Below are 288,358 nucleotides of genomic sequence, written 5' to 3' on the forward strand. Positions count from 1 at the left end.
TAAGATAAGTGTCTCTTTTGTGGTTACAGTTATGGTCCCCACACTGCTACTCTTCTTTTTGCCTTAAATAAATTACCATCATCCCCACCCCTCTATCTCCAAGTCTGGCTAACTCCTGTTAGTTCTTTAAAACTCGGCTCAGTCATGCCTGCCTTTCATCTGTTCTTCAAACAGGTGAAGTTATTTCTGTCTCAGAACCTTTGTACTTGCTGTTCTTCTTTTTGCAACACCCAGAGCCCATATGGTTGGCTCCTTCTCATTGATTTCTCAGCTCAACTGTCACTAGAAATGAATGTTTTCCTAACCACCTCATGTATCGCCATCCTCCTCCTAGCCAATCATATTCTAACTGTTAAAAAACAAAATCCAGCCGAGTAAATTTGGAGATCTAATTGGCTTTATTCAACAAGTCATGAACTGGGCAGCATCCCTTCTAGCAAATAGGAAGGAACTCCAAGGAGCTGTACCAAATGGAAGGCTTTTATAGGCAGAAGGGGGTGGGAAAAAGGAAGTTTCTAGCAGAGTAGATTATTTTAGGCAAGGTCACCTTCCTTTGGGGTCTTTTGTGATTTATAACAAACCCCTTTCAACCACACCTGAGTTTATGTTAACAAAGTGACTTTTGGAAAGCACTTAAGGATAGAGGCTGGTTGCCAGGGGAACCAACCATGTAATTAGAAGGTTGGAACTTTAAGTCTCACCCGCCCCCTCCCCCCTGCCATGCCCCTAACCTCCAGGGAGGGAAGAGGGGCTGGAGATTGAATCCAATTACCCAATGGCCAGTGATTCAATCAAACATGCCTAGGAAAGGAAGGGTTTGGAGAACTTCCGGGTTGGTGAAGAAGAAGGTACCCATATGCTGGGAGGGTGGCATACCCGAAACTCCACAGGAACTGATGCTCCTGTACTTGAGACCCTTCTGGACCTTGCCTTATGTATCTCTTCATCTGTTTGTTGGTTTATATCCTTTGCTATCCTTTGTAATAAGCCAGAAATCTAGTAGGTAAACTGTTTCCCGGAGTTCTGTGAGCTGCTATAGCAAATTAATTGAACCTGAGGAGGGGGGGTCATGGGAATCTCCAATTTACAGCTGGTGGGTCTGAAACATCGGTAACAAACTAGACTTGTGATGGTGTCTAAAGTGGGTTAGATGGGGGGCAGTCTTGTCGGACTGGGCCCTTAACCTGTGGGATCTGACACTATTTCCAGGTAGATGGTGTCAGAATTAAATTGTAGAACCCCCAGCCGGTGTTGAAGAATTGCTTGCTGTGTAGAAAACTCACATCTGGTGTCAGAAGTGAAGTAGTGTTGCAGTACAGTATTGAGAGTAGAGGGGACACACAGGAATGCGTTTTTTCCTTAGACTACCACACTAGACAGTAAGCTCTATGAAGACAGTAACTTTGCCTGTCTTGTTCCTGACTGGCAACCTTGTAGGATGGGAATCTTGAGCAAGAAGGGAGCTCTTCTGAGAAAAATGCCAACACTGAGGAAATCATTCCTGAAAGATGGAGAGCACAATAATAGTAAAAGACATCAACTGTCGTCTTGGATCCAATTATCCTTGAAACAAAACAAACCTCCTGGATTTTTCATTATGTGAACCAATTGATTAAGCTAGTTTGTGTTGGTTTCTGTTCTTTACAACCAACTGTATTGACTAACACACCAATAAATGGAATCTACAAAGCAAATCAACCAGCAACCAATTAGGGCTTAAAGAGAGTATATTGTCATAAAACCCCAAGCCTGGCAGGAAGAGTCTTGTAATTGTTAAACCTCCATGCAGCCCCCAGGTACCCATACCCACCCATAGGAAGGAAGCTACTCAAGTGGACCAGCTCACAGCTGGGGATTCCTCCACATGGCAGACATAGTTTCTGCCTCTCCTTCAGCCCTTTGCTTCATCTTCCTTGTGAAGAGAATCCAGAATTTCTTTTATGGAAGGCTCAAGCTAATTATGATCATTGTATTCCCCCACAATAATTGACTTAGGAATGGGCATGTGGTGCAATTCTGCCCAATGACATATGAGAGGAAGTCCCTGGGGAGCTTCAGAAAAGTTGTCTTTGCTCTTCCAAAGTGATTTAGAGAAGGATGCCCTTTTGCCCTCTTCCAGCCTTTGGATATTATGTGAGGACATGATGCTTAGACCTGTTACAACCATTTTGTGAGGTGAGGAAATAAGCCTGAAGACAAAAGCTAAACAAAGCCGTGGGGGTGGTGGGGTAAAACCACAGCAAGGTCTATAGGCGGCAGCCATACAGTTCTTGCTCCTCCTGTACTATGAGCACCTTTATATGGAGCCATGGCAAGCACTGCGGTTCTCTTTATTACTCTCTTAGTGTTATGGTCTCCTAGGATAGGGGTATTCCCCCATCTTCTTCCCAGGCACTGGAAAAATGGACTACAGTCTACCCTTACCTTCATGAGACCATTCCAACAAGTTTCCTTTCAAAAATCTACAGCCCAAAAAGCAGGCACCAATTTCTATGTTTACACGCTCACCTCCTCTCCCCTGGGGGATGTATGTAAAGCTCTTCTAAAAATTCTCTCTCCACGCCCTACAGTGCTCCTAAGGCAGCAGAGGGCCCTGCATTCAGCAATCAGCCAGTGGGAGAGAGAAATATCAGTCTCCCCTTCCTGTCAACAACCCCAAACCTTGTTTTAACCTGGGGGGAACAGAGGAAGAACCACACTTCTCCACAGGGCAGGAACAAATTGCCCTCTCCTTAGAATACTGCACTCCTCCTGGGGCTGTTGCCTCTTGACCTCTCTTCCTATCCTCACCATCCCATATTCTTTCAGGTTGTGGAGGTAGAGCAGGTGGTAGTTGATCATAGAAAGGTTTTTCTTTCAACAATTCAAAAGTCCTTTGAAGGAACGTACCTGGCCCTAGTATTGCTCTTAGAATGTAAGGTATCCAGTGCTTCTTTATTTCTCAACTTTGAGCCTCAATGTTCATGCCCGCCTGTGGGCTCCAAATGTAGGGTGACTCACTTGTAACCACATTGCATAATTCGGCTGTGTCGGGGCTGGATACCCTCCTAATACATTCGTTCCATACACTACTGTGAGGCAAGTGAGGGCAGTATGTGCTTTCGGTAGGTGGGCTCTACTGTGAGGTGTCCCCCAAGGACCTGGAAATGAGATCATCTGCTGAGGAATAAGCTGTAAAAAATTGACATATATTGGAGTAGAGATAGAAAAATTCACTTTCAAGAAACCAAATGTCACTCAGGCAGTTAAGACTAGACTTTACCCTGATTGATTGTACTGATTGATTGTGACTTGTTTAGAGAAGTCACAGCTGGAAGTGGAGATGGTTAGCCATGGACTCTGAAAAAAGGGGAGTCACAGATACAAATGCAAACAGTGTCCAACTAAGGACAGTCCACAGAAGAAGAGAGCATAGCAGTGGATTTCAAGTGTTCTAGTCTTACTAGCAAAGCCAGTCTTAAAGTGGCATGAGTGAAGGCAATCAGCACCTTGGCATATCTCCACTCCGACTGGGAAGACTATCTTATTGAGAAATGGATATGTTATGTCATCTTAACCCGATAGCTTGAAAGAGCCGTGTTTCTAACTTTCCTCCCAATTCCATCTTTACCAATCAGTGTTCCGAGGATGACTTGGTTTCCCATGTAGGTTAACCTGGAGGGTGAGTCACGTAGACTTTGAGGGTTGTGGCCCCTCTTGTACTACAAATAGTAAACTGACATTCTGATCTTATACATCATAAACTTGGTTAATGTAGCGCACCCCTCAGAGATGGACTGTTCTTAGCAAGCTGATACAAGAAGTCTGCTGAGCCCATGAGCCAAGCATCAGAACTGTTCTGTGATAAGACTCCTCAGGGCAATAGGTGCTATCCTCTGAGCCCTCTCAGGAGAAGAAAACTACCCTCTCTTATTTGACATCTACCACCCCACCCCAGTCCACCTTATCTTTGAGCACAACTGTGTTTTTATAGAGAGAAACAGTGGAAGGAACATGGGCTATAACATCAGAAGACCTGGGTTTGAATCTCAGTTTTGCTTCTTTGTGATTGACTAACTTGGAACAAGTTACTTAACCTCTCTGTGTCTCAGTGTCCTCATTTTAAATTGGGGTTTACCCAGTGGGGTTGACTGGAGGGAAAAGGTATATAAGACACTTAGAATCTCTGGAAAATGGTAGATAGTAAACTCTCATTACAAGTGTTGACAAATGAGTAGTAGATTACTCTCAGGGTCACAGTGTGGGAAGGATATTCCATTGAACTCATTCCTTTCCCTCCCAATGTACAGAGAAAATGTTGCAGCCTGCTCCATCAACAGTCTTTTTACCTGAAAAACCCAGCACAAGGGAGATTTCACTGCTATTTACCGGATCTTTGACTTATTTATTACTCTTGATTAAAGTTGCAGTTCCCACATCGTACAGTTAATGGATCCCTTTCCCTGAAATGACTACTCCTTCCCTTTGTCTTCTTCCTGCCCCTTGGTCCACAACCCACATAACTCCTTCAAAACTCAGCTCAGACACATGGGCCTTTTGTTTCCTGTTCTTAAAACAGGCAAGCCTTTGGCCCTCCTCGTCCCACCCCTTGCATTGTTCTGCCCCCAGAGCTTCATAGACTGGCTCCTTCTCATCCTTCAACTGTCACTATTTCAGAGGGATCCTTCCTAACCACCTCGTGCATGTATCCACCCCATAGTCATTTTCATTACTCTGCATTATTTTCTTCATAGTATTATCACTGTCTGAAGATACCTCAACTTACTATTTTTCTTACATAATGTTTCGTTTTCCTCCACTAAGCTTGACTGGATCAGAAATTGTGTTTGTGTACCACATAGAACCCCTGAGCCTAGGACAGCACCTGGCACACAATCATGCTCAATAAACGTTTCTGAATGTGATACATGAACGACTATCGCCTGCTCTGGAAAGTCTTCCTAACCACCAGGATGGATTAGTCCTCCCTTGAACCTCCATTGTCCTTTGGGCATGCTTCTTGGTGTAGCACTGGAACTATATTGTAATTGTTAATTGTGCTATTTAAAAAATACCTTTCAGGGCTGGCCCTGTTGCCTAGTGGTTAAGTTCAGCACACTCCGCTTTGGCAGTCCATGTTTGGTTCCCAGGTGAGGACCTATCCCACTCATTGGCGGCCATGCTATGGCAGTGACCTACATACAAAGTAGAGGAAGATTGGCACAGATGTTAGCTCAGGGTGAATCTTCCTCAGCAAAAAGAGAAGACCTTTCATACAATCCCATTTACAATTGTAACAAAAAGAACAAAATATCTAGGAACAAATTTAACCAAGGAGGTGAAAGACCTATATAATGAAAACTATAAGACATTATTGAAAAAAATCGATGATGACATAAAGAAATGGAAAGATATTCCATGCACATGGATTGGAAGAATAAATATAGTTAAAATGTCCATATTACCTTAAGCAATCTACAGATTCAGTGCAATCCCAGTCAGAATCCCAATGACATTCTTCATGGAAATAGAACAAAGAACCTAAAATTCATACAGGGCATCAAAAGACTCTGAATATTGGGGCCAGCCTGGTGGGGCAGTGGTTAAGTTCACACATTCTGCTTCAGTGGCCTAGGGTTTGCCAGTTCAGATCCCGGGTGCAGACATGGCACCACTTGGCACACCATGCTGTGGTAGGTGTCCCACATATAAAGTGGAGGAAGATGGGCATGGATGTTAGCTCAGGGCCAGTCTTCCTCAGTGAAAAGAGGAGGATTAGCAGCAGTTAGCTCAGGGCTAATCTTCCTCAAAAAAAAAAAAAAAAAGACTCCAATAGCTAAAGCAATCCTGAGAAAAAAGAACAAAGCTGGAGGCATCACAATCCCTGACTTCAAAATATACTACAAAGTTATAGTAATTGAAACAGCATGGTACTGATACAAAAACAGACACATGGATCAATGGAACTGAATTGAAAGCCCAGAAATAAAACCACACATCTACAGACAGCTAATCTTCAACAAAGGAACCAAGAGCATACAATGGAAAAAGGAAAGTCTCTTCAATAAATGGTGTTGGGAAAACTGGACAGCCACATGCAAAAGAATGAAAGTAGAACATTATCTTGCACCACACACCAAAATTAACTCAAAATGGATTAACGACTTTAAGGCAAGATGTGAAACCATAAAACTCCTAGAAGAAAATATAGGCAGTACACTCTTTGACATCAGTCTTAGAAACATCTTTTCAAATACCATGTCTACTCAGGCAAGGGAAACAAAATAAAAAATAAACAAGTGGGAGTTCATTGGACTAAAGAGCTTCTGCAAGGCTAAGGAAACCAGGACCAAAACAAAAAGACAACCCATCAACTGGGAGAAACTATTTGCAAATCATATATCCAACAAGGGGTTAATCTCCAAAATATATAAAGAACTCATGCAACTCAACAACAAAAAAACAAAAAACCCAATCAAAAAAACGGGCAGAGGATATGAACAGACATTTTTCCAAAGAAGATATACAGATGGCCAACAGGGACGTGAAAAGATGTTCAACATCACTAATCATTAGGGAAGTGCGAATCAAAACTACAATGAGATATCACCTCACACCCATAAGAAGGGCTATAATCACCAAGACAAAAAATAACAAATGTTGGATAGGATGTGGAGAAAAAGGAACCCTCATACCCTGCTGGTGGGAATGCAAACTAATGCTGCCACTATGGAAAACAGTATGGAGAGTTCTCAAAAAGTTAAAAATAAGGATGTCAGTGTCATGGCAGAGTGAGCTCGCCCGAGACTCCCTCCTCTCCAAATTACAACCAAAAGGAGCAACTGCATTCCAACAAAAAAATCCTAATAGCACAGAAATCATCAAAGACCCACAGCAGCCAAACGACGGAAGGCGGAGAGGCTGCAGCCCTCCTCAGAGGAGCTGGATCGGGGTAAGAGAAAACTTTGCTCCCTTCCCTAGAGACTGGGATCGCTGTCCAGGGAGGATCCCTGAGGGAAGGAGAAGAGGAGGGGCTGGATGTCTGGGGGATGGTCCAGGACTCCCACAGATCAGAAACCATCTAACAGGGAAAGCTTTCACATGGGGGGACCCCATCAAGCCAAGGCCCCAGGACACCAGAGAGCAAGAGCCGATTGGAATCAAAAAGTTAAAAATAGAGACACCATATGACCCAGCTATCCCACTACTGCGTATTTATCCAAAGAACTTGAAATCAACAATTCAAGAGACTTATGCACCCCTACGTTCACTGCAGCACTATTCACAACAGCCAAGACATGGAAGGAACCCAAGTGCCCATCAACTGATGAATGGATAAAGAAGATGTGCTGTATATATATATATATATATATATATACACATACACACACACACACACACACATATGTATACACACACACATACAAAGGAATACTACTCAGCCACAAAAAAAGACAAAATTGTCCCATTTGCAACAACATGGATAGACCTTGAGGGTACTATGTTAAGCGAGATAAGCCAGACAGAGAAAGACAAACACCACAGGATTGCACTCATATGTGTAAGATACACAAACACATGGACAAAGGGAACGGATAAGTGTTTACCAGAAGGGAAGGGGGTTGGGAGGGTGGGCATAAGGGGTAAAGGGGCACATACATATGGTGACTGATAAATAATAACGTACAAGTGAAATTTCACAATGTTGTAAACTATTATGACCTCAATAAAATAATAAAATAAAAAAAAACCCAGGTGGATTATAGCAGATAATGGTAATAAACTACTATAAACTTAAAAGAAAATACCTTTCATGCATCCTCCCATAGTAGTAACTCTTTTAGAACCAGATGGGAAAGAGGAAGGGCAAGAGGTAAAATTCTAGAGGGGAGTAGTTTTGGAACCAATACTGGATTGTTGGTTTGGGAGTGCTAAATCAGTGGGGTTTTCAATCAAGTTCCCATTAAGAACTCTTGGGTGGGAGGGCGGATAGTTCTAGAGAGAGGAGACTATCTCCTGAACCACAAGCCTACTTGGAGTATAACAGTAGAGTAGAACTAGTGTCATCATGCAGTCGGGTAGGGACAGGGCCCTGAGCCTCCTTCAGCTCCTGAGTTGTGTGGAAGCATTACAGAAGCTCCTCATGTCATGCAGAAGAAAGAAAACAGCTGAAACTCTGGTTGGCAGGGTTGAGGGGTTTAGAAAATCCCTCAAAACTCCTGTGAAAGGGGCTGAGTGAGCCTATAGTTGAGGGCTGCTATAGGGCTGCTGAAGCAGACTAGGGGATAGGCTATCAAATGAGAGCTGTGGTGAACCTTAGGATTCTGCAGCACCAGAGAGAGACAAGGCCAGGTCCTGGCCAGCAAAAGGAGGCCAGTACAAGAATCCACAAGTTGGGCTGAGCCACCTCCTCCGATGCAACAACTCAGTAAACTCCATAAAATCCAGATGCCATCTTGGACTAGAAGAGAAATAGCCCTGATGGGGAATTAAACTTTGAATTGATGGGACATTTAGGCAAAATAAAGCTGTTTAAAGCTTTAACTGACAAATCTGAAGTTTCCTCCTACCCTACCCTCTCCTATTCTTTATCTAGTGAGATACAGCCTAGAAACTCAGCTCTCTGCATATTTGTTTTTTTCTCCTTCACTCTTTAGATTACGAGCTCTTTAAGGACAGAGTCTATCTTTCGATTGTGTCTTCCTACTGTCTAGCACAAATGGGGGCCACAAATGGGAGCTGCATATGTACTTTGACATTTTCTAGCAGCCACATTAAAAACTAAAAAGAAACAGGTGAAATTAATTATAATAATATATTTTATTTAACCCAATATAACAAAAATATTATCGTTATGACATGTAATCAATATAAAAATTATTGTTTCCTTTTTTTGTACTAAATCTTTAGAATCTGGAGCTTATGTTGCACTTATGGCACATCTCATTTTGGACCAGCCACGTTTCAAGTGTTCAACAGCCACATCTAGCTAGGGCTTGCCCTATTGGACAGCACAGGTCTGGCACAACCTCTGTCATGGAAAAGGTAAAAAGTAAATGTTTGTTCACGGAATTCATAATACTAAATGCTATCAGTACATCTTCCTGCCTCTTAAAAAACTTTTGTTCCTTTCAATGTAGGGCAGAAAAATAAATTATACTTTACTTTTGACATACAGCATCTACAGAGCTTGACCAATACTACTTAGCATTAGATTAAGAAACAATATAACAAAACATATATTTTAACATGTCTTAAAAATGCACATTTGTTGGGGCTGGCCCCGTGGCTGAGTGGTTAAGTTCGCGTGCTCCGCTGCAGGCGGCCCACTGTTTCGTTGGTTCGAATCCTGAGTGCGGACATGGCACTGCTCATCAAACCACGCTGAGGCAGCATCCCACATGCCACAACTAGGTGGACCCACAACGAAGAATATACAACTATGTAACGGCGGGGGGCTTTGGGGAGAAAAAGGAAAAAAAAATTTAAAAAATCTTTAAAAAAAAAAAAGCACATTTGTTATGCTTGTGCCAAACTGTAGCTCAAAAAAACTTGCAGTCTTTTCAAAAATAAATACATGTATACTTTGTCCTCAATTGCATGGGCTATAGCAAATATTTGTATAGCCTGGTATAATCTACTATTATATTTCACAGAATCTCAGAGGTTTGTTTTTTAAAATTCAATTGAGATGTTCTATATCTAATTATCAACCCATTTCGTTGTCCACTGCTTGGCTTCCCAATAATCAATAACCATGCTCACTTTGCTGAATTGAAGATTAATTTGATCAAAAACCAGTCTGTGCCTTGTGGGAATTTCCTGTTGTACAAGATGATCACCCTCTCTACCACCTGGCTAATCATTTGCTATTGTATGCTCCTGGAGTTGGAACTATTTGCTATCCCCTTCTAAGGACAAAGCTGTGTCTTCTTGTGTTTGTCCTTACTGACTTTTGATGCATTCTAACATACCAAGAATGTTTAATTTGCCCCTCAAAATTGCTGTTGATTACAATCAGGCAATTTCTCTTTCTCTTTATCACCTAGTTACTTTATGAATGTATGAAACGACATTGATTCTGGAACAGAATGAATGTCATGGGCAATATCGTGGAGCGATTACCATTACTGAGTGTTCCTGTCCCCCAACTAATACCACTACTTCGCGGTGGTTCCATTGCCAATATATTTTGCCACTTTGCTGCTGAGAATGTCTCTTACTAGGTTAGTATCTAGAGTGGATAATAAATTTCATGTAACAGTAGTTGTGAGATGCACAGAATCATCAGTGAACCCTTCTCACCAGAGTTCCTGGGTTGTAAGGAAACTTAGAGGCAGGGAGATACAAATAACTCTGAACTTCTGGTCCCCCACCAAAGCTAAGTATTATGGTTTCTCTATCTGAGGAGGAGAGGCGGCACAGTCTAATATAAGGCCATAATTGTCCTCCTTTGGATTCTCCCAAATAGTATTTTAGTGATTTCTTCGAGCTTGAATTTCTATTTTCTGGGGTGGCTGGCAATCCTTATCCTGTGGATTCCCTATACTGAGAATTACAGGGCCCCTTTCTTCTTTCAACAGTCTTATATTTGGCACCTACCACATATCAAGGTCAGAAGACACAGTGGGGAACGGCCAGATGGAGCCCTTTCTCTCAGAGCACGTGGACTAGCAAAAATCCTAGACTCAGGATCGACTTCCCTGCTCAGGCAAGGCCCCTTCCCCACCTCACTGGTGTCTAACCCCCAACTACCTAGTTTTAGGTTTAGTTAGGAAGAATTGTCTCAATAACAGTCTCTTAAAAAGTTAAGATAGTTTTGAATAGAGATGACAATATTGGGTATTTACAAATCGGATATTTAGAATATTTGCAAATTTACAAATTCTGGGTCACGTATTCTGCTCCAACTTGTAATGCAGGCGCACTTGGCTGCTCTGGAAACCAGAAAACGTTGAGATTGAATTCAAATCAAGTATTTCAGAAATCTCACAGGTGAAGCCCAGCTCCTGGTTGCTGGGCAACCTGACCGCCTCTCCAGCAGGGACCAACTTGCCTCCCACACTTGACCATCTCTCCCCAGCGGTGGGACGCGGAGGCCTCATTGGCCCCCATCTCCACTCACTGGGTTCCAATTGGTCGGAGAATCTCTCACTCCGTTCCCGTTGGCTCCCGTCGTCTCTCGCCGCTCTGTCATTGGCACGCCGGCTCTCGGGCCACCCCACGTCACTCTCTCACCCCACTACCTTGGCCCTCCGACTTTATCCCCGCCCCTTCCCCCGCCCTTCCAGCCACGAGGGACAGCCCTCGCGAGTGCCCGCCTCTACTTTGCTTCGGATTGGTAGAAGCCGGGCTGGGGGGCGGGCTCTGCCGGGCTATTCTGCCTGCCGCGATTGGCTGCTGGAGCCACTGTCCCGCCTCCCGCCGACTCCCGGCTGTGCCGGAGTCGGGTGGGTCGGCGGCTATAAAGCTGTTGGCGGAGGTGGGGCTCCGCGTACTGCCTCTTCGCGGCTCGCTCCCCTTTCCTGGTCACCGCACGGTCACGTTTGGGTGAGTGCTCTGCGCGGAGGTGGGGAACTGGGCTGCCGAGGCGTCGCGGGCGGGGTGGAGGCCGGGCGGAGGCGGTCACCTTGACCAGGCCCGGAGAAGCCCCGGCTCCGTCCGGGTCAGGGCGGAGGCATAGACCTGGCTTGGGAGCATGGGGCGCCGAGAGCCGGCGCCATGCGGGGCCTCCCCTGCCAGGGACCTGGGGCCGACAGCGGCGGGTGTGAGGAGGGCCCGAGGACACTGTGTGGGCAGGCCAGTCACGGAGGGGAGAAGGCGAAAGGGCGTTGAGAGCTAGGGTTCTAATGACATAGTCGGCCAGGAGCTGGAGGTGCTAGGGAGGTGGCTGTTGCCACCGGGAGGGGATTGGAGTAGGGGGGTGCATCAGGAAAGGACGAGAAAGGAGCTGGGCTGCCAGGGCGTTCCCGGAGCCTCGGGTTAAGGGTGGACACCGAAGGATGGGGAATATCACGCTTACATGGAGACTTGTAGGGTGGCAGGGGGTGTGTCCTCCTGCTGCCGTAGATCAAAAGTTGATGGGAGGAATGGGAGTGGTCAGCATTACTTTTCTTCCGTAACTCAGATGCAAGAAAGCTTCACAACCGTGATTTAACCTGGCTAAGTACTTGGGCTCTGGACTGGTTCGGTCTGCGCTTGCTTCACATATCACAGATTCCTGCCTCCTGCCTTCCTCCCTCCCTGTTTTTATGCCCATTTTAAAAAACAGATTTCCTCAGTGTTCTGAAGTCCTGTACTTCCCTCCTGCTAATAGCTTCGGGGACAGCCTGACCTGATATGAGATGTAATGGGCAAGCACCCATAGGGCCTTCACACTCAGTAGGTTTAGGGTTAAACCAAGGACATTTCAAAACCAAGTATATGGAGTCTTTGAAAACATGTGTCCTGCCTTGACCAGTGGTGGAGAAAAGACTACTCTGACCCACCCTGGAGGAGGAATTTGAACAACAAGTAATGTGAGGTTGTCCCTGCTTGTCATGCTTGCCCTGTGGCCTTGGCCTTAGGGCGGCCCTGGCCCTTTCGCTGCTCACCTGCTGCAGCGCTTTCCCTCCTGCTGATGCTCTTGCCAACCTGCTGCAGTAGGATGAGTTCTTGCGGCTGCTGAGTAACTTTTCCTCTGTTTCAGGGATGAAGCATGAAAAACAATGGCAAGATAAGTGACAAAATTAAGACAAATGGAAGTGTTCGTACAGTTAACAGATTTTTTTCTTCTCAGATGGAGTTTGGACTTCTTTTGCACAGATTCTGTTAGAAGGCAGATTGAAAGTCCTCAACATGTATCTGTGCCGAATGGTTCCTTGCAGCTTGAGACATCTAAGCAGTCTGTGTTCTTTCTTTGATCGAAACTTTATTTTTTTAAATTTCAGTTATTTTTGTGTGGGTAAGGAGGGAGGGAGAGCATATCTTAGGGGAGAGGAGAAAGACTTCTTTGTGTCTACCCTTTATAGGTCTCTCTTGCCTAAGTTTGTAAGTTTGCCCCATATTCACTTCTAGTTTAGCCAGTAAACCCAGTTCCTAGAAAGTCTTTCTGATGGGGAGAGTTAGATGGGTATTATGTTTGGGGCCCTACAAGACCACGTCGTCTGTTGGGTTAATTCTGGGCCTTGCTTTTGGTTTGTGTTTATTTTCTTTTTAAATAATCCTGCAGAGTGCTTTTACATCTTGTTTCTCCTAACTGTGGGATTGATTTGAGATTTTTGACTGAGATTTTAGATAGCTTTTCTCACAGGAAATGCAAAACCGTGATGTTGATGTAAGGTGTGTTTCCTGGGTACCCTAGAATTTAAAACCATAATCCAGTGGAACTGAATGTGGGGAGATGCGTTTGGCTTTGTGGATGGAGGAGCTCGATGGGCTATATATCAGAATCTCTATTTAGTTTCATTTGGAAAGGAATATAGAGTCTTATAAGTTTATGTTGGATTACTAAAAACCCTAATATCCTAGAAGGGTATGATAATTTTATATTTCTCTAGAAGGTAGTATAGATTTAAAAGGTTGAGAAACATGTTAGCCAGTCTAATGGGAGGGTGCTAGTACTCAGTTCAGTTCTTAATAATCTGTTCATCCTAAAGCTTGGCACTAGGGGCTGCTCACTTTGTTCTCTCTGAGCTGAGTGTAGTTGGAGCTGTAGAGGAGAAGCTAACCTTTCAAAGCTCACAGTCTTCATCATTGCAGGGTTTATGGTTGGGGAGAGGTGCATGTGCGAATGATTGTAAGACCAACAAATGTGCTCTTCTGATTTCATTTGGATTCCATATGTTTTTCAGGTTAGGATCTGAGAACAATTGAAACCTACCCTTTGCTTTGAACAGCGGTAGTAGAAAGCCAGTTTTCTTAAACTTCTAGGCACACTTTGGTGCTGCACCTTGTCTTAAAAGTGATAGCAAAAAGAACTTGACTAATGAGGGCTACTTCAAGTACTTAAATCTGAAAGATTTGTCCTCTAATTGTTCTAACTCCAAATTCAGCCCCTTAAGAAATGGCAGTTGAGTGCCCCTTTACTCCAGGGTCCCAAAGGGATTTCAAAAGAAAATACAGCTCCTCTCTCAACAGGGGTCTAGGAGTCCAGCGTGGACAAGCAGGCTGCCCATAACTAGTTTTCCATGGAGAGTAGACTGTGAAGACATAGGTGCTGTGGGAGTGCAGGGCCCTGATTAGAAAGCTCGAGGAAACGTCCTTGGGAGAGGTAGCTTAGAACAAGGCCTTGAAATATGAATAGAATCTCTGATAAGCAGACCAGTAACTCGAGGGGAGGCAGGGATGTTCATATTTTTTCCTTAGAGAACTAGACCAGAGTGTACAGGCGTGAGCAAGTCTTTCTTTGTTTTTGTTTTTTTTTTTTTAAAGATTGGCACCTGAGCTAACAACTATTGCCAATCTTTTTTTTTTTCTGCTTTTTCTCCCCAAATTCCCCCAGTACATAGTTGTGTATTTTAGTTGTGGGTCCTTCTAGTTGTGGCATGTGGGATGCCGCCTCACCATGGCCTGATGAGCAGTGCTATGTCTGCGCCCAGGATCCAAACCGGCGAAACCCTGGGCTGCCGAAGCGGAGCATGTGAACTTAACCACTCAGCCACTGGGCCAGCCCCAAGGCTTTCTTTTTTTATTATTATTACTTTATTGAGGTCATATTGGTTTATAACAGTGTGAGATTTCAGGTGTACCTTAGTACTTATCAGTATTCTGTATAGACTGCATCATGCTCACCACCAATAGTCTAATTTTTATCTGTCACCATATATATGTGGTGGGCAAGGCTTTCTTAATCGTAGTTTTGCTTGCTTGCTCCTAAGGAGGAAAGGTTGCCAGCTCATTCTCAATTTCCTGGATTTCTCGCCTGTAACAGTGAAAAAGATCAGCAGGTAACTGCTCATAGTTTATCACAGTACCAAAATGTATACTGGATGAACTTCAACCACTTGTTTGAATCAAGGCTAAGGAGGAAGCCAGACTTCAGAACACTGAATAAACCCCAGAAGAAAGTATCATTTCAGGAACCTGGTTGGGCCTAGGCAGTCTCATCATTCTTCAGTTTTAATCTTTGCCAAACTCACGAAGTGCCTATGGTCTGGCCCTGGAGTCTCCAGATGTGGTTTGTGGTGACCTGCCCAGCAGCTGGTGCTTCGTTAACTGCTTCCTGACCAGAGTTGCTTCTCCCTATCTCTTGCCTTGAAAAGACCTTCTGTTAGAAATAAGCTGACCTGCTTGAGGCTTTCGCAGTGCTTGAGGCTTTCGCAGTGCTGTTTTAGTCAGAATAGCAATGAACCCTTCTAGCTGTTGCTGAGGAGAGGGAAGCCTGGTCCCTTTCTGACGGACTCTTCCCCACAGTGGCGTTTGCTGCCTCCATTTCCTTCCCTGGTCTCCCGGCCCCTCTTTCTCCTGAGTTTAAGTAGCGCAGCAGTCCTCTGGGAGTCGTCTTTGTCCTTCTGTTTCTTTCTTTGCTCAGTGCTGCTCTCCCTCATCTTCTGCCTCTTCTTTTTCCTCTTCCCTCTCCCTCTCCCTCTCCTTCTCCCTCTGCTTTTCTCTCTCTCTCCCTTCCTCCTGCCTCCCCCTCTCTCTCCCTCCCCAGCTAACCTCCCACCCCCCAGCTAACCTCCCTCCCTCCCCAGCTAACCTCCCTCCCTCCCCAGCTAACCTCCCTCCCTCCCCAGCTAACCTCCCTCCCTCCCCAGCTAACCTCCCTCCCCCCCAGCTAACCTCCCTCCCCCCAGCTAACCTCCCTCCCTCCCCAGCTAACCTCCCTCCCCCCCAGCTAACCTCCCACCCCCCAGCTAACCTCCCTCCCTCCCCAGCTAACCTCCCTCCCCAATTTAAAATAATCAGAATTCAAAGAGGGAATACCAGCAGTTCAGGGGAAATTTCCCTTGATCCAAATAGTGTCAAATGCAAATCCATACATGGCTTCAAGAAGAAATATTACTAAATTATTTAAATAGTCTCAACGCAGAAAGGGAATTATTTTTTTTCCCCCCGCCAGTGAGAACTGGTCCCTGTGCTCTGCTTAATTTGCAGATTGCAAAAGCATAATTTGAGATAATAAAGAACAAAAAATAGGTTATTTTCTCAAAATATATATATAATTCTGTAATCAAAGAGGTTTATTAGAATGTAGTAGCCTTTATATTTTCCTAGGAAACTCAGGATTTGTTTATTTTTGGGGGGAGGAAGGTAAACTTAATGAAATAATAAAAGGAACTAAGGCAGTAAAGAGCCCTTAAATGATGTAATCATGTAGAGGTAAAGCTTTACTAAATAGCATCTGAACGTAGTCTCTGCTTAATCAGGCAAGGGCAGGTGCTAAATTTGCCAGTAGAGAGCAAGGGAAATTGTGTTTGTGTTAAACATAAGGACTGTCCTCTCAAGTAACAATCCTTCAAAACAGATGAACTGAAGAAAATGCCCGAAGTCATCTTCCCATTTTATTTCCACATAATTTAAATGATGATAAAGCTTAAGGCTCCTTTCTCTTGATATCTCAAATGCTTGTCTTTTTAATACAAGCAGCAAGGGGGAAATCACTTCTATAAGATTAGGGAGGGTGAAGATGGCCATGTTGAAAAACAGGAGAATAAGATTAAATCAATGAAGGTAACTAAGTTTGCTAGAAAGATATGTATTTTGTTTGAAAAAGATTGAGAACTAGGATAATAGTCCGTGTACTGGTGCTTTATATTATAAAGTGTTATTCACATATTTTATCTTTTCAGCAATCTTTCACAGTGAGCCAGAGGGCAGGTATTAGCTCCATTTTACAGATGAGAAAGTTGAGGCTCAAAGAGGCACAAATTGTTGTTAAAGCCATAAGCTGTTACATGCAGAGCAAAATCTTGAATGTGCAAGTCTCTTTACTCCAGAAATTTCTAGTCTAGTAAACTTATTTATATTTCTTTCCCTCAATTCTTGAAACCTCAGATTTAGTAAAGAAGACTACAACTCTCCCAGCATTATACTTGGTTTAAGGCCTGAATCAGTGATATGAATTTGTCAGTTCATAGCCAGGACTGAACTTACTACTGTAAGAGCTAACAAAATAAGGGGGAAAAAGTTTTATAAGCTTTAAGTACCATTTATTTCTAAGCAAAGTCAAATTCTGTTTTACGTAATGTAATTGGACGAGGAAATGTTTATTTTAACTCACTTGGAATTGGAGTCATATTATTTGAATTTGTGTGGTGACTTGCGACTTTAAAAGAAGTTCTTATTTGAAATTCCCAGTGGCTGAAGAAGGAAACAGAGTGACAGACCTGGAGACTGCAGTTCTTTATCCCTCACACAGGTATGGCATCCTGTCATGCTGCTACAGGACAGTGGTCCTCTCTGATGGAAGGGGGAAATTTAATTGTTATCCTAGAGCAAAGAACACATTCTTAGAACCCTTTACAGGGCTATACCTTATCTTTAAGTATTAGTTAATGCCAGAATGCTTCAGGAGGCTGTCTGATTTTGTGTTTATTAGGCTAATGTTTAAAATCTAGAAACTGGTTTTAAAAAATTAGTGTTCACTCATAAGAGACAAAAGTCTGGATAATAAAACGTAACCACATAAACTGCTTAATCAGGCACAGTCACAGGTAAGCATACATACCTATAGTGCTTTTTAAATTATAGCTTCAAAAGATACCTATCTGGGCTATGGATAAATGTTTATGTGAGATTGGACAGTAGTGATTACAAATATGTTTGAACCAATAATCTAATTTTTGCAGCCATCCTTTCTTTTTTTTTTTTTTTTTCTTTTTCTCCCCAAATTCCCCCAGTACATAGTTGTATATTATAGTTGTGGGTCCTTCTAGTTGTGGCACTTGGGATGCCACCTCAACATGGCCTGATGAGCGGTGCCATGTCTGTGCCCAGGATCCGAACCAGTGAAACCCTGGGCCGCTCAAGTGGAGCACGCAAACTTAACCACTTGGCCACAGGGCCAGCCCCAACTGCCAACCTTTCTTGAAAGTATTGCCATGGAGCTCCTCTCTTATGATTCTGTGTTTGATTTTGTTTTGTTTTTTTGGTGAGGAAGAGTGACCCTGAGCTAACATCTGTGGCAATCTTCCTCTATTTTGTATGTGGGTTGCTGCCACAATGTGGCTTTGATGAGTGGTGTAGGTCCACACCTGGGATCTGAACCTGTGAGCCCTGGACCGCCAAAGTGGAGAGCACTGAACTTAACCCCTACGCCACTGGGCCAGCCCTTATGATTCTGCTTTGTGTGTATGCTTCAGTATTATTTCCCACAGTTGTTACTGATTTCAGATTAGAAGACTAGTAGGATTTCGTTTATTCAACATTCAGCTTCTACCTTATGCCAAGTAGGGGGCTGGGTAGCAGGGATACAAAGGTGAACAAGGCACAATTCCTGCTTTCCAGAAACTCCTTGTCTAGTGCAGAGGCTGACCCTAAACAATGGGAGGAAACTTGGAGTAGTTTTCAGTAGCATCTTGACTAAGGTCAGATGTGCATTTTAGAAAGATTAGCCTAGGACAGGGGAGGGAGTGGAGGTAGAGAGCTCACTTAAGAGGCTGACGTCAGGGTCCTGGGGGCTGATGCCCAAGTCCCTCCCTTACCCAGCCAGAGGAGCCAGGTCAGGTCTGCCCTTGCATCAGCATCCTCAGCTGCCTTTTTTTCCTTTTCCAATTCTGCTTCGTTCACAGATTTTAAAGATTGTCAGAGGATCTGTTGGTCCCTTTTGTGTCCTCTTGGGCAGGAAGCACTCTGAAAGTATTAACAAGGCACCTTGCTTTGCCCACTCTGGAAACAGGACCTGTGGCTCCTTTTGTCCACCAGAGGGGGTGAGCCTTCACTTCAGGACAAAAGACTTGAGTCTTCTGTTGGTGCTTTCTTGTTGGAAGAGAGTTTTAGAAGGTTTACAGAGTTCTGTGGTGAAAATGTACTTTTTCCCTCCTTTTAAAGGAGAAATTTAAAAATAAAATTTACATATTTTATTATAAATACAGAATGCCCATTATCCTACTTAGACTTTTTATTGTGAATATAATGCTCTGAAAACTAATGAAGTACCTTCTTCTCAGCAAAAGATTAAAAAGATAAAAAAGATTAAAAAAATATTAAAAATACGCAGGTAATTTTTTTTAACTGTCATATTTTTAAACTGTATTCTAATTTTTTTGTGATATTTAGAATAATGAATTAACCAGAATACCCCATTCTCTATGTGGTTAACACCATAATGTGAACGTCTCGGATCTTTAGCTGGCCTTGCTTTTTTTTCTTTTTCTAATTTATATCTGGCCTACTTCAGAGAGCGTTTGAGAGGACAACATAAGAGCATACATTTAATAAGATAATTAAAAATAGAGTTACAGACCAGAAACCATATCAAGACTTCTTGTTGTTTGAAATGCCATGGAAGCAATTACTTCCCTGTAGTTTTTCCTCTTTCCCTACTTAATTTCATTCTCACTCAACTTCAAGCAAAAGCTAAATATTTCAAGTTAGATGGCTTTTTAGCAAGAATGTAATGAAACACCTTGGCTGTCAAAAACCCTCAGCAAATGAACAATACTGACTGAATTAAACAATGTAAAATTTTTTTCCACACCAAGATCAGAGTCATGATTCACTTTCAACTTGATGCATGTGGGTTTAGTTAAGCTACTTTTTTTTTTCCCCAAATGAAGCAAGTCACTTATTAGTCTCTAGGAGGTTTAAGAATAATAGAGTTATACCTTATTTTGTAAGTACCATAATACAAGAACTGCTCAGAGCTAGTCAGATTATGGTAAATAGGGATTAATTCTCGAATTGAAGCCTTGCATTATGGCTTTTCATAAACTGGTTTATACTTTCAGAAGATTATATATACTTGTCCATTTTATTTCCAAAAGCATTACAAGCCGTTGGGCCAGGAGGGAAAATGATACCATCCTCAGCATGTTTGGAGCAGTTTGAAGAGTTAAAAGAGTCTAAAGGGTAGCCTCGTGGGAAAGGCTGGGAGGGTGGTTAGTCCTACTGCCTCTCCTTTGGTAGCTTAGAGGGTGGCATATAGGAGGAGTTCCTGCCTATGAGTACATAGACTGGTCTGTTGTTTTTTTTTTAACACTAGTTGTAGAGCTCTTCTGTGGACTATGCAGAGGACTTAATTTTTTTCACTATAAACTTAGAATCTGCCTAGTGACATACTAGATAGTCCGTTTATGTCTTTATTTCAACTTCAGTGCAGCAAAGTAGGCATCAGGTTTAGATGATCCTAAAATGGCCAGCTTTGCGTGGGAGGGGGCATGGGAGAAGAGTGGAGAGGTGCTTCTCCCTTCACTCGGTGCATCTGACAGTGAGCCTGTCAAGTCATAAAACAGGTGAGGCTGGAAATCTGGGAGTCGGCCTAAATACTTGCTTTTCCTAAGGTCTACTCACTCCCGAGTTTTTGCTGCTTCCATATCTTTTGAGGCTGCTCCTTCCTCACCCCTCATGTAGTAATTGCTGTAGTTCATGCCCTGTGTCTTATCTGGACTGCTGTTAGCAGCTTCCTAACTCAGATCCGTTCTCCACACAGCACCAGTGACTGTAACATGAAGCAGTGACTCGAGCGTTTTTGACTAACTCTTAGTAAGAAATACACTGTATATTCCAACGCAGTAGTTGTATGAATAATTGAAACAAATGCTTCATGAAAAAATTCTCATATTCATATGAGCCATGCAATCTGATATTTTCTGTTCTTTTTCATTTAAAAAAATGTTTGCCATCCACTAAATTGATTCCAGAGTTGGAAAAACACTCATCTGAACACTGATATGATCGTGCTACTCCTGTTCCAAACTCTCTGATGGCTTCTTATTGTCTTCACAGTAGAGTTGAAGCTTCCTACCATTAGCACCAGGTCTTGGAAGTTCTGATGTGCTGACGTCAGGAAGCTTCAACTTTATCATGAGGACAAGAAGCAGCCATCACAGTTCTGACTCACCTGATTCACTCACTGGGCCTCACCTTTCACTTCAATAACTTAATAAAACTCTTTATGCTTCCTTGTAGCGTCCCTTTGTTTATGCTGTCCACCCTGTTGAAAATCTTCTACCACTGTCTGCTTCTGGTGAGCTTTACTGATGACTCCTGCTCCTTCCTAGGACTCGGGTCAGGCACCAGGAACTCAGAAGCCTTTCTTACTCCTTCTCCTGCCACGAGGCTAGGTCAGGAATTTCTCCAAAACACAGTTTGCCTGTCTCTGGTTTCACCTGTTTATTATTGTGTGTTTGTACCTTACTATCCCACAAGACAGTTCATATTTGAGAGGGCAAGGATTATCTCCTATTAAACTCATCCCAGATGTTTGGCTTATAACATGTTGTCAGTGTTTGGATGTATGAAAAAAATATGAATAAGATTTTTATATTTAGAAGGAAGACTCAAATGGTATTCCTTAAGACCTTTAACTTAAGATTTTGTGATTATATTTTGAGGGGCTTATTTAAGGTTTTAATATACTCATAACTTGATGCCCTTTGGAGTAAGGGTAGATTTCCTGATTTAAAGTCAGCCTTTCTGTTTTAGATATTCTCTCCAGATTTCTATAATTAACTCACTGTGGCAATGGTCTCTAATTTCAGTATACCTAATACTATACTAGAGTTTGCAGAGTGGTGGAGGACAAATGACATAAATACAGGACTCAACTTTTCATTTTAGGAGTCAAATTACTGGTGAGTTGGCAAATGCTATAGATTAGTGAACCCGTTTCACCCAGGTAACTCTCATAAGCCGGGTACCTTTAGGTCAACGAAGAGCTGAAATTCTGCCCCCTAAGCAGCACCATCCAATTATGTGATGCCTAGAAAAGAAATTGAGTTGTAGAAGTTTAAATATGGAGAGAAATCTTTCTCTAAAATTGAGGGGCTGTGCCACTCTTCAAAGCCTGACAGCGACATTTTTTGTGACTCCTGTGCTGGCTGGGTTCTGGTTAGACTGCTGATGGAAATACTCAGGTGAGATTAGAAGAGGGGAAGAAGTAGCTGTCTTGGTTTTGTCAGTGGCAGCGGCAGCAATGGGAGTGTGGGCCACACTCCTCCCAGCTCAGCAGCAGAGGTGCTGCGCTGGTGGCTCCAGCAGCCCCAGTGAGAGTGTAGGCTCAGGAGATCTGAAGAACCACCTTTCCCCTTTGGCTCCTCACTCCTGGCCAATAAGTTTATAACCATTTCCCTGTATGAAATTCCCCTCTGTTTGAAATATCCAGAATAACCTCTCTTTTCCTGATTAATACAACGTCTAAAGAAATAGAGGCGCTAATATGTTATCTGGCTTGCCCATGGGCACATAGCAGTGGCCTGGAGTGGCTAGCACATTTTTGTTCGTATAGGTAAATAAATCTAGGCACTACTGAAAGTCTTTGCAGTGTGGCAACAGTCCAGCATTTTAGTGTCTTTTTTTAAAAAGAAGGGGTGGTTTGGGGCTGGCCAGGTGGCGCAGCAGTTAAGTGTGCACGTTCCGCTTTGGCAGCCCAGGGGTCACTGGTTTAGATCCCGGGTGCGGACATGGCACCACTTGGCAAAGCCATGCTATGGCAGGCGTCCCACATATAAAGTAGGGGAAGATGGGCACGGATGTTAGCTCAGGGCCAGTCTTCCTCAGCAAAAAGGGGAGGATTGACAGCAGATGTTAGTTCAGGGCTAATCTTCCTCAAAATAAATAAATAAATAAATAAATAAATAAATAAAATGTAGTGACTTCCTTAAAAAAAAAAAAAAAGGAGTGATTTTAAGAAGTGTTATTTAAGAGTTAGTTGCCATACAAATAATATGTGGATTACCAGTTTTCAAATTTGAATCAGAGTTTGTCTTTTCCCCTGAATTAGAAACTAAGTGCTATCTTGTGGTTTTGTGATCATTTATCGGGTATACACAAGCTGTAGAAAGTATAGAATATTGGCATTTGACCCTGTGATGAGTCCTGGAACTGTCTTTGCTACAATTTTATTTTATTTTTTTTATTTTATTTTTTTAAAGATTTTACTTTTTCCTTTTTCTCCCCAAAGGCCCCCAGTACACAGTTGTATATTCTTCGTTGTGAGTCCTTCTAGTTGTGGCATGTGGGACGCTGCCTCAGCGTGGTTTGATGAGCGTGCCATGTCCGCGCCCAGGATTCGAACCAACGAAACACTAGGCCGCCTGCAGCAGAGCGTGCAAACTTAACCACTCAGCCACGGGGCCAGCCCCCTACAATTTTAATCATTTGGGTTCTCGGGGGGCGGGGTGAGGGGGCAGGGTGCTCTAGAAGGCTAGGATTATAGGAACGAGGCCTTATATGGATTGCCTTGGTGGACGTAATTACTGTGTGTTTTCTGCTTGCTAGGATTATTTAGATGAATAATGAATGTAATATTGTTTGATATAATAATTTTTAAAGTCCCATAAACTCGGTAGCTGTGAATAATCAATATATCTGTGATTAATGAATGAGTGACTTATTTGAACTCTTCTGGGTGGCCAGGAATAGATCAAGTACTTGAATTCTGATTTGTCAGCCACACTACTAAATTGCCATTGTATTTTATCTTATAGTTCTTTACAACATAGAAGAATCTTGAGTTTTCTTTGCCTCTAATAATCATGTTTTAAATCTAAAGTTGTCTAATTTTGAATAAAATGTGTTTCTAAAAGACCATAATTTTAAATAATAATATTCTGTTCATACTGTACTTGCTACTTCCACATATTTAAAATTGGCTGCCCAGGGGCCGGCCTGGTGGCACAGTGGTTAAGTTTGCACGTTCCACTGTGGCAGCCCAGGGTTCACTGGTTCGGATCCTGGGTGCGGACATGGCACCGCTTGGCAAGCCATAATCTGGTAGGCGTCCCACATATAAAGTAGAGGAAGATGGGCATGGATGTTAGCTCAGGGCCAGTCTTCCTCAGCAAAAAAGGGGAGGCTTGGCAGCAAATGTTAGTTCAGGGCTAATCTTCCTAAAAAAAAATGAAATAAAATGTCAAAATTTAAATAAATAAATAAATAAAAATTGACTGCCCAGAGTAAAATATACTAAACTTAGAAACTAAGCTAATGTTTCAGGTGATACTTGGACTCTTAATGTCTGTTTCTCAAGTTTGAATATGAAAATCTGCAACTTATAACCTAAAACAGTATTTTTTTCTTTCTAAAGCTCTTTCACCATGCCTGGGTCACTTCCTTTGAATGCAGAAGCCTGCTGGCCAAAAGATGTGGGAATTGTTGCCCTTGAGATCTATTTTCCTTCTCAATATGTTGATCAAGCAGAGTTGGAAAAATACGATGGTGTAGATGCTGGAAAGTATACTATTGGCTTGGGCCAGGCCAAGATGGGCTTCTGCACAGATAGAGAAGATATCAACTCTCTTTGCTTGACTGTGGTTCAGAATCTTATGGAGAGAAATAGCCTTTCCTATGATTGCATTGGGCGGCTAGAAGTTGGAACAGAGACAATCATCGACAAATCAAAATCAGTGAAGACTAATTTGATGCAGCTCTTTGAGGAGTCTGGGAATACCGATATAGAAGGAATAGACACAACTAATGCATGCTATGGAGGCACAGCTGCTGTCTTCAATGCTGTTAACTGGATTGAGTCCAGCTCTTGGGATGGTATGTTACATGCCCCTATTACAAAGAAACTCTCCTTGAGGATGAATAGCCCCAAATGACCTTTTAATTAATGCCATATGCAAACTTTTACCAGTTATGCTTGTTTGAATTTATTCAGAAAGACAGCTGTGACTTGCAACTTATCTGAATTATAAATTGGTTATTTTTGTCATGTAGGACAAAATTATCAAAATTTAGTCAGAACATTTCTTTCTTTACCAAAGATGGGGAAAGCAAATTCTGGGGAAAATATAACACTTTAGTTTACGTCTATGGTATTTAAAGTGTTGATCTCCTTTTTGTATACTAACAGAAAATATTTTTCAGGACGGTATGCCCTGGTAGTTACAGGAGATATTGCTGTATATGCCACAGGAAATGCTAGACCTACAGGTGGTGTCGGAGCTGTTGCTCTGCTAATTGGGCCAAATGCTCCGTTAATTTTTGACCGAGGTGAGTGCTTGGAAAAGCATTTTATTTTTTTATTAGCACAGTACGCTGAGAAATTTGAAAATAGAAGTAGAAGCTAGCACTTACTGAGTGTACATTAAATGCAGGCACTACCTGCTATGTGCTTTCTATGTGTTAGCATATTTAGCCTTCTTAGCAATTATATGAGATAAGTGATGCCATCCCTCACATTTTACAGAAAAGTGAAATGGGTTTAAGTAGGGTTTAATTAATAACTGGAAGGAATAACTTGCCCATAATCACACAGTCAGTGGCAAGTTTAATCTGTTTTCAGTTCAGTGGAGCTATTGTGATCTCCCAGTTAGATTTATGAAGCTTGCATAAAATGCTGTATATCAAAGGAGACTTAGGCCATAGATACTGTTAGATTTCATTTCAATTACATAATGCTTGCACCTTGTGATTTCCATTCTGCAAGTGGTGAGAGTTGAATAGTTATGAAAGGTCCCCAGATAAAGCAATATGCTTACTAACATACAAACATCGAGAAGCAGAAATACATGGACATCCTCCTTTTTGGTTCTCCTAGGACTTCGTGGGACACATATGCAACATGCCTATGACTTTTACAAGCCTGATATGCTTTCTGAATATCCTATAGTAGATGGAAAACTCTCCATACAGTGCTACCTCAGCGCATTAGACCGCTGCTATTCTGTCTACCGCAAAAAGATCCGTGCCCAGTGGCAGAAAGGTAGGTTTTATCCATTTTCCTTGGTTTTGGTATCTGTTGAGGACAGTGTAATGAGCTGGGTGTCTTCAGTGACAAACAGCTTTGTGGGCATCCTTCGTTAGTGTCCTGTAACCGTTTCTTCCTCACTCACCAAAGAGCATTTTCCCATAGTTTCTGGGAATATATAGTTTAGGAAAAGAGGTAGGCTTCGGAAGTGAGGTATAGCTCTGCAAAGATACTTACCTTGACCGAACCGTAGTAAGACATCAGAATAGGGTAAAGGAAAGTGACTTGAATTTTGTTCATCTTTTGAGAGAGGTATTTTCACGAGGTTTTAATTTGCAACTGTGATCCAGAGAAAACTGTAATAACAAAAAATTGCTGAAGTGATCCCCCCCTCAGTAGTCTGTTTGCACTTGAGCTGGGAATTCATACTGGCTTTTTTAGTGTTGTCATTAATCTCCACCTGCAAGCCTGAAGAAGTTCTTGAGATGCTGAAAAGGAATAGTATTTGAATTAATGCTGTTACAACACACAGTATCATATAAAGTATGCTTTTTTCATAGTCCAACTTTGCTTTATAGAGGTGTGAGAGAGGATTAAAAAATAATATTCAGTAACAGATGTTAAGAAACATTGTAGGTCTGGCTAAGAACCATTGTTACAGTATGTAAAATGTCTTGCTGTTTAACAGTACGGTGATTTTCTAACTTTTTATTAGGACCCGCAGTAAGAAGCACGCTTTACATTGTATATGTATGCTAAACTCAAATGAAAGTGTCGTGAAATTACTTTCCCATGCTGCAAGTTAGGCAGTCTGCTATTTTCTATTCTATTCTGTTTTATTTAAAAAGTACTCTAATTTAGTAAGATAAAAAATTACTGGCCATGACCTATTGAATTGATTACACAACCCATGAATGGGTTGTGACTCTTCAGTTTGAAAAACAGTGATGTAATAGTGTACATTGTTCTGTCTCTGGATGTCTTTTTGATATGCATTTTAAACCAGAGAGATATTTCATTATATTTTGGTTTCTGTTTAAAGATATAAAAACATTCTAGGCCTGTTCTAAAATCAAACTTCAAAAGTTTTAGTGGGTTATATATATATATATATATATATATTATTTTTTTTTTTAAGATTGGCACCTAAGCCACCAACTGTTGCCAATCTCCTTTTCTTTTTTTTCCTGCTTTTTCTCCCCAAGTCCCCCCAATACATAGTTGTATATTTTAGTTGTGGGTCCTTCTAGTTGTGGTATGTGGGACCCCGCCTCAGCGTGGCCTGATGAGCGGTGCCATGCCTGCGCCCAGGATCCAAACCAGCAAAATCCTGGGCCGCCGAAGCAGAGCGTGGGAACTTAACCACTCAGCCACGGGGCCGGCCCCTTTAGTGGCTTATATTAATTTCATAATTTTTTTGGATTTCTCTTTCAGAGGGAAAAGATAAAGATTTTACCTTGAATGATTTTGGCTTCATGATCTTTCACTCACCCTATTGTAAACTGGTTCAGAAATCTCTAGCTCGGATGTTGCTGAATGACTTTCTTAATGACCAGAACAGAGATAAAAATAGTATCTATAGTGGCCTGGAAGCCTTTGGGTAAGAGGAGTTGTGATTTTTTTTCCTTCTGTAAGAGAGCATTTTTATATCTGCTAAACTATTATTGGTACAGACCTGAAAAAGTTAGAGTCAAAGGATCTTAGATGTTGTCTACTCTAACCTATTTATGTCATCGATTAAGAAACTGCGTCTCAGAGAAGTGATAGCTTACCTACATGAATTCTTTAGTCATTTTTGCTGAGATTTTCTGCTTTCCTCTTTTTAGCCTCCTTCCCATTGTCACCACGATACTGTAGCCCCACAGGTGCCTGTATTTACTACAACAGCCTCTTTCTCCCTGCTTCCCTCTAGCCCCTCTCGCCCATGTCTGTCCTGCACACTGCCTCTGTTGAAGTCTGCTTTCATCCTCCTGCCACGTTTTTCCCACTTTTAAGGATCCCTAGCATGCTATGCCTGTTCAACTCATTCTGTTTCTTCTTGCCTGTGTCCCATCTGCATCTGATAGAATTCTACTCAACTTTTAAGAGGCTCCTATAACAGCATGACTTTTCTAATTAAACAGACACTATTGTGACCTTGAAGTAGTAGTGTATTCTGTTTGGTGACAACAAAGCTTTAATAGGTTTATTAAACCAATAGAATCAAGGTGTCTTACCCTGATTATAAAAAACTTTGAGAAAAAGGACCATTTGTGTATGATGTTATGTCTTCTATAGCAATTAGCATGCTGTTGTTTGGTTTTTTAATAAACAGGAAAACAGAATCATACACACAGGTTAAAATATTAGTTAGGTCCACTATCTGATATAATAAAAATGTAGTCTTTGGACACTGTAAAATTGTCTTTTTTATAAATCTTCCAGGGATGTGAAATTAGAAGATACCTACTTTGATAGAGATGTGGAAAAGGCATTTGTGAAGGCTAGTTCTGAACTCTTTAATCAGAAAACAAAGGCATCTTTGCTTGTATCAAATCAAAATGGAAATATGTACACATCTTCTGTGTATGGTTCCCTCGCTTCTGTTCTAGCACAGTGAGTATAAATTTCAGTGGTTTAACTCCCCTCATTTGGGGATGTTAGATTTCTACAGCCGCGTCTGGTGTCGGGCATGTTGGTAGCAAGTCAAAGAATATTTTATGTCCAGGCTCTCTAACCTATTGTCCATTGACTTGAAGGATATATGGGGTGAGACCACAGTTATCCAGAATATTTAATTTCATGTTGGCTTTCCTAGTTCTCATAGTCTCACTATTCTTGACCTGCAGTTGACCCATCTCTCCCTGGTTGACAAAGGAGCTTATTTTATGGCATAATACCTTTCATAAGCCCCATCATTCTCAAGGAGATGAAATGCTTGTTTTCAGCCTCCTTACTGTACTAGTAAAGCTTTAGGTTGGGTCTCTAAGGCTAGAGGATGAATTTTTATTCCAACTTATGGCTTTCTACACATTGTAGTTTTGGATCAGTGAAACTTGTTAATAGCTTTTCCTCCCCTTCATAGGTACTCACCTCAGCAGCTGGCAGGAAAGAGGATTGGCGTGTTCTCTTATGGTTCTGGTTTGGCTGCCACCCTTTACTCCCTTAAAGTTACACAAGATGCCACACCAGGTAAATGCTGAGTCTTTCAACAAGAATGTATTGAGAACCTTCTGTGGTAAGGTCGATTCAGCCGGCTTCTGAAGCGAGCACTTGAATCTGTCCCATAGATCATTATAGCATTTTAATCCTCTTTACTTCTTTCAACATAGCCGGATCTTTTACTCTCTACTCTAAAAATCTACCTCAGCTGGGTAAAGGACAGGGCTATATCTGAGACAGAATGTCTTCTTTTCTTCATTCCAAGTCAGAAAAAATATATAATCAGCTTAAAAATTTTTTGTATGGCATAATGTTTGACTTTTCCTTCTTTGGCAAGTAACTTTATCTTTTGTGTCATTTTTTAAGTATATGTAGCCAGGGGATGTAGGTAAGGAAAGGGAACTATATCTGTTTAATGCAGGCAGCTTTTGAGTCTGAGCATATGAGTGAATAATACCAAATCATTTCTTGTTGGTTTGTTTTTATACTAAGTTCTAATTTTTATGGGTTTATGGTTTTGGCCATATTCAAGGAAACTTGTATCTTCCCTGAGCAGGAAGGAGCAAAACATGGAGAAAAACTGGCGGAAGACTTGTCATTATGTTAACACTGTGTCATAGATTAACTATAGACAAATTAGTTACAGTTTGAAATCCCACCCATTGCCTAACTTGACAAATGTCTAGTCAGGCCGTAGGAAGCTCTGCCAAATAGGCACACCTTTAGCTTTTAACTGAACAGCAGCCAGCAGTTCTACAAGAAATGAAAAATTGTTTCTGCCATTTGGCAACATTGTGTTCGGGCTTTTGGGCATGCTATTTTTAGTCTTTTGATATTGGAATTATTTGCTATTTTAGGGTCTGCTCTTGATAAAATAACAGCAAGTTTATGTGATCTTAAATCAAGGCTTGACTCAAGAACTTGTGTGGCACCAGATGTTTTTGCTGAAAACATGAAACTCAGAGAGGACACTCATCACTTGGGTAAAAATATTAAACTGTGTTTAAACATATACACCCAGAATGTTTAATATAATGTGAAACATGTTACGTAGAAGATAAGGATATCTAGGCTTTCTTCAGTACTAATCTGATGTAGGTGAGAAGTGTAGGAAAATATGCAACTTCTTTTCTCTAGTTTTATTATCAGATGAATTATATGTCATAACTGATGTTTCATATTCTCTGCCTCTCCTTTAGTCAACTATATTCCTCAGAGTTCCGTCGATTCACTCTTTGAAGGAACGTGGTACTTAGTGAGAGTGGATGAAAAGCACAGAAGAACGTATGCTCGGCGCCCCTCTCCAAATGACGACACTTTGGATGAAGGAGTAGGGCTTGTGCACTCGAGCACAGCTGCTGAGGTAGGTCGAGCTCATTGCGTTGGTCTTGGGCTTTGGCAGGGTGAGAAATTTCCATCACCAGATCTCAGGACTAAGGGGACCTAACAGATTTAGCCACTTAAAGGAGTATCAATAAAACAGAGTAGTTCAGACAAGGGATTGGATTCTGGCTGTGCCATTTTCTAGTTGTAGGGAGTGCTTTGCACTTAAATTATTAGCATTTTAAAAGTGCACAGTAAATACTAGGTTTTATTAATAATAGCAGCACGTGAGGAAGACTGATTAGAGAGAAGGCTCATTTGTGGAAATGTCTGGGGAGAGATGAAGTAGGCACAGGGTGTTGAGCCCCTTATGTCTCTTCTCTCTGGCCATTGTCAGATCTATCCTCAAATTGTCAAGATGTGACAATAATAGCAATGATTTGAATTCCTGTTATATGCTAGGCACTTTATTTATGTTTTCTAATTTAATCAATCCCTATAAAAACCACCTTGAGGTAGATATCCCCATTTTAGAAGTGAGGCTGCAAGAGGTTAAATGACTTGCCCAGGATCATAACCATGCTTCAAGGTCTTTATAACCTTGAAGTTATTTATTTTGTCTGTTCATCACAAATTTGGTGAATGTGTAGTCTTCCTTCTTGCTATGGTACCAATTAGGTAGCAGGTCAAGCCACTGGTGTTGAGTTGAGAATGCCAGACGTAGCAAGTAAAATACTGTGTGTGGTGGATCTCTGGCCTTCCTCACTCTCTTTCTATATGAGTAAAGAATGGCTATTTCGTTCCTCCATGAAAAGTTATACGGAAGATAAATGTAGCATAAACCTCTCCAAAGTTGTCCTTTATCAGTTTTTCTATTGGAATTTTAATTAGCACCGTGATTTTTTTAAAAAAACGTGAGACAACACCATTTTTCCTTTGATTTTAGCATATTCCAAGTCCTGCTAAGAAAGTGCCAAGGCTCCCTGCCACAGCAGCAGAACCAGACGCAGCTGTCCTCAGTAACGGGAAGCATTAAGACACTTGTGTGAGGTGGAAGACTTCAGTGTGGGTTGGGGTGGGTGGGATCTATATGGGAACGGTTGGGGGAATGGGATGTCTTGGAACAATTTTAAAGGATTACATGTTGCTTAAATTTTTATGTGACTGACATGGAGCCTAGAAAACTATCGTGTTCTTGGGAAAGTCTCTTTGCTCAATTTGCTAACATGCTTCCTGTTGTGGTCTAGCCAACGCTTACTGTACTCGAATGATGTCAAGGGCTCTGTAAACTTCATACCTCTGGCCATTCGTATGCATGAAGTTTAGTTTTTAAATGTACTATGATGAATCGTGTGCTTCTGGGGAAGAGAGCAGAGGTACTAGTCTCCAATTTTAATTTTTTTAAACATGTAAGAATTTTATACTTTGAACAAACAAGATTACTGAAAGTACCTGTGGTTTTTGAAAAAAGTTTCTAGTTTAGGGAATGTGGTCTTAAAATATGATATGCACAAACCTTGTTTGAAAATGGCAAGACAAACACGCTCTTTTTCTAAAACTTAAAAATCCTGAAGAGGAAGAAGAGTTGGGATGGTAACACTGGTTCTGGAAACTGGAATGTCGCTTTAAGTCCAGGCCAGCAGTGACAAGTTACTGTAATGACCTCTGTGAACAGAGCGGTGCCAGCATTGGGCAGACATCCGGTATAGACAGCGTGGTACATTCGGGAGCCGTGGGAGCAGCTGTGGGGCTGCTCCCGAATGCATTCCAGGTGGATGGCGCTGACCAACGTTGACATGTTTTTGGAGATGTGTATGAGGAAGTTGATTGTTGCAATCCTTCTTTGCACCTTATTTTGAAGAATAAATAAAACATTTTTCTGGCTGCCTTTTAAACATTTGAAATAAAAAGGAAAGATGGGGCAGGGCATTGTTAAGCTAATTCTGATGCTTCAGTGTTATAAACTCAAAGACTGACAGCCTGAATTCATGGTGTAAGTATTCTTTTCCTGTTTTGTTTTTTTTTCCCCATATCTGTTCAATGAAAATAAAAAGGTACAACCAAGTTTTTATATAAAATGACCAGCCAAAAAGAGTATTCCACTTCAGGGTGTGGAAGTAGGATTTTTTTAAAGTATTTTCTCAGACTTTCACCCTTAAAAAAACAACAAAAACTATCACATGGGATGAATAAGAATACTGGTTAGACAGTTTTGTAGATCTCTTTGGTGCTGAACTATGACATGAGCCTTATAGACTGTAAAATAGAGATAGTTGGAACTAATGTACAGAACTAAATTTTTTAAACTTTATTTGCTGTTAAATTCTGTGAAGTTTCAGTTATCTAAAAAAACTTATTCCAATATGAAATGTAATGTTTCGAATTGCAAGGTAATATGTAATGTAGTGTTTGTAAAATACTCTTGTCTAATATTAACTAGTGGTATTTTGATTTGTACAGTCATAATTTGTTAAAATTACTTCATTTTAACATCCACTGATGTAGATTAATAATGTAAGTTCAGATTTAAAGATTGATGGGGAAACGGTGCATGTAATACTTTTGCAAGTATTGGGAGTTTGGTATGTTTTGAAAAGAGTAATTTAACTTTTGGGTGTCAGGAAATGGGTATTCTCAAAGTCCATTGCCAGCAGTGGGCAGGCCTGGCATTATTGGCACAGAGCATTAACTGTGCACCTTATTAACTGTGAAGTCAATAACTTTGAATAAAGTTTTAGAGAAATATTTCAGATATTTGAGTATTCTTTTTCCCTCCTGAACTAAGATTTAAGGCAAGAAATCAGCTAATACGCTATTTTTAAATATGAGCATTCATTTCAATTCATTCATTCACCATTCCACAAACATTTTAAAACCTGATATAAGCAAGGCACTCTGCTTAAAGTCAGAAATAAAGATTTCTAAGATACATAGTCTTGCTTTCAAGGAGCTACTTGTCTAGTATGAAGGAATTTATACTGATAATTCTTTATTCTTACACTTCAAACCAAGAAATTAACTCCCGAATTGGGTGGTAAGTATGTATAAACTTTGCTGTAAACATTTATGAAGAGAGTTAACTGTGTTTTCCTAAAAACCACCTAAAATTAAGAGTTGGCAGTTAAAGATTAAAAGCAAATTTTATTGCCAATATCACACTGCCTACTCCCAGCTAGAGCCTCCAGCCTAAGGGTCACATGCTGCTGGCGCCCGGGCTTCTGCAGAGGGGGTTTTTGTCTTGGCAGTAATATTGTGCTAGATCATCTCCAAGAGCCCTGTCAACTCTCAGGATTGTATGAATTAGGGATAAACCAGATTATTTTCTAACACTGATCCATGTTTTATCATGTCATGTCTAGATTCAATACTTAGTAATAATTTCTCTTATTTTCTGGGCCAGTCTCCTATCCCTCTGGCTCATTTAGAAAATGAGGCCAGTCCAATGTTTTCTAAAGTCACATCTGCAAATTGTAGGATTCTAATTCATATGGCTTTAAGAGTTCTGTTCTTCTCCTTCTCCTGTCTAGAATTTGTGCTTTCTCTATTTGTGCACCTAACTTTTTTTTTTCACCTTCTGGGTTTTTGTTTATTTTTATGAACACTGAGTAAATTTAACACTAGATGGAACTCAAACAGATACAGGTGTCTTTTGATCTTTTGGTCCTTCTGTGACTTAGTTGAAACACTTCCTGTCTTGTCTGCTGTTTGAAATGTCCTGAAAGAAACACTAAAGTGGAATGGATAGAAAAGGAATGGAAGAGGATCTTTAAGTAATTTAGAGGGGCCTCCTGGTGGCGCAGCAGTTAAGTTTGCACGTTCCGGTTCAGTGGCCTGGGGTTCACAGGTTTGGATCCCGGGTGTGGACATGGCACCGCTTGGCAAGCCATGCTGTGGTAGGCGTCCCACATGGACGTGGCACCGCTTGGCAAGCCATGCTGTGGTAGGCGTCCCACATATAAAGTAGAGGAAGATGGGCATGGATGTTAGCTCAGGGTCAGTCTTCCTCAGCAAAAAGAGGATTGGCAGCAGATGTTAGCTCAGGGCTAATCTTCCTCAAAAAAAAGTAATTTAGAGCTATGTAATCTTGACATACAGGTAAACACTTTCTGTAAAATTTCTAGCAACTGCTCTTAGATAAATCATACGTTTCTCATTTTTTTCCTAATTGGTGGTGGAAAAAAATAGTTGACCTGTGATTTTTTTTCCCCACAAATTATTATAAAAGCAGTAATTTGGTGCTGATGATTATGAATGCCAGTCCTCAGGAAGTTTATAGTAATAAAAAATGCATTTTCAGGGGGCTGGCCCCGTGGCTGAGTGGTTAAGTTCTTGTGCTCTGGTTCCGTGGCCCAGGGTTTTGCTTGTTTGGATCCTGGGCACGGACATGGCACTGCTCGTCAGGCCATGTTGAGGCGGCGTCCCACATGCCACAGCTAGAATATACAACTGTGTACTGGGGGGATTTGGGGAGAAAAAGCAAGAAAAAAAAGATTGGCCACAGTTGTTAGCTTGTGCCAGTCTTTAAAAAAATGCATTTTCGTTTGAAATGTTTAGAAGTGAAAAATAACGAATTCATCTTTTACTTTGTCTTATTTCATTGTTGTGCAGGCATCTACAGTAAAAAATTCATAAAAGTTTTATTAGACTAATTTTGCAAAAGCTTCCCCTTGCCTCCAGTTCTTTCACATGCTATTAAATTAGCACCTCCAACCCATCTTAGCAAAGAAAGTCTTGTTGATCTGTGGGGTTTCATCTAAAGAGCTGCTTCCTCCCTGAAGGCTGCCTGGACTACCTTAGTAAGCACTTTTCACCCTATGTATCAAATTCCTTATTCAAGCTTGCAAATTCTTATGGGATCTGTTCCCTACCTACTTCAACTCGATACCACACTCATCAAGGCGTACTATGTTTTCATCTGCCCTGCCTCCTCCATTCCTCAAATATGCCAAGTTTATTCTAGCCTTAGAGCCTTTGATGTATGCACCAGAAACCTTGGGCCCCACATCAGACCTTCTCTGCCCTGACTTCTACTCCAGCCACACTGTGGCAACTGCTTCCATGTAGTCTGACTGGGATGTCAGAGAATGTAATGGCACTTGCCTTTGGATTCCTACCACATACCATTCACCTTTTTTGGCAGAGAATCCAGCTTAAGACAATTAGTACCCAGAATGGCCCTATAAAGCAGACCTTCAGAACAGGAGGTTGGAGCTGGTTTATGCACCAGTCATGGCAATCACCCCATTGCTGTTTGTAGCAGGCAGAATGGTGCCTACCCCTTGCCTCCCCCCACCAAAGATGACCATCTCTGGAACCTGTGAACATGTTATCTTAGATGGCAAAAGCAGATGTAATTATGGTTAAGGACCTTGAGATGGGGAGATTATCTTAGATGGTCTGGATAGGCCCAACCTAATCATGTGGGTCCTTAAAAGCAGAGAATCTGGGCTGCGGTCAGAGGGAGATGTGACTATAGAAGGATGGTCAGAGAGATGCAACATTGTTGGCTTTGAAAATGGAGGAAGGGGACCATGAGCCAAGGAATATGGACTGCCTCCAGAAGGAGAAATAAGCAAGGAAATGGGTTCTCTCCTAGAGACTCCAGAAAGCAACCTGGTCCTGACATCACCTTGATTTTAGCCCAGTGAGACCCGTGATGAATTTCTTTTTTGAGGACTATTAGCCCTGAGCTAACATCTGCTGCCAATCCTCCTCTTTTTGCTGAAGAAGACTGGCCCTGAGCTAACATCCGTGTCCATCTTCCTCTACTTTATATGTGGGATGCCTGCCACAGCATGGCTTGCCAAGCGGTGTCATGTCCACACCAGGGATCTGAACCAGGGGACCCCGGGCCGCCGAAGTGCAATGTGCAAACTTAACCCCTGCGTCACCGGACCGGTCCCCCATGATAAATTTTTATCTCACTGAACTGTCAGTTGATAAATTTGTGTTGTTTTAAGCCACTATATTTGTGGTAATTTGTTACCTCAATGGAACACTAATGCACTCTTGGGAAGCAGGGTGCTGACAACCCCTGGCATGCAGGAGCAGCCAATTACGACCAAGACTGTCATCTCCAGGTGTAGGTGGAAGATGAGGCCTTTGACCGTGTGGTGCCTGTAGCTCTTGAACAGTGCAGGGGCAAAGGTAAAGACTGGATTTGGCTGGGTTTTATTAACTGCTTTGGAAGCCTGGAAAAAAAACGACAGGCTCAAGTCAGCCAACTCTCAACTCAAGGCACACTGAATGCCTGAGAGCCTTTGGAGCCAGGGTTGCAGAGAGCCTTATCTCCTGCAGCTGAGGAAAACTACCCAAAACAGGCCCGGGATCTAATTGTAAGGTTGGCTGAGCTGCAAAGGAAATAACATACTCAGTCTTGACAATTCTCCTTTATCAAAGTCAGAGCCTTGATAGGAATAGAGTGGGACACTGGGGCCTAAGTTAGTAACAATAGTGTGCATGAAAATGTAAAAAACCAGATTCCCCTCATGTGATGCTGGCAGGAGCAGCTCCTCCTTCCTGCCTGAAGACCCTGCCAAGGCCTCTAGTGAGGCAGATGCCTGCAAGATGATGCTTGACCTCGACATCCTCTTCCAATTAATTCCAGAACAATCATAATTCCAGAACAATACCGGTATTCTCCAAACAAAGAACCAGGTCAGATCTCAACACAGCCTGAGCGGAGAAATGCAACCTCTGTCTGGGAGGAAATGGCTTAGACACAAGGAATTGCAGAACCTGGCTAATATGTACTGTCAGGAACCATGGGAAAATGTGCACGAGTGGATCTTGAGGGTATTGGGCCAGTGGTGGAGGTTGAGAGAATATTAGGCAAGATAAGGGAGAGTTCATTATGGGAGCATTTACCCATGACATGGAGTGAAGGACATCTGAAGCTGGTCCTCATATACTGCTGGGATGGCTACTGAGGCATGGACATGAGTATGGCATACGGTAAATGAGGTGGAGATGGAACTGCAGTGGCATAGTGTTAAGGGAAGGGTTGGAAAGTTCAGGAGGTGTGAATGTTAGAGTGGATTCATCATGTGAGACTGAAGAACCACCTAGCTACGTTCCCCAGGAGGACATCGCCTTCACTAGGGCAATAAAGAATGCACTGGGAAGGGGTGTACCAGCACCCACAAAAAGCTCAGTGATGGCTGCCCACTACAGGCAGGGGTTGACAGTAGGAAACACTGGCATGGAACTGTACATGCTGTTGTCAGTGGGGATGGTGGGATTCTAGAATGGCAGAGGCCATGAATTATTACTTAAATGCCACAGGTGAGATAGACAAGATAGAATGCAACGTAAGGCTGGAGTGGAAATCGGGGTACATTGTAGATCATGGAATAGTGAGTGACAGCTGGCTAGAGTGTTGTTTGACTTGCAGAACCAAAAAAAAAAAAAATAGAAAAGAGGCAAGCTGGTGAACAGAGGCTGGTGTAGCCTGTCACAATGAGAAAACCATGGTCCCAGATCTAAGTTAATTTACAAATCCAGTGCACAGTGAGCCGGAGGCCAGCTCTCCTTGAGGAAAAGTCCTGCTGCCACAAATATATATGAGCTACAGACCCAGAGTTTTTAAGGACTATTGGATAAAAAGTCTGAGATAAAAAGATAAAAAGCTGAAATAGCTACCAGGGAACCCTAAATGCTATTATCACCCTATGTATGAATGGGGGGCCTTTGGAAACCAGGTGATAATTGGAGTTCTGGCCAAAGTCTGTCTCACAATGGGCCCTGCCTTGGGGTTCTTTCCTCAATCTCCAAATATATATTTGGGATTAATATATTTAGACCCCTGACCTGTGGAGTAAGAGCCATTAGGGGAGGAAGACCTGCATGGAAACCTTTGAAACTGTACCCCCTCCCTGGCCATGCTAGTAAATGATGAGCAACCACTTGAGGAAACAAACCCATCAGTGTCACCATCAAAAACTTGAAAGGAGACACGGCTTATGGGTGTGATCATTACCTTGTTTAATTTACCTTATCCGTCAGACTCCTAAAGAGAGCAGATAGATAGTTGAGGGTGATGGATTGCTTGCTGTTCATTTGTTGTGGCTGCCAGCTGAACGTGGTATCTTTACTGGAAGCCTCTGGCATTGATATGCAGCTATTGCTTTGGAAAGTGCATTCTTCTCAATTTCCATCAGAAAGGGGGATCAAAAGCAGTTCACATTCCTCTGGGATGGACAGTGTTTCTCCTTTACTCTATTGCCTCTAGGCAATGTTTAATCTCCTGCTGTATGTCACAGTATAGTCTAAAAGGGCCTCGATCATCTTGACATTCTGCAGAACATCATGCTAGTCCACTATAATATGATAACATACTGGGTAGATTTGGCGTCAGAAAACGGCAAGTACTCCAGTTGCCCTAGTAAGACTAAGCGTGCCAGAAAGTGGGTGATAAACTCCATGAAGAAGCAGGGGCTTGCCACACTGATCAATTATTTAAAAGATCAATGATGTGGGGCATGCCTACATACTCCTTCTATGATAAAGGATAACTTGTTGTACCTTCTACCCCTCAGCACTGAAACAGAGGCACAGGGTTTAGTAGGCCTCTCTGGGTTTTGGAAGCATATATATTGTGCTTGGTATAGTCCTCCAACCCATTTATCAGGGTTGCCAGTTTCAAGTGGATCCCACACACAAAAGAAGATCCAGTTTCAGGCTTCTATGCAAACTGTGTTGCTACTTTGGCTGTGTATGTGGCAGTTAAGAATACTCTGTGGAGGGGGCTGGCCCCATGGCCGAGTGGTTGAGTTCGCGTGCTCTGCCGTGGCAGCCCAAGGTTTCGCTGGTTCGGATCCTGGGTGTGGACGTGGCACCGCTCATCAGGCCACGCTGAGGCGGCGTCCCACGTGCCACAACTAGAAGGACCCACAACTAAAATATACAACTGTGTACTGGAGGGATTTGGGGAGAAAAAGCAGAAAGAAAGAAAAAATACTCTGTGGAGTCTCTGGCAATCCCAGTAGAAGGTTATAGCACAGCCCCATAGGGTCTGGAGTGAGGCCATGCTTTCTGCAACAGAGAACTAACAACTCAGGCTCTTGGCATCCTAACGGCTCTAGCAGAGACTGAACACCTGATTATGGGACACAAAGGGACCTAGCAAATGGAGCTCTCTCCTCAGGAGCTGGGCATTGTCAGGTCCACAGAGTCATAAATTCATAGGGCACAACAGTGTTTCATCCTTATTGGAACTGACATCTACTCAGGATGTGGGTTTGCCTTTCCTGCCTGCAGTGTATCCTCCAATACAATCATGCTATGACACAGAGAATATCTTCCATTGTCATACGATCTCATATAACATTGCCTCTAGGACCACTTTCCTGGCAAAGGCAGTGGGGGAATGGGCACCTGACCACGGGATCTACTTATCTTACTATTGTGGGGGACTGGAATTGGCCACCCCAAGATATGTCTCTTTGGCGTGAGGATTATTTTGGGCTGCTTACTTTTAAAAACTGCAGACAGGAAAGAAACTCTGAAAAGTAGAATTTACTTACCCTTTGTTAAGTGACATTTACATTTGTAAAGGAAATCTCCATCTGTAAAGGTATCTCCCTCTCTGTACCAGGAAGAAGGGGGGATGACCTTATCTCTGGAAACTCTTAAACAATTTGGAAGGCAAGGACTTAAATCTGCATAATACTTTTACCCTTGTTTACTGTGCTTTTCTGGTAATCTCCCATAACTGACTCTCCCCACCTCCAACATCCTCCTTTGTCATTACCTGAGGATGGTATTTAAGGTGAGAACTTCAGCCATTTTGGTGAGTTGCTCAGTTTGCCTGAGCCTCTCCCATGTATACATGTTGTAAAGCTTTGTGTAATTTTCTCCTGTTATTCTGTCTCATGTGAATTTAATTCATTTTCCGGCCAGAAGGACCCAGAGTGGGTAAAGGAAATGTCTTCCTCCCCTGCACTATATACTTCAACACCAAAGCAGCCAGCAAATATAGAAGAACAGAGTGGCTCAACTAAGGCACCAGCTATAGGACAGTACCCTGTAGAGTTGAGGTGCTGTCCTCTAGGATGCTTTAACAATGACTGATAGATAAGTGTCCCCTATTGTCAAAATATACAGGTTTGGGGACCAATGGGTAGAAGTAGGATTGCCTTCTCTCACCATCACAATCAGCAACCCACTTGAAGAATTTCTCTTTCCTACAACGTAGGCTCGGCTAGATTAGAGGTTTTGGTTCTTGGGGTCAGGGCGATGCTTTCACCAAGGGACCCAGTGAGGGTCCAGTGAGTTGGAATCTATGACTATCACATGGTCACTTTGGGATCTCTGTGCCAGTGGACAAGCAAGCAAAGAAAGGAGCTATTATGCTGGTGGAGATTATTGACCCTGACTATCATACGGAGTTAAAGTGGAGTATGTCTGGAACCCAAGAGGTTCACTTGAGTGTCACTTTTGGGCCTCATGATAATGGTGAACAGGCAATCGCTGCAACCATGGCCTGAGAAAGAAAAGGCAACTAAAGGCTTGAATTCTTTGATGATCATGGTCTGAGTCATACTACCCAATCTAGAGCAGCTAACCTGCTGGCCAAAGGTGAGGGAAATTTAGAATGTGTGTCGGAGGAGGGAGGGATGAGCCCACATACAGCCTCAGGACCAGCTGCAGTAATGACCGTAGATTAGCCATTTTCAAAGTGTGGTCTCTGACCAGCAGCATCAGCATCACCTGGGAACTTGGTAGAAATGCAGATTCTTGGGCCCCACCCCAGATGTACTGAATCAAAAACTCAGTCTGGTTTAACAAGCCCTCCAGGTGATTCTGATGCACTAGAACTTGAAAACTAATCCTGCTGCGTTAAGTCTTTCCAGGTCCCAACCCATAGAAGGAGATGACTGCAATAGATTGGATTTAACAGCCAGCAAATCTGAGTAGACCCTGGGGTGGGGGTGGGAGTGGGCTGTGCACCACTTCAGATCCTTTTAGCCACATTTCTTCCTCCAGCCTTGAGGCAGTGACCATTTCCATGCAAGTTTGGGCAGCTTCATGCAGGTCCTACTTGACTGCATCTTATCTCAGGCAAATGCTGTGTACCTCTTACTTCTCGCTCCAGGGCTTCTCTGACACTGAGGCATGGGAAGCACAGGGTACCCATTTGGCACTCACACTGCATAATCTTGAAGGACAGGGCAGGTGACACTGTGAGGCCACTCTTAACCAATGGTGAACAGCAGCTGATGGATAAATGTTTTTCCCTTTGTCCCCTGGGCAGACACCTGAGATGTGTTTCATAAGTCTCCTCAGGAGATCCCACAGGACTAAGTGCCAGTCACCTGTAGCACTGGCCAACTGGTAGTGGCTTTCCCTGTTTCTCTCCCCTGCCCTTCACTCCTGCTCCCAAGGACCACTTCCCCATAAACTACTCTATAGGGAGCCTTTGTCTTAGGCTCTCTTTGGGAGGAAGCTAGTCTAAAATCCTTAGCTGCCTGTAATGATCTTGGCCTGCTTTTCAAGAGTCACTCTTGCTTCTCATTCAGATCTCAGATTGTCATCTACTCAAAGTGGCCTTGTCTAATGATCTAATGCAAAGTAGCAAGACTCTAATATCAGATCACCCTATCTGAACTCTCTGCATAGCACCTATCACTATCTAATATTTTTCTTAAAAAATATTTTCTTGTGTCAGAGCCTTTGTCCAGTCTTAGGATATCCTACTCAGGAAAGGAAGGACCCGGCCTATTTCATTCTTTGCTCTTTCCCTGGCACCTTAAAAAGTGCCTGGCACATAGTAGGCACTGCACAGATATTTCTTGATTAAATGGATGAATGCTAGAGTCTGTGAACGGGATAGCAAATCAAGCCAGAATCTGAGCTAACAGACACCTTTGGGGAAAAAATGCATATCTTAAATTAAAATTTATTTAAAAATTACAAAAATGTCTCCACCCAAGTTGTCCTTGAAAAAGTTTAAAAGCAGCAACAATGATCTTGGTTAATTACCAGCAACCTAATGCAATTTATAAAATTGAACAAAATTTAGATGTGTGTCTTATGCCTCTGTAGACACGAGACCCTTTCTTTAGGTCCCTTTCTTTAGGGTCTGGAAGTATCATTATTGGGACACTTTCCAAAGCCTTTTTCCTTTGGACTCTGTGTAAAACGATTCGATAGACCCCTGTGATGGAGCTTCGGGCATCTCTCCCTTGGTTATTCCGAATATGCTCTTCTGTAATACCCAAATGTTCTAAAGTGCTTTTGACCTCATTTTCTTCTTCTTTGAGGGTGCTGGTTTCTGACAAGTGTTTGGGATCTAGCTGGAAAGGTTCCAAAGGAGTGGGATACGGCACCCCTTGCATCCATTCATTGTTCATGATGGAGTCGATCCCGTACCTCTCGGTGGGCGTGGGCTGCAGGACGCCCCGGATGAGGCGGAGGCAGGGCGCCGACACGTGCGGAGGCACGCTGTACGTGCCCTCCAGGATGCTCTTCTTCAGTTTGGCTACCGTCTCTGCTCGAAATGGCATGGTGCCTGTCACCATAAAGTACAGAAGCACTCCCAAGGCCCAGATATCCACATAGACGCCGACGTAATGCTCGTCTCGGAAAAGTTCGGGTGCAGCGTAGGGAGGAGACCCACAGAAGGTATTCAGCATTTCACCTTTTTTACTCACTGTGCTGAATCCAAAATCGCCCACTTTCACGCAAGTATTACTGGTATAGAATACATTTTCTGCTTTCAGATCTCTATGAATAATTTGGTTTTCATGCTGTGAAAGAAGACAGGGAAAAATCATAATTCTGAAAGTAAAATACCAACACAAATACATCAGTTGCTCTGAAATGGTGGGATGATGATGCCGTAATAACCAAATTCAGTGCAGATCAACTTACATCATGTCAGCCAACAGCAAGAGCTGCCCTGTCCTAACCTTGAGCCAAACGCAACCCACTCCCCCGCTCCCCCCCCCCCCCCCCAAATAGACCAAAGGTTCTATTCTGTCGGCTGAGGGTTGAAGCCTGTTTCACACATGTGGATTCAGGAATTAACACCAGAAATCAGACCCAGATCTTATGAAACTACATAATGAAGCAGTAATCCTTCGTTTTTGAGGCCATATATGAGTCTTTCTGGCTGAGCAATTTCTTAACTAGGGCCAACACTGAGAAGGCTTGGAGTCCTCTGTCAACTTTCTAGCCATGCTCCTTTGGGTGGGCTCCTTTTAATTCTTTACAGAGTTTAGTAGAAGGAAGATGGCTATTATTTGGCAAGGTTCTAGCAGCAGGTCCCGCTGTGGGTTGTGAGCACATGCCCCACCCCCAACCCTTGCATTCTGGATCCAGACAGATAATCTTGAGGACCCTTGACTTGTTCAGTCCCAAGGGCTCTTGGGAAATGGTTTAATGTTACTTTTCCCCCATGGGTCTTCTGGGGTAAGATTCCAAGCTTTGGAGCTTGACAACTTGGTTAATTCTGGGTCCAACTATACCAGCTATGTAAGGTGTGTATCAGTTTCTTTCTTTGTAAAATAGGATGCTGCTAACCACCTCCTAAGGCTGTTGTGAGAACTGTATGTGATGCTGCATCTGCAGTGTTCAGCATGGTCCAGGCACATAGTGAACTCACTCAATACAATTAGGATCTATGTCTGTGATTCACTCTTCCTCCTTTCAGAGACCAGAGAGCTGGGAGAAATGTCAGAGTGCGAGCTTCAGAGGACTCAGCTGGCACCCTCTACTGCTGGATTCTCTTCTGCTCTCCCACTAGATTTCTTTTCCAACTAGAATGTGGAAACTCTTTGCCCATCTGTCCTATTGCTTGGTATGGGTCTGGCTTATTCCCTGGCCCTGGGAAAGGACAGCACAGCACAGGACCGCTTAACTGACAACTGGTGGTGGTACCCTAGGTCTGAAACATCCACTCCCCTTGCAATCACGTTCTTCTATCTCACTCACTTCTTTTTCCTACCCCTCTCCCTTCTGACTGCTGTCTTGGGCCCCCAGGGTCACTGATTCCTCTGCTAATAATTTGGCCAGGAGGTCACTGACCCCAGTTCTTGCCCCACAACATCCAGGTAGAGAAGCAAACCAGAAACAGCCTCTCAACTAATATGGACTGCAGACAAGCATCTCTTTCCTGCCAAGTGGACTGAGATCTGGATAGAGAGAGTGGTCCTAACTTTTGCACTAACAGAACAGTAAAAGTGGTAGTCAGGTCTGCAAGTCACATTCCTCTTGCATGCCCAGCAATACGACCAATGCTAGAGAGGGCATAGATGAACCAATTCTTGGGGGAACTAGGGAGTGTGCTTTAAGGAGTCAATTTATCGAAAGAAATAATCAGAGAACTAAAATAAGAATGACATAATCCAGTGTTAATCTGCTGAACACACAGGCAGCAAGAGGTAGAGGAGTCCACCAATGGCTGTGAGCTGATGAGAGACTCCAGAAAGTTTGAGAGAGAGACAGAACTGAGCAGGGATAGCATTTGAAATGTGAGGCATGACAAGAGCGGAAAGGGCATTCTAGACACAGAGTTAGGAAGGCAAAGCCAAGAAGCAGCAAGAAGCCAGCTCTGCGGGTAGTGGAAGAGGGGGTTGGAGAAACAGGTGTGGCCACGGAGTGGGTGATGGTTATCTTGCTGCTCAGAGGTACTCCTGCCAACTTCCACAGAAGTCAGGAGGCTGCCATGTAACGGGAGATCCCTGGGCATTGCTTCCAAGGCAGGGAACACAATCCTAGCCAGACTTCTGACGCTCACAGAAGGGACTACTGTCAGCCTTTGTAGGACTAAAACGCTCTGGGATGCTTAGATGACAGTAAACTAAAGCCCCACCCTCATACTGTGGGCAGAATGCGAGCAAAACTCTCACTCCTGTCCCCACTCACCATGTGCTTCACGGCAGACACGATCTGGGAGAAGATGAGCTTGCTTTCTGGTTCTGAGAACTTCCCTTCAGTGCTAATCTTCCCAAAGAGCTCACCACCCCCTGCATACTCCATCACCAGGTGGAGCTTGGATAAGGTCTCCACGACTTCGTAAAGGCGGATGATGTTGGGATGGTGCAGTTTTTCCATGCTGGAGATTTCACGGGATAGTAGCCTTTGGGTTTTCTGGTCTAACTTGGTCTTGTCCAGGATCTTAATGGCCACCTTTTCTGGAAAAAAAAAACAATCAAAGTATATGTCAGATTTTCTAGGAGCATAGATATTTATAACCGGAATGGACCTAGATTAGCCCCTTTATTTTACTAGACTTGGAGGCTAAGTGGCTGTTTCCAAGCTCGGAGAGCCCATCAGCGGTAATGACAGAGAGCAATCCTTGAGTTCAACATCAGTGCTGGTCCCGTGGATCAGTGTGAGTCTACCACGCACAGGTTTTGATGCCAACTCCTGCCTCTCAAGGAGGTTTTAGTTTGATGATCTTTATCCAGTTTTCTGGATAAAGTTAAAGCTCCTTTACTGAGCTGAGAAAGCCCCTCTGGATCAGGCCCAGCTCCCTCTTCAGCCTCATAGTCCATCACTCCTGTTCCTGGTCTCTACCTCTCTGTGCACCCTTTAGACCAACCGTTACAGAACTTTCTGCGGTTCTCTGAAAATGGACTGAACATTCCCACCTGGGACCTTCCCTCTACCTGGATCATCTCCTCTCTCTGGCTCATCACTCCTTCCCTGTTCTTTACTCAGTTAACTCCAGATGATCCTTCAAGGTTAGCCTCAGAACCAGGCTCTTCAGGAAGCCTTCTATGACACTTGTCCTAGAAAGATCATGATGTCCAAATTCTGTGTATGCTCTGTACTGTCATCTCAGCACACTGGCCTGTAAATGTTCACTCCTCGCCTGTCTTGGCCTCCTCCCCCCTTCCCTGTGGCTGTGTTTTATCTGACTTTGTCAGGGCCTGGCACATAATGTAACAGCACGGGACACACCGGTACTGAATGTGTGTGAAGTGTTGGTGACGGCATGAGGAGACCAGCACTGCAATGGGCTGCTGGTGGGAGGATTAATTGGTACAGAGGTTCTGGAATGTAGTTTGCTATTACACATTGAGAGCCTTTTGACTCAGCCATTTCACTTTTGGCAATTAATCTTAAAGAAATAATCTCACACATGCCCAAGACTGCATGTGTAAGAATATCTTTGTGATACGGGGAACAGCTTAAGCATCCAGCAAGAGAGATTGTTAAAGTAAAGTGGGGTTCGTCTCTCTCTATAATGGTACACCATGCAGCTATCAAAATAATGATGTTGATCTTTATTTATTGACATGAAAAGATGCTCAATATAGAAGAAGTGAGGAAAAATACAAATATACATTTGCATAGAAAAAAAATCTGGCAAGATATTCACCAAAATGTTTAGAATAGTTCTTTTATCAATAGGGGGATCATGGATGGCTTTCTTTTAAATTTTTCTTGCTTGTCTGTATTTTCTAATTTTCCTACAATTAATTATACAACCTAATTAAACAATTAATATAAGTTGTGTAATAAAAAATAGTTAACATTTGAAAACAAATGCACCTCTACTCCAAAATAAAACTTCATTCGTGTTTTGGTTCAAACTGGACCAGACTTTCTCTTAGATAAGAAAGAATTTACCAGGCGAGTAAATGGGGAGAGCAGATCGCAGGGCACCTGTTTGACCTACTTTCAAAACAACTGCTTTGAAGATCTTTGCCTCTGTGGTTCCCCCATGAAAACAGATGCCACTGGTTTAAAATAGCAGTGTTATTGGTATATTAAAGCAGGTCCATTAGGGCTTCTGGAATGGAAAGAGGCAGGGTTCGCTGGTGTCTGATGTGGCCACACTTGCTCTGGTGGTGGCAGTGTTAGGAGAGGAGGAGGCAAGCCATAAACAGGCAGAACCCTCCAGGCTTGTGAGAAACCGTGGAGGACGATCGACCCCAGCGGATGGACCTCCACTGCCCAGCCTCCGGACATTCTTCGTCCCCAGTGGTGTCTTTTCTGCTGTTCAGTCTTTAGGATTAAGATTCCCTTCAGCTGCTTACCTGAAACAGAAACTTCTGGTTTTGTGTGTGAGTGAGCTCTTATTTTAAGAGCTAAAATAATGAATTCCATCCTTTACTCTGGCAGATTGCCTGTAGCAGAGGCCACTTCTCCTCCTCTGTCCCCCTCCAGCACTGACCCAGACTTCTGTTAAGGTGCGTGTCCCTCTCTGCTGCCCTCTCTGACCTGCAGTAACTGCTCACACCATTCCCCACATTGCAAGCACCCAAGAATCATCAGGTCATGGTGCAGGTCAGGCTGCTGTCACAAACCTCCCTTTAGCACATCCTAGTTTTATGTTATTTTTTTATATATATATATTATATTTGAGTGGCAGCCCTCCCAGGACTGGGTCCAGAGTGAGGCAGGAGAGGAGTGGTGAGAGGGAGAGCTTCCTTGGTTCTGCACCCCACGCGCCTTGACGGCCTCACTCTAGTCCCAACCTGTGTCCTCCACTTTGTGTTAAATCAGATTGTAGGCGTGCCTCGTGACATGAATGTATAATCATATATGACATTTAAAAAGCATTGGTATTCCAAATTGTCACTAAGTGGTAGAAACTGCTGTCCCTTGAAGAACCAGGTCTCTCAATCCACTCTTTCAACAAATGTTCAGTGAGTACCTACTATGCACCAGGCGATGAAAAAGACAGACGCTATTCCCACAGTCCAGGGAGTGCGAAGGACTTTGCGAAAAGCCGTATTACAAGTGTACTCATGTTAGGAAAGGATACAGACAGGAGGACGGAAAGGCCTCTCTGGGCAAGGACACAAGTTATGAGCAGGAGGTGAGGAGGGAGCCCCTCCACTGGGCAGTGGGCAGTGAGAACGGCATGTGTTCCGGGCTTGGGCAAGACGTAACATTTGTGTTTGAGGACCTGAAAGGAGCCCACTCTGATGGGCACAGAGAAGGAGGGGAGATGGTCCCAAACCAGCCTGGAGCGGCAGGCAGGGGTCAGACAATGCAGGGCCTCCAACAGCCTTGGAGGCTGTCTTAAGAAATGTAGCCTCTATCTTTAGGGCAGTGGGAAGACATTACAAGGTTTTAAGGGAAAGTGTCATAATCTGATTTCCATTTTAGAAGGAACACTCTGGCTGCAGTGTAGGACACGATAGAAGAGGAACAAGCCCCAGAGCAGGGGCGTGGTTTAGGAGGTGATTACAGCAATCCTGAGACAGGACTCTCTTGGTAGTGGCAGGGGAGAAAGAGAGAAGTGGACAGATTTGAGAGGTAAACCTCCCCTTTCTCCAAATCTGGTGAAGAGTCTGACATGGGTCCCACCTAGTGGACAACACATGCTTTAAAGCAGGACTTACAAATTCAAATGTCTCTAGAGGCCAGGGTGGTAATTGGGTGGCAAGTGATGCAATAGGCAGTAGTGAGGACTGTGGAGTCCTGAGGAGTACATGTCCCGGTGCAAAGGGGCAGCTGCTCCTCAACACCAGACAGTTGTTACTGTCTTGCATGTAGGCTCAGTGTTGCCAAATCTGATTTTTTCAAGAGAAGCCAGACATCTGAATTTTTTTTTTTAAGGAATATTAGCCCGAGCTAATGGCTGCCCATCCCCCTCTTTTTGCTGAGGAAGACTGGCCCTGAGCTAACATCTGTGCCCATCTTCCTCTACTTTATATGTGGGACACCTACCACAGCATGGCTTGCCATGCAGTGCCATGTCTGCACCCGGGATCCAACCAGCGAACCCTGGGCCGCTGAAGCGGAACGTGGGAACTTAACCACTGCGCCACCGGGCCGGCCCCCGGTCTATACACTTTTTTGATTGGCTTCCTTTATCAATAGAATAGTTTTGAGCACTACTCTATGTATATGTATTTATAAATTGTATGCATGTGCTAATAACATATGCATTTTAAATATACATAATCATAGAAATTAAAAAGATATAATTACATATAAATATAAATGGAAATGCCGGTATTCTTCCCTCATCCCAGTGAATCATCTTGGGCACCCCCTAGGGTATGTGTACCCTACTTTGGAGACCACTCAGGGTCACCAATGACCTCCAAGTTGCTAAAGCCAGCGATCAGTTCTTAGGCTTCATCCCTCCCTCCTTGAAACACCTTTATTGTTTGGTTTCTAGGAAAACACACACTCCTGGGTTTTCTCCCACCTCTTGCCACTTCTTCTATGGCTCCTTTGCTGTGTGCTTTTCATCTCTTTGGCCTCTAAATGTTGGATCCCTGAAGGCTTAGTCCTTGGACCTCTCCTCTACAGTCATTTCCTCAGTGATTCCAGATGCGTAAATACACCTGCCTACATGACCTCTCCACTTGGTTATCTTAGTTTGGGTTCTGCCAGAAGCAGATCCTGAGGCCGGGATTCAAGTGCAAGTAGTTTATGAGGGAGGTGACCCCAGGAAATACTGGTAGAAGGTTGAGGAAGTGAGAGAGGAAAGGGAAGATGGACAATAAAGCATGTGTTACTAAGCAAGTTACCAGTTAATCCTGCTAGGAGTTATCATGCCTAAGTTTTATCATGAGAAGGCTGAGAGAGCTGGGGTATTTATACATCAACTACTGCCAGTAACTAGTTGTTGGCTGCTCCTGGGGGACATTAATTCCCCTGTATTTCTGGCCTCCCATGCATACAGGAAGAGCAGGCTCCAGTAACTAGAGAAAGCCCAGAGGCAAAGAGATGGAGAGACTGGCATTTGAAGGCCAGGCCTGCATGCACTGAAATGCTAAGGCCCAAGGAGACACGAGTGAGGCACCAACAGCCTCTGCCATATATGTGTAATAGGTGTGTAATAGGCATGTTCAGTACTGTGCTCTTGATCTCCTCCCAACCCCAAATCTGCTCTTCCTATAGTCTTCTCAACTTCAGTAAATGAAAACTCTATTCTTGCCATTGTCCAGAACAAAACATTGAGTGTTTGACTCTTTTCTATTATACTCCACTTTCAATCTATCAGCAAGTCCTGTTATCTCTATCTTCTAAATATAGCCAGAATCCAGCCACTTCTCAGCATTCCGTGGCTTCCTTCCTGGTCCAAGCCACCACTGTCTCTTGTCTGGATTATTGCAATGGGCTCCTAACTGATCTCTCATTTTCTGCCTTTGACCCCTTGCAGTCTATTTTCAACAGAGCAGCCAGGGTGATCCTATTAAAGGATAAGCCAGATCGTGTCATTTCTCTGCTCCCTCCGAGGGCTCCGGTTTCACTCACAGGAAAAGCCAAAGTCCTCGCTATGACATATTGGCCTGACATGGTCTGGGCCCTGCTACTGTCTGCCCTCATCCCCCTCAGCCATGTCTGGAGTACTACAGGCCCGCGCCCACCTTGGTGCGCATATGCTTGCGTCTCCCTCTGCCTGACCACTTTCCCCATAGAAAAGCAGCAGCTGTGGCCAGCTCCCTCGTTTCTTTCAGTTCAGTGATTACCTCCTCAGTAAGGCTATCCCTGCCAACTTATCCAAAGCTGCGGCCCTCACTGCTGCCTGTCCCCGCTCCTGCTCTGTTTTCCTTCTCATCACTTATCCCTACATAACAGAATATTTTACTGACTTATTTTTGTTTGTCTCTTCCCGCTAGAATATAAGCTCCATAGGACAGAGATTGTTGTCTGTTGGGTAAAGTGCTGTATTTCCAGTCCCTAAAAGAGTGCCTGCTACATAGTAGGTGCTCAACAAGTATATGTTGAATGAATAATCTCATTTAATCCTCACAAGAACCCAGGATAAATATTGTCATTGCAGTGTACATTCAGTTTGGCACCTGGCATCTTCATTGACTATCGCGTCCCAGGCATCTTCCACGTTACCACAGACTCTTCATAATCATGATTTTTTTTTAAACTTCTCTTATTTTTTTTTTTCTTTTTCTCTCCAAAGCCCCCCGGCACATAGTTGTATATTCTAGTTGTGAGTGCTTCTCGTTGTGCTCTGTGGGACGCTGCCTCAGCATGGCCTGATGAGTGGTGCCATGTCCACGCCCAGGATCCGATTTTTAATCATGATTTTTAATGGCTGTGTAACCTTCTATCCAGTGTACATGCTTTAATTTACTTGACCATTCCTATATCACTGGGTCATAGAAACTATTTCTAGTCCTTTGCACTATAAATAACACCAAAATGAACATTTTTGGTTATAGTATTTCTAATATTGGACTTATTTTTAAGATGGATTCACCAAAGCCACTAACTAAGCATTTTTAAAATAGGAAAATAATTTTAATTGCTGTTTTAATGAATATGTTTAAAAGGAGGGATCAATTTTTAAAATCAGTGGGCCTTCTCTATTAAACTTTACTAGAAAGTGAGTTCCTCTGAGAAGATTACAGCACAGAGAACTCACCAGTGAGTCCTGCCATCCATTGCTCTCCCTCCAATATCTCTTCCCCACCACTACTGGATTTTCATGAGAAATTAGTGTACTAACTTAATTCCCCAAGTATTTGTTGAGTGTTTATTATAACGCATGTGGGGGAACTCGAAGGATCAATACGATACAATGTCTGACACCAAGAAACTTGTAATCAGGACTTCCAACACTGTCCCTAAACCCTGGATTTGTTAAGCCCCACATTTTCATATCTCATTCATACTTTCTCTTGGGCTCCAGGATGGCTATTGGACTCATTTACTTCATGACCTCCATATCTTTACTCTCAATTCCATTTCTTCTCTTGTATTCGCTCTTCCCTGCTGACTCATTAAAGCTGGAAACCTGGGAGTCGTCTTCACTTCTTCCTTTCCCTGTCCCCTCCTGCTATCCCCCATGCAGTTGATCACAAGATTTTCCAATATTCTAAAAGATTTTTCAAATGCATCCCCTTCTCTCCATCCTCACTGTCACTTCCTTAGTTGAGATGGACATTGTCATTCATTTGGACCATCAGACTAATATTTTATTCTAACTTTCCTGACTCTTTAACTTCAGTTCACTTTCCTCACTGAAATCAAATCATATTAATGACCTGTATTAATTGCTTGCTTAAAGCTCTTCAATGGCTCCTGATTCCTAAATGACAATATCCAGATATGTAAGATTCTCCATGATCTAGCCCCTGCCTACATCACCCACCATATATCCCACCACTCTGTAGGTGCATTCCATGCCCCAGCCTCGCTGAATTGCTTTTAAATCCCCAGTACCCCCCACACTGGCTCACACCTCCATGCGCCTTACATCCTCTCTCTCTGCCTGGAATTCCCTTTCCCCTGTGACCTGTATAACTTTTTCTCAAACCTCGAGACCTAATGCAAGTCTTTCCTGGCCAACTGACCCTTTCCTGACACCCTTGGGTACAACTGAGCATGCCCTTTGGGCCTTACTCTGTGACAGCACTTACCATTTGTTTCCTGTCTCCATTACCTACTGTGAGTTCCCATCAGGCAAGAACTGTATCTTATTCATCCCTCTAAGGCCCAGAACAACTTATGGGCACAGGAGAGTTTATTGTATTTAAAAAAAAAAAAAAAAGAGGGAATGAATGAACCGATGAATAAATAAAGAGAAAAGAAGAAAGGGTTCTAGAAACATGAGACTAGAGTAACAGAAAGAAAGACCAGGGAAGAAAAGGTCAGGAAGGGCAGCAACAGAGAAAGGGATGGGCATCCATGGCCTCTTTTACTTTTGTTTGTGACAACAGATGGGACATAAAATATTTAGAAGCCCAGTGCATCATCTCTTTTGAAAAATTTCTAATCAGCCTAAAAGGGGACTCATGACAGCTCAGCCTGCCCTATCAGCTTGCAAGGCCAGAGGGAATCTGAGCTGTTAGCTATAAAAATAAACTCCAGTCAGCGGGGGGGCCTTTACTGGAGCCTTCTTTCTAGAGATCCAGAGCAGCTGGTGCCTTTTTAAAAACTACTGTCCTAGGAGCTGCCCCTGGTACTGAAACCCACTGCTTTCCTGGGACTCTCCTCCATTGTCTTACCCAGACTGTTTACATTTCCTAGAAAAGCTGATGACAATTTGGGGCAAGTTGACTTTTTAGGGGGACCATATTTGTACAAATCACTGTTCCTACTATGTAATCTGACATGGCCCGGCAATGGGACAGGGTACTAGAAATCCCCAGAAGGCTTTCTAAACCACTCACAGTAAATGTCCTTCCTCTTCCAGAGGTAAAGATTTTAGAGGAACGTTCCTTCTTTCTTTCCATTCCAGTCAGCTCAGGGTAGCCAAATGTCCTCCCTCCTTTTCACAGTCTCTTAGTCTTGACTCTGCCATCCTCCCCCAAGATTCCATTTCTCAACACCTGAGTGGCTGTGCTCTTTCTTCATCCCCTCCCATCGATTTGCATCTGGGTTTTCCCCTCCTTCACACTTCTCAGTTTGTTTCGTTCTCACCTTTCTACTCTTTCCTTGACTAAGGGGCTCACTGAAGGGTAGAAGCCCAGAAGAGAGATGAGGATGGTTCTAGGACTAGGCCGTTACAGGATGGACCTGAAAGTCAGGAGGTGAAGTCTGGGATTCATTTTTCTGTTGCAGCCTTCTACTGTGCTCAGGTTACCTGCCATTATGTTTTCTGGCTTGTTTAAACTTGCTTCTTGGACTGAGCTTTCCACTGCCTTGCTTTTGGCCTTCCCCTTCTCTTTCACACATACCATCCCACAACCAGAGGGGACATTATACGTTTGACAATAGGGCTACTCTGTGGCAGGTTAGGAGGGAGGGGAGCATGTCAGTGAGGCCACAGGGAAATGCCATGTTCTCTGAAACTCAAGGGACTAGAATTAAGTTAATTTTGTAATACCACAGACAAGAAGCCTTTGGCCTTCAAGAAGAAAGTCACTATGTAAATACCAGTTGTTGTTGTTGCCCCTTTTTGTTCTGTCCTCTTCATATAATAGCTTGTCTACAGAATTAGACACTTTCTTTCTCCTGGCTTGTGGTGATCGCTCTGCTTAGCTGGTTATAGTCTCTATGGTAGAAATGTCCATCAATTTGCTGCTCTGTGTACTCCCCCTTCTCTGAGACACTTCTGTGGACCTCAGGCTCTGCCTAGAGAGCAGTGGGCCATGTGACCCTAAGGGCTGCAGCTGACTTGACACAGGCATGCCTTTGACTCAGGGGTGGCCCATCACCACTTGGCCAATGAGCAAGCATATTCTCTCTCTTTAAAATTTAATCTGGAACAGAATGAAACTAGTGAGATGGACATGGCAATAAAGCTGAGAGATTATGTAGATATGGGACTGGCAACAGCCACTCTTGGTCAAGTGCCTTCTGATGACTAAGAGAGAAAGTTACTCTGTAGAAAGCAGTGTGAAGATGGAACTCTTTCATCAAGGGAAGTAGAAATGAGAAACCACATGGCCCCAGAGAAAGACATAGAGAGAGTATTATCTTGAAATCTGGCTCTGCTTCCTTGCTGTGGGCCCACAGAATTCCCCTGTACACAATTCACCCCTTTCAGTGTGAGCTAACTTCAGTCGGCTTCTGTTCCGTGAACTGAGTGATGTGTGACTCAAACAGGCCTACAGGACCTCGTCTTTTTTGAAAGCAGATGAGTAATAGGATTTAATGAAGACTTACTGTGTGCTCTGTCTCGGCTCATGGTAGATATTCAATATATTATATTTTGAAAATCTGCTCCTCCCAGGAATCCTATGCAGCTGATATATTTCCCTCATGTATACACGAGGGAATTGAGGCCCAGAATGGTAAAATAACTTGTCTAGGGTCAAACAGCTAGAGAAAAAAGAATTGGAACTCCAACCAGGCCTGGCTGACTCCAAAGCTAACATCTTCCCACAATATTGCACTGTCTTCTGCCCCTTAAGACCCGGCAGCAGCTCTCCCTTATCCGCTGTCTGAACAGGGAGAAGGTCAGGCAGGAAGTAGGCTGCAAGAAGAGCCCCTGCTGCTTCCCTGAGTCTGGGTGATATACTCTCCTGCTCCCTGTTGTTTCCTGTTTCCTCAGCCCTTCTGCAGGCATTTTGAGGGCAGGACCCCTCCTTGGGAGTATTGTCACGAAGGAGAGGGATGGTCTGTGAGCGAGCCGGGGTCTGGCTGGGGTCTGCTGTTGGAGAAGGCAGTGGTACCCATTTTGCTAGCTGGTCCAGGGCACAGAGTGGAAGACTTGTCTCCTCCACACTGCAGCAAAATCCTGAAGTGGCTTGGTGGAGTGAAAAGAAAGCTGAGTTCTAAACCTGCCTCTGCCATGACCTTGGGGTAGCAAACACTGGGCCTCTGTTTCCTCATTTGTAAAATACAGGAGAACTAGATGAGGTCAGTGTTTCCCAAAGTGGAACCTTTAACACTCACGGGGCCAGAACGATTCTAGTGCATGGAAACAGCCTTAAATAGCCCTGATTCACAGCATCCAAACCCTATTCCCGTTTCAGTCCTCCTTTCCTTCTCCTAATTAAGGCAAAGAGAAAGTCTCAGATTGGTTGTTGGCTCGTTTTAAATTACCTTCTATTACTTGGTAATTTCCCTTCAAGATTTTTAGAAAGTTTCCAGGAGAGTAGATTTTAAAGGTTCTCACCACAAACAAAAGATTGGAATTACGTGAGGTGATAGATGTGTTAACCAGCCTTATTGTGGTAATCATTTTGCAATATGCACATATATAAAATCACTATGTTGTGCACCTTAAACTCATACATTGTTATATGTCAATTATATCTCAATAAAGCTGGAAAAATAAATAAATAATAAAACTTTTCAATTTGTTTGCATTTTATTTATTTTTACCATTACCTTCTATTCATAGCAAGTGATGTCGGTTTTTCATTATTTTAGTAATGTAACATTTCCTTTTGAAATGTTTATTTAAGTAAAAAGTAGAGTTGTACCAATGATAGTTACCATTCATTGAGGGGCCACTATGTGCCATGTACTTCACATATGTTATTTCTAATTTTCCCAATACATCTAAGAGAAGGATCATTATCTCTGTTTTACAGCTGAAGCGACTGAGGAGCAAGGAGGCTGAGTAAGATGCAAGAAGTCAGATGTCTAGTAGGTGACAATAAGGATTTGAAACAAATTTGTCTGGTTCTGAAGTCTGTGTTCTTTCCACTGCCCCACCCTGCTTCCTCTCCAGTGGAATCTAACATCTGGACCCACAGTCAGGAAATAGCTCCAAGTTGGCCACTCCAGCAGCCTTTGTGCAGACTTTCACTGCTGTGGCCTCTCTGCTGCATTGGATGCTCTCTCCTTCCTGAATTCCTCTCCCCTTTGCCTTTATCCAACTTCTCTCCCCTTCGTCATCATGCCTTCTGTCTCATTTCCGGCCCCTCGTCTCCCTATGCATTTTATCTTTTGTCTTCCATTTTTGCTCTAGACCGTTGAAAAGCAACTTCTGCCTCAATTAGATTTGAGTTACAGCACTACGTCTACTTTTACAAGTAAAGTAAGCACTGCTACTGGCTGCATTTTATCAGTGAGGGCTCCGAGGCTCAGAGGAGGACTATAATTTACCCAGGTAAGTAAGATGAGTAGCTGATGTGAAGACATGAACCCAGACACTCAGGCTCGGAGCAAGATGGAAAAGGACTTGGAGCTACAGTGGCTCGGGAGCATGTGTGCACGCGTGTGTGTGCATGTGCGTATGTGTGTGGGGTCTGTGGTACTTTTTCTATAGGGGTCAAACATAGGGATGGGAAGGGCATGGGATTGCGAATTGGAGGGGAAAGAGAAGAAAAGACAAGTCTAACATAAGAAAAGAGCAGCCTTGAAGACACGGTGGTAGGCTGCATCCAAGGAGAGAAAATGTCAGTACGGGACTCACAGGGAGAGGGGAGAGCCAAAGGCCTTTAGAAAGTCAGTAAATTACACTGAGTTGCAAGCTTTCTTTTTCTGTCTCGTAACTCCCTTCTGATAATCTTCATGCTGTAACCAAGTAGAGGTAACTTGGGGAAGTGCCCACTCTGGGTTAGGGCAGCAAAGAGCTGCTGGGCTCTCAGCACAGTTCCTCCCAGAGGCCAGAGTGGTGGGCACTGCTGGTCTAGAAGCCAGAGTGCCCAGTAGCCAAGTGTGGGTCTTTGGTAAAGAGCAAGGAGCCAAGCAACAAGGAGAAATAGTACAGAGTAGACTGAAGGAGAGGAGGTCCTGAGGTCAAGTCTCTTTTCTCGAAATTTAACAGAAATAGCAGGGGCCAGCCCTGGCGGCCAAACGGTTAAGTTTGCACACTCTGCTTTGGGGGCCTAGGGTTTCACTGGTTCGGCTCCTGGGCATGGACCTAGCACCGCTCATCAAGCTGTGCTGAGACGGCCTCCCACGTACCAGAACTAGAAAGACCTACAACTAGAATATACAATTATGTACAGGGGGTCTGGGCCAGTGGGCTTTGGGGAGAAGAAGGAAAAAAAAAAAGATTGGCAACCAATGTTAGCTCAAGGTCAATCTTTAAAAAAAAAATATCAGAAGTAGCAGCCTCCGGTAAGGAGGGGAAACAGGACCCTGCGGTCCACTGATAGTGGCAATCGGGGAGGTCTTCCGTGCCATTCTGTGCCATTGCTAATGACACAAACGCAGAAGTTATAAATAAGGATTTGCCTTGGAATCAAGCCACACTCCACTTCACCTTTCCAAGGTCTAATTGGAGAGGGCAGATTCCCCTCAATGTTTGAGTGAGTTCATCCACATGGCACAGTGGGAGAGTTTTTGGAGTCAAAATAATCTCAGATGGAACTGCTGACACCACGTTTAACTTCTTTGGATCTTACTTTCTCTATTTGTAAAATGAAAATGTTGACCTCACACCGTCACTGTGAAATGCCGGGATAACAATGGATGGCAGCTGGCACGGGGCTTGTGCCTAGCAGGGGCTCAGAGTGTCTCCTCACTTGTTCCCTTGGCCCCTTACTCCTAAACCATCCCCAGACTAGGTCCCAATGCCACGGGGATGACCCTTGGGAGGTCAGATCCTACCTTTGGTTAGGGAGTGAATCCCGAGCTTGACTTGGGAAAAGTTCCCACTTCCGATTTCCCCTCGGATTCGGTAGAAGCCAATCCGTTTCCCCAGTGTGATCTCTCTCACCACCTTCTCATCTTGGGACATGTCCTGTGTCATCTTCTCGAAGGGTGTCAGCTGGCGAGGCTGTCCGTCCTCATCCTCCTTGCTGCACTCTGTCTGACAGCCACTCTCCACGCTCTCCCGCCGATCCCATCTGGCATAATGGGGGTTCAGCAGGCTGCCTCCATTCACATACACTGCAGTCATCGTCCACACGGGCTCACGTCTCCATCTCAGCAAAGGGGCACCGATCAAGGGCAGGTTGGGGAGGAGCGGAAGAGGCTGGTGGGTGGGAGATAGGAGTTAAGGACTGCCAGAGCCCTGTGTCCGTGAGAGCTGGCCTGCAGAGCTGGGCAAAGACTCCTTGGTGAGCAACTCCCTTCTTGGCTTCAATCAGAGGAGGGCAGAGGCAAAGGGGCCAGCAGAGTGAACCGAGCCAAGCCAAAAACTGCCCACCTCACTGGAGACATTTCACAGCTTCCTTCATGTTGAACTTCCCAGCTCCCACTATACAATCAGACACACATGCATTTCCCACAGCCACTTCCCTGAGCAGGCTCCAGGAACTCTCTGGCTGGCCGTGCAGCCTGATGCTCCGTGGTAGGCGGCTGTGTCCCAGAACAAAGGGTCCGGTTTGCTATTTCCTTTGATGGCCAGAGAATCTTTCACTCTGGTATGTAAAAGCCCCAAGGAGGCCCCCAGGTCCCTGCTGCTGGTGCTCATCTCGGCCCTTCTTCATTTTGCACTTCTCCTGCTGTCAAATTGCAGGGCCCCAGAGACCTAATAATCTGGACTGCAGGAAAGCAGAAACTTGCAAATCAGCCTTCTGGTCACATGGGAAGTCAGAGAAGGATTAAATCCTTGCAATGTCACTTTAGCCGACCTTTATTTAGATGAGCCTTCTTCTAAGCTGTGAGCTGTCTCAAAAATTGGGCAGGTGCTGGGTCATTCCTAAGCACAGACAGTAAGAAAGTTTATTAGCTCATCTAATGTACTGTACAGGATTTACAATGAACGTGAAACTGCTTTATAAGCATTCATCTAAAAGCATTATGTAATTTAAGTTATGACTCATCTCAGTCGTAGATGCTTGTTTATATATGATTTAGTAAGAAGAAAATGTACACTCACACTCCTCAATCTACATTTTAGAAAAGCTCTCACATCCTGTAAATATTTCTAGCAAAACAATCTTTCTATTTCTTGATGTTTGGGAAAATATGCATGTTGCCTTGGGTTGCTTTAAAGCCAGATTTTTTGAATAATATGATAGTAATGATTATAAAGATTTCAGTTTTCAAAAGTTCTTACATTGATTCAAATAACACTGTGTTCTGTTTCTTTACCCTGCGTGTTCTCGTACAGCTGTTTCTATACTGGTTGCTCCCACATCTTCTTTCTATGTCATTCTGTGACAAAGGCTAATTTTTCTCCTAAGCTTATTTTGGTATTTCTGATCAAGTGTCCAGTCTGATCAGTATCCAGGCCCAGCAGCTTAGTTTGAGGGTACAGAAAGAGAGGGTAACGTTACTGGAGGGTAAAGTCTGTGGCATCCTCAGTGATAAGAAATAGCGCCCAGCCATAATGTCTTCATGACTTTTTTCCTGCACCCTCCAGTAAGAAATAATCACTTCTTCTCTGAATCCCCACAGCACTCTGTGCTTTTCCAAAATGTCTCATCCCTGTGAAGGTGGGGACTGAGTTTGGTTCATCCGTCTGTCCTGCTCCTCTCCTCTCTCCCTCAGCACGGACTGGATCACAGACCAACATCTGAAAATTAAATTTCTTGCACAATGGCCTTGAACCAGTTGTCTTGCCCTAATGGCCATGGAGACAGTTAATCTTCTGTTCAGTTCAGATCAAGACGTTTTTACAGCTTTGCAAATGTTGCTGTGGGTTTGTATTGATGATGAATTCCAACTTATCAGGACGTCAAGCAAGCTAACTGGAAAGAAAAATTGAACCCCTACTGTACACCTACTCAAAATAAATTTCAAATAGATCAACTAAGTAAATGTAAACTAAATTAAAACATAAAATAGTAGAAAAAGTCAGACATTTTTTCATCATCTCAGGGAAAGCCATAAAAGAAAACATTAAATTTGACTATGTAAAATTATAACTTTCTGTTTGCCATAAAGTATCATAAACAAACAAAGCAAATTAAATGATAAAATAGTAGGGAAAGCTTTTCAACATATCTGATAGACGAAGTGCTAATTTTCTAAATAAAGGAAGAATTTTTACAAACTGATATGAAAAATACCAACAACCCAAGAGAAAATGATAAAGAACATGAGAGGACATTTCACAGAAAATATAAATGGCTCTGTAATATAGAAAAAGACGCTCTTCACTTACAGCCAAAGACATACACAGCAAAACTGCACTATAATTCGATTTTTTACACATTGTATGTGGAAACTACAAAAAAAATTGATAATGCACTAGTGAGAGAGGGTTTAGAGAAATAGGAACTCTCATTCATTGTTACCGAGGGTATAAACTGGTACAATCATTTGGAGGGCAGTTTTGACTATAGCTGTTAAAGGACAAGTGTACAGATTTGCCTCAGCAATTCCACTTGTCGAATTTGTCTAACATACACGCTCACAAAGATATATCTATTTCTAATACAAAAATGGATAGATACATATTCACTGCTGCATTGTTTTGTAGCAGAGAACTAGAAATTGTTCAAATGCCCATCAGTAGGTTAAATAAATTACAGTACATATACATAATGGATTACTATGCACTTGTGAAAATGAATGTTACAATATCCAAATATACTGTTAAGAGGTCAGAGGAGCACATCTGATGTGACATCAGATATATAAGAAAGAGGAAGGAGGGCCAGCCTGGTGGCGCAGCCGTTAAGTTCACTTGTTCCGCTACTCAGTGGCCCAGGGTTCGCCGGTTCGGTGTGGACACGGTACCACTTGGCAAAAAGCCATGTTGTGGTAGGCATCCCACGTTTAAAGTAGAGGAAGATGGGCAAGATGTTAGCTCAGGGCTTCCTCAGCAAAAAGAGGAGGATTGGCAGTAGTTAGCTCAGGGCTAATCTTCCTCAAAAAAAAAAAAAGAAAGAAAAAGGAAAAGAAAAAGAGGAAGGAATGCCTAAGAAACTGGCAATAGTTAGGGCATCTGGCGAGGGGCACTGTTTGGCTCGGAATTGGAGTGAGAGAAAGGTGTACTTTTCACTATTTAATCTTTTATATGATCTGCATTTTTTTCCACATGCATATATTTGCCTTAAAAAACCCAAAACATATAATGTGTTGCCACCTTACACAATTGGTGTGCAATGTTTGCTTTATTTTTGATTATATAGAGAAATTGCTGCACCAGATTCTCAAATATCTAATGGATTGCTTTTAAAATCAAAAGCTTAGGGGCTGGGCCTGTGGCCGAGTGGTTAAGTTCGCACGCTCCGCTGCAGGCGGCCCAGTGTTTCGTTGGTTCGAATCCTGGGTGCGGACATGGCACTGCTCATCAAACTACGCTGAGGCAGCGTCCCACATGCCACAACTAGAAGGACCCACAACGAAGAATATACAACTATGTACCGGGGGGCTTTGGGGAGAAAAAGGAAAAGAATAAAATCTAAATTGCTATTTTAAAAAAATAAATAAAATCAAAAGCTAATTAGGGACTCTGGTTAAATACTGATAAATTTCATGTATCGCTCCTTCCTTCCAAAAATCCACACTAGGACTAGGAGGGGAAAAGGTATAAACTCACAAGGACAAAGAGCATAAGAGAAGAGATAGCAGCAAATGCAAGACGCCAACACATTTTTGGGGGAGACAGAAAGCAAATTGAGGAGTGGTGAGTGACTTGGCAAGGACCGTGAAGAAAACGGCAACCTGAATCCCACATAAGGGCAGGCCAGTGAGATTCACCTTTCTGAACACTCCAAAGACTTCAAACTATGAGAGACAAAGTACCTCAAAGTTTGGAGGAATGGAGCAGACCAAACACAAGGGAATTTTTGAATGTGGAGTGCAGACCTTTCCCTCCTCAAAGCCAGGTAGGTTGCTACTCTCTGCCACTCCCAGCCCAGCTCAGGAATGCAGGGCACAGGACAGCCGATTAGGTCAGACTCTGGGTTATGGGAAACCCTGATCCCTTCTTCTCCCTGCACTCCTGCACTCTGAGTTTCCAGAATGGAGGGAAACAAACATAATCTTCCAGGCAGGGGATTCCTCCTTTGGATAAATTCAGGACTTCAAGAGCAAAGACCTCCTGAAGCTGACATGTGGAGGATTTCCAGCACAAAAGCTTCCTGACCACCCACCGTGCAATCCTCCACGTGCCAGGCTCACTCACAGGCACGGAGCTTTCAGTCAGATTTCAGTGCCTTCTGCTTAGAATGAACGTCCAGGCAAGAAGCACCAGGCACCTGAGCAGAGGCTCCACAATGAAAGAAAGAAACCATATTCAAGCCAAACAATGACAACCAAAAGGAATTTGCAGGAAACAGAGAGCAGTGCAGGAAGCAGGAGACAAAAAAATTACTGCATGCGTAAACCCAGAACAAAATGCTAAAAAAAAAAGAGACAGAAAGAAAGAATAAGAAAGAGCCCTCTTGGAAACTGAAATTAAAGAATTCAACTGAGGAATTGTTAAAAAAAAAAATCTAGAAGAGATAAACAATAGAGAAAAAAAGGACAAGATAACTGGGCAATCCATTCACGAAGTCCAATATCTAATTATTAGAGTTTCAGAGTCACAATACATTCCCAATAAAGTAAGACATACGTATGCTATTGCACTTGAATTGCCAACAAATCTTAGCAATTTCAAAAGTACTAATGAATGAGGGTAAACTCCAGATTCTCACATGTTTCAATAGAATAAAAAAGTAGAAGAAAAAAATTTAACAGGAATGATAAATCCTGTTTGGATATGAATACTCATTTTTATTTTACAGGATTTTTGTTTTTCTAAAGACTTGTCTTAGATGTCTGGAAACAGAAATCCTGATTGCAGGTTGTGGGGATGCTATAAATAGTTTATATTTTGATTACTTTTTGGTAGTGTTCCAAAACATCAAGCTACATCATGTTGAAAAATAAGCAAATAATGGAAATTATGATATACCTAATTGCAGATGAAATCCCCTCTTTTCTTAGATGCAAGTGAGATTTGTTGTCATTTTACCTTTTGCCCCTTTGATTTTGACCAATTTTTATGGACATTAATGAGAGTTTAGAAACCAGACAAAAACATGGAGTCACGTCATGGTAGATCAAAGCCCCTGGAGGAGGCGGAACGGCCCTTTAATTATTCTCTTACTGTTGCTGCATGGCCATGGATTAAATAAGATTAAAGAAAGCAAAGCTTACTTGGTAATTTATTTTCTTGACTTGTGACCCACTGTGAAAATAATATCAAAGAAAACCATCTTGCCTTTGTTCTCTTTGCCTGAGTTCAAATTACAAAACTTTGGACGAGGCTCTCACAACCTCTTCCTTGGTTAGCAAGGCCAGGCACTGGTTTGCTCAGACGACAGGCTAAGTGTTCTCTCTGTGTGGCAACAGGATGCAAAGACAGCCCCATTGTAATCCTCAGGCGTGCTGCACCCTCAGGGGATCATTAGCTCACACGCTTCATTTGAAAATCTATTTTACCATTTAAAAATCATGTGCATCATCTTAGCTTTTGGCCTTAGCTCTTTATTTCTCAGTACACATGTCAAGATCCCCATGGGCGGTGGCTGGGGAATTTTGAAGCAAATGGAAAATTCATGTGAACCGGCTGTGCCCTAGTGATGAACTGCGCTGCTGCTTGACACCACCTCTTGCCCTGCTTGACCTCACAGGCTGCTTTCCCGGCCACTTGGCCCGGTCTCCCGCATTCCCCCATTTACCCTCACCATCTGTGGTCAGTCCACTCAGTCTGACGGCCTTCCCACACTGAGTTCTACCACCCTTGAGGTTCCCTTGACCATCAAGGTCACAGACTCAGTGCTGAGGAGGGCCATGCAGGTGTTCTGTGGGGTTTAGCACAGCAACCATGCCAAACTAGGCAGCCCACGCTCGGCTCCAGCCAGGGTAGCCACGCTGGAATGGAGGCTTACTTTTGCCAGGTCTTTTAATTTAAAAGCAATTGGAAATCAAGAAATTTTAGGTGAACTCTCTCCATTTTCCAATGGTGGATTAAATATTTTAAAATATTGTGGCCAAGTGAAACTGAACTGTCAGGTCAAATGTGGCCTTCAGGTTGCCAATCTGAAGATTCTGCTCTAGGTTTTAGAGGAACATCAGAACAAGGGGAGGGCGTCCATAGGTCCATAGTCCAATACATCCGGGAATGGCGCCTACTACACCCCTCTTAGATTTTTGCATTAGTACCTTACGGTCTTGAGATATTTAAAACACACACACACACCCCTCACCAAAATCTGTTTGTCTATTTAATTCAGTGTTCTCCAAGTTTATTTAACCATCTAATTCATCCTCACAGAATACCTTTTTGTCACTGGTATTTTTCTTAAAACTCTGACCTCAGAGTTAGACAAAGTTATAAAATACTCAATTAACTGTCAATTAAATATTAACTGTCAAATAAATATGTCAAAAGGAAGATTATGAAAACAATCCACTACAGAATGAAACAGAAAACAAATCAGTTGAGTTTAATCCACAAATGTAGCCAACTAGGTGGGAGCACCCACTTCTGTGAGGTCCAGGATGACCTAATAGTTTCTTAGTGATTAAGTATCTTTTGACCTTGGGAAGATTTAGCATTGAAAACAGAAATGTTGGGCTGGTCCAGTGGCTCAGCAGTTAAATGTGCACGTTCTGCTTCTTGGCAGCCCCGGGGTTCGCTGGCTCAGATCCTGGGTGTGGACATGGCACTGCTTGGCAAAAGCTATGCTGTGGTAGGCGTCCCACGTATAAAATAGAGGAAGATGGGCATGGATGTTACCTCAGGGCCAGACTTGCTCAACAAAAAGAGAAAGATTGGCAGTAGTTAGCTCAGGGCTAATCTTCCCCAAAAAAACCCCCCAAAAACCATAAATGTTTAAGAGACTCAAATCCCATAGTATTACTATTTTTGTTTTGATGAGCCTGTGCGAAATTGGTATTTTATGTACTTGTAATGTGAAGAAAATTTGGTGTAATAAAGTAACAAAATAGTTTTGTGATTCAAATTTAAAATGAAGAATTGAATAATTGATTTAAACTTGTGGTTTTAAGTTGAAATTTTATTGTTCATAAATAGCATTGGAGTATATTTAAGGGAACAAAGTTTACCCTGTTGAAATGCTTAAATCATCGTATTTATAAGAACTACTAGTATTTTGGAAGTTTTTGTTAATCAAAGTGCTTCAAAAGGAAATGAAATAAACTATAAATGCAGTTTAAAGTGATTAAAAGGATTTTAAGTTTTAAATGAGATCAAACAATAATCTTTAAAATTGTTAGATGCAGTATGTCTGGAATTTGCTTCGAAATAATCAGGAGTGGCAATTTAAAAGTGGAAATGATGAGAATTTAAATCTAATGAGCACATGGAGGTTTTAATGTTCTTTGCACCATTTTTGTATATGTTTAAAATCTTCTATAATGCAATTTAAAAAAATGATTGTTAAAATTTACTAGATCCAAAAATAGAATACTTGTAATTTTAAAGTGCTAGGCATTTTACAACAGACAGCAGTGCCTGATGAATGAATGAATGAATAACATGACATGACATGACAACCCTGTGAAGTAAGGTATTGTCATTCTCTTTTCACAGATTAAAACAAAAAACAAAACTAAGGCCGAATGAAATTCAGGAAGTTGCCCTTGATGTCTTGACAGCTCCATGAAGGTGGAGACTGTAAGGAAATCTTACACACGTGAAACCAGGAGTTTCAAACACATGAGGAAGAGAATGGACTTACGTTCCAGTGGAGACCTGGCGGAAACTCAGGCCCTTCTCCATAAATTTTTTAATCTCATTTATACTTCATTTCCAAAACACAATCTTCCCATCACCTCTGAGGGAGTATGCCGGCCTCCAAACAAATAAGAAATGGCATTAAGATACAGAACAGAATCACGCATTGAATCACAAGCAGGTGGCCCCAAGCAGAAAAACAAAATGTATTCTTCATCTCCTCAGAAATAACTAATTTAGGAAACACAGTGTGGGAACACTCTTGCTTATTTGCAGCTCTTGGTTTATTTTTAGGGGATTAAAAATATTTGCAAGTCAAAGCACAAACTGCTCTTTCACTGCCTTGAACTTTCTCCAGCTCTAACGTAGTGAGTTCACCAAGATGGAGGGAATGTCGGAGTGACGGCCTTAGGGGGTGTTAGAAAAAAAACGTTCTCCTTTTCTATTTGAGCAGAACTCAAGAGTCTCATGGCAGGAGGCTGGAGGGCTGAGGTCATGAAGAGGAAAACAGTGTTACAGACAAAAAGCTCGTACTTTTATCATCATAAACACTTCAAGTGGATTTGAAACCTTGATTAAGAGCCTCTCACACCTGATAAGGTCCCGTCACACAATATAAGCAACACATCTGAGAATTCTTAAAATGTTTACCCAGTGGTGGAGGCACGTGAGGGCTGCTGGCAGGGGACAGGAGAGGAGTTCTTAAAGACAAAAAAAGCAAGAAGGGTCAGCGTGCAAGAGCAATTTGAGCTAACAGAATAGAGAATTTTTTTTAAAAAAAGATCTTTGTAGATATGGAAATTTAATATGTTACTAGAGATGGCATTTTAAACTAATGGAAAAGAGAAATGATTCAGGGGCCGGCCCAGTGGCGCAGCGGTTAAGTTCGAAAGTTCTGCTTCTCAGCGGCCCGGGATTTGCCGGTTCGGATCCCAGGTGCGGTCACGGTAGCGCTTGGCACGCCATGCTGTGGTAGGTGTCCTACATGTAAAGTAGAGGAAGATGGGCATGGATGTTAGCTCAGGGCCAGGCTTCCTCAGCAAAAAAGAGGAGGACTGGCAGTAGTTAGCTCAGGGCTAATCTTCCTCAACAAAAAAAAAAGAAAGAAAGAAAGAGAGAAATGATTCAATATGACAAATAAAAATGGCAAGCAATAGGATATATTGGAATATATGAGGAAACCATTTGGTGTAAACCTAATTCGGCCTGACCTTGTCTTTCCAAAAGGGCCTGACTGAGGCCGTTGATCATGCATTGTATATCTGCTTTAGAGATTCCCTATGGCAAGAGCAAAAGGCCCTTGAGATAAAGGTGCAACTTCCCTCCCCCTCCCAACGTTGGCGTCTCTTTAAGGATTAAGCATCTCTCCTTAGGCTAGGAACTGATTGCTGCGCTCACCTGTGACCACCCAGCTCGAGACAATAGACTTGCCTCCTGCTACGCCCACCAAGATAGCAGACCCACTACCTGCTGTGTCCATCAAGCGCAGGGCAATCTTGTGACTATTGTGGGAGGGACATTTCAATCATATGTGAAACACCCTCTTTGAGGGTATATAACCACCCTTATACCCCCACTTCTTTGGAGTGCTCTGTTCCTTTGTGGAAAGACTCTCCCGGGTTATAATCCTAAAATTTAAGCTCAGAATAAACTCACCCAAATTTTCATTTATAGATTGGTTATGGATTATTTTCGTCGACAAATATGTGATGCTTGCAGGAACTCAAGGCTTTAGCTCTCCCACCACCTCAAATTCTCCTTCAGACTCTCCCATGCTTTAATGCAGATTCTTCCTATTTTCTTAAATTCAGGTAAAGTGCCATGCAAACACAGAGGCTCATGCCTTTTCTAGTAATATGACTATCCTATGACCCATCCATATAGGAATTCTGGAGTCACTCTTGGGCTGTGGGTGTTGGGAAAGACCACGTGTTTATTTGCATATTCATAGAAAAAGGTCTGGAAGAATACACATTGAACTAGTGGATGACAACTAGGGTGGGGAGAGTGGGCGGGTCAGAACTGGGCGCAGTGAAAGGGGGTATATGGTGAGGCTTAGTTACCCTCCCGCAGTCTGTTCCTTCTTTCTTCTTTAGCAGCGGTTTTCAGCCTAGACCTGCATCAAAATCACCACGGAGCTATTTTAAAATGCAGAAATCCAGGCCTTGCCCCCAGAGATTCCGATTTGATTTGTCTTGGGAGAGGGCATGCTTTTTTGTCTGTCTGTTTGTTTATTTGTTTTTCAAGGCACTGGAAATGAGAAGAAATATTTGCCTTTCTTTTTTTGTTGTTTTTTGGTGAGGAAGATTGCCCCTGAGCTAACATCCGTGTCCATCTTCCTCTCTTTTGTATGTGGGACACGACCTCATCATGGCTTGATGAGTGGCGGGTAGGTCCGAGCCTGGGATCCGGAACCTGTAAACCCTGGGCCATGGAAGCAGAGCACGTGAACTTAACCACTATACCACTATGCCACTGGACCAGCCCCTTGTCTGTTTGTTTTTAAGTTTCCCAGGTGATTCTGTTGTATGGCCGGATTTGAAAACCACTATTCTATAACACGGAAGTTTTAGATAAGCACACTGCTATCCAACTGATGTGCTTCCAGTCTCCCCTCTAGTTAGGTTTGGCCACAGGTCTGAGTTCTAGTCACTGGCTGTGAGCAAAAGTGATGAATGCAGCTTCAAAGTTGTGCCCTTAAAAGGAAAGCAACATGCTCTCCTCCCCTTCTTTCTGTCCTTCTTCTTGCTGGTTGGAATATAGACATGGTGGTGTAAATGGAAAAAACCATCTTAGACCAAGATAGAAGCCATGAATTGAGAATAGCAGGGCCACAAGAGAGGAGGAATCAGGGTCCCCATCACTGCAGGGTCACTGTGAGCCCTGGATTGCCTATGTGTAGACTATGATGTGAGAGAAATAAGATTCTACCTTCTTAAGGCCACTATTGTTTTGACTTTTGTTACAACAACCTAATAGTTATACCATCTAATATTATACAATGCTTATAATGTTTACACAATGAGTTTGTTTCATTTCATACCTCAGATGTTTCTATATTGTTTGAAAGTCTTATAACATGTCTAATTACTTCAAAATTAAAAATGGATAGGGGCCAGCCAGGTGGCGCAGCGGTTAAGTGCCCACCTTCCACTTCAGCAGCCCGGGGTTCACTGGTTTGGATCCCGGGTGCGGACATGGCACCACTTGGCAAGCCATGCTGTGGCAGGCATCTCACATATAAAGTGAAGGAAGATGGGCATGGTTGTTAGCTCAGGGCCAGTCTTCCTCAGCAAAGAGGAGGATTGGCAGCAGTTAGCTCAGGGCTAATCTTCCTCAAAAAAAAAAAGGATAGCTAGATAAGAAGAAAGTGCATGGGTTAAGGGTAGAATAACAATTGCAGAGACTTCAGACTTATATCTCAAAATCGTTCAAATTATTTATACCTTCATACAAAGCAAATTCACAAATAGTTATTGAGGACGGTCATATGAAAGAAACTAAGGTGATACAAATAAATATGTCATTGTTTTGAAAAGTACTATATTTACTTATGAGTAAGAAATTAATTTCAACAAAACAATGCCATCTATACTTTTCAAGTAATATTTTTAATCTGAATTTCATTGGTTTGAAGTTTTGTTTGTTTTTAACTCGGTAAAATGTGGTTTGCTTTATCGTTGTATACAAGCTGTAAGAAAAAAGAATTTAAATGGAGTTTTATATTTGTACATTTTTCAGTATCTTTTTTGTTTAAAGATTTTTTTTTTCCTTTTTCTTCCCAAAGTCCCCCGGTACATAGTTGTATATTCTTCGTTGTGGGTCCTTCTAATTGTGGCATGTGGGACGCTGCCTCAGCGTGGTTTGATGAGTGGTGCCATGTCCGTGCCCAGGATTCGAACCAACGAAACACTGGGCCGCCTGCAGCGGAGCGCACGAACTTAACCACTCGGCCACGGGGCCAGCCCCTTTCAGTATCTTTAATGTAGAATTTTTATTTATATTTATCTATAATAAAATAATTTAAGTCCCATCCATCCAGGGAGGTGTGAGAATTTTATTCCATTAAAAGTTACTGGTACATGACTCAAGTTTGAGAAACTCTGCTTTTGAGGAAGATTCTTCCAAATCAAACAACCAAATAGGGTCTTGGAATAAGCACTGACTTAGGGTCAAATGAGGTTAGGGTCTTGACTTTCCCACTAAATGCCTGTGTGACCTTAAGCAAGTCCCTTCCCCTCTCTGGGCTTCAGTGTCTTTACTGGCAAGTGAGAGTGTTGGACCCTACGATGTCTACAGATCATTCCAGCCCTGACTTTCTGAGATTCTGGATTTTAACAATAGAGAGTGGATTCCAAAACATTTGTGAAAAAAAAAAACCCTCCTGAAGTCCAAGTGTCACATTGCCCCCTTCTGGACCTTTGTAGTATTCACACGGATGAGATGATTAAAAACCCATAAGCCTCCATGGACAAGCTGAGATATTATAGCCCAATTCCTTTCCCCGCTTCACAAGTAATTTATAAAGCCAGATTTGAAGGTTTTCTAACATCAGTATTGGAAGACAGCCCGGGAAAGGAGAAACGGCAAAGGCATCAAAGGAGTAGGTGCTGACATGGGGCTAGGGCTGGACTCAGGAGAGGTTGAAGTTTTATCTCCACCTATTCCCCCAATACAATAAATATTATTAGGTGCCATTTATCAAGTGCCCATATGTGCCAGGAACCAATTTTTTTTAATCCTTCTGACAACTCTTCCAGCCAGGCCTAGAATATCTGCGTCCTGAGTGGCTCCTGTTTATTCCCACAACTTTGCCCCTTTTCCTCTCCATCTTCTCCATCCTATGAAGACGGCTTCTTTCCCATTTTCTTCTAGAAGCATCCTTTGACTCTCTCTGACCACACTGCTACCATCCTGTGGCACCTGAGATCTGTATCCCATGATCTGGTCCTTGACTTCCTATTTTTCCTATCTCATTTCTGTGAGTCAGCCTCCTCAAGCTCTCCCTGAGAGCAGGTCCATGTACAGGGCATCACGCCCGTTCCCTTACATTCCCGCGTCACCTAGAATAGGGCTGCTCACATTGGGCTTAACAATGTCAACTCTCAAGGTGACTTTGTCTTTACCTTGTTCCTCTTTAGGGGAAATTACCTGTACCTTGGATAGTAATCTCTCATATTTACCCTAAAGTAGAAAAACAAAGCTGCTGATTTTCTTTCCAGATTTGTTCCTCTTACATCTTGATAAACGGCAACATATCCTTCCAGCTGAAGCCTAAAACCTTGACTCCTCTTTTTTATCTTATATCTCACGTTCAGTCTGTCAGCAAATCCTATTGGATCTACCTTCAACATGTATCCAGAACACAACCTCTTTATGCCATTATTATCCAATCACAATCGTTCCATCGAGTCCAAGCCACCATCAGGTTTTGACTGGATTATGGTTAACAGTCTCTAGAGCTGGTTTCAGAGCTTCTGTCCTGCCCCCCACAACTCCCAACATGGTCTGTTTCAAACAGAGGAAGATCCTTCTAAAAGGTGTCAGATCATGTCACTTTTCTACTCAACTCTTTGATGGCTTCCCATCTCAATCAAAGTAAAAGCCAAAACCCTTAAAATGGCCTTCAAGGCTCTGTCCAATGTGGTCCGCTTCCTCTTTGATGTCATCTCCTCCAATCTCCCCCTCAGTCACTCCACTGACGCCACACTGGTCTCCTCGCTCTTCCTTGGGGGCACCAGGCTTGCTTCTACCTGATGCAAACTCCTTCTGATCCCTTAAGGATAATTTTAAGTGTTACCTCTTTCAAGAAGCTTCCCCACCCACCCACCATAAACCAGGCGGAGTTCTCTTTTGTACTTCCAACATCTGTGGCTAGCGCAGTGATTTTCACCACTGCTTGGTACGATTATGACTTCTATGTCAGGCTGCCTCTCATCAGATTGTAAGCTCCTTAACGGTAGTGATCATGGTTGACTTATTTAGACTATATTCCCAAGAGCTACAGTAATCAAGACTATGTGTAAGGATAGACCAATAGATCAAAATAAGGAGTCCAGAAATTGACCCACACGTATATGGCCAATTGATTGTCCATAAGGCACTAAGCCAATTCAGTGGGGAAAAGGAAAGTTTTTTTAAACAAAAGATACTAAATTGGATATCTCTGTGAATAAAAGCTGAACCTCGACTTTTATCTCATACTTTACACAATTAATTTGAGGTGGATCATTGACTTATAAAACCTAGGACCATAAAGTTTCTAAGAAAATATCTCCAGGACCTCGAAGTAGGTTAAGTTTTTTGAACTGTATACAAAAAGCACAAACCATAAAAGGGAAAAAAATTGATGTTTGACTTCATCAGAATTAAAAACCTCTGAATATCAAAAGATATCATTAAGAAAACCAATAGACGAATTACAGACTAGATGACATACTCAGGGCTCTAAATAGTATCTGGCACACAATAAGTGCTCGCTTAAATATTCATTGAACAAATGTATAAAAGACCTGGCTCGTTTCCACCACAATACACACCTATTCTAATGGGTACAGCCAGCAGGGATGTCAAAACCCTGTGGCTGTTGAGTGGGCGGTGCTAGTGAGAAAGGAAATCTATTGTTGAAAGAAGGAAAGCTATCAAGGTTGGCTAGCAGAAATAAAATGTGATAAGTCAACAAATTCAAGAGAATGTGTACAGGTCACCAGCACCTGTAGAGAATCAGACAAAGTAAGAAGTGAGTAACTGCAGAACGTTCACATAAGTAAATTAGCTAAAAAGACAGATGGAATGTCACCAAATGGAACAGAAGGCATAGGCCTCATTCTTAGTTGCCTCAGGAATGCTGATGATTTTATAATGAGAAAAATGTTCGTGTCCACGCTGTCATTAGCAAATGAAGGTGAAGCTACAAGGGGTCTACCTAGATCTTAAGAGGAGTTGGGGGAAGATTTATCACAGACAAAGGATAGGATCAGGAAGGGAAAAAGTTTAATTAGGTAAAAAGGACTAAACTGATCCTGAACACTTGAGACTACTTCTGGGGCTGGCACAGACCCAGGCTGACCGGATGTTCTGGTTTGCCTAAGAGGGGCCAAGTGTTTCCCAACGTAATTAATATTAGCTCCTTTTTCACTCTCAGATGTGTCCTTGTTTGGATGATATATAATGTGACCATCCTACTTGTATGTGTTCTTTCTTCTTCTTACTTTGGATAGCCGGTGAGGATAAATAATCGTGTAGTTGCATATCTATTGTGTTATTTGTTTTACCTGTAAGCAGCGCTCCCTGGAAGGAACCTCAGGCCAAGTACCAGTGAGTGCTCGTGCCCCTGGTGAGAGTGAAAGACTGGGCTGAGCTACTCTGCAGCCTGGTGTTTAGACTGCTTCCCTGCTCCTAACGGTGACCAGGGGAGCTGGGCGGTGGGAATCTTCAGTGTAATTATTTTGAATTAACATAGTTCTATTTCACTCTGAAAACCACCAGTCATATTTTAACCAATAGTCTCTTTTAAAGACACTGAAGCTGAGGCATGGAATGATGCAGTTAAATGACTTGTCTGGGACCATTCAGGGTAAAAAATCTAGATGAGACTTCTATTTATGTCCAATTGTTTTCAGTTCACCATCACCACCACCATTCACTCATTTAACACACATTTATTAAACACCTATTATATGCCATCACTTCCCTCTCTAGTGATGAATTTATTGAGGACTCAATGTCCTGGACACTTACTGTGCGTGTGTGACTTAAAATAGGCCATCTGCTACCGAGATAAGAACATCAGGTGTCGACGATGCTCAATGTTTAAAGCACGTTCTGCTACGAAAATTGACTGGAAGGGACCTGCAGTTTTATGGTAAGAGAAATCTTAATTGTCCAAGTGAATTGTTCTCTATGGGGCCAAGCAATGCAAGTGGGTTATAGAACACTTTGATTGTGGGGGGTGGGGGCACTTCTTGCATTCAGTGATAGAAATAAACATTCAGCCTTTCTACTGTATCTTTCTAATCTAAAATTTTTTTTAAGCTTCAAAAAGACACTTTCATGATGCTGCTCTTTTGCATGATAAAACCAACTAGGAACAGACTTTAATTACTGTTTTGAATGGCTCATACATTTACACCAGAAACATCACCTTCGCTGCCTTTGATTCCTGAGCCCATTGATCTGTCGCAGCTTTGAAATCTAAGGAAGCAATTCCCTCAGATAAACCTAATTTGAAAGAAAAGAAACTGCTTTCATGCTCTATGAATTATGCATCCAGGGGTCTCCCCTCTGTTCTGGTAACCTCTGGAGTGGAGCTGGTTTTTCAAGGTAGAAAACAGCTTTTTGCCACGAGTTAATCATTTAAAAAAGTGAAACAAACATATATAAGAAGAGAGTTATTGCTTCTTAATGACTCAAGCTATAAAACAAATACACGTATACATAAATGGCTGCTACTAAAAAGACGCCTAGGTAGCCAGGTAGTATGGAAAATGGGAAATCTAAAATGTTATTGAAATTTACTGGATAATCTCAGTTAACTAACTATTCTGGTCTTTGTTTAATAATAATTATTATGTAAAAAATAATAGCCAGCTCTTATATAGTACATACTATGTGATAGGCACCATTCTAAGTGCTTTGTCTGTTTGAGCCATTTAATCCTTAGAAGAATTTGGGAAGGTAGGTACTAATACCTCAATTTTACAGGAAAAGCAGCTTTATTCAGCACAGGGAAGTCAGGCAACTCCATTCAGCTGGGAGTTAAGCCCAGGCAGGGGGGCTCCAGTCTTGGGCTTCTAACCACTTCAGCGTGCTATATAGTTATTTCCAGAATGTTCTTACGACAACTAACTTTTTTTATGTCTACTATTTAATAAGGAAAATTGAACATTTCATTACATGCATTTCTAGCCTGGTACAAAGCAGGCTTTCAATTAATATTGTGGGTGAATGAATGGGTAAAAACATGAAGAATATCACAGGTTTTCTCTCAGATGCCTCAGTCTATCACCAATAGTTTTCTTCTTCCTCTTCTCACTGTCCACCTCCCACCCCACCAACTTGGCTAATGATAAATTTGTCCTATCTTTCCTCTGCTCAGTCCTGACCAACAGGCTTGTACTTCTCATCCTTTAGTGATTGGACATCCTGCTCAGAATACACAAAGGGAGCTGACAGTCTGGTGGGGATGTGGGACACAAGGTGAGGACCCCAGAAGGAGCACCAGTGTAGAGTCAGGGACACTGAGAAGAGGCAAAGGGTGTGTCCATTTGGGGAGCATAGGGACTTCTAAGACTGGAATTCTCTTCCCTTATCCTCCAAGATCTGCACCAGGCATAGGATGCTTCACTCATTCATTCAACATTTATTGAGCATCTACTATGTGCCAGTGCTGCAAGGAACCAGACATATAAGGAATGAGAAAGACACTTTCTTCTTACTTTTCATTATGATTATTACCTCTCCTCCAACGTTACCACAACTCACATAACTTTATTCTCTTAATCTCTTCATCATTCATCTCCACTTCGTATTGGGACTCTGTCTGGGAGTTCATTTATTATCTGTATGAAGATTGTTATTCATTCATTTACACATTATGTGAGCACCTATTATGTGTCAAACACTGTTCTAGGTGTAGAGGACATGACAATGAGCAAAGCAGAGAGCATTTCCACACTCAAAGGGCTCATAATAACCCCCAAGTCTCTCCATACTTGCTATTCTTTCTTCTCTTAGCTTCTTTAAAATACATAAGATTAGGGCTGGCCCTGTGGCCTAGTAGTTAAGTTTGGTGCACTCCACTTTGGTGGCCTGGGTTCAGTTCCTGGACATGGACCTACACCACTCTGCAGTGGCCATGCTGTGGCAGGTGACCCACATACAAAATAAAGGAAGATTGGCACAGATGTTAGCTCAGGGAGAATCTTCCTCAGCAAAAACCCCAAAAAATCCCCCCAAAACATACGATTATATAAAGTAATAATTATAACAATATGTTGTTGTTTGTTTAATATATATAGATGTAACATGTATAACAATAGCACAACAAAGGAGAGGAAGGAATGGAGCTGTAAAGGGGTAAAGTTTCTAGATCTCACTGAAATTAAGTTAGTATAAGTCTAAACCAGGTTCTGATAAGTTAAAATGTGTATTGTAAGCCTCGAGCAACTACTCAGAAAATGAGTAGAAATATACAGTTAAAAAATAATTAAAGGGCTATGCACAGGTACTAGAATGAAAATAGACCCCTACCTCACACCATAAACAAAGGTTAACTCAAAATGCATCAAAGACCCAAGTATAACAGCTAAAAAACTAAAACTCTTAGAAGAAAACATAGGCATAAATCTTCATGACCTTGGATTAGGCAACGATTTCTTAAATGTGACACCAAAAGTAAAAGCAACAAAAGAGAAAATAGACAAACTGGACATCATCAAATTAAAAACTTATGCTTCGAAGGCTACCATCAAGAAAGTGCAAAGACAATCTACAGAATGTGAAAAAAAATTTGTAAATCATATATCTGATAAGGGACTTGTATCTAGAATCTATAAATAGCACAACTCAATTATAAAAAGATAAATGACCCAATTAAAAATGAGCAAATGATATAAATAGACATTTCTCCAAAGAAGACAAACAAATGGCTAATAAGCACATGAAAAGGTGCTCAACATCATTAGCTATCAGGGAATGCAAAACTACAATGAGATACCACTTCACACCCACTAGGATGGCTAGACTCAAAAAGGCAAACAATAACAACTGTTGATGAGGTTGTAGAGAAACTGGAACTCTCATATACTGCTGGTGGGAATGGAAGTGGTGCAGTGCTTTAAAAAACCAACCTATTAGTTTTTTAAACAGTTTAAAAGGTAGAGTTATCATATAACCTAGTCTCTCCACTCCTTGGATTATACCCAAGAGAGATGAAAACATACATCCACACAAAAACTTGTATGCGAATGTTCTTAGCAGCATTATTTATAATAGCTAAAAAGTGGAAACAAACCAATATACATCAAGTAAGGGATTAAAAAAATGCAGTATGTGCATACAGCGGAATGTTATTCATCAGTAAAAAGAAGTGAAGTACTGATATATGCTACAACATGGACAAACCTTGAAAATATTATGCTAAGTGACAGAAACCAGTCACAAATGACCATATATTGTATGATTCTGTTTACATGAAATGTTCAGAATAGGCAAATCTATAGAAACAGAAAGTAGATTAGTGGTTCATTAATATTTGTGGGGAGGAATTAGAAATACTGGCTAAGCCAATTACCTTTTCAGGGTAATGAAAATATTCTAAAATTGATTGTGTTGATGAATTCACAACTCTGTGAATATACTAAAAGCCATTGAATTGTATACTTTAAATGAGTAAATTGTATGGTCTTTGAATTATATCTCAATAAAGCTGTTAAAATACACTTAAAATAATTAAAGAAATTAAAATATTGTACTGGAAAATATTCACTTAATACAAACTACCCAGCCAGCCGCCTCTAAATCTTTATCCTACTACCTTGACCATGTTTTTGGATTAAACAGAACCTCCTCTTTTTTTTTTTTTTTTTTTTTGGTGAGGAAGATTGCCCCTGAGCTAACATTTGTGCCAGTCTTCCTCTATTTTGTATGTGGGACACCACCATAGCATGGCTTGATGAGCAGTGCATAGGTGTATTGTGCCCAGGATCGGAAACTGTGAACCCCAGGCTACAAAAGCGGAGCACACAAACTTAACCACTATACCACCGGGCTGGCCCTAAATACAACCTTTTGATTCCAGACTGTTCATGTTCCCTTTCTGCCATGCACATGTCTACCCACATCTTCCAGTCCAGCTCGCATCCCTTTCAGACTTTTATTTAGATCTTGCCTACTGGTCTTTGCCCAAACTGCCAAAATTGCTAGAACAAAGAATCACACAATTGTGGAGTGTTACAAATGGAAGACACCACTGTACTCCTCTCCTCCCACCTCTTCACTCTACGGATTAGGAGACAAAGGTCCAGAGAGGTGACATGACTTATCTATGGTTCCCAAAATACTTTGTCCCTGCTCACCTCCAAAAACCTTCATTCCTGAAGCGCTAACATTTCCTTCTCTTTCTGCCCAATCTCTGATACTTTTTTTTTTCTTTTTTAGGAAGATTAGCCCTGAGCTAACTACTGCCAATCCTCCTCTTTTTGCTGAGGAAGACTGGCCCTGAGCTAACATCCGTGCCCACCTTCCTCTGCTTTATATGTGGGAAGCCTACCACAGCATGGCTTTTGCCAAGTGATGCTGTGTCCACACACGGGATCCCGGCCGGCGAACTCTGGGCCGCTGAGAAGCGAAACGTGTGAACTTAACTGCTGCGCCACTGGGCAGGCCCCTGATACTTTTCTTTCTTACACTACTGGAAGGTATCAAATGCACTGATCTCAAGACATCATTCACATTTGGACTCATGTCTTGCATTCCAGAGGGGAAAAAGCAGCCCTTTTATTTTTATCTCCATGGCCACTATTTCTATTTATTTATTTGTTTATTTTTGAGGAAGATTAGCCCTGAGCTAACATCCATACCCATCTTCCTCTACTTTATATGTGGGATGCCTACCACAGCATGGCTTGCCAAACGGTGCCACATCCGCACCCGGGATCCGAACCTGCAAGCCCCAGCCAGCGAAACAGAACGTGAGCACTTAACCGCTGCACCACTGGGCCTGCCCCACTCCATGGCCACTATATCTGATGTCTCAGCTGCTGCACCTTTTCCTTTCTCTGTTGTCACGGACAACAATTCAAAACTCATAGGAGTCTGGCTTCGGAGCAGGCAGGAGCAAACACAGGGACAAACTCCCTGCCTGGTTTCCATAGACGACATTCTCTCCATTCACCTCACAGGAAACCAGTCCTAAGGTCTTCACAAAAGAGCAATTAGTCCATATAAAATACGGCATCTCTACATTTTTAAATGCTCTCCAGAAAGAAAAAGGTAACAAAGGGTATTTACATTTCTTTATAGGTTTATACCTATAGGTATACCAGGATCAAAGATCACTTTGCTTTTTTAAATCAAATAAGTATTCATCTTGATGGGAAACCGAAAACCCTCTAGGGAGGCAGGAAATTCACGTCATGTAGACACAGGCAGTCATTCTTGACTTTACATGAAGAAAAACATGTCGAAACCAAACTGGCCTTCCATGGGAAGGTAGCCTTGCAAATGATGTAAACCACTAAAGAACGTGAGTCATGACGTCAAAGATCACGCAGACCTATCTGGCTCGGAAAAGCAAAAGAAACTGCTCTGTAAAGAAGAGGGAGCACCTTGCCGTGTCTGGCTGTGCCTTTACAGCTCCGAGAACCGCTGGGCACAGGCGTCCGCACAGAGGACCTTCTTGACTGAGGAAGAGAAAGGCAAATGTAATTAGAGACACTTTCTTCCCGGAGCGGGAACCGATTCAGGACTGATTGAAGAAGTGGTTCCACGATGCTGGAGAGGCAGTTTAAGTGCTGCCCCCCCAGGGAACCAGCAGGCTCTCGGAGCCAGTCTGAGAATTACACGCTGCTCACGGTGCTTGCTAATTGACCTGGTATTTCTGGCTGCAAAAATTTCCCCAAGGAGGCAAGTGAAAGTAGATAATGAGGATCTCTCACCTCACAGGGCAGCTCACGAGCCAAGCTTGAGCTCTGGAGACAAGATATTATTTAAATGCCTAAAACTGCAGAAAGGTCACAGACTGAACATGAAAAGATTCACAAGGATGCATCGAGAAGGCTGCCGCTGTGATTCTCGGCGCACACTCCCCGCCGCCCACCCTTTACTACTTCCGTTTGAATTTTATGAATTAAATATAACGGTAAAGATAAGCTGTGTGTAGGGGAACCACCATGAGGTCCATGAAATGGGCACATTTCTCAGAGCTTAATGATAATAGCCACCACTCATTTAAGTGGAGATCTCTGCGTGTATAAGGAAAGACATCTGCAAAGAGCAGGGAAAGTTCTGGCGCCACAAGTACCCAACTGTTGACAGGGAGGAGGGAAGTGAAATTGGGCTCGAGGGGGGAGAATTCAAGCAGCTCTTTCACATTTTACCCTGCATCCTTCTATGTGAGCTTTTGTTGTTATTTTGACTATTTATAAGTACAACAGAGATTTTCTTGGCTTAAGGACCAAAAATATGCATTTAGGGGCTGGCCCCGTGGCCAAGTGGTTAAGTTCCCGCGCTCTGATTCAGCAGCCCAGGCTTTCGAGAGATTGAACCCTGGGCGCAGACATGGCACCACTCATCAGGCCATGCTGAAGCGGCATCCCACATGCCACAACTAGAAGGACCCACAACTAAAAATACACAACTATGTCCAGGGGGGCTTTGGGAGAAAAAGAAAAGATAAAATCTTTAAAAAAAGAAAACGCATTTATCTCCACCGGTGTCTGGGGAACATGGCCTGTCTCTGATGACCATGTGTGTAAATGTGACCCATCCCTGATAAAATCAACTGGCCCATCTTCCTGAGATGGTCTGGTCCAGCGCTCCAAAGCTGAGATTTTCCCAAATTTTGGAATCCAGAAATAGGATAACTTAGAAAGAAATGAAATCTGGCAGCTTATGTCAAGTGGCTGAAATGGTGACAGAGTTACCAGTTGACTATAGAATACACTCCTAGGCAGAAGTGGATGCTCAAGTATTGGTGATGAAAAACACTAAGTGGTACCTGTGGGCGCCTGTGTCCTGTACTCGGCCTGGAAGAACATGGAGAATTCTCTAATTGAGAATATATCTAGTATGCACTCTAAATTTGTTTTTGTTTGTTTCTCTTGAAGTTAGGGCTTTTAGAAACCTGAAGAAAACAGTGTGATGAACACTAGGCCCAGGATCATGGGGAAAATTCTCTTCCCAACCTTAATGCTTCAGAATATTCAGGAAATCCCAGAGATATCTTTAGCTGCTGCCTGGGGCCTTGTTCCCAGACAGATTTGGGGGCTGGCAGTGGATTATGCATGATGTTGGGATAAAGCTGCGTCTCCCTCAGGCCTGCATCTTGTCCTTTTGTTTCTGAGCCACAGTCCCAGAGTGAGTAAGGGGACCTTTGCATGGAGGAGCCACTAACCGGGGCAGAACGAGAGATGGGAGAAAGGAAGGGGGGCCCTGCTGAGCCCTCCTGTCCTGAGCCAAGGTTGTGTCGGGAGCTTCATGACAGAGCAGTGCTGAAATGGTGGTTACGTCAGAGGCTGAATCGGGTCCGGAGGATTTTAAAGTCTGTGAGGGATTTATTTGGGGCCCTCAGATGAGGGCATTTAAAAATATCTATTGGAGCCTGGACTAAGTGCAAAGGATGGAGGGACTCTGCAAGGGGAACAGATGTTGGAGGCGTTCCTGTCCTGGAGGGGGCCTCTGCCAAGTGTCAGGAATGATGAGAAGTAGAAATCCAAAAGCAGTGCATGGCCACTCCCATCAGCCAAGTCAGAAATCCAGGCACCATCCCAGGGTTCTCTCTTCCCCTCACCCAGTCTTGTGATCCTCCCACTTCAGCACCCCCCAGTTCTTTTACCCATCAGCCCGATCCTGACTCTCCTGGGCAGGGCTGGATCCCACAGTAGGTAGAGATACACTCGCTTTAGGCACCAGCAGACCAAGGGTACCGAAGAGAGGAGGCAATAAAAATCTTAAAATATTTTGATATTTGATATTTTTTTCAACGTGTCTAAACAATCATCATAAAAACAATCAGAACTTGGGTTTTATTAGACTCATTTTATGGTTAGCTTTGCGTAAATTCTGCATTGCATGTGGAGGATGATGAGGAGTGGTGGCCTCTAAAGGTTTTAATCCCACCCTGGACCTAGTTTGCTGAAACAGCCTCGTAACAGGTTTTCCTACTTCCTGTTTTGCCAAGCTCAACTTTATTCTCCATGAAACCACCTGCAGGATCTTTCTAAAATGCAATGATTACTGCGCTGCTTAAAACCCCTCATTAAAATGACTGTAGGATAAAATTCAGTCTCCACTGCGTGGTCTAGAAAGCTCTTCAAGATCTGGTTCTTGATTTTACTTCTAGCCTCATTTCTCATCTCCCCTGCTCCCACTTGCCACCTTCCATACATCCTGATGGGGTTCAGGACATGAGACCTCAAAGTAGGGCACCTTGGTATTTTGAATATTTTAAGCAGGAGAGCTACTCTGAGTTCCTTCCCCCCTCACCCTTCTTTCCTGAAACAAGTCACAAAACCCTCGTGTGAGAGGTCCCCTCCCTTTACTTGGAGGAGAGGAGCATCGTATCTCTGAAGACAAAGGGACACCAAGAAGAATCCTTGGGCCTGGCCTGGTGGTGCAGCGGCTAAGTGCACAAGTTCCACTTCAACGGCCTGGGGTTTGCCGGTTTGGATCCCCGGTGCCGACATAGCACCGCTTGGCAAGCCATGCTGTGGTAGGCGTCCCACATATAAAGTAGAGGAAGATGGGCATGTATGTTAGCTCAGGGCCAGTCTTCCTCAGCAAAAAAAAAAAAAAAGAGGATTGGCAGCAGATGTTAGCTCAGGGCTAATCTTCCTCAAAAAAAAATAATAATAATATGGCCCCGTGGCCGAGTGGTTAAGTTCACGTGCTCCGCTGCAGGCGGCCCAGTGTTTCGTTGGTTCGAATCCTGGGCGCGGACATGGCACTGCTCATCAAACCACGCTGAGGCAGCGTCCCACATGCCACAACTAGAAGGACCCACAACGAAGAATATACAACTATGTACCGGGGGGCTTTGGGGAGAAAAAGGAAAGAAATAAAATCTTTAAAAAAAAAAAGATAATAATAATAATCCTAACAAACAGGCCTTGCCAAGTTTCCCCCAGGTAGTTACACTCACCTCATACTCCTTAACCTATCATACTCCTCCACGACTGTCTACTCTTCATCAAATCTAGCATAAAATACTCAAGTTTAACTGTTTCTTTGGGTCTTCATTTCCTTAAGAAGGCTCCCATGTCACATAAAAACTTAAATGTATGTGTATGCTTTTCTCCTGTTATCCATCTTTGTCAGTTTAATTTTCAGACCCAGCCAGGGACCCTAAGAGGATATTCCCCCCTACAACTCTATATTTGAGACATATCAAAATACCTGAGGTCCCATAACCATCCCATGTTGCTTCGTGCTTCTATGCCTTTGTAGGTGACATTCCCTCTACATGGACTGCTTTCGTCCATCCATTCCCCACTGAACCTTCGAAATTCTCTCTCTCTGTGAAGTCTTCTTTGACTCCCTTAAGTCCTTGGTGCTCTCAGAGCATTTCATGCACCCCTGTGCTGATACTTTTTTCCCTGTGGTATCGCTATTTGTTTGCACATCTCTGTCTACCTGTCTGGGCAATGAGGGTACGGAGGACCCGGAGGATGTTCTATTCATCTCTGTCTCTAAACAGTGCCTGGTACATGATAGTACTCAATACGTGTTTATGGAATAGATGAAATGAATAAGTGAATTAAAATAGGCTTATTTTGTTGGTAGGCACAAAAATTATTTGAAATTCTTGTTTCACAAGAGATTAATTACTTATTTCTTATTTCAATCATCTAATGGTTGAAATCCTACCTATTATTCAAATTTAGCTTAAATTCCCTTCTCTACCTTTCCCTTCCCCTCTCTTCTGTCTCTTCTCTTTTCTTCCTGATACTCCAAGCAGAATTCAGCACTTCCTTTGGTATTTCCCCCATGAACTTTGTGTTTTCCTTCAACATCTTCTGATCCTGTCTGGTGTTTGAATTACTTCTGTACATATTTGTCTTCCCTACTGGATTGTGGGTTTCTATGGGGCAGGTCTTCGAGCTTGTTAATTTCAGGATTCTGGGCACCCAGTACCCAGGAGGAGTCCATAAATGCTAGCGGAATTGACTTGAATTATATGGATATTTTAAAAGGTAGTGCGGATCCCAGAAGATACAGAAATAGATATTTCTCTCATAAACATCCTTCTCTGGCTGGGAAAAGAACGCACAAAAAACCATGACAAACAACTATTCTATGATGAAGAAGAAAAGGCAAATTTTTTTTAAAAAACAACCAAAAAGAAAAACAAAACTCTTTCAAGTTCTCTCCTGAAACAAGGGTAGGTTTGTTACAAGCGCCCCTAACCAGAGCACCTCTGGCTGGAAAATTTCTGAAATACTGTGGGTTTGATGAGGTGCCTCATTGCTTTTGTACAACATTCTAAGGTTGCCAGTGAAGCACACCTCAAATGTGGGTAGACATTCCTAAGAAGGCTATTTAAGTTGGAAGCTTCAGAATGTTTAGAGACCAGTATTTGCTCCAGCCCACAGACAATAAAAACAGCCTGATTATGGTTTCCCTTTGGAAGGCTACCAAGGTTAAAATGATCACAGTGAGAGTCAAAAACGCTCCATTTCTCTCTGTTTTTATTTTTAGGGTGTGATATGTTAGTAGACTCCAGCAGAATTTGCTTTGTTTTGAAGCAGGAGAAATAATAATCCTTGCTCTATTTTCAAGACCTTCTCTGCACCTCTCAATTCCTCCAAAGCAGTTCTGCAGATAGACGCATTCACGCTCTTGCCTTTGCCCTTCTCCCTACTCCTTGCCTTCTTTATGTTTGCACTTCCCCAGGGGAGCCAAAACCAACACTAATTAGCAGAGAATCAAATCCCACAGCTAGGGCAGCAGAGGGTCAGTGTTTACCCAGGATTCCAAGCCATCCCACGTCCCTTTTCCTAAAGCTCAAAGACTCACAGTTAAACATCCAGCGCTGAAGGAAAATTCTGAGATCTGAATTATGTAATTTATTCCTAAAGTTTTACCTTCCCTATCACAAAATAACCTTTCATGTCCAGGCAGCTTTACACACCCAGCTTGCCCTGACTGGAACACACTTGCTCCTTGTCTTTTTTTGCCTTCAAGATCCTACTGAAATCACTTTCTTTATGTTTTCTTCTCTCTACTCACCTGGACAGCGTTCGTTGCTCCATCCTCAGTACTCCCACTGAACTTCTGTCTTGATATTCTCCTATCTTATCTTGATGTTCTATCTTGATATCTCATACCTTATATTCTATCCATTCATATTCTAATTCTATTTGGCCTTGCTAGACTCACCCCTGTGGCTTCTTTATCTCATATCCTCAATGTTCCCCAGCATCTAGTACTAGGATGTGGTAGGCACCAAATAAATAGTTGTTTTAAAAAATTAAAACATCATATCTGAAAGATGCTGTAATATAAACCTATAAACCACAAACTAATAGCACCTTTTGAAGGACGTTTGGAAGCAGGCAAGCTTTTACTTGGTGTTAACATAGTGTTAGCATTTTATTCAATATAACAGTGAAAGTATACTAAAAGCTACTTTTATTAAGTACTTATTATACACCAGACACTTTGCTCTTTTATGCCATTGATTTACTCATTTAATAAACCCTGTAAGACAGATATTAAAATTCTCATTGCACTGATAAAATAACTAAAGTTGGGAGAGATGGAGGAGCTTGTCCAAATTCAAAGAGCTAGTGAGGGTCGGGGCTAGCATGGGAGCCAGGCCCACCTGATTCCACTTGCTCCATTTGGTGTATCCTACAGTGGAACACAACGCCCTAAGAAACAGGCTGCTGCCATGAAGTCCAAGCTTGGACAAGGCAGGAATCGGCGCGATAGTGGCAAGGGCAGGAGGGAGATTCAGGAAAGAAGATTCTTTAACGTGCTTTGTTTCAGAATAAACCATTGGGCCTGATGAATATCAGTGATAGCAAATACACAAATTAAATTATTCTTAATCCCAACTTTGTAATGGACTCGTTATCCCTCATTGCAAGTATCCAAACTGACTTGATGAAACTCTAGATAACCCTCTGCTATTGGATGACAACCTGTACAAAAAAAGTCTAAAATGGTTTATGACTATTATCATTATTGCTAAATGAGTACAAATGCTTCAATGGAAGTTATAAATAAATAAGAATACACAGCAATACTTGCTGTATATGTTCACACTAGAGAAGAAACAAGCTATACTCTAAGCTAGAACCACAACTCAGGCCATCTTGGAATAGAATACCTGTTGAAAGTTTAGCAGACTGTACAATAAAGTGAAATTATAAGCCAATTTCACTCCCTAACATAGACACCAAAAATGTAGTAGTACTAAATCAAATCTAGCAGTATGTTTATAAAAGTATGATCAAGTAAAATTTCTCCCAAGAATGTAAGCATGGCTTAATAATAGAAGACATGTGAATTTAATTTAACACATAAATCAATTAAAGGAAAAAATAAAATGACATCTCAGCAGATGCAGAGAAAGCATTCAGTAAAACTGTACCCTCATTATTAATAAAAATATTATCAAATTAGGTATAGAGGGGAACTTGCTCAACCAAGTTAAGGCTATCTACAAAAACCTATAGCAAACATCCTTTTAAATGGTGAGATATTAGAAGCATTCTCTACAAAGTCAGGAAAAAGACAAGGATGCCTGCTAACACTGTTTCTATTCGATATTTATTGGAGTCTCTAGCCAATAAAAGAAGACAAGAACTAAATATTGAAAAGGAAGAAATAAAATGGCTCTTATTTGCAGACAAAGATTTTAAACACAGAAAATCCTAGAGACTCTATTCATAAACTTTTAGAACTAATAAGTAAGCTTCACAGTGTTGCTGGAGAGAAGATTAGTGCAAATTCAATAACATTTGTATGCACCGATAATAAGCTGGTAATAATAAGGAAATGTAATAATAAAACATATTCCATTCACACGAGTAGCAATAAAATTCATGAGATATCCAAGAATAAGTCTAACAAAGGAGTTGAGAGAGATAAATTATGAAAGCTTACTGGAGAACATAAAAGAAGAGCAACTGAATGGAAAAACAAGGCATGTTCAATCAGGGAAGACTCAATACCATGGAGATGTGAACTCTTCCCCAAATGAATCTATAAACAGGGAATTTCAATCGAAATCTCAGTGGCTTTTTGTTTTTGTGTGTGGGTAGGCCTAAAGTGGTATATTTAGTTTTGTATTCCATAACACATAGATACAAAAAAATCTGTTTCAGTTTTGTGCTGTAAATTAGTACACTTGCTCTCATCTCCACATTTCAGGACTGCAAACATCTTCATACCTTCTAAAAGAGGTATGAGCAAGACTGTTACATACGAGTCATTCATAACAGCCACAGAAGGGTAGAGTTTTAAGCAACTTTCCAACAAGGCAATGAGTTGTCCTGGGCATGAAACTGGGAGGAATCTTGTTCAACATTTCCATCAGTCAGCCAAAGCAGGAAGTGCTCAGTAGATGATTCCATGTTCTGAGACATGAAAAGTTGAGGAAATCAAAATCTTGCCTGAGGAAGATTTCATAAAAATAAATGAGTTTTTAGGAATGAGGAAGATAAGCTAGCAGAGAAGGTATAGATGAGGACTTACAGGGAAGAAAAACTTTCAAAATAATTCCAAACCACAGTAAGGGTAGTCAGGGATGGGGTCTTGGAATGCATCAGGAATAGGGTCCTTTAATAGCTTGAAGACATCAGTCAGCATCACCATTTCAACAGGCAACTTAAATATCAAAATCCACAGTGTGGTTACTCCTTAAAGTGGCCGTATGCCATTGAAATGCTAATATCTTCAACTACTTGATAACACACCTCCCAAGGGAAAAATCTAAACAGAAACTGGTAGAAATGGCTGAACATGAGAATTATCTAGATTCTAACCCTTTCATCAAAAATAAAAGTTACAGGAAAAGAAGGCTGCAAAACATAGGGGATGTCCTTTAGAAATGTGATATTAGCAAAAATGAGAGTGCTCCTGGAGGGGTGGAGTTGAAGAACAACCAATGATAGACTGTGCCAAATGATGAGACCTGTAAAGTGCCGGTACATCTCAGGACACAAACCCAGCAAGAGGTGAGCTAAGCCTCGCTGTCACTCTGCTCTTTGGACCAGATCTGCCATTAGGTCATTGAACACTGTAACATAGCTCAGAACTTGGAATAAAACAAGTGTTTTCCTTCCTTGTCAGTCTTTCTTCCCTCCAACTCATCCAAAATACCATTTTTTTTAATATTAAGATTGTGATAGTTAACAATCTTGTGAAATTACAGTTGTACATCATTATTAGTCATGTTGTAGGTACACCACTTCACCCCTACTGCCCTCCCCCCACCCCTCCTTTCCCCTGGTAACCACCGATCAGTTCTCTTTGTCTATATTTTAACTACCACCTATGAGTGGAGTCATACAGAGTTCGTCTTTCTCTGTCTGGCTTATTTCACTCAACATAATACCCTCAAGGTCTATCCATGTTGTTGTGAATGGGACCAACATACCATTTTTTCACACTGATCTTCCACATTGTTTAGGAAATGCCTTCCCTCTGCCAAAAATGAATAGCAAGTTACTTAGTAGGACATTCGGGTCATTCATGGTCTCATCTCAGTTCCTCTGCAATCTTACTTCTTAACACATTCCTAAGCCAAACCAACTTGAGGCTGCAAGCAGCTTGGCTGTTGGCTGTTTCATGATTTCCCTTGATAACCTAAGCACGTGTGTGAACCTTTAGGAGTACAAAGTGGAGGGTCCCACAGGATTATTTCATCTCTCATTTTGTATTTGAGAAACAGATCCAGAGAGGCAAAGGGACTTGCTCGTTAGTGGCAGGGACAAGACTGATCCAAATTTCTTTACTTTGTCCCTTTCCACTAAGTCAGCCCACCAACCAACCCAAAAGAATGAATGAATATCCAAAACAAATTGTTGGAATTTAAAAACCAAGCTAAGGAAAAATAAATAAATAAACAGCGAAGTAAGTATTTTCATTTGAGATCAATGCAAAACAAAATTTGGAAGACGCAAATATTTTCTCTTGATCAAGAAGGACTTCACTGGGGCCAGCCAATGGCATAGTGGTTAAGTTCATGCTCACCACGTCAGCTGTGGCACAGGGTTCACAGGTTCAGATCCTGGGCGTGGACCTAGAAGCCACACTGTGGCGGCATCCTACATAAAATGGAGGAAGATTGGCAACAGACGTTAGCTCAGGGCCAATCTTTCTCATAAAAAAAAAGGACTTTATTACTAAATAGCTCAAGGTCACACTCTACTATATGCAGCACATGAGAATAATTTAGAAAATCATTTTTCCTCTGACACAGAAAATTTTGTGAAAAGTTTTGTGATGGCAAAAAAGTATATTGGACTTAATAAATACAAATGGCTTTTTTATTTTGTAACATGAGTCCTTAAAATGCTCTTTGGCCAAACTGTATCTTAGCATTGGACCCCATATTACAAAATGTTTATCACTCAAACAAAGGCAGCATGTTGTTAACCTTTTCAAAGAAAAGTTCCTGGTGTATAAATGGTCTACTTTTCCATCTTTCAAACCGTGCCCAGTCCATTTATTTTTCACGTTAATATCTCCTGGTGTTACATCTCCCCACTGCAGTTCATCTCCATCCAAACCAGCTCACCCAACTCATTTGCTGATTCACACTCATTTCTCTCTCCTGTGAATCCAGCACATCTGCTGCCTGTACCACACAGGCGTTCATCACACGTAATCTTGGCTTGTTATTTATCTTATGAGTGCATTCTATCTTCCTTATTAATAACTACTGTTTAATGAGAGGTTACAATAAATAGCAAGTGCTCAATAAGTGAGGTGAGCATAGAATTTGGAATTCAAACCAGGGCCCTTTTGAGAGTAGAGGGGAGTGCTATTTATAATCACACTGGGACAACAGGTGTAAACCAGGGCTGTCCCTGACAAACTGGGACATATGGCCACCCAATCAATAAGTGATAGTGTGGCAGACATTGTAAGCTGGCTCACTCAATATCTTTATTCTCTTCTCCCTTCCTTGCCTTCTTCTGCTATAGAAACCGGAAAACCCAATTTCTCTTTCTCCCTCACAGCTTGGGTTCGCCAGGAGACACAGTTCTGACCAACGAGAGCTTAGTGAGGAGTTTCTGATAACTGGTGCTTCCTGATAAAATGGGATAATTACAAGTAGCACAGCTCCTTTCTCCTTCTTCCTATGTGGACCTTGTCTGGGAGTGTAGTAGGCATCTAAAGACCATGAAGTGATAAATATGAGAGCACAAGGAAGGACAGCAGAGCAGAAAGATAGGAACAAACTGGGTCTCTGATGGCAGCTAAAACAATGCTATCAACTGCCTTTGGCAATATATGAATTGTGTCCCCCTCCTCATATGTTGAAGCTCCGACCCCCACTGTGATGGTATTTGGAGAGGGGGTTTAGGTTTAGATGAGGTCATGAGTTTGGGGCTCTCAGGATGGGATTACTGTCTTTATGGGAGAGATGAGAGAGCTCTCTCTCTCTCTTTCTCTCTCTGCCAGGTGAGGACAGCAAGCAGGTGGTTATCTATAAGCCAGGAAGAGCTCTCATCAGAACCAGACCATGCTGGCATGCTGATCTCATACTGCCAGCCCCCAGAACTGTGAGAAAATTAATTTCTGAGGTTTAAGCCTCTCCGTCTATTGTATATTGTTACAGCAGCCTGAACTGACCAATACTCCCATCTAGACCTCTTCTGCTGCAAGAAAATAAACTTCTTTTAACTAAGTAGAAAAGTTCTTTTACTACTTGCAGCCAAAAGCATTCTTAACTTAGAATAGCTATCATTATTTTGTTCCATTTAGTTTATACATATTTTGTTTAATCCTGACGACAGCCCTGAAAGGTGCCTACAGTTATCCTCATTTTTCAGACGAAGTAACTAAACTTCAGAAGGATTTGGTAACTTGTCCAAAGTTGTGCAGGCAATAAATATCAGTCTGATTTCTAGCCCAGGCCCGCCGGGCCTCAGAGCCCGTGCTTCACACACAACAGATGCAGCTGCTTCACCTGGTCTCATAAGTGGAGTTGCGCTGTCACAGGCAATCCCCTCTGAGCAGATGTTGCTACAAAGGAAGAGGATGAGAAGAGATTGTCCTTCCCTACTTTTTTGCCCTCACTCACACCCTAAGCAATGTGAGGTGGCTACCCTCTCATTATACTGTGAAATACTCCTCCAATGTCAAGATGAAATGCCCAGCTCAGCAAACATTATTTTTAAGTGACTGCCTACTTTATGTCAGTGGTCTAAGGTGTTCCTCAAGAGCCGTGTAGACATGACTAAATCATCAGTAAGTGGAGCATAGTAGATACATAAACAGATAATTGAAATACAACCTACAAAGCCCTAGGTTAGAGACGTGCACAGGAGAGTGGTACCCAGAAAACACCTCGGGTATCGTGAACATTCAGGGAAAACTTCCTGAAGGAGAGGAGGCCCGAAGGAATTTGCTCATGTGATTGAGCAAGTACTAAGATAAGGAAATGTAGTTCAGGGAAACAGAAAGTAAAATGTGAGGTTTTTAATATACCACTGAATTTGGGGTAATATAAAGGCTGGGAAAATCTGTACCTCGTTGTCTTCTACAGGAGCTCGAGATCTGGTGCTGTTAATCATGTCCGAGGGGTATTTATCTAAACTAGAAGCTCAGAAAAATTTAAAAGGCTTAAAAAAAAATCTTCATGATTAAATACGATCAGAGTGTATTTTATTAGCCAGGAATGGAACTAATATTCTGTATCTGAATCTTGGGCTCTTTTGTGACGGGCAACTTTCACCAAATAATCTACCAATGAACAAAAAGGTTTAAGTCACCCATTTACAACTCTCATTGAGTATTCTAGTAACGAGACAAACAGGTTTAAGCCAAGAGTCTACTTACTTAGCACTGCTATATAGTAACCTTTAAAAATGTGGTATCTGGGGCGAGCCCCGTGGCCAAGTGGTTAAGTTTGCGCGCTCTGCTTCTGCAGCCCAGGGTTCGAATCCTGGGCGCAGACATGGCACTGCTCATCAGACCACGCTGAGGCAGCATCCCACATACCACAACTAGAAGGACCCATGACTAAAAATACACAACTATGTACCGGGGGACTTTGGGAGAAAAAGGAAAAATAGAGTCTTAAAAAAAAAAAAGTGTTGCGTCTTGTTTTCAATAGATATTGACCAACTCAATTCTCTTAGAACTTTGGTAAATCTTTTTGACTTTTCTTGGCAGACAAGAGTCACCAAACCACACAGAGTGGTTCTCACTTGGATGTGATGTGCTGTACAGAGAGAGTGACTCTTAAGGAAGCGTGGGTTTGGGCAAGACAGAAGTACTCCTCTTCACCTTCTAAATCACCTTCTAAATCTCTCCATCCAAGCTGGCCACCCAGCCCACACTCCTCTGAAGAGCTTCTCTGTTTCTAGGGAAGACAATAATTCGCTAACACCGCAACATGACAGAATACAAACCCACTAACACAAATTTGTCTCAGTGTTACACACAGTGCCCTCAAGGGGCATGAATCTTCACTGGAGCTGCTCAAGGCTTAATTCCAAAACCCTGAAAACATTGCTAAGTGGCTGTTTCTGGTCACATGTCCTGTGTGAATGAAGCAGACTGATGACTGTCATGTATTGTGGAAGAGCCAAACCGGGCGAGGTTTCCCAGGAGATTGGGGAGATCAAAGCAGGTCAGCTGCCAGGAGGTGTCTGCACACAGAAGCCTTCTCACTGGCTTCCCAGCCTCACCTAATCTCTGAGGTTCCAAGGAAAAACCAAAACATCAAACCCACATTTGGCTTCTGCTGTGCAGGTGGGGAGACGTGCATCTCCAGGCTTGGTGGCCCCACTGAGTCATGCCGCACTGTTCCCATTCTGGTTCTCCCTCACGCCTCCCCCATACTCCTCCATCATCTTTTCACAAGCATTGCCTCATTCTGTTGTAATCCACACTTCCCAGGTGCATCTCTAGAGTGCTCTTACTGTATAGAGAAAGAAAACACCTGTCCTAGTTGGAGGGGGGCTTCTCAAATTCCCAGTGAGAGGACTTCTCTTCAAGCTGTCCCAAGCCCTAAGGGTCCAGAAGGAGGTACTGGCTTCCCAGTTAATTAGTACTTATTAAGAACCTAATTTGTAAGGTTCTGTGTTAGGATCAATACAGAAAACAAATATGCCATACAGAAGAATAGTGACTATTCAATAGCATGGAGAAAAGCTCAAAATATAAAGATAAGTGGAAAAAGCAACAAATAAAACTGTATGTGCAATATCTCCATTTTCTTGCTTTGTTTTTAACTACCAAAAAGCAACCTTCTGAAATGTTAACCATGGTCATCTCTCTTGCTGGGATTACAGATAAGATTAAAGATAGAATTATAGATGATTATTTCTTTCATTTTAACATTTATTTCTGTATTGTTGACAATAATATTAGCAACAATGACTTTTGTTTTTGAGGAAGACTAGCTCTGAGCTAACTGCGGCCAATCCTCCTCTTTTTGCTGAGGAAGACTGGTCCTGAGCTAACATCCATGCCCATCTTCCTCTACTTTATATGTGGGACGCCTACCATAGCATGGCGTGCCTAGCAGTGCCATGTCTGCACCCAGGATCCGAACCTGCGAGCCCCCGGCCGCTGAAGCGGAACGTGCACACTTAACCGCTGCACTACTGGCCAGCCCTAGTAATGACATTTATTGTGTGTCAGGCACCTTCTAAGAGCTTTACATGAATCAATCAACTAATTTAATTCTCACAACAATCCTAGAAAGTAGGTGCTATTTTTATGCCCAAGACAGTTGAGGCACAAAGAGATCAAACTACGAGCCCAAGGTCACATAGTAGGAGAGTTGCAGAGCCAGGATTCAAACTCAGCAAGCTATGTCCAGAATTAAGACTTAACCCCTATTTCGTGCTACCTCTGGAATATGTACTGTTTCATAATACATATTTTATAATATGCTTTATAACAAAAAAATTATATTTCTTTATGATAAGCAGGCCTACTTATCATCAATTCCCCAGAAACACAGGACACAAGTTTTTTGAGCCCACTAGGTAGATGAACATCATCCATAGAAAGCGAATCCATACTTAGTGAAATTTCATAAAACATGAGAGGATCCTACAAGGTTCTGGGCAGAAAAAATAGATTTCATGACAAGAATCAAGAAACAGAACGGCATTGAACTTTCAGCAACACTGGAAGCTAAAAACAATGAATCAGCCTTCAGAAATATGCAGGAATTAATTTTCAGCCTAGAAGCCCATAGCCAGGCAAACCATCAATTAAGTATGAGAGTAAAATAAAGACATTTTCTGACATGCAAGGTCTCAAAAATTTACTTCCCTTAATCCTTTCTTAAGAAGCTACCAAAGGGGATGCTCCATAAAATGAAAGAGGAAAACAAGAGAACAGAGAGAAAGGGAATCTGCACAGAAGGGAAGTGAGGGGAAATCTCAGAATGCTGGAGTGTGTCAGGGCTGGAAATGAACTCGTTTAGACTGGGGAACTGACGGCTCCATTTTGGAGAGCTGGGAAGGAACTAACTTGTCTGATGCATTTCACTGTGCAGAAAATACCAGGAAGAAGTGTTTTACAGAGCCATTATAACATTTGGGAAGAAATGACGATAGGTTCTTAAAAATTAAACAAATGAAAAAATAATTATTTTCTCAAAAAAGTTGTACAGAAAAAGAAATACAATCATAGTTCACAATCTGGCTCTGCAGTGATCAATTATTACATAGTCGTGATAATGCAAACTCAATGTTGATTTAACTAAAATTGTGATATTTAACCAAACTTACGAGAGGCAGCGTAGGACAGAACTTTCCACTGAGGTGCCAGCCCTCGTGCCCTGCACTCCTCCTCACCAGCACAAGACTTTAGCCCCTCACTCTTCCTCCCCATTCCCCTGTGTAAAATCCAGATTACCCAAACAAAGGCCCCTAATCTGCAAGGACCACTCCTCCTTCTTCCAAGAGCCATCCTTGACCAACTATTGCTGAACGTAGCTGAACTTTGACTGCTCTGGCTAAAGTCCTAGGAAACACTGAGCCTGTCTCCCCCAAGCCGGATGCTCTTAGGAGCTTTCCCACGCCTGGCATTTTGAAATAAAGGGTTATACTAATGGTGCTCTGGCTGATTTGCTTCCACCAACTGTGCTGCAAAAATGGAGGAAGGGAAGTTGGAGGGTGTGGAGTCAGAGAGCTATATCCTCCCCTATAATAAGAGAAAACACATAGATTCTGTCTAAAATGGATAAATGAAGGACCAGCCACATAAATGAATTATTTGGAAATAGTGAGGTAACTGATCAAACAGCGAAGAGCGGAGAGTGCTTGTATCCAAGAAGGGGGACTGCTGTTTTTGTTAGAATCTTTTAACATGCTCTAATTCATAAAATTAGATGAATGCACTATTTCAATAACAACTGAAGCAATTTTTTAAAAGTAAAAACTTGCAATTTCAAGTTAAAAAATTGCAGTTAAAAAATTGCAATTTTTTTTTTTACTTTAAATTGCAATGGTATAATCAAGTGTGTCTATAAATTATCCCAAGTAAATGATCTCAACAAATGGAGATGTAGAACGCTTTGTTGATGGCTTCAGGGTTGAGAAGAAGCAGCTCCAGTGGGCCGCTGGTTTGGCAGAGCTGGAGGAGATAGAGGCCTCAGCCCGTACCACTGCAACAGGAGGCCCTGAGCCACAGAGCCCTTCCGTCAGCCACTCAGACCCCCTGGAGATTCTCTAAGTCAGAGGATTTTGCTAAATGCGATACCTGGGGCTTTCTGGAAAAGCATCAAGCTCTCTGTTCTCTGTAGAAGATGAACATAGATTTCTTTTTAGCTTCCTGTTCTCCAACTTTTTTTTTCTACGCAACTCTTTATACTCAACTTTTTCTCTTTTACTCCCTTTTCCTTAATCTGTGAGTTTTCTCCTCACTTAAGACTCTTTTTCCCTCTAGTTTTATTTTTCTCTCTAATCTTAAATTCTTCCTACCATCCCCACTCTGTCTCTCTTCTCACTTCGATTTTCTCTAAGTCTTGGCTGATACTCATGTATTTTTGTCTCTTAATTTTCCAAGTGGTTAGCTGAAAGGACTTGAGTGTTCTGAACACAACTTGCCCATCTGTAAAACTGGCTAATATTCCTCGGGATGCTGTATAACAATGGTTGAGCTATCTTTGAAGTTCTGGAGAGGAAGTAATTTAAGAACTGGGACCCACCCAATTAAAATTGTGGTCTATTGTCTTCGTAAGTAGTTTGAATATTTTCTTCTTCTCTTAAAATTTATAACTTCAATTCTGGAGAACTTTTTCTAGAATGACAATAGGAAATGACAACAATAGAATGAAACTAATTCCATAAACAGTTTGTCCTTTCAACAACTGAAAGAAAATCAGCCAACAAATTCAAGCTGTTTGGTTCCTAGAGAAACACTGTAAGGAGAGTCAAAGAATGAAATTGGATTTCACACTTATATTTTAATTTTTTAAGTTTCTCAGCATGAAACAATATATTTGGCTGAAAACATTAACCTACTGAGACAAAAATCTTTTCATCTTTTAAAACTGTAAGTCTAGGGACTTTCAAATTTTCCAATCATATGCTATCAATGTGTAAAATTGATTTATAGGATTCATGCTCAAGAATGGTGGATGTGTAAAGAACTATGGTTCTTTAAAGACACCAACATTTGCTAATGAAAGTATTTGAATGGCGCCACTTTCTTAACTCAAAACCAAGGCTAAACCAAGTGCATACAGGGCTCTATGACCTATCTGTAGTTATTACTGGGAAATTTAGATTTCATACAAACCTGCCTTTATTTTAAATGCAGTTTAGTTATTAGAAAAAAGCACACACCTCAAACTAAGTATCCAAGCCACATTTTTTCCTAACACAGAAGGAGGCCTCTCTGAAGGTTTTTCCAGGCTTACCACTTAACAGCGGTCAAGCCAAAAATAAACCCTTGAGGGCTTTGCTAGGCAAATTCAACAGCACACAAAACACCAGTCCATGGCGAGCTGAACTGAGCTTTTTCCCCATTAGCCTCTTTCTGGGACCCCCACCCACATTCTCCCTTCTCTTAATTAGAAAGCTAATTAGGATTCCAAATTTAAATGCTAAATGGGGAGAGAGAGCTGGTCGCAGGCCAGGGTTCCTTTAACATCAAACACTCTCCTCCTGCCTCCTCCAGCACACTGAGCTGTGGGAAGAGAGCTGGGCCAGCAGGGCTGATGGGCTGGAGGGCAGCGTTTACCGTCAGTTGTCTGAGAGGGAAGATCCGTTTCACAAATTGCAAACTCTGAGAATATAAAATTAAAAAAAAAAGTGCCTTGGGCTCTTAGTACTTTAAGGAAAAGAAACAAGTATCTTACAAGCTCAATTATTATTACCATGGTGACATGAGGGGACATGAAGAGATCTCTTCAAAAACAGTTCCTGGTTCGAGCCAGGCAGCGTCTCAACAGCGCAGGGCGACTTCTTCCGTTACCATGGCAACCAAAATTAGAAGTGCTTTTGCAACACTAACAGAAACCATCTTTTGAAGCGCTTGGGTGAATCACATTGAATACCGATGATGCAAGCTTGAGTGATACATATTTTTCAAACATTAAAAAAAAACGACATTGCCATAAACAAATACTCGTTTTAGATTCCTCTTTGAAATCTTAACTTGGAATAGATTTTTTAGGGCTGGTTTTGTTTGTTTCCCTTTTGGATTCCCGCGGCCTCGGGTGCAAACGCGACTTGTTTAATTTCCAAACTTGTCTAAGTTTCACGGGTAACAGCTTAGAATGTGGTTCATTCGCTCTCTTTTTGAGATGGGATGAGGAATGGGGTGGGGGAGGGTGGGTCTAACAGAAAGCCTGCTGGTCTCCCAAACTCAGGAGGACGAAAACAGGGTGGGGGTAGGGGAGAGACAGGCAGGGAGGGAGGGAGACAAGAGAAGAAAAAAGTGCAGATGGCTGAATCCTCGCTGCCCTTACTCGGGCTCATAGCATTTTTATCTGTTGCCTTGACCTCTCCATCTGCCCAGATGTTGTGTCAGGCACCCAAAAGCTGATCAGAAATGGCATTTGAAAGACGCTGTTGCGATCCTTTCCTGTCCTGTCGCCGAGTCCAGGGGCTCCTAATCTTCCTGAAGGGACCTCCGGAAGAGGAGTCGAGGTTTTGCTCCCTTGTACAGTCTTTCAAAAGAAGCACCTTTCTTTGGGGGGTGTCGTGGTGTGGGGTGTGGTGGGAGATGTCATGCCCTGGGCCACAGCCGTCGCCGTCAGTCCCCTCCACTGCCTGCCCGGGTCACGCGGGTCCTCAGCCGTTGTTACAAACTCTCCAGACTTGGGCTCGCGCCTTGGGGCTCAGCTCCCGCGCACCCGGTGCGCGCCCTGCTAGGCGCCGAGCGGCCCACTCGGCTCACGTGTGGGCGCGCGCTCGGACACGGGTGCCGGCAGCAGACCCGGCTGGGGGACCACGCGCACGGACGCCTGGGCGCCGCGCATCCCTATGCCTGGCCCACACGCGCGAGCACACCCTCGCACCAGCTCGGACGCCCTCTCCTCTCGCGCGCATGGGCCTGGGATGGGGACGCCCCCGAGGAGTGCCGACCTTTCTCCTGACCGCAGTTCACCGCCGGAGAGTTGGGTCTCCCTTCCCTTCTCGGGTCGCGGGGAGGAGAGGCTTCCCTCCTCAGCCACCCAGTCTGCAGCCCGGCGGAGGACAGGGCGGGCGGAGTGGGGGTGCTGGCCGCGAGCCCCGCGGCCCTGGCTTACCTAGGTCGCGAGCCCGGCTCGGGGCTCGGCTGCGGGCGCTCGGGGTGGTGGGCGCTGCAGCGGCGCAGGCGGGCGTGGGTGTCCGGGCGCCGCGGCCGCGCTTGGGAGGCTCCTGCAGCTGTCAGGGGCGCCGACCTGACCGACAGCGGCCCCGGCAAATCCAGCCCGCCAGCGCCGGCCCGGGCTCTGCCGCGGGAACCGAGGCGCCCCGCAGCGTTTCCCGAAGGACCAATCCGGAGCGGGGGGCTGGCCCGGGGGAGGGGGGCCCGGGGGCCGATCGGGCACTGGGACTCGGGCCTGGACCTCGTAGGCCAGTTTCTATGGCAGCCAGGAGGGAGGGGCAGGTTGGAGGGGGACGCGCGGCGCGGGGACACCCATCGCAGACGCCTCGAGGAGGGAGATTTGGCCCTGCCGCAGAGAGGACCCCTCCTAGAGCATGGATGGGAAGCAGCGACATAGTCGAAAGAGGGTTGTCATAGCTCCCATTAACTCACCCCTCGTCCTGAGCCGCTCCAGCCTCTTGGTCAAAGGTGTCCGTGTCCTTGGGAGACTGCGACCCCAGTAATCCTCCCAACAGAACAAGAGTTTCCAGCAGACCACCGTGACAGCTCCTTCGGGTGAGTCTGGCAGGGTTTAGGCTCTGCATAAAGAAGTGCTAATGCCACCCTCTGCCCGGATTCCTCGTGTACATTAGACTTGGTTCCTTTGGTGCCATTTAAACGGCGGGTCCCTAATCTGCTTACTCCCCGTCTATGACCCTGCGGCTGTTGGTAGGTGCCAAATATTTTCTAGTTTACAAACAAGGAAAGCAAGTCACTGAATTGACTGTGGAGCCAAGAATGCGATTCACAGAATCCTAAATAAAGCATAGAGGTTATTTATTGAAGTTCAAGTCCTTCATTTCACAGAGGAAGAAACTGAGGTCGGAGAAGTCAATTAGTGTAGCAAAGGTCACATGGCTTTATGACACACTGTTAATGGCAGAGCCAGGACTAGGCACCCTAAGTCGCAGTTCTGTGAGCATTCTTTCCCTCTCCTCCAGCTTCCAGATCCTGTGTTTATGATTGCCAGGGCAATATTTACAAAAGCAAAAGTGCTGAGGGGAAAAATAACCTAAGTTTAAAATCCTTTTATAGTAGAAATTAGAGAACTCAAAGATTCCGTTTTTGCTACTTGCCAGGCACTGTTATAAATACTTTCACAAAGAGTAACTGATTAAATCCTCACAATAACTTTGCAAGTTAGGTACTCGTATTACCATCTCCATTTCGACAGATGAGGAAACTGAGGCCCAGAAAGGTTATTTGACTAGATTAAGGTCACACAGCTGTCCATTGCTGGTGCTGGGACTCAGACCCTTGCAGTTTGACTCCAGAGTGGGTGCTCTTCCTTACTACCCTCTGTTGCCTCTTAGCGTTATGACTAAAGAGGCCAGGAACAGGAAGGTCAAGAAATAAAACCTTGGACAGCTCCATGGACTGACCATTGGATTGGCAAGAAAACCAAAAGAACCTGGAATAATTTCTTCCTTGGTTTATGAGAGTGGTCATCTTACTGTGTGTGATAAAGGTTCTCTATGAGAAAGGTTTGTCTTTAAACAGAGAACCTCTCTTCGAAAGACAAGTGGGTTTTTTTTTTTTAAGTAATCTTTAAAATAGTACATGCCATCAGTTTTTCTTTCTAAAGCAATAAAATGCAGGATAAAACTTTTCATATTTAAAAAACATAATACAGGGCCGGCGCGGTGGTACAACGGTTAAGTTTGCAGATTCCACTTCTCAGTGGCCCGGGGTTTGCCGGTTCGGATCCCAGGTGCAGACATGGCGCAGCTTGGCAAAAGCCATGCTGTGGTAGGCGTCCCACATATAAAGCAGAGGAAGATGGGCATGGATGTTAGCTCAGGGCCAGTCTTCCTCAGCAAAAAGAAAAAATAATAATACAAAATGCTCCTGGAATCCTACAACATGACAATACACTTGATAGGATTTCATAAGGATACTACCTAGAAACCAAGAGCCTCAACCTGACACAGACTCTCTCATAAACCCTCCCATCCTGCCCCGTTCGAGCACCATAGAGCAAAGCTGATGCCAGATTCTAGAGGCTTAAAAGGTTACTGAAGACTTCAGGATATCACAGAAAAGGAAACCTTAAAACTCAGCATCAGAAAACACTTCTCCTGAAGTCCACGGGCCAGAGCCCATTCCAGGAGACCCTCGCACTCCCATTTCTCTTGCAGCCATGCTGCTAGCGCCTGCTCTCTTTCAAATCACAACCCCTCCTTCATGCCTTCCCTCCCCTTGGGAGTCCTGGGATTCCCCCCTCCCTCCTCCGCAGCCATCCAGGACTGACTTGGCATTCAATTCTCTTCACTTGAAAAAAGTGCTTTCTCCTTGAAAGGGACATTCAACAATAGGTGGATTACAATGTAACAGTATATAGAGGTTAAAAATTCTTGTTTTGAATCGTTTGGGGAAATATTTTCAACAAATTAAGTGAAAGCAAAAGTTACAAAGCAAAGTGATACAAATTTGTGATATGTATGACTAGAAGGAAACACACCAAACACTAGAAATGGTTTTCATTGCCTGGTGGAATCACAGGTGATTTAAATGATCTTAATACTTTCCAGTATTTTTTGCATTTTCTACAATGGGCGTGTCAGAAAAATATTATTTTCCACAAGAACTGATGACACTGTCAGATCTATAAAGACAGTGTAGGCAGGTTCATGGTTATTGGGGAGCTCATTAAAGTTTAGTCCTCTAAACCTTGCTCCTTTGTGTTGGCAGGAAAGAAGTCAAATACATTCTTAGGAACAACCGCAGGTGATTCTAATGCAGGAGGTACTTGTTCTATGCTGAGAAACATTGGCAGTGGCTAAAAGTTTAAGACTTTTGGGTCATAAAGCCACAGCTTGACTCCTAGCTCTGCTGCATACTAGCTGTATGACACTCTTTGGTTTCAGGCATCTTCTAGCTTCAATTTCCTCATCTGTAATCTAGGTGTTCTGAGAATTAATGAGATAAAGTTTCTGGCAAATAGTAAACTAGGATTTCTTAATCTGGAGTCCATGGGCTGGGGATGGCTGACAGGAGGATACCCCACTGAAAATGTGTTAAAAGATACTCCTTTCATCACAATCTCTAAGGAGTCGGGGCCCAAAGAAGGCCAGAACCTCCTAGAGTAAGTGGTTGCTGTTATTATCATTGTCAAGTTCTGAGGGATCCTTCCACATTTGGTGCTGTCCTAGGGCATAGAGGGACATGCTACTCTCATTTCCTGGTCATTAAATTACCTGGTAGACTGCTGCCTGTGTGTAAACCTGGGCTATTCATGGGGTTTTCCCACCTCCACTCTCCTTCCTCCTTCCCTCTGGTAGAGATATTCGACAAATCTTGGGAGAGGATGCAGAGCAAAAGTCTTCCAAGATTGCATATTTCTGTAGAGTTGAATCTGCATCTCAAAATGGCATATATCCTGTTCCAGGAAAATTTTTTAATTTACCTTGTTTAGGATTTGTGCAGTACCTGAATCTAAGAATTCATGTCCTTCAACAATCCAGAAAAAATTCTCAGATACTCTTTGAACACGGCTCCTATCCCACGTTTTATCTTTCCTTCAGGAATTCTAATTGGACCTTATGTATGTCAGACCTTTCTATTCTATCTTATGTCCTTTCTCATGTTTTCTGGATTTTTACCTTCTGTTTACCTTCTTTTACATCCTGGGTAGTGTCTTCAGATCTAGCTTCTATTTCACTTATTCTCTCTTGTGCTGTAATTAATCAGCTGTTTAACCTGCACATTAACTTTAGAAACCTTGACAATGCAAATATAATTAACAAATCAAATTGAATGACTTAAAACAATTAGTTATTAAAATTCTTTTTTCTTTAACTTTATAGGAGCCTTTTAAAAACTAATATTTCTTGTGGTAAAGAAACATTTATCTGAGGTTTACCAGTTTATTCTGCTTCCCTTCTTATTTCTGTTAAATCCAAACAAAATTAAAAGAATTAAAAAACTAGTGTCCAGCTTGGTGGTGTAGTGGTTAAGTTCGCATGCTCTGCTTTGGTGGCCTAGGGTTCATGGGTTTGGATCCCTATGGACCTACATACCACTTATCAAGCTGTGGTGGCGTCCCATATACAAAATAGAGGAAGATTAGCACAGATGTTAGATCAGGGCCAACTGTCCTCACCAAAAAAAATAAATAAAGTTCTCTCTCGTGTGTGTGTGTGTGTAAAGATAGATATTCATGTAAAGTTAACAGGATTTTTTTTTGGCAGGGAAAGATTTGCCTTGAGCCAAAATCTGTTGCCAATCTTCCTCTTTTTTTTTGTACATGAACCACCACCACAGTGTGGCCACTGACAAGTGGTGTAGGTCCATGCCTGGGAACTGAACCCAGGCTGCCGGAGCAGAGCACTCTGAACTTAACCACTAGGCCACGGGACTGGCTCTTGCCAGGTTTTCTGATCTCCTGTTCCCTCCACCCACAACCCCATCAAGGGCTGATGTGGATTCCAAAAAGAAAAATGGGTATTTAGCCTATGCTTTGTGCAATTCAGTCTTGTCAACTACAAAGAGATCTTACACAGAGGAACTGTATTTTAGTGATCAAGAGTGTAGTCTGTGGATTCAAGCACCCTGGTTTCGAATACTGACTCCACTTTCCACTAACTCTTTCTCATCTCCTCCTTGTCTTAGTTCCCTCCATTTTAGCTAATAATATAATTATCTCATGAGGTCATTGAGATGATTAAATGTAAAGTGATAAGTGATTCATAAATGATGCTATTATGTTACAGCGAGATTTTTATTTCCTAGGCTCTATTTTCATACAAACATCAAGGTGAGCATTGCTTCAGTTGAATAACTGTGTCACATTTGCGGTGTCATACTAGGTTGTAGAAAAGTTGAGAAGAAAAAATACTGAACGGACACATGGCCTTCCGACTCACCATGTCAACAGGACTAATGAAGTAATATTTATAGAACAAGGAGTAGTTTTAAGATAACCTGGAAGTTCAGAATACATTTATGATAATGACAGCCTCTGCATTTACAGTTTTAAAACAATACACTTCTAGGCCTCCAACTATACAGGATCTCATTAATTGGTGGTGGTGGTGAGTTTGATAGTTTTAATTCCTGCTGCTTCTCATTTGCATCTTTTATGACAAATTCTGCAAGAGCTATAGCACAACTCAGCACATTACACGTGAAAACATTCAGCCTAGGTTTCCCTCTTCTGATGTAACTAACACATACGTGTTAATCTAATGAATCCAAAGCTATTACATTTCTCCAACAAAATCAGGCTAAACTTTGAAGGTCAACCATTTACTTGTAATTTTGCATGATAGTTAAACACTGTTTCCATGTGAACACCTTAATGGCCATCTGATCAGCTGTCTAAACTGACCCATGTTAAATTGAAGATGTTCATTAAAATCCACTTGATTTGCTGGTGGAGGCTGTCTACATTTAGGTCTCAGTCAATACTCTTGGCTTATTCAAAGTGGGTAATTCATCTAGACGACCTTCATGGACCGTTCTAATCCTGAAGTCTCTAATTCCAAATTGAATGTAGCGGGAGCAGAAGCATTTCCATGTCCATGAAAATATTCCTACTTTCAATAGTGTATGAGGATGGTAGCCTTTTTAAACTAGTAAGACTGTTAAGAGCTTTCTGATTTTGCACATATTAGAACGATTTCTGGGTTTTAAATATACTAACATTAGGGTTCAGTTTAGTTTTCCTTTGAATCTTAGACGGCAGGTGTGGTATAATTAAGAATACTTATCCCTAGTTCCTGGCACAGAGCTCCTAAAACACTTGGAATTTCCCGAGTGATGTTATTCATTAACAAGCCCCTTTTGCCCATGTCTGAGTTTATGCTAATGAGGTGACTCTTGGCACTGGTCACCAGAGGAACTATCAGCCCCACCCCAAGATCTCCAGGGAAGGGGGAAGGGCTGGAAAGTGAGTTCAATAATGGATGGCCAATGATTTAATCAATCAAGTGTAGGCAGCGAAACTTCCGTAAACAAGGTTAAGGGAGATTTCAGTTTGTTGAACACAACCATGTGCTGGAGAGCGGAGCACCAGGAAAGGGCATGGAAGCTCTGCCCACCTCTCCCCCACCACCTCCTTGTCCTATGCATCTCCTCCATTTGGCTGTTCCTGGGTTGTATTCTTTACAATAAAACTATACTCATAAGTGCTTTCCTGAGTTTTGTGAGTCATTCTAGTGCATTATTGAAACCAAGGCGGGGGGCGGGGTGGTGGTGGTGGTGAGAAGCCCTAATTTTTAGCAGGCTGGGCACAAATGCAAGTATTCTGGGGACTCCAATTTTGGCTGGTGTCTGAAGTGGGGGCAGTCTTGTGGTACTGATCACCTAACTTGAGAAGTCCATGCTAACTCTGGGTAGTGCCAGAAGTGAATTGTTGGACACCCAGTTGGTGTTGGGGAATTGAAGAACTAATATTAGAACAGGGGAAACAGGAGAGGCTCTCCTATCATTCTCCAGTGCACCTGGGATTCCTGTGATGACCAGTGTCTGGCACTCTACTGCCCAGTTGTCACACTGTAGATGTAGCCAAACACCCCAGTAGGAGTAAACTGGGAGGAACAAAATATATATACTTCAGTACTTTAAGTAAATATACAAAATGGTTTTTAACAGCTGTTTTATATTATATGTAAAATGCTTTGCAAACTGCAAACTGCTAGTTAACATAAGGTTTATCACCATGTAGGTAGCTTTCCTCTCCTTCTGCAATTAAATTAACTGGCATTTGGAGCATATCCATATAGCCTTTATATTTTTTTTTGGAAAAATAAAATGAACTATATCTGCCCTTCAAACCTGTCTTGAAAGGCCTTGCCAAATCTGAAAATTCAAATGATAATTTTAACACTTTGTTGTGCCTTTTTCCCTGATCTCTACCTTGTGGTCAGAGCTCTTGAAAGATTATGTTTAAAAATAAATCTTGTTTCATACCTTGGCTTAAGGGCACAGCATGAGCTATTTTCAGCATTCAGAATTCACTAGATACTAACTAGTAATTTACATACTTGAGACCACTATTTGTCAGGGATTTTTTTTTTTAACAACTAACTCAGGAACATGGACATCTTAAAGCAAACAAAATTCAATGTGATGTAATTTAATTCTATCAGTATTTTCTGACTTGAAAGAAAAAAAAAAAATATATATATATATATATAAGTAAGCTTTGCAGTAGGTACCCAACTGCCAAACACAATAGACTTGGAAATGCTCACACACTTTTTTGATCTTAAAATAAAAACACAACCTCCTATTCCTTTTGTCTCTAAATCTGTGACTTCTCCCGTTGTGGTAAGCCTTTCTCTTCAGTGTATTTCATAAATGTGATACCATTTAACATCAGGATTACCAAAGGGGGATAAGCTGAATTGATCTTTTAAATTTAACACCCTAATAAGCAGAGAAAGTATTTTTAGAATAGGCTCTACTAAAAAATTCCATTGGCTGTTGTGCCCCACCATTTAAGAACTGCAAATAACAACCTCTTCCTCCTTCCTTTCTTTTGAACCGATTTTTGGGGACTGGAGGTGTGTACTGACAATTTTATATTTCAACTCATGTATCAGTCATGTTAATATAGGTAACATAAAATCATCTTAATACAGATGAGAAAACATCTCTGACCACGAATCAACTTCCACACTGGTGATTAAAAAAAAAAAAAAAAAAAAAAAAGAGTCAAGACCACCATAATTTTAAAGTTTACTTTAAAAATGCAAATATCTCCCAATATTTAACAGGTAAAGAATATAGCATATTGGTTTATTTTATGTGGTTGTTATATTTTATTTTCCAAGTAATACTGATTAAAAATATGTACACATCTACTTTTAAGTCCACAGTTTAGCACTCTTATTTGTATGGCTTTAAAAGTTATAGCACAGGATCTTTACATTAAGGATCGGGGAAAAAGATTCATTCAAAACAAAGCCTGATATATTATATACATGTTTTTCTCTGTACTTTACTTTAAATACATTAATTTTTAACTGATGCTCATCTTATTTTCATCTGATGGTAAAATACTAGTGCAACTTTTCATCAAAATAAACTTTACCACAGATACAAATGAATTTTCCCAATTGAAAATGGCCCTTCAGCTGCCATTAAATGAAATTTGTCAACTTAAGTGAAAAAGAATTGGTAGTTGTCATTACTAAGCAAAAATATAAAGTACTATAGCATCACCTACATTGCTCCTTACAACACAAACTTTTAAAGAACCAGAGATGCTTTATAGAAGTTTAGTTGGTTTTGAAAAGGCACATGGGTGTGGATTTTTTTTTTTTTTACATTCTAGAAATTTTGCCACCACCACTCTGTTTCTGTTGTATAGATGACATCTGTGACTATTGGGATAGACAACAACGTTGTTCAAACTAAAGAAAGCCAGAAACCAAAATTTAACTGCACAGTAACAATGCACTTTTCTTCATGCAGCCTTGTGTTTCCTATATCAATTTTCTAACATGCATTAGAATACATAACCTTGTATTCTAATGAATTTGTTTGATTTTACAATACATAAAAAATTTGAGGAAGGACATGACCTAGGAAAGAGAGAAGGGAGAACCCTTACCACAATGAAAATAGATACATTCGTACCCAACTACATAAGAAGAATATAATCCATTTAAGTTTCCAGAAATAAAATTCTCAAAATTTCCCATTCACTTACGGGAAAGATCCCTCCTCTGTGGCATTAAGTGGGGGAAATCGGTTTGTTTCAACAGAAACAGTTCAGCGCAACAGGAAGAAGTTTAACTTTGGTCCACTTGTCTGTTAGCTTAAGGACAGTCACACTGCCCATCATGAGTTCAAAAACCCAAAACATAAATTTAAAAATATATTCATTTGTTATTTCATTCTAGAACCGGCATAGGTGTTCTGTTCTCGTTCCCTGACCTTTCAGCTTGGGAATCCATTGTTGGTTTGGTCTCTAAACCCTCAGCATCTTCGTGATCTTCTCTGGCAGCCTCAGCAGCATCTACTTGGCTAGGCTCTCTCTCTTCCTGGTTCATGATTTCAGGGGACACTTGATCCAAGTCTGCTTCTAGAAGCTCAGTTTGTACTTCCACTGGCATCTGATTTACCCGTTCAACATGCAGTTCCTCTACATGTACTTCGGTACCTTCTTCAGTCTGAATTCGACCCACTTCTAGATAACTCACCTGGACCTGCTCTGGAAGCTCACTCATATGTGAATCGTGTACTTGGCTGTCCTGGAGCAGATCTGGATGGACCTGTTCCACAGTCACCTGTGCTGAATCCACCTGAACCTGAAGCAATGGTAACACATGCACCTTCCCAACTTGTTCTATAATAGTCATTGATGTCACAGGTTCAGTTTGCACACGTGTTTCTACTGAAAGAACTTCTTCAGTTACTAGACGCTCTGAAATATTATGAGTATCGCTGAGATGCCTCCTTAATTCATTTCCTTGCATAAACCACAAGTCACACAAAGTACAATGGTTGGGTTTATCTCCAGTGTGTATTACCAAGTGATCTTTGAACTGGTCCCAGCTGTTAAACACACTGTTACAGACCTAAAATAACCAAACATATGGTATTAACAACACTTATATTCAAACTAAAGGAAATACGGATGCTTTATTCTCTGTAAGGAAAAAGTTGAAGATCTTTCTGAAAATGTCGTGAATATGATACTTGTAATATAATCTGGTCCAAGAGATTTTGTAACTCTTTTATTTGGTCTTTTAGCTGATGTAGCTAACAATTTAAATACATTTTGGGAAACGTAATATTGCCTTCATTGTTTAAGATGTCATATGAATTCTAGGAGTATAAAGTAGCAATATTATATTTTCTCCAGAATATCAACATTTAGAACAATTACATTATTTGGGATAAATATACATGAATCATGGAAGAAGAGGCAATTACATTTGGTCCGCCTTCCCCTGCCTCACCCGTGAATTCTAATGATTTCTCCATGGTTAAGAATAACCATAGTTTCAGACTACCCGTTATTTAGGACATTATTTTACTGACAATGGTGTCATCTAGGGTTGGGTTAAAAAAACACTACTCTCATCTCCCTTAAAAAAATCAAGACAATGATGTAATCTTTACCTTCATTTCTTTCCAAAGGGTCAGCTCTACACCTTTGCTCTAGACTCTGTTATCCTTTACTCTAAATGCTTTCAAACACAGACGCCTTTGCTGTGAATACACTCACACATACCTGACATTCATAAAGCTTCTTTCTTCCCTTTTTTGCCCCCACTCCAGTTTGGCACGCAGTCAGGTGACACTTGAGGGTGCTATTTCTAGCAAATCGTTCATGACAATTTGGACATTCAAAAGGTTTTTCACCTATTAGAATAGAAAAAATTATATTGACAAATTAAGAAAAATAGAAAAAGCAATTAAAGTTTTTTTATTTTTGGTTAATTGTAATAGCACCTTCTTAAAAGGAAGATTGGAATTTATAATTCAGATGTTTCTACCATATCCAAAAGATTTTTCTAGAAGTGGAATTAAGTTTTCAGTGATTATTATAATTGTACCTGTGCTCTGACAAAGAAATAAAATTTGAATCTGAATTCTATCCCATGTTTTTGCATATCATAAAAAACTGTATGTTTTCCCTTAGATAAAAATCAAGATCAATCTCTATTTTGGGGAAATACATTGCTAACCATTCCGTAAGAATGTTTTGAGCACTTACTGTGTGCCAGACCATGTGCTAGGTGATTAAGATAAACAAACTGTCCTTTTTTTTTTAAGATTGGCATCTGAACTAATAACCGTTGACAGTTTTTTTTCTTTTCTGTTTTTTCTCCCCAAATCCCCCCAGTAGATAGTTGCATATTTTTTTAGTTGTGGGTCCTTGTAGTTGTGGCATGTGGGCTGCTCCCTCAGCATGGCCTGATGAGTGGTGCCATGTCCGTGCCCAGAGTCTGAACCAGCAAAACCCTGGGCCGCCGAAGTGGAGCGTGAGAACTTAACCACCTGGCCACAGGGCTGGCCCCAAACTATCCTTGTTTTTAAAACCTTCATATCACAGGCCAGGGTACTTCAGGAAGGTAAAATACTTAAAAATAAACAAATGCAATGCACTGTAGAAGGTCTGTTACAGAAATGAGGACCATGGAAAACGTACTGCAGCAGCACAAAGCAGGAGAGTGGTTAATTCTGCCTGGAATGGAATCAGAGAAGGAAAGGAAAGAAATTTATTCTAGGCAGAGGCACAGAAATATAAAATAGCATGGTCAGTGAGGAGTAAGGAGGAAGCTCAATAATGACTCCCAGATCTATGGCTTAGAATATCAACCAGAATAAAGAACACAGAAGTCTAAGTAGGTTTGCTGTGGGGTGTGCTGGGAAGGATTATAAATTCAGTCTTATGTCTGTTGAGTTTGAGAGCAAAGTGGAAAATTCCAGTAGACAGTTGTATGGACAAATCCGGAGCCAAATAGAGGGTGGACTGACATAGAGACTAGGAGTTACTTTAGGCGGTAATAAAAACCTTTGATGTGGATAAAACTCCCAGTATGTTATGTGATTAACAGAATCAAGGCCAGATCCCAATGAAATGCCAAGTTAAATCAGCAGGTAGATGAGGCAGCAAAGAAAATGGAAATAACAGCCAGAAGTAGAAGGAAAGAACACTGAGGGAAATTAAGGAAGAAATTTCAGGAAGGAGAGGGTAGTAAACAGTACCAAACTGAACAGAGATGTCACATAGGGTAACAACTCTCGCAAGAACAGTGCAAGCGGTGTGGTGGGATCAGGAGTCAGACTACAGTGGGATGAGGGAGAGTGAGTGAGAGGCAAGACAATGAAAACAGTCAGTGCAGAAATTCTTTCAGGAAGGCTAGGACATAAAGAGGAAAGGTGGGAGAGAGGTACAAGTCATTAACAGATTCAAGCCAGAAAAGAGTCATTATTTATTTATTGAAGGGGAAGAAGCCAGTGGAGGAGGAAAGGAGTAGGAATGATACATGAAGCAGAGTCTTCAAGGAGACATCAAGGTGTGGGATCCAGGGCTGACCATGAAAAAGAAAAGGGAAATATCTTTCTCTGTAATAAAAAAGGAAGCGACAAAGATGGAAGTTTACTGCACAGGTAAGTTAGGGATAAGAAGACAGCTATGTCATCTTCTGGGGTCTTGAGTGCTGCACTGAAGGTCTAGAATAGAAATTATGAAAAGAAAGATATAAATCCGACACCAAAAGGCCTAACTTAAGGTCTAATAGGAATTTTTTCCAGCAGCGCTCAGCAGGGAGTAGGAGTAAATGACTGCAATAATACCAGGATGGAGGGTTTTTTAGAGTAAGGGGGTTAAGAAGCCAAGGGAATGTGCTTAGAGTACAAGAAAAAGTGACTCAAGTTGTATACAATGAGCACAAGACAAGACAGAGAAAATAGGGCAGTAAGCTAGGTGAAATGGGATATGGAAGGACTGGAAGGCTAAATGAGGGAGAGTCTAACAGTTAGAGTAAGGAAAGAAGAGAGAATTCAAAAGACAGGATGATGCTTGTAGGGAATGGGCCCCAGTGATGATGAGGTACTAGTCGTGACCCTTATAACTAGGCACAACAGACAGTCAAGTAACTTTGAGCCGTGATTTCTTTCCCTGACAAAACTCCAGCTTATTTTTTGTGTAAACGAGATGAAAAAACTAATTTGAGAGAGAAGACCTAATCACCTAGAATTAGTGTTGGTACAGAAACTCCTTTTCAACTCCCCAAATGTTGGGAGATATTGCTAAATAAAATTGTTAAGTTTTGGATTTTGGTAGTATATTATTTTTCAATATAAATGAAACCTACAAATACAAATTGGCACAGCCTCTTTAAAGAGCAATTTGACAATATTTTCCAAGATTTAAAATGCACATATTCTTTGATTTGGCAATTCTGCTCTTAAAAATTAAATTACTTGAACATGCACACAAAGATACATACAAGTATGCTTATTGCAGTATAGTTTACAGTATAGCAAAATATTAGCAACAACCTAAATGTGGATCAAGAGGAGTGGTTAAGTAAATTATGGGATACCCATACACCGAAATATGCAGCTACAGTGAAAACAATAAGTAGATTCATGAATGTTTCATATATTAAAAAGTTCAAGATAAATTAAATGGTACAACACTGTACTGCATATTCCTGTTTGTTTTCTCAAAAGCTCTGTGTGTCTGCCTATGATTATTTGAAAATGCAAAGACTATATCCAGAAGGATAAATAAGAAAATAAAGGCAGTAGTTGCTTCTGGAGAGATCTACTGAAGTAGGAAAGACATTCACTTTTCACTGTATGTTGAGCTTTTGCTATTTAAAAAACTATTAATGAACCCCCCAAAATCCAGAAATAGCACCAGATTAATCATTCTTTAGATGTATAGACAGCACAGTCTCCAAAGTGCTTTTACTGTCTTCTCTTATTTGTCACAACCCTGTAAAGTAGGTATCATTACCCTTATTTACACAGACAAAGAAAGAGACCCAAAGATAAAGTGACCAGTCAAGTTTATCATGCTGGCAAATGTCAGAACTGGAGCTGGAATCTAATTCTGATTTCTGGACCCACATTCTTTCTATGATTCCACACTACTTTTCCAGGAAACTAGGGAACAATTATTTGAAAACATGGTTAAAGGTCACCTTTAGGTTCTCTTTCACACTCGGTATCCCTATCAACATGTCAGATATCTCCCCCGACCCCTAAAGTGCTTACCCTACTATATTTTTCTTTCTAAATTAATAACCTCCAATCATGTAGCCACTCAAATCAGAAAGCTGGGAGCTACCCTTTCACCCCACATTGTACCGATCACCAAATCCTGTTGATTTTGCCTACTTAACGTTACTCACATCTCCAACCCTTTTCCACTATTATTGCCTTTACTCAATCCCTCATTCTTGTTTAGATTACTCCCTCAGCTTCCTGATTAGACCTAGTAGCTTTCATCCCACTCTAATCTATCCTGCCAGTCATCTCTCTCAAACATAAATCTGATCAGATCTCTTCCTAGATTAAACTTCTTTAAAATAACCCAGAGTCCCCCAAGAGAAATTTGAACTCATTTACAACACTTATGAAAATAATTACAAGATCTTGGCCTCATCTCCCATCATTACTTTCTCTCTCTCTTGCCCCTGAACCACTGGTAGTTCATCCATGATGCCTAAGTGCATGCCACACGGTCAGCCCTTCATAACTCTTCAGCTGCATCTCTTGGCATTCCTCCACTTGGACCGAATCCCCAAGCCATGATAACCTATTAGCAGTGCTCCACACGAGTTCCTTCCTCTCTTTTCTCTATGCCTGTGTATGTTTCATTTCTTTTGCCTGGAATGCTCATCTTCTGGCTAACTCCTTTTCCTTTGGGAGTTATCATAGGGTAAACCCTCTAGGAAGCAATCCTTGCCCTTTCCATCATAAACAAACAGCCCAGGCATGCATTCCCATAAGACTCTGTGCTTACGTCTATCAGCACTTAGCCTATCACACTGTGATTGTGCCTGCTTGTCTCCCCCAATATAAGTTTGAGCTCCTTGATGGCAGGGACTCTAAAATTTCTTTATCTCCATGACCAAGAAGATTGGTATTACCATTACTATTTTCCAAATGGAAACAAAATAATTCCAGAGGACAAGCAACAGCCAAATTTTGCTTATCAAGCCAGATTACAGTGTACGCTTTAAGAATATACAAGAAACCAAACCACTAAACTAACAAAAGTATGCAAAATATGCAACTGAGGGGGGTGTATTATGTATATATTGAGGGTAGGAAACAGGAACATATTGTTTCCTTACCTTACACTTAGCTATAAGTAAAAAACAATCCATCCTTATTTTTTTGTGGCTGAGGAAAATTAGCCCTGAGCTAACATCTGAGCTAATCTTCCTCTATTTTTTTGTATGTGGGACACCTCCACAGTGTGGCTGGTAGGTAGAGTATGTCCGTGCTCAGGATCCAAACCCATGAACGTGGGCCACCGAAGTGAAAGGCACAGAACTTTAACGAGTCAGCCATGGGGCTGGGCCCAAAAACAATCCATCCTTTGTTAACATAAACATAACTTAAAACTGTTTACTTATGCTCCTCTTGAATTCACTAAGTCTTGATCACATCTTAAACTATCTTGTCACTAATTACTAGTACAATAATTGATTGAGATTAAAAAAGACAACGAAAGTTCAGTTTGCATTATGTGCTCAAATATTCCTCCAATGGTCATCTGGTTCTATAACTTATAACTACTTAAGTTAATTTACACATGTTATCTCACATCATTTTGAGGGGAAAGACAAAGGCACACAACATAATGTACTTTAGCTGCCTATTCTGCTGTTTGATCCAAAACACAAAGTGCAGGATTTGGAAAGCACATTTTAAAACTTTCAAAATGGTCTGTGTTGTCCTATTTTCAAACAGGTAAGTCAATAGTTTAGGGTAAAAGAGACAATTGCTTCTACTTTCACAATGCTAGGAAATAAAAGTGACTGATTATCTGTTGGGGTACCAGAAACCACTATCAAAGTGCGCTAGTTATCAAGATAATGCCTATTTACCAATTTACTGTGCTGCTGGTAAATCAATCCTTTGACAAAACTAATCCAGAGTTACCACAAAATGTTCATCAATAGACCATTAAAATAGATGAATATTTGTTTTCTAAGGACCAAAAACTATATCTACAGGCAGTTTCCAAATATACAGGTTTATAATGTATGAAAATCAGAAAGTATTTTCCCAAAAGATTTCATAAACACCTATTAGTTATCCAAACTAGTACTTTAAAGTCTTTTAAATCCATACTGAGCTTTAAGTAAAGTATGAGATTCTCCTGCTATTCATGCAACCACTGAGTATTGATACCAAGTATCTATTCAGTTCCTGAGTATTGATACCAAGCATTCGAAACGTGAGAGATACCCCATTATCTGAATCTATCTGGTTTCTCAATTTCAAGTAGTGTGTAGCAAGTGACTTTGGACAGCAAGAGATCTATGAAAGAAATTCATCCAAAGTTCTCCAAACTCCAGCAGAGAGAAAGATTCTGAACAGTGTGGGATACGTATGTTGTAATCACTGTACTAACAGTCTAAAAAGCCTTAACCACCACACATAATAAGAACATGGGAATAAGTGTCCAGAAGTCTGACACGTAGTATACCATAGCAACTGCTCTCTCCACACCCTTGTTATAGTGGGTTTAGGGTCTTCTCGAGACTCAAGTAATTAGTGGTAGCTTCCGTGTGTGGCACAGGAGACCTAATAAAGACTGCTTGGGAAGTGGAAGCAAGGACAGGGAATCTGTCAGGGAAAAAACAGGCACAGGGGATGGATGCAGATCTAACAGCCAGAGGCTCTAAGGAAGACTCCGTGGGACAGCGCCCAGGACAGTAGAAGTATTATCCTTCTCATCACCCTGGCTGTCCACCAGTCCTGACACATTTGCCCTTAGAGAGGCGAGGGGAGATGGACATACACTGCTTACCTAGCTACCAGGTCAAGCAGATGACCAAACACACAAAGGTATAAACACATCAGGGATTATCTGTAAATGTACTCATCTATGTAACTTATTAACAAGAGACAGGAAATGTAAAAATAATTAAGAGTGAAGTTTCACTATAATTAGGATTTCCTAATTTATGATCCTTAGTAAATAATGACAAACTGTGTTTTACTTATTTCTTTTAAAAATATAAAATTTGGCAAGGTGTAGCAGTCACAATGACTTTTAAGTTGATACTGATTTTACCTTTAAAACATCAATATTACAAACTAATATTACAAATGCAGTGTGAACTCAGCTTGTACATTAGAAAATACAGCGGATGGTTTCCATGGTATTAGTTAAAAACAAAAAGGATTCAGATACTCAGACTTGAAGTAAATATGAAAAAATATACTTTTAACATAAAGTATTTACTAATTACCTGTATGTTTTCGAAGATGTTCTTTAAAATGTCCAAAGTGGTCAAATTGTTTCTCACAGTACTGACATATGTGAATTTTTTTCCCAGTTCTTTGCTTCTTACTGACTCCACCTTCTTCAAGGTGGTAACAATTGAGGTGCTGTTTCCATGCGCTCTCCCGAAGATACCTTTTATTGCATATTTCACACTTGAAACTCTCAGTGGAGTGTGATTTCATGTGTTCCTTAAAATGGTAAAACAATTTAAATGAACGGTTACATTTCTCACAATGGAACAAGTCCTTCACATGTGACAGCTGAAGTTCCACAATTTCAATACCTTCTACCTGTTTGCTTGTGGGGTCAGATGCACAGCCATCTTCGTCTTTAATCTGCCCTTTTCTATCACCTTGACGGTACTTGCTGGTAATGTCCGCCAACAGTGCCAGAGCAGAATCATCAGAGGAACCTGTGCTCTGAATGTACTTTATGGACTGCTTGGCAGAAGCCACTTCCTCTAATGTATCGATGCCTTCATCTTCCACTTCAATTGTGCCTTCAGCAATCTCCACCTCAATTTCAACAGGTTCTGATTCTGCAGATGGCAACGACTCGGTGATAACATTTGAAGTTTCTGCAATCTTTCTTTTTTTTGCCTCACTTTTTCCTGTAGTAGTTTCCTCTAGTGGAGCTGAGTTTTCTTTGTTCCTGAAACATATAACGTATGAATTAAAAAATTATAAGATTTATCAAAATTTTAGCAGGCTTTTGGGAAGAAATTGATAAAGTGATAACAGAATTAATATGGAAATGCAGAAAATAAGATTGCAGGACTTATACTACCTGATTTCAAGGCTTACTGTAAAGCTACAGTAAATTAAGAAAATGTGATATTGGTAAGGACAAAGATTAATAGAACAGTATAAAGTCCAGAAATAGACCCACTCTTATATAGTCAATTGATTTTTGAAAAAAGGTTCCAAGGTAATTTAATGGAGAAAAGAATCTTTTTTTTTTTTTTTTTTTTTTAAGATTTTATTTTTCTCCTTTTTCTCCCCAAAGCCCCCCGGTACATAGTTGTATATTTTGTTGTGGGTCCTTCTAGTTGTGGCATGTGGGACGCTGCCTCAGTGTGGTCTGATGAGCAGTGCCATGTCCGCGCCCAGGATTCGAACCAACGAAACACTGGGCCGCCTGCAGCGGAGCGCGCGAACTTAACCACTCGGCCACGGGGCCAGCCCCAAGAAAAGAATCTTTTAACATTGCTGCTGAAGCAACTGGTATCTATATGGGAACTATAAACCTCAATCCTTACTCTCATATTGTACACAAAAAATTAATTCAAAATGGGTCACAGACTTAAACATAAGAACTAAAACTATCAAACCTCTAGAAGAAAACAGGAGAAATCTTTATAACATTGTGTTACTGAAAGATTTCTTAAATAGCACATAAAAAGCAGAAATCTTAACAGCAAAAACTGATAAAAATGGATTTTGTCAAAATTAAGAACTTTTTCCCTTCGAAACACATAGTTAACAAAAAGACAAGTCACAGACTGGGAGAAAATATTTGCAAACATATATCTGTCAAAGGTCTTGCATAGAGACTATAAAAAGAATTCTCACAATTCAATAAACTCAGTAAGAGAAGACAACTATTGGGAGACAATTCTCCATGAGCCTCTTGTGTTTTTGCACATCTTGTGAACTGACAGCTTTGTTCTAGACTATCTTTTCAAGGATGTCTGCAGAGGAGCCTGCAGCCTGAGAAGACTGAGAGTGTGTCTCCCTCTGGAACAAAGGGCAGCTTTGCTTACTGTCCACTACAATAATGCCCCCCTCTGAGACAACGGTGGAGCAGGTTTGCTTGCAGTCCATTATAAAAGATTGGGTTTCCTAAGTTGGAGATGCTTCAGCTGTGAAGTAAACCAACCATATGCACAGCATTCACCCAGGCCACTCTATGTCAGCCCTGTGGGACTTCGGGGAGAAAGGTAAACTGGTACAAATATAAAACTCATGTTACACGCTGTGCAGAAAGTAATAAAGTCTTTTCTTTCTGACCTAAGAGTCCCATATCTTCTATTAGCATCCATGAAACTGTGGCAGGATAACCTGTTGGCTTGCAAGTAGGGTAAAATCTTAGATCCCTCACAGTTCTTGCCAGGTTTTGGCAACAAGGACAGGATACTGAAAAAGATCAGGCTTTCTGGAAGAGGAAGGATGAAGCCTCACAGAGCAATTAATGGGATCTGAGGAAGTCCATTGGAGGTGGCAGCAAACATGTTAACTAAACTGTATGGTGAACTGGGCAATAAATGGCCTTCTACTTAACTGCATACTGCTATGCGTTGAATTGTGTTTCCCAAAAAGACACAGTGCAGTCCTGACCCCCTGATACCTATGAATATGCTTTTATTTGGAAAGAAATCTTGGCAGATATAATCAAGTTAAGATGTTGTCAGTAGGGTGGGCCCTACTCCAATACAACCATGTCCTATTAAGAGGGATATGTGAATACACACACAGAGGAAAAAGTCATATGAAGACGGCAATGTGAAGATGGAGGAAGAGTTTGGAGTTATGCTGCCACAAGCCAAGGAACGCCTGGGGCTACCAGAAGCTAGGAGAGGCAAGCAAGGATCCTCCTCTAGATGCTTTTAAGGAAGCATGGCCCTGCCAACACCTTGATTTAGGACTTCCAGCCTCCAGAACTGTGAGACACTAAATTTCCATTGTATTAAGCCACTCAGTTTGTGATACTTTATTATGGTAGCCCCAGGAAACTAAAACATCTATTAATAAGGAACAACTGGGAATGTAGTTGCAGGATGAGTACTGGGCAATTAAGTTCAAGAACAGCTGCTAGAATGGTGCCCTAGTTGCTGCAAACTTTGGCAGGAGGGGCAGGCATTTTCCCTGCCAATCTGGCAGTCTGTCCCATCTTAACAATGAATACTAAGATTCATGGTGGGCGGAGAGGGCAGAGACAGGTTTCACCACTTTACAGACAAGTTACTGCGACATGCACCTAAATCAAGTTTGATAAGAAAATCTGCAACTGCTACTAACAGCAACCAGTTGAGACATTAGAACTGTGGCTGGTCCATATGGAAATGAGGAGGCAGCATAATGTTTGTTAAGAATGGCAACATCTAGGCCACATCTCAGGGCTCAGTCCCTCCTGCAGTCTGTCATGTCTACCTTAGATCCAGCTGGAAATGACTGTAAAAGGTCTGAGTTTTTTTGTAGTGGGTCCTGGCTGCCATAATGGTGCTTTGGTGCTCTTGGGGAGATTTCTCTGAGACAAACTCTTATGATGAAACATTGACTAGTAAGTCTTCCTGCCCAACTGGGTTTAAAATGCTGAGTCACTTTGGGAATGAGAAAAGAATCCAAAACAATATGAATTCTTGTAGTCGGACCTGTTGAAGACCCCTCCAACCTTTATGTTAAACCAGTGAAAAGCATTAGAGATGTTATCATGACAACGGGGAAGCAAATGTCGAGGATTAAGGCACAATTAAAAAAAAAAAAAAAAAGCCACCACTGTGCAAGGTAAGTCTAAGTCAGCCAAAAGGCATAAACCTCGTGGCACCAACTAGAAAGCAATGTGAATGAGGCTGTTAAATCAAGAGGTCCCCAGTGAAACAGATGGTGTCAGTAATGTAAGCCTTGCTGCCTGGTAGAGGGCTTTGGGTGGGCTCAAAACACTGGAGGTTTGTTTAGTTGGGCACACGTAACTCTCGTGCTGTTTGAAACCAAAAGTAAATGTGCCTTGCTCACTGACACAGTCACTTTCTCCCTTCACATCTCTTCCTCTTCTACCTTCCCTTCTCCTCTACCTTGACTTCACCTGCTTGGAGAAAGATAATTAGAGGTAGAGGTGAGGTCTCCCTGTTCCCAAGGGTATACAATGAAGACTATCTACCCGTCCAAGTACACTCAAAGAAACTCAGGAATGGGAAGGATGCAAACTTCCATGACTCCATTACATTCAGGTGTCCAACTCACCATCCCACTATGGGGAGAGGAGGCACTCGTTCAACTGATGGGGTCTGGGCAAGGTACATAGTAGGAAAGGGAGGCTGTCTTGACTCTGTGGGTGGGGCTGATTCTATGTACTATTACTGCTTTGACATCTGGATGTACAGAAGGAATTGCTATGGGACTTATACTTCCCCATCCCATAAGCAGCAGAGATGAATCATCCCAATTGGGAAGAGCCACAGGTAGAGGAGAGCTACTGAAACAAATCCCCCCGACATTTGCCACCAGTAGCTGGGTCAGGATTTAGCTCGTGTCTCTATCTCATTATGTCTAAAGTTTACGCTATATTGATGATGTCCTGTTGACTGGCAAGCCAAAAGTCTCAGTCTCAAGGGCCGTGACTGCAGTGTTACCACACCTCCACCAGCAGGGGTTGCTGATAAACCCCAACAAAATTCAAGTTTCTTGGGACCATGCAGGTGGATTCACAAGGCTCTATTCCTCCAGCAGTAAAAGAAAAACTACTGTTTCTTCACCTCCTCGTTCCTCCCACCAAAAATGAGGCCCAGCATCTTACTGGACCTTTTGGGTACTGGAGACAGCACATGCCTCACTTAGGCATTCTACTTTCTTCTTTACAGCAGGTAATCTGCAAATCAGCATCTTTTAAGTGGGGCTCCAACCAACAGGCTGCATTGGAAGTTGTCCATTAAACTGTGGCATGTTGCCTACCTTTGGAGCCCTACCACCTTAATGACCCCTTTGAGCTACAAGTCTGAGACTGATGCTTTTGCAGATTACAGCTTCTAGCAAAGGGAGGCAGCCTCCGCCCAAAGGTACTCCTTGGGTTTTGGACTTGTCAATTCCCTGACATGGCTACAAGGTATATTCCCTTTGACAAGTAAGGATTAGCTTGATGTTAGGCTCTTGTTGCAACTGACACCTGATCCCTGGAGGCTTTGAGGCTCTCTAGCCTGATTTTACCACTTGGGAATGTGTCAACTAAGACTTCATGATTAGCAAGGTAAGAAGTACCCAATAAGTCTCACTCGTCAAACAGAAATAGTATAGTCAAGAAAGCAGTTGGCCTCTTGGCTTTACGTGAAAAAGTGGTAGCTCCTCCACTCTGTTGGCCAAAGAAAGCCACTATATCAATGGAGTCTTTGATCACTGATGATTTGGCTAAGCTGAAGGCCGATGGTGTTCACTGGGCTGCTGTAGAGCTCAGTCTTACCACCAACTCTGCAAAACCAAAAGTGGATGTGGTTGCTCTGCTCAGAAGGCAGGACTTAAGGCTGTCTTCGTAACTCTGGACATTTTCCACAATAAACCCTGTTATATTTTTACTGACTCTTGGGCTGTTGCCAATGGCCTAGATGTTTGGAAGACTTGAAAATCCTGGAAGATTAAAGACACCCATCTTTGGAATCACAACTGGAGAAACAAGTAACAGCTGTTGATCAAATTGTCTGGATCATTGATTTAGAGGCCCATGGTAATGAAACCAATGACACCAACTAGAATCAAGCCTGCACTGCCCAGACTTCCATCATGGACACCCAGATCCAACATTCTGGACGTGGTGACACATTCACTATCACAGACTGAGCAGAAAGTAAAAGACCCTATATTTTTGATGTAGAAGCTGCCAATGCATGCTAGACTTGTAACACCTGCCAAAAGTTGGCCTGTTTATCTCATGGTGAAGGAGGCAACATGGCACAGGGTGTTGTCTCCAACTGTTCCTCGCAGACTGACTACACTGGACCTTTGACTCCATCTCAGGGCTATCAGTGGTACCTCACCACTGAAGACATTTTTTTCAGGTTACACTGTTGCTGTTCCAGTCTGATCAGCTGGTTCTGGTCGCACCACGTGGCCCTTGAGACTAATCTGTGTCATATGTTTAGCTTTCTGGACCACCTGCTGCACAATAATGGTGTGCCAAAAGCTACAATAATTGGCTGATAGTCAAGGTGCTGATGGACCTTTCAAGCTCCCTACCATCCAGATACTGACATTGTAGAGCGTTCCAACAGCCTCCTCAAACATTGACTCAAAAGATTTCTGACTCTACTTCCCTCAACTCCTCCTTGTCCAAAAATCTGAGTAAGGCAGTTTGGTCATCGAACTCAGCTGTCCCCAGAAAGGGATCATCTCTTCTCAGCTGCTCCCTGGGTAAGGATCAAGACAAAAGGGGTAGGAAGTTATATAAACCTAATTGGAAATTTAGGATTCTGCCATGACCATTCTTAAGACATGATCCTTTTCTTGCCCCCTAATGGCAACCCTGGGACAGCCTGGTTGGTACCTCCTCCAGGTGACAGCTGATTAAAGGTGGGCCTAGCAGATTCAAACTGAAATTTAGTTCAGCTATCTGGATTCTCTTGCTGACTCGACATCATCTTAGATTCTAAGAATAATGACTGCATGGTTGAATAGTCTGCTTGCCAAGAACAGTGACAGTGGCCCTTGTGAGCCATAATGGGTCTCTAAGTTTTATAAAATGCCCTTGTCTCTGACCACTTTGGATGAAAGGTCTCAGTAAGAGGAGGGGATGACTGGAAAAGAGGTGAAGTTATAGCTACTATACTATATACTATAATGGGACACACTGATTCTGTGGAGGTGGAAGGAGAGCAACAACCCTGGCACGTGGTGAGAGAACATCTTAGACTCCAGGAGGTATGGGGGAAAAAGGGACATTAATGATCTTTTTGCCCTTCAAAACCAGCCCTAGCACCTTCCTCGGGTAGGAAAACGCTCTGATGCAGCTCTCCTCAACTGTTACAACAACTTTAAATTGACTGCTGGTTCTGTCATCTCCTGCTAGGTGGCTCTGACCACAATTTGATCATCATCCCCTTAATTCTACCAAAAAGTCTTTTGGAAACAGCAGGGGATGGCCAAGCTTCTGCATGTCCCATGCAAAACACCAGATGTTTGTCCCACTACCATTCCCAAAGGTGAGGCTCAGTTCATGAGCTGGATGATTGCCACTCAGTTGGCACTCAGGTGCTCACGACAAACAGGACAGACTGAACTGCCCGCAGACAGTCCCTCCAAAAACAAAGACTAGGCTCAATCATTCTAACTGAACTGGGAAAGGGGGAGGCCACATTGGAGGCAATGTCAACCTGTGCCACTGACTGATGAAGGTCTCACTTTGCAAACACAAACAATTGTAAACAATACTTTCTCTCCAAAGCACCTACGTGCCCCTGGGACTGTACTTCTTATGTGGAAGCCAGGTACTTCCTTCCCTCCTAAAATATGATGACTTGCACAGTGGGCAGAAGAGACCACCCAGTGTTTAAGGAAATACCACTGGTAGATCAGTTTAGTTCTCAGATGACTGTAGAGATCTCTCCAAAACAAGGCTACACTTGGTTACTTGGGGGAGCATCCTAAAGCAATAACTAATTTGCTATTTATCTGTGTCCTATGCGCAGTTTTCCCCACAATGGGAGTCACCCATACAAAAAGGTGGTACAAAACTTGTGCCCAACTTAAGCCGATGTGATCAATGACACCACTTGGGCTCTGGAAGGCACTCATATCAGCCTCAAATCACTGGCCATGGTTATCATGGAAGATAGATTTACCCTTGACTTCCTCCCTGTGGGCCAATGCAGAGACTGTGCAACTGCTACAACATTTTGCAATACTTAGATTAATGCTTAGGGCTAAGTGGAAAAGTCAGTACAGAAACTAAAGGATAAAGCCACCTGGCTTTCTATGGATTTGTTCACTGGTGGAGTTCCGCACCTTAGGAGAGTGGGTGTGTGGTTAAGCTCAGCACTGTAGGGTGGCCATATCCTGCTGCTTGGAGTTCTGTTGATAGTTGCCTTAATTAAATCCAGTGTGAGAAAAACTGAACAGATTAGGTCCCAGTCCCTATCACTCAGAGTAATCAGAGTGGTCACACAGTGTGGGAACACTCGTGGGAAAACTCACTAGAAGCTAAAATAATATAGAAACAAGGATATTGTTTCTCCATGGAGCTCTCCATGGATTGCTCATGCTTCTGCGTTGCTTGTACACAAAGACACCGATCGTCTTTTGTTCTGGACTATCTCTTCAAGGTTGTTCGTATAGCAAATAGCCTTCAAAGACTGTCTTCCTCCTGACTGGAGGATAGGTTCATTTATTGTCCAGTATAATAAAGATAATGGCCCCTCTGGGGCAAAGGTCAGGCAGGTTTGCTTGTAGCTTATTATAAAAGATTTGGGTTTCCTAAAGCTCAGCGTTCCTCAACAGTGATGCAAACCACTGTGAGCACAGCACACACCTAGGCCACAGTGTCACGCTTGCGGAACCTGGCATAGGAAGAAAAACTGATATGAACATGAAGCTCATGCTGCTTCTTACGCTGTGAGAGAAATAAAGTCCTTTCTCACAGACTCAGGAGTCTCATATCCTCTGCCAGGATCCCTAAAACCGTGGCAGGCCAACTTATTAGCTTACAAATAGGATAAAATCTCAGACCTTTCACAGTTCTTGACAATAACTCAATTTTAAAAATGGGCAAAAGATCTGGACAGACACTTCACCAAAGAAGATAAACAGACGGCAAAAAAAGCTCATGAAAAAATTTTCAACATTATTAGTCATTATGGAAATGCAAATTAAAACCTTTATATACCTACCAGCACGGCTAAAATGAAAAAGCCTGATCATACCAAGTACTAGCTAGGCTGTGGAGCAGTTGGGACTCTCATATACTGCAGGTTGGAATGTAAAATGGCACACCACCTTGGAAAACAGTTTGGCAGTTTCTTAAAAAAATTAAACACATCTACCATACAACCCAAGTATTCCATTACTAGGTATTTACTGAGAGAAATGAAAGCACATGTCCAAAGACCTGTATACAAATATTTACAGCCATTTGATTTGAAATAGCCAAAAACTGGAAACAACCTAAACGTCCATCAACAGATGGTATCCACACAATGGAATACTACTCAGCAATCAAAAGGAATGTAGTAGTAATACCTACCAACACCAATCTCTAAAACACAACGCTAAGTGAAAAAAGTCAAACACAAAATACTACACGTTGTAGGAGTCCATTTATAAGACACTCTAAATAAGATAAAACTACGGTGATAAAAATCAGATCAGTGGTTGCCTGAGGCTGGGGATCAGGGTTGAGAGAGTCATGAGAAAACGTAGGGTGATGGGAATGTTCCTGTGTCTTGATTGTGGTAGTGGTTACACCATTGTATACAATTACCAAAATTCAAACTCTACACTAAAATGGGTGAATTGTATTATATGTAAATTACACCTCAATAGGCTGGGGAGGAAAAATCTATAAGGCAATTGTTCTTTCCTAATAACAGGAATCTTCTCACAGTTTTAAATAAACAATGCAATTCCAGCAAAGCAAAATAAATTCCAAGTATTTTTTCAGTGTCAATCAAATACACTATATTCCAAAAGGACCTGCATACTGCAAATGTGAGAAAAGCACCTTATTCACCTTAAGATAGTTATAGAATAATCTTCTCAATACAGTTACCTTAACCAGTCAATTTAAATTTTTATTCATAAATTGTATTATCATAAATAGCCAACATGTAATACTGCTGTCTTGTTTTCAGAGAACTCTTCAGAGTATACTGTCTGTCTGACTGGTTCAAGAAATAATTCAACATGTTACTGTATGTATACTGAAAAGCACTGATGGTTGTAATTACTACAAGGATCCTAGCCTTATCATAATAAATATAAAAGATTCTTAAAAGATTTTATTTTTCCCTTTTCTCCCCAAAGCCCCCTGGTACATAGTTGTATATTTTTAGTTGTGCGCCCTTCTAGTTGTGGCATGTGGGATGCCACCTCAGCATGGCTTGATGAGCAGTGCCATGTCCACACCCAGGATCCGAACCAGCGAAACACTGGGCCGCCAAAGCAGAGCTTGTGAACTTAATCACTTGGCCGGGGGGCCAGCCCCTAAAAGATTCTAAATAGGCCTGGGAAAGCAGCTGTGCCCACTTGTTCTCACCTTCATCTCCCAATGACCATACACAACAACTCAATTAAATGCCTCTCAAATTCAACCTACGCCACTGTCATGGAATATGTTCTACTGTTCCGTTGCCAAGGACTTTCCTCATAGTGAGATACTACCAGCAAAGAACCTCACAGACAGAACATTTTTTCAGAAGGTTCTCATGCAGGATTTAACCACAAATCTGATAATGCCCCATCCATATATATTTCCCTTAGTCTACCTCCATTTTGGAGAAGGTATGACCCAATCAGGTATAAATCCTCAACACACCTCTATTTTGCTACCCATGTCTCCTCTCTCGGCAGGACAGCACTGATCTGGTTTTAACTGGCATGCACCCATCCATCCATTCACAAATGCCTACTGCACTTCTACGTGCCCGGCACCAGGCATCAAATAATATAAACACACCAAGTTCTTGTGAGAAAAGTTTAATCTTGAACTCTGTCATCAAACTAATTAAAAGCTCATTAGGAGAAATGTATTTATGGATGATTACAGTTCAATTAGTTCTTAGAGTTATTCTAAATTATATCTTTTGACTGAACCACACCAGTAAGTTGGATTAAATCATTCTGTCCCATGTGAAAATGATTCTACCAAATGGTACTTCAGTTTTATGACAATGACCTACATTGAGGATCATAAGAAACAGAGGCAGGAAATAATAATAATAGCAGTTCACATTTACAGTCCTCCGTGCCAGACATAAGCTAAGCACTCTACATACATTCATTCATTTAACCCTCACAAATAATCCTACACACAAGAGTACATTATCCTCATTTGACAGATAAGGAAACTGAGCTGCTGACAGGAGGTTGAGTAACTTCACTAATGCCACACAGTGGTAGAGCTGCGTTATTACCCAGGCAGCCTGACTCCAGAGTTCTTGTTCTTAGTCACTATATTACACTTTATTACATTGCCACTATTCATGATGTAAGATGTTGACATCTTCACTCACTACATCATTTAATGCTTTTTTAAATACCTTCTTTGAGAAATTTTATGTTTTAACTGCATAGGAATGGCTCCTAAGTAATTGATTTGTTCTCATCTTATAACCATGAATAATGTAACTGAGTATTCTTTTTCCTTTTTCTTTGCACTTGGTGCTTCAGAACTCAGAGCAAGATTTAGCCCATCTAGTATGTATATAGAATTAAATGGAATGCATTTTGGCTACCATATTTCTAATTCCACTATCACCCTTACCTGGCCTATTAATTTTATCTTCATCAATTTCCTCACATTTCTAAGTAGTACTACGTTAATCTTTGTAAGCCAAGCCCTTTTCACAGTAAGGCATGGTACAAATAATTAACAATTTGAACCCAAGAAAACAGGTTACAGGGACCCAGAGAACTCCTTAAAAGTTGCCTAGTCCTCCTTATTTCATTATATACAAAAGATGCTATTTTAGTAAATCTTAACACAGTTTTTACATAAGGACAAGAAATCAAGTGTGAGGGAAAGAACAATCGATACCCAGAAGAATTTTACAGATCCTTAAATAGTCTTAATATCAAAACATCAGTTCTTTAGGGCATGACACACAAATTCTTGACTAACAGAGTGAACATGACAGAATATAACTATCTGCGCCTCATTAAAGGAATAAGTGATTACCTGACTTCAAGGGCTTTGATAGCTTCTAGCATTTGTAGAAACTCTGCTGCTTTCCATACATCATTAGCTTCTTCTTCTCCTTGTATCATTAATTTTGCTGTATATGTGAACTCAATTAAATGACGAAAGGCCATTTTACTGACACCTGTAAAAAAGATGTGCATTAGCATGTATTAACGTTGATTTAAATCTTATAACATTTAGCAAAGAAAAAGAAGCCCAGTGTTTCGAATTTGATTAGTATTTGTCATTTCTGAAGATTATTTCCTGGCAGAATTCTCATTAAGAGTAAAGTAACATTGTAGCCAAGTTCCAGCAATAACTAGCAAAAATACTTTAAGATCTTCCCTAAAGATTTCTTCAGGCTCTTACAGAGCAGTAAAATCTATCGCTAAAATACATGAGCTGGCTAACCACTACACGTCAGATATGCTATGTCTCCCCCCAGGGTGCTCTGCGTCAGCTCAGTTCCAAAATCTTCAATGGCTTCCCATAGCTTAGCAAATAAAGTTCAGTATCACTCTGCCTTTATTTCAAGGTCCTTCACATTATTTTCCTACTTACCACTTCCAAATTTTAAACTATATTAAACTAATTTTCCCTTCCAAATTTTGAACTATATCAAACCCACGCTACATACTAATCTTCAAATAAACCTTTCATTTTCTAAGATCTTCCTTGCCTTAGGAATTACTTTGTCTCTGACTGTACAAATCCTACCACCCTTGAAGGCCTAATTCTAATGCCATATCTTTAATCCTTCCCCCAGGCTGAACTGTGTACCTGTTGTGGTAACAATTCACGGACACCTCTTGACTGTAAGTTACTTGACAGAAGTTATTTTGTCTCTGTTCACTCACCTCACAGTACATGACACAATGTTTCCTAAAATCCAGGCACACGAAGTAGGAATAAATCAATAAAGGCTAAAGTCACTTCCAAAAGTAAGTTTCCATGATTCTAACCTTTCAAGTCTTGTGTTTAAATTTTGGCCCAAAATGATACTCTTCTTTCTTTGTGCCCTTCAATGCTGTATATTATTGTTTCAGTCTGTTAACGTAAGGCTACAAAAAACTACTGATGAGAACAAAGAGAAAAATATCTTTTTTTTTTTTCTTTTTTGGTGAGGAAAATTGGCCCTGAGCTAACATCTGTGCCAATCTTCCTCTATTTTATGTGGGATGCTGCCACAGTGTGGCTTGACAAGCAGTGCTAGGTCCGCCCCCAGGATCCAAACCTATGAACCCCAGGCCACCAAAGCAGAGCATGCGAACTTAACCACTGTGCCACCAGGCTGGCTGCAAGAAAAACACTTTTAACACAAATTTTTAATGCTAAGAAATGACCAAGTCCAAACTGCACACAATATGCACAACTGCAAATACAAAAATATTTTTATGTTATTCTCACTTTACACACCTGAATGTGGCATTTCAGACACCAGTAAGAATACTGATGGAATATCCACCATCCTCGGTTTGTGGAAAAAAAGATACTCAGCAAGTCAGAGCTTTCAAGTTTTAGTCCCAGCTTTCCATGACCTATTTGATTGTGGGCAAATCAGAACCATTGAGCCTCAGTAGACCCATCTTCAAAATGTCTGAAAATAATCTGAATATTGAGAAATACCACAAAATATAATGCGATATGATCAAATTACACGCTACCAAACAAGCAAACTAAAAATAATTGGATGTACTGAAGGCTAATTTTATTTGGGTCCCCTAAATCTTTTTTCTCCTGGTTGTCTTTTGAGCACATTATTCATTATACAAGTAGTCTGAGGGACAGAAAACTAGATTTCGCTGTTTGCTTTTTTTTTTAAGAAGTTTTGACCAAAAGTTTAAAAGTACAAAAGTCCTTTCTAAAAACAATGAGTAAATTTTTCCTGAAGTGGAATGAGATGTTAATTTTTAATCAAACACACCTATATAAAGCTTAGTATATGTATCAGACACAACTCTAAAACATTTTCCAGTTACTTAACTCATTTAATCCTAACAACTCTATGACGTACTATTATAATCCCCATTTTACAGATGAGGAAATTGAGACAGAGATGTTAAATAACTTGTCAAAGTCACACAGTTATTAAATGATAAAACTAGGGTCCAACTCAGATGGCCCAACTCCAAAGTCCACGATAAAGATTTTTAAATAAGACGATGGCAGGAAAGAGTTTGAATACTCATGGTCTCTCATTCACGACAGGCCCATACTCTTTTATTTAGAATTCCAAAGTCCCTCAAATCTCTTAAAACCAGAAGTTTTCCCATAAATTTGGCAGCAAAATTTGACGTGAACTGACATGAGGCTATTTTAGTCCTCATACTACTCACAGTAAATATTAATATGCTATGCTGCCGAAATATTATTTGGTTACAGGATGTTGCCCTAGACTCCACAGGGAGTATTATCTAATATACGTACTGCATTATCTTTAGAAAATTCTAAAAATTTGTAATTTCAAGAAACAGCTGGCCTCCAAGGATTTGAATAAGGAATTGTGTGGACTTACTTCCCAGACTTGGTTCATCAGAATCACATGTGGACACAATAAAAGCATGGGTCCCCAATCTCTAGAATCAAAACTAGGACAGGGAACTGTTTTTATAAGCACCTAGGTGCTTCTTATGTGGCCAGTCCAACACTGGTCCTAGGAATAAACCAGTGACCCAACTAATTAGCTTACATGAACCAAATCGATAGCACCTGTCGAGGTAAGGAAAGTGGTGTTAGATGTACAGTTGCAAAAATATTTTATTCTCTATCAGGATTAGTTTGGTAACTTTGAAATCTCAGCCCATTTTCACATCAAGCCCTTACTCCTTTCATAATGGAAGCGTGCAGGAGAATACAATTTTTCTAGGCAAGTATCTAAGCAAAATGTTAATATGAACATTTTATCCTGAGTCATCTTTTTTCTTAGGAAGAAGCAAAAGGGGGCAGCATTCTGGAATTTCTCTAGTCTTAGGAAATTGCCCCAATTGGTGGAAAACTCCTACTCAAAAAGAATGTATGAACGTGTACTTGGATGTTTTGTCCTTGATAGTAGGAGCTAAAATTTTGGACATGATGGTAGAGATGCTATTAGAGAGAAACTATGTGTTTATGGATCTGTGGTTTCAGGAGGAGTAGAGAAGGAATGGATTTAGAAAATTGGAGGTTCAGGTTATAAGAAGGCTGTGTGTTCTGAACAAGAGAATGAATGTGCATTGAAGATTTTATGTGGTGTGAATCCAAGTCACAAAGCTGAGCTAGGATGCAGCTGGCTTTACAATTTTGATTTGAAGCCAAAGGTGAACCTGTGGTTCTAATCAAAGGTAACTTACTTCACCAGGGACCTAGAAAACAGGGAAGAGCTTAGCTTGCATCCAATGACAGCTTATAGTCACAGAACATATTACAACTTACATTTATTTTAAATACTTGTCATGTGCTTTTACAAAATACTATAAGGCAGTGGTTCTCAAAACTGGCTGGATATTGGAATTGTCCTAGCGCAGTGCTGCCCCAACTTTGCTACACACGGGAGTCATCTGAGGATCTTGTTCTGGTTCAGCAGGCCTAGGGTGGAGCCTGAGAGTCTACATTTCTAACAAGCTCCCAGGTGATGCCCCTGCTTCACTGGTCCTCAGATCACACCTTGAACAACAAGGACCTAGAGAATTTTCAAACACAGATGCTTGGATCCCACCCCCTAAATACTGATTTAATTGATCTGGAGACACAGCCTGGGCACTGGTACTTGTAAAAGCTCCCCTGGTGTTTCTAATGTGCAGCTAAGGATGAGGACCATTGCTACAGGTCATTATTCATATTTTACAGATGGGATTCCAGACTAGCTAAGATGGAGAAAGCCTACTCCACCCTATCTTGTTCACTGATTACAACTAAAAATCCTGCACAGAATACATAAAGCTAATATACAAGGACTCTGAAAAAATAAATAAAAGCAAGCAGACTGGGGAGAGAAGTCAAAAACAGCAGTGAGTTTTCTGGTTTTAATTTTTCCTCCCACATATCCCAGCTTAGACTTGAGGACATCCCAAATCCCATAACTGTATAGCAGGTGCAGACAGAAAACGCTCCAAGACAAACTCTTTCTGGCTAGAGAACCAGGAAAAGGGATGGAACGGCAGGGGGGGGTGGGGGGGGAGTGTGAAGGAAAATTGTTTTTATTCCTCTCTCTCAGCCCTGCCTCACGGCTAGCCCCAGTTCTGATGCTGCATAACTAAACTCTAGGAGAAAGTAGTTCTCTCTGACAGAGAACTAGGAAAGAAAGTATGATCTGAAGAGCCTGGAGAGAATTCTAATTTTTTTTCCCTTTTCTCTCACCTCTTTGTCCATGAAATGGATCACACTGTGGGAAGTATATGACAGCACAAGGAGGCTAAAACCCTAGTTTTCTAGCCAGAGGACCAGGAAAAGGAGCCCCTGGCAGGTAACATGCAAAGGAAATCAGAAGAGGGAGCTGGAGAAAGATCCTCCAAATCTGTGTATGCAGTCTTGAGCTAAGCGTCGAGCTGCACACGTGTGGAACTGACCTGAGGCAGCACAGTGAAGGCTCTAAGAACCGCACTATGGCCCGGACTACCACCCAGGTCAGCACACCTAGGACCTAAACAACACAACAAAGGTTTGGAAAACTAAATTGGAATTGGATCCACAGCCCAAATAAGGCAGTCTGAACCTAACCAGGTTGATTGCCTGCTAAACAAAACAAATCAAAATCAAAACAAAAGCATTCTCCAGAGGAAATTAACAGCATGCAGAATGTGATAATGTTCAAAATGTCCATGCCATAATCCAAAATTACTTGACATATTTTACAGATTAAAAAAAAGGAAGCCAGGGCCGGCCCAGTGGCACAGCGGTTAAGTTCACACCTTCCGCTTCTCGGTGGCCCAGGGTTCACCGGTTCGGATCCCTGGTGCGGACATGGTACCGCTTGGCACGCCATGCTGTAGTAGGTATCCCACATATAAAGCAGAGAAAGATGGGCATGGATGTTAGATCAGGGCCAGGCTTCCTCAGCAAAAAGAGGAGGACTGGCAGTAGTTAGCTCAGGGCTAATCTTCCTCAAAAAAAAACCAAAAAACAAAAAACAAAAAAAGGAAGCCAAGATGCCCAAGGTTACACAACTGACAAACAGTAGAGCCAAGACTACAACTCAGGTTTTCTAATTACATGCCCAGGGTTTTTCTACAGCCAGGTGACCCGGCCAGACAGTACAGCAAACCCAAAGACAATCCCAAAGTTGAGGGCCTAAGACGACATTGAGCCAAATTGATTCTTTAAACGTGAATCTGCCAAACAACAAAACAGTGTCCTTACATTTTACTTTCTTATCTGTCTATGGTTTAAATACTGCAGGCTTGTGTGTGCTGTACTACAATGTACATGGCATGTTAGAGGTACTGAGAGGTACAAGACACAATCCCCAGGTCATTAGTCTCCAGAAGAGAAGACTCTACTTCTCCAGGTAGTTTAGTACTCCTTGCTCCACCGCAATGCATAGCCTAGCCTGGGCCGCTTATTTTTGACTATTTAAGATTCTGCTCAGAAGTCAACTCCTCTTTGAAATCTTTCCTCTCTCTCTAAGGTAGACTAAGCCACTCATACTCCCTCCTCAGTGACACCATTCCACAATAAAAGTCCCTGCAACACTTTTGTTCACTCACTTCTTTACTTGTTGCTTACGCATGATTAAATCTGCAAATTCTCTAAGGGCTGTCTTATTCATCAACTCTTCATTTCCTGGGTCTAGCATAGTATATAATATATAATAGGTATACAGCTTGATAAATAGCACCAATTTATTAAGCTTTGACAATGCACCAAACACTGCCAAGCAATCTGCATATGTTATTTCAATTAAGCACTACAAGCCTATAAACCCACTTTTCAGATGAGGAGGCAAATACACAATTAAGGTAAAGTAACCTGCCTGGGATCACACAGTACCTCAGGTGAATAAATGAATGAAATCTTGCCTTGTAACAGAAACCAATACCATCTAAGCAGCTAGACTCTCACTTTAGTAAGCTTTGTGCATTTCCATTATGTCTGTGCTCTATCACAGATAATCAAAAGATAAACTATCTATGGATGTAGCTAGAATGAGAGATAAACTGAAATGAACCCAAAAAACGATGTTCTTAACTCTTTATGTTTTCTTTACTCCCCAAGGCACCAAATTTTTCCAAGGGAATAGTGTTTCCAGGCAACCCATCCATAACAGAGAATATATACACAGTTAAAGAGACACAAAACCAAAACTCAAGAACCCTGAAAGGAGCTAAAATTCTGTATTTATGTGGGCAAGCTGACTTATTTTCTACAGTTTTGGATGGGAATGCTGGATATTGTAGTAGCAGAAGACAAAAGCATGGTAACTAATAGCACAAACTAAATCTCCTGCTAGCTGGGCAATCGTGGGCAAGTTACCTTTTGGGGTCTGTTTGTTCCCTGACGTATAGACTGGAAATAATACCACTTACTTTAAACGACTGCTATAAACCTCAGAAAATGCACATAAACTATACAGAGCACAATACCTGGCACTTGGTGGGCGATTATTACAGAAGTCAAGCAAGTACAGAAATCACTTTCTACTTTAAGGCAACATCTACTGGATGACCCCTTCCATCCCAGACCTTCTATAGCCACTAGAACTTCTTCTGAATGCTACTTAAGTCCATCTGTCCTAGCCTTTTCCATATTATGGCAGCCCACTTCACACTGTGCACATCATCTGTACCTCTGCTGGAACAGATGCCTCTACTGTAACCTGCAGCATTCCGGCCAGTCTGAACCCTAAGCCCACTGAACAAAGATGGGAATTCACTTTTAATACATGTTTTCAAAAGACAGTGACCACTGGTTTTAGCAGTGGAAAAGAGTCCTTTAAGAGACCAACATCTACCATCTAAAGTAAGACTTTTTCCTGGCAGATCATTTTACCAAGCACTTTACTAAAAGTAAGAATTCTCAGGTGTCAAAAGAACAATTTATCAAGTCACCTAACAGGAACCACTGATGCCTGTTTCCCATGATATCTTGTTAAATTAATTGTCTAAAACTTTTTCATCAATTACATTTGCTAGGTTAAAACAAGCATGTACCTTCTATCTCCACCAAAGGTTCCTGAGTAAACTCCTGAAAGAATTTGTAGAAGAACTTACTGCAAGCAGCCAAAACAGCCTTGTGGGCCTTAAAATGGTGTCCTAGATAAAAAAAGAAAACAAAATCATACATAGTCACAAAAATCAAACACAAAACAACAAATTACAAAATTATATAAAGTAAAATAGATCTTTCTTCATAATATAATTATAAAACTATATAAATTACTGAACTCAAGTCAGAATATTCTTGGCAGCTCTCAACAAATTTTAATCTTAATTAGACAGGAAGTCCGATCTTTACCTCAAAGACATCATTAGGTCCGTTTTATAAACGCCAGTTTACAAGACTTCAGGAGGTAAAGAGCCTCCTACCACTTAATTAAAGAGTGAAAGGCATATCCTATTCAGTTGAAAATGCTAAATATAAACACAACCCAAAAGGTTACACATCGTTTGGAAAGAGAGAAGAAAAAGCCATAGAACAAACAGGAAGCTGGATATATTTGCTACGGGAAACATTTTTAAATGCCTAATATTTAGAAGCTCAATCTACAGCAGCCGTATAAGAAGAACAGCTTGCTTTGAGAGGCCTATTTTTACTAAATCGAAAAGATACCCAAGCTGGGTTTGCCTCCTAAGACTGGTAAAGACCCCATTTGATTTTGAGAGTTCCCAAAGTGGGTACCAGTGCTGCAAAGGAATCTCTCACATTCTCCCTCCCAGACCATCTGAGAAACCAGGAAGAATCAGCACTTCCCAAATGACTCCTGTGAGACACTCCTCAAAGCAGCTTATCAACAGTCGGCTATTAACCAAACATTTAGAGACATCCTCCCCACCCCCACACCATCATCTTGCACTCAAGTGTGCAATGGGAAAACTCAAAAGGCTGCAAGAAGTTAAAATGCGATGCTTATGCTGAAAGCGTGACTGGCCAACCAGCCTCCCACAGCTTGGTCTATGTGAGTGAACAGTGACAAGCGCCCTCGGGTCCCAGCGCACACCCTCCTCAGGCTTCTGATGGGGAGTCCACAGAGGGCGGGTAAAAAAGGCAGGTGGAGGCAGGGGAGGTAAGAATCGAAGCCACAAATTCGCTCCTCTGCCCACCACCCTACCCACCGTCTACAATAAGGGTGATGTCAGTAAACCGGTCCTGCTCTCTCTGTTCATTCAATCGGTCCAGGATCATTTTATGATGTTCGGGGAACTCCTGAAGGCATTCCATCGTCTCTTCGGCCTCCATGGCCGTCGGGTTGCTCTACAAAAGAGGAGCATGATAATGTACACCCATGAGCTCGGGCTGAAGAACAAAACCCCGAAAAGAGAAAACAACAAAAACCAAAACCCCAGCAACGTGAACAGAAGGGGGAGGGTGAGGCGAGAGGAGAGGAAGGCGAGGGAAGAAAGAAAGGCGAGCCGGGGGCCGCCGCGCGTTGGGGGCCGGAGCCGCGGCCGCGGGACTCCGAGCCTGACCTAATTGGAGTCGGGAGACGCGAGCTGGAGCGGGGTGGGCACAGCGCCGGAGGCGCCGGGGCGCGCAAGCCCGGCAGGGGAGGGGACCCGACTGCCGCAGCGGCTCTCTAACGGCCCGCCAAGCCCTCTGCCCGGCCCTGGCTCCCGCTGCCCCGGGACCCGGTCCGGCCCGCGGCCCACAACGACTCCCGGGTCGAGTCGCCTCTCCCTCCCCCGCCCTCCCTCTTCTCCCCCGCCCTCCCTCTTCTCCCCCGCCCCAACCGGGCCGGCACTCACTCAGGGAAGGAGGAGCGGCCCGGGCCTGCGCATCACTTACGTCGACGTCCTGCGTCACCGCGTCGGGCTCCGGCTGACGCAGAGGCCTACCCAGCGCAGACTGGAGGAGCCGGGCCCCGCCTCCCACTAGTGGCGGGGCGGAGCCAACCCAAGGGATTTGGCGCTCAGCGAGGGCGAGGCCGCGCGCCGGGAGGAAATCAGGCTATGGAGGGACTGGGCCGGTTCAGGGCCTGGCTGTGCTGGGGGCGGGGATCCTAAGTCACCGCTCTTCCACCTTCCTCTCGCCCCGCCTGACTCCAGGCGTGAGCACTTCCGACCCTGCCCTCAGAATAAACTCGCAGCCTGTTCCTGCTCTGCTTTTATTCCGGGGCTCCTCCGGCTCCGCCCCGCCCCGCCCCCTTCCCTCCCTAGCCCTCGGTCGGCCCGCCTTACCTAGCTCGTGATCCTCCCTCTCTCCTCTCCGTCCCTCAAAGCCTTTCCTTCCTTGCTGTCCCCTGCCAGGGCGTAACTCGCCCCACACCTTTCCCTACCCCTAAACTGCGCCTCGCTCTCCATTTCCTCGCGAGTGCCCGGGCGCTCCCTCTGCTCGGGTCCGGCCTGCACACCTGCGCTCGCTCCGAGACCCAGGCGGCCGCGGCGCGGGCTGCGGAGGCCACGGGCGCGAGCACGTTCCGGCCGCCTGGGATCTTCCTCCCGGGTGCCCGCCTTCTCCGTGCTCGGCGAGGGGCACGTGTTCGCCAGGCTCAGGACCTGGATCTGCTCTGATTATTTACACATGATGCTATTACAGTACTACAGCTCTCCACTCCCAGCCTTCAGCGCTTGAGGAGGCCGGTGACCCATAATCAGCCTCACGTGACTGGGTCATTTATTCGTTCATCCGAAAAAATGATTTTTGATGATAATGAGATGGTCGAGATTAACTTATTCTTTCATCTCTAAAGAAAAAGAGTGGGAAGGGAAGGATTCAAATAGCTATATGCAAGGGTGAATGTGATTATTTCAACAGACATTTATTGAGAGCCACCGCTGTGCTAGGTACTGTTTAAGAGACTGGGAAGTCCAGTGGTGATCAAGGCATTTGTCGTTTCTACCTTATGAATCTTAGTCTGATAGAGTAGTTAGACATTTTGAACAGGTAATTGACTGGGTGCTGACTGCGGAGTGTTATGAGATGTGAAGAACAAGGTAATGCGTGGGTTAAGGAAAGTTGGTGACCTATAAAAAGCAATTATGAAGTCTGAGTGTTCTTAGCCAAGGGTACAGCACATGCAGAGGCACCAAGATAATAGCATTCCTGGAACTAAAAGAATGTTTCTGGGACAGACCCACGGGGCCTTGAAAACAGTGTTAAAGATGTTAGATTTTCTTATAATTGCAAAGGGAAGCCTTGAAGGTTGAGCAGGATGTGACATGTAAGATTTACTTGTTATAGACATAATTCTAGCCCTGATATGGAGAATGGATTAAATGGGAGAAGATGCAAGGAGTAGACACCAGTTGGGAGACGGTTAGTAATCTAAATGAAACCATGGTGGCAAGTGGGATTAGAGAACCGGATGGACTCTACAGATAGAATCAACATTGACTGGAAATCATGTCATAGGTACTAAATAAATAATGTTGGATGTATTCATGACAAGAGAGAAGAACACTCAAGGATGGCTCCTAGATTTCCAGCCTGAGCTGGTGGATTGTTGGTACTGTTTACCAAAATAGGGAATACAACTGGAGGAACTGGTTGGGGAGAGAGGATGGGGAGGGCAGGGGTAATTTTAAGGAGACAACTAAATGGAAATGATGTTAACAAGGCACTTTATATATGGATCTGTACAGAGCTTAGGGGAGAAAACTAACCTTAGAGCTTTGGGAATTTTTAGCATAAAGTGGATATTGAAACCATGGAAATAGGTGAGATTATTTAAGGACAAACTGCAGGGATGATAGACTAGCAGTTTGTAGGTTGAATTGACTATTGGTGTTTTAATATTATCATCATCACTATTATTCACAGTATTTTTTAAGATGAAGAAATCGCACATAGAAATAGGTTTTTTGGAAATTCCAGTATATAAGGGTACTTTTCTGTGCAACAGCAATTGGATTAAGCCAAATGGAGACTGCCCTCTCTATATGAGATTTGAGCTATTCAGTTCAGCACAGCCGCAATCACTCTCAAATGTCTTAGACTCAGCTTGCATCTTTCATTTTTACTTGCTTTGTTCCTAAAGCATTTAAGTTTGGACTCTTGGTCTATAGAGTCAGAATGGAAGAAGGTGTAGGACTTTATCCCTGAGAAGTATCAATGTTTATGGGTTGAGTAGGAAAGGAAGAACCTGCAAGGACAGTATGGCAGCTCGAGAAAGGAGGAAAAAAGAGAAGTATGACATCAAGGAGGTCAGTGTTCCAAAAGAGAGGGTGTGCTCAGCAATGCCAAATGCTGCCAAATGGGCAAGCTAAGCAAAGATTAGGAATTGTCCGTTAGATTTAGCATCATAGATGTCTATAGTAGAAGACCTTAGCAAGAACAGTTTTAGTTAAGTTCTGTGGGAGGTGTGTGTGTCGGGGTGAGAAGTCCATATCCAAGTAGGTTTAGGAGTAATTAGGAAAAGAAATTGAGATGACAATGATAGAACTCTCATTAAAAATGAGAGAGGAGAGAAAGGAGTACCTGTAGAGGGTGATGGGTCAAGCCAGTTTTGGTTTTTGTGTTTTAGGATGGTAGAGACTTAAGCTATTTAAATGCTGATGAGGAAGGATCCATCAGAGGAAGAAGATAAAAATACAGCAGGAAAAGGGGTTAATTGTGCAAGAGAAGAAGAGACTGGAGAAAATGAAGTTGAGAGGATAGGTGAATGAATCAGCCTTAGGACAAAGGACCTCTCTACTATTATCACTGAAAGAATTAATGGATTAGATGCTCTTAGGAGTATAGATTTACTTTCAAGAAGTTGAGAAAATTCTTATCTAACTGAAAAGTTCTGTTTTCTCCATTAAATAAGTGACGAGGTTATCTACTAAAAGCCAAGATTAGGAGAAGGGTGTGTGTGTGTTGGGGAGGAGAAGTTTGAGACTAGAAGATGTATTAGTTATTTAAGGCTGTATAAGAAAGTGCCCCAAAATGTAGTGGCTTACAACAATATTATTATTTCACAGTTCCCATGGGTCAGGGTGTGGGACCTGAGTTTTAACCATCTCTCACAAGGTTCCAATCAAGATATCAGCTGAGGCTACTATCATCTCAAGACTTAGCTGGGGAAGGATCTGCTTCCAAGGTCACTTAAGTGGTTGTTGACAGAATTCACTTCCTCCTGGGCTACTAGACTGAAGACTTCAGTTCTTTGCAAAGCCTTCCTCCATTTGGGGCTCACCATAGTGACTGACAGCTGGATTCCATCAGACAAGAGACAGTAAGCAAGACAGAAGCCAAGTCCTTTTGTAACCTAATCTCAGAAGTGACATTCCATCACTTTTGCTGTATCCTATTTGTTAGAAGCAAGTCGCCAGGTACAGCTCACAATCAAAGGAAGTAATTACACAATGGCACAAATACTAGGAGGCATGATCATTGGGAGCAATCTTAGAAACTGCCTACCACAGAATGGAATGGAAAAGATTTGAAATAGATCTTGAATGTAGTAATATCACAGTAGCATCAACAGGATCTGGTAGAAGTGGGTAACCAGGAATTTATACGATAGCAGGTCTGCTGGGCATTGTGATTTCCTCCCGAAGCATTCATTAATCAGGTACCTACAAGGATAGGTGATGTAAGGATGAAGTTAGTGTTAAAACACAGTTCTCTGTGGTGCAGATTTTGTGTCAGTTAATTATAACCAGGTTTATAGATGTTCTCTGGAGTTAAAATGGCTTCTTCAAACTTAAGGCGAATTGACAAATAGTTCCAGCTGCCTTAGTGGTGTCCCTTTATATGTGTCAAGGCCACATTGGAAAGGAGATAGAATGGTGGTTAAGAGTTTGGTTTGAAAGATAGCCTGGGTTGAAGTCTTGGTTCAAGTTAATAGCTGGGTGACTTTGGGTAAGTTAACTTCATTAAACTTCCGTCTCTTCACCTTTAAAATATGTTGTCGTGTGGGGCCGGCCCAGTGGCGGCATAGTAGTTAAATTCCCGGGCGCAGACCTGCACACCACTCATCAAGGCATGCTGTGGCCACGTCCCACATACAAAATAGAGTAAGACTGGCACAGATGTTAGCTCAGTGACAATCTTCCTCAAACAAAAAGAGGAGGATTGGCAACAGATGTTAGCTCAAGGCCAATCTTCCTCACCACCACCACCACCAAAAAGATGTAGAAAGCGAATCAGATAATACATGAGAAGCACTCTGATTAATACCTGGTGTGTAGTAAGCTTTCAGTAAATGGTCTTCATTGTCATGCTCCGGTATAAGGTTTATATTCTATCTCCTATCTGCTATAATTTTTGAAAAGATATTTATGGGTCAACAAATGAGGTTTTCTTTGGGACTGCCCAAAGGAACTGAAAATTCAGGATGTCGCCAATGAACCTACAGATACAGCAAGCTGAAAAAAGGATTATGACAAGTCTAGAGTTTTTGGAGGGGGACACTATCTTACATATGCCACAAATAAGATACTGACAAAAGTATTAGGGTTATTTCCTCCTTTTCTTCCTTCAGGCAACATCCTAGTTCAGGACTGTAGTGTGTACTTGAGGATGGTTACTTAGTTGCTTCCCAGCTTGTAGATGGTGACCTTTACACATAGAGTAGTCAAACTCGAATGCTGGCTTGGAAACTCCAAATTAGGGAGGGTACTCAATATTCTTGTAGAGCTGGGGAAGAAGGCAGGACAGTGGCCAGGTAGGAAAAATCACAGAAGATAGCTGGCTAAGCAGGGAATGACACACCAGGACCAGAAGTTCTTCTTTTCAGCGTCATTGTCCCAAATGGCTGCCAAATCTTGAGTGTTCAAGTTCAACTCTGGTCCCATCTTGATATAACAACAATATGAAATATAATAACATCCAGGGGGGAAAGGATTACTTTTCTCCTGGAAGTTGGTGAAACTCTGGAATGTTGTGATTGTCAAAGGGTCCTTAAGATCCAAGGCTGCTGCTTTAATTTTTAAATTTTTATTGCCAACATGGAACTCACTGGACCCTCCTTGGTCTCTCTCTGGATCTTCCTCTTTTCCTTGATCTCTTAAGATTGGAGTGCCCCAGTCTATTACTTTTAATGTCACTCTAATATATTTGGGATTAAATCTATATTAACATTTGTTTTCTATTCATCTTACTGTTCTATGTTACTTCTCTCTCCTTTCTGGCTTTATTTTGGATTTTTTAAAAATTATTATTCCAGCCTCTATGATGACTTCCAAAGAGGGCTGAAACTAGGATGAGGTGACTTGCCTTGGGTGCCAAATTTAAGAGGGGGTCAAAACTCAGAAATCAAGATAAAAAATTTTTTTGTTTTTGAGGAAAATTAGCCCTGAGCTAACATCGGCTGCCAATCCTCCTCTTTTTGCTGAGAAAGACTGGCCCTGAGCTAACATCCCTGCCCGTTTTCCTCTAGTTTATATGTGGGACACCCACCACAGCATGGCTTGACAAGCAGTGCCATGTCCGCACCTGGGATCCAAACCAGCAAAGCCCGGGCCGTCGAAGTGGAACGTGCAAACTTAACCACTGCACCACCAGGCCGGCCCCAAGATAAATAGTATTTTTATACAATGTTTTTTAAAAAGTAAAATGAATACAAGACTTCTACTTCCAGGAACACGGAGTAGATATACTTTTCCCTATTTCTTCCACTAAGCACTAAAACCCTGCACTATAACCCCTGGACATTATATAAAAACCAAACATAAGAAGACTCTGAAAGATAGAGAGAAAAATCAGACTGACCAGGGAGCTCAGAACCTGAGGAACAATACAGTAGTAAGTTCCATGGGTTTTCTTTCACCCCTATATATCTCAGTCTTAAAGCCAAAGAAGCCAGCAAGTCAGAGATGCCAATAAGCACAGGCAACAACAATTTAAAAAAACCCAACAAAGGCTGTCCTCTATAGTCCAAGGGCCAGTAAAGGGGCAGCCTAGCAAGACACAATACTCTTGGACGAAAGCTGCTCTACAGAGGCAAACACCACAGAAAAAGACATGGCCTCATCCCCATCCATGTCAGCTAAGCTGAGTGAGGAGCCTAAACTTCTGTCCTCTCCAGGCTCTAATAAGCCATCCCAGTTCCCCCCTCTTTCCTGGGATTGTGTCAGAGAAAGCCAAGTAGGAGCCAGACTTTCACCCACACCCAGCAGCAACAAGATTCCCCTCTATGTCATCCTGGGGAGATGTTAGAGGAAGCTAGTGGAGAGTCAGGACTTTCACCATTATCCAGCAGGAATGAGGCCACCGTCACTGCAGTGTCAGTGCAGACCATGTGGGGAGCCAGAACACCTGTTCCTGCTTGGTAATAACAAGGATCAACTTCCTCCTTGGGTGTCAGTGGAGGCCAGGTGGGGAACCTGGACTTCTACCTCCCTCTAGCAGTAATGAGGTGGTGCTCCCCCTTTCCTCTGCAGTCTCATAAAAAAAAGTTAAAACAAAGTTTAAATAAAATTGAGAGTCTCATAAGGTGAAATATCAAAGTTTCATTAAAAATATCATTCATCCTTAAAAAAAAACAAAAAAAAAAACACTCATCATACCAAGCAAGAACCAAGAAGATTTCAAACTATTTTCCATCAATGGATGCCAACACCAAGATGACAGAGATATTAGAATTAGTAGACAAACATTATCAGACATAAGAAAAATGCTTCAAGGAGTAATTATGAATACTTGAAACAAATAAAAAAATACAAAGCCTCAGCAAAGTAATAGAAGATATAAACAAGAACCAAATGGAAATTTGAGAACTAAAATACTCAGTAACTGAAATAAAAAGCTCTATGGATGAACTCAACAAAAGAATGGAGGGTACAGAGGAAAGAATTAGTGAACTGGAAAATACAAGAATCAAAATAACCCAATTTAAAAAACAGAGAGAAAATAGACTAGAAAAAAATGAACAGAGCCTCAAGAATCTGTGAGACTATAAGAAAAGATTTAACATTCATGTCATCAGGACCCAAAAGGAAAAAAGAAGAGTGAGGATGAAAAGTACTTGAACAAATAATGGCTGCAAACTTCCCAAATTTGGTAAGAGACATAAACCTGCGGATTCAAGATGCTGAGCAAACAACAAACAGGATAAGCCAAAAGAAATCAAAATGAAGATACATCATAATTAAACTTATGAAAACTAAAGACAAAGAAAAATAATTGAAAGAAGTCATAAAAAAATCAATACCTTACCTATAGGGGAAGAACAATTCAAGTAACAGCAAATTTCTCATCAGAAACCATGAAGGTCAGAAAGAAGTGGCACAATATGTTTTATATTTATTCTGCTCCATTCTTTATATCCTTTTGAGATTTCAAATACCTGTATATTAGACTTTCCAGCTGTCTTTTCTCTATATTTTCCATCTCTTGCCTTTCTCCTTGCTTTCTTATGGACATTTTCTTCTGATCATTCTTCTCGTTCATTAATTCTCTCTTCAGTTGAGTCTAATCTTCTGTTAAACTCATTTATTGAATTCTTAATTTGGCTCCCACATATTTTAGTTCATTTTGCCTCTTTGTTATAATTTCTAATTCTCTAGTGAGTTTCTGAATCTTGTCTTTAATATTCTTGTACATATTAAGAGTGCTATTCTGTGTCTCATTATCTGGAGACTCTTCAGTGTTTTGTTTTGTTTTGTTTTGTTTTTGCTTCTCTTGGTTTTTCATCATGTTGTTTTATTTCCTTATTTGTTTAATTATTTTTTATTGACTGCTGAATATTATGTGTGAAAAATTTTAGAAATAATTTGAGGCCTAGGATGATTTTTTTCTCCCTCCATAAAGCGTTTATTTTTTGCCTTGGGCAGGCATCTAGGCACTTCGGTAATTGAGATAAACTTATACAACTTCAGAAATAGAAATGATTCAAAGATTGACTTCTTTCCCTTTGAGGACCAATTTGCTTCCAGATCTCCTTTTTTCCTGGAGTATAGTTTCTTAATCCATATCCAAGGCCTCCTCTTTGTTAAGATTGTTTGGATTTATTCTTCTTGTTCATTTCTGGGATGTTACCGCCAAAGACTCTTTAAATATTCCATAATTGTCTGAACTGGTAACCAATATTTTGTCCTTACTTGGGCCAGACAGAGTTAAAGGAGAAGCAGTACCCATGCCCAGGCTAGCTTGATAGTGACAGTAATAAATAAGAGTTTCACAAGGCTAGGTGAAAGACACAGAGACATAGTGAGGGCACATAGGCTTAATGTGAGGCTCCTTCTCACCACCAGGAAGTACCCTCTTTTGTGTAAAATTTAGAGCCCAGAGCCTTATTGCTATTGATAAAGATACATTCTCCTGAACTTGTAAGCTCCTATTGTTTTCTCTGAGGACCAGGCAAACAAAGTCCTGCAGTTGATGTCGGTTGAAAAAAATAATGTTATGCTGGGTGTAGACAGAGACATTGGGGATTGGGTTGTTTGAACAGTGTGTTTATAACCTGTGGTAGGGCAGAGATCTAGGGTAGTTTTAGTGCAGACCCTTAATCTGAATAGACTTCCAAACAAATAATTTGTCTTTTCCTGAAATAGAGATGACTCAAAATCTCACCTCATAAAATGACATTTGTTAGAAGGAAAGAGGCAAAGTGACTGTTGTGATACATTTTGAAATTTTATTGAAATAAAATGATGGCAATGGCAGAATGGGACATTGAATTAATGGAAAAATAAAGAGTAGATGGATAATAAAATTCAGCATTTTCCCCCTCAGCACTAAGCACTGCAATTTATTACCTGTTTCTGGCCAAATCGTTGTTGTTGTCATATTGGTTTGTCTGGAAAGACTCATGCAGAGGGCTTAAGAAAGTTTCCAGTGGACACAATACTGAAATGGTCTGTTAATGTGTCTCTTTCTCCCCTAGACTGGAAGTTTCTTGAGGATTGTGACTATGTTTTGTCTGTGGTCTCTCAGAGGTCAACAGCAAGTGGCCACTTTCACTTTTGGTGGTTTCTGGTATACTTAAAAATCGAGAAATCCCAAAACAAGTTTCCAAAAATTGTGGCCTAAACATTCTATTTAACAAATTTCTGGTCTTTCACAAATTAAAGTACAATATAGTTATGCTTTTCAAAAGATAAATGACAGGATTTTTTAAAAAAAGATATTAATTCAGGGGCAAAAATTTAAGGCTGTAGAATTACTGTCTTTCATTCCTGTCACTGTAGCTTTGTATGTGAGGCCTTTCGGGTATATGAAGCCTTGATTCAGATGGGCCTCCTGCCTCCTCTGGGCTCAGTTCTTACATTGGCCCTGGTCTTATTCATCTTTCTACCGTGAACCTAGCACAGTGGTTGGTTCATAGAGGACATTCAACAAATGTTTGTTGACATTTGTTTTTAAACTAAACTCTTTTAAAGATTTTATTTTATTCCTTTTTCTCCCCAAAGCCCCCCGGTACATAGTTGTATATTCTTAGTTGTGGGTCCTTCTAGTTGTGGCATGTGGGATGCTGCCTCAGCATGGCGTGATGAGCAGTTCCATGTCCATGCCCAGGATCCGAACTGGCAAAACCCTGGGCTACCACGGTGGAGCGTGCGAACTTAACCACTCGGCCACAGGGCCGGCCCCTACACTAAACTCTTTTAAGAACGATTCATTTGAGTTCTGAAAGTCAAGATACAAGAATATAAGTTTTCTATTCCATTGCTAGGACTCCTAAAATTCAATTCTACACATACTTTTGAGACTTTTCAGTGCTCTTACTAAACTTCTAGTGCATTATTTTCCTTCATGCATTCACTAGCATGATTCACAATTCTTATATTGAAAAATCAAAGCTAAATTCAAGGAATGTATTGTGAGTAGAGGGGGAGAGGAGGAAGCAAACACAGAAAATCTATTCCTCAACTTCTGACTCCATAAACCCATTTTATTAGGGATAAACCCAAGGACTGATTCAATCAGCGAACTCTAGAGCCATCTTAGGGGCATGCTAGAGTAGATGAAAACTCTGGAATGCCCTAGAAACATCCCAGTCATTCCAGGCTCCCCCAAACTGGGAAGTCCAAGTCTGGGAGTTCCTTGGAACTCACTGGGACCCTGGAACTCAGCTTCCATCCTGTTCTTAGTCCACACACTCTAGCTGGGTGATCTCACCCTTGGTCTTGCTTGATATGCAATCCAGACCTATATCTCCAGCTTAGACATTGATGTTCAGCTCCAGGCTGGTGGCTCTGTTGGGATGCCCCTTGGGTACCTCAAAACCACATCTTCTGTACATCAAATTTACTCCTTTTACTGAAATTATATTCTTGGTTATTGATACCTAGATCTACCCCTTAGTAGAACAAGTCATACCTGAGAAGCATTCCTTTTCTCTTTCTCTCCCACTTTTCTCTCTCTCAGACACACATACACCTAATCAATATATTACCAATTCCTATTGATTTTAAACTCCTAACAACTCTCAGTGTTTGACTAACAATGTTTCTGGAAAGCTGTTTGGCAATTTTTATGAAGAGGGTTTGACAACTTTGTATCCTTTCACAAATTGTATCGCATTTTATAAATTAAGAGCACAATAAAATCCCCAATTTTTAAACGATATAGATGTGTCAGTATAGGCACAGCAAAAGGTAAACAAAACAATGCAACAAAATGTTAACATTGACTCTTTTTTGACGGTGGAGTGGTAGAATGTTTTTCTTTTCTTCCTTACAAGGTTCAGTATTTTCTACATGTTTTGCAAGCATCTGCTATCAATAAATGTGAGTTCCATGAAGACAGACACATTTTTTCGTTCCCTATGTATTTGAAGTGCCCAGAACAATGCCTACATAGAGTAGGCGTTTAGTAAATATTTGTTGAATGAATGAATCTTTATAATGTAAAAAATAATATGAAGAGGAACAAATGTATTAAAATTGCATTTCTTCCTATTCCTGGATTGTGTCCTATTTTAATATAATCTTCATCTCTTCCTTAGGCCACTTATGGCTAAAATGGTGAGCAGTGGCCATGCCTGCAGAAGTCCTCCCTGGCTCTTGATTTTTTTCTGCCCAACCTTACAAAGGTTTGTCCTCTAATCTTTCCTTTCACCTTCCCCAGCAGACATTGCTAGGCAGACTGGCACAAAATGAGTTTTCATAGAAGTGACGTCAGCACGATGGTGGAATAAGACGTGCCTGGTTTTTGTCTGCCTTCTCAACAACATTAATTCGGCATCAATCCACAGACAAAAGTGCCTTTGCGGGAGCTGTGGGATCCAGCATCATAAGCCAAGGTCCTGGGAAGAAGTCTTGCCCACATGTGCATCAGGTAATAGGCATACGGACCTCCGTCCTGGCTGTGGACCCTGCAGTGGCCCATGAACCAGCTCCAGCCCCTCTCTGCTGTGGTCTGGGAGCGCCTGGAAAACACTGTATTAGACAATCACCAACGGACAAAAAGAGCCTTTATGGAAGTCCAGGTTTCCAGAAGAGAAGTTCTAGCACACCTTTGGAGCAAAAAAATAGGAGTTTGGGTGTGTCAGAGAAGGTAAAAACAACTTGACTTTACCTGCATCACCCCTCCCCCAAGGCAGCACCGCTTAGCGACAAGAGAGAGATTCACCGTCGGTGATTTCTCTATTTCTCTTTTGCGGGAGTGTTGGCGGGCGGAGGTTGTTGTTGGGCGTAGCGTGGGGAGTGAGAGAGCAAGCACCACTTTCCCAGCTGTGCGAGATCCTGACAAAGACGCACCTTTCCGGCTGCGGCAGCAAGACCGAGTTTCGGCAGATGGCTAGTGAGCATGCGCAGAAAGCTAGCCCAAATCTGCGAGCCAGAGAGAAACCACAAACTTGAGCTTTAGCGCCACCTTTGGGAAAACAAAAGAGAGGCTGTTAGCACTAGGCCAGGTTTGCTGCAGGATGCAGAGACGGCATGCATTCAAGTTTAAGAATTCTGCCACAAGAGAGAGCAAGAAGCACGGAGCAGGTGTACCCACAGACGGTCTGACGTAGCCTCAGGATCTCTACCACAACTGGCAGAAGACATGTCTCTCCCAAGGGCAGTTAGTAAAGCCTGGTGGAGGTAACTGCTATTTCAAATAAGAAGACAGCAATGCGAAGCTTCAAGGAACATGAAAAAGCAAGGAGTAATGTGAAAACATATAAAAATATACAAAGCACTGGTAAAGGTAAGTATATAGTCAAATTCAGCATACTCTAATATTGTAACATGGTGGTGTGTTAACCAAGTAACTCTAGTATAAAGGTTAAAAGACAAGAGTATTAAGAGTAACTATAACTACTATGATTTTTTTAGTGAATACAAAGTATGAAAAGAGGTAAATTATGCCATCAAAAACAGAAAAGGGGGAAGTAAAAGGGTAGTTTTTGTATGTGATCAAAGTTAAGTTGTTATTGACATAAAATACCATTATATCTGTAAGATGGTTTATGTAAGCCTCATGGTAACCACAAAGCAAAAACCTACATAGATTCACAAAAGACAAAGAGAAGCATACCACTACAGAATCAAAGCATACCACTACAGAAAATCATCAACTCACAAAGGAAGGCAGCAAGAGAGGAAGAAAGGAACAAGGGAACTACAAAACAGCTAGAAAATAGCTAATAATATTGCATTACTAAGTCCTTACCTATCAATAGTTGCTCTATAGGTAAATGGATGAAATTTGCTAATCAAAAGGCATAGAGTGGTTGGATGGATAAAAAAGCAAGAACCAACTATGTGCTGCCTACAATAGACTTACTTCAGTTTTAAGGATACACATAAACTCAAGTGAAGGATGGAAAAAGATATGCCATAGAAGTGGAAAGCAAAAGAGAGCAAGGCTAGCTATAATTATATCAGACAAAACTGACTTTAAGCCACAAATGGTAACAAGAGACAAAGGGGGTCATTATATAATCGTAAAGAGGTCAATTCATCAAAGATAGAACAATTGTGTATATATATATATCCCCAACATCAGAGTGCCTAAATATGTTAGTCAAATAATAACAGATCTGAGGGGAGAGACAGACAACTCAGGATAGTAGGGGACTTCAGCACTCTACTTTCAAAAAAGGAGAGATCATCCAGACAGAAAACCAACAAGGAGACATTAGACTTGAACTATACTTTAGACCAAATGGACCTAACAGACATATACAGTACATTATATCCAACACATTCTTCTCAATCACACATGGGACATTTTCCAGGATACATCATATGATAGGTCACAAAACAAGTCTTAGCAAATTGAAGAAGATTGAAATCATACCAAGTATCTTTCCTGATCACAGTGGTATGAAACTAGAAATCAATAACAGGATGAAAGCTGGAAAGTTAACAAATACGTGGAAATTAAACAGCACACTAGTAAACAACAAGGGGGTCAAAGAAGAAATCAAAAGAGAAATTAAAAAATATCTTGAAACAAACAAAAGTGGAAACGCAACATACTAAAACTTACAGGATGCAGCAAAAGCAGTTCTAAGAGGGAAGTTTATAGTGACAAAAGCTTATATTAAGAAAAAAGAAAGGTTTCAAATAAGCAATCTTACTTTACATCTTAAGGAACTAGAAAAAGAAGAACAGATTAAGCCTAAAGTTAGCAAAGAAAGGAAATAACAAAGAACAGAGCAGAAAGTATGAAATAGAAGCCAGAAAAAATAGTAAAGATCAAAGAAAATGGAAGCTTGTTTTTTGAAAAGGTAAAGAAAATTGACAAACTTTTAGTCAGACTAAGAAAAAAGAGAGAACACTCGAGTAAATAAAATCATCAATGAACGAGGAGACATTACAACTGATATCACAGAAATACAAAGGATTGTAAGAGACTACTATGAATAGTTGTACACCAACAAATTGAATAATCTAGAAGAAATGAATAAATTCCTAGAAACATACAACCTACCAAAACTGAATCATGAAGAAATAGAAAATATGAACAGACCAATAATGAGGAAGTAGATTGAATTAGTAATCAAAAACCTCCCAACAAAGAAAAGCCCAGGCTCAGATGGCTTCACTGGTGGATTCCAGCAAATATTTAAGGATGAAATAACACAAATTCTCCTCAAACTTTTCCAAAAAATTGCAGAGGAGGGAACATTCCTGAACTCATTTTATGAGGTCAGTATTACCCTGATATCAAAGATAGATAAGGACACAACAAGAAAAGAAAACTACAGGCCAATATTCCTGATGAACACATTTTCAAAAATTCTCAACAAAATTCTAGCAAACCAAATTCAACATCACGTTAAAAGGATCATACTCCATGATCAAGTCGGATTTATCCCTAGGATACAAGGGTGGTTCAACACACACAAATCAATAAATGTGACACACTGCATTAATGGAATGAAAGATAAAAATCATTAAATCATCTTAATAGATTCAGAAAAAGCATTTGACAAAATACATCTTTTTGTGATAAAAACTCTCAACAAATTGGGTACAGAAGGAACATATCTCAACAGAATAAGGACCATATATGACAAGCCATGCTAACATCATACTCAACAATGAAAGGTTGAAAGCTTTTTCTGTAAGATCGGCAGCAAGACAGGTGCCTACTCTCACCACTCCTATCAGCATAGTACTGTAAGTCCTAGCCACAGCAATTAGGCAAGAAAAAGAAATAAAAGGCATCCAAATAGGAAAGGAAGAAGTAAATTGTCCTTGTTTGCAGAGGACACGATCTTACATATATAAAATCCTAAACACTCCACCAAAAAACTCTTAGAACTAATCTACAAATTCAGTAAAGTTACAGGATACAAAATTAACATATAGAAATCAGTTGCATTTCTATACCCCAACAACAAACTATCTAAGAAAGAAATGAAGAAAACAATCCCATTTACAATAGCATCAAAAACAATAAAATATTGAGGTATAAATTTAATGAAGGAGATGAAAGATCTGTACAATGAAAACTATAAAACATTAATGATAGAAATTGAAAAAGACACAAATAAATGGAAAGATATCCCATGTTCATTGGTCAGAAGAATTAATATTGTTAAAATGTCCATACTACCTAAAGCCTTCTATAGATACAATCTCTGTCAATATTCCGATGGCAATTTTCACAGAAATAGAAAAACAATCCTAAAATTTGTATGGAACCACAAAAGACTCCTAAATAGCCAAAGTAATCTTGAGAAAGAAAAACAAAGCTGGTGGCATCATACTTCCTGATTTCAAACTATACTACAAAGATATAGTAATCAAATGTGTATGGTACTGGCATAAAACTAGACCAATGAAACAGAATTGAGAACACAGAAATAAACTTAAGCATATATAGTCAACTAATACTTGATAAGGAAGTGAAGAATACTCAAGGGAGAAAAGATAGTCTTTTCAATAAATAGTATTGGGAAAACTGGATAACTACATTCAGAAAAATGAAATTGGATTCCTATCTTACACTACTCACAAAAATTAACTTGAAATGGATTAAACATAAGATCTGAAACCTTAAAACTCCTAGAAGAAAACATACGGGAAAAACTCCTTGACATTGGTCTTGCCAAAGAGTTTATGGATATGACACCAAAAGCACAAGTAACAAAAGCAAAAATGGATGTGAGACTATATTAAATAAAAAATTCTGCACAGCAAAAGAAACAATCAACAAAATGAAAAGACAACCTACAGAATGTGAGAAAATATTTTCAAATCATATATCCTATGAAGGACTAATATCCAAATATATAAAGAATTCATACAACATAATAGCAAAGACAAAACAAAACAACAATCCAATTAAAAAATGCTCAGAGGAACATTTTGTAGAACATTTTTCTAAAGAAGACGTACAAATGGCCAACAGGTATGTGAAAAGATACTCAGCATCACTAATCATCAGAGAAATGCAAACCAAAACCACAGTGAGATATCATTTCACACATGTTTGAATGGCTGTCATCAAAAAGCCAGGAGGCTTCAAGTGTTAGTGAAGATGTGGATGTGCACTCTTGATGGGAATTCAAACTGGTGCAGCCACTGTGAAAAATACTATGAAGTGTCCTCAAAAAATTAATAATAGAACTATCATATTATCTGTCAATCCCACTTGTGGGTATATATCCAAATGAAATGAAATCAAGATCTTGAGATATCTGCACTCCTATATTTATTGCAGTGTTATTCACAATAGCCAAGATATGGAAAAAACGTGTTTGTCAGTGGATGAATGGATAAAGAGGATGTGATATATATATATATATATACACTAAATATGTATATTTATACATATATAGTATATATGTATATGTATACCGTATAGGAATATATATATAGGAAGTATATATACATATACTATATATGAAGTATATATATATATATACTATAAAGGAATACTATATAGCCATGAGAAACAAGGAAATCCTGCCATTTGCAACAACACAGATGGACTTTGAGGGCATTATGCCAAGTGAAACAAGTCAGACAGAGAAAGACAAACAACTGTTTGTTTCCATGTGGAATCTAGAAAAGCTGAACTTAAGGAAATAGAGTAGAATGGTTGGGGGGGGCGGGCTGGGGGCGTTGAGGGAAATGGGGAGCTGTTGGTCAAAGTGTACAAACTTCCAGTGAGAAGATGCATACGTTCTGGGGATCTAATGTACAGCATGGGGACTATAGTTAACAATACAGATTGCATACTCGAAAGTTGCTAAGAGAGTAAATCTTCAATGTTCTCACTACAAAAAAGAAATGGCAATTATGTCAGGAGAAGTAAGGTAGATGTGACGTAGCTAATGCTATGGCGGCAATCGTTTTGCAACATCTAAGTGTATCAAATCAGCACGTTGTACACCTTAAACTTACACAATATTATGTATCAATCGTATCTCAATAAAGGTGGAAAAAAACCAATAAAAACAAGATGAGTTTTCTCTTCCACTTTTTTCGGGGAAAGCAGCACCGCTTTCTAGTGCCTGAATTTAGAATAGCAACGTTTACCAATTCTCTCAGAACCAAGTGTGCATTAGGCCACTGCAAGTTGGAGTTTCTTCACTGAACGCCAACGTCACACCGCAGCCTGGCATGTTGCTGCCCCCTAGTGGTGAGTCGGCCGGCGCAGGACTCGCTGCTTTTCTCCCAAACTGAGGGGGCCCAGAACTTCCTCCAATCAGGAGGTTATCAAAGGCCCACGTTCGCTGGGCTGTTGAAACCAGCGCTGGTCCATCTCCTCCCCTCCAGCCCCCTGAAATAGTCGAGTCAGGCAAGAGGAATTGTCAGGCCCAGCACTGGGAGGGCGACCTGAGATGTGATCTCTCAAATGAGGTGCAGTATCTGGCGCTTGTCCTCGTCAGCGCCATTCCCCTATGTGCGGGGTTGCAAACAAAAGCAAGGTGGAAAGAGGACAGAGTGAATGTTCCGGCAGGGACCTAGGGCCAAACTCTGGTTTTTTGGGTTTTTTTTTTTTTTTTGGCAAATGAATTTAGATGACCATCGAGTGATGGGGGAAGTGTCTCTACGGACAAAAGGTGACATGTCCATCAGAGTTTGGTTTGCCTCTCAATTCTACAAGTCTTTTTGCTCCCTGACCCAAGGTTTCCTTCCCTCTCACTTTTTTTTTAAATTGAGGTCATACTGGTTTATAAAATTGTATAAATTTCAGGTGTATATTATCGTATTTCAATTTCTGTATAGACTGCATGGTGTTCACCACCAAGAGGGTATTTTTGTCAGTTACTATACACATGTGCCCCTTTATCCCTTGTGCCCTTTCCCTACCTCCTCCTCCTCTGGTAACCACTAATCTGTTCTCCTTATCTGTGTGTTTATCTTCCACGTGTGAGTGCAATCATATGGTATTTATGTTTCTCAGTCTGACTTATTTCACTTAAGCATAATACCCTCAAGGTCCATCCATGTTGTAGCAAATGGGACAATTTTGTCTTTTTTATGGCTGAGTAGTTTTCCATTGTGTATATATACCGCATCTTTATCCATTCATCCACTGATGGGCACTTGAGTTGCTTCCGTGTCTTGGCTATTGTGAACAATGATGCGATGAACATAGTGGTGCATAAATCTCTTTGAATTGTTGATTTCATGTTCTTTGGATAAATACCCAGAAGCAGGATAGTTGGATCATATGGTATTTCTATTTTTAATTTCTTGAGAAATCTCCACACTGTTTTCTATAGTGGCTGCACCAGTTTGCATTCCTACCAGTAGGGTATGAGAGTCCCTTTTCTCCACATCCTCTTCAATACTTATTTCTTGTCCTGTGAATTGTAGCCATTCTTATGGGTGTGAGGTGATATCTGATCATAGTTTTGATTTGCATTTTCCTAATAATGAGTGATGTTGAACATCTTTTCATGTGCATGATGGCCATCTGTATATCTTCTTCGGAAAAATGTCTGTTCATATCCTCTGCCCATTTTTTTTGTTGTTGAGTTGTATGAGTTCTTTATATATTTTGGAAATTAATCCCTTGTTGGATTTGTGATTTGCAAATATTTTCTCTCAGTTGGTGGGTTGTCCTTTCGTTTTGTTGATGGTTTCCTTAGCTGTGCAGAAGCTTTCTAATCTGATATAGTCCCATTTGTTTATTTTTTCTTTTGTTTCCCTTGCCTGACCAGACTTGGCATTCAAAAAGATGCTGCTAAGACCAATGTCAAAGAGTGTACTGCCGACATTTTCTTCTAAGAGTTTTATGGTTTCACATCTTACATTCAAGTCTTTAATACATTTTGAGTTAATTTTTGTGTATGGTGTAAGATGATCTACTTTCATTCTTTTGCATGTGGCTGTCCAGTTTCCCCAACACCGTTTATTGAAGAGAGTTTCCTCTTTCCCTTGTATGTTCTTGGCTCCCTTGTTGAAGATTAGCTGTCTATTGATGTGTGGTTTTATTTCTAGGTTTTCAGCTCTGTTCCATTGATCTGTGTGTCTGTTTTGCTGACAGAACCATGCTGTTTTGATTACTATAGTTTTGTAGCTTTTTATTCTTTTTGTTGCAGTTGTAAATGGGATTGTAGTCTTGACTTCACTTTCTGCTAGTTTATTATCAGTGTGTACAAATGCAACTGATTTTTGTATGTTGATTTTGTATCCTGCAACTTTACTGTATTTGCTGATTATTTCTAATAGTTTTCTGGTAGATTCTTCAGAGTTTTCTATATATAGAATTGTCATCCACAAATAGTGAGAGTTTCATTTCTTACTTTCCAATTTGGATAACTTTTATTTCTTTTTCTTCCCTAATCGCTCTGGCTAAAACTTCCAGTTCTATGTTGAATAAGAGTGGTAAGAATGCATATCTTTGTCTTCTTCCTATTCTCAGAGGAATAGCTTTGAGTTTTTCTCCATTGAGTATGATGTGAGTTTGTCACATATGGCCTTTATTATGTTGAGGTACTTTCCTTCTATACCCATTTTTTAAAGAGTTTTTTTTTTTATCATAAATTGATGTTGGATCTTGTCAAATGCTTTCTCTGCATCTATTGAGATGACTGTGTGATTTTTATTCTTCATTTTGTTAATGTGGTGCATCACATTGATTGATTTGTGGTTGTTGCACCATCCCTGCAACTCTGGAATAAGTCCCACTTGATCTTGGTGTATGATCCTTTTAATGTATTGTTGTTTTCGATTTGCTAGTATTTTGTTGAGGGTTTTTGCATCTATGTTCATCAGTGATATTGGCTTGTAATTTTCTTTTTTTGTGTTTTCCTTGTCTGATTTTGGTATCAAGGGTGATGTTGGCCTCATAGGATGAATTAGGAAGCCTCCCCTCCTCTTCAAGTTTTTGGAAGAGTTTGGGGAGGATAGGTATTAAGTCTTCTTTGAATATTTTGTAGAGTTCACTAGGGAAGCAATCTGGTCTTGGACTTTTGTTTTGGGGGAGGTTTTTTGATTACTGTTTCAGTCTCTTTTCTTGTGATTGGTTTATTCACATTCTCTATTTCTTCTTGATTCAATTTTGGGTGGTGATATGATTCTAAGAATTTGTCCATTTCTTCTAACTTATCCAGTTTGTTGGCATATATTTTTCATTGTATTCTCTTATAATCCTTTTATTTCTGTGGTGTCTGTTGTAATTTCTTGTTTCATTTCTAATTTTATTTTTGTGAGCCTTCTCTCTTTTTTTCTTGGTGAGTCTAGCTAAGGGTTTGTCAATTTTGTTTATCTTCTCAAAGAATGAGCTGTTAGTTTCATTGATCTTTTCTATTGGTTTTTTAGTCTCTAATTTGTTTATTTCTGCTCTAATTTTTATTATTTCCTTCCTTCTACTGACTTTTGGCTTTGTTTGTTCTTCTTTTACTTGTTCTTTTAGGGATAATGTAAGCTTATTTATTTGAGATTTTTCGTGATTGTTGAAGTAAGCCTTTATTGCTATAAATTTCCCTCTTAGTACCACTTTTTCTGCATCCCATAAGTTTTGGTACGTTGTGGTTTAATTTTCACCTGTCTCTAGGCATTTTTTAATTATATTAACCATTTTTATTTTTAATTATTTTGTGTGTGTGTGAGGAAGATTGGCCATGAGCTAACATCTGTTGCCAATCCTCCTCTTTTCACCTCAGGAAGATTGTCGCTGAGCTAACATCTGTGCCAATCTTCTTCTATTTTATCTGGGATGCTGCCACATTGTGGCTTGAGGAGTGGTGCTCTGTCTGCACCTGGGATCCAAGCCTGTGAACCTTGGACCACTGAACTGGAGTGTGGGAACTTAACCACTACACCACCAGGCTGGTTCCCTGTCTCTCTCTATTTTTTTATTTCTTCATTGATCCAACAGTTGTTCAGTACCATGTTGCTTAGTCTCCACATATTTGTGACTTTCCTAACTTTTTTCTTGTAGTTGATTTCTAGATACATAGCGTGGTGGTTGGAAAAGATGCTTGATAGGATTTCAGTCTTCTTAAATGTATTGAGGCTTGCCTTGTTTCCCAACATATGGTCTGTCTTTGAGAGTGTTCCATGTGCATTTGAGCAAATTGTATATTCTGCTGTTTTTGAATGGAATGTTCTGTAAATATCTATTAAGTCCATCTGGTCTAGTGTTTCATTTATGGCCACAGTTTCCTTGTTGGCTTTCTGTCTGGGTGATCTATCCATTGATGTAAGTGGGGTATTGAGGTCCCCTTCTGTTATTGTGTTGCTGTCAATTTCTCCCTTTATCTGTTAATGGTTGCTTTATATACTTTGGTGCTCCTGTGGTGGGTGAATATATATTCATAAGTGATATGTCCTCTTGGTGGAATGTCCCTTTTATCATTATATACTGCCCCTTTGTGTCTCTCATTGTCTTTTTGATCTTGAAGTCTGCTTTTTCTGATATAAGTATGGCCACAGCTGCTTTCTTTTGCTTGCCATTTGCTTGGAGTTTGACTTCCATCCCTTCACTCTGAGCCTATGTTTGTCTTTAGTGCTGAGATGTGTTTCCTGGAGGCAGCATATTGTTGGGTCTTATTTTTCAATCCATCCAGCCACTCTCTGTCTTTTGACTGGAGAATTCAGTCTATGTATATTTAGAGTGATTATTGATATATAAGGGCTTAATTATTCCATTTTGCCTCTTGCTTTCCAGTTCTATATTTCCATTGTTTCTTTTCCCTTGTATTTCTGACTGCCATTTTAGTTTGGTGGTTTTCTCAGTTTCCTCTGTATTTATTGTTTGTGACTCTGCTCAGATTTTTTGTTTTGTGGTTACCATTAGGTTTGTATGAAAGATCTCATAGATGAGATAGTCCATTTGCTGATATCCTCTTATCTCCATTAGCCTAAGTAGGTTCCATCCCTTTCCTGTTCCCTTCTATGTTTTTGTTGTCACAAATTATTCTTTTTTGTATCGTGAGTTTGTAACCAAATTGAGGTGTTTACAGTTATTTTTGATGCTTTCTTTCCCTTTATGTTTTATGTCATAATTAAGTGTTTGCTAACCTATTCTGATATAGAGCTGCAGTTTTCTGATTTTGTCTGTCTGTTTATCTCCTTGCTCAAAGCTTTGTAAACCTTTGCCTTTTTTATTCAGGTAGGAGGGCTCCCTTCATCATTTCTTGTAAGGCAGGTCTAGTGGTGACAAACTCCCTCAGCTTTTGTTTATCTGGTAAAGTTTTTATTTCTCCATCATATCTGAAGGATAATTTTGCTGGATAGAGCATTCTTGGCTGATAGTTTTGGTGTTTCAGTATTTTGAACATATCATTCCACTCTCTCCTAGCCTGTAAGGTTTCTGCTGAGAAATCTGCAGAAAGCCTGATGGGGGTTCCTTTGTAGGTTATTTTCTTCTCTCTTGCTGCCCTTAATATTTTTTCTTTGTCATTGACTTTTGACAGTTTTAATATATGCCTTAAAGAAGGTCTTTTTGCATTGATGTAATTAGGAGTTCTTTTGGCTTCATGTACTTGTATATCCAGTTTCTTCCCGAGGTTTGGGAAGTCCTCAGTTATTATTTCTTTGGATAAGCTCTCTGCTGCTTTCTCCCTCTCATGTCCCTCTGTGATACCTATAATTCTTATGTCACTTTTCATAATTGAGTTGGATATTTCTCTAAGAATTTCTTCATTTTTAAAAAATCTTAGTTCTCTCTCCTGTTCCACCTGGATCATTCCTAGGTTTCTATCTTCAAGCTCACTGATTGTGTCCTCCTCTGCTCTATTTTTTATACTTTCTACCTTATTTTTTATCTCATTAATTGTGTTCTTCATATCCAGAATTTCTGTCTGGATTTTTTTCTTAGAGCTTTAGTCTCTTTGGTGAAGTATTTCTTCTGTTCATTAATTTTATTTACTTGTTTGTTTATTTGTTATTTATTTGTTTGTTTATTAATTTTATTCCTAAGCTCACTGAACTCTCTTTCTGAGTTTTCTGTAACTTGTTGAGTTTCTTTATGACAGCCATGTTGAATTCTCTGTCAGGCAGATTGTAATCTTCTACGACTGCAAGGTTGGTTTCTGGAGAGCTGTCATTCTCCTTTTGTTCTGCCATGTTACTGTAGTTTTTCATGATGTTTGATGAATTGATCCTTTGTGTCTGCATTTGTGGTAGTAGCCACCTTTCTTATTTTGGAATGGCTTTGGTTACTTTGATTTTGATCTGCTTCTGGTGGTATCTGAGAACCTGCACTTTCCACCCTCCACTGCCTCTGCTAGAAGCATCATCTGTGCCCTCCTTGTGCCACTTGTGCCTCTGAGGTTGCTGGTGCCTTACTGCTTTCAATGTCACTGCAGTCTCAGGTATTGCCACCAGGGTCACCAGGCTGTGAGCACTTCTGCTTCTTCCAGGGTCACCTGGGTATTGTATTCCCCCACTTACTCTCCATGAGCTCTCCATGGGCTCAGGTGCTGCTGCCCCATGCACTACCTGGGTTGCTGCTCCTGGGTTATCTGGGGCTGTTGGCAGCACTGCTGCTAGGGGCACTGGGTTCACAGGTGTCACTGTTGCTGTTGGGGACCTGGGTTCTTGTATGCAGCCCTTGCTGCTGGTAGAGTCAGTGTCAGGGGTGCTGCCACTGGGGGCTGAGTCTCAGGTTCTGCTGTGATTCTGGAAGCCTGAAGTCACAGCTGCCACCTAGAGGAGGTGGTACACCTGGGGGAAGAGTAGGGACTAGGCAACAAGTGTTGTTTCTGGCCCTGCAGTCTCTAGTTACTGGTGCCAGCCAGAGTTCTTTTTGGACCTCAGGTCAGGTCACCCCATCCCTGCCGAGGAAATTTATACCTTGGATGTAGTCCCCACTGCTGGAAAGACCAGTGCCACTGTTAGGGGGAGGGGTGGAGCCCAGGTCTCCAGCTTTGCTCTATGCCCTGAAACCTCAGCATGTGTGCACCACCTGCAATCACTGGGGGGGGGGGCAGAAGCCAAGCCACAAGTGTGATGTTTGCCCTTGTAGCCTGTGTTTGCTGGCAGGCATGCTGGGGTGAGAATCCATGTTTTGGATTGTGACTGCTTGGGGAAGGGAAAGGGGATATTTCCCTAGTTTCAGTGCCTCCCAGAGGTCCAGTCTACCCACTTTCAGATGTATAGATGCATAGGTCACTCAGGCATTCTGGTGTGCTGTGCAGGGAGTCCTTTCTTGGTCACTGGGTGTCTGACTGGTTGTAGCTTAGAGGGGACAGACAAAGGGAATGACTTACTCCACCATGATGCTGACCTCACTCCTCTTTTCTTTTCTTTTTAAAGAAAATGCAAAGAAAAAAATGCATACACAAAGAAATGTCATAGTTTGTAGTCAGCTGAGTGGTGGACTCCTAAAAGATATGTCTATGTCCTAATCCTTCGAACCTGTGAATTTGACCTTATTTGGAAAAAGGGTCTTTGTAAATAAAATTAAATTAAGGCTCTTTAGATGAGGAGATTGTCTTGGATTATCCAGGTGGGCCCCAAAGCCAATGACAAGTGCCTTTACAGGAGTGAGACAGAGGATTTTTTGACACAGACGGAGGAGGAAGCCATGGAGCATGGAGGCCGAAATTGGAGAGATGTAGCCGCTAGCCAAGGAATCCTGACAGCCCCCTAAAGCTGCGAGAGTCAAACAACGGTTTCTCCCCCAGAGCTTTCAAAGGGAATTTAGCCCTGCTGATGCGTTGATTTCAGACTTCTGGCCTCCAGAACTATGACAACAAATTTCTGTTGTTTTAAGTGACCCAGTTAGTGGTAATTTGTTACAGCAGCCACAGGGAAGTAACACAGTGCCATACACTGCCAGCCAGCAGTTAAAGTGTTGAAGGTTCAATTCTGAATGCACCACATAATGGATGCTGCAGGGCCTGCTCAAGTTTATGATTTAGTGGATCTGTTAAACCTGAGTATGATAGGAATTTCCAGTTGCATGGTCTCTTGGTGTCTAATATTGAATATATTGAGTCATATGGCCTAAGTGGCATGTTAGTTTTTTCTGCAGCCTTGTCCTGCTTTGGACAAGAGTCCTCTCTTCCCCTGGGCCCCATTCAACATTCAGAGCCACTGACTAGATGGGTTGGATCACTATCGTTCAGAATGATGGATGTTGTCTTCAAAATGGAGAGAGGCCCCAAGTAATATGCCTGTTTGTGGTATGGAGTTCAAGGGAAAAGAATTTCCCCTTTAGTTGGCATGCCCCAGGCTGCTGGAACCCTAAAAACTTTATCAAATTGGCATACCTTAAATTTCTGGAGAATTTACTGGAATCCAGTCCAGTAGCTGTTTTGTAGATCATGTTTTCCTATAAATATGTCTATTTTATTTAAATTTTCAAATTTATTGACATAAAGTTGTTTATACCAGCATATGCTTATGTCTTTACTGTCTCTAGAATCTATAGTGAAGTTCTCTTTTTTATTCCTGACCTTATGATATCATTAATTTGTTCCTCATTATTTCTATTTCTTAATCAGCCTCATTAGGGATTATCTATTTTACTCTTGTTGGTCATTTCTAATGTCTGTTTAATTTCTACACCATTAATATTTATTCTTAGAATTATTTATCTCCTTATACATCCTATGGACTTAATTTCCATGATGTTTCTAATCTCTGGAAATAAATGCTTAGTTATTTGATATTATAGGTATTGTTTTTTTCTAATATATTAATTCAAATATAGGTATTTATTTCTAAGCATGATCTTAAATGAATCCCTCAAGCTATATGTTGAATATTCACCAAAATTCAGTTGAAATATTTTATAATTTCCCTTGTGATTTTTCTTTGACTCATAGGTATTGAGCTGTATATACGCTGTTTTATTTCCAAATATTGGTAAATTACTGCATAATTTTTTGTTAATGATTTCTAACTTAATTTTAATGTGACATCTGTTGAAAGAATTTCTAGGGCATATTGGAATTTAGCATATCATGGAGGTAGATTTTCAAATTAATGGGAAAATATTAATTATTCAGTAAATATTGTGGAATGTCCAACTAGCTACTGATAGGGATAAATAATAGTGGATCCCTTCCTCTTTCTTTATTCCAAAACAACCTTCAGGTGAATAAAGTATTCAATGTGTATACAAATAAAAGATTTAAATGAAAATATTTAATGTGTATATGGACAAGAGATTTAAAGATTTAAATGGAAGAATAAACACATTAAAAGTAATTAGAATGATGTTTTTGAAAACTAGTTTGTAAAAGTAACCCTCCCACATTTTTTTTTTACTATTTACTGTTTGCTGCAGATGCAGAGTTCTTAGCAAATTATCATCCTTTGTCCTTGTGAAAACATGCTCCTATTTTATTTCATTTTGTTCTATTATATTCAATTCTCTTGTTCCCAATCATCACTTCTACTCCTGTCCCACCCCAATTTTTCAGTGTTTAAAAAAAATTGCCTATACATCTATGTAAATTTTTAGAATTTTGGTGTGTGAATGTGTTTTGGATGTATATAAATGGGACTCAGGTACATATCTCTCTGTTTTCATTATTCACTCATCATTATGATTTTAAGATCAATATTCCTATCCATACAGCTTATTTGTTTCATCTAACTGCTGTAATATATTTTATGGTAAGAGTACACCACATTTTATATAGACACTTACCTAGTAGTGAATATCATGATTACTTCAAACTCCTCTATATGACAAACAAAAGCCCTGATGAATGTCATCAGATACTCTATGGACCTGGAGGGGATGTCTTCTGTGATATAGTTCAGCAGTGTGGTTTATAGGGACAAAAGACAAAAGCACACACAGCTTCCACAAATATTGCCATATTGCTTGTCAGAATTAACTCCAATCCCGGTCCTGATGAGAGGTCTGTTCTCAAATTCTTACCAACTCTTAGAATTTTCCACTTTTCTAATGTTTGCTCTTTTGACAGTTTCATAGCTTTCATTAACAAGCCTCTCTTTGTACACTTTTTAGCCAATTTGTTTTATTATATTATTATTTTCTAAATTGCTTATTCCTAACTTTCAACATTTTTCTTTGGTTTTCCTGCTTTATCATTTTGATTCGCAGAGCTTATATGTTCTATATCTTTATTCGTTACCTGTGAATTTTAGACTTTCAAATTATCTTCTCCCAGTTGTCATCTATCAGTTTTACCCATGCGTCCTTCAAGTATAAAAATCCTTCTCGCCGGCTGGCCCGTGGCCAAGTGGTTAAGTTCGCGCTCTCCACTTCGGCGGCCTGGGGTTTCACTGGTTCAGATCCTAGGCGTGGACATGGCACCGCTCATTAGACCACGTTGAGGTGGCGTCCCACATACCACAACTGGAAGAACCCACAACTAAAATATACAACTATGTACTTGAGGGATTTGGGGACAAAAAGCAGAAAAAATAAAGAAAGAAAAAAAGAAGATTGGCAACAGTTGTTAGCTCAGGTGCCAATCTTTTAAAAAGAAAAATCCTTCTCCTTTCTATGTACTATCCTCCTCATCCCATTTTTGATAGTGTATTGTGTCATTATTTCCAGGACATACAAGAATTACATACTACTTTTGGCAACGGTTGTCCCATTGTTAAGTTTTAGTTCTATGTGGTTCTTAAATGGAAGCTTATACTGAAGCATGGTTCTTACCTTGAACCTTCTCTAATAATTTGTTTGTTGCCTATCCCCTGAGTTCTTCCACGCACAAAACTATCTGTAGCTTTAAACTTGAAGGTCATTATAAATCCATAATTTTTTTTTGCTAAAAAAATGTGTATCTTGGCTCTGTCTACTGAAAAGGACTAGATGCAATTATCAACAAAATCATACACCACATCGATGAAAAAACTGTAATTTGCACATACCAGTTCCCAGCAAAAGGAACCAAGTTTTCTTGGAGAAAAGGCTGATTGCAGGTCTAGGGCAAGAAAAGTAAAAGCTGTACCTAGGATAGTTTATTGTACCAGAAAGCAAAGGAGCTGTAAAAAATTATTAGGCTCATGCCAAAAAAGAGTGAGATTGAAGGGTTGTCATTGGCCGAAGATAAATTTTAGAGTCAAATAAAACAATAGGTACAATTAATTTAAACATTGTCTTCCGTCAGGTTATAGAGAATGCAGGGACTTAGGCATCAAATGTTTATTGAAGAGTAATACCTATGAAAGGAAAAAAGAGAAACCAGCATCTGAGAAGGAAAGCTGCCAGAATGCTATGCAGATCTGACAAGGTTCTTCCAGGCCAAGGGATAGACTAATTCTAATATGAATGTATTGTGATTACTATGCATCAGATTTCTCTCTGAACTTCAGAGCCTTAGATAATCCAAAGGGAATGTTTGTCAACATTTACACCCAAGTATGAGAGCCCAGATGCCTCTTCATTCCTGCCCTGCTATTATTGTCAGATATTTTGCTATTGCACCTTGTTAGTGATTGTTAGTGATTGGTGCTGAGCATCTGCTGGTGGACCCTGTACAGAGTTCATTGACCTCCCCCCTTCCAGGGACACTGGGTCTGGGGCCTACGTGAAAGAATGTGTCTGGGCTCAGAGCAGGAGATGGCCACTTCAACCCTGACCCCAAGGCACAAGTTAATAAGAAAATATCCTATGTCATGTTCCTTGTGTGGGCTGGGCACCCCAACGGGCACCTGACTGGACTACAAAAACATCCCATCCGTAAGAACAAGAAGAAATAACTCAAATTATCCAAATGTCTGAAACCCTGAGTTAGAAACCTTAGGATAAAAGGGAGTCACAAGCATGGAACATTTGGAAGTCTCAGTGAGGAAAGGACGCTTTGCCTCAAACCCGGACAATCGGCACTCCTGGCTGCCCGACAAACTACTGGGACTTCCCCGGCTGATTGTGGTGTGGATGTAGAAGGTACCGATTTGTTCTTCTTTGTCTCCCCGATCCTCGTTCTGTTTCCCTTTATCAATAAACTCTGATTGCTTAAACAACAAGTAGCCTTGGTGATACCTGTCATTCCTTGCCCTTTGCGGCTGCGCACAACAGACCCCATTGCTGGTTCTCACTGTAGTGACTTCTTTCTGGTGCACCCACAACACAGGCTAGCAGTGCCTCCCCTCTCTCTTGGATTTCAGCTGCGACTGGGTTCAGACAATCCTGAGTTGGCCTCACTCTTCTAACTACTCAGGCAGAGCTCTTTTATTCTAAGCATCTTTGTACCAATCCTCAACTCACCTGTGAGTGTCCCAAGTTCTCTCATACGCTTTTGAACTAGCTAGAGCTTTTAGTCATCTGCCATCTTTATTGCTATTCTGTTGTTAATTTTTCTGTTTTGTTATTTTTCATTTATTATTTCTACTATGGTCTTCTTTCCCCCTATAGTTGAGTAAACAATATAAATCTGGCTTTGAAGGGAGATAGCAAGTTTAGAACGTTTCTTCCTGGTCATCAAGTCAGCTATGACAATGCTCATGGAGTTGGCTGTATTCTGAATGGTCTCTTGACTGTGTCTCTGCTCTCTCATGAGGAGGTAAGGTCTGAAATCTATAACCAGTTCTTCATCTCTGTGTGTGTGGCTTCCATCACAGGACCTTAGAACATGGAAGGATATCAAAATGTGCTTCCTAAGTATTGGGAATGACCAGACTTTATCACAGAGAGATAAATATCTAGTCGAGGAAACCTATAATGTATCCACTGATGCTTTTGTCAACAGGTTGTTTGACACAGAAGAAGAAGGATATATTACAATGCAATATCATCACGGATACGGTATGCTACAGAAAAAATAATCCATTTAGTGGAAGAACCCCACCCCTCAAAAGGCAATATTTAACGTTTGTTCTCATTAAGATTATAATTCTATCCATGATAACGTTGATAATAATGATAATCATAATAATAACTGAGAAAATTAATTTCTACCAGGTAATCCTAAACGTTCAGTTTTTTTCTCGGCAGCCCAGGGTTCGCTGGTTCTGATCCCACATGTGGACATGGCACCACTTGGCAAAAGCCATGCTGTGGTAGGCGTCCCACATATAAAGCAGAGGAAGATGGGCATGGATGTTAGCTCAGGGCCGGTCTTCCTCAGCAAAAAGAGGAGGATTGGCAGTAGTTAGCTCAGGGCTAATCTTCCTCAAAAAAAAAAAAAAGAGTATGTGTTTTGCAAATTTAGTTATGTCTTTTTCTTACTGTATTACTGTACTAAACACAGTCCCACTTACAGTATATGAAATGTGTATGACTCTACAATGAGATTATCCATAAAGTCAATGCACAATATCTTATGAATTTGGTAGTGAAAGATGCATGCCATTTCTTTAATGTTTGTGTTTTTAATTTAATTTAGGAACTTGACCTTCATTTAGTAAACGTTTTTGAAACAAAGAAATTTATGCAATATGTATGGTATTTTGCTTTCAACAAAACTGTGTAACTAAATTTTACTTATTTGGGATTCAGGTTAAGTTCCCTTGCTGATGTTGGCTGGGAGCTGCCCTGAGTCCCTTGTCAAGTGGGCCTCTGCAGAGGGTTGCTGGCCACAAGGCGTCCTGCTTCAGCAAAGCAAGCCTGAGAGAAGAGCAAGAGAGGGAGTGCCAGCAAGACACAGTCATGGTGTTTAAAACCTCCTCCTGAAAGTGACACATCATGACATTTGGTGTCCTAAGTGGCATCTTCCTATTGCTCTGTGAGCTCTACTGCATGTGCCCTGCTGTTTAATGATTTGTTTCAAATAATTGGGCTGGAGGATGGTAAGGACACACCTCTCCTCCTTAGTTACCCTTAGGTCATACTAGCATGGACTTAGAGAAAATCTTCCCTTCTTATGTTGGGCAGTGGGCACAGTGAGGTGTTTCCAGAAGGCTAATGGTAAAGGAACTCTATTTCTTGGTCTCAAGCTAAGTCAATCTTTAAATCTGGGCAAATCTTGGAGTGTGAGGCAGGAATCAGGTTGAGCATGAAGTCTTTCTCTTGGATAATTTCCCTGCTTGGTCTAGCTAAGGAGCCACACTTGTTCTTTACTTTCAGGGTCCTCTCAACCCTCTACCTTTAATACCTCCACCAGTCCCAGCCCCTAACTACGTCAGATTCTGGATGCCCCAATCTCTGGGCTACTTCAGTGCCCAGCAGGGATCGGAGAAACTCCTTGTTCCTGTCCCAGGTTCCCTGTGTTAAGAAAATTATCACATACACAAGAGATTCAAACATCATTATTAAAAAGGTTCATTTAATTCTTGATAGAAGGACATATAGGAAAGGAAAGATGTAAAATTTCAAGATGAAATATTAAGAGGATCTGTTTTTTTAACTTTATGGTCTCGTCTAAAAATCATGATCAATATAAAACAAACATCCTCAAAATATCCTGAAAACAGAAAGAAAATGTCAAATATTCACATATGTTATTAAGGAAACCTAGACTCATTCCTCCAAGATTGTTAAAAGAAAAAGGTTGCACTAAGTTATAAGTAAAATGTTGAGTGTAATTTCACTGTTTTATTTCTTTTTATGCTTTTGGGGACATAAATGAAATATACTCAAATAGCTTTAGCATAAAAGGATTTATTAGGGGATAAAAAATAACTTCATATTTGATGGAATAATGAAGACATATTTTTGCCTGAACTTCAGGAGTGAGTCTCAGAACCAGACAGCAAAGTGGCTCCCAAAGAGAGCCACTGTCAGAAATCAGAAAACACTGAATCTACAGCTACCACCACAGCTGCTCTTTTGAGAATCATGAAGCCTCCTGCAAATGTTACAATGTTGGGTCATTTCAAGTGTTTATGGGGAATATGTGCATTGAGTAATCCTCATGCATTATTTTTGGAAGGTAAATGTGGCAGGCATCCTGAAGAACAATGTGGCACTACTCAATAGATGTAGGTTTATGGTTTTTTTTTTTTTTTTTGGTGAAGAAGATAGGCCATTAGCTAACATCTATTGCCAATCTTCCTCTTTTTTCTTGAGGCAGAGTGGCCCTAAGCTAACATCTGTGCCCATCTTCCTCCATTTTGTATGTGGGATGCCGCCACAGCATGGCTTGATGAGTGGTGTAGGTCCTTGCTTGGGATCTGGGCCGGCAAACCCTGGGATGCCGAAGGGGAGCATGCTGAACTTAACCACTGTGCCACTGGGCCACCCCCAAGATTTATGCATTTTTATGGCATAATTCCACTCACGGGTATATATCTTGGGGAAATTCTCCCACAAAGGGATTATTATATATGGTGAGGATGGGCAACTGGCAATCTGAGTGTCCACTGTGGGACAGCAGATAGGTAAAATGTGGCAGGGCTCATCAGAGGTTGATATGCCAGCACTGGAAGCAACAGATGACATGTACATGTCAGAATCTTAGAAACATGCAAATTAATGGAATATGATGAATGAAATTAGGTATATAACTTGATATCCTTACAGGAATTGAAGGTATACGTACACAAAGGATTGTCACATATTACAAGACTGACTGATACAACAACACGGATTAAAAATATAGAGTTTTTAACAGGAAGAATTGCAATAAGAAGTAGGGAGAGCAGAGAAAGAGGAATCACCGATAATAGAACACACGTAATTACATAAAAACAGGATAGGGCAGTTGTCCATTAGGTATGAACAGCACAGCATATATGAAATGTCCCTTTGATTCAGATAATCTAGTGTAGACAAAGGTAGAAAAATGACAACTCTAAGTAGACATGGTACTCTTCTTTTCGCACCCCAACCTAATTACTCCTGTAGTCATTTTCCTACCTGATAAGCATGCATGAGAACCTGGAATCTCAATTCAGCTCCAGAATGAACTAGCTTTGTGATCATTCAAGGATTTATCCTTGTGGAGACTCATCTCTAAAACCAGGCAATCCTCTCTGATATGCTAAGAGAATAGATAGGAGAATCGTAATTTGTTAGGCATGTCTTACAGTAGAGAAGCTTTCTACAGTCAATGGAAATGACCAAGAACTGGACTCTCTCTCCAAGGACTTTCCTTGTCCTCACCCCTCCTTCCTTCATTCAATCATGGAAAACCTTTAGAATTTCAATAGGCCTCCCAGAGATTAAGATTTTCTCCTTAATCCTATCAGGCTCTGAGGCAATTTGCAAGGCAAATGAGTATCAAGCACGAGCTAGTTGGATATGGTTTCTGATATCCTATACTGGACAGAACACTATAAAAAGGCACACTCTTTATGGGACTGAGTCATTCACCCCTTTTCCTACACTGGCTACACATCTAGGCCTGGTCAGATGGCTGAAGCAATGGAACCCCATTCATCAACACTGGAGGATCTGTCTTGAAGGTGGGCATGTCCAGCCAACATGATAGTGGGCCTAAAGGGAGAACAGGCCCAGGCCTGGGTGCTGGATAACTTCCCAGCACAGAGCTGCCATTCCTGCCAACACCCCCAGTTCTGTGGGACAGGAACTATGATGTGTGCCCGATGCTGTGTCAGGCTTGCAATGGGCACAGAGACGTTTCCAGAGTTGACAGGGGCCTAAAACGTTGTCAAGACCAACAATTCCAAGAGCCAATGGCTGAAACCAAGGGGGAGTGACAGTCACCTCAAGAGGAGGCAGACGCTACGGACTGCACAGCCCAGACCAGCCAGAGGAGGCCAGTGCCAGCAGAGGTGGAGAGATTCATGGTGAGATCACACCCAGGAGCCAAGGCTGCCCCCAGAAGATGCTGAAAAATGAAGCTTAAAACAGGGTGGAATCTGGAAAGGAAAGGAACCCCAGCCTTACACCTGGCCCACAGCACAGTCCCCTTCAACTGATGTCCTGGATGGAGCCCAGGACACCGCAGTAGGCCCCTCATTCTGTCTGCATGGACTTCTGGACTTCAGTGGGACAGTGCCCTGCATGCCTAGGAGCCCCAAGGATTCTGTGGTGTAGAACATTCTTTCATTTATTTTTCCTCTGCTGAATGATTTAAAGGCTTTTCAATGAATAAAACTCTCCATGTAATAAGTAATATGCTAAGTAACTTTCCTTTTAGGTCTACTCAGAGTTGTCTTGATTCTTTTCTTATTGACATTGTGCACAATGACTAAAGCCTGTTTCCTTATTCTCTGCCAGTGGAATTGATTTTGAGTTGGTGGAGTCAGGATTAGAAGCCTCATAGATGGGCCTGGGGCAGAAAGCAGGGTGGTGACCCAGGTCACTACTCATTACAATCAGTGAAATGCAAATTGAAAGAATGAGATATGCTTTTGTTTTGCATAATGGCATCTATGAAACTTTTTCATGACATACTAGGTTGGTAACCATTTGGAAAGTGTAACTCCCAAACACCACTAGTAGGAAAGAATTTGAAAGGAGCTTTGGAAAGGCAATATGGCCATGTGTATTAAATATTTAATGTGAATACTCTTTTGACCAAGAAGTTCCATTTCTTCTACGAGGAAGAAATCATAGTTAATAAAACTAATGTGCTTTTCAATAAAGGATTAGGAAAAACAAATTATGGTATAGCTGAACAGTTCCAAACTACAAAGTCCTTAAAGAAATGAAATGGAAAACATCATTTTGAAAGATATTCAAGAGAATGAATGTATTGTACAAGGACCAAACACTAGGTGAGCTGGTGGCTGTAACACCAGGGCGTGGAGGGCAGGGTCTGAATCAAGGTGAAGAAGAAAGCACTAAGGCTCAGCTGTCTGTCTAGGGTTAGAAAGGGCAGAGTTCTGGGACCCTCATTCACTTGGGCCCTGGTGTATTCTGGCTTTTCTGGGACCCACACAGCCACATGGTCTATAGCACCCACCTCTCCTGGAGCTGACCTTGGCTCAGTGGGGAACCCAAGTGTCAGGTCCCAACTAGGTGGGTCTAGGCAGCTTTCCAAACTGCTCTTAGCACAGAGAAAGTTGAGGATTCCTCGTTTCCCTGTACACACAGTCGTTTTCTTCCCAGCAGAACTGAGACATTTGCTGGAGCCTAGGCTAAGCCTGAGGAGGTTGTCTAGATCCAGCCTTCTGAAATGTGAAGGGTGGGGGGTAACCAGTGCTCCCATCTCTTGCATGCAGATCATCAAACCCTTCCAGCAAGACAGATGAAGCTCCAATTCTTCAGGCCCCTAGATGGTGAAACAATATGTCTGGGCCTAGAGAGAGCAGGATGCAGGAGTTTTTCACTCTTGGATTTTTAGAGCCCTCTCTTATCAGAAACTAAGGTGTTGAAAATTGGATGTTGGTGTTAACCTTTGGTATCAATTGCTTCAGAAACTCTGGCCTGGTCATAGGAAGCACATAGATATGCTCTTCTTGAATGAAATGAAACAAAACCAAGTTGAATGTGGTTTTGGCAGGTCTGAGTGATTGAGTATTGTTAGCATTAGATGGTCATAGAAAGTTTGCTTGCATTTTCTGAGAGGTAAAAAAACAAACAAACGAATAAACCCTTCCAAGGATAGTATTTTTCTTTTTCGGTGATATTTGCCCTTCCTCTGTTCAGCCCCTGACTGGAGAATATTTGGTATGCATTCATTCCTTCTTCATTCATAAATATTTACTAAGTGCCTATATTATGATTCATAGTGAGTCAGATCCTGGAGATAAAGCAAGCAACAAGGAGGCATGGTAGCTGCGCTAAAGCATTAAAACCTTCATGGAAGGAAACAGTAAACATGCCAGCAAACATATATGATAAGCGCTATCAAGAAAGTTCTGTAATTAATTGGACAGAAGGTAACTGGGAGGGTGCTACATTTCTCCTGGTTGTCTGAATAGCATGATCAGAGATGTAGGGGTATCCTTTCAACCTAGACCAGCATAGGCCATGGAGGAAGCCATGCAACATCTGGGGGAGGAGTTAATATCAAGAAAGAAATCAAGTACAAGGGCTCTGAATTTAGAACAAGTTCAATACAGTCACGGACAGAGGGAAGGCAGTCAGTGACTTTCTGTGGCCCAAGTGGGAAGTTTCTAGACTAGAACAATCTTGGAGTCCTTTGCCCAAGAGGGCCTGCTGGCCTCCAGGCAGACATGATAGATAATTTGGAAAAAAAATGGAAGTTTTGATTGAATACTTTAATTACTGACATTAAAAATGCTCAAATATATGAAATATCACAATAAATTAAGACACTGGTCAGAGATGTAGCCAAGGGATTATTAAGGGAGATACAGGTTGCTTTGGGAGGTGTGTTCACACTTTCTTCCTCAACTTCTCAGATTATATTCCCTCTACATAACCTCTTTAGTTCATACCACTTTATTCCATCATAGAAGAGAAACTAAAGTCTAAGAGCAAATATTAGAAGCAATTATTCAGGAAGACTTTCACAAACACTGAAGACCAGTAGAATTTTGGTTTTAAAAGAACAGTCTAGAGTGACATCAGCATCGTGGTGGAGAGAGTTGTTCACTTTGTCTCTCCCCTCTAAGTTATAACTAAATGGACTTTCATTAACTAGCAGAGGATTCTCTACACAGCACAACAGAACGCCTGAAAGATCCATGCGGTCATACCTCTGAAGGTGGGTAGAGTGGATTCCCCGGAAGTGGTGGAACTAGGTGAGCACCCCCTTCCCACTCCCTGGCAGCAGCAATCCAGGTCACCAGTCCTCACACAGTGGCTGGTGCAACTGTAGGAGGAGGTGGAGGCAGCCTGGCCTGTGTGTGAACACTTTCAGAGTGGTAGCTTTGCCTGCAGGAGTGCCCACTGTGCTGTGACAGCCCCACCAGTGTGAATACTCCACACCAGGTGGTGGCAGTTCAACCCCTGTGAAGGAGCCCTGTCCAACAAACACAACAGCTCTGCTGATTTGCCCGCAATGCAGAGTTGGCTCACACAGGAAAGAAAGCACCCCTCCCAGCTAGTGCAGCAACTTAGGTGGTCCCCTGCTGATTACACCAGCCCAACTCACACAACAGTGACCCACTGGTGGAGTACAGGGGCCCTGCCTGCACGTGTATGTGTGATCCACCAAGTGACTGTGGCCAGCCTGTGCAAATGCAGAGCAGCCCTACCAGCACAACTACCAGCAGACAGGGTGGGATCAGAAAACACAGTACCTGCTCCGCCCCCACTCCCCAGCATTGGCAGGTGGAATCTGCAACCTGATACTACCACAAATGTGCCAGCAAAGAATCAATTCATCAAATACCATGAAGAACTACAGTAGCACTTTAGAGCAGAAGGAGAATCACACGTCTCCAGAAACCAATCCCAAAGTCACAGAAATACACAATTTAAATGACAGAGAATTCAAAATAGTTGTCATAAGGAAACTGAATGAGCTAAAAGAAAACTCAGAAAGACAGTTCAATGATATCAAGAATAAAATTAACGAGCAGAAGGAACACTTCACCAAAGAGGAAAAATCAAACAGGAGCTGGCCCCGTGGCTGAGTTTCTTCACATGCTCTGCTTTGGCAGCCTGGTGTTTTGCCAGTTTGAATCCCAGGTGTAGATATAGCACTGCTCAATAAGCCATGCTGAGGTGGTGTCCCACATAGCAGAGCCAAAGGCACTGACAACTAGAATGTACAGCTATGTACTGGGGGGCTTTGGGGAGAAGAAGAAGAAGAAGAAGAAGAAGAAGAAGAAGAAGAAGAAGAAGAAGAAGAAGAAGAAGAAGAAAATGAAGAAGAAGAAGAAGAAGAAGAAGAAGAAGAAGAAGAAGAAGAAGAAGAAGAAGAAGAAGATTGGCAACAGATGTTAGCTCAGTTGTCAATCATTAAAAAAAATCAAACAGAAATTCTGCATATGAAGAACACAATTAATGAGATAAAAAATAATCTAGAAACCATAAAAAATAGAGGTGGCATTATGGAGGAGAGAATTAGTGAATTAGAGGATAGAAATATAGAAATGCTTCAGGTGGAGGAGGAGGGAGAAATACAATATTTAAAAAAGGAAGAAATTCTTCGAGAAATATCCAACTCAATTAGGAAAAGCAACATAAGGATTGTATGTATTCCAGAGGGAGAACTGAGGGAGAAAGGAGCAGAGAGTGGGTTCAAAGAAATAACTGAGAACTTCCCAAACCTGGGGAAAGAACTGGACTTACAAGTACAGGAAGCCAATAGAACTCCTAATTATATCAATGCAAAAAGACCTTCTTTAAGGCATATAATACTATAATAGGTAAGAGTCAATGACAAAGAAAAAAATATTAAGGGCAGCAAGAGAAAAGAAAATAACCTACAAAGGAATCCCTATCAGGCTTTCAGCAGATTTCTCAGCAGAAACCTTAACAGGCCAGGAGAGAATAGAATGATATATTCAAAATTCTGAAAGACGAAAACTTTCAGAAGAGAATACTATATCCAGGGAAGCTATCCTTTAGATATGATGGAGAAATGAAAACATTCCCAGAGAAACAAAAGCTGTGGGAGTTCATTGCCACTACGTCTGTCTTACAAGAAACATTGAAAGGAGCCCTCCTATCCAAAAAAAAAGCAAAGTTTTACAAAACATTGAACAAGGAGATAAATAGACAGACAAAATCAGAAAACTGCAGCTCTATATCTGAATAGGCTAGTAAACAATTAAATATAACAGAAGAGATAAAAGGAAGGAAAGTGCCAAAAATAACTATAAACACTCCAAATTAGACACAACCTCTCAACACAAAAAATAATAATTTGTGACAACAATAACTCAGCAGGGGAAGAGGTAAGGCATGGAACATGCTTAAGCTAATGGAGATAAGAGGCTATCAGAAAATGGATTGTCTCATCTATGAGATCTTTAAACAAACCTCATGGTAACCACAAAACAAAAAATCAGAGCAGAGAAATAAATCATAAGTAAAGAGAAAACTGAGAAAACCATCAAACTGAAATGGCAGTCAGAAATACAAGGGAAAAGAAACAATGGACAGATAGGACAACTGGAAAACAGCAGGTAAAAGGGCAGTATTATGCCCTCATATATCAATAATCACTCTAAATATAAATGGACTGAATTCACCAGTCAAAAGACAGAGTGGCTGGATGGATTAAAAAACAAGACCCAACCATATGCTGCCTCCAGGAAACACATCTCAGCACTAAAGACAAACATAGGCTCAGAGTGAAGGGATGGAAGTCAAAATTCCAAGCAAATGGCAAGCAAAAGAAAGCACGTGTGGCCATAATTATATCAGACAAAGCAGACTTCAAGATAAAAAAGACAATGAGGGACACAGAGGGGCAGTGTATAATGATAAAAAGGACATTCCACCAAGAGGACATAACACTTATGAATATATATGCACCCAACGCGGGAGCACCAAAGTACATAAAGCAACTATTAACAGACATAAAGAGAGAGATTGACAGCAACACAATAAAAGTAGGGGACATTAATACCCCATTTACATCAATAGATAGATCATCCAGACAGAAGGTCAATATGGAAACAGTAGCCTTAAATGGAACACTAGACTAGATGTACTTAATAGATATATATAAAACACTCCATCCAAAAACAGCAGAACACACATTGTACTCAAGTGCACATGGAACATTCTCAAAGATAGAACATATGTTGGGCAACAAGGCAAGCCTCAATACATTTAAGAAGGTTGAAATCATATCAAGCATCTTTTCTGAACACAATGCTATGAAACTGGAAATCAACTACAAGAAAAAAACTGGGAACATCACAAATATGTGGAGACTAAGCTACTTGCTACTGAACAATTGTTGGATAAGTGAAGAAATAAAAAAATACCTAGAGACAGAGGAAAACGAAAACACAACATATCAAAACTTATTGGATGTAGAAAAAGTGCACTAAGGAGAACTTCGCAGCAATACAGGTCTACCTCAACAATCAAGAAAAATCTCAAATAAACAAGCTTACCCTACCCCTAAAAGAACTAGAAAAATAAGAACAAACAAAGCCCAAAGTCAGTAGAAGGAAGGAAATAATAAAAATCAGAGAACAAATAAATGATATAGAGACTAAAAAAGCAAGAGAAAGGATTAACGTAACTAAGAGCTGATTCTTTGACAAGATAAAGAAAATTGACAAACCCTTAGCCAGACTCACTAAGAAAAAAAGAGAGAAGGCTCACAAAAATAAAATTACAAACAAAAGAGGAGAAATGACAATGGATACCACAGAAATACAAGGATTATAAAAGAATACAATGAAAAGTTATATGCCAACAAATTGGATAACCTAGAAGAAATTCATAAATTCTTAGAATCATACAACCTCTCAAAACTGAATCAAGAAGAAATAGAGAATCTGAATAAACCAATCACAAGTAAAAATATTGAAATGGTAATCCAAAACCTCCCAAAAAACAAAATATGGGACCAGATGGCTTCTCTGGGGAATTCTACCAAACATTCAAAGAAGAGTTAATACTCAAAATTCTCAAACTATTCCAAAAATTGAGAGAGACAGAATGCTTTCTGACTCATTCTATGAGGCCACCATCACCCTGATACTAAAACCAGACAAGGACAATACAAAGAAGGAGAATTACAGGCCAATATTGCTAATGAACATAGATGCAAAAATCCTCAACAAAATATTGGCAAATCGATAGAGCAATATACTAAAAGGATCAGACAGCATGACCACATGAGATTTATACAAGGGTCACAGGGATGGTTCAACATTGGCAAATCAATCAATGTGATACATCACATTAACAAAAGAGGAATAAAAATCACATGATCATCTCAATAGATGAAGAGAAAGCATTTGACAAGATCCAACATCCATTTCTGATAAAAACTCTCAATAAAATGGGTATAGAAGGAAAGTACCTCAACATAATAAGGCCATATATGACAAACCAACAGCTAACATCATGCTCAATGGAGAAAAACTGAAAGCCATCCCTCTGAGACAGGAACAAGACAAGGATGCCCACTCTTGCCACTCCTATTCAACATAGTACTGGAGGTTGTGGCCAGAGCAATTAGGCAAGAAAAAGAGATTAAAAGAATCCAAATTAGAAAGGTAGAAGTAAAAATCTTGCTCTTTGCAGATGACACGATTCTATATACAGAAAACCCTAAAGAATCCACCAGAAAACTATTAGAAATATTTAACAACTACAGCAAAGTTGCAGGGTACAAAATCAACATACAAAAACAGTTGCATTTCTATACTCTAATAATGAACTAGCAGAAAGAGAAGCCAAGAACACAATTCCATTTACAATTGCAACAAAAGGAATAAAATATCTAGCAATACATTTAATCAAGGAGGTGAAAGACCTAGACACTGAAAACTGTAAGACATTATTGAAAGAAATCAAAGAAGACATAAAGAAATGGAAACATATGCCATGCTCGTGGATTGGAAGAAGAAACATAGTTAAAATGTCCATATTACCTAAAGCAATCTACAGATTCAGTGCAATCCCAACTAGAATTCCAATGACAAGCTTCACAGAAATAGAACAAAGGATCCTAAAATTCATGTGGAACAACAAAAGACCCTGAATAGCCAAAGCAATCCTGAGAAAAAAGAGCAAAGCTGGATACATCAAAATCCCTGACTTCAAAAAATACTACAAAGCTATAGCAATCAAAACAGCATTGTACTGTCAGCCAAACAGCCACACAGATCAATGGAACAGGATTAAAAGCCCAGAAATAAAACCACACATCTCTGGACAGCTAATGTTTGACTAAGGAGCCAAGAACATATAATGGAGAAAGGAAAGTCTCTTCAATAAATGGTGTTGGGAAAACTGGACAGTCACATGCAAAAGAATGGAAGTAGACCATTATGTTACACCATACATAAGAATTAACTCAAAATGGATTAAAGATTTGAATGTAAGACCTAAAACTCCTAGAAGAAAACATCAGTTGTACTCTCTGACATCTGTCTTGTCAGCATCTTTTTTGAATACCATGTCTACTCCAGCAAGAGGAAAAAAAGAAAAAATAAACAAATGAGACTACGTGAGACTAAAAAGCTACTATAAGGCGAAGGAAACCATAAACAAAATGAAAAGACAACCCAGCAAATGGAAGAAAATATTTCCAAATCATATATCCAACAAGTGGTTAATTCCAAAATATATAAACTCATACAACTCAACAACAAAAAAACAAGGAACCCAATCAAAAAATAGTCAGAGGATGTGAACAGAGATTTTCCCAAAGAAGATATCCAGATGGCCAATGGACACATGAAAAGACATTCAACATCACTAATTATGAGGAAAATGTAAATCAAAACTGCAATGAGATATCACCTCACATGTGTCGGAATGGCTATAATTACCAATACAAAAAATAACAAATGTTTGAGAAGAGGTGGAGAAAAGGAAACCCTTGTACACTGATGGTGGGAATGCAAACTGCTGCAGCCACTAGAGAAAACAGTACCGAGATTTCTCAAAAAATTAAAAATAGAAATACCATATGACCCAGCTATCCCACTACCGGGTATTTATCCAAATAACTTGAAATCAACAATACAAAGAGATTTATGCACATCTGTGTTCATTGCAGCATTAACCACAAGATTCAAGACGTGGAAGCAACCCAAGTGCCCATCAACGCATGATTGGATAAAGAAGATGTGGTATACATATACAATGGAATACTACTCAGCCATAAAAAAGGACAAAATTGTCACATTGGCAACAACATGGATAGACTTTGAGGGTATTATATTAAGCAAAATAAGCCAGACAGAGAAAGACAAACACCGTATGATTTCACCCATATGTGGAAGATAAACAAACACATGGAAAAAGAACAGATTAGTGGTTACCAGAGGGAAAGGAGGTGGAGGGTGGGAAAAAGTCATAAAGGGGCACATATGTATGATGATGGATAAAAACTACACTATTGGTGGTGAGCACGAAGGAGTCTATACAGATGCTGATATACAATAATGTACACCTGAAATTACACAATGTTGGAAACCATTATGACCTCAATAAAATAATTCAAAAATAAAAATTAAAAAAAACCACACAGCAAAAATACCCAGTCTAATTATGGATTGCGTAAATACTGTATTCCCTAATAATTCATTTCCTTCTGCAGTTGGCAGTTTCTGTCTAGGGTAGTTGAAAGGAACCAGTACATTCCTTTGCACAGTTTTGAGGGAGAGCCATATTGGCAGGATGGTTTGCTCAGCAGGGCTGCCTGCGCATGGGGCTCCCCACTGGGACTCACCACTCCTCTCTGTGTTATAGTGACCCGGGCAACACTTCTCTCTACAACTCAAGCATCCACTCACTGTTCACACCTGGAGAGAGATGTCTTGGCTACGTGACCCAGGAAATGCAGAAACTAGCTTCTTGGGATCATCACTGAAGTACCCCCAATAATCACTGTTCGGTTGTAGCTGCTCCTGTTCTCAGGATCCATCTTCCAGACACGTAGAGTCTGCTCTACATTTACCAATGTACATATTATTTACCTCTTGTTTCTCTAGATTTGATACTACAGTGGAGGGTACAGGCTCATTTCTTTGTATTTTGTTCTGGACAGAGACTCTTTTGAAGCCACACTATTTTCTCAATATCTTACAAGACGTACATCATTTTCATCTTCCTTTACTGAAAAAAAGTAAAGTGAATAGATTGTGCAGGCAATCATTAGCTGTGTTCTTTGAATATATCTCTCCTGGTGGGACCATGAGTGTGGATGCTTGTGCCGCAGACAGTGGGCAGTGCCCAGGTGAGTATAACACACAGAGGTGTGGAATTTCCCAATGGGGAGCCACAGGGCCCAGATAAACACTTGCTGACCCGCCCCTCAGGCCAACAAATTAAATTCTGCATCCCTACATTTTCTTACCTGTAAAATGCACTTAGTAATAGCATCTAATATAATGGATAATAAAAATAAAACTCTTTGCACAGTGCCTATCATATAGCAAATTTTGAACAAATATTGGCTATTAAAATATCAAAGTGAATAGACATTAGAACCCTATTTCTTTTAAATTGCCTCTAAATATTTATCAAAAAACAAATATTTCTTTTTAAATTAAACAGAACAGTAAAATATGAAAGGAAAATAGAACTTACACCCTCTTTTTACCAACCTCCCAACTGATAAATAACCAATATTGATATTTTGGAGTATATTCATATTTTTCTGCAAAGGCAATCACACCAATGCAAATGCAAATACACTAATACCATTGGCTTCTTAAAAATCATATTATGTACATGATTCAATAACTTGACTATCAGTTATTACTGTTTTCTTACTTTCTTCAAAGACACTACCTTGTATTTAAAGCAGTAGGGCAATCCAATTCATGGACTATACTCTAGCTTAAGTTCCTAGAAGTAAAGTTATCATTGCTGAGAGTACCCTGTGATCCTTTAGAGAAAAGGAACCTCTTTAGAGTTAGTCTACTTAGAGGGCATAGTAAGGGTTCAAATTAGAATCAGAACATTTACTGAGCCTGTGCAGTAACCAGTGCTAACCAGGTTTCCTGGACTCTCCAGATCCTACCCCTCCCTGACATCACACCCTCCCACAGCTGTCACCTACCTGTCCTACTGGGCTGAGAGACTCCACTGTGGTTTTTCCCCTTAAAAAGCCTGCATTTTGTCTGATCTACTTCTCAAAAGCAAAGTGATGAGCTATAAGAAAGCTGTCAGTCAGCAAGGATTCCTCACCTCAAAACTGGATCCTCAAACCCTACAAAAAAGGAACTTGTTCTCTAACAGCCAGCAGCAGGATCCCTGAGAACACTTGCCCCACACTAAGACTGTCTCTGACGGTCTCACCAGGGAACACCCAGTCCCTGCCTGCCCATGTTCTTGTTAACTCTTCTCACAAACCTGTGTTCTTTCATGCCACCCTTTTCCGTAGCAGTAGAACAAAACTTGTTTTTGGTATAGGTGGAAAAAGAAATGGAGCCTATTGTATTCCAAAAGCCATCTACATTTATTTCATATCCGTTTCAATGATCATTTCTGAAATCTATAAAATATTCTTTCTGCCTTCCCTTTTTGAAATCATCCCATTTCCAGTCTTGAGAAAATAGCTACCTGGTAGAAATTTTTTTGTTTCACATGCCCAATATTGAACTTGCTCCATGCTGGCACACAGGGTGACTGGAATTTTCCTATTCTTGATGCTCAGAAAAGTTGTATATGAATGAAACTTTAAAAAATGGGCAGGACATTGTACTTGAGATACTCTTTTCTTCAAAAAATAAAAGGGAAACGTAAAAGTGTTGGGGAACTCTTATAGACAAAAAGAAATTTTAAGATATCCCAAATATATGTAATGGTCAGACCTTGTCTGCAATCAGGTCATCCTCACTTTGTTGACTGATATTGATCATCTGCAGTCTGACCACATTGCTAGTTCTCATAGCAGTGGCTTCTTTCTGCTGCATCTACGGCATATTCTAGCTGCCCCTAACCTCTCTGATGGAAATCAGCTGTCACCAAGGTTCACACAGTTATCTGGGCTCCTCCATTGCCACACCTCCCCAAGTGCCAAAATCAGTTTCCGATTTGCAGGCCCCATCCGTTCTCTGAGTTATAGCTTTCTCAATCCTACCACAGCTAGTCTCTCCTAGACTGCCCTTTGAAGGTCATGGTACTGTGATTTGCAGTGAGCTCCCTCCAGTACCTGTTTGCAATTCCCTTAGTAGAGTTACATGGTGCTTTTTCCGACACAACACCTTTGCACAGAGTGAGTCTTTCCGTTCATTCTCTGTTAAAAGAAAGTATGGAGAGCTTTACTTGATACAAAGCTTTCCTTCAAGAAGAAACAATTCTTCTTGAACTGGGAGACTTCAAAGACAACTCTAGTATGAAATCAAAAGCATGAAGTTACAGGAGGGTTAATAAGGTGAAAATGTGCTAGCTGTTTAAACTTTGCAAGGATTGGTAATTACAATGGGGGTTTCCAGAGGCCATGGTTTGCTTAAAAGTAATTACCTTATACCATTTCAGGAAGGTGATCTATTTCTTTCACGATTATCAGAGGGATTTGCAGAAAAATAACCTAAGGTTTGTTTATGCAGGGGCTTAAGTGATTTTCCAAGCTTGGGTTTCTTTTTAAGCCTGGTCTATTTTATTTTAGCTTCCTTTTTATTTTTAAATATTATTTTAGGTTGTAAATTTTAAAAATAGTTTTGATTTTTAAAAGTTTTTATAATTATAGTTTATTTTAACTTTGTTTCTTCTTTCTCTTTGTTTTTAAGATTGGCACCTGAGCTAACATCTGTTGCCAATCTTCTTTTTTTTCTTCTTCTCCGGAAAGCCCCCCAGTACATAGTTGTATATTCTAGTTGTAAGCCCCTCTACTTGTGCTGTGGGACATCTCCTCAGAATGACTTGATGAGTGGTGCTAGGTCCATGCCCAGGATCCTATCCAGTGAAGCACTGGGCTGCAAAGCCAAGGGGGTGAACCCAACCACTCAGCCATGGGGCTGGCCCTCTTTATTTCTTATTTTTAAAATTGTTTTTCTATTTCTTTTTAATTTTTAAATGAAAAAATTTGTATTTTATTTTCATTTTTACTGTTTTCTTATTTTACTTCTTAATTTTACTTTAATTTTTTATAATTTAATTTTTAATTTTTATTTTCCTTTTATTAATAAAAATTAAACATAAAACAATACAGACATAAAATAAAATTGAAAATCAAATAAATTAACAATAAGATAAAATAAAATAAAAAATTTGAATCTAAAATATGTAAAAATTAAAACCGTTAAAATTTAGAAAGTAAAATAAATTTTATTCAATAATAAAATGAATTTTAGGATAAAATTAAAAAGTAAAATAAAATTTAAAACCTTTTAGAATAGGTTAAGTAAGTAAAAGTAATTTAATAAATGACAAAACTGAAAATAATGTTAAATAAAAATTAACAAAATATTTAATTCACCATAAATTGTTTAAAACATAATATAATTTGGATATTATATTTCTAAACAGAAATTTAAAAATTAAATATCTAATTAAAATTAAGTAAAATAAAATAAAAATATAATTTTATTTCATTTCAAAGGTAAAGTTAAAATTTTATATAGTTTAAAAAATAAAATAAGAAAGATAAATATTGGACAGATACAAGAAAGCATTTAAAAATAAAATAAAATAATGACATATAAAAAATAAATAAAATTTAGGGCCAGCCCCGTGGCTGAGTGGTTAAGTTTGCACGCTCTGCTTCGTTGGCCCAGGGTTTGGCCGTTGGGATCCTGGGCGCGGACATGGCACCACTCGCCAGGCCGCGTTGGGGCAGCGTCCCACGAACCACAACTAGAAGGACCCACAACTAAAATATACAACTGTGTACTTGGGGGTTTTGGGGAGAAAAAGCAGAAAAAAAACCAAGATTGGTAACAGTTGTTAGCTCAAGTGTGAATCTTTAAATAAACAAACAAATAAATAAAATTTAAAAATTTAAGCATTTAATTTTATTTCTTTATTTAAAATAAAAGCAAAAGATAAAATGAGAAATCAAATAAATGAAAAATAAACTAAATATAAATTACAATAAAAGAAAATTTAAAACAAAAATAATAGAAATAAAAGTAAAAATATCATAAGAAATATTAAGATTCAGAAATTTTTTATTTAAAAAATTTTAAAATTAAATGAAATAAAAATATTAAAAATAAAGAATATCAAATAAAATAAAAAATTTGAAAAAACAATATTTTAAAAGTTTAAGAGAAAATAGTAAAAAGACAAAACATTTTAAAAATGAAATTAAATACATTTAGTTAAAAATTTAAATTGAATGTTTTAAGTTGAAAAATAAATTAAATATGAGAAAAAATTATAATTTAGAAAAATTTTAAGTACAAAAAATGTAAATAGGAAAGTAAAATAAAAAGAAACTCATAAAAGAAATATCTCTTAAATTAAAAAATTAAAAATAAAATAACATCATTAAAAATTTTGCATAAATAAAATGAACAAAGTAAAATAAAACAAAACTAAAAAACATTTAAAATTTTAGTTTTCAAAAAATTAATTTTTTCACATTTAGAATTAAAATATAACAGAAAATCAAAAAATAAAGCTAAACAAATAAACATAAAATAAAATAATACAAGCAGTCATAACTAAAATAAGTTACAAGTTTTAAATTAAGAAATTAATAATAAAATGTTTTATAAATTAAATTATAAAATATATCAGTTTGTATTTAATTTTGTTTATTGTTTCAGTTGTTTTTAAATTATTTTTACTTTTGTTATTTTTAGTGTTTTAATTTTTTAACTTTATTTTTTGCAAAAAATAATAATTAGCATTCCCTTCGTAGCGTTGTACTGCGCTTTTTATTGTAGAAGGCGATCGTATTTGCTCCGTGGCAGCATCGATGCTTCCACCCAGTCGGATGGTTTTCAGTCGATGACTGCTCAGTTCTCAGAGGCGGCAGTTTCTCTTTGACAGCACAGCTCATCGCTCCAAAGCAGAGGGATCTTCGTCAACAGCACCACTGTCTGCTCTCCGCCGGCATCGCCATGTGCCAGCGCCGCGGGTTTCTCGGGTTTCTCTTCAGCAGCGTCGCTCCAGCGCAGCGCCCCAGCGGCCAGTGGCTGCGCCGTTTTGTTCTCCGAGGCCACGTTTGGTTTCGTGGTCTGTGCACCGCTCACCGCTCCCTGAGGTTTGTAGGGTTGGTTCTCTGCACGGTTTGCTTTTTGTTCCGTTTCATTGCGTTTGCTTTCGTCTCGATATGTTTTTATATCGGAATGACTTGTGTTGGTTGTCTATTCTCTCTGAAATTTTTCAGTATTTCATTCTGTCTACTGATTTCTAGAATTTGTTGCCACTCCACGTTGCTCCGCCCACGAGCCCTGGAGAGCATAATAAATACCCGGGTTGCCGCTGCTGCTGAAGGCTTTGCCTCCTGGTCCAGAGCAAACGCTTGTGTCCTCCTGGTCCGAGGACTATGTGATGGAGCGGCATTTTCTCGGCGCGGGGAAGGAGGCTCGGGATTCCGCAGAGGCGGCGCCAGAGCCTCAGCCTCCGTCTATACCGAGCTCTCAAGATTCTGGGCCGTGGCGGCTCCCTTTCTACCACATACTGGACCCCATACTAGAAGAGTCCTCATGCCACGGCGGTGATGTCCAGGGGGAGCTGCTTTCTAGTCCTTGCTGGCGGCTGCGTTTGGTTTACAGCCAAAACTTGCTCTTGCCTAGAGCCCCGGGCACCTTGGAACCAAGCCCAGCCCCGCCCACTCCGGGCTTCTGGCTGGAGACGCGGAACAAGCCAGAGGCGATGGTGGGAGATTTGGACCCTGCAGAGGAACCGGACGGACTCGCGTTCCACCAGCGTACCTGCGCCCGGCCGTCAGACGGCGCCGACAGACAGCAGGACGCCAAGACCTCTGACAGAAGGGACCTTTCAGATCGCAGCTGACCTCAGGTCCCCTCTGGGTGGAGTCACCACCGGCTTTTCTTGGGCTGCTTGGAGTGGATTGGTCGCGCAGTGTACATCCTGAGCTGCGGCTGCTGCCAGACCGTCTTTGGCGCTGAGGAGCCCTGAGACGCAGAGACAGCCTTTTTGGAACTTTCCCCAGGAAAAGATTCTGGGTTACAAAACCCATCCACTTACAGAATAAAAATGCGTTAAGATGTCCCTTTAGCGTTCCTTGTCAAGTTTTGATTCTACTTTGCCGAGCCGGATGTTTCTCCCTGCAGCACCGCCAGTTGCTTCTTGTGAGCGCCCTGCTCCATCGCAGTATTCTTCAGTGCTTAGGGATAGCGTTTTGTGGGTTGCATGTCTGACTGGGGCTCCGTGCGTGCGGTTTTCCTGTCTATTCGCAAGTGTTTCGAAACAGGTGTCCATCCTTTTGTTGAACCCGATTCTTCTTGTTCCCGCTTGGGTTTGGTGGTTTCTCTCTGCGATCGCCGCTACGTGCTCTGCGTCAGTCATTTTCCGTGGCAGCAGCGCTTAGCTGCACTGATATCGCTGGTTTTGCATCAGGTTCCTTAGTGGTGCAGGTCTTGTCAAAGCTCTCAGTGACAAAAATCTTGCTAACTGGATCCCAGCACCGCTGGTTTCCCCCGACTGTTCTCACAGTCCCAGCACTGCGGCTGGCACCGAGCCCCTGTCCCCCTTAGCACCTTCGCTTGTTCGCAGAGGTAGCGGTATTCCTGTCACAGAACATATTTGCATCCAGTTGGTGGCCTTTACCTTGGAAACACCATTCATTCCTCCAAACCGGCTGTTTCCCTGAGCCGGCTGTTTCTCGGGCCGGCACCGCTCTGTGCTGCTTGCCCGCATCACTGGGACCCAGCAACATGAGGTCCTCACTGTCAGCGTCTCCTCGGCAGCGGCTGCGATACGAGCAGGGACGGCGGGTCCTCAGTGGCCTCAGATCGCTAGTGGAAGGAGCGGGCGGCTTTCGGTCGGGCCCGAGGTGTGTTTCGGTGCCCACACCTCTCCTTTCTTTCCTCGATCCGGGTGATTTCCCGTCTCACCCTGGAAATTTTCGCCAAAATAGCCAGTTGCCCCGCTATCTTTGCCAAAACACAGGTGTTTCAGAGACGGCAGCGCGATCTGGACCGCACCGTCCTGGAGATGTGGTCCTGCGCTCTGTGCCAGCTCTGCGCTTCCGCGTCCTAGCACTGCTTTTATCACCCCCCCCCGTCCCCGGCCCGCGGCAAACCTTCTGCAATTTGTATATCCATTTATGTTTTGTCTGTCTTTTCCCATTTCTTTTTCTGGAACAACCACTTTATTTTCGGACAAAATTATTCTCTTTTCTCCTTGACTAAAACACATACTATACAATGCCCTACAGATAAAAACATATCCCATTTTCATTCCATACTTTGCATACAAAGTGGTTTCCCTTCCTTCTTATTGCTTCTAGTAGTTTTATTTTTACATATGGATTATAAATGTTAACTAATAGTAAACTTTCCTTCCCAGTGAAAACTAGTATGCCAGCAACGGAGAATTGTCTGTCATACATTAGCATCTTTTAGTAGATTAGCAAATTTATGGATACAAATTATAAAAATTTACAATTTTTAGAGACATATGCTTTTCATTGTATAATTGTTTCAGTGTGGAAAAAGACATGTTTCCTAGTAGACCCAAATATCTTTCGTCTCCCTGTAAAAAATTAAGAAGATGAACGTAGACCAAGGTAAACTTACGTTTAGCAAGTAATGTTGCAGTATTTTAGATTATTTGGAAATGATCTAGATATTATATTCAATGAATACTATTAATTTAATTCAATGAACATCATTCAGTTTAACTTAGTATAAACTTTATCTTATTTGTATCTATATAAATTACTTGTGTTTAATTTAATGCATACTAACGGTTATACATTAAACAGCTAATCCTCATGTTATTTATTTTTTTTTTTTGCTGACAGATTTTGTAAGCTAGAGATAGCATGAAGCTTATTTGCCTAGTAACTAATGCAGGTAGACAAATTGTATGTTTCCATTACACTTAATGTTGACAACTCTGAAGACATATCTGTTTTAATTAAACCAAAAAACTTAAATTAACTTCTACTTATCAAAGATCATCCACGATCATGTGAACTTTAGAAACACTCGGGTTATTTGGTGTATTTCTGAGGTTTAGAACATACTTAAATAAGCATTTGTTTTTCTTTAAGAAATTAAATAGAACTCTTTAAAAATGTCACATATACATAACATATATGGATAAATATACACCATGATACAGACAGACACAAACAGAGATATTACAGCTCTCATTTAAAAATTTTAGCCTTGTGTCAGGTACAATAATGCAAAACTCAAAGGAATAGCTGTATCCAAACTGTGTTTCTAGGAGATGAAACAAGTTAAGCTTACCTGCTGAGATGGATGAAGCTTTCCACTATTTTTTTTTTTATGATTGGCACCTGAACCAATCTTTATTTTTCTTATTCTTCTTCTCCCAAAAGCCCCCCAGTACATAGTTTTATACTCTAGTTATAGGTCCTTCTATTTCTGCTACGTGGGATGCTGCCTCAGCATGGCTTGATGAGTGGTGCTAGGTCTGTGCCCAGGATCCCAACCAGCTAAACCCTGGGCCACAGGCCGGCCCTATAAAATGTTTTTATTTGTGCACCATCAGGATTCTTTTAGAGAAGCTATTTCAGGAGTCACTTTGTCTTTTAGAAGCTTCTGCACACCAATCAAAGAATGCATTCTGTTGTCTCCCGTTCTATTGCCTGGGGTACTCTCTTTTTAAGGACACCCCTAAGGTGAATTATCTCATATAAATTAAAGGTTGCCCAAAGAGGCCACTACAATTCCAAATTATCGAAAAGTTCACCCATTTTCCCAAAAGGCACATGATTCTGGTTCCCATTTTGCACCAGGTGGAACTTAAACTCGGAGGAACCCTGTTTTTCACCAGCTGTTCCACAACACAGGGAATCACAAGTCCCCTGCCCCTCCTCATTTTGAACACAATAGCGTGAGTTACCAAGAAGCTTCAGCAAAGGTGGCTCGACACAATCAGAGAGCTCAACACAAAGGGTGTGGAGCTCAGATTCCAGATTTACCCTGGACCTCACCAGACGCCAGTTACTCACCAGCCTCCGGGCTTCATCAGGGCTCTTCCTTCCATCCCACTTCTGACGACAATAACTACTCAGAGAAAATTCAGAGAGCTTTACTTAATAGGAATATTTTATTGAGCGAGAAACCAACTGTTCCCACGGAGGGAGACTTCAATCCGAAAACTAGTATGAAGCTCAGAGGCTTGACAGTCCAGAACGGTTTATAAAGTGGAAGAGGAAGTTGTTTAATCTTTACAATGATTGGTTATTACGAGGGGATTTCCAGACGGCAGGGGATTGGTTTAAAAGTGATTATCTTATACCATTTTAGGAAGATGATTTGTTTCTTTGATTTTCAAAGAATACGGAAATCATTTATGAGAAATAAGCTGTTAGGTTTCCCTTACATTTTGAAATGACCTAATTTAGTTTTGCTGACGTGGCTTAAGTGGTTTTGCCGGCTAGGAGGATATTCAAGCCTGGTCTACAATTTATTTTATTTTAACTCCTGGAAATGCGATCTCTCTCGGTGTGAGCACCGCTCAACTCTCAGCCCCTTCGTGTCGTTGCCGTTTTGACTGTCGCGGCGATAAGCACCTGGTCGGCGTTTTCTCGGACGTACCGTCTCCTGGAGCCGAGCTGGCGGCGGGCTGGAGCTGGAGCCCAGCCAGGCGGTTTCTGGGTCGCAGCCCCGCTGACCTCCCCGCTCCCCTCAGTCTGTGGCTGCCACCAAGGCTGCTGGGTGGAGCCGCTTTCCATTATGCAAGTTCCCCTTTAGCTGTGCTTCTGTTTTCACTCGCCTGCAAGTCCAGGTGTCCGGTGTGTGCGATTTCAGGCGTAGTAGCAAACAGCGGTTTAGTGGTGACCGTCATTTCTTAGTCCTAAAAGTCCCGATTTAGGGTAGCGACAGGCGCTGCTTGAGGCGTGACCGGGAAAATCCTGGGACCCCGCTGTTCAACGGTGTTCACTGTTTCTTCTTTGTAGAGCTGCTTTCTCTGAATGGTTTACATTTTAAGTTTCTTTCACTGTATTTTGTTCTGGGATCGATATGTTTGGTTTGTTTTCTTTTGGGGTGTACTTGCATTTTAGAATTTGTTGTTTAATTTATCTTAATTTACGTTCTACTAGTTTTTCTACTGAGGTTCCCGTGTGCGGCGTCCGCACGGGATGCATGCCGTGGGACCGGCGTGCGCCCGGGAGCGTAGGAGCGGAGCAGCGCAGCCCCGGCTCAACCCGCTAGTAAGCGGATCAGTGGTTTGTGCTGGGCGTCATCGCTCCTTGCGCCCCGCCTGCGATTTCTCGTCAGCACTTTCGCCAGCAGCGGCGAGGCCGCCGTTTATTGGTGCTGGCACCGCTGCTGGTGTCAGAGAACGTTTCTCGCTCGCAGGGCCCTCAGGCCATCTGTGATGTCATCTTCTTATTGTTAGCATCGCCCGCTTCCCTGGCCGGCCTTTTCAGGCTCGCAGCACCATGATTCGCACAGATGTGACATTCTGTCAGCATTTTCTCTAGTAGCGCTGGGCCTGGGCTTTTCTGTCACAACGCGGATTTGCACCGTGTGGGGGTTTTCTGGGTGGCAGCACCTTTCTTTCCTCAACGCTGATGTTTCTAGGTTGCTCACTGCTAGTTCTCAGAGTTTCTTGGTGACTTTCCAAGGCGCCTTAACTCTCTAATGAAAAGGGAAGTTGACCTAGAGGAGACATCGTTTCCGGGGCTGGTATGGGGCATTGAGTCAGAAGAATGTCCAGGAAAGTATAAATGCTCAGTAAATGTTAAGTGCAATCCTTCTTACACTCGTTCTCCTACTGCCATGTCTCTGGGACAGAAAAAACTCAGTTATTGAGCTCAGCGGTTTCAAAGTTTGGACTATCTTCCCTGGGAGCTAATTCCTATAATCCCTTCTGACCTCTCTAGTTTCTGACACCACACCCGACCCAACTTTTCCCTCCTTTTCTTGCCAGCATTTTATGTGCCATCGCTGCAGACGCGGATGTTGTGGCTCAGCTGTTATAAAAATCGTGGCCTGGGGGCTGGCCCCGTGGCCGAGTGGTTAAAAGTTCGCGCGCTCTGCTGCAGGCAACCCAGTGTTTCGTTGGTTCGAATCCTGGGCGCGGACATGGCACTGCTCATCAGACCACGCTGAGGCAGCGTCCCACATGCCACAACTAGAAGGACCCACAACGAAGAATATACAACTATGTACCAGGGGGCTTTGGGGAGAAAAAGGAAAAAAAAAAATCTTAAAAAAAAAAATCGTGGCCTGTCTGGAGCGAATTGCAAACATACTATTTTCATGATCTGGTGGACCATAGAGTGATATTTTACATTTTCAGACTCAAAGGGAGTTTTCCCAGGAAGGGCTAGCTTGTGAAACATACACTTTATAACCAGGGAACTGTGAATGTGTGTCGTAGACGCTGATAAGCCTCTATTTAAATACTGTAGTTTTCTCCTTTGTCCTTTGTGTATATAAGAAAGGAAATCAGTAAGCATAGGAAATAAATGTCATCCCTGAATTTAATTACTTCGTTGTTTCACCCTCGACATTGCCCATTAGTATTTCAAAGTAATTTCTTCTGGACAATAAAAAAAATAATCCCTTGAATTCATGGAGAGAGTGATAGATCTGTATTAACCTGCTTGCCAGTAATCGCTGGTAGAATTTGCAGTAAAATTCTACAGTTATTTTGAGTTATTCTAAAATCCAAATTTTCTGCAAACATACTCTTGTGTATGTACATTTTGCTGCAGAGCTCAGTCAGAAGCAAAATCTGATGTGGACTCAGGTGAGGTTAGAGTGTGCTCTATACCTGATCAGCATGAATATTCATAAGAAAGGGTGATTACTGGACAGGATTCTAGACCCCGCAGGCAGGGTTACGCTCTTTCTGGACAAGCACCTATTATCATTTTATCATTTCCCACTCTGAATTCCAACAATCTGTTCTCCATAATTTCTGAGAAGATTTTGTGGACCTGTAATTTTTCTAGCTATACAGAATTATAAAGCAAAAATGTAATCATGATATATACACCATTATGTAACTAGCTTTTTTTCACTTATATATGTTGTATCTACATATTGACATTTCATTTGTCAACTACATATATTCCAAGTTGTTTGCAAAATTTTTTATTTCTGACATCCTATTGTTACATATTTCCCAACATCTATGTTTGGCTATGATCATCCTCAACTTGTGGGATCTTTTTCTAATTTTTAAAATTTTTTAAAGATTGGCACCTGAGCTAACAACTGTTGCCAATGCCAATCTTCTTCTTCTGTTTTTTTTTTTGCTTTTTCTCCCCAAGGGCCCCCAGCACATAGTTGTACATTTTAGTTGTGGGTCCTTCTAGTTGTGGCATGTGGGATGCCACCTCAACATGGCCTGATGAGTGGTGCCATGTCTGTGCCCAGGATCCAAACTGTTGAAACCCTGGGCCGCTGGAACGGAGTGTGGGAACTTAACCACTTGGCCTTGGGGCCAGCCCCCTCGTTTTTCTTTTAAAGATTGGCTCTGAGCTAACATCTGCTGCAAATATTTTTTTTCCTTCTTCTCCCCAAAGCCCCCCAGTATGTAGTTTTATACTCTAGTTGTAGGTCCTTCTATTTCTGCTATGTGGGACGCTGCCTCAGCATGGCTTGATGAGCGGTGCAAGGTCTGCACCCAGGATCGCAACTGGTGAAACCCTGGGCCATGGAACCAGAGCACATGAACTTAACCACCTCGCCATGGCAGCCCCTGGGATTTTTGTTTGTGTGTATTACACTGACCAATAGATAACATTGGGTTTCAAGAACATGTACATTATGAATTTAATTCATATCTTAATATTTCACTTTAAATTATTGTACCAAATGTGGTCTCACTTGCATTATGTGAAAGTGCACATTGCCCTAAAATGTGATGATCATTGGTGTAATAAACTAAAATATGTTTTGAATTTGCTAGGCAATATATATATAATGTTTTAGTTTTTCACTGTTTAATTTTGGTGAGTTTGAAAGTCACTTTATTTTAAAAGGAGCTTCTGGTGGGGCTGGCCCCGTGGAATTGTGGTTAAAGTTTCAGTGCGCTCTGCCTCTGCACCGGGTTGTCTGGTTCAGATCCCCGGCTCGGACCTACACCACTCAACAGCCATGCTGTGGCAGCAACTCACACAGAGAGAGTAGAGGAGGAGGGGCACAGATGTTGGCTCAGAGCAAATCTTCCTCAGTAAAAAATAAATAAGTAGATAAACAAATAGATAAACAAATAATAGAAGCTTATGGTATGCTAGTGTTATTATGCTTTCAACAAATACTGTGTAGCTAAGTTTCTCTTGTTTTGGCTTATGTTTGAATAGATTTTACGTGATCCAGTTCCCCAGAAACTGTATTTGAGAGTGAGGAGAATGGCCAAAGAAAAGCAAAGATTTGAAGCATGAGAGGGGTTGACCCAAGAATTTCCCATGAGAGCAAAATTCTCTGTTGCAGGCCTTGAAGATTAACAGGACCTCTTAACAAAGGAACAGTAGGTGGCCTTTGGGAGCTGAGAACAACCTTAGGCTGACAACCAGTAAGAAAATGGTGCCCTCTGTCCAAAACCACAAAGAACTTTTTCCTGCCAACCATCTGAATGAGCTTGGAAGACAACCCTGGCTGCAGATGAGAATGTCGCTGGCCAACCCCTTATTATAAACTTTGTAGACTTCTGACCTGAAGGACCTGGTTGCCCTGTGCCCTGAATTCTTACCTACAGAATTGTGAACCAATAAATGTGTCCTGTTTTAGGTTACCAGGTTTGTTGTAATTGGTTATGCAGCAATAGAAAACTAAAATGTATGGCCAGTATATGTCTAATTATACTAAACTGCCAGACAGTTTACCACAGTGGCTACATATCATGTTACATTCACACTAGCAAGATCTGAGAGATCCCACTGCTCCAGATTCTCACCAGTACTTGATACTGCTGATGTTTTTTATCCAGCCATTCTAATAGGGATGTGATGGTATCTCATCCTAGCTTTCATTTACATTTCCCTAAAGGCTAAGAGTGAACATCTTTTCAACTGTATATTGCCATACATATATCATTTCTGGCAAAGTATCTCTGTAAATCTTTTGCCATTTTCTGATTAGATTGTTTGTTTTGATTACTGTCAAATTTAGAGAGTTCTTTATCTATTCTGGGTATGTCTTTTGTCAGAGGTGTGATTTGCTAGTATTTTATCCCAATCTGTGGCTTATCTTTTTATCCTCTTAACAGGTTCTTTTGTAAAGCCAAAGTTTTAAATTTTGATGAAGTCCAACTTATAAATTATTTTCTTATGGATCTTGCTTTTGGGGTCACATCTATGAATTCTTTGCCTAATCCCAAGTGTTGAAGATTTTCCTTCTAGAGGCTGTATGGTTTTATGTTTAACATATAGATCTTTGACTAATTTAATTTTTGTTAAAAGGTTGAGGTTAAGGTAGACTTTTTTTGTTTTTGGCATGTGAGGGGCTATGGATGTCCAGTTGTTCCAACTACAAATGTTAAAAAGACTATTCTTTCCCTACTGCATTGATTTTTACATATTTCTCAAAATCAGTTTGCCAAACTTGTGTGGTGTATTTCTGGACTCTATTCTTTTCCATTGATCTTTGTGTCTGTCTTTGCATCAACACCACACTGTCTAAATTACTGTAGGTACACAGTAAGTCTTTAAATTGGGTAGTGGGATTCCTTCAACTTTATCGTTTTTCAAAAAATTATTTGAGATATTCTAGTTTCTTTCCCTTGCCATAAAAATTTTTATAATGAACTTTTCTCTATCTATCAAAGAAATCTTGTGGGAATTTGATAGGAATTAGTTAAACCTATAGATAAAGTTAAGGCGATGTGACATCTTTACTATGTTGAACCTTCCAATTAATGAACATGGCAAGATTCCCAATTAACTTAGGTCTTCTTTGATTTCTTTCACTAGAATTTTGTGGTTTTCAGCAAAGAGGTATTGTACACGTTTTGTTAAATATATGCTTCGGTATTTTTTTGAGCTATTGTAAATGGAGTATTGTGTTTTTAGTTTCAGTATCCAGGAGTTCATTGCCAGAATATACAAATAGGACTGGTTTTCATGTGTTGACCTGCTATCCTGTGACCTTGTGAAACTCATGTATTGGTTCTAGTTTTCTTTTAGATTCTTTGGGATTTTTCTACATAGATAAACATGTTCTACAAATAGGGACAGTTTTATTTCTTCATATCCAATTTATGTGCTTTTTATCTTTTTTTCTTTCCTTATTCCACTAGCTAACACTTCCAGTACTATGCTGAATAGAAGTGGTGAGAGTGGATGTCCTTACCCTGTTCTTGAGTCTATGGAAAAGTATTGAGTCTTTCACCATTATGAATGATATTAGCCATAGGTTTTTGTAAAAGCTTTTCATAAATTTGAGGAAATTTTCTTCTATTCCTAGTTTGATGGGAGTTTTTTTTAATCTCCCATAGATTAAAAATAGATGCATAGATATTAAATTTTATTGAATTCTTTTTCTGTATCAATTGATAGAATTATATGTTTTCTGTTCTTTAGACTGTTAATATGGTGAATTACATCAAGTCTTGCATTCCTGGAATAAACATTACTCAAGCATAGTATATTACTCTTTTTGTATGTTGCTGGGTTCCATTTGCTAGTATTTTCTTGAGGATTTCTGTATCTGTTCATGGGGGATATTGGTCAGTAGTTTTCTCTTGGTATAGTGTCTTTTCTAGGGTAATGCTGGCTTCATAAATGAATTGGGAAGTGTTCAATCCTCTTCCATTTTCTAGGAGAGATTGAGTAGAATTCATGTCATTTCTTCTTGTACAGAGTTCATTGACCTTCCCGCCTTCCAAGGACACTGGGCCTGGGCCGTAAATGAAGGAATGTGTCTGGGCTTGGGGCCAAAGATGGCCACTTTGGCCTTCACTCTAAGACAAAAATTACAAAGAGTATGTCCTGTGTCAAGTTTCTTGTCTGGGCTGGCCACCCTGACGGGCATCTGACAGGACTTTAGAAACATCCCATCCGTGGGAACAAAAAAGATAGAAGCACCCCATCCGTGGGAACAAGAAGAAAGAACTCAAAGTATCCAAATGTCTGAAACCCTGAGTCAGAGCCTAGAGAAACCTTAGGATAAAAGGGAGTCACAGGCATAGAACAATTGGAAGTCTCACTGAGGAAAGGACGCTTTGCCTCAGACCGGGACAATCGGTACTCCCGCCTGCTGTACAAAGTATTGGGACTTCCCTGGCTGATTGTGGTGTGGATGTTGTAAGTACCAATTTGGATTTGTTGTTTCCCTTTATCCCTGCTCCTCATTGTGTTCCCCTTTATCAATGAACTCTGATTGCTTAAGCAACCAAGTAAGTAGCCTTGGCGGTACCTGTCATTCCTTGCCCTTTGCGGCTGTGGACAACACTTCTTTAAATGTTTGATAGAATTAGTCAGTGACATCATAAGAGCCTTGAAATTTGCTTTTTGAAAGCTTTTAAACTATGAAATGTCAGTCATTTAATATAAATGTCACTAATAGTTCTAGGAATATTAAGATTATTTTATTTTGGATGAGTTTGGGTAGATTCTGGGTTTTGAGGGATTCATTCATTTTAACAAGTTACTGAATTTATGTGTTTAGAGTGGTTCTTAGTCCATTTGTTAGGCTATTATTGTGAGTAAGTTGATCAACATAAAGGAACTACTGGATATTGTCATTTTCCCTTCCAGATCCACTTACCACTCTTCTTCAGCCTGAGTGTCATCTACTAACTGCATATACTCAATATCTCCATCTTCAGCTGACTCTGTGTGGCAATAGGTAACCTGTGTGCACTGCTCTGGAGGATTAACTTTGCCCCCAGGCTTCTGAGAGGGCTCAGTCACTGGAAGATGCCAGCTGTTCAGAGTTCTGGAATATGAGGTGGGGTATTTATTCTCCTGGTTCTCTCCCATCTGGGCCTCAGAGTGGTGAATTATTTTGTCCAAAGCCAAAGTTACTGTGGGGTGGCCCTTTCTTCCAGCACTTTCTTGTTTTCTATAACACCACTCATTCTCATGCCCCTTCTGATGCCAGCTCTGGAGTGCTTCTCCATTCCTTCTTGGTTTCCTTTAACCTGCCCACACCTTCCCTTTGTGAATACTCACTTTATTAAACTCTTCTCAATTACCTCCTTAGAGTATGCATCTGCTTCCTTTGGAAACATTGATGATATAGATCCCACTTACAAGTGAAAAATTACTCCAAAATATTTAGTAAACCAAAATATTTAATCCTGGGGCACTTTGGAAGTTGTGCATAGAAATAGGATCCAGCAGACCATAGTGAGAATGAGTGTCTGCTGAAGTAAAGGGAAAATAAGGAGTGTAGGATATGAAGGAAGTCTAGGAAATATGTTAGTTCTATCAAATGCTGATGAGTGGTTGAAGAGTGTGGGATAAAAAAGTGTAATTGTGGGAATGAAAGCTTCATTGTAGAAGATTCACTGGGAGGTGAAAGATGGAGATAGTGTATATATGCAGTTAGGAGGTGATGTTTTAGGTTTTTATTCAAAAATAATTAAAAATGTACAGGAAAGATGCAAGAATAGTCCTCTCTCTCAGTCTCTCAACAGAGTAGATTTCACATAACAGGTATAGGTATGGCCACCTATAACTTAATGTTTCAGGTTGTATTTTTTTTTCTTCTGCTTTTTCTCCTCAAATTCCCCCAGTATATAGTTGTATATTTTACTTGTGGTCCTTCTAGTTGTGAGGTTGTATTTCTTAAGGACAAGGATTCTCTTACATAAGTACAGTACAGTTATCAGACTTAGGAAATTTTAATTCAAAATAATACTTTTGTATAATTTAAAGTCCATAGTGCAATTTACCAATTCTCCCAATCATATCCTTTACAGCATTTTTACTCCTCCAGTTCATGCTCCAGTCCAGAATCATATGTTGCATTTAGTTATCATGTCTCCTTAGCCTCCTTTAAGATGGAAGAGTTCCTCACTCTTTCATGATGTTGACATTTTGAAGAATACGGGCCAGTTATTTCATTGAATTGTCCTTAATTTAGGTTTGTCTAAAGTTTCCTCATGATAAGATTCGGATCATTCATTTGCGGCTGGAATGCTGCATAAGTGAGGTTGTCCAACTTCAAGGCATCATGTTTGGAAGTACACAATGCGTGTCTGCTTCTCACTGGTCATCACAACTTTGATCCTGCCAGCAACATGCTGTCTGATGTCTCCACCGCACGGTTACAATTTCCCCCCTCACAACTAATAAGCAATCTAAGAGAAGTTGAGGTCATGCAAATATTCTCCTTCTCATTAAAATTCCCTCCTCATACTTAGCAACTGTTGGCAGTTCCTGCCCAAATTTTTACTATTGTGGTTGCAAAACAATGATCTTCCAATGCTACCACTCTGCACATATTTGTCAGTTAAAATTCTACTATAGGAGAGAATCCTCTATTCTCCTCTTTTTATCTATTTTTAAATTTGTATAGACTCATGGTTTTTGATATTATTTAACAATTTAGAACCCGTTTGTCTGCCTGTTTATTTTGATCCTCAAATTCTTAAGTGATTTTGAAGTGGAACATAGAAATTTGGTAGTTGAAGAATGATGGATTTCAGAGAAATGTTTTCTTTAAATGTGTTCTAAGGTATTTTTACATCCCAAGGGGAATGAATTCACAGTGTCGAAGAAATTACTAGTGCAGGTCAGAGGGAAAATTTCACTTTAAGTAGGTGAGAGGAGATGTAATACAGAGAGGCTTAGGTGGAACTGTTAAAAGAAAAAATTTCTTTAAAATTCCCCATCGTCCTACAGCTCATCTTTATTTTTCTTTACATTTTTTCACAGTGTGAAAGGCAATCTCCTTGCACCATCAAAGGGTAGAGATTTCCTTTGGTTTCATTGCTGCACTGTCTGCCCTGTTGACAGAGGCAGTTTTGACCATCCTTTAGCCTTGACACTTCTCTGGGCAAAAAGTAGGCATCAGGGTCAGTGATCTCCAAAGGTCTTGGGAAACATATCAGGTTTTCCTGGACTCTCTCTTGAGGTGCCTCACTCCGGTGGCCATTCTGAGGTAGGTGGACCCATTTCTGATGAGCAGGAGGCATCCAGTCAAGGCGTGAAATGTTAACCTCACCTTCTTAACAGGTGCTTGCTAAACATCCTAAAATTTATTTATGGGACTCTACGTCATTTGGCTTCATAGAGGTACACCTTTGATACCTGCTGGATGGGATGTGAATGAGGACACTACAGTTTTCTCTACTCCTTGGAATTCCTTTCTGTGAATCTTCTCTTAGCTGTAGATTTTACTTCTATTGCCTGTAGAAGATAATGGTCCAGGGCATGTTATCTTACTTAACAAGTCTGTGGGGGATGTTTCTAGAATCTCTCTTTAGAATCTACAGTACCTATCACTCATTGATCTAATTTTGAGAGCTCTTCTCATCATAAGAGAAGTCCATTCCATGTAATATAAACTCTCATAGAATTTAACAAGGCCTTGAGCAGAGGGAATAGTAACTTCTTAAAGATATTGTTTGCCATGATAATTTTAAGGAAACAGGGAAAAGTACGAATGAAAAAGCCAGGATGAACATATAATTTACCACGTATACCAGGACACTTGAGAATTAAAGGGGGCACTATCAATTATACCAGAATAAGAAACTATGACTATGACTGTCCCAGGCACACTGGATGTATGGTTATCTTAGTTATGACATAAAGAGAATAAAAAATAAGAATTAATATTAACAGGTATATGGTACTTTATATTTGGTCAAGTGGAAAGTAGTCTGGGAGAAGAAAGAGTGTAGGGGCTGATTAAGTGAGACCATTAAGTGTTGTGAGTAGCTCGGTCCATTAGAGAAACTTGACTGAGTTTCAGTTACTATACTAGGTGTATTGCCTACATCACGTCTAATTCTCGTGGAAACTGGGCCTGATACACCATTATCAAGTACATACTATTACAATGTTCTTACATTTGAAGCTCAGGTAGCTCATATGATTCAAATCCAGATTAAAACCCAAGGATACAGTGGTGGGGAAGAGAAAGTAAATGTTTGAAAGGAAGGTGAATAAAACAGTTATGGTTATGGCAGTAAAACTGCTTTGAAATTTGACTCTGATATTCAGAGGAAATTCAGTCACATTGTTTTGTGTATAGCTAAATTGTAATCTAGGTCCCCAACTACAGTTGGAAAGGAGGTGATTATTACACGTGTAATTCATTTGAAAGTTTTACTAGAAAAAGAAAGAAAACTAAAATATGTTGCTCAAAAGCAGAATATTTATAAAATCAGATGAGCGCCTGCAGGGGGCAGTAGGAACGTGATGCTTCCGAAATCAGAGAAATGAAAGTTAAAACAAAGTGATGTACATTTTCACCTCCGAAATCACAAACGATCCAGTCCAAGGAACTAGCAGTGCTTCTGGGACACGGAAAGCCGCAACGATGAGCAGCTAGCACTCTAGCCAGGGACAAGCTTTCTTTTTTGCTGTAAATAAGTTGTTGCCACCTAGAAACTGCCTGCACTGAGAAATGAGCGCTGAGCAAACGAGAACCATCTGGCTTAGAGGAATGAACAGTGCTGTCACCTAGAAAATGCCAATTAGGGACAAAATCACGCTGCGATTAAAGAACAAAGAAACAACAATGTCGGTCCAGCAGTACCACCGAAAGTGCGAACGAAACGTCAGCTCGCCGCAAATAACGGTGCTACACAGGAAACAGCCGGCCAGGGAGGCGAGCGGTGCTAGGACCGAGGAGGCAACGGCACAGAGTACCAAGGTGCCCTGCGAACGAAAAAGGTTCTCTTTGGCGCTAGGAGCGATGCCTCAACTGAGAAACCTCAGGCTAGTCACAGATGGCGAAAGTGCTGATGAGAAACCGCCGCTGGTCGTAAGGAGTAGCGCTGATGAGACACCAGAGGAGCTGGTGGTGCTGGGACCTGGTAGGCGCCGTGGGGCACCCAGCAATGAGCGGTGCTTTCTCAGAGATAATTATCTGTCTTGGAGCGATCAACAGTGGTGCAAAAGAGAGTCTGCCAGCCCTGAGAACCGGCAATAGGCCACCGAAAAAGATCCGACTTGGAGGGATCATTGGGGCTGTCCTGGAGAAAAGAGCCACTCCGTGTGACTGAAAAAGCGCCATGAAACGCTAGTAAGGAAATGGCAATGATTAAAAATAAATCAATAAATAACGCTTAATAAAATTAAAAGATTAAACAAATAAAATATAAAAAATAAATATGAACAATTTGAAAATTAAAAATACAATAAAGTAAAATAAAAAATAAAAACATATCAAAATTTGAAAAATAGTAAAAAGAAACTAAAAATGTTCTAATTTTAAAATTTTTTAAATAAAATATTTTTAAATTTTGAAATCATTGATTTTCACAACTTAAATTTTCAATGTTTTAATTTTTAAATTTCATTTCATATCTTGTTTTTAATTATAAAATTTTAAAATTAAAAAAATTAAAAATATTTTAAAGTTATATTTTACATTATTTTGTATTTTCTTTTCAAAAACACTTCACTTTTTATTTAAAAATTTTTAATTTTAACTAAAATTTAAGATTGTTTTATTTGATATTTAGGGATATTTTTATTTTTCATGATATGTTTTGTTTTTCACTTAATTTCATTTTTTAAATGGTAAAAGCAAAATTTTCGATTTCTTAAATGGTGTTTCACTTTTAAAATTTTTCTTCTTTCATATTATGTTTTAGTCTTTTGAAATATAGTTAGTTAAAAAGTTCTTAATTTTATTTTTAGTATGTGTTCATTTTTATTTTAATCTTTTAAAAGATTTTATTTTTCCTTTTTTCTCCCAAAGCCCCGCCTCCCCCCCACATAGTTGGATATTTTTAGTTGTGAGTCTCTCTAGTTGTGGCTTGTGGGACCAGGTCTCAGCATGGCCTGATGAGCAGTGCCATGTCCGCGCCCAGGACACGAACCAGCGAAACCCTGGGCCAAGGAAGCACAGCGCGAGAACTTAACCACTCGGCCACGGGGCGGCCCCTCATTTTTTATTTTTGAAATTATTTTTAATTTAAAAAATGTAAAAATAAAAATTATAAAACTATTTTATTTTACTTTATTTTAGTCTTACTATTTTATGCTTTTATTTTAAACTATAAAAATAAAAAGAATTTTATTATATTTTATTTTCTATTATCTTAAACTTTTATCATTCATTTTATCTTCTTTAGTTTTAATTTTTATTTAAAAATATAAGAATTAAAAAATAAATAACGACTAAAGAATCGCAAGCATGGTTAAACCAGGACTGCTTTCGACTAAGTCTGCGCATACAAGGAGTAAGAAATCGCTTTTGGGGAGCGAGGAAGAGAGAAACGAAAGGCACCCTGAAGCAAACTGCAGAGAGAGCTAACTGTAGAAAACACTGTGATCCATTAGCGGTGGTGCAGAGACCACAAAACCGTCTATCTGCGAAATGAGCGGTGCAACCACCGAAAACCTGCCCGCTGGGGCTTTGCTAGCCACCTTGCTGTAGAGAAATCCGAGGAGCCAGAGTCTCTGCGAAGCGGCCGGTGCCAAACCGCGGTGCAGTTGCCAAAGGCGAATATCCGTTTGGAGTTATCAAAGGCGCTGCCACAGAGAAACTGCCGGCTTTGAGAAAGGAGCAGTGCTGCGCCCCAGAGACATCGGGCTTGGAGGAATGAACCGTGCTGCTACGGAGAAAAAAACACCAACTAAGTGCAAATGTGTTGTGACAGAAAAAGTGCCATCTAACGCTACTATGGAAATTGCAAAGGGGTACAGCAACTCCCTGTAAATCCCGAAACGCTACCATCAGCCGGCGCGCTAGGAGATGGAAGCGCTGCTAGGACCCAGAAAGCGCAGGGCTGGCGCAGAGAGCGGGACCCGACAACCGCGCTGCCTGGAGCGGCGCTGCCTCTGAAACACCTGTGACTTGGCGGAGGTAGCGGGGCACCAGGGAGAACTCGGTATCTCCATGAAAACATTGAGGCCGAGAGCGAAAATCACCCGGATCGAGGAAAGAAAGGAGAGGTGCGGCCACTGAAACACACCTCGAGCCCGACCGAAAGCCGCCCGCTCCTTCCACTAGCGATCTGAGGCCACTGAGGACCCGCCGTCCCTGCTCGTATCGCAGCCGCGGCCGAGGAAACGCTGACAGCGAGGACCTCATGTTGCTGGGTCCCAGCGATGCGGGCAAGGAGCACAGAGCGGTGCCGGCCCGAGAAGCACCCGGCTCTGAGAAACAGTCGCTTTGGAGTAATGAACGGTGTTGACACCGAGAAAATGCCGCCAACTGGATGCAAATGTGCTCTTGCGACAGAAATACCACTGGCTCTAGCGAACCAGAGAAAGCGCTAACGGGAACAGGGGCTCGGTGAAGCCGCGGTGCTGGGACCGTGAGACCAGTGGGGGAAACTAGCGGTGCTAGGACCCGGTAAGGCTAGGAGGAATGAAGGGTGCTGCCACCTAGAAAACGCCCATTCGATGCAATTTCGGGCTGTGATGCAAACAAAAAAGGAAACAAAACACAACAGGTCGGCTCAGCAGTGCTAGCGAAGGTGCTAAGGGATCTCCAGTTGGGTGCAAATCCCAGTTCTGCGACCCTGAAACCACCGGCCAAGGAAAGGAGCGTTACTCATATCAGAAAGTGACGGCACAGAGGTCCTCCGAGACCTGAGAAAGAGAATCGACTTGTTTAGCGCTACGATTGGTGCCCCGACCGAACCTCCGCGGCCTTGGCGCTGCTGGAGAAAGTGCTGTGGCGAAACCGCAGGCTGGGCGTAAGGATCGGCGCCGCGCGCGGGAGCCCGTGACCGGCGGGGCTGAGACCGAGCAGCGCAGCCCGGTGCAACCTGAAAACGCAAGCCGTTTGGAGAAAGCGCCGCTGCAAAGAAGAAACAGCAAACACCGAGGAACAGCGCAGTCCTCCGATCTTCCCGGTCACGCCTAAACCAGCGCCTGTTGCTACCTCTACAGCGGGACTTCTGGGACTAAGAACTCAGTTACCGTTAAAGCGGTGTTTGCTACGCCTAAAATGGCCCACACTGGACACCCCGACTTGTACTAGCGTGAAATCAGAAGCACAGCTCAAACGGAACTTGCGAAATCGAAAGCGGCTCCACCCAAGTAGTCTCAGTGGCAGCCACACCCTGCGGGGCCGTGGGGAAGGCGGCGGGCTGCGACCGAGAAAGGGGCGGCTCCGCGCCGCCAGCGGTGCCACGAGCGAGAAACCGCCAGCTTCGCTCTACCGGAATCGAACACGGAGAAAACGCCGGCTGGTGCACTGTCCGCAGCGGCAACGGGCAAAAAACGCCAAGTCGGCGCTCCTAACGGTGCTGGGACCCAGCAAGGGCGGGCAAGGTTAAACAGAGGCGATGTGGGCAAAGGAAAATACCCGTTTTGGCTGTTTTGAGGGTGCTGCCACGAGAAAACTGCAGGCGCTGATGAATCATCATTGCCTACACTGAGAACCGTTGGAGTTGAAGGTTTTAAAAAATAATAAAAATTATAAAAATTAAAACAAAAAAATTTAAATTAAAAATAGAGTAAAATAAAAATAACAAAATTAAAAATTACAATGTTGAAAAGGAAATTTTAAAAATCAAATATAAAATATACAATAACATGAATATTTAAAACAAAAATGTATAAAGAAAATTTTAAAAAATAAATGAAAAATAAGTTAAAAATTAAAGAAATAGTAAGTTACTATACTAAGAAAAAATAAGAAAAATAACTAGAATAATAAAAAATCCCCATTTTTTAAATTAAAAGGGAAAAATTTTTAAATGTAGAAAATGAATAATTTTAAATAATTTTTAGAAAGAAATAAACAAAAATTATTATAAACTCCATTAACTACAGGGGAAACCACGAGTTCTGCTACTGAGAGCGTTGCCACGGACCCGCACTAATAAGGAAGATGATGAGAAACCGGTGGTTTCCGTGCAGCTGACGCGGGTGCCACGGAAAACGACTGACACGGCGCAAGTGGCAGGGCAGTCGGCGGGAAAGCGCCAACGCCGGGTGTGCGACCGACCAAGACACATCCCTTTCGGCCAAAGGATAGGTAGTCCTTGGGAAACACTTGCTGGTAGATGGAGAAAACCCCCGCCCCCGCCCCCATGTGTGGAGCGCCAATCAGAGACGCAATCACAAAACTCTGTCCCAGAGAGCTCACAGTGCTGGGATCCAGCAAGCGCCCACGGGAAGCAACCTTAGCCGTGCTGCCACCCAGAAACATCCGGCTACATAAAACTAGCGGGACTACCATCGACGAATTACAGGCTGGGCGAAAATAGCGGATAGTTTTTGATTTCCCGGGCTCATGGGCAAACAAGGAAACTGCAAGTAACAAGCGACCGCACACTGCAAGGAGAAACTTCGGGAGAAAGAGAAAAATTTGCAATGCACACCGAAGACACATCTTAATGCATTTTTTAAAAAGATTTTATTTTTTCCTTTTTCTCCCCAAAGCCCCCCGGTACATAGTTGTGTATTCTTCGTTGTGAGTCCTTCTAGTTGTGGCATGTGGGACGCTGCCTCAGCGTGGTTTGATGAGCAGTGCCGTGTCCGCGCCCAGGATTCCAACCAACGAAGCACTGGGCCGCCTGCAGCGGAGCACACGAACTCAACCACTCGGTCACGGGGCCAGCCCCCTTAATGCATTTTTTAAATTCTGTAAGTGGGAAGGTTTTGGAACGGAGAATCTTTTCCTGGGGAAAGTTTCAAAAAGACTCCCGCTGCATCTCAGGGCTCCTCAGCGCCAAAGACCCACCGGCAGCAACCCCAGGGCATGGAGAACACCGCGCAAGGAATCCTCGCCAAGCATGCTGAGAAAACCCGGTGTTGGCTCCACCAAGCGGGGACCGGAGGTCGACTACGATCCGAAGGGGGCTCGCTGTCACAGGTCTCTGTGTCCTGCTGTCTGGGCGACATCTTGCGGCCTGGCCCAGGGAAGCGACTGGAACGTGAGTCTGTCGGGTTCCTCTGCAGGAACCAACTCCCCTACGATTGACTCTAACGTCTTCTGTGTGGCGGGCCAGAGGTCCGGAGTGGGCGGGGCTGGGCTTGGTTCCAAGGTGCCCTCGGATCTGGGCAAGAGTCCGTTTTGCAGGCCAACCCTGGACAGCCGCCGGCTAGAACTAGAAAGCAGTTCCCAATGGAAATCACCGCCAGGGCATAAGCACTCTTCCAGTACCGGGTAGAGGGAGCGGCCACGGCCCAGAATCTTCGAAGCTCCGAGAGGACGGAGGCTGAGGCTCTGGCACCGCCTCTGCGGAATCCCGAGCCTCCTTCACGGCGGCGAGAAAATGCTGCTCCATCGCTTAGGCCTCGGACCAGGACACAGGCGTTTGCGCTGATCAAGGAGGCAAAGGCTTCAGCAGCACCAGCACTCCGGGTATTTATGCTCTCCAGGGCTCGTGGGCGGAGGGAAGGCAGCGAATGCAAAACGGAGATCAGTAGACAATGAAATACGAAAAAAATTTAGAGAACATAGAGAACCGACACAAGTCATTCCGATATAAAGACATATCGAGACGAAAGCAAACGCAATGAAACGGAACAAAAAGCAAACCGTGCAGAGAACCAACCCTACAAAACTCAGGGAGCGCTGAGCGGTGCACAGACCACGAAACCAAATGTGGCCTCGGAGAACAAAACGGCGCAGCCGCTGGCCGCTGGGGCGCTGCGCTGGAGCGACGCTGCTGAAGAGAAACGCGAGAAACCCGTGGCGATGCCGGCGGGGAGCAAACAGTGGTGCTGTTGCCAAAGACAAATACTCCTTTTGGAGCGATGAGCTGTGCTGTCAAAGAGAAACTGCCGGCTCTGAGGAGTAGTGCTGTGCCCCAGAGACATCGGGCTTGGAGGAATGAAAGTTGCTGCCACGGAGAAAAAAGCCCACTGACTGGGTGCAAATGTGTTGTGACAGAAAAAGCGCCATCTACCGCTACTATGGAAATTGCAAACGCGCACGGCGACTCCCTGCAAATATCTGAACAGGAATCGTCAGCTGGCGCTCTGGGAGACGGAAGCGGTGCCGGAACCCAGACAGCGCAGATCCTGCGCAGAGAGCGGGACGCGACAACTCCCACTCCGGCTGCTAGTGCGGCGATCGCGCTGCCAGGAGCGCTGCTGCCTCTGAAACGCCTGTGACCTGGCGGAGGTAGCGGGGCACCAGGGAGAACTCTTGGCGAAAACATCTGGGATGAGACCGAAAATCACCAGGATCAAGGAAAGAAAGGAGAGGTGCGGCCGCCGAACCACACATCCGGCCCGACCCAGAGCCGCCCGCTCCTTCCACTAGCGATCTGAGGCCACTGAGGACCCGCCGTCTCTGCTCTTATCGCAGCCGCGGCCGAGGAAACGCTGACAGCGAGGACCTCATGTTGCTGGGTCCCAGCGATGCGGGCAAGGAGCACAGAGCGGTGCCGGCCCGAGAAACACCCAGCTCTGAGAACCAGCCGGTTTGGAGGATTGAACGTGGGCTACCGAGAAAATGCCGCTACCTGGATGCAAATGTGTCCTGTGGCAGGAATCCCGCCGGCTCTGCGGACAAGCGAAGGTGCCAACGGGAACAGGAGCTCGGTGCGAGCGGCAGTGCTGGGACTGTGAGACCCTTCCAGGAAAACCAGCGACGCTGGCGCCCGGCGGGTCTAGGGGAAATCAAAGGTGCTGCCCCCTAGAAAACGTCCATTCTATGCAATTTAGGGCTCTGATGCAAATAATCGAACAAAACGAAAAGGAAACAAAACACACCACAGGGCTCAGAGCTACTAGCGAAAGTGCTAAGGATCGTCACATGAGAAAGGAGAAAATCCTGCCATTTGCACCGACACAGGTGGAGACTGAGGGCATTATGCTATGTTTAATAAATCAGAGAAAGAGAAATACCGTGTGGTGTCTCCACATGTGGAATGTAAAAAGCTGCTCTCATAGAAACAGAAGAATGATGGTTACCAGGGGCTGGGGGGTGGGGGAGATGTCAGTCGAAGGGTACCAATTTACAGGTAGAAAATGAGTAAGTTCTGGGATCTAATGTACAGCAGGGTGACTGTAGTTAATAATGTTTATACTTGAAAGTTGGTAAGAGAGTAGATCTTAAATGTTCTCACTATAGAAAAGAAATGGTAATTATGTAAGGTGATTAAAGTAGCTGATGCTATAGGTGGCAATCATTTTGCAATATATAAGTAGCAAATCTACGTTTTATACACCTTAAACTTACACAATGTTATATGTCAATTATATCTCAATAAAGGTGGAAAAAAACCAACAAAAACAAAATGAGTTTTCATTTCCACTTTTTTTGGGGAAAGCAGCACCTCCGCCAGCAGATGACTTTAGAATGGCTGCGTTGATCAAGCCTCAGGTCCAAGTGTGCATTAGTCCCCTGCAAATTCCAGGTTCCCCCCTAAACCCCGATGTCACGCCAGAGCCCGGCGTACTGCTGCCCCCTAGTGGCGAGTCCACCGGCGCCGGACCCACTGCTTTTCTCTCAACCTGAGGGCCCCAAAACTTCCAGCCGGGAGATTATGAAACGCCCAAATTGGCTGGGCTATTGAAACCAGCCACAGTCGGTCTCTGCCCCTCAAGCCTCCTGAAATGGTCGAGTTGGGTAAGAGGAATCGTCAGGCCCAGCGCTGGGAGGGCGGGCTGAGATGTGGTCTCTCAACTGAGGTGCAGGATCTGAACACTTCTGCTCCTCAGCACCATTGCCCTACTTGCAGGAATGGAAGATGAAGGCATCGTGGAAAGAGGACAGAGTGTATCTTCCAGCAGGGACCCACGGCCAAACTGTTTTGTTTTGTTTTGTTTTGTTTTTGCAAATAAATTTGGTAACCATTGGGTGGTGGGGCAGGTGTCTCTAGTGGACTCAAGGGGACATGTCTGTCACAGTTTTGCTGCCATTCAACTCTATAAGTTGTTTTGCTTTCTGATGCAAAGTTGCCTTCCCTGTCACATTTTTTCTTTCTTCTACTTTATTTTTCTCCCTGGATTCAGCTCATGTGATATCTCTGAGTCAGTGTGCCATTATCATCAAGCCTAAAACCAAGAGTCATGTAGCCTTTGAGGAGTGTGGCATAAATGTAGATGTATTTAGAATGAGTCCCAATTTTCTCCTAATATCATCATTCTTCTCTGCCTCTCACGGATACACTCAAGTCCACGGTAACAGAAGAGGCTAGATTCAGTGACTTACAAGGGATAGACTAACATACCAGTGAAACATAATATTGAGCCTCAAAACAACTCTGCACAATATGGAGGCCACAGTATCTCATAGAATATAAACACCACCATTTGTGAGGCATATCCTGATTCTCAATGTGTTAAAATAAGAAAAAAAATCTTAGAATCCCTCTGAGTATAACCAATCCTCTATCTTCACTGGCACTCCCACTCCCTCCCAACCCCCTGGACTTTCACACCCTCTTGCTCCCAGTGAATGGATTCTCTTTTCAAACCTCTTGGGCTGAGAACCTTGGCCAGTGGGCAGGTAGACTTTAAGATGGCCCCCAATGATTCCCACCTCCTAATATTCATGTCCCTACTATGATCTTCTCTGGAGTGTGGGCTGGGCCTGCTTATTTCCTTCCAAATTCAGAAAGATGATTCCCTGGACTTTCTAGATTCTCCATCCTCCTGCTGAGCAGGACATCCAGTTCCTTCTTCCAAGAGCTGAGGCTGAAGATTTTGATGCTCCAGGGTGATCATTTTATGTGAAGTGCCTGCAAAAGCCCCTGTGCAGAAGGAGGGAGGGTGTTTGCGTGTGTGTGCATGTTGTCAGGGGTCTGGGGAGAGGAAAGGGTTGGCTTGAGCCTTTAGGGTAAGATTCCATGTTTTGAGGCATCTAAAGTTTTCTGGAAGCTGGACAATGATTTTGACTTTCTTCCTCTGGCACTATCTCCAATTTCTCTTTCTGCTTGCTTCTGTTTTTAGGAGCTCTCCTGCGCTCCCAGCTCCTTGCCTCCTGCTTTTAAAGTCCTGACTTGAGGTAGATAGCCAGATTTTTTTTAAAGCTTTATTTGAGCGTAATTGACATTTTATTTACTGCACACATTTAAAGTGTGTAATTTACAGTTTATAATTTAAAGTGTAGCATTTTTGAAATTATCACCACAATCAAGTTTTCTGGGGCTCTTTTGTACTCCCTCCATGCTGTGCCTTCCTGTCCCACCTGCCCCCCCCCCCCCCAGGCTACCACTGACCTGCCTTCTGTCCTTATAGATTAGTTTGAATTTTCCTAATTTTTATAAAAATCGTGTTTTAAAAATTCCTAGGCTCAAAAATGAGAATTTCTTTTTGCTTTTACACTATTCCTCATCTACCTTTTCCTGCCAGGATCAATTTCTGGGAAAATATGGAGTATCCTTTGGGGAATTAATGAAAGTGATATACAGAAATGGCTCAATTATTAAGGTATTTTTCTCTCGACTCCAAACCCTCTCTTCTCTGCTCACTATTGTAATGTTAGAGCTGGGAGTCTGTAAATCACATTTCTGTTTTGCCAACTGGCTCCATAGCCAGTTCTCCCTTAGCAGGTGCTAGAGAGAGACTGCCAGGCTGGAGAAGAAAGCAAGGACTTGCTCCTTCCTGGCTGCTTCTTGGGGATTTTCTCTTGGTTCCCCCGAAGCAGCATTTTTACCTCTAGAGAGGTAGTTTGATTTTCATAGCAGCAGCTGGATCCAGTTAACTGCTGTTTCCTAACACATATAAAACTAGCTTCATATCATCTCCCTAGAAACACCAGCATCAGCCAGCCCTCTCAGCAAAGATATGGGTCCCACCCCACAGGCCCTCTTCTGAGCTCAGAGAAAACAGCACCAGCCCCATACTGCCCCTGCCTCCCCACTCTGGGTTTCAGCTCAGCAATGCCTCTCCTTTGCACTTCAAAGTTTAATAAATCCAGGCTTTCCCCTTTGTTTCCCTGACTGCTTCCTGCAGTTGCTCTCTCTGCATTATCTTACACTTCTCTTCTTACCCTCTCTCTTTACCTAACTGATAGCTTTCTACCTGGTTTCCAATTCTATATTTTAAATTCTATTGGTTCAAATGATTGGTGTAGTTTCTGTCACCTGATTGGATTCTGAATAATATAGGAATAAACAGATATTTTTGTCATACTTCTTTATATTCTTGTCTGAGATTATTCAATACTTTCTTTACTTTTTAAAGAAAATATACAGAAAGAATTATATACACAAAGAAATGGCATAGTGTTTGTAGTGGGTTGAATGATGGCTCCCAAAAGATAAATCCATGTCCTAGTCCCCAGAACCTGTGAACTTGACCTTATTTGGAAAAAGGACCTTTGCAAATATAATTATATTAAGGGTCTTGAGATGAGGAGATGGTCCTGGATTTTCCAGGTGGGCCCCAAATCTGATGACAAGTTTCCCAATAAGAGTGAGGCAGAGGATTTTTGACACAGCCAGGGGAGAAGACCATGGACCACGGAGGCAGAAACTGGAGTGATGTAGCCACAAGTCAACGAATGCTGATGGCCACCAGGAGGTGCAAGAGACAAAGAATGATTTTCTCCCTTAGAGACTCGGGAGGGAGCACAGCCCTGCCAACAGCTTGATTTCAGACTTCTGGCCTCCAGAACTATGAGAGAATAAATATCTGCTGTTTTAAGTGACCCGGTTACTGTTAACTTGTTACAACAGCCACAGGGAACTGTCAGTGCTCTACGCTGCCAGCCAGCACTTAAAGCAAAGCGGTGGATGCTCTATTCTGAATGCAACTTATAGTAGATGCTGCAGTGCCTGCACAACTTATGACTTGGATCTGATAAACTTAATTATGACTGACATTTCCAGTTGCATGGTCTCTCGGTACCTAATATTTTACATATTTTGTCATATGGCCTAAGTGGCATGTTAGCTTTTTCTGTGGCCTTGTATTGCTCTGGACAACAGCCCTCTCTTCTGGGCCCCATTCCACATCCAGAGCCACTGACTAAATGGGTTGGAACTCTATGTCCAGAGTGATCAGTGTTGTCCTCAAAACTGAAAGAGGCCCATAGTACTGTGCCTATTTGTGGTAAAGAGTTCCAAGGTACCATAATTTTCCCTTTAGTTGGCATGCTCCAGGCCACCGGAACCCTAAAAACTTTATCAAAGCGGCATGCCCTAAATTTCTGGAGGATTTACAGTATCTATTGGAATCCAGACCAGTAGCTATTTGGTAAATCATGTTTTTCTACGAATATGTCTATTTTATTTAAATTTTCAAGTTTAGTCACAAAGTTATTTATACCATCATATGATTATCTCTTTAGTGTCTCTAGAATCTGTAGTGATGGTCTCTTTTTATTTCTGACCTTCTGATATTGTTAATTTGTTCTTCATCATTTCTGTTTCTCTTTTTGAGGAAGATTAGCCCTTAGATAACATCTGCTGCCAATCCTTCTCTTTTTGCTGAGGAAGACTGGCCCTGAGCTAACATCTGTGCCCATCTTCCTCTACTTTATACATGCGACACCTACCACAGCATGGCTTGCCAAGTGGTGCCATGTCCGCACCTGGGATCCAAACTGGCAAACCCCTGGCTACCACAGCAGAATGTGTGAACTTAACCACTGCACCACCGGGCCAGCCCCCATTTCTATTTCTTGATCAGCCTTAATAGGGGTTATGTATTTTGGTCTTGTTGACCATTTCTAATGTCTGTTTAATTTCTACATCATTAGTATTTATTCTTAGAATTATTTATTTCCTGCTACATCTTTTGGACTTAATTTTCACTATTTTTCTGATCTCTTAAAACAAATGCTTAAATATTTGATATTACAGGTATTGTTTTTTTCTAATCTAGTAATTCAAAGATAAATATTTATCTCTAAGCGTGATCTTAAATATATCCCTCAAGCTTTATGTTGAATATTCATCATAATTCAGTTAAAATATTTTGTAATTTCTACTGTGATTTTTTCTTTGATTCATAGGTATTTAGATGTATATGGCTGTTTTATTTCCCGATATTTGTAAATTACTGAAGTAATTTTTTGTTAATGATTTCTAACTTCATTTTAATGTGACCTCTGTTGAAATAATTTCAAGTGCATATTGGAATTTAGTATATGATAGAGATAGCTTTTCAAATTAATGGGGAAATAGTAATTATTCAGTGAACATTGTGGAACACCCAATTAGCTACTGCTAGGGATATATAAAGGTGGCTCCCTAACTCACTCGGTATTCCAAAATAAACTTCAGGTGAAAAAAAATATTTACTGTTTATATGAATAAAAGATTTGAATGAAAACAATGTGTAATTGAATAAAAGATTTAAGTGAAAATACAATGTATAATCGAATAAAAGATTCAAAGATTTATATGGAAGAATAAACACATTAAAACTAATTATAGGATGGTATTTTTGAAAACTAGTTTGTAACAGTGACCGCCCCTCACCTTTCTTTTTTCACCGTTTACTGTTTGCTGCAGATGCAGAGTTCTTAACAAATTATCACCCTTCATCTTTGTAAAAATATTCTCTTATCTTATTAATTTTATTTCATTCTTTTATATTCTATTGTCCACAATCCCCACTTCTACTCCTGTCTCACACCAATTTTTCCATATTTCAAAAAATTATGTATGCATCCATGTAAATTTCTAGGATATTGGTGTGTGAATGTCTTTTGATGTATATAAATGGTACTCAGGTGCATATCTTTGTTTTCATTATTCACTCATCATTATGATTTTAAGATCAATATTTCTATCCATATAACTTTGTTTCATAAAACTGTTGCAACATATTTTATAGTAAAAATCCTCCACATTTTATATAGACATATACCTAGTGATGGATATCATGGTTGCTTCCAACTCCCGTGTCTGACAAACATTGCTGTGATGAATGTCATCAACTAGATACTCCATGGACCTGAAGGGGACATCTTCTGTGACATAGTTTAGGAGTGTGATCTATAGGGACAAAGAATGAAAGTACACATAGCTTCCACACATACTGCCATATTGCTTTTCAGAATTAAGTCCAATTTCATTCCTGATGAGAGGTCTGTTCACCAATCCTCACCTACTCTTTGAATTTTCCACCTTTCTAATGTTTGCTCTTATGACAGTTTCATACTTTTAATTAACATTTCTGTATCTATCATGATTTTGAACCTCTCTTCATTCACTCTTTAGCCAATTTGTATTGTTATATTATTCTTCTGAGAATTGCCTATTCCTACCTTTTGAGCATTTTCCTGCTTTATCATTTTGATTTGCAGAGTTTATATATTCTATATAGATATTAGATACTTGTGAATTTTAGACTTTGAAATTATCTTCTCCCAATTGCCATCTATCAGATTTACCCATGTGTCCTTCAAGGTATAGAAATCCTTCTTCTTTCTATGTACTATCTTCCTCATCCTGTCATTGTTAGTGTATTATATCATTATTTCTGGGGCACATAACACTTACATAGCACTTTTGGGGATGACTGTCCCATTGTTTAATTTTAGTTTTCAATAGTTCTTAAATGGAAGCTTGCAATGAAGCATTGTTCTTACCTGGAAGCTTTTATAATAATTTCTTTGGTATTTATCCCCTGAATTCTTCCATGATCAAAACTATCTGTAGCATTTAAACTTGAAGGTCATTATAAATTAATGAATTTTTTTAAGATTTGCACCTGAGCTAACATCTGTTGCCAATCTTCCTTTTTTCCTCTTCTTGTTCTTCTCCCCAAAGCCCCCCAGTACATAGTTGTATATTCTACTTGTAGATCTTTCTGGTTGTGCTACGTGGGGCACTGCCTCAGCACGGCCTGATGAGTGGTGCCATGTCTGCGCCCAGGATCGGAACCAGTGAAACCCTGGGCCTCCGAAGCAGAGCATGCAAGCTTAACCACTCGGCCACTGGGCCAGTCTCTTAAATTAATGATTTAATCTTTTTCTAAAAAATGTGTATCTTAGCTCTGAATATTTAAAAAGGCTAGATGCAATTATCAACAAAACAGTCTAGAGCACATCAATGAAAATATTATTCACACATCCCATTTCCCTATAAAAGGACCCAAGTTTCCTTGGAGAAAATGTTGATTGAAAGTTTAGGGCAAGAAAAGTAAAAGCAGCAGCTGGGACGATTTATTGTGCCAGAAAACAAAGATGCTATAAAAGCCTATCAAGCTCATGCCAAAAGAGAGTGAGATTGAAGGGTCATTGATCATAGATAAAATTTGAGTATCAAATAAAATAATAGGTACGATAGATTTAAACACTATCTTCATTCAGATTCTAGAGGATACAGAGATGGAATTGGGTATGCAAATGTTTATTGAAGAGTATGAAAAGAAAGAAGAGTAACATTGGACAACGAAAGCTGTCAGACTGCTATGCAGATCTGACAAAGTTTCTGCCAGACCAATGGGTCTAATTCTAGTATGAATGTACTTCAGCAACTATGCATCAGGTTTCTCTGTGAACTTCAGAGCCTTAGGTAATCCAAAGAGAGATTTTGTCAACATTTATGCCCAAGTATCAGAGCCCAGATACCTCTTTGTTCCTGCTCTGCTATTACTGTCGATATTTTGCTGTTTCACCTTGTTAGTGATTGATGCTAAGCATCTGCTGACGGACCCCATTGCTGCTTCTCACTGTAGTGACTTCCTTCTGGTGCACCCACAACATAGGCTAGCGGTGCCTCCTCTCTCACTTGGATTTCAGCTGCAACTCGGTTCAGACAATTCTGAGCTGGCCTCACCCTTCTAACCACCCAGGCGGAGATCTATTCGGAGTATCTTTGTCCCAATGCTTAATTCAGCTGTGAGTGTTCCAAATTGCTACTGTAAACCTTTTAACCAACTAGAGCTTTCTATCATCTGCCATCTTTACTGTCTCTTCTGCTGTTTGATTTTTCTGTTTTGCTATTTCTTGTTTATTATTTCTACTGTAGTCTTTTTTCCCCCTACAGTTAAGAGAAAAATAAAAATGTGATTTTGAAGGGGAGCATCATGTTTAGAGCGTCTCCTTCTGGTCTTCAGATCAGCTGTGACAATGCTTATGGAGTTGGCTGTATTCTGAATAGTCTCTTGACTGTGTCTTTGCTCTCTGACTAGAATGTAAGGTCTCAAAGCTATAACCAGCTCTTCTTCCTTGTGGGTGTGGCTCCCAATACAGCACCTAGAGCACTGAAGGATATCAAAATGTGCTTAAGTTTTGAGAATGACTAGACTTTATTACAGAAAGATAAATATGTAGTCAAGGAAGTCTATACTGCCTCCACTGAAGCTTTTGTCAACAGGTTGGTTGACACAGATGAAGAAGGGTATATTACAATGCAATATCATCACAAATATGATATGCCACAGAAAAAAATAATCCCTTTAGAGGAAGAAAACTGCCCCCCACAAAGGCAATGTTTAACATTTGTCCTCATTAAGATTATAATTCTATCCATGATCATATTGATAAGAATGATAATAATCATAATTATTGAGCAAATTAATTACTACCAGGTAATCCTAAACATTCAGTTTTATTATTGAATGCATTCATGAAAGCTACCTTGTAATAGGAGAGTTAGTTTGCCTTCCATTTCAGAGATGACAAAGGAGGCCTGGAGAGGTGAGGTAAGCTGCTGAGGGTCACTCATCTAGAAAGGGGTGGAACTGCCCCTTCACCCAAGCACTTCCTTTCTGGAGCTTCTTGTGGTGACCCCGGTGGGAACACAGTCTGAAGTCCTTTGACTTGAGCAATTCACCAGGAGGAGACCATGCTCGGAAAGTGAAAGTCCAATTTAAGAATTGTCACCATCCTTGCTGCTGTCTCACATCACAACTCATCCTTTGTCTTCCTCCCCCTCACCCAGCCCCAAACCCCAGGCATTCTCTGCTTGGAGACCTGGGTTTCGGTCTCTGTTCTAACAATAGCAGTATGATTTGGGGCTTTCTACAACCCAGGGTCCCCAGATCAGTTTTCTTTCTCAGGTGCTCCAGTACTTTTTACTTTTCAACCCTAATCCATGAAGAGAGTTTGACCCTGAATAATTTCATCCAAGATGACTGGTTTTGTACTAATACCATCGGGTCTTCTGATGCAATTACCTCCTAGGCTTAATGTCACACTCGACACCCTCTTATCTGACTAGGACCCCCTAGAGATCAGAAGAGCATAAAAACTCGCCGGCTGGGGGCTTCCGAAAACCAGATAGTCTGTATCTCCTGGTGCGAGATGGACGCGATGTCGCAGCCCTTCCCTGGCTATGAGCAGGGGTCTGGGATTCCACAGACCAGGTGCCAGGACCCAGACACCGCCAGCTCTGAGCTCAGCGAACTCCGCGCCCTGGCCGCTCCCTTTCTAACCTGACCTGCGTGAGCTCTCTTGGGATGGCCAGGATTTCATTTGGGAAATGCTCTCCAGTCCCTGCGGGCTGCTGCGCTGGGACTGTTCCCGAAACCATCACTTGCCTGGAGGCTAGAGCACCGGCTCGCCAGGCTCCAGGGTCGAAGAAGTGGAGCCCGAGACCTCTGACACTGTGAACCGTGCCAAGCGCCGTCCTGCTCCTGGCCCGAGACCCACCGCCGCACAAGACAGTGGATCCAGAGCGCTGTTGCGCGGATGACCAAAGAGCCTAAGAACCCTGAGATTTCTCGAGACCCTCCACACGCAGCATCCTCCGCGTCCAAACGATGTTATGTAGCGCCTCTGAGTTTGCTCCATGACGATGGAAGCACTTTTGTCTTCAGAGTCCTTAGATAATTTTCTTTCGCTACTCAATAAAGATAACGAAAAACAACTCCAAAGTCCTTTATATCTCCCGTGTGTTCCTGGTTTGTCTGTTGGGAAAGGACAAGGCACGGGGCAGTGGCGGCCAGTGCTAGTTCCCACCGGGGACCCTGGGTCCCCTGGCTTTGCTGGGCGTGGCCAGGCACTGGGGCGGAGGCTGCTGGGGTCAAACGTGTCCTTTAGACTGACTTGCCCGCATGTGCTGGGCCCCCAAGAGAGATAGAAGACAGGCAGCCAGCGCCTGTAGGGACTCCGCTTAACCCGGGAAACGCTCCTTCTCTGTGGCCCTGGCCCCTCTTGGCTCTGAGTCCATCTCAGAGGCCATCCTGGCATCTGCGCGTGGCTGTGCCGCTCTCTCCACCACATTCCTTCCCACCTCCTCTCTACACTCACCCAGAAGGTCAGGGATCCTCAGGCCCAGATGTTCTGTCTTCCTAAGGCGGTGACCTAATGCCAGCATGTGTCCCTTACCTCACAGACTCTTGGAAATCCCTTTTTCCAGTGCCTGCCAGCGACTGTAAATGACCTGCTGCAAGATTGCTGGGGTGGAAGGAGAAGGCAGCCATGACCTGGGCTCATAGCCTGGGACACCAGCCCCCTGCGGTGAGAGGATGGGCTTAGCGTGCTCTTAGATTCTGGAGAAGGCTGCTGGCTTGTAATCCCTACTCCAACTGGGTGACTTTTCCAAGGTGCCTTACCTCTCGACACCAAAGGAACTTGAATTAGAGTATCCATCCTATCCTGGGGTGAAAGGGAGATCTTCCTTGAGAACAATGCCTGGCAAGATATTCATCACTGTATCAGGCTCGGCATAGGTCAGTCCTTTAGAATTCCTGAACTAGAGGAATTCTAATACACATCTGGCCCCCAGTGTTTCTGAGAAGCTACTGTGGATCTGTCAATTTTCTAGTTATACATAAATATGTAACACAATAGAATAGTAACAATATATATACCCTTATGTAACTAGCTTTTTTCACTCCACATCTTGTAGCTACAGAATGAAATTTCCTAATTTCATTTACCCACTAGATACATTCCTTTTGGGATTTAAAGTGATTTATTTCAAATTTTCCATTTTTACACTTTTCCCAGTTCTTTTAGCTGGTATAAGCATGCTGTCTTGTGGGCATATTGTGTGTGTGTGGGGCAGAGGATGTGTGCTTGTGTTGTGTGTAATAGACTGTCATTAATTAAATTTTTTTTCAAGAATATGTGCTTTGTAAATTTAATTACATCTCTATCTTACTGTATTACTGTGCTTAACACAGTCCCACTTGCAGTATCTGATATGTGTATGAGCTTACAATGTGAAGATCATTGGCAAAGTCAATGTACCATAGCTTTTGAATTTGGTAGATAAAAGATACATGTCATTGTTTTAATTTTTGTGCTTTTTATTTTTAGGAATTTGATCCTTCTTTAATAAACATTTTTTATAAAAAGAAATTTATGCAACCTGGATGCTACTTTTTTCCAACAAAACTGTGTAAGTAAATTTTACTTGTTTGGGATTAAGTTGAACGTCCTTGCTGGCGTTGCCTGGGAACTTCCCTGAATTCCTTGCCAAGTGGGCCTCTGCAGGGGGCTTCTGGCCACAAAACATCCTACTTCAGCAGAGCAGACATGAGAGGAGAGCCAGAGAGAGGGAGTGCCAGCAAGACACAGTCATGGTGTTTAAAACCTCCTCCTGAAAGTGACAGCTTGTGACATTTAGTGTCACAAGTGACATCTTCCTATTGCTCTGTGAACTCTAGCGCATGTGCCCTGCTGTTTAATGATTTGTTTCAAATAATTGGGCTGGAGGATGGTAAGGACACACCTCTCCTCCTTAGTTACCCTTAGGTCATACTAGCATGGACTTAAAGAAAGTCTTTCCTCCTTATGTTGGGCAGTGGGCATAGTGAGGTGTTTCCAGAAGGTTAATGGTAAAGGAACTCTGTTTCTTGGTCTCCAGCTAAGTCAGTCTTTAAATTTGGGCAAATCTTGGAGCGTGAATAGGGTGAGGCAGGCATCAGGTTGAGCATGAAGTCTTTCTCTTGGATAATTTCCCTGCTTAGTCTAGCTAAGGAGCTACACTTGTTCTTTAGTGTCAAGGTCCTCTCAACCCTTCATCCTCAATACGTCTACCAGTCCCAGCCCCTAACTACATCAGATTCTGGATGCTCCAATCTCTGGGCTACTTCATGGCCCAGCAGGGATTGGAGAAGCTCCTTGCTCTTGATCCAGGACCCTTGTGTTAAGAAAATTAACACATACAGAAGAGATTCAGACCTCTTTATTAAAACAGTTTATTTATTTTTGGATGGAAGGACATGTAAAAAAGGAAGGATGTAAAATTTCAAGATGAAATATTAAGATAATTTTTTCTCTTTTTAACTTTACGGTCTCATCTAAAATTAGTGATGAATATAAAACAAACATTCTCAAAATATCCTGAAAACAAACAAAAAAACTTTTAATATTCATATATGCTGTAAAGGAAATCTAGATTCATTCTTCTAAAACTGTTCAAAGAAAAAGATTGTAATAGTAGGTATAATGTTTAGTGTTGCGTTTCTTTTTGTGGTTTTTAGGAACAGAAATGGAATACACTCAAATAGTATAAGCCTAAAATAATTTGTAAGAGATAAAAAATAACAAAATTTGATGGAAAAATGAAGACATAGATTATTGCCTGAACTTCAGGAATGATTCTCAGAACCACACAGCAAAGTTTCTCCCAAAGAGAGACACTGTCAGAAATCAGAAAACACTGACTTCACAGCTGCCACCACAGCTGCTCTTTTCAGAATCATGAAGCCCCCAGCAAATGTTGGAGTATTGGGTCATTCTAAGTTTTTGTGGGGAATACATGCACTGGATAATCTTCATGCATTATTATTGCAGGATAAATGTTGCATGCATCCTGAAGAACAACATGGCACCACTCGATAAATGTAGGTTTATGCATTTCTTCTAGCTTAATTCCACTCATGGGTACAGATCATAGAGAACTTCTCTCACAAGGGTACTGTTATATGTGGTGATGGAGGGTAACTGGCAATATGAGTGTCCACCGTGGGAAGGCAGATAGATAAAATGCAACAGCATTAGAGGTTAACATGCTAGCACTGGAAGCAACAGATGGAAAGTACATACAACAATCTTAGAAACTTGCAAATGAACTAAATTAGATATACAACTTGAAAGCCTTATGTGAATTGAGGATATATGCACACAAAAAAATGTTGCATATTACAAGACTGACTGATAGAAAAAAAACACATTAAAAATATAGAGTTTTTAACAGGAGGAATCTCAATAAGAAGTAGGGAAGCCAGAGGAAGGGGAATCACTGATAAGAGAATGCACATAATTACATGAAACAGGATAGGCCATTCGTCCATTAGGTATGAAAAGCACAGCATATTCAAAATTTCCCTTTGATTCAGGTAATCTAGTGTAGGCAAAAGTAGAAAAATTACAACTCTAAGTAAGCATGAGACTCTCTTTTTCCCGCCCCAACCTAATTACTCCTTTACTCATTTCTCTACCTGCTACTCATACAAGAGGTCCTGGAATCTCAATCCAGTTCCAGCATCAGCTAACTTTGTGATCTTGCAAGGATCTAACCTTGACAAGTCTCATCTCTAAAACCAGGCAATTCTCTCTGATATGCTAAGAGAATAGACATAGAAAGCATAATCTGCCAGGTGTGTCTGACATTGGAGAGGCTTTCTACAGTGAATGGAAAAGACCAGGAACTGGACCTCTCTCCCCAGGGAGCTTCCTTGTCCTGCTCCCCTTCATTTATTCATAGAAACACCTCAGACTTCCAACAGAGTTTCCCAGAAGGGTTCAAATTTCTCCTTTATCTTATCAGGCTCTGAGGCAATCTACGAAGCAAATGAATGTCAAGCCCCATCTATTTGGATGTGGGTTCTGACATCCTATACTAGACAGAATGCTATAAAAAGGCAGACAGTACTGGACTAAGGCATTCGCCCTTTTTACTATACTAGCTACACGTCTCGGTCTGGTCAGGAGGCTGGAGCCATGGAATCCCAACCATCAACACTGGAGGAGCGGTCTTGTAGGTGGGCATGTCCAGAGCCCAACATGCCACCAGGCCTGAATCGAGAACAGGCTTGAACCTGGGCACTGGATAACTTCGCTGTGCTCAGCCACCACTCCTGCCAGTGCCCCCAGTTGTGCAGGGACAGGAACTACAGTGCATGCTGGATGCTGCACCATGCTTGCACCAGACGCTGAGATGTTTCCGGAGTTGACAGGGGCCAAAAATGCTGTAGAGGCCCACATGGCCTGGAGCCAATGGCTGAAAATGAGATGGAAAAACAGTCATCTCAAGAAGAGGCAGATGCTACAGACCGCACAGCCCAATGGGACCTGAACGATCCAGGGGATGCCAGTGCCAGCAAAGGTGGACAGATCCATGGTCAGATCACCTCCAGAAGCCCAAGCTGCCCACAGAAGCTGCTGAAAACCAAGGTTTACAATACGGTGGAAACTGAAAAGGAAAGGAACTCCAGCCCCAGGCCTGGCTAAGGCACTGCCGCCTTCAACCAATGTCCCAGAGGAATGCAAGGCATCCCAGTGGGTCCCTCATTCTGTCTGCATGGACTTCCATGGGCCAGCACCCAGCATGCATAGGAGCCTTGAGGTTTTGTGGTGTAGGACATTCTTTATTTTATTTTTCCTCTCCTGAATGACTTAAAGGCTTTTCAATGAATAAAACTCTCCATGTAATAAGTAATATGCTAAGGAACTTTTCTTTCAGGTCTCCTCAGAGTTGTCATGGTTCTTCCCTTATTGAAATTTTACACAACGATCAAAGCCCGTTTCCTTACTCTCCACCAGTGGAATTGATTTTGGGTGGATGGAGTCAGGATTACAAGTCCTATAGGTGGCCGGTGACCCACGCCACTACTCGTTACAATCAGCGAAATGTAAATTAAAACATTGAGATACACTTTTGTTTTGCATAATGGCACATATGAAATTTTTTCATGACGTCCTAGATTGGTAAACAGTTGGAAAGTATAACTCCAAAACACCACTGGTAGGAGTGAATTTGAAAGGATCTTTGGAAAGGCAATCTGGCAATATGCAGTCAGGATTTTAGTAGGAATATTCTTTTGACCCAGAAATTCCATTTCTTTTATATGCAAGAAATTGTAGTTAAAAAAATAATGTACTTTTCAGTAAATTATTAGGAAAAAATAATGATATATATGCAGAATTCCAAACTATAAAGCTCTTGCAAATAAAATGGAAAACATGATTTTGTAAAGATACCAAAGAGAATGAATGTATAATATGAGGACCAGACACTAGGCTATCTGGTGGCTGTAATACCAGGGCTTGGAGGGCGGGGTCTTAATCACTTTGAAGAAGAAAGCACTAAGGCTCAGCCATCCAGCTAGGGTTAGAAAGGGCAGAGTTCTGGGATCCCACCTACTTGGGCTCTGGAGTTTTCTGGCTTTTCTGGGCCCCACACATCCACGTGGTCTATAGCAGTCACCTCTCCCGGGGCTAACCTTGGCTCAGTGGGGAACTCAAGCATCAGGTCCCAGCCAGGTTGGTCTAGGCAGCTTTCCAAACTGCTCTTTGCACAGAGAAAGTCTCTGAGTCCTCCTCATTTCCCTACACACACAGTAGTTTGCTTTCAGGTAGAACTGAGACATTTGCCTGAGCCTAGGCTATGTCCGTAGAGGTTGTCCAGACCCAGGATTCTGCTGTGTGAAGGGCAGGCAGTAAGTAGAGCTCCTGCCTCTTGCATTCAGACAATCAAACTTGCACAGCAAGACAGAGGAAGCTGCAATCCTTCAGGCCCATAGATGGTGAAACAACATGTCTGGGCCAAGAGAGGAGGATGCAGGAGTCTTTCACCCTCGGACCCTTAGAATCCTCTGTTATCAGAAACAAAGGTGCTGAAAATTGGATTTTGGTGTTAACCATTGGTGCAAATTGCTTCGGAATCTCTGGCCTAGTTAGGGGAAGCACATACACGTGCTCTTCTTGAAAGACATGAAACAAAATCGAGTTGAGTATGGCTTTGGCAGATCTGATTGATTGGGTATTGTTAGCATTAGATGTAGCAAGTTTGTTTGCATTTTCTGAGAAGCAAAAAGAAAAAATAATGCTTCCAAAGAAGGTATTTTTCTTTTTCAATGATACCTGTCCTTCTTCTGTTCAGTGTATGACTGGGGAATATTTGGTATGTATTCATTCCCTGTTTATTCATAAACATTTACTGAGCATCTTTATGATGATGAATAGCGATGCAGGCCCTGGAGACAAAGCAATCAATAAGCAGGCATGGCAGCTGCCCTAAAGTGTTAACAACTTCATGGGAGTAAACAGACAGTAAACACAGCAGCAAATTAATACAATAAGTGCTATCAAGTAAGTTCTGCAAGTAATTGACAGAAGGTAACTGGGAGGGTGCTACTTTTATCCTGGTTACTAGAATAGATGATCAGAGATGTGGGGGTACCCTTTCAACCCAGATCAGAGTAGGCCATGGAGAAAGCCATGCAACATCTAGGGGAGGAATTAACATCAAGAGAGAACATCAAATAAAAGGGGTCTTAGAACAAGTTTGATAAAATCACGGACAGAGGGAAGGCAAGCGGTGGCTTTCTGTGTCCCCAGTGGGAGGTATCTGGACTAAAGCAATCTTGGAGTCCTCTGTCCTAGAGGGCCTGCTGACCTCCAGGCTGATGCGATAGATAATTTGGGAAAAAAGATGGAAGTTTTGTTGTAGTTTTTATTGAATGGTTTAGATACTAACATTAAAAATGCTCGAACAGGGGCTGGCCCCGTGGCCGAGTGGTTAAGTTCGCGCGCTCCGCTGCAGGCGGCCCAGTGTTTCGTTAGTTCGAATCCTGGGCGCGGACATGGCACTGCTCATCAGACCACGCTGAGGCAGCGTCCCACATGCCACAACTAGAAGAACCCACAATGAAGAATACACAACTATGTACCGGGGGCTTTGGGGAGAAAAAGGAAAAAATAAAATCTTTAAAAAAAAAAATGCTCGAACACATGAGATGACCCAATAAATTATGAGATTGGTCAGAGATATAGCCAAGGGATTTTTAAGGGAGATTCAACTTGTGTTTGAAGCTGTGCTCACACTTTCTTCCTAACCTTCTCAGATTATGTGCCCCAGGCATCAGCCGAGCTCGTTAGTTCATACTATTTTTTTCCAGGATAAAATCTAAGAGCAAAATTTTAGAAGTGATTCTTCAAGGAGACTTTTCACAGTAGAATTTGATTAAAAAATAACAGTGCAATTTTGGATAGTGTAAATACCGTATTCCCTAATAATTCATTTCCTTCTGCCGTTGGCAGTTTCTATCTCTGGACTTGAAAGGAACTAGCACATTCCTTTGCACAGTTTTGAGGGAGAGATATGTTAGCATGATGGTTTACTCAGCAGGTATTTGCCTGGGCATGGGGCTCCCCATTGGGAATCCACACTCCTCCGTGTGTTATAGCCACCCAGGCACCCCCTCTCTCTACAACTCAAGCATCCACTCACTGTTCATAGACGGAGAGATATATCCCTGCTACTTGGCCCAGGAAATGCTGAAGCTAGCTTCTTGGCATCTCCACCGAAATACCCCGAATAATCACCATTCAACTGAGGCTGCTCCTGCTCTCAGGATCCATCCTCCAGATACCTAGAGTCAACTTACAAGGATATTTTATATTCCTAAAGAGAGTTCCCATTCTAGTTCCTAAATAAGGCTCTACATTTACAAATGTAAATATTATTTACCTCTTATTTCTCTAGATTTGATATTACAATGGAGAGTACAGGCTCATTTCTCTGGATTTGGCTTTAAACAGGGAACTTTTGAAGCCACATTACCTTCTCAATGTCTTACCAGACGTATATGTCTTTTTCGTCTTCCTTTTCCAAAAAAAGTAAAGTGAATAGATTATGTAGGCAGTCATTAGCTATGTGACTTTGAATATGTCTCTCCATGTGGGATAGTGAGTGTGGACGCTTGTGCTGCAGACAGTGGGCAGTGTCCAGGTGACTATAACACACAGAGGTCTGAATTTCCCAATGGGGAGGCACATGGCCCAGATTAACACTTGCTGACCCACCCCTCATGCCAACAAATTAAATTCTGCATCTTTACACTTTCCTACCAAAAAATGCACTTAATAATAACCTCTAACTAAATGCATAATAGAATTAAAATCCTTTACATGGTGCCTATCATATAGTAAATTAAAAAAATATATTGGCTGTTATAATATTAAAGGTAAAGTGAATAGACATTAGAATCTTATTTCTTGTAAATTGTCTCTAAATAAAGTATGTATCAAAATAATAAATATTTCTTTTTAAATTAAACAGAACAGTAAAATATAAAGTGAAAATACAACTTACACCCTCCTTTTCCAGACCTCCCAACTGATAAATAACCACTATTGATATTTTGGAGTATATTCATATCTTTATGCAAATGAAACCACACCAATGCAAATGCAAACACACTAATATCATTTACTTCCTAAAAATCATATGATATATGTGATTCAATAAATTGACTGTCAGTTATTACTATTTTGGACACATTTCCCTCTTGCTTTCTTCAAAGATACTACCTTGTATTTAAAGTAGCAGGACATCCCAATTCATGGACTATATTCTAACTTAAGTTCCCAGAAGTAAAGTTATCATTTAGATAGAGTACCCTGTGATCCTTTAGAGAAAAGCAACCTTGTTAGAATTCGTCTACCAGAGGGCACAGTAAGGGTTCAAATTAGAACCAGAACATTTACTGAGTCTGTGCAGTCACCAGTGCTAACCAGGTTTCCTGGACTCTCCAGATTCTACCCCTCCCTGAAATCACACCCTCCCACAGCAGTCACCCACCTGTCCTACTGGGCTGAGAGACTCCACTGTGGTTTTCCCCCTAAAAGAGCCTGCATTTTGTCTGATCTACTTCTCAAAAGCAAAATGATGAGCTATAAGAAACTTGTCAGTCAGCAAGGATTCCTCACCTCCAAACTGGATCCTCAAACGCTACAGAAGAGGAACTTCTCTAACAGCCGGAGGCAGGATCCCTGAGAACACTTGCCCCACACTAAGACTGTCTCTGACGGTCTCACCAGGGAACACCCAGTCCCTGCCTGCCCATGTTCTTGTTAACTCTTCTCACAAACCTGTGTTCTTTCATGCCACCCTTTTCCGTAGCAGTAGAACAAAACTTGTTTTTGGTATAGGTGGAAAAAGAAATGGAACCTATTGTATTCCAAAAGCCATCTACATTTATTTCATATCCGTTTCAATGATCATTTCTGAAATCTATAAAATATTCTTTCTGCCTTCCCTTTTTGAAATCATCCCATTTCTAGTCTTGAGAAAATAGCTACCTGGTAGATATTTTTTCGGTTCAAGTGTCCAATATCGAAGGATGAACTTGCTCCATGCTGGCACACAGGGTCAGTGGAACCTTCCTGTTTTTCATGCTTAGAAAAGTTGTTTATGAATGAAACTTTAAAAAAATAGGTGGGACATTGTACTTAACATACCCTTTTCTTCAAACATAAGAGGGAAAAATAAAAGAGTGGAGAATTCTTACATATTAAAAGAGATTTTAAGATATCCCAACTATATGTAATGGTTAGACCTTGTCTGCAATTAGGAGATCCCCACTTTGCTGTTGACTGATGTTGATCATCTGCAATCTGACCACACTTCTGGGTCTCACTACAGTGGCTTCTCTCTGGTGCATCTACAAAAGAGGTTAGCTAACTCTACCCTCTCTGGTGGAAATCAACTGTCACTGCGGCTTAAACAATGTTCCAGGAGGTTCTACACCACCAGAGCCAGAGAGCTCCATGCTGAGCCTTCAAAGAGAACATAGTTGTTGAAACTGTGTCTGTCTCATCCTTAAACCCAGCCCCAGAGAGTTTTCTGTCTTGGATAACCTTATCCCAAGCCCCAAGTCAGCTGTAAATTCCGTGGTGCTCCAAAAAATCCCTTCAACTTGCCTCTCTTGGCTGCCTTGATCAGAGCTCCTACCTTCTGTCTCTTGTGTGGTTCATACTTTCATCCTCTTTTTTTCTCTTTATGTGAGGAGGATTGACCTTGAGCTAAAATCTGTTGCCAATCTTCCTCCTCCTTTTTTTCTCCACGAAGCCCCAGTACAGTTGTGTATCCTAGTTGTAGGTCATTCTAGTTTTTTCTATGTGGGATGCCACCACAGCATGGCTTGATGAGCAGTGTGTAGGTCCATGCCCAGAACCTGAAATGGTGAACCTCCGCCGCCAAAGCAGAGTGTGGGAACTTCACCACTTGGCCACAGAGCCGGCTTCCCATCGTCTTTTATTATTTTCTTATTTCTCATTTTTTTTGTTTTTATTGTCTTCCCTCTTTTTGTCCTCCTTTACCTTTTTCTTATTTCTCATTTGTATTCTTACCATTGTCTTTTTTCCTCAGCTCGTGCAAAAAGACCGGCTTTGATCAGACAACACAAATTTTAGCAGTGTTCTTTCCTGGCATCAAATCAACCACCATAGGAAACAAGAGTTGACTGAGTTCATGGTCTCTTAACTGTGACTTTGTTCCCCCCTAAAATGTGAGCTCAGCAAAAGCAAAAGTCAGTTCTTCCATTCTGCATGTGCAGCACCCATCACAGCAGCTGCTCAAGGCACGTGATCAAGACATGCTTGCTAAACTCTGTGAATTAAACTGACTTTGTTACATCAATGTTTAATCAAGAAAATCTAGGTTTGGATGCATGGACAGAGTTGTCCACAGAACGTCTGAAACATCTGAGGATGGATGTAAGGGAAGGGAATTTCACTACACATACAACACACTCACAAAAAAGTCCATGAAGAGTAAACACACACACAAGAAAACGTTTTATATTTGTTAATCATTGATGTTATATTTACATCCATCATCATATTACTAACAATGACAATAAAAATACTAATACTGGTAACTGAACAACTCATTTTTGGCCAGGCAATATCTAATTACTTAGTCTTTGTTATCCAATTTAATGATAAAATTTACCTTGTAAAATTATTGTTTTATTTCCAATCTGCAGATGAAAATATGAGGACAAGAGGTTAGGTAACTAACTGAGAGTCACTGTATGTAGAAATGATGGTGTAAACTTGCACCCAAACAGTCTGCATCTGGATCCCTAGACCCTGACCCCCCCATCATAACTGTTGACAGAAATTCCGAAGCTATTGTAACTTAGAAATTGACCAATAGAAGACCAGGGTGGAGTCTGGCTTCTGTCACTGACCAGCAGTGTCATTCATGCAAATATAGCCACTTGTCACTCTGGTCATCTGGGTAAATCTGATGGTAGGTTCCAAGTAGAAGGGCCGTGAGAATCAATGGACATAAAGTTACCTAAAAGTGTCAGACACATAGGAGGCTTTTTATAAAAGATTAACCTGCCAAATATGTTGTCTTGATCAAATCCCTCTACTTGTAGTTTCCTAACAGTAAACAAACAACTTTAATCCTTTTTGTTTGAAGAAGAAAATTAGCCCTGAGCTAACATCTGCTGCCCATCCTCCTCTTTTTGCTAAGGGAGACTGGCCCTGAGCTAACATCGATGCCCGTCTTCCTCTACGTTATATGTGGGATGCCTGCCATAGCATGGCTTGCGAAGAGGTGCCATGTCTGCACCCGGGATCCAAACAAACCGGCAAACCCGGGCTGCCAAAGCAGAACGTGCAAACTCAACCGCTGCGCCACCAGCCAGCCACTCCTACATGAATTCTAATACATATCTGGCTGCCAGTGTTTCTGAGAAGCTATTGTGGATCTGTCAATTTTCTAGTTATACATAAATACGGAACAGAAATGGAAAAAGAATATATAGATATATATCCTTATGTAACTAACTTTTTTCATTCCACATCGCGTAGCTACACAATGAAATTTCCTAATATCATTTACCCACTTGGATATCCTGCTCTTAGGATTTAAAATGATTTGTTTCAAATTTCCCATTAATACACTTTTCCTAGTTTTTATTTGGTTATAAACATGCTGCCTTGGGGGCATCTTGTGTGTGTATTGAGGGGGGAGAGTTGTGCTTGTTTGTGTGTGTGTGCTGTATTTAATAGGCTGCCATTAATTAAAGTTTTGTTTTTCAAGAATAGGTGTTTTGTACATTTAATTACACCTTCATCTTACTGTATTACTGCACCAAACACAGTCCCACTTGCCATATATGAAATGTTTATTACTCTACAATGTGAAGATCATTGGTAAAATCAATGTACGATAGCTTTTGAATTTAGTAGGTGACAGATACAGGTCATTTAAAAATTCCAGTGTTTTTTTTGTTTAGGAATTTGAACCTCATTAATAAACTTTTTAAAAAGGACATTTATGCAATATGGATGATATTTTGCTTTCAACAAAACTGTATAGCTAAATTTAACTTGTTTGGGATTAAGGTTAAGTTCCTTGTTGACGTTCGCTGGGAGCTTCCCTGAGTTCCTCGATAAGCGGGCCTCTGCAGAGGGCAACTGGCCACAAGCCGTCCTGCTTCAGTAGAGCAAGCCTGAGAGAAGAGCCAGAGAGGGAGTGCCAGCAAGACACAGTCATGGTGTTTAAAACCTCCTCCTGAAAGTGGCACCCCATGACATTTCGCGTCCTAAGTGACATCTTCCTATTGCTCTGTGAACTCTAGTGTATGTGCCCTGCTATTTAATGATTTGTTTCAAATAATTGGGCTGGAGGATGGTAAGGATATACCTCTCCTCCTTAGTTACCCTTAGGTCATACTAGCATGGACTTAAAGTCTTTCCTCCTTATGTTGGGCAGTGGGCATAGTGAGGTGTTTCCAGAAGGTTAATGGTAAAGGAACTCTGTCTCTTGGTCTCAAGCAAAGTCAGCCTTTAAATCGGGGCAAATCTTGAAGTGTGAATAGGGTGAGGCAAGAATCAGGTTGCGCATGAAGTCTTTCTCTTGGATAATTTCCCTGCTTAGTCTAGCTAAGGAGCTACACTTCAGTCTTTACTTTCAGGCTCCTCTCAACCCTCCACCCTCAATACGTCCACCAGTCCCAGCCCCTAACTACATCAGATTCTGGAGACCCGCATCTCTGGGCTACTTCAGGGCCCAGTGGGGATTGGAGAAACTCCTTGTTCCTGTCCCAGGTTCCCTGTGTTAAGAAAATTAACACATACACAAGAGATTCAAACACCTTTATTAAAATAGCTTATACAGAATTTCTCCTTCACAACCTTCTAAAACTCTCTTTTTGCATTCAGAATTCGTCCCGTGATTTGTTTCTTCCCTTCTAGAGCTTTAGGTCAAATTTATCTTTCTTAACTCAACAAACAAAAATACTTCCATTCTTTATACCTTCTTTACTGAAAACATACAGTTTAATTTCCTTGTATACAGAGCTGTTTTCCTTATTAATTTCCAGTAGCTTTAATTTCATGTATTAATTTGAATTTTTAACCCTTAATAGACCCTAGGAAAAACTAAAAAACCTAAGTGTTTATGAACCACCTTTTATATCAGCATTCTCAACACATTTCATAATTTCTAGAAACAAGCCACTTCAGAGTAATGAAACACAGGTATATTTGCTAATAGACTCAAACACCCTTTAGCCTCTCTGCAATAAGAAGCCAAAAGTAGATAACTTAGGCATGTTCAGCAATGTTTCAGTGTTCCATCCTATCAAAAAATGACCCAGATACTCAACAGATTTTATCATTTAACTTAACCTGGCAAAACTCTAAAGGTTTAAGTTACCAAAAAGAATTTAGAAGCTGTTTTTTTTTCAAGTATATAGATCATAAAACAATTATCGCACCCACAAGCTCTTACTCATCCAAATCACTTGTTTCCAACAATTATGTTCAGATTACCCATGAAAATCTCATGAGACATTAGACAAAATTAGCTGTCATTTAAAGCTACTATTTTGCTGATGAATTTCTAACAGACAACACTAGCTTATTTGACTAGTAAACTGAGGCTGCATGTCTGCATCATATTCAAATACTGACAACTTTGAGGACATGCCTATTTCAATCAAACCAACAGACTTAAACAAACTTTCAATTACCAAAGATTAATCTATGTCATATTAACTTAAAAGACATTGGGTTAATTTCTATTACATTTAGAATTTATGTAAGCACTTACTTTAAGCAAAATAAACAGAGCTCTTAATTTTGGCTATACCATCCAGAGGTAAAATATCACATATTTATAACATTCGTATAGACACACATACACAGAGTCTACACAGCTATTGTTTTAAAAATTACTGCCAAGAATCAGGTATAGTAATACAAAGCTCACCAGTTATGAATCCAATTTTTTTTTTTGAGCCTTTTTACCAATGTTTGTGGAGAAGACACTCAAGATGCTAGATTTTTTTTTGGCAAGGACACTCTATGGCCGTTTTTTCCTTTTTCCCTTTTTCTCTCTTCAATCTTAGGAATTAGTGATGGGCTAGATAGTCCCCAAGGGATTTGCAAGCCCTTTGAGATAAGGGAAATGGGTGGAACCTGAACTGCCTCCAGAGCTGCATTTCCATTCTTACAAGGATTTTCCAAGGACAGTTGCTCTTGATTTCTCAGAAACTGGGTTGTAACTCAAATGACATTATGGGTTGATCTACTTATCCAACTACATCATAAAGGAATGAAGAAGCTGCTCACATTTTCTCCAAGATGGAGTTTCTGGGGCATAATCTATCCAACTGAAAGTGTTTCCTATTAGTTAAAATGCACCCAAGGGGTGAGTCTCTGGGGATGCTTGGGGCATTTCCCATGGTGGTAAAGCTCGTATCCAACTATTAGTGGGCCCGGAGAAGGGTGCAGAGCCCTGACTGTGGTCATCAATATAGTGATAAGATTTAGTCAAGTCCCACTCAGCCTGGGCACTTAGTCCCTGAGCCAGCACAAGGCGAACCAGGGAAGCAGGAGGCAAAGGCCTGGTGCTGGCTGAGGCCTGGGGCTCACAGCACTGGGGTTGAGAGTTAAGTACCTAGCTAAAGAGTTTCAAGTTTTCAATTTTACAGAAGGTCCAGGTTCTGCTCAGGTGCAGCCTGAACTTAACCTCAACTTGGTGGCAATAGAGGAGGTGACGAATGAGACAGACAAAGAAAGGAAAAGAGGAGATCAGGCCTCGCCTTCATGGCCTCTTCTCAAGGGTTATCAAGATAAGGGTCACATAACAGTTCCTGTGCCGGGGCACACAACTCCAGCAGAGAGTTCACAGAATAAATCACAGGTCTCCTATTCTCATAAGCAACTCAGTAGGTGCATAAAATACTCAATGAGTCAACCACCAAGAGAGGGCATCCCACTTGCGGTTGCAGGGGTGATCAGACTGGGAAACTGGGCGGCGGGAGGGGGGGACTTCCAGGGGTGGAGCCTTGGACTCTTTAAAGATTTCTTTGTTTCTCGGTTGCAAAGCTCAAAAGGAGACCAAAATGGCCACTGTTACTTTAAGAGAGATGAAAGAAAAGGGTCCATTACTTTGAAATTCCCCCCTGAATCTTGGGCTTCTCTCCCTGGGGCAGCCTTGATCCCCATCAAAAAGTACATATAAAGATCTTGGAAACTTGACAACAAATGGAAAATAATGAAGTAAATTAGATATATAACTTGATAACCTTACATGAATTGAAGGTATTTGCTCACAAAAGAATGTCACATATTACAAGACTGACTGATACAAAATCACACATAAAAAATGAAATAGTTTCTAACGGGAAGAACTGCAATAGAAGTAGGGAGAGCAGAGGAAGGGGAATCGCTTATTAGAATGTACATAGTTACACAAAACAGGGTAGGGCGTTTGTCCATTAGGTCTGAAAAGCATAGCACATTTGAAATGTCCCTTTGATTCAGGTAATCTAGTGTAGACAATAAAAGAAAATTTACCATTCTAAGAAGGCACGGGGTACTCTTTTTCCCACTGCAACCTAATTACTCCTTTAGTCATTTCCTCACCTGATATCTGGAATCCAGCTCCAGCATGAACTACTTTGTGACCTTCCAAGGATCTAACCTCGATGAGTCTCATCTCTAAAACCAGGCAATCCTCTCTGACAGGCTAAGAGAAAAGACATGGGAAGTGTAATTCGTTCGGGGTCCCTGACGGATAGAGAGGCTTTCCACAGTGAATGGAAAAGTCTAGAAGCCCGACTTCTCTCCTGAGGGACCTTCCTTCTCTTTGTTCCTCTCCCCACGCTCCTTACACTCATTCCGGGAAACGCCTCAAACTTTCAACAGCACCTCCCAGAAGGATTCCATTCTTTCTTTAATCCTATCAGGCTCTGAGGTAATTTGCATAGCAAATAAGTATCACGCCCCACGTATTTGGATTGGGTTTCTGACGTCCTATACTAGACAGAACAATATAAAAAGGCAGACATAGTACCGGACTGAATCATTCGCCCGTTTTCCTAGAGTGGCTACAGGTCTCTGCCTGGTCAGGAGGCTGGAGCTATGGAGCCCCATCCATCAAACTTGGAGGATCTGTCTTGTCGGTGGGCATATCCAGAGCCTAACCTGCCAGTGGGCCTGAATCGAGAACAGGCCTGGGCCTGGGCGCTGGATAACTTCCCTGCGCTGAGCCGCCACTCCTGCCAACGTCCCCAGCTCTGCGGCGACTGGAACTATAGCGTGTGCGGGATGCTGTGCCTTGCTTGCACCAGGCACGGAGACATCTCCACAGTCGACAGGAGCCAAAAACGCTATCGAGACCCAGCTGTCCAAGAGCCAGTGGCTGAAACCGAGATGGAGCGACAGTCACCTCAAGAAGAGGCAGATGCTACAGACCGCACAGCCCAGTGGAGCCAGAACCAGCCAGGCGACGCCAGCGCCAGCGGAGGCGGACAGATCCGTAGTGAGATCGCTCCCAGGAGCCCAGGCCGTCCCCGGAAGCTGCTGAAAACCACGCCGTAAAACAGGTTGGAATCCAGAAAGGAAAGAAACCTTAGTCCTTCGCCTGGCCCCAGCGCTGCCGCCTTCAACCGATGTCCTGGAGGGAGCGCAAGACACCCCAGTGGGTCCCTCATTCCGTCTGTGTGGACTTAGCTGCGACAGCGCCCTGCATGCATAGAAGCCTTGAGTTTTCCGTGGTGGAGAACATTCCTTATTTTGTTCTTCCTCTCTTGAATGAATTAAAGACTTTTCAATGAATAAAACTCTCCATGTAATAAACAATATACTAAGGAACTTTTTAAGGTCTACTCAGAGTTGTCATGATTTTTCCCTTATTGAAATTGTATGTGGTGATTAAAACCTGTTTCCTTATTCTCTGCCAGTGGAATTGATTTTGGGTGGATGCAGTCAGGATTACAAGTCCTATAGGTGGGCCTGAGGAAGAAAGGGAGGCGGTGACCCTGGTCCCTACTCATTACAATGAGTGAAATTCAAATTAATACAAAGATATATTTTTGTTTTGCATAATGGCATATATGAAACTTCTTCCTGACACCCTAGGTTGGTAAACATTTGGAAAGTATAACTCCCAAACACCACTGGTAGGAATGAATTGGAAAGGATCTTTGGAAAGGCAATATGCATTAAACATTTCAATGTGAATACTTTCGACCCAGAAATTCCATTTCTTCTGTAAGCAAGAAATTGTAGTTAAAAAACTAATGTGCTTTTCAGTAAAAGATTAGGAAAAAATAATGGTATATCGGCAGGATTCCAAACTATGAAGCCCTTTGAAATAAAATGAGGGGCCAGCCCCATGGCTGAGTGGTTAAATTAGTGCACTCCACTTCCGTGGCCCAGTGTTTTGCAGGTTCGGATCCTGGACGCGGACATGGCACCACTCATCGGGCCATGCCAAGGCAGTGTCCCACATGCCACAACTAGAAGGACCCACAACTAAAAATATATACAACTATGTACTAGGGGGATTTGGGCAGAGAAAGCAGAAAAAAAAAAAGAAGATTGGCAACAGTTGTTAGCTCAGGTGCCAATCTTTAAAAAAAAAAGAAATAAAATGGAAAACATGATTTTGTATAGAAACCTAAGAGAATGAATGCATAGTAGGAGGACCAGAACACTAGGAGGTCTGATTGCTGTAACACCAGAGCTTGGAGGGTGGTGTCCTAGTCAAGTTGAAGAAGAAAGCACTAAGGCTCAGCTGCACAGCTAGGGTTAGAAATGGCAGATTTCCTAGAGTCTAGCCTACTTGGGCACTGGGGTATCTTGGGTTTTCACAGGCCCACAAGTCCATGTGGTCTATAGCACTTACCTCTCCTGAGGCTGACCTTGGATCAGTGGGAACTTAAGTGTCAGGTCCCAGCCAGGTTGGTCTAGGCAACATTCCAAACTGCTCTCAGCACAAAAAAAAGTCTCTGAGTCCTCCTCATTTGCCTGCACACACACTAGTTTGTCTCCCAGCAGAGCGGGGGCATTTGCCTGAGCCTGGGCTAAGCCCCTGGAGGTTGTCCAGACCCAGGCTTCTGCTATGTGAAGGGTGGGCGGTAACCAGAGCTCCTGCCTCTTGCATGCAGACAATTGTACCCTTGCAGCAAGGCAGATGAAGCTCCAATCCTTCAGGCCCCTAGATGGTGAAGCCATATGTCCGGGCCAAGAGAGAGGAGGATGCAGTAGTGTTTCACCTTTGGACTTTTAGAGCCCTCTGTTATCAGAAAACTAGGCAATGCAAATTGGATGTTGGTATTATCCTTTGGTGCAATTTGCTTCAGAAACTCTGGCCTGGTTAGAGGAAGTACCAAAATGTGCTCTTCTTTAATGACATTAACCAAAACCAGGTTGAGTGTGATTTTGAATAGGTCTGATTGATTGGGTATTGCTAGTATTAGATGGTCATAGCAAGTTTGATAGCATTTTTTGAGAGACAAAAAGAAAAAAAACTGGAAAGAAAATAAATCTTTCCTTGGAATATGTTTTTCTTTTTCAATGATATTTGCCCTTCCTCTGTTCAGCCCATGACTGGAGAGCATTCGGTATGCATTCATTCCTTCTCGTTCACACATATTTACTAAGTGCCTATATGATGATTTACACTGATCCAGGCCCTGGAGACAAAGACATCAATAAGCAGGCATTGTGGCAGCCTTAAAGTGTCAACATCTTCATGGGAGGAAACAGACAGTAAACACAGCAGCAAATAAATATGATAAGTGCTATCGAGAAAGTTCTATAAGTAATTGGACAGAAGGTAACTGGGAGGGTGCTACTTTTATCTTGGTTGCCAGAGCAGAATGATCAGAGATGTGAGGGTATCCTTTCAACCCAGATCAGAGCAGGCCGTGGAGGAAGCCATGCAACATCTAGGGGAGGAGTTAACATCAAGAGAGAACTTCAAGCACAAAGGGCTCTGAGTTTAGGACAAATTTAATACAATCGTGTACAGAGGGAAAGCAGACAGTGACTTTCTGTGTCCTAAGCGGGAGGTATCTGGACAAGAATAATCTTGGGATCCTCTGTTCAAGAGGGCCTGCTGGCCCTCAGGCAGATATGATATATAATTTCAAAAAAGATAGAAGTTTTGATGTAGTTTTTCTTTTTTTTAAAGATTGGCACCTGGGCTGACAACTATTGCCAATCTTCTCTTTTTTTTTTTTTTTTTTTTCTTCTTCTTCTCCCCGAAGCCCCTCAGTATGTAGTTGTATGTTCTAGTGGTGAATGCCTCTGGTTGAGCCATGTGGGATGCCATCTCAGCATGGCCTGATGAGCAATGCCATGCCTGCGCCCAGGATCCCAATAGCGAAACCCTGGGCCGCTGAAGCGGAGCATGTGAACTTAACCTCTAGGCCATGGGGCTGCCCACCTTGATGTAGTTTTGATTGAATGGTTTAATTACTGACATTAAAAGTGGTCAAATATATGAAATGACCCAATGAATTATGAGATTGTCAGAGATGTAGCCAAGGGAGTTTTAAGGGAGATCCAACTTGAGTCTGAAGTTGCGTTTACATTTTCTTCCTAATCTTCTCAGATTATGTGCCCCATACATCATACATCCTCTTTACTTCACACTATTGTTTTTTTTTTTTAAAGATTTTACTTTTTGCTTTTTCTCCCCAAAGCCCCCCGGTACATAGTTGTGTATTCTTCGTTGTGGGTTCTTCTAGTTGTGGCATGTGGGACGCTGCCTCAGCGTGGTCTGATGAGCAGTGCCATGTCCGCGCCCAGGATTCGAACTAACGAAACACTGGGCCGCCTGCAGCGGAGCGCGCGAACTTAACCACTCGGCCACGGGGCCAGCCCCTTCACACTATTGTTTTTATAGGACAAAACAGAAACCAAAGTCTAAGGGCTAAGCATTAGAAGTGATTCTTAAAGGAGCCCTTCACAGACACTGGAGAATTTTGACTTAAAAATAGTGTAATTTTTGGATTGTGTAAATTCCATATTCCTTAATAATTTATTTGCCTCCTCAGCCAGGAAGTTCTGTTTAGGGGAGTTGAAAGAAACTTATACATTCTTTTGCACAGTTTTGAGGGGGAGGCATTTGGGCAGGATGGTTTGCTCAGCAGGTCTGCCTGAGCATGGGGCTTCCCATTGGGAATCACCACTCCTCTGTCTGTTATAGAGACCCGGGTACCACTGCTCTCTGCAACTTAAGCATCCACTCACTGTTCTTACACAGAGAAATATATCCCTGCTACTTGGCCCAGGAAATGCTGAAGCTAGCTTCTTGGCATCTCCACTGAAGTACCCTCATAACCATTCTTCATTTGAGGCTGCTCATGCTCTTAATATCCATCCTCCAGACACCTAGAGACCACTTTCAGGGATCCTTTATAATTCTCAAGAGAGTTCCCATTCTGGTTTCTAAATAAGCCTCTACATTTACTAATGTAAATATTATGCCTCTTGCTTCTCTAGATTTGATACTACAGTGGAGTGTGGAGGCTCATTTCTTGGATTCAGCTCTGGACAGGAATTCTTTTGAAGCCACACTGTTTTCTCAATAGCTTGCGAGACATCATTTTCATCTTCCTTTACTAAAAAATGTAAAGAATAGATTGTGTAAGCAATCATTAGCTGTGTAACTTTGAATATGTCTCTCCAGGTGGGACAGTGAATGTGGACTCTTGTGCTATATAGAGCATGGGCAGTGCCCAGGTGAGTATAACACAGAGAGGTGTCGAGTTTCCCAATGGGGAGCCACATTACCCATATCATCACTTGCTGAGTAGCCCTCATGCTAGCAAATTAAAGTGCATCCCTACATTTTCTTACCTATGAAATGCACTTAATAATAGCACCTAAGTTAAATGGATAAAAAAAAATTCTTTGCACAGTGCCTATAATATAGCAAACTTTTAAACAAATATTGGCTATTATGATATTAAAGGTAAAGTGAACAGACATTAGAATCCTATTTCTTTTAAATCATCTCTAAATAAAGTATTTATCAAAATAATATTTCTTTTTAAAAGTAACAGAACAGTAAAACATAAAGTGAAAATAGAACTTACACCCTCCTTTTCCAGACCTCCCCACTGAAAAATAACCACTACTGATATTTTGGAGTATATACATATATTTATTGTGATTGCAAATGCAATCACACCAATGAAAATGCAAACATACTAATATGATTTACTTCCTAAAAATCATATTATATACACAATTTAATAACTTGACTATCAGTTATTACTATTTTGGACACATTTCCCTCTTGCTTTCTTCAAAGATACTACCTTGTATCTAAAGCAGTAGGGCAATCCAATTCATGGACTATACTCTAGCTTAAGTTCCTAGAAGTAAAGTTACCATTGCTGAGAGTACCCTGTGATCCTTTAGAGAAAAGGAACCTCTTTATAGTTAGTCTACTAGAGGGCACAGGGCACAGTAAGGGTTCAAATTAGAATCAGAACATTTACTGAGCCTGTGCAGTAACCAGTGCTAACCAGGTTTCCTGGATTCTCCAGATCCTACCCCTCCCTGAAATCACACCCTCCCACAGCTGCCACCTACTTGTGCTCTGAGGGGTGAGAGACTCCACTGTGGTTTTTCCCCTTAAAGAACCTGCATTTTGTCTGATCCACTTCTCAAAAGCAAAACGATGAGCTATAAGAAAGCTGTCAGTCGGCAAGGATTCCTCACCTCAAAACTGGAGCCTCACATTCAAAGAAAGGAACTTGTTTTCTAACAGTCAGAGGCAGGATCCCTGAGGACACCTGCCCTACGCTAAGACTGTCCCTGACTCTCTCACCAGGGAACACCCAGTCCCTGCCTGCCCATGTTCTTGTTAACTCTTTTCACAAATCTACATTCTTTCATGCCACCCATTTCCTTAACAATAGAACAACCTTATTTTTGTTATAGGTGGATAAAGAAATGGAGCCTATTGTATTTGAAAATCCATTTACTTTTATTTCACATTAATTCCAATGATGGTTTGTAAATGTAGAAAATAGTCTTTCTGCCTTTTTTTTCTGAAATCATCCCATTTCTAGTCTTGAGAAAATAGCTACCTGGTAGACATCTTTTTGTTTCACATGCCCGGTACTGAAAGATGAACTTGCTCCATGCTGGCACACAGGGTCAATGGAACTTTCCTATTCCTGATGCTCAGAAAAGTTGTTTATGAATGAAACTTTAAAAAATAAGTGGGAGGGCCAACCCTGGTGGCCTGCTGGTTAACTTCACTTTGGTGGCCGGGTTTGGTTCCTGGACGTGGACCTATACTGCTCATGTGTCAGTGGCCATGTTGTGGCAGTGACTCATATACAAAAAGAGAAAGATTGGCAGCAGTTGTGAGCTCAGGGAGAATCTTCCTCAGCACATCCACACATAAAAAGTTGGATATTGTACTTGCATGCCCTCTTCAAAAAAATTAAACAGAAAAATAACAGAGATGGGCAACTCTTACAGGTTGAAAGAGATTTTAAGATATCCCAACTATATGTAATGTTAAAACCTTGTCTGAAATCAGGTGAGCCCCACTTTGTTGTTGACTGATATTAATCATCTGCAGTCTGACCACATTACTGGTTCTTACTGCAGTGGCTTCTTTCTGCTGCATCTACAACACAGACTGGCTGCCCCTAACCTCTCTGGTGGAAATCAGCTGTCACTGGAGTCCAATGTTCTGCACCACCAGAGCCATGAGCTCCATGCTGAGCCTTCAAAGGGAACACCGTTATTGAACCTATGTCTGTCCTATCCTCAAAATCAGCCCAGCAGAGCTTTCTGTCTTGAATATCTTTATCCCATGCCCCAAATCAGCTATAAAGATTCCATGTTACTCCAATGAATGCCTTCAACTTACCACTATTGGCTGCCTTGATCAGAGCTTCCCACTGCCATCTGCCTCTTGTGTTTCTGAAGTTTCATCCTCTTTTATTATTTCCCCATTTCTCACTTTTTTTGCTTTGATTGTCTACCTTCTTTTTCTGTTTCCTTCTTTCTCATTTTTACCTTTACTGTTGTCTTTTTTCCTCAGCTCGTGCAAAAAGAGTGGTTTTGATGCCAGACATCTCAGATATTAGAAGTGTTCTTTCCTGGGGTTGGCCCCATGGACAAGTGGTTAAGTTCGCGGGCTCCAGCTTCGGCAGCCCAGGGTTTCACCGTTCGCATCCTGGGCGAGGACATGGCACCGTTCATGAGGCTATGCTGAGGTGGCATCCCACGTGCCACAACTAGAAGGACTCACAACTAAAAATATACAACTGTGTACCGGGGGGTTTTGGGGAGAAAAAGGAAGAATAAAATCTTTTTTTAAAAAAAGAAAGAAGTGTTCTTTTCTGGCATCAAATCAACCACCATAGGGAACAAGACTTGGTTGTGCCCTCGTGGTCCCTTAACTATGACTTTGTTCCCTCTAAAATGTGAGCTCTGCAAAAGCAGAAGGTAGTCCTTCTACTCTGCATGTACAGCACCCATCACAGAATCTGCTCAAGGCCCGTGATCAAGACATGTTTGCCAAACTTTTTGAAGTTACTTTGTTACATCAATGTCTAATCAAGGAAATCTAGGTTTAGATGCACTGACACTTTGGCCCACAGAATGTCCGAAACATCTGAGGATGGATGTAAGGAAATGCAATTTCACTATAGATGTGATAGAAAAAAAATCCACCAAGAGTAAACATACAGAAGAAAACATTTCATATTTATTCATTGATTTTAAATTTATATCCATAGTCATATTATCAATGATGACAATGAAAATACTAATAATGGTAATTGAACTACTTATTTTCTGCCAGGGAATATCTAATTACTTAGCCTTTGTTACCCAATTTAATAATATAATCTCCCTTGTAAAATATTAAATTTTATCTCCAATCCACAGATGAAAATATGAGGACCAGAGAGGTTAGGTAACTAGCTGAGTATCATCATATATAGAAACGGTGGACCAAACTTGAGCCCAGTCTTCATCTGGATCCCTAGACCTTGACCCGTCCCTATCATAAACGTTGGCCAAAATTCCAGAGCTATTTTAAGTTAGAAATTGACAAATAGAAGATCAGGGTGGGGATCTGACTTCTGTCACTGGCCAGCAGTGTCATTTCATGCAAAGATAGTCACTTCTCACTCTGGTCATCTGGGTAAATCTGATGGTAGGTTCCAAGCAGAAGGGCCCTGAGAATCAATGGACATGAAGTTACCTAAAAGTGTCACACACATAGGAGGCTTTTTATAAAAGACTAACCTTCCAAATAGCTTTTCTTGACCAAACCCCTCTACCTGTAGTTTCTTTAAAAGATAAACAACTTTAATCCTATCCAGTAACAAAATCACTTCCACCTTGGAAAACTTGGTCCAAGATGATTGGATTCAATCTTAATCTCATCACGTCTGGCATTCCAAAGCGATTTGCAGCTGAGAAAAGGTCACCGCCCATCTTAACTGCCTTTGTCTGGACACCTGAGAGCCAGGAGGATATAAATTCGAAAGGAAGGGACCCCTGAGAACATTTTCCTCCTCTCAGCGGCTGTAGTGATGGAGCCCAACATTCCCCGATGTGTGCTCCGGGCCTGGGATTCCGCAGAGGAGCCACAGGGCACAGAGGCTTTGGGAACCTGGAGTTCCTGGGACTCTGGGCCCTGGCCGCTCCCTTTCTTCCCTAAGCTGGGCCATCTTTCTTGGGATGACCCCGACTTCAACCGGGAGCTATTTTCTGCTCCCTGCGGGCTTCTACGCTTGGACTGCCCGCGACACCGACCTAGAGCAGAAGGCACCTCGAGCAGCGGCACCCCGCCCCACCCCACACCCTGCGACCTAGAAGAAGCCAGAGGCACCTCCAGGAGAGGAGCCCCGCCGCCGCCCGCTCCAGAAGCCTCCCTCGGATGACATCACCCAGGGACAGACCACCGGAGCCCGAGACCCTCCTGTGATGGGGACTCTTCAGAATTTCGTCTTCCTCCTGCCCAGGGGAGCCACCGCCCTGCTTCCAAAGGCTACCAGGATTGGATCCCACACGCTGTGGCCTGGATTCCTGGGGGACGCTAATGCCTCCCGCCATGAGCGCTCAGAAGTCCTGAAACTTCCTCTGGGAGCATGCACTGGATGATTCTCTTGAAACAATGATGTTATGGTCACACTGCTCCGTTTATTTGATAATCATGTAAGAAGTTTTGCCATCATCGGCTTTGGCAAATTTTCTTTAGCTTTCTTAATAAAGTTACACGAAAATGCTCAAATCCGTATTTCTCAATTGTGTTCCTGGTTGGCTGTCTGGGAATGACGAGAAGAGAGGTGCGGGGAAGGTTGGGGGGAGGGTGCGGGGAGGGGCAGGAGTGGTCCCAGTTGGTTCTGGCGCGGGACCCTTGGTCACCTGGTTTGCTGAGCGCAGGGCAGGCGGTGGGGTCTCCTGTGCACAAGGGTGCTAACAGGGTTGAGCGTGGCGGGTCCTCGAACTTGGTCTCACGCGCTGGGCTTCCAGGAGATCCAACACGCAGGCAGCCAGCAGCTGTGAGAACTCCTCTTAGGCCAGGAAGTGCCCCTGCTCCAGCGCCCGGGCCCTTCTTCTCTTGGATTCGATCTTAAGGACCCTCTGGGCATCTGCACGTTCCTCTGCTGTGATCTCCACTGCAGGTCCCCAGTTTGAAACTCACCTAAGAGCTTAGGCCATCCATGAGCCAGAGTTTCTCTCACCCTCAGAAACTTCCCAGGAAGCTTCTCTTCTGCCTCTTAATCCCCAGAGCTCTGATTTCTAGCCAGATCACTGGAGCTGATCTGCAGTCATTCTAGGTGGGGTGCATAGGCAGTTTTGTCATGGACATGGGGCAACTAGTCAATAGTCCGTTATACTGTGGGGTTTACATGCCTGGGCTCTCTTCTCTGGGAGCTAGTTCCTATAATCCTTTCATCTCTCCTCTCTGGTTTCTGATACCCTACCCAACCCCACCCTTTCCCTCCTTTTCTTGCCTGGATTTTGTGTGCCACAGCTGTAGACATGGATTCTGTGGCTCAGCTGTTCTAAAACCTAAAACTAAAACTAAAATCTAAAAACTGTCCACGGGGATTTGTGAAAATATTATTTTCATAATTGTTGGACCACAGAGTGATATTTTACTTTTTTAGACTCAAAACGAATTCTTCCAGCAAGAGCTAGATTGTGAAACATACACCTTATAACCAGAGGACTGTGAATGTGTGTTGCAGGCACTAATATGCCTTCATTTAAATCATTTAGTTTTCTACTTTATCCTTTGTGTATACAGGAAAGGAAATCAGTAAGCATAGGAAATAAATGACATTTTAAATTTGATTACTTCATTGTTTGATCCTCAACATTTCCAGTAAGTATTTCAAAATACTTAATTTCTTCTGAGGAATAAATGAAATATCCCTTGAATTCATGCAGACAGTGATAGATCTGTGTTAACTTGCCTATAATCACTGTTAGAATTTGCAGTACAATTCTACAGTTATTTTGAGCATTTCTAAAATCCAAAATTTTTGCAAACATGCTCTCTTGTGTATACATTTTGGCACAAAGCTTATTTGGCAGCAAAATCTGACCTGGACTAAGGTGAGGCTAGAGTACGCTTCTATACTCAATTATCATGAATATTCATAGGAATGGCAGGGTTACACTCTTTCAGGAAAAGCACCTATTATCATTTTATAATTTCCCACATTCTGACTTCCAACCAACGTCTGGTCTCCGTAATTTCCGAGAAGATTTTGTGGGCGTGTAATTTTTCTAGCTATGTAGAATTATAAAACAGAAATGGAATCATGATATACATCCCATTATGTAACTAGCTTTTATGCACTTCATATCTTGTATCTACACAATGACATTTTATTTGTCAACTGCATATATTCCATTTTGGACTCAAAATTTTTTATTTCTACTATTCTGTTGTTACGTATTTCTCATCATCTATGTTTTGGCTATGATCATCTCCAACTGGTGGGATTCTTGTTTGTGTGTGTAATATGATGACCAAAACTTGACATTGGGCTTCAAGAATATGTACATTATAAATTTAATTCATATCTTTATATTTCACTTTAAATTATTTTGCCTCATGTAGTCTTACTTGCCTTATATTAAAGGGTATATTACCCTACAATGTGATTATCATTGGTGTAATAAACTAAAATATGTTTTGCATTTGTTAGGATGTATATATATACAATTTTTAATTTTTCACTTTTTAATTTTGGTGAGTTTGAGTATATTTTATTCTATATTTAAAGAAGCTCCTGCTATATTATTGCTATTGTGCTTTCAACACATACTATGTAGCTAAATGTTTCTTGTTTTGGATTATGTTTACATAGATTTCATGTGATCCTATCCTTTTCAGACTGTAGCATTGAAAGAGAAGAAAGAAAAACTTTGTTATAGACAAAGCAAAGTAAACAAAATTTTTCTCTATATTAACTTTCTAAATGGTGTAAATGTTTGGACAAAATCCACTTGTGACATTATGCAATTACCATTTTATGAATCCTCTCCTCAAATATTCTTATAGTCTCACCCACCACTATGTCTTTCCTTATGTATCTGTGTTTTATTCAAAGCCTCTAATGCTTGCTAGTTGTGTGATCTTTAGCTTTATATGAAAAACATGATACTAATATGTATGGAGCCCAGTGGCTGTGAGAATTACACATGGCTATAATGTGTTTAGCATTTTACTTGATATATAGTTAGGTTTCTATATTGTGCCTAAGAAATGTATCTATGGACTAAATATTAAAATCCTAATAAATGTCATAGTGGATGATCTTAATAAGTGGAGATACCTTCCACCCTCTGGATGGAACCATTTCATATAAGATAGTTCTTCTGGCTGGAGGTGCCATACTCCCTGACTTCAAAGTATGCTACAAATCTCTTGCAACCAAAACAGTATGGTACTGGCATGAAAACAGACACATAGATCAATGGAACAGAATTGAGAGCCCAGAAATAAACTCACACATATATGGCCAATTAATCTTTGACAAAGGAGGCAAGAATATACAATGGGGAAAAGACAGCCTCTTCAATAAAGGATATTGGGACCACATGCAAAAGAATGAAACTGGACCACTATCTTACACCATACAAAAAATAAATTCAAAATGGATTAAAACTTGAATATAAGAACTGAAGTCATAAAACTCCTAGAAAAAAGCAGGCAGTCAGCTCTTTCAATAGGTCTTAGCAATATATTTTTTAACCAGTCTTCTCAGGCAAGGGCAACAAAAGCAAAAATAAACAAATGGGATTACATAAAACTAAAAGGCTTTTGCACAGCAAAGGAAACCATCAATAGATGAAAATGCAACCTATTGAATGAGAGATGATATTTGCAAGTCATATATCCAATAAGGAATTAATATCCAAAATATATAAAGAACTTACACAATTTAATATCAAAAAACCAAAGAACCTGATTAAAAAATGGGCAGAGGACTTGAGTAGACATTTTTCCAAAGAAGACATACAGATGGCCAAAAGCCACTTGAAAAGATGCTCAACATCACTAACCATCAAGAAAATTCAAATGAAAACCACAATGAGATACCATTTCACACCTGTCAGAATGGCTAGTATTAAAAAGACAAAAAGTAATAAATGTTGGTGAGGATGTGCAGAAAAGGGAATCCATGTATACCCTTGGTGGGAATATAAATTGGTGCAGCCCACCATGGAAAACAATATGGAAGATCCTCCAAAAACTAAAACTAGAACTACCATATAATCCAGGAATTCCACTTCTGGGTATTCATCTGAAGACAATGAAAACACTAATTTGAAGAGACATATGTACACTTATGTTCATTGCAGCATAATTTACAATAGCCAAGATATGGAGCAACCTAAGAGTCCATCCATTGAGAAATGGATAAAGAAGAGGTGGTATGTATATATACATATTATACACACACACACATATGTACATATATATACACACAGATATATATATATATACACACACATACATACATACACAGTGGATTGTTACTCAACCCTAAAAAAGAATGAAATCTTGCCATTTGCAACAACATGGAGGGACCCAGAGGGTATTATACTGAATGAAATAAATTAGAGAAAGACAAGTACTGTAGGATTTCACTTAATGTGGAATCTAAAAAAACAAAATAAACAAACAAAACAAAACGGAACCAGACTTATAGATACAGGAAACAAACTGGTGGTTACCAGAAGGAGGAGGGGTTGGGTGCAGGCAAAATAGGTGAAGGGGATTAAGAGGCACAAATTTGCAGCTATTAAATTAGTAAGTCATGGGGATGTAACGTACAGCATAGAGAATGTAATCAATAGTATCAAATAACTTTGTATGTTGACAGATAGTAACTAGATTTATTGTGGTATCATTTTGTAATGTATACAAATATTGAATCACTATGACGTACACCTGAAACTAGTAGGATGTTGTATGTCAATTATACATCAATGAAAAAAAGATAGCTCCTTGGAAGAAAACCATTTTAAAGAACTTGTGCAATTGCATAAGTTCAAGGATATAAAAACCTAGCACATAAATCCATTACTAGAGGTAGAATTATGTGCTGACAACTGCCCTCAATTCCAGAAAAGAATTCCATGAAACAACCAAATGGATGGTCAAATATTGCAATGACTCCAGGATTACACGGAGTGAAGTGCACTTCTATGGTATTCAGTCCAGCACTACTATCCAGTTTTATAATTGAAACAGCCTAAGATTGTGATTATGCGTGCTGCCGATACGCTTTCTAAATATTAAAGATTCTTAAATATATAATAGAGAACTATGATTATATCACACAACAAATATTCTTTAGAAGAAGGAAATCTTCCTAAGTCCTTCTGCTTTAAGTGTTTGAAAAGATTAGTGAAGTGCTGGAAGTTCTGCCCACTGGGAGGATTTTCCTTCACCACTGTCATTCAGGGATGACCCAGAGAGGGGCTGTAGTGCTGCAACTGTTCGCTTCCAGATGGTGCCTCATATCATGCAGAACCATCTATAAATGAGGATAAAGTCTTTTCTTCCATTGTCAATCAATCATAGGGAACTTCCACCGCGGCCATAGGTGCAGCCTGGGAGAAAGAAGTAGTAGGAGTAGTAGTAGGAGTGGGGACCACTAGCTGGCTACCTGGTGGCGGGTTAATTACATAAAGCCTTCTCTTGTTCTGGGGCCCAATCAAAATGAGCAGCTTTTTTGGGTCACTCAGTAAATGAGCTAGAATAACAAACTCAAATGAGGAATATGTTACCTCCAAAATCCAAAGGGTCCCACAAGGCTTTGTATTTCTTTCTTTGTTATAGGAGGGCACAGATGCAACAACATATCCTTCACCTTAAAAGGGATATCTTGACATGCTCTACAATACTAGACCCCTAGAAGTTTGACTCAGGTAGAAGGCCCCTGAAATTTTGCACGTTTATTTCGCCACCCTCTGCCATGCAAATGTCTAGAGTAGTTGCTACTTCCTACATATTAGGTCTGATGAGCATAATGTCATCAATGTAATGGATCATTGTGATACCTTGTGGAAGGGAAAGGCAATCAAGATTCCTGTGACCAAATTCTGACATAGTGCTGGAGAGTTGATATACTCCTGAGGTATATTGCTGGTCTTGTCAGCTGAAAGCAAACTACAGCTGGTGGTTGATTCTAAAAGTTATGGAGAAAAGAAGCATCTTCCAGATTAATAGCTGCATATCAGGCAACAAGGGGTGTGTTCATTTGCTTTAAGCCATAATACCACATCCGATACAGCAGCTGCAATTGGAGTCATCACCTGAGTAAGCTTATGACAATCCACCGTCATTCTCCAAGATCCATGTGCCTTCTGTACAGGCCAAATAGACAAGTTGAATGGGGGTGTGGTGGGAATCACCACCTCTGCATTCTTCAAATCCTTGGTGCTGGCACTAATCTCCACAATCTCTCTGGGGTTTCAGTATCACTTTTGGTTTACTATTTTCCTAGATAGAGGCAGTTCTACTTGGCCTTTTGCACTATAAGAACACCATTCCATAGGTCACAAAGCCAATGGGGAGATTCCCCCACCTGCTGAGTGTATCTGATACAATTATGATTCTGAACTGGGGAAATAACCACAGGATGGGCTTGGGAACCCACTGGCCCTGCTGTGAGACAGACGTGAGAGCAAACTCCATCAAGCACCTGATCTCCATAATTCCTTACCCTGATTCGTGCACCACAGTGACATTTTAAGTCTCTTGGAATTAGCGTCCCTTCAGAGCCAGTGTCCAGTAGCCCACAAAAGGTCTGATTATTTCCTTTTCCTGAATGCACAGTTACCCTGGTAAAAGGCCAAAAGTCCCTTGGGGAAGGCCGGAAGAAAGATTAACAGTATACATTTTTGGTAGTATACTGGGGATCTTCCTCCAGGGGACCTGGCCTCCCATTTATTAAAGGGCTTCTGGGTCTTGAAACTGGCTCAACTAATTGAAGGATCAGGACTCTCTGTTTTTATGATTGAGATTAGACTTTTGTTCACTTGATCTAGAACTTTTCTGAATGGTGAAGAAATCTCTGTTATTAAATAATAAGAGATATATACATTGGTGTCTGCCTGAGATTCCCACGACAGAGCTACTAAAACCCTTGTGATTTCCTGAGTGATGGAGTGATAGGAGCATCTTACGCAGAGCTCCTAAATCCCTTGGAATTTCCTAAGTGATAGGAGCATCTTTTGTTCTAATGAGGTGACAATTGGTGGACTCTTGGATGGAGTCTGGTCACCAGAAAGTCCCAGCTATGATTAGAACTTTGGGACTTTGAGCCCACCCCTCATCTACCAGGGAAGGGAGAGGGTCTGGAGATTGATTTAATAATCAATCATGCCTATGTGATGCAGCCTCCATGAAAATTCATAAACTACAGGTTTCAGATAGCTTCTGGGTTGGCGAACCCATCCACACGGCCTGAGGTTGGCATAACCAAAGTGGCTCCCTGCCCCTTCCCCCCACCTTGCCCTCTGCATCCCTTCCATTTGTCTGCTTCTGAGTTGTATCCTTTGTAATAAACCCGTATCCATAAGTACAATGCTTTAATGAGTTATGTGAGCTCTTCTTTTAATATTGAACCCAAGGTTGGGTGGTGTAACCCCCAATTGATAGCCAGTCACCTGGAAGTATGGGAGATCAGGATTTGCGATTTGCATCTAAAGTAGGGACAGTCTGGTAGGACTGAGCCCTTAAGTTGTGGGATCTGTGCTAACTCCAGGTATATAGTGTCAAAATTGGATTGAACTGTATGACTCTCAGTTGGCGTCCAGAGAACTGGAGAATTGCTTGCTGTGGAAAACCCATACATCCGGTGTCAGAAGTGTTTTGAGCAGAGTGAAATGAAACTTGTATTTCTTTTTCTGTAAACCAGCTTGAAAGAAAGAAGCTATTGTTTTTACTGTTCTAATGTTAGCAGTTAGATCTAATGTTAGATCTGAGGAGGAATAATTTTCGTCATTGGGAAGTTTTTTCTTTTACACAGAAACATAGACTCCTTCATGAAGGCAGCATAAAAACTTAAGATTGGGCAATTGTTGAATCCTTTGCCTCATCTCTCAGCACAAAAACTGTGGAGGCTGCGGTGGCGGCAGAAAGGTACCGTTTGGAGCAGGTTTAGTATTCTCTCTCTCTAGAGGTAGAGCTGCAACTGCGTCCAACACGTATGAAGATGAGAAGAAGCATGGCCAACGTTTCTACTACGCAAAATACCCAGGGCCCCACAATACTTTAAGGACTCAGAAATTGTTTTAATTTCTTTTAAAGTCAGAAAAGAAAAATTAAATCCTAGGTCAAAGAAAATGTTTAATATATAATAGTAACATATTGTCTTGAAACCACCGCAGTCATGAAATTTATATTTTTTCTTGTATGAAGCAAGGAGTCGATGAAGCCAAAAGTGTGCGTACGGCTCACGAGGGTCATAACACAGTCATGCGAAGGGTCGGGGCGCTGTTCAGACTCCCTCGCCTGGGTACCGCCGTCAGGTCAGACCCCTAGTGCAGGTAGGAGCCCGCGTTGAGTCACCTGCCGGGAACTGCGTCAGCGCATGCGCGGAGCGCTGTGTCCTGCGTCCGCCCGCCTGATCCGCCGAAACTCTGCCCTCCTGAACTCTTCTTACTGGAGGTTTATTTAACTGTTCAGATTGAAATCGTCTTCGTTTGTGCCATGAAAATGCTCCCAAATCATCTATAACAATAAAGTGGGTAAAAATTTCATTGGTTTTGAGGGCACTGTTTGGAAATGAAATTGTCCGACATATCAAAGCTTTTTTTTTTCCTTTCACAGATCTGCTCGGTGGAGAGTTTGCCCGCAGAGGTGGCAGGAGGGTCCCTCCGCGGGCGTGGGTGGGGTGAAGGCAGCTGGGCCTTAGTTCCCGCGGAGGTGGGGCCGGGGGGCGGCCCTCCCTGACCCCGCGGGCCCTAGAGCTGCCAGCGAGGGGGCGGGAAGCGAGGGGCGAGGCCGAGCGCGGGCTGGGGGCGCGGGCGGCGCGGGGACCCAGACGCCGAGCGAATCTCCCAATCAGCCGAACCGACCTCTCGGGAGGCTCCTGGATTCCGTTTGCGCGTTCGAGGAAAGGCGGGCGTTGGGTCAGGCCCCTGGTCGGCGCCGACTCGGGAAGATGCGGGGGGAGGAACCCGGGAGACCGAGCAGTCACCCGGAGAGACCAGCTGCGGGGGAGCAGATGTGGGGGAGACGGGAAGAGTCTCCCCTCCTCCAGGCTGTGCTGTTCTCCTTCGTCGTAGTGGGCACCTCCAGAAATTCTAGGATGGGGTGGGCAGGATTCTCCGGGGAGCCTTGGGCTTTAAGCTGTGTGTGTGTAACCCTTTGCTCTCAGGCGAACAAAACGTCAGCTCTCGAAAAGAAAGAATGGGAGGGCTTTTCGGAAGGAGCAAGGGAGGAAAGGACTAAAATAGAGTGCTAGTAGAGGGAGGAGACTTCGCTTAGGGTAAGTCCCCTGCAGTCGAGAAGCCTCTTCCTACCCGGTATTGTTAGGGCTGTTTTCCCGCCGGCTTTAAAATGTGCGTCGGGCTGGCGTCTTCATTCTTTCTCCAGCGCCACCCCAAGTCTTGTTCATCCCTCCCCTTCTCTCTTCCCTTCTCCTGTTAATGACCTTTGCTCACCTGACCCTCTCTGGGCAGTACTGGATCGCTGGAGCCGAGTAAGGGTCCTCATCTGGCGAAGGAAAGTAGGAAAAAATAGCTTCCATTTTCCTGTTATTGTTTTGGAGCCGAAAGTGGGAAGAAAAATTATTCAGTAGCTTTTCCACAACAGCTGCTGAATGTGCTCGTGCCCAGCCCGCGACTTGGAGTGGGGCAGAGGGGGTGTTGGGGGTTAGGACGGAATGCTCAGCGCCTGACCCCTTACAGCTGCGGAGGAGGCTCTCCCCTTTCTCAGCAGTTCTCCGTCTTTCTTCCTACAGCATGTTTCCCTGGGAGCCACTGTGATGGATCAACGACAACAATAGAGATGGGTCATCTGAGTGCGGAGAGGAAAAGAAGTACTGTACTCAGAAAGTTAACAAGGATACGTTAAATTTTTGATTTGTGTAAAAATTTATTAGTATATGTAGAGAAAATATGTATTTTCAAGTGAAAATATAGAAATCAAACTGCAGCGGTTACCTTGAGTGTTATGTCTTTCAGTTTACAAGGAGTTTCTATGGAATGTGGCACGAAATTTGCATTAATTTTGTCAATAACATGTGACCAAATTCCTCTTACTGTTTGCTCTTGGGCTTGAAACGTCTTTTAGTTTCTCCCCTTAAAAATAAAACCTCCAAAATGGCAGTTTTTACTATTGGAGGTCCACTTTAGGAATGCTTCTCCCTGGAGCCTGCGATTTCAGCTTGTCGTTCCTGTTGAAGGAGCCCTGTGTGTGTGCGCGCCAACCGCCCTTTGTCAACAATTACATTTCCCGTAATTTTCTTACCTTTTCAACTTAGTTAATGGTGGGTCTTTTTTGGGTGAGGGCACAATATATTTAACACTGTCTGTAGTAAATGTCACTCTTTTTTCTGCCTAGGTTCTGAGTTTATATTCAGCTTTGCAGTTGCCAGACTGGGGACAGAAGTTTGCCTTTTCACAGGGTAGTTCAGTATGCTGAAATTATTGTGTCAGTGGGAAATCATCTTCCCCACTCCTCCCATTTCTATGAGGTGCAATTTTCTATGAATAATTTCAGGTTCTTGCCTCATCTTTTCATTTTCCCCCCAGTGCTTGAGTGAACTATCTGTTTGTAGAGTTTCTAAGGGGATCAGAATATGAAAATTCCAGCCTTCCCGTCCCAGTCTCTTTTCATAAGCCGGCTGCCCATGGAAAACAAATTGTGTACTATGCTTGCTTCTCCGTGCTCTCCATTTCCTGAATGAACAGCCTCACTTGGGGAGGTTTGAGGTTGTGTAACTCTGCCTGTGGCTGGATGGGTAGACGTAATTTTGCTATTCAGTGTTGAGAAATCCATTTTTGGTGTAAATATAAGGCCCATCTTCCAATCTAGCTTTTTGCGGGTGTGATTTTCCTGTTTCTCACATTCCCCACACTCTAATTTAAGATAACCAACCTGAATTATGAGTTGACTTATTCACTGCTTTCCTTTTTGTGCAGTTTCACTTCTTATCAATATGTATCCATGAATTTTGAATATTATTTTTGTTGTTTTACTTTATAAAATGCAACCATGCTCTATGTAGACTTCGAATCTTACTATTTCTCTGAATGTTATATTGCTGCAGTGCCGCCATGATTTTGAATATTGTTGTAGGCTATTTATTTGAATTCTTGTGAAATATTCAATTCTGTAAACATACCACAGATCTTCTCATCCACTCACCCATTGTTGGAGCTTTGGTTCCTCCCTCCCACCAGATTTGTGTTACTGTAGCCAGTGCAGATCTGGACATTCTCTTCCATGTTTTCAGGTGTCCATGTGCAAGAATTTCTCTTGGAATGGAATCAGTGTCTTTAATGAAATATTTCTACATTTTAAAATTCTTCCTCTACACTTTACAGGAAAGTTCTGGCAACTCAATCTCATTCTGTGTAGGCTGCCTTTGAATAAAGGCTTAAATTAACCATCCATCCCCACTGGAGCCTTTCTTACCTGCTTATGTACATGGAATCTAGAATTTCTGTTACCTGCACCCTTGTAAATAAATTTGATCTGTTTCACAACATGTTCTGATCTTCCTATTATGCGACCTTTAGAATTCATTTCCAAAGGTTTCAGCCAATATAAATTAACTACTTCTTGCAATCGTTTTTTTTTATGCTTTATCTCCTCAACCCCCCCCCCCCCCCCATACATAGTTGTATATCTTAGTTGCAGGTCCTTCTAGCTGTGGGATTTTGAAATCGTTTTGATATGTGAGCAATGCATCCAAATTCAGACTTTGTAGTTGTCCCTTTGAGGCATTTCTGGTATCCTCACCTAGTTATGGGTTTGGCATGAGTGATGATGGCTATTATATTAGGTGAATTGGCATTCTCCTAGAAGCTGACTTTCTCAGATGGGATCCTCTCAGTGTCTTTAATCAAGGAATGGCTACCCTCCTCAGCCAGAGGGACTATTTCTCCAAGGGAAGCTCAGAGAGATGTGGGGATTTGAGGTTCTTATATTTATAAAGACACACCCAAATTAACCCCTTTGAATCCACAGAGTCCCATTACTGCTAATCAATCCCATAGCTTGCGCATGAGAAGTGTGGTAAGGATGTGAATTCACCTTATATTTTAATTCTCTTCTAACAGGATCAAATTTGTTGTCTGACTTTTGGCTCTCTCATTGCTGTATCTATAAAAAAGAAGGCTTCTATTTGGGGTACTTCGGAATGTCTTTGTTTCAAAAAAGTTAAATCCAGGCCAGCGCAGTGGCGTAGTGGTTAAGTTTGGGCACTCTGCTTCAGTGGCCCAGGGTTCACGGATTCAGATCCCGGCCATGGACCTGCACACAGCTCAAAACCTCAAAGGAGAAGCCAGCATTTTGACCAGATAAATTTCTCCAACCTTGTAAGGATAGTGGCCAAGCCACTAATTCAGGTGTTTCATGAATATTGTTTACTTTAGCACAGATCTGACAATCTCTGAAGGTTGTGGAATCAGAAAGTTTCTGCAGGGTAGGAACAAAAGGTGTGAAAAATAAAAAGCCAACCTGAGAGCCAAAATTACCCCCTATTAACAAATGCCATTGTAATGAGGACTTAAAGAAAGGTGGTTTGATGTCAACTAAGGAAAAGGTTCGATCTCAAGGCAATAATCAATATAATAGCGAGTTCTTCTAATTTCATAGAGTTTTGGCACGACTTAAGAATACCTGGGGCCAGCCTGGTGGCATAGTGATTAAGTTCGCACACTCCACTTTGGCAGCTGGGGTTGGCCAGTTAGGATCCTGGGTGGGGACCTACACACTGTTCATCAAGCCACGCTGAGCCATGCTCCCACATAGAAGAACTAGAAGAGCCTACAATCAGAATATAGTGATAGGTACTGGGGCTTTGGGGAGAAAAAAAAATCACGAAGATTGGTAACAGATGTTAGTTCATGGCCAATCTTCCTCACCAAAATAATAATAATAATAATAAGAGAAAAGAAAAGAAGAAAACATACCTTTAAAAAAAAGAAAAAACAGAATTCCTACTTTGTGCATTAGAGCAAAAAGTGTTAAGATTCCTCTTAGGACAAATAATAGTCCAAATACTTCAATCCAACAATCCCTCGTGTCCAGCCTCCCAAAGGATCTGGGAGATGCTTTCTAGGTTAAGATGCCAAATAAATACCCATTCATGGAATTCTTCACTTTATGGAAAGAGATCCACAAGAAGATGTACAAAGATAGGAGTTGCAAATGGCGGTCATGTGCTTTCACTGCATAGAACAGTAGAAAGCGGTAGGGAATCGGCAGGCGCCAAACCGTGGTGCAGTTGCCAAAGACAAAGATTCGTCTGGAGTTATCAAAGGCGCTGCCACAGAGAAACTGCCAGCTCTGAGAAAGGAGCGGTGCTGCGCCCCAGCGACATCGTGCTTGGAGGAATGAACCGTGCTCCTATGGTGAAAAAAACACCAACAAAAAACACCGAGTGCAAGTGTGTTGTGACAGAAAAAGCGCCATTTACCGCTACTATGGAAATTGCAAAGGGGCACAGAGGCTCCCTGCAAACCCCCGAAATGCCACCGTCAAGGGCGCTCTAGGAGATGGAAGCCGTGCCGGGATCGCGACAGCGCAGGTCTGGCGCAGAAAGCGGGACCGCAACAACCCGGACTCCGGCTACTAGTGCGGTCGAGATCGCGCTGCCAGGAGCGGTGCTTCTTTTGAGACACCTGTGTCTTGGCGGAGGTAGCGGGGCAAATCTCTATGTTGACGAAAACATCAGGCACGAGACTGAAAATCACCCAGATCGAGGAAAGAAAGGAGCGACGCGGCCACCGAAACACACCTGGGGCCCGACCGAAAGCCGCCCGCTCCTTCCACTAGCGATCTGAGGCCACTGAGGATCCGCCGTCCCTGCTCGTATCCCAGCCGTGGCCGAGGAAACGCTGACAGCGAGCACCTCGCGTTGCTGGGTCCCAGCGATGCGGGCAAGGAGCACAGAGCGGTGCCGGCCCGAGAAACATTAGGCTCTGAGAAAGAGCCAGTTTGGAGGAATGAACGGTGGTGACACTGAGAAAACGCCACAGACTCAGCACGGGTATATTCCGTGACAGGAATCTCTCCGGCTCTGCGGACAAGCGAAAGTGATAACGGGAACAGAGGCTCGGTGCCACCGGCGGTGCTGGGACCATGAGACCCTCCCGGGAAACCAGCCGTCCTGGGACCCAGTGGGGCTAGGAGGAATGAAGGGTGCTGCCACCTGGAAAACGCCCATTCGGTGCAATTTAGGGCTCTGATACAAACAAATAATGGAACAAAACAAAACACAACACGTCGGCTCAGCGCTACTAGCGAAAGTGCTAAGGAGGATCCTCAGCAAGAGAAAGAAGAAAATCCTGCCGTTTGCACTAACGCGGGTGGACCTTGAGGGCATTGTGCTAAGTGAAATAAGTCAGTCAGAGAAAGAGGAATACTGCGTGGTCTCACCACATGTGGAATGTAAAAAGCTGAACTCATAGAAATGGGGAGAATGATGGTTGCTAGGCGCTGGAGGACGGAGGAAATGGAGAGGTGTCAGTCAAAGGATACAGACTTGCAGTAAGAAGACGAGTAAGTTCTGGGGATCTAATGGACAGCTTGGTGACTATAGTTAACAGTAATGTTGTTTATATTTGAAAGTGGCTGAGACAGTAGATCTTAACGTGCTCACTGCAAAAAAGAAATGGTAATCATGTACGGTGATATAAGGTAGATGTAAGGAGGCTAATGCTATGGTGACAATCATTTTGTAATGTACAAGTGTATCAAATCAACACCTTGTACACCTTAAACTTACACAATGTTTCAGTCTGCCTTGATGGCCTAGTGGTTACTGTTCTGCGCTCTCACCGCTTTAGCAGCCTGAGTCCGCTTCGCAGCCCGGAGCCACACCACCTGTCTGTCAGTTGCCACGCTGTCCGGCAACCTACAAAGAAGAACTAGAAGGACTTGCAACTAAGATATACAACCATGCACTGGGACTTTGGAGTGGAAAAAACAAACTTACGCAATGTTATACGTCAATTACATCTCAACAAAGGTGGGGAAAACCCCACAAATCAAAATGAGTTTTCGCTTCCACTTTTTTGGGGAAAGCAGCACCGCCTCCTAGTGGATGAATTTATAATGGCAACGTAGATCAAGCCTCTCAGAACCAAGTCTGCGTTAGGCCCCTGCAAGTTCCAGGTTGGCCCCTGAACCCCAGTGTCACCATAGGGCCCGGCGTGCTGCTGCCCCCTAGTGATAAGTGGACCGTCACAGGACCCACAGCTTTTCTCGCAAACTGAGGGGAACCTAAACTTCCAACCAGGAGGCTACCAAATGCTTAAACGGGCTGGGCCATTGAAACCAGCCACAGTCCATCACCTCCCCTCAAGCCTCCTGAAATAGTCGAGCCAGGCAAGAGGGATCATCAGGCCCAGGGCTGGGCGGGCGGGCTGAGATGTGGTCTCTCAACTGAGGTGCAGGATCTGAGCGCTTGTGTTCACGAGCGCCATTCCCCTACTTGCAGGGATGCAAAACAAAAGTAAGGTGGAAAGAGGACAGAGTGGATCTGCTGGCAGGGACCCAGGGCCAAACCTTTTGGTTTTTTTGCAAGTGAATTTAGGTGGCCGTCTAGTAGTGGGGGAGGTGTCTCTAGTGGATAAAAAGGAGACATCACAGTTTGGTTGCCGTTCAATTCTATGTGTCTTTTTGCTTCCTGACCCAAGATTCCCTTCCCTCTCACATTTTTTCTTTCTTCCACCTTATTTTTCTCCCTGGATTCAGCTGCTCTGATAGCTCTGAGCCAAGGTGCCATCATCATCTTTTCCAAGCCTAAAGCCAAGACTCATGTAGCCTTTGAAGGGTGTGTCATAAATGATGATGCATTTAAAATGAGCCCCAATCTCCTTTATTCTCTTCATTACTCGTCTCTGCCACTTACAGAAACAGTTGAGTCCACTGTCACTGAAGAGGATAGATTTAGTGATGTAAATGCTTTATAAGGGGTAGATCAACTAGAACACAACATTTGGGTGTAAAAACAACTCTGCACAGTATGGAAGCCACAGCATCTCACAGAATATAAACACCACCATTTGTGAGACAGCGTGATTCTCAATATGTGAAAGTAAGAAAGAAAAACCTTAGAATCCCTCTGCATGTAACAAATCTCCTATCTTCTATGGCATTCCCACTCCCTCCTGCTCCCTAGCCTTTGAAATCCTATTGCTCCCCATGAATGGACGCTCTTTTCACATCTCTTGTGCTCAGAAGTTGGGCCAGTGGGAGGGAGCCTTTAAGATGGACCTTAGTGATACCCACCTCCTAATATTCATGTCCCTACTGTGATCTCTTTCAATCCAGTGCGGGCTGGACCTGGTGATTGCCTTCCACACACAGAAGCATGATTCCCTGGATTTCTAGATTCTCCGTCCTCCTGCTGAGCAGGACATCTGGGTTCCTCTTCCCAAGAACTGAGGCTGAGGCATTTGATACTCCATGGTGGTCATTTTACGTGAAATGCCTGCAAAAGCCCCTGCACAGAAGGAGAAGAGTGTGTGTGTGTGTATGTGTGTGTGCACTGTGGGGGGACTGGGGAGGGCCAGGAGTTGGCTTGAGACTTTGGGGCAGGAGTCCATGTTTTGAGGCGTCTAAAGTTTTCAGGGAGCTTGACAATACTTTTGACTTTCTTCCTCTGGCACTATCTCCTATTCCCCTTTCTGCTTGCTGCTTCTGCTTTTACGGGCTCCCCTGCCCTCCTGGCTCCTTGCCTCCTGCTTTTGAAGTCCTGATTTGAGGTAGAAAACCAGATGGCTTTTCTAAAAAGCTTTATTGGGATAACTGACATATTATTAACTGCACACAGTTTAAGTGCATAATTTGCAGCATAGATGTGAAATTATCACCACAATCACGTTTTCTCCTGCTCTTTTGTACTCTCTTTATGCTGTCCCTTCCCGCTCTGCCTCCCCCAGTCTACCACTGACCTGCTTTCTGTCCATATAGATGAGTTTGGATTTTCTGGATTTTCATTAAAATAGTGTTTTTAAAAATTCCTAGGTTGGAAAATGAGGATATCTCTTTACTTTTACAGAATTCCTCACCGGCTTTTTCCTGCCAGGATTGATTTGTGTGAAAATATGGAGTATCCTTCTGGTGACTTAACGAAATTGGTGTATGGGAATGGGTCAGTTATTAAGATTTATTTCTCTCTTGACCCCAGCCCCACTCTTATCTAATCTATATTGTGACGCTGGAGCTAGGACTCTGTAAATCACATTTCTGCTTTACCAACTGGCTCTGTAGCTGGTTCTCCCTTAGCAAATGCCAGAGGGAGACTGGCAGAATGGAGGAGAGAGCACGGACTTGCTGCTTCCTGGGGATGTCCTGTTGGTTCCCCCTGAAGCAGCAACTTACCTCTGAGGTGTAGTTCATCTTTCCAAAGCAGCAGCTGAATCCAGTTTGCTGTTTTTTCCTAACACATGCAGAACCAGCTTCATGTCGTCCCCCTAGAAACACCAGCAGCAAGCAGCCCTCTAATCAAAGCTATGGGTCCCACCTCACAGGCCCTCTCTAAGCTCCAAGAGAACCGCGCCAGCCCAGTACTGCCTCTGCCTCCTGAGTCTGGGTTTCAGCTCAGCAATGCCTCTCCTTTGCACTTCGAAGTTTAATAAATCCAGCCTTTTCCCTTTGTTTCCCCAACTGCTGTTTCCAGTTGCAATCTCTGTAATATTTTAGACTTCTTTTCATACCCTTCTCTTTTTATCTAAGTGGTTGCTTTCTACTTAGTTTCCAAATCTATATTTTAAATTCTATTTGTTTAAATAACTGGAGTAGTTTCTGTCACTTGACTGGATTCTGAATTGTACAGGAATAACCAGATATATTTGTCATACTTCTTTATTTAAATTTTCTGGCTTGACATTATTCAATATTTTCTTTTTAAAGAAAATGCACAGAAGGAATTCAATACACAGAGAAATGGCATAGTGCTGGTAGTGGGTTGAATGGTGACCTCCCAAAAGATATGTCCACGTCCTAGTCCCCAGAACCTGTGAACTTGACCTTATTTGGAAAAAGAATCTTTGCAAAAGCAATTAATTTAAGGATCTTCAGATGAGGAGATTATCCTGGATTATCCAAGTGGGCCCCGAATGCAATGACAAGTGCTGTTATAAGACTGAGGGAGACGAGATCTGACACAGACAGAGGAGGAGGCCATGGACCACGGAAGCAGAAATGGGAGTGATGCAGCCACAAGTCAAAGAGTGCTGACAGCCGCCAGAAGCTGCAAGAGACAAAGGATGATTTTCTCCCCTACAGCACTGGGAGGGAGTGCAGCCCTGCCAACAGCTTGGTTTCAGACTTTTGGCCTCTGGAACTGTGACAGAATAAATTTCTGTTGTTTTAAGCTACCCAGTTAGTGGTAATTCGTTACAGCAGCCACAGGGAACTGTCAGTGCTCTACACTGCCAGCCAGAAGGTAAAGTGTTGAAGGCTCAGTTCTGAATGCAACGTATAATGGATACGGCAGGGCCTGCTCAACCTTATGACTTAGTGGATCTGATACACCTAATTATGATAGGCTTTTCCAGTTGCAGGATCTTTTGGTGCCCATGCTGTGTAGTGGATATATTGGATCATACGGCCTAAGTGGCATGTTAGCTTTTTCTGTAGCCTTGTCCGGCTTTGGACATCAGTCCTCTCTTCCTCTGGGCCTCATTCAATACTCTGAGCCACTGACTAAATGGGTTGGAGCACTATGTCCAGAGTGATCTCTGTTGTCCTCAAAATTGAAAGAGGCCCCAAGTGCAGCGCCTGTTTGTGCTGAGGGATTCAAGGGAGAATAACTTTCCCTTTAGTTGGCATGGCCCCAGGCCCCTGGAACCCTAAAAACTTTACCAAAGTGTCGTGTCCTAAATTCCTGGAGAATTTACAGTATTTACTGGAATCCAGACCAGTAGCTGTTTAGTAAATCATGTTTTTGTAGGAAAATGTCTATTTTATTTAAATTTTCAAATTTATTGACATAAAGTTATTTATACCATCATATGATTATCTCTTTACTGTCTCTAGAACCTGTAGTCATGTTCTCTTTTTTGTTTCTGATCTTGTGATGTTGTTAATTTGTTCCTCATCATTTCCGTTTCTTGATCAGCCTTATTAGGGGTTATCTATTTTGGTCTTGTGGATCATTTTTAATGTCTGCTTAATTTCTACATCATTAATATTTATTCTTATAATTATTTACTTTCTTTTATATTCTTTGGACTTAATTCCCATTATTTTTCTAATCTCTTGATATAAATGCTTGATTAACTGATATTACAGGTATTGTTTTTTCTAATCTAGTAATTCAAAGGTAAATATTTCTCTCTAAGCATTATTTTAGATATATCCCTCAAGCTTTATGTTGGATATTCATTATACTTTAGTTTAAACATTTTAGAATTTTCTCTGTGATTCTTTCTGTGATTCGTAAGTACTTAGATGTATACTGCTGTTTTATTTCCAAATATTTGGCAAACTGTAGTAATTTGCTGTTAATGATATCTTAGTTGATTTTAGTATGACATCTGTGGAAGTAATTTCAAGTGCATATTAGAATTTAGTATATGATAAAGATAGCTTTTCAAATTAATGGGAAAATATTAATTATTCAGTAAATATCGTGGAACATCCAACTAGTTACTGCTAAGGATGTATAAAGGTGGCTCCCCACCTCACTGTTTATTCTGAAACAAAGTTCGGGTGAATAAAATATTTAATGTGTATACAAGTTAAAGACTTAAATGAAAACAATGTGTAAATGAATGAAAGATTAATAGTTTATACAGAAGAATAAACATATTAGAAAGAATTATAGGATGATATTTTTGAAAACTGGTTTGTAAAAGTGACCTCCTCCAACCTTTTTTTACTGTTTGCTGCAGATGCAGCGTTCTTAGCAATTATCATCCTTGTAAAAACATGCTCCTACTTTAATTCATTTTGTTCTATTACATTCTATTCTCTCGTCCACAGTTACCACTTCTACTCCTGCCCCACTCTAAGTTTTCAATATTTTAAAAAATTATATTTGCATCCATGTAAATTTAGATGTAGAGGATAGGATATTATTGGTGTGTGAATGCATTTTTGATGTATATAATGGTACTCAGGTACATATCTCTCTGTTTTCATTACTCGTTCATCATTATGATTTTAAGATCCATATTTCTATCCATACAGCTTGTTTGTTTCATTTAACTGCTGCAATATATTTTGTGGTAAGAATCCATTACATTTTATATGGACGCTTACTTAGTGATGGATATCATGGTTGCTTCCAACTCTCCTATCTGAGAAACAATGATGCTTTAATGAATTTCATCAAGAAAATACTCTGTGGACCTGAAGGGGATGTCTTCTGTGATATAAGGCAGGAGTCTGGTTTGTAGGGACAAAAGACAAAAGTACACGTAGCTAGCTTCCACACATACTGTTGTATTGATTTTCAGAATTAATTCCAATACCAGTCCTGATGAGAGGTCTGTTCTCCAATCGTCACCGACTCTGAATTTTCCACCTTTCTACTGTTTGCTCTTTTGACAGTTGCATACTTTTAATTAAAATTTATTTAGCTATAATGATTTTGAGCCTCTCTTCATATACTCTTTAGCCAATTTGTATTATTACATTATTCTTCTGAGAATTGCCTATTCCTACATTTTGAACGTTTTCCTACTTTATTATTTTGATTTGCAGAGCTTATATGTTCTACATAGATATTGGTTACTTGTGAATTTGAGACTTTGAAATTATCTTCTCCCAATTGTCTTCTACTGGTTTTACCCATGTGTCCTTCAAGGCATGGAAATCCTTCTTCTTTCTATATACTATCTTTCTCATCCCATTTTTGACAGTGTATTATGTCATTATTTCCAGGGGAGATAACAATTACATACTACTTTTGGCAACGATTTTACCATTGTTTAATTTTAGTTCTATGTGGTTCTTAAATGGAAGCTTATACTGAAGCATGGCTCTTACCCAGAAGCTTCTGAATAATTCTTGTCTATTCCCTGAGTTCTTCCATGCTTGAAACTATCTGTAACATTTAAACTTGAAGGTCATTACAAATTCATAATTTAGGTTTTTTAAATAAAAATGAGTATCTTAGCTCTGTCTACTTCAAAGGACTAGATACAGTTATCAACAAAGTAGTATTAAGCACATTGATGAAAAAATTGTGGTTTGCACATACCATTTCCCAATAAAAGGAGCGAAGTTCCTTGGAGAAAAGGTTGATTGCAGGTCTGGGGAAAGAGAAGTAAAAGTTGCAGCTGAGGCAGTTGATGTACTGTCAGGGAAGCTGTGAAAGTCTATTAGGACCAAGCCAAAAAAGAAAAAAGAGTGAGATGGAAAGGCTGTCGTTGACCAAAGATAAAATTTGAGCATCAAATAAAACAATAGGTACAATTAATCTAAACACTGTCTTCTGGAGAATGCAGGGATGGACTTAGGCATGCAAACGTTTATTGAAGACTAATACCTATGAAAGGAAAACAGAAAGCAGCATCAGACAAGAAAAGTTGTCAGACTGCTTTGTAGATCTGACAACGTTTCTGCAGGCCAAGGGGTAGACTAATTCTGACATGAATGTGCTGTGATTACTATGCATCAGGTTTCTCTTTGAGCTTCAGAGACTTAGATAATCCAAAGGGAGAATTTGTCAACCTTTACACCAAAGTATCAGAGCCTAGATACATCTTTGTTCCTGCTCTGCTATTATTATCAGATATTCTGCTGTTGCCCCTTGTTGGTGATTGATGCTGAGCATCTGTTGATGGACCTCATTGCTAGTTCTCATTGTAGTGACTTCTTTCTGGTGCACCCACAACACAGCTGTGCCTCCTCTCTCCTTTGGATTTCAGCTGTGACTGAGTTCAGACAATTCTGAGTTGCCCTTATCCTTCTAACCACCCAGGCAGAGCTCCTCTATTCTGAGTACCTTTGTCCCAATCCTGAGCTCAACTGTGAGTGTCCTCAGTTACTCCTGTAAACCTTTCAACTACCTAGAGATTTCAATCATCTGCCATCTTCCCTTCCATTCTGTCTGATTTTTCTGTTTTGTTATGTCTCATCTATTATTTCTACTGTGGTAGAAATCTATTCATCTATTTTTTTCCCCTGCAGTTAACAAAACAATAGAAATCTAGCTTTGATGGGAAACATGATGTTTAGAACATTTCTTTCGGGTCATCAAACTAGCTATGACAATGCGTGGAATTGGCTGTATTCTGTATAGTCTTTTGACTGTATTTTTGCTTTCTCATTAGGAAGTAAGGTCTGAAAACTGTAACCAGTTCTTCATCTTTGTATGTGGGACTCCCATTACAGCACATGAAACATGGAAACTTATCAAAATGTGCTTCCTAAGTGTTGGGAATGACTATGCTTTATTACACCAGATAAATATCTAGTTGAGGAAATCTATAATGTATCCACGGATACTTTTGTCAATAGGTTATTTGACACAGATGAAAAAGAACATACTACAGTACAGTACACCATGGATATGATATGCTGAGGGAAAAAATCATCCACTTAGAGAAAGAAAATTTCCCAAAAAGGCAGTATTTGACATTTATTCTCATTAAGATTATAGTTCTACCCATGATCATATCAATAATAATGATATCAGAATAATGATTGAGCAAATTAATTTGTGCCAGGTAATCCTAAATATTCACTTTTATTATTGAATGCATTCATGAAAGCTACCTTGTAATAGGAGAGTTAGATTGCCTTCCATTTCAGAGATGACAAAGGAGGCCTGGAGAGGTGAGACAAGCTGCTGAGGGTCACTCATCTAGAAAGGGGTGGAACTGCCCCTTCACCCAAGCAGTTCCTTTCTGGAGCTTCTTGGGGGTGACCCTGGTGGGAACACAGTCTGAAGTCTTTTGACTTGAGCAATTCACCAGGAGGAGACCATGCTCAGAAAGTGAAAGTCCAATTTAAGAATTGTCACCATCCTTGCTTCTCCCTCCCATCACAAACCGTCCTTTGTCTTGCTCCTCCTCCTCCCCCCCCCCCCCCCACCTCCCACGCATTCCTCTGCTTGCAGACCTGGGTGTCAGTCTCTGTTCTAACACTAACAGTATGATTTGGGGCTTTCTACAACCCAGTGTTGCCCAAATCAGTTTTCTTTCTCAGATGCACTAGTAGATTTTATTTTCAATCCTAATCCAATCCATCATGAAGAGAGTTTGACCCTGGATAATTTCATCCAAGATGACTGGTTATATTAATATCAGGTCTTCTGATGCAATTACTTCCTTGGCTTAACGGCACCTCCCAGCTTCCTCCTTTCTGGTTAGGACCGCCAAGAGACCAGAAGAGCATAAAAACTCGCGGGCTGGGGGCTTGGGGATCCCAGATACTCTGTGTCTCCTGGTGTGAGATCGACGTGATGGCGCAGCCCTTTCTTGGCTGTGAGCAGGGTCCGGGGATTCCCAGCTCTGAGTTCAGCAGAATCTGCGCCCTGGCGGCTCCCTGTCTATCCCGACCTGTTCGATCTCTCTTGAGACGGCCAAGACTTCATTTGGGAAATGCTCTCCTGTCCCTGCGGGCTTCTGCGCTCGAACTGTTCGCGAAACTTTCATTGTCTGAAGGCTGGAGCACTAGCTCGCCGGGCTCCAGGGACCAATAAGTGGAGCCCGACACCGCTGATGGAGAGGACCCTTCCAAGCCTTGCCCGGCTCCTGCCTCCGGGAGCCACCACCACACAAGGCAGTGAATCGGAAGCACTGTGATCAGGACGACCCTGGCTACCGAGAAGCCCAGAGATTTCCCCTCAGACCGCACCGTCCTTCCTCCGCGCACAAATGATGTTACAGTAACACCTATGCGTTTCCTCCATAATGGTGGAAGCACTTTTGTCTTCAGAGTCCTTGGATAATTTTCCTATCGCTACTCAATAAACGTGACAAAAAACAATGCCGGAGTCCCTGATTTCTCCCATGTGTTCCTGGTTTGTCTGTTAGGGAAGAACGAGAAGCAGGGGCGGAGTGGCCAAGAGGGACAGCAAACAGGCAGCCAGCAGCCCTGAGGACTCCACTTAGCGCGGGAAACGCCCGTGCTCCAAGGCCCTGGGCTCTCTTGGCTCCTAGTCCATCTCAGAGATCCTTCTGGCATTTGTGCGTAGCTTTGCCGCCCCCTCCACTGTATTCCTCCCCCCTCACTCTCCACACTCACCCAGGTCAGGGTTCCTCAGGCCAAGATATTCTATCTCCCTAAGGCGCTCACCTAATGCTGGCTAGAGACCCTTACTTCTCAGACTCTCCGAAACCCCCTTTCCCAGCGCCTGCCAGGACTGGCGACGCCCCTGCTCCAAGTTCTCTGGGGTGAAAGGAGAAGGTAGTCGTGACCTGGATACGTGGCCTGGGAAACCGGTCCCCAAGTGGTAGAGATGGGGCTTAGCGCTCTCTTAGGTTCCAGAGTGGATGGGCTCCCTTACAGTCCCTACTCCAGCTGGGTGACTTTCCCCAGGTGCCTTACCTCTCAACACCAAAGAGACTTGAGTTAGAGTATCCACTCCATCCTGGGAGTGAAAGGGAGCTCTCCCTTGAGAAAAACGCCTAGCAAGATGTTCATCACTGTCAGCCTGGGCAGGTGCCATCTCTTTAGAGTTCTTGAACTGGAGGAATGCTAATAGACATCTGGCCCTGAGTGTTTCTGAGAAGCTATTGTGGACCTGCTAATTTTCTAGTTATAAATATATAACACAGAAATTGAATAATTATATATATATATAGTATATATACCCTATGTGACTAGCCTTTTTCATTCCACATCTTGTAGCTACAAAATGAAATTTTCTGATTTCATTTACCCACTTGGATACATTGCCTTTAAGATTTAAAATGATTTATTCCAAATTTCCCCTTGTTACCCTTTCCGCAGCTCTTATTTGGTTATAAGCCTGCTGGCTTGTGGGCATATTGTGTGTGTGTTGGGGTGGGAGAGAGCTATTCTTGTTTGTGTGTGCGTGCTGTGTGTAGTAGGCTGCCATTAGTTAAAATTTTGTTTTTCAAGAGTATGTGCTTTGTAACTTTAATTATGTCTTTATCTTACTCTATTACTGTGCCAAACACAGTCCCACTTGCTGTATATGAAATGTGTATGACCCGAAAATGTGAAGATCATTGGTAAAATCAACGTACCACTTTTTGAATTTGATAGGCAAAAGATACATGCCATTGATTTAATTTCTTTTAATTAAAAAGAGGTGAATTGATTTTAATGCCATTGTTTCTGTTTTTAGGTGTTTGAAACTTGTTTATTGAACTTTTTTTTTTAAAAAAGAGATTTATGCAGTATAGATGGTATTTTTGCTTTCAACCAAACTGTTAAAGTAAATTTTAGTTGTTTGGGATTAAGTTGAAGTTCCTTGCTCAAGTTGGCTGGGAGCTGCCCTGGGTGCCCTGCTAAGTGGGCTTCTGTATAGGGCTGCTGGCCACAAGGAGTCCTGCTTCAGCAGAGCAGGCATGAGAGAAGAGTGAGAGAGGGAGTGCAAGCAAGACACAGTAGTGGTGTTTAAAATCTCCTCCTGAAAGTGACACCCCATGACATTTGGTGCACTAAGTGACATCTTCCTATTGCTCTGTGAACTCGACTGCATATGCCCTGCCGCTTAATGATTTGTGTCAAATAACTGGGCTGGAGGATGGGAAGGACATACCTCTCCTCCTTAGTTACCCTTAGGTCATGGTAGCACGGACTTAGAGAAAATTTTCCCTCTTTATGTGCACAGTGGGCACAGTGAGGTGTTTCCAGAAGGCTAATGGCAAAGGAACTCTATTTCTTGGTCTCAAGCTAAGTCAGCCTTTAAATCTGGGCAAATCTTGGAGTGTGAGTAGGGTGAGGAAGGAATCAGGTTGAGCATGAAGGCTTTCTCTTGGATACTTTCCCTCCTTGGTCTAGCTAAGGAGACATACTTTGATCTTTAGTTTCAGGGTCTACTCAACCCTCCACCCTCAATACCACCACTAGTCCCAGCCCCACTACATCAGATTCTGGAGGCCCCAATCTCTGGGCTACTACAGTGCCCAGCAGGGATTGGAGAAGCTCCTTTCTTCTGTATCAGGTTTCCTGTGTTAAGAAAATTAACACATTCAGGAGAGATTCAACCACCTTTATTAAAATATTTTGTTTCCTTTTTTTTTTTTCTGAGGAAGATTCACCTTCAGCAAACATCTGCTGCCAATCTTCCTCTTTTTGTTTTTGGTATGTGGGTCACTGCCATAGCATGGCCACTGATAGACGAGTGATATAGGTCTGCCCATAGGAGCCAAACCCAAGCTGCTGAGGTGGCTCATACTGAACTTAATCACTAGGCCATTTGAGCTGGCCCTAAAATATTTTATTTCTTGATGGAAAGACACATAAAAAAGGAAAGATGTGGAATTTTAACATGAAATATTGAGATGAATTTTTCTCGTTTTAACTTTATGGTCTCATCTAAAATTCATGATCCATATAAAACAAACATTCTCAAAATAGCTTGAAAACAGAAAGAATAACTTTAAATATTCACATATGTTATTAAGGAAATCTAGATTCATTCTTCTAATACTGTTAAAAGAAAAAGATTGCAATAATTTAGTAAGTATAATGTTAGTGTAATGTACTATTGTATTTCTTTTCATGGTTTTTAGGAACGGAAATGAAATAGACAAATAGTCTAAGCATAAAATAATTTTTAAGAGGTAAAAAATAACTTAAAATTTGATGGAATAATGACACAGATTTTTGCCTAAACTTCAAGAATGACTCTCAAAACCACACAGTAGAGAGGCTCCCAAAGAAAGCCATTGTCTGAAGTCAGAAAACACTGAATCCACAGCTACCACCACAGCTGCTCTTTTCACATGCACAAATCCTTTGGCAAATGTCAGAATATTGGGTCATTCCAAGCGTTTGTGGGAAATGTGTGCATCTAGGAATCCTCATGAGCTATTGTTGGAGGGTAAATGTTGCATGCATCCTGAAGAACAACATGGTGCTAGTCAATAAGCTCAGGTTTATGCATTTTGTATGGCATATTTCCACTCATGGGTATATATCCCAGGGAAATTCTCTCACAAGGGGACTACTACATGTGGTAAAGGTGGGCAACTGGCAATCTGAGTGACCACTGTGGGACAGAAAATAGAGGTTAATATGCCAGGATTGGGAACAACAGATGAAAAGCACTTATAATCTTGGAAATTGCAAGTGATTGGAATAGAATGAAGTAAATTAGATATATAACTTGATAACCTTACATGAATTGAGGATATATGCCCACAAAAGAATGTCACATATTACAAGGCAGATTGATACAAAAACACATAAAAAATAAAACAGTTTTTAATGGGAAGAATTGCAATAGAAGTAGGGAGAGCAGAGGAGGGGGGATCATTACTAATAGAATGCACATAATTCCATGAAACAGGATAGGGTATTTGCCCATTTTGTATGAAAAATATAGTATATTTGAAGTGTCCCTTTGATTCAGGTTATGTAGTATAGACAAAAATGGAAAAATTGCAATTCTAAGTAGGCATGAGATACTCCTTTTCCCACAGCAAACTAATTACTCCTTTACTCATTTCCTTACCTGATATGCCTACAAGAGGACCTGGAATCTCAACCCAGCTCCACAGTGAACTACCTTTGTGATCTTGCAAGAACCTAACCTTTTGGAATCTCATCTCTACAGCCAGGCAATCTTCTCTGATATGCTAAGGGAATAGAAGGAGAAGTGTAATTTGTTCGGCATGTCTTACAGTAGAGAGACTTTCTACAGTGAATGGAAAAGGCCAAGAACCAGACCTCTCCCGAGGGACCTTCCCTTTCTTCCCTTCCCTTCCCCTGCTCCTCACATTCAATCACAGAAACCCCTCAGACTTTCAATAGCACCTCTCAGAAGGATTCTAGTTTCTCCTTAATCCTATCAGGTAGTTTGCAAGGCAAATGAGGATCAAATCCCAGGTATTTGAATTTGGTTTCTGATGTCCTATAATAGACAGAACACTATAAAAAGGCAGACTCAGGACCGGACTGAATTATTCACCCCTTTTCCTAGACCAGCTACAGGTCTCTGCCTGGTCAGGAGGCTGAAGCTATGGAACCCCATCCATCAACACTGGAGGAGCTGTCTTGTAGGTGGGCATGTCCAGAGCCCAACATGCTTCCAGGCCTGAACCAAAAACAGGCCTGGGCCTGGGCACTTGATAACATCCCTGCACTGAGCCACCACTCCTGCCAACGCTCCCAGTTCTGTGGGGAAGGGAACTATGGTGCATGTGGGATACTGAGCCGTCCTTGCACTAGGTACAGAGATATTTCTGGAGTTGACAGGGTCCAAAAATGCTATAGAGACCCACATGTCCAAGAACCAATGGCTGAAACTGAGATGGAGCAACAGTTACTTCAAGAAGAGGCAGATGCTACAGACCGCACAGCCCAATGGGACCTGAACCAGCCAGGGGATGCCAGCGCCAACAGAGGTAGACACATCTGTGGTGAGATTGCCCCCAGGAGCCCAGGCTGCCCCCAGAAGCTGCTGAAAACAGGATGGAACCTGGAAAGGAAAGGAACCCTGGCCTTATGCCTGGCTCCCAGCACAGCCCCTTTCAGTGGATGTCCTGGGTGCAGCCCAAGATACTCCAGTGGCTCCCTCATTCTGTCTGTGTGGACTTCTCTGCCATAGTGCCCTGCATGCCTAGTAGTCTTGAGGATTTTGTGATGGGGAACATTAGTTTTTTTGTTCTTCCTCTCCTGAATGACTTAAAGGCTTTTCAATGAATAAAACTCTCCATGTAAAAAATAATATGCTAAGGAAGTCTTCTTTTGGGTCTACTCAGAGTTGTCATGATTCTTCTCTTACTGAAATTGTACGCAATGACTAAAGCCTGTTTCCTTATTCCCCATCAGTATAATTAATTTTGGGAGGGTGGAGTTAGGATTAGAAGCCTATAGGTGGGCCTGAGGAAGAAATGGGGGTTATGACCCAAGTCATTACTCATTACAATCAGTGAAATGCAAATTAATACAATGAGATATATTTTTGTTTTGCATAATAGCATATATGAAACTTTTTCAGGACATCCTTAGTTGGTAAATATTTGGAAAGTGTAAGTCCCAAACACCACTGGTAGGAATGAATTTGAAAGGATGTTTGGAAATGGCAATATGGCAATTTGCATTAAACATTTAGTGTGAATACTCTTTTGACCAAGAAATCCCATGCTTTTCAGTAGATGATTAGGTAAAAACAAATTATGGTATAGCTGCACAATTCCAAACTATGAAGCCCTTAGAGATAAAATGGAAAGCATAGTTTTGTAAGGATACCCAATAAAATGAATGCATTGTACAAGGACCAGACACTAGGAGGGCTGGTGGCTATAACACCGGGACTTGGAGGGTGGGGTCTAATCAAGTTAAAGAAGAAAGCATCAAGGCTCAGCTGCCCAGCTAGTGTTAGACAGGGAAGAGTCCTGGGATCCTCACCTATTTGGGCATTGGAGTATTCTGGCTTTTCTGGGTCCTAACCATCCATGTGGTCTATAGCACTCACTTATCCTGGAGCTGACCTTGGCTCAGTGGGGAACTCAAGTATCAGGTCCCAGCCAGGTTGGTCTAGGCAGCTTTCCAAACTGCTCTCAGTGTAGAGAAAGTCTCCAAGTCCTCTTCATTTCCCTGCACACACAGTGGCTTGCCCCCCAGTAGAACTGAGGCATTTGCCAGAGCCTGGGCTAGGCCCCTAGAAGTTGTCCAGACCTAGGATTCTGCTGTGTGAAGGGTAGGCAAAACTAGTACCCCTGCCTCTTGCATGCAGACAATGAAACCCTCCCAGCAAGACAGGCCACTAGATAGTGAAACAATACATTTGGGCCAAGAGAGAGGGGATGCAGGAGTCTTTCACCTTTAGACTTTTAGAGTCTTCTGTTATCAGAAACCAAGGTGCTGAAAATTGGATGTTGGTGTTAAACTTTGGTGCAAATTGCTTCAGAAATTCTGGCCTGGTTAGAGGAAGCACATACACGTGCTCCTCTTGAGTGACCTGAAACAAAACGGAGTTGAATGTGGTTTTGGCAGGTCTGAGTGATTGGGTATTGTTAGCATTAGATGGTCATAGCAAGTTGGCTTGTGTTTTCTGAGAGGCAAAAAGAAACAGACAAACAAATAAACCCTTCCAAGGATGATATTTTTCTTTTTCAGTGACATTTGCCCTTCCTCTGTTCAGCCCCTGAGTGGAGAATATTTGGTATGCATGAATTCATTCTTCACTCATAAATATTTACTAAGGGCCTATATTATGGTGCATAGTGAATCAAGTCATGGAGATAAAGCAAGCAATAAGCAGGCATGGTAGCTGCCCTAAAGTGTTAACACCTTCATGGGAGGGAACAGACAGTAAACATACCTGCAAATAAATATGATAAGTGCTATCAGGAAAGTTCTATAAATAATTGACAGAAGGTAACTAGGAGGGTGCTACTTTTATCTTGGTTGCCAGAATAGAATGATCAGAGATGTGGGGGTATCCCTTCAACCTAGATCAGAGTAGGCCATGGAGGAAGCCATGTGAAATCTGGGGAAGGAGTTAACATCAAGACAGAACATCAAGTACAAGGGCTCTGAATTTAGAACAAATTTAACAATCATGGACAGAGGGAAGGGAAACCGTGGCTTTCTGTGGCCCAAGTGGAAGGTATCTGGACTAGAGCAATCTTGGAGTCCTCTGTCCACAAGGGCCTGCTGATCTCCAGGCAGACGTGATAGATAATTTGGAAAAAAAAGATGCAAGTTTTGATTTAGTTTTGATTGAATGGTTTAATTACTGACATTAAAAATGTTCAAATATATGAAAGGACTCAATAAATTATGAGATTGGTCAGAGATGTAGCAAAGGGATTTTTAAGGGAGATCTAACTTTTGTTTGAAGGTATGTTCACACTTTCTTCCTAACCTTCTCAGATTATATGCCCCAGGCATCAGCCAAACTCTTTAGCTCACACTATTTTTTTCCAGAATAAAATCTCAGAGCAAAATTTTAGAAGTGATTCTTCAATATTTTCACAAATACAGGAGACCAGTAGAATTTTGATTTGAAAACAATCTAATTTTGGTTTCTGTAAATACCGTACTCCCTAATAATTCATTTCCTTCTGCAGTTGGCAGTTTTTATCTGTGGACTTGAAAGGAACTAGTACATTCCTTTGCACAGTTTTGATGGAGAGGGATATTGGCATGATAGTTTCCTCAGCAGGTCTTTGCCTGGGTGTGAGAGTCTCCATTGGGAATCCCCACTCCTCTGTGTGTTACAGCCACCAGGGCACCCCCTCTTTCTACAAATCAAGCATCCACTCACTATTCACACCTGGAGAGATATAGCTCTGCTACTTGGCCCAGGAAATGCTGAAGCTAGCTTCTTGGGATCACTACTGAAGAACACCCACAGCAACTCTTCAGTTGAGGCTGCTCCTGCTCTCAGGATCCATCCTCCAGACACCTAAAGTCTACTTACAGAGATCCTTTATATTTCTCAAGAGAATTCTCATTCCGGTTTCTAAATAAGGGTCAACATTTACTAATGTACATATTATTTACCTCTTGTTTTCCTAGATTTGATACTACAGTGCAGGGTACAGGCTCATTTCTCTGGATTTGGCTCTGGACAGGGACTCTTTTGAAGCCACACTATTTTCTGAATATCTTACAAGACATGTACATCATTTTCATCTTCTTTTACTAAAAAAAGTAAAGTGAATAGATTGTGTAGACAATCATTAGCTGTGTGACTTTGAGTATGTCTCTCCAGACAGTGAGTGTGGATGCTTGTGCTGTAGAGACCATACATAGAGACTGTAACACACAAAGATGTGGAGTTTCCCAATGGGGAACCACATGGCCCAGATAAACACTTGCTGATCAGCCCCTCATGCCAAATTCTGCATCCCAATATTTTCTTACCTATAAAGTGTACTTAATAATAGCATCTAATTAAATGCATCATAAAAACAAAGCCTTTTGCACACTGCTTATATTATAGTAAATTTTTAACAAATATTGGTTGTTAGAATATTAAAGCTAAAGTGAATAGACATTAGAATCCTATTTCTTTTAAATTGTCTCTAAATAAATAATTTATCTAAATACTGAATATTTCTTTTTAAATGAAATAGAACAATAAAATACAAAGTGAAAATAGAATTTACACCCTCCTTTTCCCAAACTCCCAAAAGATGAATAACTACTATTGATAAGTTGGAGTATATTCCTATTTTTACACAAATGCAATCACACCAATGTAAATGCAAACAAACAAATATCATTTACTTTCTGAAAATCATATTATACACGATTCAATAACTGGACTGTCAGTTATTACTATTTTGGACACATTTCCCTCTTACTTTCTTCAAAGATACTACCTTGTATTTAAAGCAGTAGGGCAATCCAATTCATGGACTATACTCTAGCTTAAGTTGCTAGAAGTAAAGTTACCATTGCTGAGAGTACCCTATGATCCTTTAGAGAAAAGGAACCTCCTTAGAATTAGTCTACTTAGAGGGCACAGTAAGGATTCAAATTAGAATCAGAACATTTACTGAGTCTGTGCAGTCACCAGTGCTAATCAGGTTTCCTGGACTCTCCAGATCCTACCCCTCCCTGAAATCACACCCTTCCACAGCTGTCACCTACCTGTCCTGCTGGGCTGAGAGACTCCACTGTGTTTCTCCCCCTTAAAGAGCCTGCATTTTTCTGACCTACTTCTCAAAAGCAAAATGATGAACTATAAGAATCCTGTAAGTCAGCAAAGATTCCTCACCTCAAAACTAGATCCTAATACCCTACAGAAAGGAACTTGCTCTCTAACAGCCAGCAGCAGGATCCCTGAGAACACTTGCCCCACACTAAGACTGTCTCTGACTCTCTCACCAGGGAATACCTAGTCCCTGCCTGCCCACGTTCTTGTTAACTTTTCTCACGAACCTATGTTCTTTCATGCCACCCTTTTCCATAACAGTAGAATAAAACTTATTTTTTACATAGGTAGATAAAGACACGGAACCTATTTTATGCTAAAATCCATCCACATTTATTTCACATCAAATTCATTGATCATTTGTGAAATCTGTAAAATATTCTTTCTGTCTTCCCTTTTTGAAATCATTCCTTTTCTAGTTTTGAGAAAATAGCTACCTGGCGTATATATTTTTGTTTCACATGCCCAATAATGAAGAATGAACTTGCTCCATGCCGGCACACAGGGTCAGTGGAACTTTCTTATTCTTGATGCTCAGAAAAGTTGTTTATGAATGAAAGTTTAAAAAATGAGGGGTACATTGTACTTGACATACCCTTTTCTTCAAAAAACTAAACAGACAAATAAAAGAGGTGGGGAACTCTTGTACATTAAAAGAAATTTTAAGATATCCCAAATATATGTATTGGGCAGATCTTGTCTGCAGTCAGGCAACCCCCACTTTGTTGTTGACTGATATTATCATTGGCAGTCTCACCACATTGCTGGTTCTCACTGTAGTGGCTTCTTTCTGTTGCATCAACAACACAGGCTAGCTGCCCCTAACCTCTCTGATGGAAATTAGCTGTCACTGGGATTCAAACAATTCTCTAGGAAGATTCTACACCTCCACAGCCATTCAGCTCCATGCTGAGCCTTCAAAAGGAACACAGTTGTTTATACAGTCTCTGTCCCCCCCTTAAACCCAGCCCAGCAGAACTTTCTGTCTTGAATATCCTTATCTCAAGCTCCAAGTCAGCTTTAAAGATTCCCTGTTGCTCCAATGAACCCCTTCAACTTGCTACTATGGCTACCTTGATTGGAGCTTCCTACCACCCTCTGCCTCTTGTGTTGTCTGTACGTTCATCCTTTTTTATTATTTACTTATTTCTTATATTTTCATTGTGATTGTCTTCCCTTTTTTCCTGTTTCTTTTTTTTTTTTTTTACCCTTTTTATCTCTAACATTGTCTTTTTTCCTCAGCTCATGCAAAAGACTGGCTTTGATGCCAGACATCACAAACATTAGAGGTGTTCTTTCCTGGCATTGAATCAACCACCACAGGGAATAAGAATTGACTGTGTTCATGGTCTCCTCACTGTGACTTTGTTCCCCCCTAAAATGTGAGCTCTGCAAAAGCAGGAGCCAGTCCTTCAAGTCTGTATGTGCAGCAGCCAGCGCAAGCATCTGCGCAAGGCACGTGATCAAAACATGCTTGTTAAACTATTTGAAGTAAACTGGCTTTGTTACATCAATGTCTAATCAAGGAAATCTAGGCTTGGACGCACTGATACATATGCCCACAGAATATCTGAATGTCTGAAACATCTGAGAAAGGATGTAAGGAAGTGCAATTTCACGATAGTTGTGATACCAAAAAAAAAAAAAGCATCAAGGATAAACACACAGACAACATTTAAATTTCCTATTCACTGATCCATTTATGTCCATAGTCATATTACCAAAAGTGACAATGAAAATACTAATAATTTTAATTGAACAACTCATTTTCTGGCTTGGAATGTCTAATTACTTAGCCTTTGTTATCCAATTTAATCATAAAGTCTCCCTTGTAACAAATTAAGTTTTGTCTCCAATCCGCAGATGAGAATATGAGGACCAGAGGGGCTAGGTAAGTAGTCAAGTGTCATGGTATACAGAAATGATGGACCAAGCTTGAACCCAGTCTGCATCTGGATCCCTAGACCTTGACCTCTCCCGTTCATACATGTTGGCCAAAATTCTGAAACGATTTTAACTTAGAAATTGACAAATAGAAGATCAGGGTGGGAGTCTGGCTTCCCAGACCAGCAGTGTCATTTCATACAAAGACAGCCACTTCTCACTCTGGTCATCTGGGTAAATCTGATGGTAGGTTCCAGCAGAAGGGCCCTGAGAATCAATGGACATACAGTTACCTAAAAGTGTTAGGCACAAAGGAGGCTCTTTATAAAAGATTAACCTTCCCAAATAGCTTGTCTTGACCAAGCCTCTATAGCTGTAGTCTCTTTAAAAATATAAACAACTTTGATTCTATCAATGAACAAAATCAATTCAACTTCGGAAAACTCCATCCAAAGTGATTGGATTTTCTCTTAATCTCATCAGGTTCTGCCTTCCGAAGCAATTTGCACCTTAGGAGAGGTCACCGCCGAGCCTAATATCCTTTGGTTGGATGCCTAAAGGCCAGGAGAGTATAAATTGGGAAGGAAGGGTCCCTGAGAACATTTTCCTCCTCTCAGTGGCTGAAAGGATGGAGCCCAACTTTCCCCGCTGTGTGCGCCGGGACTGGGAGTCCGTAGAGGAGCCGCAGGGGCCAGAGACTCTGGGAACCAGAAGCTCAGCGGAGTCAGGGCCCTGGCCGCTGCCTTTCTACCCTAAGCTGGGCCACCTCTCCTGGGAGGAGCAGGACTTCAACCGGGAACTATTTTCTGCTCCCTGCGGGCTTCTGCGCCAGTACTGCCCGCGACACGGACCCAGAGCCAAAAGCACCTCGAGGGGGGCGCAGAGCCGCCTGCCCCACCCGACACCCCGCGACCCAGAAGAAGCAGGAGGCACAGCCAGGAGAGGCGGCCGCCGCCGAGAAGCCCAGCCGACGAACGCTCCCGAAGCCTGCCTTGACCGGCATCACGAGGGGAGGGACCACTGGAGCCCGAGACCTCCTGTGATGAGTCCTCTTCAGAGTGTTGTCTTCCTCCTGTCCAGAGGAGCCACCACCCGACTTCCAAAGGCTGCCAGGACTGGATCCCACACGCTGTGGCTTGGACTGCCGGCGGATGCTGACGGCGCCAGCCTTGAGAGCCAGAAACCCTGAGACTTCCTCTGGGAGCATTCACTGGATGATTCTCTTGGAACAATGATGTTACAGTAACACTGCTCGGTTTATTTAATAATAGACTTTGGGAAACTATATTTAGCTTTCTTAATAAAATAAAATTTTAAGAAAATGCTCAAATCCTATTTTCTTACTTGTGTCCCGGGTTGGCTGTTAGGGAAGGACGAGAAGCCGGGGCAGGGGTGGCTGACGCTGGTTCCCGCCCGGAACCCTCAGTCACCTGGTTTGCTGAGCTCAGGGCACGCGGTGGGGTGTTCTGTGCTCTAGGGTGCTGACAGGGGTGAGTGTGGTGGGTCGTTGAATTTGCTAAGGCGCGCTGGGCTTCCAGGGAACCCAGCACGCAGGCGGCCCGTAGCTCTGAGAACTCCATTTAGCTCAGGAAATGACCCTGCTCCGCCGCGCTGGCCCTCGATCACTCGGATTACATCAGGGACCCTCTAGGCATTTGCATGTTGCTCTGCCACGGTCTCCACCGCGTGTCTCCAGCTCCAAACTCACCTACAAGCTTAAGCCTCCCATGGCCCAGAGTTTCTCTCACCCTCAGAAACTTCTTAGAAAGCTTCTCTTCTGCCTCTAAATCTCCTGAACTCTGATTTCCAGGGTGTTCACTGGAGCCGATGTGCAATCGCTCTGGGTGGAGTGCACAGGCAGTGTTGTCATGGACATGAGAAAACCAGTGAATTGTCCAGTATGGTGTGGGGTCTACATGCCTGGATTTCATGGTGGGCAAGCTTGCTTCCAATCCCTACTCCAACCTGGTGACTTTCCCAGTCGCCTTTCCTCTCAAAAGAAAAGGGAAGTGAATTAGAGCATCCACTAAGTGTGGGGTTAAAACCGCATTGACTTATAACAATGTCCAGCAACATGTAAACGCTCAATAAACGTTAATTACAATTATTGTTATAATCACTCTCATACTGCTACATCTCTGGGGGGAAAATATGGGGATTGAGCTCACAGGTGTAGGAAAGTTTGGACCATCTTCCCTGGGAGCGATTTTCTATAATCCCTTCACATCACCTCTCTAGCTTCTGGCATTCCACCCAACCCCACCTTTTCCCTCCTTTTCTTCCCAGGATTTTATGTGACACTGCTGTAGATACAGATACTGTGGCTCAGCTGTTCTAAAAACCGTGGCCTGTCCATAGGGAATTGCAAAAGCATTATTTTCATAATCTGTTAGACCAGAGCGATATTTTACATTTTCAGACTCAAAAGGAGTTTTTCCAGAAAGGGCTAGCTTGTGAAATATACACTTTATAACCAAAGGATTGTGAATGTGTGTGGTAGACACTGATATGCCTCTATTTAAATACTTTAGTTTTCTCCTTTGTTCCTCATGAATATATATAAGAAAGGAAATCAACAATCACAGGAAATAAACCACAGTCCTTAATTTAATTACTTCTTTGTTTCAGCCTCAACATTTCCAGTTGGTATTTCAAAATACTTAATCTCTTCTGAGGAGTAAATGAAATATCCCTTGAATTCACGAAGAGAGTAATAGATTCTGTATTAACCCGGTTGCCAATAATCACTGTTAGAATTTGCAGTACAACTCTACAGTTTTTTTGAGCAATTCTAAAATTCAAAGTTTTCTGCAAACGTACTCTGTTGTGTGTACATTTTGCTGCAAAGCACATTTGGGAGCAAAATCTGACCCAGACTAAGGTGAGGCTAGAGTGTGCTCCATACCAATTATAGCGAACATTCATGGGAAAGGCTGGTTACTCCAGAGGGTCCTAGACCTCACATGCAGGGTTACACTCATTCAGGGCAAGCACCTATTATCACTTTATAATTTCCCACATTCTGAATTCCAACCAACATCTGATCCCCATAATTTCAGAAAAGATTTTGTGTATCTTTAATTTTCCTAGTTAAATAGAATTATAAAACAGAAATGGAATCATGATATACATACCATTTTGTAACCAGCTTTTATTCACCTAATATCTTGTATCTATATAATGACATTTTGTCAACTTCTGTTTTGGATTCAAAATTTTTTTATTTCTAATGTCTTATTGTTATATATTTCCCAACATCTCTGTTTGGCTATGGTCATCCTCAGCTTGTGGAATTTTCGTTTGTGTGCAAAATGCATTGGTCGAAACTTAGCAATTGGGTTTCACTAATAGGTGTCTTATAAACTTAATTCATATATTTATATTGCCCTTTAAATTACTGTACCAAATGTAGTCTCACTTACATTACATGAAAATATATGTTGCCCTATGATGTGAAGATCATTAGTGTAATACACTAAAACATGTTTGAATTTGCTAGGCAACATATATCTATATCTATGTATCTTTTAAAAATATTTTAGTTTTTTATTTTGGTGAATTTGAACATCACTTTACCATATTTTGAAAGAATCTCATGCTATATTAACGCCATTATGCTTTCAATAAACATTGTGTAGCTAAATTTTTCTTGGTTTGGATTATTTTTAAATAGATTTCATGTGATCCTATCCTTTGCAGACTGTAGCAATGAGTGAGAAGAAAGACCAACTTAGCTATAGACAAAGTAAAGTAAACAAAGTTTTTCTCTATATTCAACTTTTAATTGATGTAAATGTTACAATTAAATCCACTGGTTACATTATGCAATTATCATTATGACCCTCCTCCCCAAATATTCTTATATTCTCACCTGCCACTATGTCTTTGCTTATGCACTTGGGTTTTATTCAAAGCCCCTGGAATTTTCTAGTTATGTAATCTTCAGTTTCATGTGAAAAGCTTGAGAGTAATATGTATGGGGCCGAGTGGCTGTGAGAATTACACATGCCTGTAATGTGTTTAGCATTACACTTCATATATAGTTGTGTTTCTATACTGTGTCTAGGAAGTGTATCCATGGAGTATATACTAAAATTCTAGTAAATGTCATAGAAGATGATCTTAATAAGTGGAGATACTTCCATCCTCTGGGTGGAACCACTTCCTATAAGATAGTTCTTTTGGCTGGAGGTATCATGGTCCCTGATTTCATACTACAAAGCTATAGTAAGCAAAACAGTATGATACTGGCACAGAAACAGACACATAGATCAATGAAATAGAATTTAGAGCCCAGAAATAAACCCATGTATGTGTGGCCAATTAATCTACAACAAAGGAGGTAAGAATATACAATGGGGAAAAGACAGTCTCTTCTATAAAGGATGTTGGGAAAACTGCACAGCTACATGAAAAGAATGAAACTGGACCACCATCTCACACCATTTACAAAAATAAATTAGAGTGGAATAAAGACTTGAATGTCAGACCAGAAGCCCTAAAACTTCTAGAAGAAAACAGCCAGGCAGTTCTTTGGAATTGGTCTTAGCAGTATTTTTTTGGACCAGTCTCCTCAGGCAAGGGCAACAAAAGCAAAAGTAAACAAATAGGATTACATCAGACTAAAAAGCTTTGGCACAGTGAAGGAAATTATCAACAAAATGAAAAGGCAACCTACTGAATGGGAGTAGATATTTCCAAATCATACATCCAATAAGAGGTTCATATCCAAAATATTACTAACACAACTTAATACCAAAAAATGACAACCTGATTAAAAATGGGTAGACATTTTTCCAAAGAAGACACAAAGAGGGCCAAGAGGCACATGAAGAGATGCTAAACATCACTAATCATCAGGGAAATGCAAATCAAAATCACAATGAGATACCACTTCACACCTGTCAGAATGGATCCCACCTCATACCTCACACTTGTCAAAAAGACAAAAAATAACAAGTCTTGGTGAGGATGTGGAAAAAGGGAACCTTTGTACACTGTTGGTGGGAATGTAAATTGGTGCAGCCATATGGAAAACAGTATGGGATATGTGGATAATATAATTTATAATTTATATGTAGTAATACAGAAACAGACTCAAAGATATAGGAAAAAAACAGGTTACCAGAATGGGGACTTTGTTTATGAGCCCTTTGGGCAATGACAGGGGTGGCTGGGGAAAGAGGATGACAGAACATCATCCTATCCACTTGATTATTAAAATCCTGCTCTGCTGAGGTCACGATTGGAGAACGCTCACATGAGACACAAATATCTTCACGGTTTTTGTTGGTAGATTTAGAGAGATCTGTCCACATATGTCTTTACCAAATATCCTTGTTGCCAATTTTCCAATCATGTTCCCTCCAAGTCCCTGACCAAACAGCCAAACCATTGGCCACAGCCCGTGAAATGGTAATAACTACCTGTCTGGCCAATTCTCCTTCCAAGGAAAGTGAACAACTAGGTGAACTGCTGGAAGTGCTGCCTACTGGGAGGATTTTCCCCTGCCACTGTCATTCAGGATGCCCCAGAGGGGCTGTGGTGTTGCAGCTGTCCACTTCTGGGTGGTGCTTGCATATCATGTAGAACCATCTATAAATGAGGACCGAGTCTTCTCTTCCATTGTCAATTGATCACCAATGAGGCCATAGGTGCAGGCTGGGAGAAAGAAGGTAGTGTAGCAGGAGTGGGGACCACTAACTATCTACCTAGTGGCAGGTTGATTACATAAAGCCTTCTCTTATTCTGGGGCCCACTCAAAACTAGCAGTTTTTTGAGTCACTCATTAAATGAGACAGAATAACAAACCCAAATCAGGAATATGTTGCCTTCAAAATCCAAAGGGGCCCACTAGGCTTTGTGTTTCTTTTTCGGTTATGGAGGGGCCAGATGCAACAACTTATCCTTCACCTTAGAAGGGATATCTCAACATGCTCCACAATACTAGACCCCTAGAAATTTCACTGAAATAGAAGACCCCTGAAATTTTGTCAGATTTATTTCCCACCCTCTAACACTCAAATGTCTTACCTATAGTTCTAGAGTAGTTGCTACTTCTTACTTAGTAGGTCTGATGAGCGTAATGTCATCAATGTAATGGACCATTGTGGTATCTTGTAGAATGGAAAGGCAATTAAGATTCCAGTGAAACACATTAGACATAGTGCTGGAGGACTGATATACTCCTGAGGTATATAGCTGGTCTTGTCAGCTGAAAGCAAAATATGTCTGATGGTTGCATGGGGAAAAAAAGCATTTGCCAGATTAACAGCTGCATATCAGGTAACAGGGGATGTATTCATTTGCTTAGGCAATGATACCACATCTGGTACAGGACCTGCAACTGGAGTCACCACATGGCTAAGTTTATGACAATCCACTGTCATTCTCCAAGATCCGTGTGTCTTCTGTACAGGGCAAATAGGCAAGTTGAATGGGGGTGTGGTGGGAATCACCACCTCTGCATTCTTCAAATCCTTGGTGCTGGCATGAACGTCCGCAATCTCTTTGGGGTTTCAGTATCACTTTTGATTTACTATTTTCCTAGATAGAGGCAGTTCTACTTGGCCTTTTGCACTATAATAACACCATTCCATAGGTCACAAAACCAAAGTGGAGATTCCGCCACCTGGTGAGTGTATCTGATACAGTTATGATTCTGAACTGGGGAAATAACCACAGGATGGGCTTGGGAACCAACTGGTCCTGCCGAGAGACAGACCTGAGACAATACTCCATTGATCACCTGACTTTCATGATTCTGTACTCTGATTGGTGGGCCATCGTGACATTTTAAGTCTCCTGGAATTAGTGTCCCTTCAGAGACAGTGTCCAGTAGCCCACAAAATGTCTGATTATTCCCTTCCCTGAATATACAGTTACCCAGGCAAAAGGCCAAAAGTCCCTTTGGGAAAGACTGGAAGAAAGATTAACAGTAGGCATTTTTGGTAGTATACTAGGGACTTTCCTCAGGGGACCTGGCCTCCCATTTATTCAAGAGCTTCTGGGTCTTTAAACTGGCTCAATTGATTGAAGGGCCATGATTATCTGTTTTTATTATTCAGATTAGACTTTTGTCCACTTGATCTAGAACTTTTCTGCTTATACAAATCAAGTAAGAATTGAGAAGATTTCCTATCCATTTCAGTTCTAGGAACACCACGATAAACTAGCCATAGCAATAAGTCTGCAGGAGTCAGACAATTCTGGTTGCTCTTTTGGCCCTGCTGTTCCTTAAGGTTACACCCTAACCTTGCCTTTGGTAATTGAGTGCCACCTCTGGCCATCCTGAGATCCGATTACCCCCATTGCAATTAGCTTTCCAATTGAGCGATTTCAGTGCCACAGTAAGTTCTGGCCTATAGGAAAGAGTGATCTCAGAGCTCTTGAAGCATGCTGGAACTCCCCTCCAAAATTGATATCTCACAGGATTGGTGAAAGGTATGTCTTCTGAACCCTCCCATTATGGGTGAGTAAGTCTTAAATGACAAATGCACTCTGTGGCTCCAGTTTCCCTAAGCCTTTGGATCCCTTCTTCCACATTAAAATAAGGCCAATCTGGCATTTCTAATTCCCTCACCACGGGCCACCTTTTGGTCTTTGTTTCAGACAACCAAACAAAAAGTTAGAGCCTTTTCTAACTCCCCAAACTGCAACATTAAATGCAGAATCTCTGCTTAGTGAGCCCATGTCATTAAGTTCAGCCTGATTCAACTTTATGTTCTTTCCACCATTATCCTACATCCTTAGTATCCATTCCTGGATTTCTGTCTGTACAAATTAGAAAATCAAGTAGTGCTCTTGGAGTGTAATGCACTTCTCATGGGTCACACTTTGTACCTCATCTTGAGGGGCCTGTGGGGACTTGAGTCTAGGTATATGTCTAGAAGCAGTGAAGCATGGTGGGAGTGGGTCCTGTGGAGACTCATCATTGTCTTGCATGCCAGCTGCCTCAGGGGAGGCCATTATATGTTCCTCAATCAATGCAGTTTCTCTCCTCAGATGGAGGTGGAATGGCTGATACCACTGAGAATGGGGAGGCTGCTTCCATCAGCAAAGAAGAGTCATCACAATTTAGGAGCTCAATGTCTTTAGCTTCTTGACGGTCTTCCCATACATTCCCATTCCAATTTACAGGATCCCACTGCTTCTAAATCAATGCCCTACTTTATCAGTACACACCCTGCAAGGCAAGGAGTTCAACTTGGGTTGTAATTAAGCCTGTTGTAGAATGAGATTCCAACCAAGTTATCCATTGGTTAATCTAGAATAAAACCTTACTCTTTCATAGGAGCTCCTGGGTAATATTTTTCTTTTCAATCAAGGAAAGCTCTTCTTCAATACTTTCCACATATAGAAATGAATTTCAAAATAAATGTAACATGTCTTTTGGGAAAGTGTTTAGGTATTGGTGCACCCAAGAGCCTGATGACCTCGAATTGTGAATGTATGGTGAGGAAATCTCTGTTATTAAATGATAACAAATATATACATTGGTCTCGGCTGCAAGTTCCTGACCCAGAGCTATTAAAACTCTTATAATTTACTGAGAGATGGAGTCATACCCGTGTCTTACACGGGAACTCTTAAATCTCTTGGAATTTCCTAAGTGATAGGAGGATCTTTTATTCCAATGAGGCAACAATTGGTGGGCCCCTGGGATGGCGTCTGATCACCAGAAAGTCCCTACCATGATTAGAAGCTTGGGACTTTGAGCTCACCCATCATCCTTCAGGGAGAGAAGAGGGTCTGGAAACTGATTTAATAATTAACCTGCCTATGCGATGAAGCCTCCATGAAAATCCATAAACAATGGCTTTCAGAGAGCTCCTGGGTTGGCAAACCCATTCGTGTACCCTGAGGTTAGCATATGTGAAGCAGCTCCCTGCCCCTTCCTCATGCCTTGCCCTCTGCGTCCCTTCCAATTGCCTGATCCTGAGTTGTATCCTTTGTAATAAACCAGAATTTGTAAGTAAACTGCTTTACTAGGCTATGTGAGCCATTCTAGCACATAATTGAACCCAAGGTTGGGTGGTGGAATCCCCGATTTATAGCCAGTCACTCAGAAGTATCAGAGATCAGGACTTTGGATTGGCATCTCAAGTGGGGCCAGTCTGGTAGGACAGAGCCCTTAATTTGTGGGATTTGATGCTAACTCCAGGTATATAGTGTCAAAATTGAATTGAATTATGTGACATCCAGTTGGTGTCCAGTGAATTGGAGAAGTGCTCGGTGTGGAAAACCCACACATCTGGTGTCAGAAGTATTTTGAGTAGAGTACAATAGGAATTGTTTTTCTTTTATCTGTATAACTGGCTTGAATGAAAGAAGGTATTATTTTTACTATTCTAATGTTAGCAGAATGATCTGAGGAGGAATAATTTTCATCATTGGGAGGTATGCTTATTCACACAAAAATACTCCTTTATGGAGGCTGCATAAAAACTTAAGGCTGGGCAATTGTTGAATCCTTTGCCTTATCTCTCAGCACAAAAACTGTGGAAGCTGCGGTGGCAGAAGGAAAGTCCCATTTGGAGCAGGTTTAGTATTCTCCGCAACTTGAGAAAGAGCCCCAACTGCCTCCCCCGGGAATCAGTAAGCGAACAAGCAAGGCCGACTTTCACACTAGGCAAAATACCTAGGACCCCACAATACTTTTAAGGGCCCACAAAATTATTTTGATTTCTTTTAAAATCAGAAGAGAAGAATTAAATCCTAGGTCAAAGAAAATGTTTAATATGTAATATTAATATAGTGTCTTGAAACCAATGCATCCATGAAATATATCTATTATTTCTTACGGAGCAAGGGGCTGATGAAGCCGAAAGTGTAACTGGGGCTCTTGACGGTCATAATATAGTCACGCGAAGGGTGGAGGCGCTGTCCCAGCTCGTCAGCCTTTGAACCCTTGTAATCCGAAATGCACAGCACAGTTTGGAGCCCAAAGCTTTAGTGAGTCAGCGGCCGGGAACTGCGCCTGCGCCAGCGCCGCCTGCGCCTGCGCCCTGCGCGGAGCGCTGTGAGGCTGACTGCCCGCCTAGTGCTCCGAAAGTTTGCCCTCCTGAAGTTTTCTTTTTCGTGATTTATTTAACTCCTCAGATTGAAATCGCCCTCATTTGTTCCATGGAAATGTCCTAAAGTCATCTATATTAAGTGACCAAAAATTTCTTTGGTTTTCAGGGCACTGTTTGGAAATGAAATTGTACGACATATCAAAGCTTTTTTCTTTCGTTTCACAGATCTGCTTGGTGGAGAGTTTGCCCGCGGAGGTGGCAGGAGGGTCCCTCGCAGGGCATGGGTGGGGTGAAGGCAGCTGGGCGGGTAGTTCCCGCGGAGGTGGGGCCGGGGGGCGGCCCTCCCTGACCCCGCGGGCCCTGGAGCCGCCAGAGGGCGGGAAGCGAGAGGCGAGGCCGAGCGCGGGCTGGGGGCGCGGGCGGCGCGGGGACCCAGACGCCGAGCGAATCTCCCAATCAGCCGAACCGACCGCTCGGGAGGCTCCTGGATTCCGTTTGCGTGTTCGAGAAAAGGCGGGTCTCGGGTCAGGTCCCTGGTCGGCGCCGACTCGGGAAGATGCGGGGGGAGGAACCCGGGAGACCGAGCAGTCACCCGGAGAGACCAGCTGCGGGGGAGCAGATGTGGGGGAGTTGGGAAGAGTCTCCCCTCCTCCATGCTGTGCTGTTCTACTTCGTCGTAGTGGGCACCTCCAGAAATTCTAGGATGGGGTGGGCAGGATTCTCCAGGGAGCCTTGGGTTTAAGCCGTGTGTGTGTAACCCTTTGTTCTCAGGCGAACAAAACGTCAGCTCTCGAAAAGAAAGAATGGGAGGGCTTTTGGGAGGAAGGGAGAGAGGAAAGGACTAAAATGTGTGTGCTTGTAGAGGGAGGAGACTTCGCGTCAGATAAGTCCCCCTCGGTCCAGAAGCCTCCTCCTACCCCGACGTTGTTAGGGCTGTTATCCTGCCGGCTTTAAAGCGTGCACCGGGCAAGCTTATGCTTGCTTTCTCGAGCGCCACCCTCAGTGTTGTTAATCCCTCCTTTTCTCTCTTCCCTTCTCCTGTTAATGACCTTTGCCCACCTGACCCTCTCTGGGCAGTACTGGATCACTGGAGCCGAGTAAGGGTCCTCATCTGGCGAAGGAAAGTAGAAAAAAATAACTTCCATTTTCCTGTCATTGATCTGAGCCCCAAGTTGGAAGAAATATCATTCAGTAGCTTTTCCACCACAGCTGCTGAATGTGCTCGTGCCCAGCCCGCGACTTGGAGTGGGGCAGAGGGGGTGTTGGGGGGTTAGGACGGAATGCTCAGCGCCTGACCCCTTACAGCTGCGGAGGAGGCTCTCCCCTTTCTCAGGAGTTCTCCATCTTT

The 288,358-nt window shown here is 41.7% G+C and overlaps 3 protein-coding genes and 1 long non-coding RNA gene across 24 annotated transcripts; 1 reads left to right on the plus strand and 3 right to left on the minus strand.

The window, feature by feature from the left end:
- The first annotated feature begins 11,382 nt into the window (after positions 1 to 11,382).
- HMGCS1 (3-hydroxy-3-methylglutaryl-CoA synthase 1) lies at positions 11,383 to 32,965 on the plus strand. 5 transcript variants are annotated; one of them, XM_070519687.1, is made up of 12 exons: positions 11,383 to 11,529; positions 17,260 to 17,320; positions 18,693 to 18,830; positions 24,149 to 24,606; positions 24,934 to 25,059; positions 25,607 to 25,771; positions 27,191 to 27,356; positions 28,181 to 28,351; positions 28,821 to 28,927; positions 29,755 to 29,880; positions 30,097 to 30,260; positions 31,167 to 32,965. In XM_070519687.1, exons 4-12 carry the CDS (start codon positions 24,159 to 24,161, stop codon positions 31,254 to 31,256), a joined length of 1,563 nt encoding a protein of 520 aa, XP_070375788.1. In that variant the 5' UTR covers positions 11,383 to 11,529; positions 17,260 to 17,320; positions 18,693 to 18,830; positions 24,149 to 24,158; the 3' UTR covers positions 31,257 to 32,965. The 5 variants fall into 5 exon arrangements, with proteins under 5 accessions (XP_070375788.1, XP_044635298.1, XP_014687055.1 ...); XM_044779363.2 differs by lacking the exon at positions 18,693 to 18,830 and adding an exon at positions 21,031 to 21,185; XM_014831569.3 differs by lacking the exon at positions 18,693 to 18,830.
- Positions 32,966 to 42,092: 9,127 nt separating this feature from the next.
- NIM1K (NIM1 serine/threonine protein kinase) lies at positions 42,093 to 98,893 on the minus strand. 2 transcript variants are annotated; one of them, XM_070519707.1, is made up of 5 exons: positions 98,665 to 98,799; positions 66,043 to 66,156; positions 58,058 to 59,093; positions 45,089 to 45,357; positions 42,093 to 42,969 (listed from the first exon to the last, which is right to left on the minus strand). In XM_070519707.1, exons 3-5 carry the CDS (start codon positions 58,347 to 58,349, stop codon positions 42,220 to 42,222), a joined length of 1,311 nt encoding a protein of 436 aa, XP_070375808.1. In that variant the 5' UTR covers positions 58,350 to 59,093; positions 66,043 to 66,156; positions 98,665 to 98,799; the 3' UTR covers positions 42,093 to 42,219. The 2 variants fall into 2 exon arrangements, with proteins under 2 accessions (XP_070375808.1, XP_014687083.1); XM_014831597.3 differs by lacking the exon at positions 66,043 to 66,156 and having other exon boundaries at positions 98,665 to 98,893.
- A 7,538-nt stretch (positions 98,894 to 106,431) lies between these two features.
- Positions 106,432 to 136,995, minus strand: ZNF131 (zinc finger protein 131). Of its 15 annotated transcripts, XM_070519704.1 has the most exons (9): positions 136,179 to 136,221; positions 135,549 to 135,687; positions 134,427 to 134,528; positions 128,719 to 128,840; positions 127,300 to 127,444; positions 116,001 to 116,361; positions 115,676 to 115,898; positions 108,955 to 109,085; positions 106,432 to 108,295 (listed from the first exon to the last, which is right to left on the minus strand). In XM_070519704.1, exons 4-9 carry the CDS (start codon positions 128,768 to 128,770, stop codon positions 107,609 to 107,611), a joined length of 1,599 nt encoding a protein of 532 aa, XP_070375805.1. In that variant the 5' UTR covers positions 128,771 to 128,840; positions 134,427 to 134,528; positions 135,549 to 135,687; positions 136,179 to 136,221; the 3' UTR covers positions 106,432 to 107,608. The 15 variants fall into 15 exon arrangements, with proteins under 15 accessions (XP_070375805.1, XP_070375800.1, XP_070375798.1 ...); XM_070519699.1 differs by lacking the exons at positions 128,719 to 128,840; positions 136,179 to 136,221 and adding an exon at positions 136,611 to 136,988; XM_070519697.1 differs by lacking the exon at positions 128,719 to 128,840 and having other exon boundaries at positions 136,219 to 136,513.
- A 7,925-nt stretch (positions 136,996 to 144,920) lies between these two features.
- Positions 144,921 to 148,090, minus strand: LOC139046479 (uncharacterized). 2 transcript variants are annotated; one of them, XR_011506588.1, is made up of 2 exons: positions 148,002 to 148,090; positions 144,921 to 147,757 (listed from the first exon to the last, which is right to left on the minus strand). It is a non-coding gene; the product is annotated as an uncharacterized lncRNA (long non-coding RNA). The 2 variants fall into 2 exon arrangements; XR_011506587.1 differs by having other exon boundaries at positions 147,874 to 148,035.
- Positions 148,091 to 288,358: the final 140,268 nt, after the last annotated feature.

Source organism: Equus asinus, chromosome 10 (genome assembly GCF_041296235.1).
Source record: "Equus asinus isolate D_3611 breed Donkey chromosome 10, EquAss-T2T_v2, whole genome shotgun sequence".
NCBI classification, from domain to species: domain Eukaryota; kingdom Metazoa; phylum Chordata; class Mammalia; order Perissodactyla; family Equidae; genus Equus; species Equus asinus.

Coding starts and splice junctions, on each gene's coding strand:
- ZNF131 (XM_070519695.1), bottom strand. CDS start 135,672: ATGGAGGCCGAAGAGACGATGGAATGCCTTCAGGAGTTCCCCGAACAT. Junction 127,445..134,426: donor ACCTTTGGTGGAGATAGAAG/GTACATGCTTGT, acceptor TCTTTTTTACAG/GTGTCAGTAAAATGGCCTTT. Junction 109,086..115,675: donor ACATCTTCGAAAACATACAG/GTAATTAGTAAA, acceptor CTATTCTAATAG/GTGAAAAACCTTTTGAATGT.
- NIM1K (XM_014831597.3), bottom strand. CDS start 58,349: ATGACTGCAGTGTATGTGAATGGAGGCAGCCTGCTGAACCCCCATTAT. Junction 45,358..58,057: donor GATTCACTCCCTAACCAAAG/GTAGGATCTGAC, acceptor TTTTTTTTCCAG/AAAAGGTGGCCATTAAGATC. Junction 42,970..45,088: donor TGTCTGCCGTGAAGCACATG/GTGAGTGGGGAC, acceptor CTTCTTTCACAG/CATGAAAACCAAATTATTCA.
- HMGCS1 (XM_070519687.1), top strand. CDS start 24,159: ATGCCTGGGTCACTTCCTTTGAATGCAGAAGCCTGCTGGCCAAAAGAT. Junction 25,060..25,606: donor TCCGTTAATTTTTGACCGAG/GTGAGTGCTTGG, acceptor TGGTTCTCCTAG/GACTTCGTGGGACACATATG. Junction 27,357..28,180: donor AGTGGCCTGGAAGCCTTTGG/GTAAGAGGAGTT, acceptor TAAATCTTCCAG/GGATGTGAAATTAGAAGATA.